This window comes from Schistocerca cancellata, chromosome 4 (assembly GCF_023864275.1).
Source record: "Schistocerca cancellata isolate TAMUIC-IGC-003103 chromosome 4, iqSchCanc2.1, whole genome shotgun sequence".
Taxonomy (NCBI): domain Eukaryota; kingdom Metazoa; phylum Arthropoda; class Insecta; order Orthoptera; family Acrididae; genus Schistocerca; species Schistocerca cancellata.
Genome location: NC_064629.1, coordinates 127,616,388 through 127,904,745, shown reverse-complemented (window position 1 = coordinate 127,904,745; position 288,358 = coordinate 127,616,388). Strand labels below are relative to the sequence as shown.

Here is a 288,358-nt window from a genome sequence, read left to right as displayed (position 1 = left end):
ACCGAAGAAAAATGTTTCACACATATAAGTCGATCGAAATATTGTAGCGCTTTTGCAGCCTCATTATGGAGGCTGTACCTGAAGAAAACAATTCAGACGTCCTGAACAGTTTTAACGTTAAAAATTCGTTATTAAAACTGGAATTACATTGCAGGTAGCCGGTCGCGGTGGCCGAGCGGTTCTAGGCGCTTCATTCCGGAACCGCGCGACTGCTACGGTCGCAGGTTCGAATCCTGCCTCGGGCTTGGATATGTGTGATGTCCTTAGGTTAGTTAGGTTTAAGTAGTTCTAAGTTCTAGGGGAATGATGACCTCCGATGTTAAGTCCCATAGTGGTCAGAGCCATTTGAACCATTTGAACATTGCAGGTCAGTCAGTTACATTCGCACATGCACAGGGACGCTTTCAACTGAAACGGCAAACGGCCTCGAAAACAGCTTGCAAACAGATGCAAGATTGACAGTGCCCTTAAAAGTTTTATAAAATTGTCAGTGTAATTATTTCAAGGACACCATGAATTCTTCACAACTCGCGTTTCCTTTAACGCATGTGAGCATAGGGAACTAGACTGTCTTTGTCAAAATGTGTTCATTGTACAACACAATCTTCTTTTTAAATGCATCCCCCAACTAATTCCAGATGTTCTAACTTTCGTTGCTGCGCTCCTTTTTCCTTCGTGAATGCAACAATAGCGAGTTTTAAATCGAAAAATCTTTCCAAGTATGCCACTTGACTTAACCAATGTATTTTGCAGTAATATATGAAAACTCCCTACTCTGCCTTCAGTTCCACTGAAAACTTCCAAATGACAATGTCATAATGCGTGTGACTTTAGAAATTTTACTATTTATACCACCAACTTCTTCATGTGCACCACGCCTGCTGCCGGCCGCGGTGGTCTAGCGGTTCTGGCGCTGCAGTCCGGAACCGCGGGACTTATGACCTAAGATGTTGAGTCCCATAGTGCTCAGAGCCATTTTGAACCACGCCTGCAAATTTAGCACAAAGTCCTTCTTGACATGTAGACCAATGAATCCCATCTGTCGATCATTGTACCTTTTTGCTCTCACATTGTCAAGCAAGTCTTTCTACATGGTATTGTAATGTCGTTTCATACACTATGTGATCAGAAGTATCCGGAAACCTGGCTGAAAATGACTTATAAATTCGTGGCGCCCTCCATCGGTATTGCTGGAATTCAGTATGGTGTTGACCAATCCTTAGCCTTGCTGACAGCTTCCACTCTCGCAGCCATACGTTCAGTCAGGTGCTGAAGGTTTCTTGGGGAATGGAAGCCCATTCTTCACAGACTGCTGAACTGAGGAGGGGTATCGATATCGGTCGGTGAGGCGTAGGACGAAGTCGAAGTAACAAAACATCCCAAAGGAGTTCCATAGGATTCATGTCAGGTCTCTGTCCAGGCCAGTCCATTACAGGGACGTTATTGTTGTGGTCGTGCGGTAGCGTTCTCGCTTCCCACGCCCGCGTTCGCGGGTTCGATTCCCGGCGGGGTCAGGAATTTTCTCTGCCTCTTGATGGCTGGGTGTTGTGTGCTGTCCTTGGGTTAGTTAGGTTTAAGTAGTTCTAAGTTCTAGGGGGCTGATGACCATGGATGTTAAGTCCCATAGAGCTCAGAGCCATTTGAACCATTTTTTTTTTTTTTTTTTTTTTTTTTTTTTTTTTTTTTTTTTTTTTTTGTTATTGTCGTGTAACCACTCTGCCACAGGCCATGCATTATGAACAGATGCTCGATTGTGTTGAAAGATGCAATCGCCATCCCCGAATTGCTCTTCAACAGTGGGATACAAGAAGGTGCTTAAAACATCATTGTAGGCCTATGCTGTGATAGAGCCACGCAAAACAAGAAGGGGTGCAAGCCCCGCCGTGAAAAACACGACCACACCATATCACCACCGCCTCCGAATTTTACTATTGGCACTACACACGCTGTCAAATGACGTTCACCGGACATTCGCCATACCCACACGCTGTCATCTGATCGCCACATTGTGTACCGTGATTCGTCACTTCACACAACGTTTTGCCACAGTTCAATCGTCCAATGTTTACGCTCCTTACACCAAGCGAGACGTCGTATGGCATTTGTCGGCATGATGTGTGGCTTATGAGCAGCTGCTCGACCATGAAATCCAAGTTTTCTCACCTCCCGCCTAACTGTCATACTACTTGCATTGGATCCTGATGCAGTTTGGAATTCCTGTGTGATGGTCCGGATAGATGTCAGCCTATTACACATTACGACCCTCTTCAACTGTCAGCGGTCTCTGTCAGTCAACAGACGAGGTCGGCCTGTAAGCTTTTGTGCTGTACGTGTCCCTTCACGTTTCCCCTTCACTATCACATCGGAAACAGTGGAGCTAGGGATGTTTTGGAGTGTAGAAATCTCGCGTACAGACGTATGAAACAAGTTACACCCAATCACCTGACCACGTTCGAAGTCCGTGAGTTCCGCGGAGCGCCCCATTCTGCTCTCTCACGATGTATAATGACTACTCAGGTCACTGATATGGTGTAACTAGCAGTAGGTGGCAGCACAATGCACCTAGTACGAAAAAATTATGTTTTTGGGGTGTCCGAATACTTCTGATCACATAGTGCAGTGCCCATCCCTTATGCGAATTGAGAAATCTCACCCCTCTCCACTGACATTCCCATTAATTTTAGATGATTGTGAGGATAGGTCACTAGACTGCCTATTTTTGTTCAAACAGCCATTGGACCTATGAACATCCTCCATACGAGCGACAAACTGCGAGGGGTAAACAGCGATGACACCTCGATTCTGCCGAACTCAGAGTTTTGCCGACCGAAACATGCCGCACTGCAAAACTAAACGAAATGTAGCGCTCTTCTGGGTATGTCGAAGAAATACTGAGCAAAACCGAGTGACAGACCTGGTCTTGGCCCACATACGGCCCAGACATGCTGCACCAAGTAAGTTTAGCACGCTACGGCCGGCGCTGCTCTGCACCATACCAATCCTTCACATGGAGGCCAGTAGCTTGGAAACAATAAAGCAGAGTCTAAACAGACCACGATCCTGCCGCTTACTAATTCGGACACTTATTGGTAGACGTTTCTAGTCCTTACACAAGGCATAGCACTACCTTGTCACAAACAACTGATGCTAAAATACGATTTCTGAATGAGAAACCCATTCTACATCTACATCTACATACATACTCCGCAATCCATCACATGGTGCGTGGCGGAGTGTACCTCGTACCACAACTAGCATCTTCTCTCCCTGTTTCAATCCCAAACAGAACGAGGGAAAAATGACTGCCTATATGCCTCTGTACGAGCCCTAATCTCTCTTATTTTATCTTTGTGGTCTTTCCGCGAAATATAAGTTGGCGGCAGTAAAATTGTACTGCAGTCAACCTCAAATGCTGGTTCTCTAAATTTCCTCAGTAGCGATTCACGAAAAGAAGGCCTCCTTTCCTCCAGAGACTCCCACCCGAGTTCCTGAAGCATTTCCGTAACACTCACGTGATGATCAAACCTACCAGTAACAAATCTAGCAGCCCGCCTCTGAACTGCTTCTATGTCCTCCCTCAATCCGACCTGATAGGGATCCCAAAAGCTCGAGCACTACTCAAGAATAGGTCATATTAGTGTTTTATAAGCGGTCTCCTCTACAGATGAACCACATCTTCCCAAAATTCTACCAATGAACCGAAGACGACTATCCGCCTTCCCCACAACTGCCATTACATGCTTGTCCCACTTCATATCGCTGTGCAATGTTACGCCCAAATATTTAATCGACGTGACTGTATCAAGCGCTACACTACTAATGGAGTATTCAAACATTACGGGACTCTTTTTCCTATTCATCTGCATTAATTTGCATTTATCTATATTTAGAGTTAGCTGCCATTCTTTACACCAATCACAAATCCTGTCCATGTCATCTTGTATCCTCCTACAGTCACTCAACGACGACACCTTCCTGTACACCACAGCATCATCAGCAAACAGCCGCACATTGCTATGCACCCTATCCAAAAGATCATTTATGTAAATAGAAAACAACAATGGACCTACCACACTTCCCTGGGGCACTCCAGATGATACCCTCACCTCCGATGAACACTCAGCATCGAGGACAACGTACTGGTTTCTATTACTTAAAAAGTCTTCGAGCCACTCACATATTTGGGAAACAATCCCATATGCTCGTACCTTAGTTAGCAGTCTGCAGTGGGGCACCGAGTCAAACGCTTTCCGGAAGTCAAGGAATATGGCATCCGGCTGATACCCTTCTCCATGGTTCGCAAGATATATTGTGAAAAAAGGGCGAGTTGCGTTTCGCAGGAGCGGTGCTTTCTAAAGCCGTGCTGCTGCATGGACAGCAACTTCTCTGTCTCAAGGAAATTCATTACATTCGAACTGAGAATATGTTCGAGAATCCTGCAACAAACCGATGTTAAGGATATTGGTCTGTAATTTTGAGGATCCGTCCTTCTACCCTTCTTATATACGGGCGTCACCTGCGCTTTTTTCCAATCGCTCGGGACTTTACGTTGGGCAAAAGATTCGTGATAAATGCAAGCTAAGTAAGGAGCCAATGCAGTAGAGTACTCTCTGTAAAACCGTATTGGAATCCCATCAGGACCTGGCGATTTATTTATTTTCAACCCATTCAGCTGCTTCACAACCCCAGGGATGTCTATCACTATGTCCTCCATACGGGAATCTGTACGAGACTCAAACTGCGGTATGCACAATTGCACGATATTTTCTTATATAGAGAATGTAGATACCGTTATTCCAACCTACTTTATGCTGTTGTACTGAACAGCTAACAAACTGCATATCCCAGCATGTAGTACACTTCGTAATTTTCCGTTTGTTGCGTACCACCTTCCCTGCTGTTACGATTTTAATGACCATCAGTGTAGATTGCATCAAGGAATTGAAAAATTTAGAATGAATAAAACTTGATAAATGAGGTGATTCGATTCCAAAAAAACTACACTGTGTGACAAACAAAGTGAAGCACCCAGAAGACGTGGTCGGATGTCAATGAAACTTCGTACACATACACACAATCGGCGGGTATATAAATGATTAGAGTCGCAATTATCTGTCACGTGTAGAAAGGCCACTAGTCTCGTTCATATTTAGATTTTTACCAAGTCTGGTAAGGTATATAAGGGGCGTCAACGGTATCAGATATTGAATAATCACTGTGAAGGACACGGAGATGCTGTGTACTCGTGTGGTAAAGCTTATCAGTACCGGACAGAGTTTAAAAAGTCTCAACGTGGATCTCGTGGTTGGACAGCAGTTCGAATCGTGCAATATCCAGATCGATAGGGCATTCGGATACGACAGTGACTCGATGTTTAACTATATTGTAACCTGGGGGCTCGGCATACGCGTCGTCACGGTTCCAGTCGATTACGTATGACCACCATAAGGGAGACTCCCTGTATCGTGTCCCAAGCACATCGTAGTCCCTTTACATCTGCGACTGTTATCAGAGAATAAGTAACGGACGACCTGTAAAATTTTATGTCCCCCTGCGCCATCGGTCACTAGTAGCAGCCAGACTAGGGGATTAGGGTCCCATGTGTAAGCCCTTGTTAACACCGCAACACAAACGGCAACGTTCGGTTTAGTCCCATGACTGGGACACATGGACAGCTGATGAATGTCTCTCGTTGTATGCGGCGATGAATCGCGGTTCTGCATTATCCCAGATGACCATTGTCTGTGAGTACGGCGACGACGTCACAAGAGGTCCCTTCTTCCAATGTTTGGACAGGCACAGCGGTATTACTCCTGGAATCATGATGTGGGAGCCACTTGGTATGACTGCAGGGTAAGAATGATTGGTGATTGAGAGGACTCTAAAAGGTACAACAGTACATCACGGATATCTGTCGCCCTCATGTTTTTCCTCTCATACCACAGTATCGTGATGCCCTTTATTCAACATGGAAATCCTCGTCCAGACATGAAAGGCGTCTTTATAAGAAGTGTCCGCGATGTTAAGGTATTCTGATGAAAAGCAAGATCATCAGGTCTGTCCCCAATATAACATGTATGGGACTAGCTCGCATGTCTACTGCAGCCTAGTGCCAATATCCTGGATATCATGGACCAGTTACAACGGTAGTGGTCCAGCTTGCTTCAGGAAGGGATATACCCTTTCCGATTCAATTTAGACCAAAGGGATGCAACGTCATACTGATAAGTGGGCTCATGCTGACAAGTTTGTTGTAAATTTACCACAGTTTTGTAATCACTGCAATAGCGTCACATACGTTCTCAATCCCTGAAGTGTCATTTCGTGTCCTCGGCAACTTCTTGATGGTTTTTTTTCGGACTGTATATGTGAGGCAGCTTTCGATGAGATGTTTTAAACACTGATTTTGGATATAGTAAGCACAACGGATCTAATCTAAATCACTTGCGATTACGACGTTGTTTTGTTTGTTAATTTGAAGAAAAATTTCAAGAAAAAATTTAATAATACAGTGTAGCGCACATTATAGCAGTGTTTAAAACTGAATACAATGTCATCAAAAATTTATGTGTACATACTACTGAAAGGAAGACAATGAAAATTAACATATGATAACTGGGAAATGCAAGTAAAGGTAGGGTGAAACACTGAGCGGATGTTCACTGGAAGGAATGAACAGAAGAATTCACTTGGATATTATCCTTCTTGTGCTTTGTCCCACATCGGCACAGACTCTGTATAGCTACAACGGGTTTGGCATGGTAACTTTAAGGTATGGTCTGATGCTCTTCCTGTCTCCACCTCGTTACCATCTGGGAAATGTGTGTACCCCATTTGCCTGTGTGTTGTGCTGTCCACGTAAAAGTGTGCGAAAGTTTTCTAAATGTTTGCAAACTGTGTAACTGAGGTGTGACTTGGGTACTAGGCCGGTATTCACCTAGAGAGATGTGAGAAACCGCCTAAAACCAACGTCTATGTTGGCCGGCACACCGAACCTCGTGGATAATGCATGAGATAGATTTGATTCTGAGGCGGCACACCACCCCGCCGGCAAGCAACGCTTTGATACTCACAGCTATCTGGGCGGATCATTTGGGCAATTAAAAGCTGTATTCAAGTTTGTATTACAATGTTTCTTCGACAGAAAGTCTATAAACAGTATATACTGGTAGCTCCAACTTACTGCGTTAAGATACAGCCCTGCTGTGCACAAATAAACAAATAATCGAGGTACCCAATGTGTAGTATAGATACGCATGTTGCAAATAAAAAGAAGACGTAAGACAGTTAATTAGTTGGTAAAAGTAAATTAAGATTTAAAGATGTTAGGAAGTTAGGCTGGAGAGAGGCTAGATAAATATGGATACAAACTTTCGGAAGTTAGAACAAAGAAAATCTTGATAAGGAACTACATTGCCGAAAAATATTAGTACCTTCTAGAGGTCTCCACTTCACTTCAGGTTTATTGCTGCAACAGCGTTTATGTCGTACATGAAATGAATACATTTACAGATCAATAACATAAGCTGCTCTGAGGTACCAGGTATAGATCCATATTGAAACACCCATATTAGTACGTGGTGTAGCCTTCATGGGTGGCACTGCAGGCACTGACTGCGGCGTCCAGTCGATGATACGAACACTGTCCTGGGATACGTTATGCCACGCCTGCTCGACCTGTTTAAGTAGTTCTGTAACAGTTGTTGGTTGACGATTCGCACGAGTCGCTTTTCGTGTCATCAGTATCCCACATGTGTTCGATTGGACAAGAATTCATAGCTCATACTGGCCAGGGGAGTTGCTGTATGTCTTGTAAGCAAGCTGTGTTTCCCGGGCAGTGCGCAGTGAGTGGAGGAGCGTTATCCTACTGGAGCACTTTACATGACACTGTCATTACCTCCCTTTCCTGTTCCAGTCGCGTATCGTTCGCGGGAAGAACGACTGCCGGAAAGCCTCCGTGCGCGCTCGAATCTCTCTAATTTTACATTCGTGATCTCCTCGGAAGGTATAAGTAGGGGGAAGAAATGTATTCGATACCTCATCCAGAAACGCACCCTCTCGAAACCTGGACAGCAAGCTACACCGCGATGCAGAGCGCCTCTCTTGCAGACCCTGGCCCTTGAGTTTGCTAAACATCTCCGTAACGCTATCACGCTTACCAAATAACCCTGTGACGAAACGTGCCGTTCTTCTTCGGATCTTCTCTATCTCCTCTGTCAACCCGACCTGCTACGGATCCCACACTGATGAGCAATACTGAAGTATAGGTCGAACGAGTGTTTTGTAAGCCACCTCCTTTGTTGATGGACTACATTTTCTAAGGACTCTCCCAATGAATCTCAACCTCTGCTGTGGTAGCTCTACGAACTGGCACTGCTGCCCTTACGATACGACAATCCTGGCGGGCATCTGTGCTACGTGGAAGGCTACGGGTGTGAGAGTGTTCACGTGACCACTGATACCAGCATCATTGCACAACTATCGAAGCAACTCTAACTTGCACATTCTGCACATACCGACCCCTGGTTTGCGTCCCTTCCACTAACATCAAAGTTGAACGAGAGTCGTAGCTTATTATATACAATGTCATAAGGCCTTTGGTAGAGCCAGTGTGTCTTGGGCAAATGCACTCTACAGGACAGTGTTCACCAGGTTTACATCGTATATGCAAACGACAGTCACTTGCGTGCATGCAGATTCTGCTTTCATCGCTGAAGACCACGGCACGCCATTCCATCTTCCAAGTGCTCCTCTGACGGCAACAGTCAAGCTGTGCACGTCATTGCTGTGGTGTGACTGAAAGACGGGCTAGATATGTGTGTGCCCGCAGTCCCACTGCTAATAACCGGTTCGCAACAGTTCCTGTTCACACGTCTGAGCTCACAGGTACTCTTATATGTGCTGTGGTAGCTGTACGAACTGGCACTGCTGACCTGACGATACGATCCTGGCGGACATCTGTGCTACGTGGACGGTTACGGGTGTGAGAATGTTCACGTGACCACTGATACCAGCATCATTGCACAACTAACGCAGCAACTCCAACTTGCCTGGCAATTCTACGAAAGGACCGTCCCACCACTCGGAAGGCCACAATTTGACCCCTATCAAGTTGGCTGTAGGAAGCACGAGAGCATCTCCGTGACATGGTTGCGTGCTTGCTTCACACGTTTGCACCACACTGAGCCTTCTGGCTGTGTGCATTCCCTGTTAAGGGTTGATAGAGATGTCGATCTAATAGCTATGCCACTACGCTGTTTGCGGACGACGATGAAACCATTACCAGTACGAGGTACATTCAAGTTCTAAGGCCTCCGATTTTTTTTCTCCAGATTGGAAAGAGATAGAAACATGCGCATTTTTTTAAAATGAGGCCGCGTTCATTGTCAATACGTCCCAGAGATGGCAGCACCGTACGGCAGATGGAATGAGAACTGTTTTAAATACTTAAAATGGCGACGTTTTCCTTACTTGAACGGCGTGCAATCATTCGTTTTCTGAATTTGCGTGGTGTGAAACCAACTGAAATTCATCGACAGTTGAAGGAGACATGTGGTGATGGAGTTATGGATGTGTCGAAAGTGCGTTCGTGGGTGCGACAGTTTAATGAAGGCAGAACATCGTGTGACAACAAACCGAAACAACCTCGGGCTCGCACAAGCCGGTCTGACGACACGATCGAGAAAGTGGAGAGAATTGTTTTGGGGGATCGCCGAATGACTGTTGAACAGATCGCCTCCAGAGTTGGCATTTCTGTGGGTTCTGTGCACACAATCCTGCGTGACGACCTGAAAATGCGAAAAGTGTCATCCAGGTGGGTGCCACGAATGCTGATGGACGACCACACGGCTGCCCGTGTGGCATGTTGCCAAGCAATGTTGACGCGCAACGACAGCATGAATGTGACTTTCTTTTCGTCGGTTGTGACAATGGATGAGACGTGGATGGCATTTTTCAATCCAGAAACAAAGCGCCAGTCAGCTCAATGGAAGCACATAGATTCACCGCCACCAAAAAAATTTCGGGTAACCGCCAGTGCTGAAAAAATGATGGTGTCCATGTTCTGGGACAGCGAGGGCGTAATCCTTACCCATTGCGTTCCAAAGGGCACTACGGTAACAGGTTCATCCTTCGAAAATGTTATGAAGAACAAATTACTTCCTGCACTGCAACAAAAACGTCCGGGAAGGGCTGCGCGTGTGCTGTTTCACCAAGACAACGCACCCGCACATCGAGCTAACGTTACGCAACAGTTTCTTCGTGATAACAACTTTGAAGTGATTCCTCATGCTCCCTACTCACCTGACCTGGCTCCTAGTGACTTTTGGCTCTTTCCAACAATGAAAGACACTCTCCGTGGCCGCACATTCACCAGCCGTGCTGCTATTGCCTCAGCGATTTTCCAGTGGTCAAAACAGACTCCTAAAGAAGCCTTCGCCGCTGCCATGGAATCATGGCGTCAGCGTTGTGAAAAATGTGTACGCCTGCAGGGCGATTACGTCGAGAAGTAACACCAGTTTCATCGATTTCGGGTGAGTAGTTAATTAGAAAAAAAAATCGGAGGCCTTAGAACTTGAATGCACCTCGTACATGTACTACCTCCACGTGTCAAATGCCATCATCGGATCAAAATCTACGTCGTCATTCCAGGTGTAATTTTTTTTTCAGCACTATATGAGGGACGTCCTACGTTTTCTAGGCCTGACAAATATTTTTCAACAGTCACCTTGTACACCAAAACATTTCATGACTTTACAAACTGGGAACAGTAGGTAATCACCGGAAGCTAATAAGTATGTAGGATGAGGAATCATTTCGAAGCGAAAATAGCGCAGTTCTACAGTGACGTGCGTGAGGGTGCGTTATTGACATAAAAGAACACATTCTCCTCAGCGATCTGTATACTTTTAGCCTGAATAGCGTCCTAAAATTTGTTTAATAATGAAACATATTACTCCACAGTACTGGTTTTGTCCCTGTATGAATAATATCGTGAGCGCCACTCAGTGATACACTGATAAGTCAAAACATTATGACCATCTGCTTAATAGCTTGCCCGTCTTTGGAACGAATTGCATCCCTGATTCTGCGTATCAGGTATCCGACAATTTGTTGATAGATTTGTGTAGGTATGTGGCATTACTCATCTACGCACAGGTCATGTAATTGGGCTAAATAACGAGCCGCTGTTTTACGTACGAGGTGATAGCCCCCGATAGAGATCCAGATGGGTTCCATAGGATTTATATCAGGCGAATTTGGTCACCGAGACATCAAAACAATGGGTCAAATGGCTCTGAGCACTATGGGACTTAACATCTGTGGTCATCAGTCCCCTAGAACTTAGAACTACTTAAACCTAACTAACCTAAGGATATCACACACATCCATGCCCAAGGCAGGATTCGAACCTGCGACCGTAGCAGTCGCGCGGTTCCGGACTGATCGCCTTAACCGCGAGACCACCGCGGCCGGCACCGAGACCTCAACGTTCACTATAATGATCCTTAAACCACGGTAGCATGGTTCTGGCTCTGGGACATGTACAATCATACTGCTGAAAGATGACATCGCCGTTGAGGAAGACATCAAGCATGAAGGGATGCACCTGGTTCGCAGCCGTCAGCACGTCTTCGATTACTACCACAGGTCCCATGCAAGCGCAGTAGAATGCCTTCCAAAGAATAATAATAATACGCCCATGGCACACTGCACTGTGCACTGTTCACCTCGACGACGGCGTTTGTGGAGACGACTATCGACCTATTGTAGCAAATACGTTGATCGATTCCGTTGATCGATGGTCGAATTCCGGAGATCCCGTGCCCATGCAACATGTACGATGAACGGTGTGCTCAGAAACACTTGTTCAAGCACCAGCGTTATGCTCTTTCGGCCAAGATGCTACAGATCACCATCTATCCTACTTAATAGGGCAGGCAAGCCTCCGAATCGCAAGTTCTGTGAAGAGTTGTGGACGTCCAACGATTTAGTGCCTAGTCATAGTTTCACTGTCCTTCAACCTCTTTCCTTAAAAAAATGGCTCTAAGCACTATGGGACTTAACATCTGAGGTTGGGTTGGGTTGTTTTTTGGGAAGGTTCAAATGGTTCAAATGGCTCTGAACACCATGGGACTTAACTACTGAGGTCATCAGTCCCCTAGAACTTAGAACTAGCTAAACCCAACTAACCCAAGGACACCACACACATCCATGCCCGAGGCATGATTCGAACCTGCGACCGTAGCGGTCACGCGGTTGCAAACTGACGCGCTTAGAACCGCACGGCCACACCGGCCGGCTTTTGGGGAAGGTGACCAGACAGCAAGGTCATCGGTCTCATCGGATTAGGGAAGGATGGGGAAGGAAGTCGGCCGTGCCCTTTCAGAGGAATCATCCCGGCATTTGCCTGGAGTGATTTAGTAACATCTGAGGTCATCAGTCCCCTAGACTTAGAACTAATTAAACGTAACTAACCTAAGGACATCACACACGTCCATGCCCGAGGCAGGATTCGAACCTGCGACCGCAGCAGCAGCGCGATTCCGGACTGAAGTGCCTAGAACCGCTCGGTCGCAGCGGCCGGCTTCTTTCCCTAGATGTTCACGATAGTAGTACGTGAACTTTCCACCAGCTTCGCCGTTTTCGAGAGACTTGTTCACAGGTTATGCGCAATAATAATCTGCCGTTTGTCAAAGTCGCTTATCTCAATGGATTTCCCCATTTGCAGCCCATGTCATCGCTAGGGTGATCGCCCATTTGTGCCAGCTCGGCTTACATAGTTTTGTTACTGCGTCACGTGCCCACAACGCCACCAGGTGGCATCTAACGTCGCGGTGGGCAGCGATCGTAATGTTTTGACTGATCAATGCATTTCCCGAAGACACAAACATGACGTTTTTGATGAATGAAACTGTTGTTGTTTTCATATGAAGTATGTCAGACAATACATAGCAAGATCTCTCTAATGTAAAGGACCTCACGTACCTATAATCTCTGTTCGTTTATCGCAAGCTTGCTCACCTTCGTCGCCGTGGTCGTGTGCCACAACGCTCGACGTTAAGATTGGCAGTTCGAATCCTGGTAGATGAATAAATTTTCATCCCTAGTATTTGGCCGGAGATGGGACAAGATACGGTGTCGTGCAGTTCCCGATCACCAGTATTTGTGCCGTTATCAAGGGTTAAATTCCAAAGCTCTCCCGTAATGCGTCGGCGTCAGGAAGTGTGAAGACGTTGACGGTGATCCTTCCGTCAGGTGGGGATGTTCAGTTCATTGGCCTCCTTGATGCTATTCAAGAGGGGTAACCTATGTGCTGGCGCGCCGAACTTCACCCTCTCCCCACACTCACATTGTCATTAACGACACGAGTGTGGCACGAAAACCCAACACTTACTCATCACAGTGTCTTACACTCAACAAGGACATACACGGCACAATAAATTTCGTGATGGAATGATGCCCACGTTCACCAGGGAAGAAAACATTCCCGGTTATGTGTCTGAGTCTACTTCATGGAGTCTACTAGGGAACAACCCCAAATGACTTTATTTTACTTTGTACAGGAGTGATCAATCTCAATAAAAAAAGCGCTATGAAAGAGCCGTACTTTTCATATGGTATGCACTATTAGATTAAAAGTATCCGGACGCTTATTAGTGGACATTAATATGGAATGTGACCACTCTTCGCCTATATGACGGCTTGAACTCTGCTGGTGACATCTTCAATGAGGTGTCGGATTGTCTATGGAGGAATGGTGGCCCATTCTGCCTAAAGACCCGAGGCCAGACAAAGTAGTGATGTGGGACGCTAGGGTCTAGAGCAAAGTCGACGCTATAACTCATTTCAATGACATGACATTCCATTGGGCTCAGGTCGGGACCCTGGATCAATCCATTTCAGAAATGCTATTCTGCAGAAACCATTACCTCACAGATTCTGCTTTACGACACGGTAAATTGTCATGCTGATATAAACAACCACCGTCTCCGAACTGTTCCTCTATGCTACGCGGCACACAAATGCGTCCATATACTTCCGCATTTAGTGTTTTCTTGAGCACAATAAAGGGAAAACACTCCAACCATGAATAACACCTCAAAAGCGTGACACCACCTCTTCCGTACTTCACTGTTGGCAGTATACATGATAGCAGGTAACGTTCTCCGGCTATTCAACAAACCCAAATACTTCCATCGGATTTCCACAGGTTATAGTGTGATTCATCACTCCAAAACACTCCTTTCAAGCTTATTACACCACCTTAAACGACGCTTAGCATTGACGACGTAAAGTGCGGCTTACAGGGAGTTGCTTAGCCATCATAACCCATTCAAAAAAATTGCTCTGAGCACTATGGGACTTAACTTCTGAGGTCATCAGTCTCCTAGAACTTAGAACTACTTAATCCAAACTAACCAAAGGACATCACACAGATCCATGCCCGAGGCAGGATTCGAACCTGCGACCGTGGCGGTAGCGCGGTTCCAGAACATAACCCATTCATTTCAATTCCATACGCACGATGGACTGGTGGTAGCACTTTGGAATTTACAAATGATTCCTTCGAGTAATGTCGTGAGATTTTTACAACCACCCTCCACAAAGCTTGACGGTCCGCGTCCCTCAGTAAATGAGGTCTGCCTGTTCTCGGTTTAGTTGTATCTGTTCCTTCGCGTTTTCACTTGACAAAACATCAACAACAAACGACCTAGGAAGCTTTAGAAGAGCTGAAATGTTCGAGATACACTACTGGCCATTAACATTGATACACCAAGAAGAAATGCAGATGATAAACGGGTATTCATTGGACAAATATATTATACTAGAACTGACATGTGATACATTTTCACACAGTTTGGGTGCATAGATCCTGAGAAATCAGTACACAGAACAACCACCTCTGGCCGTAATAACGGCCATGATACGCCTGGGCATTGAGCCAAACAGAGCTAGGATGGCGTGTACAGGTACAGCTGCCCATGCAGCTTCAACACGATACCACAGTTCATCAAGAGTAGTGACTGGCGTATTGTGACGAGCCAGTTGCGCGGCCACCATTGACCAGACGTCTTCAATTGGTGAGATATCTGGAGAATGTGCTGGCCAGGGCGCCAGTCGAACATGTTCTGTATCTAGAAAGGCCCGTACAGGACCTGCAATATGCGGTCGTGCATTATCCTGCTGAAATGTAGGGTTTCGCAGGGATCGAATGAAGGGTAGAGCCACGGCTCGTAACACATCTGAAATGTAACGTCCACTGTTCAAAGTGCCGTCAATGGCACCCCATACCATCACGTCGACTGATGACGAATACACGCTTCCAATGTGCGTTCACCGCGATGTCGCCAAACACGAATGCGACCATCATGATGCTGTAAACACAACCTGGATTCATCCGAAAAATGACGTTTTGCCATTCGTGCACCCAGGTTCGTCGTTGAGTACACCATCGGAGGCGCTCCTGTCTATGATGTAGCGTCAAGAGTAACTGCAGTCATGGTCTCCGAGCAGATAGTCCATGCTGCTGCAAACGTCGTCGAACTGTTCGTGCAGATGGTTGTTGTCTTGCAAACGTCCCTATCTGTTGACTCAGGGATCGAGACATGGCTGCACGATCCGTTACAGCCATGCGGATAAGATGCCTGTCATTTCGACTGCTAGTGATACGAGGCCGTTGGGGTCCAGCACGGCGTTTCGTATTACCCTCCTGAACCTACCGATTCCATATTCTGCTAACAGTCATTGGATCTCGACCAACGCGAGCAGCAATGTCACGATACGACAAACCGCAATCCCTATAGGCTACAATCCGACCTTTATCAAAGTCGGAAACGTGATGGTACGCATTTCTCCTCCTTACACGAGGCATCACAACAACGTTTCACCAGGCAACGCCGGTCAACTGCTGTTTGTGTATGAGAAATCGGTTGGAAACTTTCCTCATGTCAGAACGTTGTAGGTATCGCCACCGGCGCCAACCTTGTGTGAATGCTCTGAAAAGCTAATCATTTGCATATCACAGCATCTTCTTCCTGTCGGTTAAATTACGCGTCTGTAGCACGTCATCTTCGTGGTGTAGCAATTTTAATGGTCAGTAGAGTAGATTTGTATTGCAGATGATACAAAATGACTAGCCCACATTTGTAGTCACTGAGCTCTCTTGACCAATTCATTCTCCTGGTACAGCTTCTGTACTCACAACATAATATTCCCCGCCTTGTTTTATAATGCTGGGTCGGCCTCTCATGATGTCTAGTGGTCTTTTTCGCATTACGTAGGGTTAGTGCGGTATATTGGCCAAGTTCCTGTCATCTCTATGTTAGGCCGACACTTCTCAGATCTTTCCTCGTCGTCAGACTAAGACGCGAAAGTCAGTAGATGGTATCAAGAAAGGTATAAGATAAATTTGGATATGTATTTTTGTAGGCGTTAATAAAATGGTTCAAATGGCTCTGAGCGCTATGGGACTTAACTTCTAAGGTCATCAGTCCCCTAGAACGTAGAACTACTTAAAGCTAACTAACCTAAGGACATCACACACATCCATGCCCGAGGCAGGATTCGAACCTGCAACCGTAACGGTAGCGCGGCTCCAGACTGTAGCGCCTCGAACCGCTCGGTCACCAAGGCCGGCCTAGGCGTCAATAGATAGATAATTTTTACGAGAGAGTTTGTCCAACAGTTTATAAATAATGAATGGTTAATGTAACGATGATGCTTAAAACAGTGTTTCAAACTTGAAACACAAAGGCGCCGGGGGATATAACATACAACTTGCCAACGCCCATATTTCATTAAATGTTAGCCAGCATCAGCTGAACACAATGAGCAATCCTCACCGTGATCCTGAATAATGGACACGTGGCTCGTATAGAACGTGTGCGTTACCCTGCTATGAAGGAGAACCAAACACTAACATCTGATGTCTTGTAACTGGGACTTGCTAGTTACGGGAAATGACACCCACATGGATAAGCCAAATACACGCTGAGTTACAAATAAGGAAACATATTTCGTATACAACGTTCCATATTGCCCTATAAACACAAAAATGTTGCCCTAACTCCGTCTGTCAAAAATGGCAGTGCAGTTGTACTACATAAAATCGAGAAACGCGAGTGGATAATATGGACGATTTTGTGCGTCAGTAAATTCAGAAACAAAAAAGATATTGCAGTGCTTTTGTGGATGAATAATTGTTGTGAAAGCAATGGAAAGGAAAAGAGATATGAAGGAAATAATGACTTCTAGCCGCACAGGGCATTGCAGCAATGCAAAGGAGAGTTGAAAATTCATACCGCGCCAGGACTCGATCCCAGATGCTCAGCTTCTCTCTTTTCTTTTTTTCTTTTTTTTGTTAGTTATTGTTGCTTGAATTGTTCGGGGCGGACGTCGCATGCCACCTATCCAAGTTCATCGTAGATCCTTTCACTCACTCTTTTTTATCGCAGAGGACAGCGAGCCCACTGACCGAACACTGAGCTGTCGCGCCAGCACCTTCGCTAGAACGGTTGCCTTAACCGCATCGGCCATCCGGACACGCTTTCCGTCAGTCCCGAATTCCCAGCTTCCCGCCCACCAGACCCCAACGACCCCCGCCCATTAACCCCCCCCCCCCCCTTATTCACAGAATTCTGATTCCTGTAGGAGTTCGGATAGTGATTGTGCACCTGCACTGAAATTTCTCATCAAACAGCCATCCCGCGAAAAGAATTATACACTCCTGGAAATTGAAATAAGAACACCGTGAATTCATTGTCCCAGGAAGGGGAAACTTTATTGACACATTCCTGGGGTCAGATACATCACATGATCACACTGACAGAACCACAGGCACATAGACACAGGCAACAGAGCATGCACAATGTCGGCACTAGTACAGTGTATATCCACCTTTCGCAGCAATTCAGGCTGCTATTCTCTCATGGAGACGATCGTAGAGATGCTGGATGTAGTCCTGTGGAACGGCTTGCCATGCCATTTCCACCTGGCGCCTCAGTTGGACCAGCGTTCGTGCTGGACGTGCAGACCGCGTGAGACGACGCTTCATCCAGTCCCAAACATGCTCAATGGGGGAAAGATCCGGAGATCTTGCTGGCCAGGGTAGTTGACTTACACCTTCTAGAGCACGTTGGGTGGCACGGGATACATGCGGACGTGCATTGTCCTGTTGGAACAGCAAGTTCCCTTGCCGGTCTAGGAATGGTAGAACGATGGGTTCGATGACGGTTTGGATGTACCGTGCACTATTCAGTGTCCCCTCGACGATCACCAGTGGTGTACGGCCAGTGTAGGAGATCGCTCCCTACACCATGATGCCGGGTGTCGGCCCTGTGTGCCTCGGTCGTATGCAGTCCTGATTGTGGCGCTCACCTGCACGGCGCCAAACACGCATACGACCATCATTGGCACCAAGGCAGAAGCGACTCTCATCGCTGAAGACGACACGTCTCCATTCGTCCCTCCATTCACGCCTGTCGCGACACCACTGGAGGCGGGCTGCACGATGTTGGGGCGTGAGCGGAAGACGGCCTAACGGTGTGCGGGACCGTATACCAGCTTCATGGAGACGGTTGCGAATGGTCCTCGCCGATACCCCAGGAGCAACAGTGTCCCCAATTTGCTGGGAAGTGGCGGTGCGTTCCCCTACGGCACTGCGTAGGATCCTACGGTCTTGGCGTGCATCCGTGCGTCGCTGCGGTCCGGTCCCAGGTCGACGGGCACGTGCACCTTCCGCCGACCACTGGCGACAACATCGATGTACTGTGGAGACCTCACGCCCCACGTGTTGAGCAATTCGGCGGTACGTCCACCCGGCCTCCCGCATGCCCACTATACGCCCTCGCTCAAAGTCCGTCAACTGCACATACGGTTCACGTCCACGCTGTCGCGGCATGCTACCAGTGTTAAAGACTGCGATGGAGCTCCGTATGCCACGGCAAACTGGCTGACACTGACGGCGGCGGTGCACAAATGCTGCGCAGCTAGCGATATTCGACGGCCAACACCGCGGTTCCTGGTGTGTCCGCTGTGCCGTGCGTGTGATCATTGCTTGTACAGCCCTCTCGCAGTGTCCGGAGCAAGTATGGTGGGTCTGACACACCGGTGTCAATGTGTTCTTTTTTCCATTTCCAAGAGTGTATATATGAGTGGTGTCTATTATGGTGGACAAATAGTGTCATGTATCCCTGCCATTTTGAAGTGTAGTGCACCATTCAATAAATGTTACTTGCCGGCCGTGTGGCCGAGCGGTTCTAGGCGCTTCAGTCAGGAACCGCGCTGCTGCTACGGTCGCAGGTTCGAATCCTGCGTCGGGCATGGATGTGTGTGATGTCCTTATGTTAGTTAGGTTTAAGTAGTTCTAGGTTCTAGGGGACTGATGACCTCAGATGTTAAGTCCCATAGTGCTCAGAGCCATTTGAACCACTTTTTGAAATGTTACTTGGCTTGCGTAATAATGTGTAATTTACCTTTTTAAGCAACCTCGTACACTGCTTTCATGATTGGGAAGTATCTGCGCAAGCCAAACTAAGATGTTGTTAAGATATTGTTCGCGGAGAGTTGGCTCAGTATTCTTTAGAAGCTACCGTTTAAAATAGTATCGTGAATATGGGAAAGAGAGAAATGAGTTTCTAATTAGAGGCCACTTGCTTATCTGCACTTTTATAAAAGGGTGTCACTACTGCATACTACAATCTTCCAGGAAATACCCGTAAACCTTTACTAATAGACTGGTTACAAAGACATCTCAAGGGGAACCCCAGCAAGGCTGCGCAGTATTGTAATTCATTAACTGAAATACCATCAAAGCCGGAAGAGTTATTGCTGGTTAGTGACCTAATGCTTTTTGTGATACTTTTAATCCCCTAGGGGGCTCTTCTCTTGGGAGTATGTGGGCGGCAACTATTATATACGCCTATAGCTAAATCTGATGTTACTTCCACTTACTTACTCGTGTCAGGCTTCTTCTGTTTTCCTTTCTATCGGCCTCCCTTGACCAGTTCTCACTTTCTTTTTTTTTTAAGGCCAAAAGTATTACGTTTCAAGGCCTAAGGGTAACTTTCATTTTCCCTTTCTATATCTTATGTCAAAAGCGGCGGAGAAGATAGACTTCGGTATGGCGTCAGGGGCGGAATAACGAAATTGTAGCGTCTGTTCTCAAAGAGACGGCTACGAACAGCATCTGACTCCTATGGAGTTGCTGAATCCGGCTGGACAACCACCTGCCTATGTGGAAAGGAACGGGATACTAGCACATTATTTTTCCTGGGAAACACATGGTATGCCTCTCATTGTAAAGGAACTCGAAGGAACTATTTCCTCTCAAGCAGATCTCCGGGAGTGGATTACATCAAGATCAAATGCAGAAGCGTTGGAGGAGGATGAAGAAGGAACGAGGAAACGGAGTATGAAGAGGGATAGGAAGTTAAGGATTGCAACATGGAATGTGCTCACACTATTGCAGGCTGGAAACGTGGAAAATCTCAAATAGGATATGATGAAGAATAGACTGGATGTATTGGGTATGGGTGAAGTGAGATGGAAAGTAAGTGAAAGTTTGATAGTAGAGAGTACAATTCTTTTACTCAGACAAGGTGAAGAGTGGCATCTGATCCATGGCAATTATCATAAGAAATCAGCTGATGAAAAGCACATTGAAAGTACATGGATGAAAGACTGATGATGATGAGATTAAGAGGTGACAAGAAGGCTGTCGTTTTAATGAAAATATACGTGCCAACAAGTCAACATGGAACGTTACAGGTATCATTAGAACACTAAACAATATATTTATTAACAGAATTGCTAAATTTCGATCAGATAAATTGTTCGTCTTTATACATTACAAGTGCACTGTATGAGACACGCCTAATGTAGACACACATGCCATCTGGAAGTTGCAATGACGCAATCTGGTTGTAAAGACGGGTAGGTTACAAATCACTGTAACATACTGCCACCTCGTGGCGGAAATGGCAACAACCTAAGTTACACATTTAATAAATTATATTACAAGATAATTAAATATATTATGTCCTTTTCATTTTGTTAAAGAGGTTAGAGTGATAAAAGGACTGTAAAATTATATATTTTGTGTTATAAACAGTCATGGCTTTAGAAATAAGTAATAATTGTTAAGGGAATTCCCGCATATTAATCTGAGCGGCGGTATCCCAACCTTTTTTTGAAGAGATAGCTCTCAAACAAAGACCTTCTAGGTAGTCCAGTAGCAGTGAAAACTCAGTGTACGTGTATGGTGTTTGCGTAGTGAAAATGGAGCACTGCTAAAATTAGCCACGAATAAGTGCTGAATGATGCTACTGTTTTATAAAAAATGCAGCTAAACTGTGTGTTACGGAAGAAGAGGTTTGCTCTGACTTACAGTGGAGTAAAATTCTAGTTGTGGATCACGGGGATCTGCAAGCAGCAAGAGACATATTGCTCGCTAAACGTACAACTGAACATACCTGTAGCACTCAGAGCCACAAATATTAAGCTGCCTCTTCACATTTCAATAGCATTTGTTAAAGAGGCTTGGACATAGCTCGTCATCACGTGAAATGCAACAGTTTTATTTTATCTGTGCAACAACGTAAAGTAGACTTCGAGTAGGGAAGCCATATTAGCAAAACGTGTATAAGCCATGACATATTTGGAACTGAAGGTTGAGTAATAATAGACTGGTTATTTATAAGAGAAATGCTTATCTCGTGTGTTTATTTAAGTTTTTAAAAATCTTCATTCTTATAGCTTCAGTGCTTTAAACCAAAGATTATTACAGTGATAAAAGCTGGTATTTATTTGAATACAAAGTCATTCGCCAACTAATGCTGAGATTTCATATATAAACTACAAACCAGCTAAATTTCGTACTGGATGCTGTATGCTGCTGTTACTGTTGAGAAGAAAGACACCACAAGGTAAAGTGAAATTTCTACTTTTATTCTTCAGAAAACTGTGGTGGCTTGTGTACTTCGTAAACTGAAACCAGAAACTCTGAGCTTGTGTTAATTTTAAAGTCAGGTATAGGCAATAAATGAGACCCATTACGTAATTTCTGACTACTAATTGCTAAGAAGCTTAAAATTTTTCATACCTTGTCTGAAATATTTTTATAATTTTAACATTAAATGTTTTACCACTACAGTGGGTAAGTATCTTGAATGCAGATTACTCATTAAAAGTTTATCACGGTAATTTTGATGAAAAGTGGTGTGCTATTTAAAGGAACTGCATATGTGTAAACATAGGCACATTAATATTAGGCATTCCTGAGTATTTAAGTGCTCCATGTTGAACTAACATCCTGTACGATCATCACCTCAAAGGCAGTTAACATTAAAATTACCAGATTCCCTCTACGATAATGTGCTGTTAACATCTGTTTACTATCATTTAAACTAATTCGTTGGTAGATTGCAAACTTTCACAGACAAAAGAGAGTGATCTGCCATCACGCAGCTGAGCATCTACTGCACGTGAATGTCTCCTCTAATTTACGAGTCCAATTGCCGCACACGGCTATTAAAGTAATTATTATATCCTAAAAGTATAAAATAAATTGTACTGAACAGGGATATCGTAAACACACTGATGGGGAAGTAGAGCAATATAATGAACAGACCGAAGAAATTATGGATAAAGAAAAAAGGAACTCCTGCATCACCGTAATGGGGGATTTGAATGCAATGGTAGGAGAGGGAAAAGAAGGGGTAGAGGCTAGATGGTTGAGTTGGGAAACAGGAACGATGGGGCTGAAAGGCTGGTTAATTTATGCAGAGAAAACTCTCTTTCGAATTGCAGACACATTGTTTGAACATCACAGAAGATAAAGCTACACATGGCTATCTAAGTTGAATGACGACAGATACCTAACTGATTATATCATAATTCAGAATAGGTTCAAAAAACCGCCTAAAGACTGCCAGAGTGTATCCTGGAGCAGACGTATGTTCAGAACACAACTTGGTCGTGGCCGACTTGCAAATGAGGTTCAAGCGAGTGAGAGCAGTAAAAAAGAGAGAAATGTAACCTAGAAAGACTAAAGGAAGACGGTAAGGATCCTAAGTTGGAAAACACTTTTATGCCAATATGGGATAATGGGCCCAATGAAGAGAGTGCAGACGAGAAGTGTAGGAGGATGAGAGAAACTCTGTAGGCTGAGGAAGTTCGAAAGAGAAGGGAGCAACAGGTAAAAAAGACAATACTGAATGCAATGGAGGAAGGAAGAATCAGAAGACAGTAGGAACTGAAGAAGGGAAGAGAATGTACAGAAAGCTGAATAATGAATTAAGATACAGAAAGCTGAATAATGAATTAAGAAGAGAAACGGAACAGACAAAGAAGACACGGATGAAGGAGAAATGTAAAGAAGTAGAGAAACTATAAAATGAAGGATAATATGAAATGATGTGTAGATTAGCTGCAGGCCTAATCTTTGAAGCAAAGGAAAGCAGGACAAGTATGAGAACAGACAGAAGAGATGGTTCAATGGTTTATAAACAGGAGGAAGTGCTGGGAAGACGGCAAGAATTTGTAGGGTGCCTATAAGAGGCTCATCAGAAACCAAATGATATTGAGTTAGTCGAGGAGACAAGAGTTATAGAAGAGGAGGAAGGATACTGCACCTTGGAAGAAGTAGAAGAGGCTTTAAGAGATGAAAAATCATAAAGCAATTGGAATTGATGGGTTACCAGCAGAGTTCTTAAGGAGTCTTTGGAGTGGTGGTGTGGAGAGTTAACTTACCTATATAATAAGATATATCTAACAGATGAATGGCTGGATGACATTCTCTCGGCAGTAGTGATACCGATTCAGAAGAAAAGCAATGCCAAGAAATGTGAGGATTTTCGAACCATAATTTTCATTTCCTATGCAGCAAACGTTCTACTAAGGGTGATAAATAGGACTTCACAGATGACTGAAAAAAAGTATTGCAGAGGAATAGTATGGATTTAGAAGAGGGAAAGGCAGAAGGGACAGAACAGGACTGTTAAGAATCATAGACGAAAGATACAATGAATGGGAAGAAAAGTTTATACTGTTTGTGTTGATGTAGAGAAAGCCTTTAATAGATCACACTGGAATAAATTAATGGACATCCTAAGGAAGAATGGAGTCGACTGGCGGGATAGAAGACTGATTAACAAGCTATACCTACAACAGAAAATACGAGTATAGTTTGGGAATGACATGACAGAGGAAAGCACAATTGGAACGGGACTGAGGTAAGCCTGATGACTTTCAAATGGTTCAAATGGCTCTGAGCACTATGGGACTTAACATCGGAGGTCATCAGTCCCCTAGAACTTAGAACTACTTAAACCTAAGGACATCACACACATCCATGCCCGAGGCAGGATTCGAACCTGCGATCTTAGCGGTCGCGCAGTTCCAGACTGAAGCGCCCAGAACCGCTCGGCCACTCCGGCCGGCTGCTGGCTTTCCTCAATATTGAAACTTCCTGGCAGATTAAAACTGTGTGCCGGATCGAGACTCGAACTCGGGACCTTTGCCTTTCGCGGGCAAGTGCTCTACCGACTAGCAGAAGTAAAGCTGTAAGGACGGGGCGTGAGTCGTGCTTGGGTAGCTCAGTCGGTAGAGCACTAGCCCGCGAAAGGCAAAGGTCCCGAGTTCGAGTCTCGGTCCGGCACACAGTTTTAATCTGCCAGGAAGTTTCATATCAGCGCACACTCCGCTGCAGAGTGAAAATCTCATTCTGGAAACATCCCCCAGGCTGTGGCTAAGCCATGTCTTCGCAATATCCTTTCTTTCAGGAGTGCTAGTTCTGCAAGGTTCGCAGGAGAGCTTCTGTAAAGTTTGGAAGGTAGGAGACGAGGTACTGGCAGAAGTAAAGCTGTGAGGACGGGGCGTGAGTCGTGCTTGGGTAGCTCAGTCGGTAGAGCACTTGCCCGCGAAAGGCAAAGGTCCCGAGTTCGAGTCTCGGTCCGGCACACAGTTTTAATCTGCCAGGAGGTTTCATATCAGCGCACACTCCGCTGCAGAGTGAAAATCTCATTCTGGAAACTGCCCCCAATATTGTGTAACATATACATGGACCAGTGACATGACCACCGCCTATGCTCGACGTCAAAGTGCAATAACCATTCACAGACGCCAGGTGGCAGCACCAGTAATGGAGGGTGTATAAAACACGTCAGTAGAACGAGGGAAACAGTGCAGTCATTGTCGTAATGCGAAAACTTGAAGTCCAAAAGGGCATTATCATTGGCTTTCAGGCTAAGGGTGGAAGCATTTTCGAAATAGCTAAGTATGTAAATACTGAGCATAGCAAAATGGCGCTATCCAAAACCGACAACGAGGCAACTGAGGTGCACCACAGACCACAGATGCGGTGAAAGACGGTTGCAGAGATGACTGTGGGAGAATAGACATGCAACTGTTGAACAACTGACTGCCCAGATGAACCAAGGGGCTACAAACAGTGTCTCCTAAAAGACCGTTCAGCGAATATTGCTGTGTATGGGCGTCCACAGGGTTCATGTGCCCAGGCTGACTGCTGTTCATCAGTGACAAAGGCTGGAATTAGCACACCGGTACCGCAACTGGATACCACTGAGTGCCGACAGGTGACCTTTACAAATGTATCACGTTTTATGCTCCATCGGACAAATGGCTGCTGGCGTGTATGGCGTGAAATGTCTGAAAGCAAATGCCCTGCAACAATAGTTGGAAGGGTCCAGGCACGAGGAGAACAGAGCGTTATGATTTGGGGAATATTTAATGGTATTCCCTGGGTGATCTCGACATTGTGGAAGGCACAGTGGATCAACTCAAGTATCTATCTATCGCTGGGGACCATGTGAACCCCCACATGTAGTTTGTTTCTCCTTGGCGCGATGGTATCTACCAGCAGGACAGTGTGACGGCCAGAGATTATGTGCGTGGTTCGAAGAGCACCAGGATGTGTTTACTGTACTCCCCTGGCCACCAGACTCCGCGGACTTAAACCCAGTCGAGAATCTGTGGGTCCACCTCGATCGGGCTGTACACACCATGAATCCTTAACCGAGAAATCTAGCGCAGCTGGCCGTGGTGCTGGAGCCAGCATGGCTCCACATCCCTGTCAGTACTTTCCAGAACCACACTGATTCTCTTCCTACATGTCCCGCAGTGGTCCACACTACAAAAGTTGGTTATTCAGGAATATTTGGTGTATATTATACAGAAATGTTTGAAAGGAAACGGTGGAGTGCGGGTTGGTGGTAAGAGGATAGACTGTATTCTGCTTGTGGATGATATGGTATTATCAACAGAGAGCGAAATAACCATAATCAGAATGTTAAAAGAATTACATAAGACCTGTGATGAATTCGTAATTAGAATTAATAGGGAATAAAGCAAAATGAGTGATGGTGGTAAGTGCAAGAAAAGTAACAACAACTGTAAAGTGAGGACAGGAATATATAGAACAAGTTACTGCTTTCATGTATCTGAGGAGCACAATTACAGGACATAGGAGATGCAATAAGGAGATGAAAACGCGCATAGAAATTGCAAAGGAGGCATTTGATAAGAGGAGGAGGCTTCTATGTGGGTGCATGGACATGGGCCTAAGGATGAGACTGGTGAAGCGCTTCTTGTGGAGCGTGGCATTAGACAGAGCTGAGACAGGAACAATGAGAAAAGAGGAAGAAAGAAGCGTAGCAGTATTTGAGATGTGGTCTGGAGGAGGATGAAATGGATAAAATGGGTAGACAAAGTGAGAAATGAGGAGTTGTTGAGAAGAGTGCGGGAAGAGTGAGAAATTTTAAAGGTAGTCAGGAAGAGTAAACAGAATTGGCTTGGGCATTGGATGAAAAGAGACTGTTTACTGGTGGATGCTGCTGAAGGGGCGGTGAATGGAAGAAGATGAAGAGGACGCAGAAGGTATCAGATGGTTGATAGTATAAGAATGAAAACAGGTGTGAGAAAACCAAGAAAGTAGCAAATGACAGGAGTGCGTGGAGAGCTGCATGTGAAGACCTGCCCCAAGGCAGAACACTGATGATGATTTAACAGGCGATTCGCCAAAGCTGATATCTGGTGGTCGAGTATGCGAAGTCTTTCCAAGTAATCTAATTCGTCTGTTTTTGATGGTACAGTTTTTGTCCTTGAGCTTTCAGCTGCTGTTAGGATGAATTCAATGACTTTAGTAGCCAACGGTTTGAATTTAATATCATCTGTCCCATTGCTAATGTCATGTAGTAGATGAACATTATTTGTCTTACCAAGTTAATTTGTTTCATGCTTAATACTGCTCAAATTTTCTTGCTGTTGTTCTTGGCATTTTGAATATTTTTTACATAGTAGACTCTTTTTGACTTTTTGATGAAGCGGTAAAAACCTTACAAACTGCTTGCAATGTTCCTTTAATTCTTGATTAAAGCTATTCCTCTGCGTTAAATAAAACTCTCTCTTTGATCCCATATGTTGGCTACCCTTCATTGGTTTCCACTGAAATTATTCATGACTGATTCTAAAGGAAAATTGGTGCTGTACTATTATAAGAATATTTTTAGGAATGGATTAAATTGCCCATGTACTTTGTGCCCTTTGTAAAATTTTACCCATTGTTAAACCTGTAAATTCTCTCTAAATAGTATAACTGTGTAAGCTTTTATGATTCTGTCCAACCATATGTTTCCTTCTTTATTTAATTTTTCTAATTGGGATGTTTTATGGCTGATATTTCACCATCGTGGTCAAATATATCATTTATTATGTGGCTCACATCTATAGGATAGTCAGAAACAGTCTAAAAAGCTTGTAAGGGTGTTGGAGGGTAGGTTGTGGTCAGTAATAGTTGCTAATTGAAAAAATTCGATACGTTCCGCTGTTTCCGAGTTAATTAGTGCTGAAGTTGACCAATTGGGCCATTGTGTGGGCAAAATTCAAGAGACCTGCCAGAGACGGTGTTGCCAAACGTGTTACTCTTTTGGTTTCCTAAAACCGAACAAGAGAGTGATAGAAAAATTAGACATGGGACAGCAGTGAGGATCGAACCCGAAGCAAAGGCTGAGCTGTCTCGTGTGCTGTCATCTACGCTGTGAGAGCAACTAATTGCATCTGGCGGGCCGCTTGTACCTGCGCGCAACTATTTGATTGGGTATCTTCAATTCTAATTAACTCGGGAACGGCGCAATGTATCGAATTTTTTCTTAACAATTATTTCTCGGCACTAACTATCCCGCAACACTCATACAAGCTTTTCAGACTATTTCTGACCACCGTGTATTTCATGAAAGACAATTGTACTTACAAATAAAGGAAAGAAGGAGTACTAGGGTTTAACGTCCCGTCGGCAACGAGGTCATCAGAAACGGGGCACAAATTCCGACTGTTTCGAGAATGGAGAAGGAAATTGGCGATGACCCATCAGCGGTCCCATCCTGGCATGCGTGTTAGGAAAATCATTGAAAACCTAAATCTGGATGGCCGAATGCAGATTTGAACCAGCATCCTGCCGAATGCGAGCCCATTGTGCTAACCACTGCATCACCTCGCTCGGTACTTAGAAATAAATAATCAGTTGCAATTCTATTACGTCCTTCTATACTCGTTCAGAATATTACTGTGGGTATCAAACCAAGCTGGACATAAACGACTCTTTAAGTTCCCTCAATCACCACTAGGCGAGATGATATCAATATTGAAATCACCACATGAAATTATTTTCCAGCTGATTTACCAAGTATTATTTGTACTCTCTTATTGCTTAATGGATCTGAGAGATATTTCTAAAGGCATAACGTGCTACACTGAGCTTCAGAAGTAGTTTATTCTTTTTTTTTCTTTGCTGGGTTTCGATTACCCCTAGAGGGGGGTGGCCTGGCAGCTGCTTAGTACGTCGGTTTTCAGCCCTTCAGCCTACAGAATAAAGAAAAACAGAATAAGAAGAAATAAACAATAAAAACGGGCGACAAAAACGAAGACTTTTTAAACTATAAAATGGCGGAAAGTTACGGAAGTTGAGGGTTGGTGATGCTAATTAATACCCACAGTAAGCAGACAGACAATTAAAAAACACGGCGACAGTCTGGTTTCTGTTCGCAGGAGATAAAAATCACACCTAGCGACAGTATGGTTTCTGTATGCAACACTTAAAAAAGACGCTCAACAGTTAACACACACTGAACACTACACTAAAGAGTAGACACGAAGATGACACACCACAGCCTAAGGCAGGTATGAGGGGGGGGGGGGAGGACCTGGACAGATTAGGGGAAATAAGGGGGGAAGGAGAGGAAAAAGAAAAAGGGGGGAAGCCGATGGAGAGAGGACACATAAAAGGAGGGGTCAGGGCAGAACGAGAGGGAGTGGGGAAAGGCAGAAGAGGGGAATACAAAAGGACTCGGGGGAGAGGAAGGAGTCAAAGAGAGGGTAAGTGTGGAAAAACAGGATGGAAGGGGGGGGGGGAAGAGGGAGTCCGGGAAAAGGACAGAGGTAGGGAGGGGGAGGTAAGAATCAGAGTTGATAGGAGGGATAAATGGAGGGAGAGAGGGCATCATGCAGGAGGGGGAGTTGACCGAAGCCACCTTGGGAAAGGAGATGAAGGGTGTAGAGATGGAGGGTAGGTGAGACACAACGGTGAAGGCGCGGCAGCAGGCACGGGTTGGAGAGGAGAGGAGCTACCAGAGGATGGGGGGGGGTCAAGTCTGCGGGAAGTGTAGAGGACTCAGATATGTTCGAAGAAAAGGAGCAGATGGGGGAAAGGAATCAGGTCATAGAGGATCTGTGAGGGGAATGGGTGGCATATACAGAAGGTGAGGTAGAGTGCATGGCGCTCGAGGATCTGGAGGAAATTATAGAATTTGGGGGGGGGGGTGGAGATCCAGGCGGGATTGGCATAGCAGAGGATGGGACAGATCAAGGATTTGAAGGATTTGTAGGTGTGGAGGATGGTAGAGGGGTTCAGCTTGCATGTCTGGCTGGAGAGGAGTTTAAGGAGATGGAGACAGTTTAGGGCTTTGGATTGGATAGAGAGGAGATGAGGGGTCCAGGCAAGATGATGGTCAACGGTGAGTAGCTTATTCATGAGTTGACTCCATTTTAGTTTGTTACTCAGCTGTGTTCTCAGGATGAATCACAGATTTTGAACTTTCGTTTAAAATCATTGGAAGATTATTTATACACAGGATATTTATAAATTAGTTATACAAAAGTAATCTTTAGTTGCGGAAAGGTTTAATTTACAGAAATGTTTGATACATCACTTAATACAGTATATCTTTTATCTTCAAGGTTTATTCCCGCCTAACACTGTTAGTTTCCGACGTCCCCGCTAGGTGACATGCACGAATGAGCTATTCCAACAGTCATCATGGAATCGAATGACAGTGCAGGGCGTTCGCAGTGTTGTTTATGGTTTCATGAATCCATATCCGCTAATACAGTTTAGAAACAATTCAGAACTAAACATCGCAAGCTACCACCGCAAAGGCAGACCGTTATTAGTTGGGACAATCGTTTCACCGAAAATGGCTCTGTGTCACGTAAGACGCCGGGTCGGGGTAGGCCAGCAGTCTCTGGCGCAGCAGTTGGACAAGATCGCCAGTCTTACAGTCGTAGTCCAGATAAAGCAACGAAACGTGTCGGCTCAGAATTGAATATGTCTAGTGTTACAGAGTGGAAGATATTAATGTAGCGCCTGTCATTCATACCCCACAAACTGGAACCGTTGCAAGCTTCTATAGAAAGTTACAAAAAACGAGCAGAGTTTTGTGCAGAAATGTTTAACAAGACGCAGACTGAAAATGATTTCAATAAAATTTTGCTGAGTGACGAAGCCACCTTCCATACCTGCGGTAAAGTGAATTGGCATCGTGTTCGATATGCCGTGAGCAGAAACTACGTCACAAAATCGAATATGTACGGGACTCGCCTAAGGTTTTTTCACTGTAAGCTGTAACATGATTTACGGTTTTTTCATTCTTGCCGTGTCACCTGTAAGTGGAATATCGTACCTGGACGTGCTTGAACGTTATCTAATGCCCCAATTAGAACAGGATATGCATACAGAATTTATTTTCCAGCTGAATGGCGCGCCACCACATTATCGTCATGAAGTTATCGTGTATCTCCGCAGGAATGTGCTGATGGATTAGACGTGATGGAATAAAATGCAAGCCACCACGATCACCTGACGTAATCCCAATGGACATCTGTGTATGTGATTATGTTAACGAAAGCGAATTTGTTCCTCCGTTACAGGAAACGTCGACGAGCAGTGAAAACGGATAAAACAACCAGTTGTCACCATACATCAAGACTTGCTTCATACTTCATTGGTTACAGATTGGATATTTGTTGTGTTACAAAATGTAGCCACAACGACTATTTGTAAATAAAACTTAAGATATGCTGCATTCGGTGCTACATCAAACATTTCTGTAACTTATTTACCATTATCACATTTAAGGGCTACTTTTGTATAAATAATTTATAAGCACCCTGGAGATTAGAAAAAATAGTGGATCCAGTACCATTCCTGCGGCACTCCACATATTATGTTTGCCCACTCTGTAGTTATTTTTACGCCCGAGATACAGTCTATTAATAAGGGTCTTTGCTTTCTGTTATGCAGATAAGATTCCACCCACGCAAGACGTATGTCATTAATGCCATAACATTTCAGTTTACTAAGTCTTTGGCAAAGTCACTGATAATATCACCAGGTTAATTTTTACTTGTTTTGCTCTGCTAGCGCTTCATTTGTAATACCTTGCATTGCTCTCTTTGTGGAGAATCTGTTACGGAAGCCAAACTGACAAGGGGAAGGCCTCAGACACGGCCAACCGATTCGGCTCAAATTTGGCAGGTCGCTTGTGTACAGCCTAAAATGAAGGACTCTAAGATATTTTGGATCAACACCCGCACAATTTTGAGAAAATCGCCCCTAAAGGTTATGACGAGCAATCGACTCAAAATTGAAGTGATCGACAGATAATTTTAATAGAGCATTTCCCATCATCTGGTATTAGGTCCGCAAACGCAAACTTTTCCAGAAATCGAGGAAAGAAACTTTTACAACTGCCGCTTCTGTATCCACATGGTAAACGTTTTTCGCCGACAGTGCCGATAGCGCAGCGGCCAAGGTAACTGGCTGGGAATCGGAAAACCCGGGTTGGAATCTCGAAGAAACCTATGGGATGATATTCTTTTCGTTTGTATTTTTCCATATCTCAATTGATAGGGATAGGAGGCTTAATGAGGTAAGTAAATCAATAAGAAATGATAATAATAAGGTAGGCAAACTAAGTTACCAAACGCCGCGTGTTAGTAAAGTATTAAAGTATTAAGCCTTGTCACATGAAAACAACTCCGAGTAAGAGTGCTGCGAATTCCTCACGAGGGATCATAGATAGCCAACACCTCGACGCTTGTTTACAGCGAGGCACGGGACAGAATGCACGCGGGCAGAGTTATGTTGTCCCGCTTGCCTCTTCGTCATATCATAGTTGTGTACCTGGAAGAGTGAAGGTGTCCAGCACGAGCCCAATAGAAGTCAATCGGAAAGAATTGTTTTCCGTCATTAGGCTGCCGCGAACCTCGCGGATACATGTACCATGATTTTTCCATCGTTAAAGCGCCAAATGAAATACGTTTTCTGAATGAATACAATGTTCTTCCGAAAGTAACATATGACGAGTACTGTAGACAGTTTGTAGCAATTAGCTCGTCTGTTTATGCGTAGTAACTAGTTATTGTTTGTTGTGTCATATCTTTCAGGTGCATAATCTGAATAATGGAGGATGCACACCCTTCGACTAGCGCTGTAATAGCCGGTCGGAGCGGCCGAGCGGTTCTAGGCTCTACAGTCTGGAACCGTGCGACCGCTACGGTCACAGGCTTGAATTCTGCCTCGGGCATGGATGTGTGTGATGTCCTTAGGTTAGTTCGGTTTAAGTAGTTCTAAGTTCTAGGGGACTGATGACCTCAGCAGTTAAATCCCATAGTGCTCAGAGCCTAGCTCTGTAATATATAGTTAGGAGCCTGTCACAGACGATGGCAAGCGGGAAGTTACCGACGCTGTGCTTTGGTTTGTTCAAATGGTTCAAATGGCTCTGAGCACTATGGGACTTAACCTCTGAGGTCATCAGTCCCCTAGACTTAGAACTGCTTAAACCTAACTAACCTAAGGACATCACACACATCCATGCCCGAGGCAGGATTCGAACCTGCGACCGTAGCGGTCGCGCGGTTCCAGACTGTAGCGCCTAGAAACGCTCGGCCACCCCGGCCGGCTTTTGGTTTGTAAAAGTATTGCAAGACAGATGCATTATCAACGCACTACAGGAAGCAGGCAGTTCTGTTTCTCTGCGTTTGAGAAATTTATTTGCCTATCTTAATATTATCATTCTTTATTGATTTACTTACCTTATTAACCCTCCTATCCCTATCAATTGAGATTTGGAAAAATACAAACGAAAAGGAGAACATCCACTAGGTTCCTTCGAGATTCAAACCCGGGTTCTCCGAATCCCAGACAGTTACCTTGGCCGTTGTGCTATTTTTTTTTTTTTTATTGTTCTCGTTTTGTTCGATTCATTTTTTCGGTGCGGATGTCCGATGACACGCGTTCAAGTTCAGTGTTGAGCCGTTAACTCAGTTTATTATTAGAGAGGGCAGCTAACACCTGACCGAACACGCTCAGCTACCGTTCCGGCGACTATCGGTGCTGTCGGCGAAAAGCGTTTACCATGTGGATACAGAAGCGGCAGTTGTAAAAGTTTCTTACCTCGATTTCTGGAAAAGTATGCGTTTTCGGACCCCATACCTGATTATGGAGCCGGCCGGAGTGGCCGTGCGGTTCTAGGCGCTACAGTCTGGAGCCGAGCGACCGCTACGGCCGCAGGTTCGAATCCTGCCTCGGGCATGGATGTGTGTGATGTCCTTAGGTTAGTTAGGTTTAATTGGTTCTAAGTTCTAGGTGACTGATGACCTCAGAAGTTAAGTCGCATAGTGCTCAGAGCCATTTGAACCTGATGATGGAAAATGCTCTATTTACAATTATCTATCGATCCCGCCAATTTTGAGTCGATTGCTCATCATAACCTTTAGGGTTGATTTTCCCAAAAACGCGGGGGTATTGACCCAAAATATCTTAGGTTCCTTCGTTTTAGGTTGTACACAAGCGACCTGCCAAATTTGAGCCGAATCGGTTGACCGTGTCTGAGGCCTTCCCCTTGTGAGAGGCGTTTAACTAGCTGTGCTCAGTTAAATGAGTCAGTACTCTATCGTTGGCCACTTTATAAAATACTTTTTGAAAAGACTGGAAGGATTGATAGAGGTATGTAATTAGAGGTGGTTTTCTTGTCTCCAGTTTTGCAGGTGGTTGTTGCTACGTCATATTTAAATTAGTACGTACATATGGCCAGTCATTGACTGATTACAAATATAATTTAAGGGCAAGCTTATAAACTCAGCACAAGATTTTAATATCCTGCTAACATCACCATCATAGCCAGCAGAATTACTACGTTTTGGCGACCCGATGAATTCTTTACACTCCATAGGGGTTGTGTGTTTGAAACTAAAGTCTGTTCGTGTTGCATGCAGTTTCTGCACAAGTCAATCTAACGCGTATGTGTTTGGTTCCTTATGACTGGGTGCAGTGTTTGTAGCCGGGTGCCGTGTTTGTAGCCATTGTGAGGAAGTAATTCCTGCTAACATCACCATCATAGCCAGCAGAATTACTACGTTTTGGCGACCCGATGAATTCTTTACGCTCCATAGGGGTTGTGTGTTTGAAACTAAAGTCTGTTCGTGTTGCATGCAGTTTCTGCACAAGTCAATCTAACGAGTATGTGTTTGGTTCCTTATGACTGGGTGCAGTGTTTGTAGCCGGCTGCCGTGTTTGTAGCCATTGTGAGGAAGTAATTACTGATTTTGGTGGCCAATGATTTGAAAGTGACACTATTTATGCGTCAGCGTTTATCTGAGGATTCAGTTTCATTTGGAGGACTTGTTTTTATTGTTTCCGGTTAAGCAATGTGTGGTACTGTAGTACGATACTCATTCGTGAATCTACATTGAAATACAAAATTTGCTATGTCAGGTTCTGTGTTTTTTATATGCTTTTAAAATAGACTGAACCCTGATCTTAAACCAAAGTCTTGAGAAACTTTGCAACAGTAAGACGTTGGAGCTAAGTTCTGCTGTAGGAGCATTTCAAAATCCCTGCAAAATTCCAGGCTGTGTCATTACTTCTGACTGGCCAGTTTAAATTCTTCGTCTCACCATACGAATTATTCGTTTGCAAGATTCATTGCCCTTGAGACATACTCTCTTTTCACACGCTTAAAACCATTCCAGAAGCATTAATGCCAAGTGGTATTATTTGTTTGCCGATATTATCGAAAATCTGCAAACTCCGTATTATGTAGAGTTATAAATCTTGAAACGGCCTGTTGGTTACAGTTCTAGCTTGATCAGAGTGCATTATCATTGCTAACTTGCTAGCCAAATACGAATAGGCTCTTTCAAGGCTACAAAAAGGATGCCAATTTCGTATGGAGCGTCGTTGCCTGACCAGATCTTTCTTTTTTCCCCTGCCTTGAGACTTGGTGGTTTATTGATTCACACGCCGGCCGGTGTGACCGAGCGGTTCTAGGCGCTACAGTCTGGAACCGCGCGACCGTACGGTCGCAGGTTCGAATCCTGCCTCGGGCATGGATGTGTGTGATGTCCTTAGGTTAGTTAGGTTTAAGTAGTTCTAAGTTCTAGGGAACTGATGACCACAGATGTTAAGTCCCATAGTGCTCAGAGCCATTTGAACCATTTTTTATTGATTCACTATAACATATTGCAGTCATAATGTTATTTAGTTTTCTCTGGAGCTCTGCAGTCGCCCCGATCGTGTAAGCACGAATGCAATTGTAGGAGACGTTACCCATAGTGCACAGCTAATCCGACAGCGATGGTTCTAGTGTAACGGGGCAGTCAGACGAAAACGATACAGATGGAAAAAAGTAAGTAAACTGTTTAGTATTTCAAACGTAATCACCATAACAGTTAATACAGGGTGTTTATAAATGAATATCGGGGTTTTGGCGCTTTATAATATTTATTACATTAAACTTACAGTTATAAATGATATGTCAAATGAAAGAGCAACTCAAACAGGCGCTTCAGTCCAGAACCGCGCTGCTGCTACGGTCGCAGGTTCGAATCCTGCCTCGGGCATGGATGTGTGTGATGTCCTTAGGTTAGTTAGGTTTAAGTAGTTCTAAGTTCTAGGGGACTGATGACCTCAGATGTTAAGTCCCATAGTGCTCAGAGCCATTTGAACTCAAACAGTTGTGTTTGGCACCAGTGCACATGCGCAGCGCGCAATGTTTCCGCCGCAATCCGCTAGACATTGGTTGAACTTTATTGTACCCAAGTGCTATATATGCCGCAAGGGGCCCAATGACAGGGCTTGCTTTGCATGGCCTCCACGTTCACCCGACCTAACGCCATGCGATTTTTTCCTTTGGGGTTTCATCAAGGATCGTGTGTACGTGCCTCCGCTACCAGCAGACCTTCCTGAATTAATAAATCGGATTGAAGCAGCTGTTGCTACAATCACTGAAGACACACTTATCAACGTTTGGAAAGAACTCGGCTGTAGACTTGATGTGTGCCGTGTGACAAATGGTGCTCACATTGAACATTTATAAGGTTCTTGGTAAAACTGTTTGAGTTGCTCTATCATTTGACAAATCATTTATAACTGTAAGTGTAATATAATAAATATTATAAAGCGTTAAATTCCCCGATATTCATTTATAAACACCCTGTATATTTATTCCACAGTGAGACAAGAGGTTAACACCTTTATGGAAAAAAGTTTGCGGTTGAGTACAAGAGCTTGACTGTACTCAGGCGTGCACCTCTTCGTCCGAAGCAAATCGACGAAGACGAATATCCTCCTTCAGGGGACCAGAATACGGAAATTGCATGGGGAGAGATCGAGACTGTATGAGAAATGTGTAAGGGATTCCCAGTGAAACTTATGCATTGTAGTCCAAACGACCTTGGCAACATGTGGGTCAGGCCACATTTTTTCGATATGTCTTGTTTCCATTTGACTGTCCCTTGTAGCAGCGGAACACTCACATTCGGTGGTGGGTAAGTTGCTATGAGTAGGAAAGCCAACGAAATGCTCCCATTTCCGTCCACAAATAAACGTAACCAAAAAATCACGGTTCGTAACGGGCTTTCTGCCAACTCTAGGAAACTGCTCATAAGTTCACTATATATAATATTATTAAGCCCCTTGAAAGAGCGCCCTACTTGCAGCTGATGGAGTAGAACTGGTACTGGTCAGTCATGCACTGGTCCACCCCTCTTATGACAGTTCAGCGGTATGTATGTACCAGCTGGTTGTATGGAATCGGTGAAGCAAGATGGGTCGATCTGGGAAAGTGATAGACAGGCATAAAGGATTTATCGTTTATGCACGTGTCAGTGACCCCACAGTAAACTAAGTTGCTTGATTTGTTCTTACATCAACGCGGACTGTCGACATATCTATAAGGAATTGTGTACCATTCGCAGCCATGTAACACTATGTAACTGCAGTGGGAGTAAAAAGATCCTAGCCGACAGGATCACATACGAGTGTCAATGACAATTGGTTTCAAACCCTACAGGAATTGCTGCTGTCAGTAACTGCAAGTGTAGTGTGGTCAGATGAGTCACGATTTTACCTATTTTCAAAGTATGCAAGGCATCGAGAGCACCGGAGGCCCAAGAGGTGTTTAACTTGCAGCATATGGAGAGTGTAGTTAAGACCAGAGTTGGCAGCCGTGGCACACGATCACATTTTCCAAGCACTCTTACATAAACACCAGCACTTGCAGAACGCTACGAGCTATTTTGTATACCTTGCGGAATTTTTCATAATTTCTGGGTAGTGTTCGTTTAGTATTGTTATTAAAAATACCGTGATATATTTTTTAAAATTTTCATTCGTTGCTTGCCTTCTGTCATTTCAGGCTTACATTCAGCGAACCTCTGTGTGTTGTTTACATTCTCGTGTTTTCACGTCCATCTGCCGCCTAAAAATTATTTGTACAGCTCACCGAAAGATACTTTTTCCCTGATTATTATTTTATTACAGTTTAAGTTTGTGGTAGTGCTTTTTACTTTAGCGTAAGAGTAGCGTCATGTGTGACAAATGTGGATGTTACCATAGGTTAGATAGCGTGGGAGAAACACGCCAGAATTGTTGGTTGATGTTTCACTGGATTTATTGTAGCGGAGGAGACAGGTAAGTGTGAGATGCGACTCTCCTATGCTGTTATAGATTATGTAGTGGGGACAAGAAAATCGTGGAGCAGGGGAGAAATATTGTTGCCCTTCAGGCAGAATTAGAAACGGAGTATTTTGAACTAGATATGTTGAAGGAGGAAAGACACAATGGAAGATGGGAAAAGGTGATAGGTAATAGGCTAAAGGAGAAAACCTTATAAATCAAAATTCAGATTCCGTTTACCAGTCTGACACGTGACATGAAATAGGAAAGAGCCTCAAACAGTTTCTAAGCAAAGTATACTGCAGCAGACTCGTAGGAACAGCATTAAGACTAGGTTAGTAGAAAATTCAAGTAGAAAGAAAAGAGTCCTGATGTTCGGTAACAATTACGGGAGTGGCGTAGGCGAAATGCTACAGGATGAGCTAGGTGTAGAATACCATGTAGCAAGCATCGTGAAACCTAGTGGCAAGCTTAGCCAGGTGCCAGAGAACATAGGGGCATTGGGCAGCGATAGCGATTTTTATGGAGAGAATCAAATACTTACTGTGGGAGGAGCGAGAAACAATCTGGCTATCAAGTTAGAGTGTAGTGCTAAATGTCACCTGCGGGTACTTCCCTCTTCCAAAATGTTAACAGCTGTGTTTATGGGGCTACATGCATATTTTCCTGCTTTAACGAACACTCATGCATCCTATCGCACCTAGGCTGGCCCGCAAAAAACTTCCCGATACTAATCCCATAAGAAATGTCTGGGACCACTAGGAACAGCGGGTGAAATGTAGCGACCAGTTTCCCCGCAATTTTGTAGTTCTATTGTATCTAATCCTCAACGATTAACTGGAACAAGATATGACATACCTGAGAAAATATGTGTAGATTCACCTCCTCGCCACATTGAGGCCCATTGAGGCCACTATCAAGACTAGAGACGGTGCTACACCGTTTTAAATTGACGTCTCCTGGCGAAGACAAATATTTTGTCTTTGCTTAATGTAGACTCGTTCTCTCGCTAGCTCCGCGTATGCAGTCGCTAACGTCAGATAAGAATTATGCTTTACAGTAGGAATATATTGCTGCTCAGGGCGCTGTATTTAAACTATTATTGACTTACTACTTTAATAAAATTTGCTACTGTTTCCTGATTTCTTTATAAATACAGGATGCTCGGAAATTCTCGTTGCAGATTTCTAGAACATGCAGAGGCGAGTGCCTTGCATGGTTCACTCGGCTCCCGTCGGAGGTTCGAGTCCTCAAAAATGGTTCAAATGGCTCTGAGCACTATGGGACTTAACTGCTGAGGTCATCAGTCCCCTAGAACTTAGAACTACTTAACCTAACTAACCTAAGGACATCACACACATCCATGCCCGAGGCAGGATTTGAACCTGCGACCGTAGCGGTCGCGTGGTTCCAGACTGTAGCGCCAAGAACCGCTCGGTCACTCCGGTCGGCTTCGAGTCCTCCCTCGGGCATGGGTGTGTCTATTGTCTTTAACGTAAGCCAGTAATCTAACTTAGATTATGTAGTATGTAAGCCTAGAGACCGATAACCTCAGCAGTTTAGTCCCATAGGAACTCACCACCACCACCACATAATATTTTGAATAGGTACCTATGTCCGGAAACATACCGTTTCCGTGCTACAACCATTTGAAACATTTTGCTAATGCAACCACTTTTACAAGTAACTTATCACATCTACATCTACATCTACATCTACATAGACACTCAGCAAGACACCGTATGATGCGTGGCGGAGTGTACGCTGTACCGCTACCTGTCATTTTCTTTCCTATTCCAGTCGCAAATAGAGCGAGGGAAAAACGACTGTCTATATGCCTCCGTATGAGCCCTAATTTCTCGTATCTTATCTTCGAAGTCCTTATGCGCACTGTATGGTGGTGGCAGTAGAGTCGTTCGGCAGTCAGTTTCAAATGCCGGTTCCCTAAATTTTCTGAAGAGTGTTTCTCGAAAAGAACGTCGCCTTCCCTAAAGAAATTCCCTTTTGAATTCTTAAAGCATCTCCGTAACGCTTACGTGTTGTTCGAAACTACCGGTAACAAATCTAGCAGCCCTCCTTTGAATTGCGTTGTTGTCTTCCTTCAATTCGAACTAGTGCGGATCCCAAACACTCGAGCAGTACTCAAGAATAGGTCGCACCAGCGTTCTTTATGCTGTCTCCTTTTCAGGTGAACCACTCTTTCCTAAAATTCTTCCAATAAACTTAAGTGAACCATTAGCCGTCCCTACCACAGTTCTGACATACTCGTTCCACCTCATACCGCTTTGCAGCGTCACGCCCAGACATTTAAACGGCTGAACTGTGTCAAGCAGCGCACTAGTAATACCCAATCCGAACATTACACGTTTGACCTTCCTACTCATCCGCGTTAAGTTACATTTTTCCATATTTAGGGCTAGCTGCCATCATCACACCAACTGGAAATTTTTGTCTAAGTCGTCTTGTATCTTCCTTCAGTCCCTCAACTTCAACACCTTACCGGACATCACGGAATTGTCAGAAAACAACCGTAGATTGCTGCCCACCCTGTTCGCCAAATCATTTTTGCATATAGCGAATAACAGTGGTCCTATCACACTTCCCTGGGACACTCTTGACGATTCCCCCTTTTCTCTGATGAACACTCGCCGTCGAAGACAACATACTGGGTTCTGTTATTTAAGAAGTCTTCGAGCTACTGTGAACTTGTTCGTTAACAGCCTGCAATGGGGCACCGTGTCAAATACTTTGCGAAAATCTAGAAATATTGAATCTGCCTGTTGCCGTTTACCCATAGTTCTTAGTATATTACGTGACAAAAGGGCAAGATGAGTTTCGCACGAGCGTTGCTTTCTAAAACCATGCTGGTTCGCATCCGCTTAATTTTGTTATTAAACCATGGCCAGTCTTTTCCATCCTTTATCCATTTACTAGGCACATAACTCTCCAGACCACGATTTACAATCTGCTTAAACTTTGCCTATAATTCCTCGACATCCATCTTACTGGAATTAAGTGATGCCAATTCACCGTCTAAGTGAGATGCTTATAACCGCTTATCTGCCCTCTCTAGCAGAAACACTCTCCTAGACTTATTGATTGATTTATTAACTTCCGTAATCATAGTTGCTATATTGACATCAAGATCGCTAATTCCCGTTTCTATACTGACATTGTCGATAAGGTCCGGCCTATTTGTAGCTTCAAGGTCTAAGATACTTCCATTGCTTATGGGCTGCCAAGCTAGCTGCTCAAGGCAATTTTCAGAAAACGTGTTCAGAAGTATTTCTCATGACTGTCTGTCTGTACTTCCCGCAGTCAATCCATAGACATCCCAGTCTATACTCGGTAGATTAAAGACGCCTCCAAGTAGTATTGCATGATGTGGAAATTTACGCGTTATTAACCGTAAACTTTCTTTGAATGAGTCTAGAACTGTCACAGCAGAATCGGGAAGCCGGTAAAAACATCCAACAATTAACTTGGTTTCACCGGCACCTGTTATATACTACCAGATGACTTCACTGTCACATTCAACTTCGTCAATACAGAGAATATTTTTGTTAACTGCAGTGAGCACTCCCTCTCCTATGGCGTCTAATATGTCCTTCCGATATACGTTCCACGACTCGTTAAATATCTCGGAGCTTTCCACCTCGAGTATTAGCCAGCTCTCGGTCCCAAGAATAATTTGAGCGCGAGAACTTTCCTGGAAGGCAGTAAAATTGGGAACTTTATTACGAATACTTCAACAGTTCACTGATAAAATTGTGACAGTCGAAGAGTCTTTATTCTGAACGCCGTTTGACTTCTCTTGTTGCATATCGACTGGCGAGTGTTCATAAGAGCACCTCAAACTACTGCCTAGCCTAAAAAACCCTCATGTGCACTCCACAAGTACACTGCTACCCGAGCCGAGTAGCTGTTTCGTTTGTGTAGTGCACCCCTGACCTGTCAAAGGGAGTCCTTCAAATCCCCACGCGGTAACGCAGGTCTAGAAATCTGCAGCCAAGAACGACACAGAGTCGACGTAGTCTTTGGTGGAGACCCTCCACTCGGCTCCAAACTAAAGGGCTCCGATTACCTCAGGGAACGATGCAGCAAATTGCGAGCTCTGCTTGCACCCCGCGCGCGAGGCCAGCAGTCTTCAGCAACTCTGCAAGCCGCCTGTACGAATTTAGGATCGCCTAAGAACCCACGCGACAAGCGTCGTTGGTGCAGACATGTGCCACAACATGCAGACGACTGCAGCTTGCACTCTCGATAGCCACAGGCAAGGCCGCCTCTACATCTCGGATGAGGCTCCCCGGCATCACGCAGTACATCAAATGGCTCTGAGCACTATTGGACTTAACATCTGAGGCCATCAGTCCCCTAGAACTTATAACTACTTAAACCTGACTAACCTAAGGACATCACACAACACCCAGTCATCACGAGGCAGAGAAAATCCCTGACCCCGCCGGGAATCGAACCCCGGAACCCGGGCGCGGGAAGCGAGAACGCTACCGCACGACCACGACCTGCGGACTCGCAGTACGTCACTTGTCTTACAGTTCCACTGATCGATAACCAAACAAATTTCTATTGTGCTCGTTGAGTAGTTTTCTTCAGCGTGATGCAGTACAGCCTCTTCCACCTCGGGTATCCGGCGTCTCCTTGGAGCACCACAGTCACGCCTGCTGACAGCGAAGATACCCCTTACTCGAAGCCGTTGCGTAATTGTGGCGAAAACGGCTCGCGATGGCGTCATACGTTGTGGATAACGATCTTGATAAAGGCGACGAGCAGCTATTCCATCACCGGGAGCTTCGCCATAACCAGACAGAAGGATAATGTCGGTGTATGATACTCAGCTATGGTGCTCTAATCCTCACGGACACGTGAATGAGGCTCGAACCACGTCAGAGAGGTAGAATAGACGTCATATGACATCAGCCAATCAGAGGTAAGTCTCCCCCCCCCCCCCCCCAACATGACTACCCTGTTACATGCCTACCTAGCAACGGCTGTAGCACGGAAACGGAACGTTTCCGGACGGGGTTCCAATTCAAAACATTGTCTAATCAATAACCTCTACGAGTCATAGACGTTTGTTACAGTAATTTCCGAACACCCTGTATAAGTCTACATCCCAAATACAGGGTGGTTGTAGCCAAATTTTCGCTTCGTGAGCCAGTGCAGGCGGAAAACTATTAAACGAATGGGTATCCAACTTAATAGGAATGACGTTCAGACTGTGCGCTGCAGGTTTGCGTTGTTATTAGTGTTAGTGTCATGACTTGCTTAGGCGCCGGTGCTGTCACGGCGGCGTAGGGTTGAAACACAAACACAAGTGTGCGTACAGATGTAGGCAGTCAACATGGTTTTAGTCAAGGTGAGTAGAGCAGTAATCGTAAAGCTGTTTTATCAGAACAACAGAATACTGCTGCTGCTCTTCGCGACTATCGAAGCATTAAAGGAATGCCGGCCGATGTGGCCAAGCGGTTCTAGGCGCTTCAGTCCGGATCCGCGCGACCGCTACGGTCGCAGGTTCGAATCCTGCCTCGGGCATAGTTGTGTGTGATGTCCTTAGGTTAGTTAGGTTTAAGTAGTTCTAAGTTCTAGGGGACTGATGACCTCAGCAGTTGAGTCCCATAGTCTTCAGAGCCATTAGAACCATTTTTGCCATTAAAGGAATACGGAGAAATCTTCTTTCTGCACCGGGTTTGAAGAACATGATTCGGAAGTTCGAATTAACTGGCGATTTGAGAATTGCTCCTGGGAGAGGCCGACGGCCAATTGCGACACAAATTGTTGAAGAAGTTACTGTTGCCATGGTTGCGAATGTTGAACGCAATGGGCGATCTTCAAGCAGTGCGCAAGATGTATCGCGACAGCTGCAACTTACATGGTCCACCGTTGGAAAAGTGCTGCGAATAATTGTGAAATGGAGTCTCTAGACGGTTTCATGCTGTCGTGGATACAGATTGTCGTCACAATAAGCTACGTTTGTAACCTGGAAGAGGAAGTGCAGCTCTCACTGCTTTCGATAAAAAGTGTTTCAGAGGATCTCCGATAATGTCTGGCTCAATAAAACACTCTTCTCGTGATCGCTATATTATTTTTGTTATTGCTCCTGGTTAGGCGTTTCGCTCTAACACCATCTTAAGATCAGATCTGTTGTACAGAGAACTTACATTAAAAGGAGGGAATAAACTTTTATAAAAACAATGTTTAGAATAATTGTGGTGACATTTAAGTTTTTCACATACCTCATGAACAAATAGTATCTAGTTAGAGTTTAGAACACCTTAGTTAACAAGAAAAGCCAAACTGGCTCTCTCCATGTGGAGCATTACAAAGTAAACGTGTCTGGCCACCAGTAGCTGTAGTGAACGCCGTATATCAAATACACTGATCAGCCAGAACATCAGGACCACCGACCTCCTACCAATATAAACCCGTCCAGGCGGTAGCAGCGATACCTGGCGAGGAATGACTACTAGTCAGACACACGCACGGTTGATGGTTCAAATGGCTCTGAGCACTATGGGACTTAACATCTTAGGTCATCAGTCCCCTAGAACTTAGAACGACTTAAACCTAACTAATCTAAGGACATCACACACATCCATGCCCGAGACAGGATTCGAACCTGCGACCGTAGCAGTCCCGCGGTTCCGGACTGCAACGCACGGTTGATGCAGTATCAGTGAGCGTGCTGTCCGTGTGTACAATGGGGAAGGCGAGCGATCTACCTGAGTGTGACTGAGGGCAGACTGGGATGGCTCAGAATCTCGGCACGAACATCTCGGAAACTGCAAGACTTGTTGGGTGTTCGAGGAGTGCTGTGGTGAGTGTCTTCAACACGTGACGAATCCAAGTTAAAACCACGTCCAGACGTCGTGGGGTTGGGCGACCAAAAAAAAAAAAAAAATGGTTCAAATGGCTCTGAGCACTGTGGGACTCAACATCTTAGGTCATAAGTCCCCTAGAACTTAGAACTACTTAAACCTAACTAACCTAAGGACATCACGCACACCCATGCCCGAGGCAGGATTCGAACCTGCGACTGTAGCAGTCCCGCGGTTCCGGACTGACGGTTGGGCGACCACCCTTCATTACAGATGTCGGACGTCACAGGCTGGACAGACTGGTAAAACAGGGCACGCGGCGAACTGTGGTGGAACTAACATCACACTTTAATGCTGGGCAGAGTACAAGTGGGTCTGACCACACAGTGCACCAGACACTTCTAACGATTGGTCTCTACAGCCGACGACCCATGCATGTGACAATGTTAACACGACGATATCGGCAACTACGACTGAAATGGGCACGTCACCATCGGTACTGGACGTTGGGGCAGTGTTAGAGCGTTGCATGATCTGATGAATCCCGATACCTTCTTCATCATACCGGCGGGAGTGCGCGAATCCGTCGTATTTCAGGGGAACACCTCCTTGACACCTGTACTGCGGGATGGAGACAAGCTGGCAGCGGCTCCATTGTACTCTGGGGAACATTCACGTGGGCATCCATGGGTCCAATGGAGCTCAAGTAAGATAACATGTCAGCAAAGGAGTACGGTACACCGGTTGCAGATCACATACACCCCTTCATGTCGATCATGTTTCCCGACGGCAGTGACATTTTGCAATAAGATAATGCGCAATGTCACAAGGACAGGAATTGATGGAGTGGTTAGGGGAACACAGTGGCTAGTTCCAATTGATGTGCTCGCCCCCCAACTCGGCGGATCTTAACCTGATCAAACACATCTGGGATGTGATTGAATGTGGCGTCAGAGCTCATGGCCCCCCCACCCGGAATTTACGGAAATTAGGAGACTTCTGTGTGCAGATGTGGAGCTAACTCACTCCAGCGACCTACCAAGGCCTCATTGCCTCCGTGCCACAACGCGTCGCCGTTGTTATCTGTGTCAAAGGTGGACATAAAGGCTATTAGGTAGGTGGTCATAATGTTCTGGCTGATCGGTATATAATTATCCCACTTAATTTCAATGTGAAAGAGTTATTTCCTGCCTTAAATACTCTAATTTCAGCGTAATCATAACATTTTGGTTCAAATGGTTCAAATGGCTCTGAGCACTATGGGACTTAACTTCTGTGGTCATCAGTCCCCTAGAACTTAGAACTACTTAAACCTAACGAACCTAAGGACATCACACACATCCATGCCCGAGGCAGGATTCGAACCTGCGACAGTAGCAGTCCCGCGGTTCCGGACTGCGCGTCTAGAACCACTAGGCCATCATAAAATTTTAAAATCATTTAACGGTGGGCGTTATTGTGGGCCGGAAGATGTGCAACTTGTATCAAGTGGTGCTATACTAAGAGTATTAATTCTTAAAGAAACAACTGCAATTGTAACAGGTGCTGAAGAAACCTGCGACTGCAGTATTAATGTTCAAATGTGTGTGAATTCCTGTGGGACGAAACTGCTGAGATAATCGGTCCCTAGACGAACACACTACTTAAACTAACTTACGCTAAAGAGAACACACACGCCCATGCCCGAGGGAGGACTCGAAACTCCGGCGGGAGTGGCGGTCCGATACGTGACATGGCGCCTCTAACCGCGCGGCCACTCCGCGCGGCGCCTGCAGTATTAATTCATAACCATAGCTGGCGGTGTTACATGTACACAGGAGAAATGGACTCTGTTTTGAGGCCGGGAGAGGAAAGAAACCTTGTTTACGGCACGTTAAATATAGGATCATGTAAAAAACAATGACGACAGTAAAAACATAAAGACAGTCTTGACAGTGAAAACCATGACAGTAAAAAACTGAGTATATTACTAAAGATTATACGTAATTTCTGTTACATATCGATTACGGTTTCACTTTATGTGAACTTCACATTTCCGGAAATTCCGGGGAGGTTGACCATGAGCCCTGATGTCACATTCATGTGGTCTGCAACCGTCGTACGATACTCCTTGGTCATTACGGTTTCTTGCATGAGCTCCACTGGACCCATGGATGCCCACGTTAACGTCCCCCAGAGTATAATGGAGCCGCCGCCAGCCTCTCTCCGTCTCGCAGTACAGGTGCCATGGAGCTGTTCCCTTGAAAGACGACGGATTCGCGCACTCCCGTCGTCATGATGAAGAAGGTATCGGGATTCATCAGGCGATGCAACGCTCTGCCACTGCCCCAACGTCCAGTACTGATGGTCACGCGCCCATTTCAGCCGTAGTTGCCAATGTCGTCGTGTTAACATTGGCACATGCATGAGTCGCCGGCTGCAGAGGCCCATCATTAGAAGTGTTCGGTGCACTGTGTGCTGCTCTCATCTATTACTTTCCCCTCTTTGGAGAAGTGTGAGGGGGAGTTTGTAGCCTTTCGGCTTTTACTCCCCTGTGTACTTGTGTGTGTGATTATTTCTGTACTTTTTGGTGTCTGTGAGATGTGATGATTGTTCTGTGTGTGTCTGGTACTTGCCTGAGGTTTGGCGAGATAGTTGTGGTAATTTGGGTAGGAGCAGGATTTGGGAATGGATATTGGGATTTTCTCTTCAACTTAGTCGTTGAAGATCGTCATGTGGCGATTGTGTTTATAGCGGGTCATGTCATACCGACCTAGGGAGTGGATGAGGGCGTTTCCCGACCTGGAAGAACCTTCATAGAAGGTCCTTGCCAGGTCTTGAAAACGCTCTCTCAGGAGTGGGATTTCAGCAGCGGCATGCAAATCGTCGTTGGGGAATCCAAGAGGTAAACGCAGTGCCCTCCTGAGGGCGCGGTTCTGCAGCCTCTGGAGTTTGTCCAGGTGCTGCTTCGCCGCGTATCCCCAGACAGGACACGCGTATTCCATGACTGGCCGGATCAGGGCCTGGTATACGTTCACTCCTACTGAGCAGGGAAGGGAGCTGGATGAGTTGAGGATTGGGTACAGGATGGACATTCTGGCGCAGACCTTCCTATGGACCTCGTCTATGTGGGGTTTCCACGTAAGACGAGAGTCCAAGGTTACGGCAAGATACTTGGCGGTTCTGCGCCAGGGGAGTTGGGTTCCATTTAGGTGGAGGTGGAGGGGGGGGGGGGGACGTTGAGGAGGTTCGCGCCTTCCGAGCCTTCGGGTAATCAGCATTGCCTGCGTCTTTTCGGAGTTGATGGTGATGCATTGTGTGGTCAGACACACTTGTACTCTGCCCAGCACTAAAGTCTGATGTTAGTTCCGCCAGAGTTCGCCGCCTGTTCTGTTTTACCAGTCTGCCCAGCCTACGACGTCGGAGATCTGTAATGGGTGGGTGGGTGGGTGGGGGGGGGGGGGGGCGTCGCTCAACCCCACGACTTCTGTACATGGTTTCACTTTAGTTACCTCACGTGTTGAAGACACTCAACACAGCACTCCTCGAACGCTCGACAAGTCGTGCAGTTTCCGAGATGCTCGTGCCGAGCTTCCGGGTCGTCCCAGTCTGTCCTCGGTCAAATTTGGGTAGGCGTCTATCCCATTGTACACATGGACAGCAAGCTCACTGATATTACATCCACCGTGCGTGTGTCTGACTAGCAGTCATTCCTCGCCAGGTGACACTGCCATCGCCTGGACAGGTTTATATCGATAGCACGCCGGTGGTCATAATCTTCTGTCACGAGTGGTTTTTATTCAGCAGATCTAACGATTACAGTCTTGTTTCTCTAAAAATTAGTTCTGCAAATGCAGCGTTACGTGATTCAAGTCGCACATCTTTCTACACACAATAGCGTCCACTATACAATGACTTTAAAATTTTATGTTTACGCTGTAATGAGAATGTTTAGGGAGGGGAATAATTGTTTCATATTAAAAATAAAGTGGGAAATTATATTTGCTATATGCCGTTCACTACAGCCACCTGATCGCCGAGCACGTTCACTTTGTAATGCACTGTACGACGAAAGCCAGTTTGACTTTTGATGTAGATTAAGATTTTTTAAACTATGACTAGATACTACACTACTGGCCATTATAATTGCTACACCACGAAGATGACGTGCTACAGACGCCAAATTTAACCGGCAGGAAGAAGATGCTGTGATATGCAAATGATTAGCTTTTCAGAGCATTCACACAGGTTGGCGCCGGTGGCGACACCTACAACGTGCTGACATGAGGAAAGTTTCCAACCGATTTCTCATACACAAACAGCAGTTGACCGGCGTTGCCTGGTGAAACGTTGTTGTGATGCCTCGTGTAAGGAGCAGAAATGCGTACCATCACGTTTCCGACTTTGATAATGGTCGGATTGTAGCCTATAGGGATTGCGGTTTATCGTATCGCGACATTGCTGCTGGCTTTGGTCGAGATCCAATGACTGTTAGCAGAATATGGAATCGGTCTGTTCAGGAGGGTAACACGGAACGCCGTGCTGGATCCCAACGGTCTCGTATCGTGCAGCCACGTCTCGATCCCTAAGTCAATAGATGAGGACGTTTGCAAGACAACAACCACCTGCACGAACAGTTCGACGACGTTTGCAGCAGTATGGACTATCAGCTCGGAGACCATGGCTGCGGTTACCCTTGACGCTGCATCACAGACAGGAGCGCCTGCGATGGTGTCCTGAACGACGAACCTGGGTGCACGAATGGCAAAACGTCATTTTTTCGGATGAATCCAGGTTCTGTTTACAGCATCATGATGGTCGCATCCGTGTTTGGCGACATCGCGGTGAACGCACATTGGAAGCGTGTATTCGTCATCGCCATACTGGCGTATCACCCGGCGTGATGGTATGGGTTGCCATTGGTTACACGTTTCGGTCACCTCTTGTTCGCACTGACGGCACTTTGAACACTGGACATTACATTTCAGATGTGTTACGACGCGTGGGTCTGCCCTTCATTCGATCCCTGCGAAACCCGACATTTCAGCAGGATAATGCACGACCGCATGTTGCAGGTCCTCTATGGGCCTTTTTGGATACAGAAAATGTTCGACTGCTGCCCTGGCCAGCACATTCTCCAGATCTCTCACCAAATGAAAACGTCTGGTCAATGGTGGCCGAGCAACTGTCTCGTCACAATACGCCAGTCACTACTCTTGTGGATGGGTCTTGCTAATTATCTGCTTTTGTAGATTCTTGAAAGCAAGACAGGAACGCAGATTTCTTTACGTTGCTTCCTGAAGAACATGAATTAAGCTGTAACTGCTTAAAAGGAAAAAACAAAATTGTAATTACTTGCTATTTAAACGCATATTTTACATTTTCGTTTTACAAAATAAAATGCCTTTCTTCTGTCAAGTATATTTATTTACGCTCCAGCCGCATTTCGCATTTTACAATAAGGCTTATTGAAAGGATTTATCCGGAATATGCAGTACTTATACACAGATTCGAAAACAGTTAGCGACATAATTGTTATGATAATAATTTACAATTTAGAGTTGTTCATTTTTCCGACTAAAATTTGTCTTTCCTCCGAACTGGTCATAGGTTAGAAGTCTCACTGTCACTTCTGCTATATAGCTAGAGAAGGAGGCCGAAATGCACGCGTTACACACGCCGGCTGGCGTGAGGTCTGAAACAGGATACGTAATGAATGCTATAAAGAAAAGTACGTAGCTTCTGTAATACTTAACTTTAATCCATCATTTGTATACAGCATTCTTGATGATACAAGTGAGACTCTCTCTAGATATGGTTAATGGCGCCTTGCTAGGTCGTAGCCATGGACTTAGCTGAAGGCTATTCTAACTATCTCTCGGCTAATGAGAGAAAGGCTTCGTCAGTGTAGTCGCTAGCAAAGTCGTCGTACAACTGGGCCGAGTGCTAGTACGTCTCTCTAGACCTGCCGTGTGGTGGCGCTCGGTCTGCAATTACTGACAGTGGCGACACGCGGGTCCGACATGTACTAATGGACCGCGGCCGATTTAAAGCTACCACCTAGCAAGTGTGGTGTCTGGCGGTGACACCACAGTTCACTTATAAAATACTGATACATTTCAAGGTCACGATCTTTTTTGTTTCGCTTTTTTTTCCATGTTTCGTAAGCTAACTGCTGTGAAACGTCATTACTGGTCTGGAACAAACTGCAGACTTTTCTTACAAGAACTGTATGTGATCTATGTCGTAACTATATGTTTATTTGGTGTTTTTTCATACTTTATTTCGTAATTGTTGCTAGTCTAACGAAGTAGCCGTTTCCAAACTAATGACTGTTCATTTCTGTTCTTTCCCTCTCTCTCTCTCTCTCTCTCTCTCTCTCTCTCGCTCTCTCTCTCTAGCTCTCATTTGTCACACAGCTAAACAACAAATTTCTAAAATAAACAATAGTTAACGAAAAACTACAAACAACAGCAAAACATAACACAACACACACACACACACACACACACACACACACACACACACACAACCATAACAACAACAGTGAACAATTAGAAAAATATGAGAGAAGACGCAGGATGGTATACAATGCCATGTAAACACAAACTCACACATAAAATCAGCAAAATTTTCAAAAGACAAGGTATGAACATAGCTTACACAAAAGACAGTCCTGTCCAAATATACATTCCGAAACTGAGAAGAGACATAGATTTTTACCAAAAAGCAGGTACAAATCAATTACAACGTAGCGCATGTGATGGCAGATACGTGGAGCAAACAAGCACAACATTCTATGACCGATACAAAGAACACGTGAAAGCCTAGCAGTATGGCACAAATCGCTCCTCATTTGCAGACCATCTCATTGTAAATTTGTAGTAAGGTCTTATGGGACCAAACTGCTTAGGTCATCGGTCCCTAAGCTGACACACCACTTAATCTAACTTACGCTATGGACAACACACACACACCCATGCCCGAGGGAGGACTCGAACCTCCGACGGGGGAAGCCGCACAGAGCATCTCAGTGAACATAACCACAGCCCAACTTCTAGAGAAGAAGACATGAAAATAATCAGATAAATAGTAAAAGACACCTTCGAAGAGAAGTATCACATACAAAAAATTATAGCGGAAAAGAAAATCATTTTGAATGGCCAAATGTACGTGACAAACAACTCGGTATTTACAAAAAAAATGGTTCGAATGGCTCTGAGCACTATGGGACTTAACATCTATGGTCATCAGTCCCCTAGAACTTAGAACTACTTAAGCCTAACTAACCTAAGGACAGCACACAACACCCTGCCATCACGAGGCAGAGAAAATCCCTGACCCCGCCGGGAATCGAACCCGGGAACCCGGGCGTGGGAAGCGAGAACGCTACCGCACGACCACGAGATGCGGGCGGTATTTACATTGACTGACAAAGATGATCATCAGAATTATACCAGACAACCCCTTTCCTCTCTCTCTCTTCTATGATTACCTCCAAATAACCTCCAAACCAAAAAACCAATCATCTGAACACCTAGAACTTTTTATTGAAAACTATTTGATCCATATTCAACTTGCTGCAGCACCGTCCCTGACCAGTCACAATTCTACCCTTTCAAATGTCTTAACGTAATGTTAACGCAAAGAAAGAAACACTTTCACTCACACACACATACACACACACACACACACACACACACACACACACACGGAGAGGGAGAGAGAGAGAGAGAGAGAGAGAGAGAGAAAGACAGGGAGAGAGAGAAAGAATAGAAAGGAAGTCGTCCGATTGGCAACAGTTACTTTGTTAGTTCGGCAACACGTACGTAAACAAATAAGAAAAGAGACACCAAGTGAACATAGAGTTACGACAGAAATCACACACAACAGTTCTCATAAGAAAAATCTGCAGTTAGTGCCAGACCATTAATGTTGTTCCACAGCAGTCAGTTCATGAAGACAGTACGATCTTAAATCTATGACTAGATGAGAGGAAACGCAGATTTCACTAGAGAAACGAATAACTGTAAGCAATAAATTATTAACATTACAATTTTGACGTGAACGGTTTTCTAATCTGGTGCCTATAAAAACAAAACGGCATTATTCCAGATTAAATACAGTGAAAATTCCTCAATGTAAAATTGGAAATGCGCTTTGAATATAAATAAATACATAATAGCGGTAAGAAAAAGGCGTTTGAAATTATAAAAGAAAATGTTCAAATGTGTGTGAAACCTTGCGGGACTTAACTGCTAAGGTCATCAGTCCCTAAACATACACACTATTTAACCTAAATTATCCTAAGGTCAAACACACACACCCATGCCCGAGGGAGGACTCGAACCTCCGCCGGGACCAGCCGCGCAGTCCGCCTGAGACCGCTCTGCTAATCCCGCGCGGCTTGAATTTATAAAAGAAATATTTATATACTTGTGGATGATAGCGCCCAATCAAAAGAATTAGTGACATATTTTACAGCGTTCGACACACGTGTGTTGCATCAAACGGTTCGTTTTACAGATACCCCTATTGTTAACAGACTTTATAGCGAAGAAGCTAGTTTTATACCCGCAGCCTTAAATGCTGCAGTCTCTCTGGGGACAATGCGGCAGTACTGGCGAATTCTTAATAAAACCGCTCACACGCCATAGCAAGCACCCAATAAAAACAGTATGTTCGGGTGAACTTGGCAGAACTGCATTCAGCTCTCTAGCACCACACAGCGTCAAAGAACTTGTCGCTGCTGATCACACTCTATATCAAAATTAAATCAATAATACACGAAAAAACAGGTTATTCACATTAATGTGACCACCTGTCAAAAGCCCGAATAACCACATTTAGCAGCGCGCACGGTTGCCGGACGTGTAGGAAGAGAGTCAAGCCTCAGCTCTGGGCGGTACCGGTAGGGATGTGGAACCATGCCGACTCCAGTGCTACAGCCAGCTGCACTAGGTCTCTTGGTTGAGGATCCATGGCACGAACAGCTCGTTCGAGGTAGCCCCACAGATTCTCGATTGGGTTTAAATCCGGCGAGTTTGGTGGCCAGGACAGTAGGGTAAACTCAACCTGGTACTCTTCGAACCACACACGTACACTCAGAGCTGTGTGACACATTGCATTGTCCTGCTGGTAGATGTCATCGAGGCGAGGAAAAACAAACTGTATTCTTTCTTTCTTTCTTTCGCTGCTGCCTTTATCCCGCATTGTGCACAGGGTCGGCAGGCTTAAGTACAGATGTGGCATGGTTAATGTGAAGGGATGGCTGGATGATCTTCCTGCCACCACCCCAAACCCCCCGGGACGGAATTAGAGAGAGGAGAGAGGAGATTAGTGTTTAACGCCCCGTTGACAACGAGGTCATTAGAGACGGAGCGCAAGCTCGGGTGAGGGAAGAATGGGGAAGGAAATCGGCCGTGCCCTTTCAAAGGAACCATCCCGGCATTTGCCTGAAGCGATTTAGGGAAAGCACGGAAAACCTAAATCAGGATGGCCGGAGACGAGATTGAACCGTCGTCCTCCCGAATGCGAGTCCAGTGTGCTAACCACTGCGCCACCTCGCTCGGTGACGGAATTAGCGTCTAGTGTAAATCGTGAAATAGTGAGAATGTTCAAATGGTTCAAATGGCTCTGAGCACTATGGGACTTACCTTCTGAGGTCATCAGTCCCCTAGAACTTAGAACTACTTAAAGCTAACTAACCTAAGGACATCACACACATCCATGCGTGAGGCAGGATTCGAACCTGCGACCGTAGCGGTCGCGCGGTTCCAGACTGTAGCGCCTAGAACCGCTCGACCACCCCGGCCGGCTAGTGTAAATGTGTTTCAAATGTCTGTGAGTCGAGGAACTGAGGCGGGACGTGGGGAGCAGCCTGGTATTCACCTAGTAGGATGTGGAAAACTGCCTAAAAACCACATCCAGGCCGGCCGGCACACCTGCCGTCATCGTTTATCCGCCGGGCGAAATCGATCCGGGGCCGGCGCGCCTACCCGAGTCCAGCATGCAGCGCGTTAGCGCCCTCGGCTACCCTGGCGGGTAGGAAAAACAAACTGTATGCATGGGTGCAAATGTTTCCGAAGGAGAGATACATAGCTGTCTTGGTCCGTTGTGTCTTCCCTAATGACGGAATCGCCCAGGGAATGCCACCAAAACGTTCCCAGACCATAACGCTCCCTCCTCCGGCCGGGACCCTTCCGACGATTGCTGCAGGGTGTTTTGTTTCAGACATTTCACGCCATTCACGCCATCCGTCCTGTGAAAAGGACATCTGTCGCCATTCAGTGGACGTCCAGCTGCGGTACTGGCGTGCAAGTTCTAGCTTTCGTCGTCGAATAACAACAGTCAGCATTAAAGTTTCTGTCAGATTAAAACTGTGTGCCGGACCGAGACTCAAACTCGGAACCTTTGGCTTTCGCGGGCGAGTGCTCTACCAACTGAGCTACCCAAGCACGACTCACGCCCCGTCCTCACAGCTTTACTTCTGCCAGTACCTCGTCTCCTACTTTCCAGACTTTACAGAAGCTCTCCTACCTCCCGCGAAAGGCAATGGTCCCGAGTTCGAGTCTCGGTCCGGCACACACAGTTTTAATCTGCCAGGAAGTTTCATATCAGCGCACACTGCGCTGGAGAGTGAAAATCTCATTCTGGGAACAGTCAGCATGAGTGCATGAACCAGGCGCCTACTGCGGATGTCCATACGCAGCAACGTTCACTGAGCTATCGTTAAGAGGACACAGTCACCCCTATCATCTGTGACCCGTCGTGCACCACAGATATCTCGGCGTCGGTTTTGTACAGCGTCATTTTTCCATGCGCGGTGTACTTTAACCACGACGGCACTCGAACGGTTTACATACTTAGCCGTTTCAAATGGCGCAAATGGCTCTGAGCACTATGCGACTTAACTTCTGAGGTCATCACTCGCCTAGAACTTAGAACTAATTAAACCTAACTAACCTAAGGACATCACACACATCCATGCCCGAGGCAGGATTCGAACCTGCGGCCGTAGCGGTCGCTCGGTTTCAGACTGTAGCGCCTAGAACCGCTCGGCCACTCCGGCCGGCTTAGCCGTTTCGGAAGTGCTTCCAACGTTGGTCTGAAAGCTAATGATCATGCCCTACTGGACGTCAGGTAACTTGCTATGTTATTGCATTACAACAACTGCACTGTTTCCAGCGTTCTACGGACACGCTTTATACAACCTCCACTGTAATCGGTGTGTGGTTATTGTACATTGACGCTGAATACAGGCGGTGGTTACATTAACGTGATTGGATCATGTACTACGTAAGAACGCAGATCACGAGCGTAACGTCGTCTGATACTAACTGGCAGTTGATCTGATACAGTAGACTTTCATGACTATGTACGGAAACGCAACACACATCGAAGTTCTCTGTGTTCTGTTGCATCATGAACCAACTCATGTTTGTTCAAATATGTTGACGGTTCTAGGCGCTTCAGTCTGGAACCGCGCGACCGCTACGGTCGCAGGTTCGAATCCTGCCTCGGGCATGGATGTGTGTGATGTCCTTAGGTTAGTTAGCTTTAAGTAGTTCTAAGTTCTAGGGGACTGATGACCTGAGATGTTAAGTCCCATCGTGCTCAGAGCCAAATATGTTGAAGTAAACAGCTCACTGCTTACATTCAATAACGTTTCTACTTATCATATTGGACGAAAACAAAATTTAGATACCAAAAACGACATGCTTATAGCTTTTTTGAAGTGAACCTTGAAAAAGACAGCAGAACTTTCTAAATCGGTTAATAAAGGCTACATTTTCGTCCTTCCGTACTTTAATTGCTAATAGATTGGTGTTCGTGAAAATTGCAACGCCACGAATGATACATGTGGTTGGAAAAAACATTACGCCGCAGACTTCGTGATTGAAAACTCACTGATAAGAGCTTTACAACTATGTATGACCTTTGACTATGACGATTTGACATAGTGTGAAGCCTCCAAGTGCTCCAATTATAGTATAGAAACATTGTGGTATGTCATCAAAGAGGACCTGGATACTTTCCTGCGAAATCTCCCTCCACGCAATCTGTATGCGAGTCCACAAAGCATGAATATCGACTGATGGATGACTATGACGAACAAGTTGCAAACTAACTATATTCCAGACATGTACGATGGACACCGTATCACAGGAACGCACAAGCAGTGGTCTGTGTCATTCTTCAAAAAAGTCTTATGCATGTGGCCGAGCACTGTCCTGCTCAAATATCACGTCTTTGTCTATTATGCCATGCGACAATAAAGGCTGTCAGATTGTGGTCACTACGGTAGCGAATAAAATGAACTTTGTCATCGTTGTGCGATACCCCCCTTCCATCCTCTTTTTTTTTTTTGTCCCCGCCTACCCTCTCTCTGCCCCACTTCTCTCCCCCGAGTCCTTTTGCATTTCCCTCCTCTGCCTTTTCCCATTCCCTCTCGCGTCTGCCCTGCCCCTCCCCCCACCCTCTTATGAGTCCTCTGCCTCCTTCGGTTCCTCCCCCCCTTTCGTTTTTCCTCTCCTCCCTCCTTGTTTTCCCCCTCATCTGTCCAGGTCCTCCCCCCCCCCCCATTCTGCCCTTGGCTATGGTGTGTCATCTTTGTACTGACATTTTAGTGCAGTGTTTACAGTGAGTGTTCAGTGTTGTGTGTCTTTTCCGAAGTGTTGCGAACGGAAATCACACTGTCGCTGGGTGTGATTTTTATCTCTCTTGCGAACAGAAACCAGACTGTCGCCATGTTTTCTAATTGTCTGTCTACTATTTTACCTGTCTGCTTCCTGTGTATTTTATTAGCATTGCCAACCCTTTGTTTTATGTTTTAACTTTCCACAATTTTCCGCCGTTTTACAATTTAAGTCACCGTTTTATCGCCTGCTTTTATTGTTTCTTATCTTCTTCTTACGTATTAAGAAGTCTGTAGGCTGCAGAGCAGCGTGCTAAGCTGCTGCCAGCCCGCTCCCTTCGGGGAGAATCGAAAATCAATAAAGAAAGAAAAAAAAAGCTGTGCGATAGACTTAAGTTCGGCTCATCCGAAATCACTACATTTAGATACTCAACTACGGCGTTCAAATGAATGTTGATTTATGAAGCGTTTATAGCTTCTGGATAACACAGGCCATCGCAGAAAAGAACATTTTTAATGAGAGTGTTTTATAGCGTGATGATTCATAAGATGACAGCAAAAAATCAAATCACCAACCATTTACTGTTTCAATTAATAACATGAAGTGGAAACTTCGCTGGTAGCAGTTGCACTGATTAGTATAGATCTTAACTACTATGAAAAGTTCTGTTTATCTTCCTTTTTTACAACTGTTCTTTTTGTAGCAATGCAACCTCACTTTCCTACACTTTAGTGAATATGTTTAGTATAACATCTATTTTGTTACTTTTGTGGTGAATCTGTCATTAGTCAATATCAGAGGAAAATTACATAGCTAGTATATTATCTTTGGAAATATGCAAAAGGAATAAGGTACACCATCTTTCCGTCTGTGGTTGGCCCAGTGGACCATCATAAGTTTTTGACGACGTTATTCTGTAGTTTATGTAGATAAATAATCTAATGAGGGGTTTCCTTGAACTATGAACAATTTAGAAACAAAGCAGCTAACACGAATCGAACTAACTGATTTGATTAGGGTTTGGTACTAAAGGAAAAATCTCAACTGTTTGCTTCCAGACAAAAAGAAAATAGCGTGTTGCAGCCAGAACAAACATTTATGCTTATAGGAGTACAGAGAAATAGTTTCTCTACATTTCATAGAAGCAGGTGATTTACTGTGTTGCTCAGATATTGACGCTGTGATGAATTAATTTGGAACTGAATATAAAAAGCAGGAATTGAGATTGTTTGTAGATTGTTCTAAATTTTGTTTGAAGGCTGAAGTATCTTTTGTTTATTCCGTAAGTATGAGAACGAAAATTACGAAAACACTGATAGAGTTTCAAACAAAATAAACTATTCTACTCATAGGTGCAATTTACGGGGTTAACCCGAATTCAAGCACTCGGACACACGGCGCGATTCGTTGCATACTAAAAGTACAAAGTGTCTGTAACAAAATTTCGTGCATATTTTGGGCAGAAAATGGAGGTCAAAGAAAGACAATGTTGCAACACTGTAGTAACACGTAGCAAATGTGTCTTCATTCAAGACTATGTAGCTGTGGTGCTCGGTGTCTCCCGTATTTCCAAACTGTAGACTGCATGGCATGGGACCTGGCTTCTTAATCTTTATACAGCAACACAAAAACATTCAGTTATTTAATACCAACACAGAAATGAAACTACAATTGTTTTCATTATTCCACTTTTAAAGATGTTGTCTGCCTGTAAACATTTTCTCCGTTCTCTTCCACACACTGCACCCCTAAATGATTCCTGGTCCATTGTCAACACTTCGTTCGTTTCCTTTAATTATACCTTTTGGTTCAAATTTTAAAAAAAGCGACTCGATCTCTTTCTTGGTCCATCCCTGCTTCATTTATTCTAAGTACTTCCTCCGCAACTACGTAAATAATCTAGTCACATACTCTAAGACTGTAAAACCTCCTGCCATTCGTTCTGTCGAGTAGTATTACTATCATGCACATCTCTTTCACGACCATAACATTTGTGTAAGATATTAAGTCGCCAGTAGTACTAGCAACCTGCTTCTTATGTAATTACCAAACTCTGTTACTATTTTTATTACCATCATCAGATACCGATTAATTATGTTTTTCAGCCCACAGTCTATTATAATTTTTGTTAATACTATTATCTACATTGTTCGAAGCCCGGAAAAATCTCGTCTGTTACCGCCAAGGGAACGTCGTAGTTGGAATCTTACGCCTTTACCGAGTGGTAGTGTTGGGTTCATTTATGCTTAATAAAAGCTGTGTTTCTACAAATTCTGATTCACACACACGGCCGACTAGTTGTTGGCATCACGACTGGGAACATCATATGCTACGAGACCACTTTTGCGACCATTAATTATTCATCGTCATACTGTTTCTCCAAAAGCACTCATAAAGTGTTATGACAATCTTTACACCGTTGATTTGGAATTTGTTGCTACATAAAGATCAGTTCGCAAAACTTAAAGTTGATATCCATAGCTCTTTAGGTAAAAACGCTACCAAAAACAACCTGAAACACGGTTGAACCGTGTTATGTACAACAGTCCACTTCCACGATTGAAATTTTTACATACGGTTTTTCACAGATGGGGAACAGTAGCCAGCAAAATAACGCATGGTTAAAATGTTCAGATGTGTGTGAATTCCTAAGGGACCAAACTGCTAAGGCCGGCCGGCCGCGGTGGTCTCGCGGTTCTAGGCGCGCAGTCCGGAACCGCGCGACTGCTACGGTCGCAGTTTCGAACCCTGCCTCGGGCATGGATGTGTGTGATGTCCTTAGGTTAGTTAGGTTTAAGTAGTTCTAAGTTCTAGGGGACTGATGACCACAGCTGTTAAGTCCCATAGTGCTCAGAGCCATTTGAACCTTTTTTTTTTTTTTTTTGCTAAGGTCATCGGTCTCTACACTTACACTCTACTGAAACTAACTTTTGCTAAGAACAACACACACACCCATGCCCGAGGGAGGACTCGAACCGCTGGCGGGAGGGACGGCGCAATCCGTGACATGGCGCCTCAAACCACGCGGCCACTCCGCACGGCTAACGCATGATTAATGTACTCCAGTAAACAGTCATACACGTATTGTGCTTCCTTCTTGTACTTCCCTAGAACAGCATTGACAGTACTGTGGCATACACAAATGCCAAATACGTTGACATAGTCTGATAACAGGGATGCAGATGCTACTCGTGAATAAGCTGCTAGGTAAACAGGCCGAAGCATTCCACACAAAAGTTTTTTCGTCATCTGGAGCTTCGCCTTCGAGAGGTAGATTTTCTCTTTCAACAGTCGTAGAACATCCGTACTCCAGATAACGAAGAAGCCATTCTGGCCGGCCGGAGTGGCCGTGCGGTTCTAGTCGCTACAGTCTGGAGCCGAGCGACAGCTACGGTCGCAGGTTCGAATCTTCCCTTGGGCACGGATGTGTGTGATGTCCTTAGGTTTGTTAGGTTTAATTAGTTGTAAGTTCTAGGCGACTGATGACCGCAGAAGTTAAGTCGCATAGTGCTCAGAGCCAAGAAGCCATTCTAGAAAGCATACACCAAGAATCCCGACGGAGCACACGTCAGGTAGCAAGGTAACTGCACGTATCACAATGAATGGTCGTTGATGTGTCGCTGCAGGCTGATCAATGTTCGGTAACAAACACCAGCATCCTGAAGACTGCTTCTTGTGAATGAAATTTTGTGAATGAATGGTTCCAACAATAACAGCAAGCCACCGATGTCGTAATAAAAATTCTAATGTGGTCTAATGAGCCAGTGTCGAAACGTGAGGTATCTGACGGAGTACATCGAAAAAGTTCAAAGAGAGGCAGCATGTTTTGTATTATCGTGAAATATGGGAGAGAGTGTCACAGAAATGATACAGGATTGGGGCTGGAAATCATTAAAAGAAAGGCGTTTTTCGTTGCGACAGAATCTTCTGACGAAATTCCAATCACCAACTTTCTTCTCCGAATGCGAAAATATTTTGTTGACACCGACCTACATAGGGCGGAACGATCACCACGATAAAATAAGGGAAATCAGAGCTCGTACGGAAAGATATAGGTGTTCATTCTTTCCGCGCGCTATACGAGATTGGAATAATAGAGAATTGTGAAGGTGGTTCGATGAACCCTCTGCCAGGCACTTAAATGTGTTTTGCAGAGTATCCGTGTAGATGTAGATGTAGATGTAGAAGCTGATGGGGCGAGAAGTAAATGCTATATCTGAAAATAAAAAAGATTCCATTGGATTGCCTCTTCAAATACGAAGGAAAAGATACATTGATATTCACGGTCGGTATCTTGCTCTTTCCGACTGTGAGCTTCGCGACCCGTGACGGATATACGACGACTTGGGGCATTTAAGAGGATGATTAAAATCTCTGACTTTCTTACAACAAATTGAGCGAGCAATTTAAATTCATAAAATAAGATAAGAAGTTTAATCGTTTGCTGTAATGATGTTGTAGAAAGTAAAACCGGGGAAAAACGTTTGAAGATGTCTATGTACTATGTGCATAGCTAGTCTCAAGCCTCCATAAACTGTAAGTGATGTTCTTATTACAAAACGGTTGGTAGAGGCTCCCCCCCTGTAGCGGATTCCTTGACGGTCGGAAAACCCACGCTGATATCACGTGTCGCAAAGTCCACAGCCGGAAACGGCACGACACCGACCGTAGGTATCAGGTCTGCTTTAGGATCAACGTATGGGCTGGAAAATTGGGGGACAGTATATTCGGTCCCTACATATTTCGCGATCAGATGACTGAGCGAAGGTATCATGAATTTTTCGCAAACCATTTACTTGAAGCACTAGACGTATTCTGGGAAGTGAATCGGTCGTGGAAATTCTATTTTATGACCACCGTGTTCGCCTGGTCTAAATTCCCCTGGAGTTTTCTGGTGGGGATAATTGATGGGGCACGTTTCATTTTACTTTTGTAGCCTAACTGGCAGCAACAGTTCAAGAAGTTAGGCTGTATGCTGAGCACGTAGTTCCTATATATCATCGAGATGTTTTCATCTTTAATCTTCTATAGAAACTTTATTTATACTGAAGAAGTAAATTACGTTTCATTCCAATTACATGTGCCTTGTAAGTTAACAAAGAAGTCACATTGTGAAAAAACAGTATGCGAAAAAAAAAATTAACTGAGGTTAGATATTGATTTAGTGCCCAAAAACTGTAACATTAAGTTAGTAACTAACGAAAATAATAAAAAATTATTTGTTCGTTGACTTGTGCGATGGAAGCCAAGGCAATGCCGTTAGCAGCAGACAGCATAGAACTGAGCGGATAAGTTGTGTTCCATCACTAAGTCAACCCTGTTTACGAACTGTACGTTCCATTACACGCAGTGGGACTAATGGTAGCCGTGCCGTGATGTGGTGACACTGTAACGACTCGTCGCTTCATACGACCCTCTACTACTGGTTCCTTAAAGCACGAATACCACAAATGTGTACCCTTACCAAACCTAAGTGTCACTGTATGATTAAGTCTTTACCCGGAGACTGACAATTCTGCCATGTTCAAAAATGTTCGAATGTGTGTGAATTCCTAAAGGACCAAACTGCTTAGGTCATCGGTCCCTAGACTTACACACTACTTAAACTAACTTATGCTAAGAACAACACACACACCCATGCCCGAGGGAGGGCTCGAACATCCGGCGGGAGGGGCTGCGCAGTCCGTGACAGGACGCCTTAAACCTCGTGGCCACTCCGCGCAAATCTGCCATGTTTTAAGTGACTCACATGCTGATATTTCCCCCTTTGACGTTGACAGAGTATGTAGGCAGGTGCCTTCACGTTTACACTTGGTTTGATGACTTCACTGACTAGACGTAGTGTGACACTGACCTTTCAAAACACACAAAGTAGAGCACTACTCGCGCTATCTTTATGTGGTCCTTCTGCAACCTACGTGTACACCTACGTATGTGCTCTGCAAAGTACTGCGAAGTGCACGGCATAGGGTACTTCTCCTTGTAACACATGTTAGGGCTTCTTCAGTTCCATTCGTTAATGGAGTGTAGGAAGAATGATTGTTTAAATACCCTTATGCGTGTTGTAATTAGTCTTATCTTACGGAGGTGATACGTAGGGGACTGCAGTATTTTCTCATAACACTTTCCACTGATTCACTGTTATACACACCCTCTTCGACTCGATTGATCCGGGCCTTTCTTTCCGGTTGGTTTGATGACTTGGGGGAGGGGACAAAACAGCGAGGCCATCGGTCCCATTGGATTGGGGAACGATGGGGAAGGAAACCGGCCGTGCCCTGTCAAAGGAACCATCGTGGCATTTGCCTGAAGCGATTTGGGGAAATCACGGAAAACCTAAATCAGGATGGCCGGACGCGGGTTTGAACCGCCGTCCTCCCGAATGCGAGCCCAGTGTGGAACTCTTCTCCATATGCATCTACATAGATACTCCGCAAGCCACAGTGCGGTGCATGGCGGAGGGGCACCTTGTACCACTGCTGGTCATTGCTTTATTGTTTCACTCGCAAATGTAGCGAGGGAAAAACGACTTTCTATGTACCTCCGTATGAGTTCTAATTCTTCTTATCTTGTCTTTGCGGTCCTTACGCGTAATGTACGGTGACGGCAGTCGAATCCTTCAAAATGGTTCAAGTGGCTCTGAGCACTATGGGGCTTAACATCTGAGGTCATCAGTTCCCTAGAACTTACAACTACGTAAACCTAACTAACCTAAGGACATCACACACATCCATGCCCGAGGCAGGATTCGAACCTGCGACCGTAGCGGTCGCGCGGTTCCAGACTGAAGCGCCTAGAACTGCTCGGCCAGAACAGCCGGCGTCGAATCCTTCTGCAGTGAGCCGGTCGGGGTGGCCGAGCGGTTCTAGGCACTACAGTCTGGAACCACGCGACCGCTACGGTCGCAGGTTCGAATCCTGCCTCGGGCATGGACGTGTGTGATGTCTTTAAGTTAGTTAGGTTTAAGTAGTTGTAAGTTCTAGGGACTGATGACCTTAGAAGTTAAGTCCCAAAGTGCTCAGAGCCATTTGAACCTTCTGCAGTGAACTGCAAATACCGGCCTTCTAAATTTTCTCAATAGTGTTTCGCGAGAATAATATCGTCTTCCCCCAAGGGATTATGATTTGTGTTCACGGAACATCTCCGTAACAGGCGCATGCTGATTCAACCGACGGGTAGCAAGTCTAGCAAGACGCCTCTGCATTGCTTCGACCTGATGGGGATCCAAAACATTCGAGAAGTACGAAAGAACGGGTGCACTACTTTTCGTATGAGGTCTCCATTACAAATGAGCCGCACTTTCCCGGAAATCTGCCAGTAAACTGAAGTCGACAATTGACCTTCTCTACTTTCGATCTTACGTTCTCGTTGCAGTTTATATCGCTTTTCAACCTTACGCCAAGATATTTAACTGACGTGACTACGGCAAGCAGCACTAATACTAATGTATTCATAGATTGCAGGATTGTTTTTCCTACTCATGTGCATTAACTTACATTTTTCTGCAATTTGAACAAGGTGCCATTCACCACGCCAAACACAAATTCTGTCCACGTCATTTTGCATACCCCTTTAATCACTCAAGGGCGACACTTTGCCTCATACTACAGCGTGATCAGCAAGAAGTCGTAGACTCCTGCTAACCCTATTGATCAGGTTGTTTAGGTATATAGAGAGCAAGAGCGGTCCTCTCACACTTCCCTTGGGCACTTTTTAGGTATTTTTAATGTATTATTAATTACCCTGAAGATCATACTCATTTTACGAACTGCCTTATAGTTGCTATATTAGATTTAACTAAGCCTGTGGGTGTAGTCACCGACCGAACCGTTATTTCCTGTTTTTCGTCAAAGCCTATCTTTTGAAATGAGATAAAAGACTCATTTGACACATCGTCAAAGTCTAATTAGACGTGCAAGGTATCCAAAAGCAGCTGGTTCACTTGTGTGTAACTGACGTTTACAATAGGACTCACTTCTGGCACTTGTAGTAGCACTTCATAATGACTCCTACTAAGCAGACAATAATTATGTTATGAATTGTTTGATTAATTACGTGATATTGCAATTCCAAACTACATGGTGAGTCAGGAGGAAAGGTACATGTCTGGAGTGGTGATAGTGAGTCGACAATCAAAACTTAAAACACACATATGCCCTGTATCGAATGGTTTCCGAGACAGAACACATTTGGTGAACATCGTTATTTATTTTCTGTATTACTCAAACGTTGTCACTGTTTACAAGGTACCACAGTAGCGTAGAGTAAGACGAGAGCAACAATTTGGTACTGCACTCTTGTCTTGTGGTCTATCAAGTCGGGAAACTACCTCAAACTAATCTGTAAGAACTATCTAAGCTACAGCGCATGCTCGGTGCTTGAGATTTTCAGTATTATCGCGCTCTCTTTGGGCAGAATATTAGTCCTAGAGAAAAATGAGTAGGATCCTTTCTGTAGGAAAATTAATGTTGTTTAATTTTGTTCTGCGACACGTTTTCGTTGGAGGATAAGGTTTTCGAGTTATTCAAGAAAAACGTACAAAAGTGACAATTAATGTATTGTGTCACATTCGGAATAGGACACGTGTCCACAGAAAGTTTTTTGTTCAGAATCAGTAATACCGTCACCCCTCAAAGCATGTATCTTTCCCCCTGACTCGTCCTGTATGCGTGTGCTGACAAGTGGAAATGTCACCGAACTTCAGCTTAATACATCACTGTTGCAAAATACTGGCTCGAATAACGTACAGAATACTGGAAAAACTGGTAGAAGCCGACCTTGGTGAAGATCAGTTTGGGCTCCTGAGAAATCTAGGAATACACGAGGCAATACTGTCCCTACGATTAATCGTAGAAGACTAACTGAAGAAAGATAAACCTCCGTGCACAGCATTTGGTAACAGAAATACACTGTTTGAAATTCTGGAAGAAGCAGGGACAAAAGACGGGGAGTGAGGTTATTTACAAGTTATACAGAAGCACCACGGCAGTTATAAGAAGCAAAGTATATGAAAGGCTACGATTATCTGACCAGAGAGTTAAACAGCGTTGTAGTCTACAAGCATATTATTCAAACTGTACATTGAGCAGGCAATAAAGGTAAAAAATGGAGAAGTCTGAAAAGATAAAGTTCTGGGCGAACATACTAGAAGTCTGAGGTTTGCCGATGACATTGTAAACTTGTCAGAGACGGCAAATGACGTGGAAAATGAGTCGAACGGAATTGATGCTTTGAAAAGAGATTATAAGATAAATATGAGTGAAAGTAAAATAAGGGTAATGGAATGAAGTCGAATTAATTTAGACGAGAGAATCATATTATGAAATGGGACGCTAAAAGTAATAGATGTGTTTTGCTATCTGAGCAACACAATAACAGTAACTGTTAATCGCTGAAGTAGAAAGAATGCAGTCTGGCAATAACAACAAAAAAGAAATTTGTTAATATCCAATATAATTTAAATGTTTGGATGTCTTTACTGAAGGTATTTGTCTGTGGTGCAGCTTTTTACGGAAAGAAACAAAGACAGCAAACGACTAAGGCAAGAGGATAATTGAAGCGTTTTAAATTTCTGAAGTAAATTTGGGAAAGAAAGCTTAATGGCATAACCTGACTAACACAAGGAAGAGGTAGATAGGATACATTATTGGGCATCAATGAATGGTTAATTTGGTATTGGAGAGAAGAGGAGGTGTACAAATTGTAGTTAGTTACGTGATCCATGGAGCATATTCAGTATAAACGTCATGATGTGGAGGTGTACAAATAGTAGTTAGTTACGTGATCCATGGAGCATATTCAGTATAAACGTCATGATGTGGAGGTGTACAAATAGTAGTGAGTTACGTGATCCATGGAGCATATTCAGTATAAACGTCATGATGTGGAATGTGTCAAGTGAACAGACATTCTGAAAAGAAAAATGTGAAAAAATATTTATGTGGTTACAACCTTACCACTTACAGGTGTTTTGTGTATAAGTGACTAATTATTTCTAATTAAGAACTCTGTTATGGTGAAGAAGGTGTTGTTAAGGAGAAGTATCTTCAATCTACATTCCAAAACACTTCTGCTGTCTGTCAGACAGTTTATTTTCAAACAGCTTTATAGCTGCATATTTCACCCCGAAGTTAGATTAATGAAACGGTTATGCGTATCATTTTAACTTCTATTGTTGTACGAATACTTGTGAATATCTCCATCACTCTCAGACTCAGATGGATTGTAGATAACAATTTTTTATTAGGGGATAAATGTGTGCTGAGACTGTGGATATTATTCAGTTCCCTAAAGAGATGCCTGCAAGTTGTATGTGGCTGAATATCGCACATAGTTGTAATTACTATCGTTTGTAAAAGTTATACTTTTATCCTAAGAGAGGTGTTGTCTCAGAATATTATCCCTTATGACGTCACTGAATAAAAATAAGCTAAATACGTTAGCTTACTGACTTTTATATTCCCAAAATTGGCAGCTATTCTTATAACAAAAGTAGCTGAACTTAGATCTTTTAGAAGGTTTACATATGGTTTTTCACTTTAAATTTTCTTCAATAAGCACATCAAAGGACTTAGGACTTTCTACTCCGTTTATTATTTATTGCTGATATACTAGGGTAATAAGAGGTGGAACACTTTTAACAGTACAAAATTGGGTGAGCTGTGTTTTTTCAAAGTTTAAAACTAGCAAAACCAATCAGCAACTTTCACAAAAACGTAATTTACTATTTTCTCTGATGATTCTCATTTGCTCGGCTTCAAAAAAATGTTTGTATCATCTGCAAACAGTGGTACTTCTGTCTCTTGAGTCAAATAAAATGGTACTTCGTTAATACAAGGGAAGAACAATAGAGGGCTACTAATCGAACCCTGTGGGACTCCCATTGTAGTTCCCCCTCGTGCAGATGATGTGGCGTATCTCTTTGTATTATTTGAAGAGCCTAGGTAATTTCCTGTATTCTGTTGCTTAAATAAGAAATAAATCAGATGTGCGCTGAACTATATGTCCCATAAAAAACTGACTTACCTAATATAATATTATGATCGAAACAATCAAATGCCTTCGACAAGTTAAGAAGATCCTAAGTACCGATATTTTAGTGTTTAAAGATTTTATAATGCGTTCTGTAAATGTGTAACTATCTGCCTCACTAGAGTGGCCCTTTTGAACTTCAAATTGTGATTGACAAAATAGACTACTACCTCAGAAATAAGTGATACCTCTGGAGAATATTACCGTATCAAAAATTTTAGAAAATGATGTAAACAGTGACAATGAGTGGTAGTTATTGGAGTCTACGAAGTCTCTCTCCTTATAGAGAACCTAACAATGTAATATTATAAGTAGTCTGTAAAAACTCACTGGCTTAATAGTGCGTTACATATGTTACTTAGAACATTACATGTTAAAGGGCTGCAACTTTTTTGAATCGTATTGGAGATGTTATCCAGCCCATATGAACTTTTACTTTTTGGAGTCGTGATGATCTGTCTTACTTCATGTGGTGATGTGACATTAATTTTTGTTTCGCTAAATGTCCTCTGCATCGTTTCTTCAGTATGCTGCTTCGCTGTCTCTTTTGAACTATATGCACCCATTTTCTCACCTATTTCAAACAGTAATTATTACAATGTTTCCTGCACCTGAACTGTTATATATAAAGGTCCTGGCCGAGCGGTTCTAGGCGCTACAGCCTGGAACCGTGCGACCGCTACGGTCGCAGGTTCGAATCCTGCCTCGGCATGGATGTGTGTGATGTCCTTAGGTTACTTAGGTTTTAGTAGTTCTAAGTTCTAGGGGACTGATGACCTCAGAAGTTAAGTCCCCTAGCGCTCAGAGCCATTTGATCCATATAATGGTCCCATTCCCTTTAACATCAATAATGTCTTTCCCTGTCCCCCTTTTGACAACACTCCACACTTATTTAATCTTTCTGTTTCAAACAAGATGTGCATACGCTGAATTTTTTACAACTTTTCGTAATATTTTACAGTACTGTTTGCAATGAGAAAGTACTTCTGTATAATTACTTTTTCTTCCTGTTTTGCAAGTTTCCCGTTTTCGTTGTGAAGATAATGACGCAATATTTCTACAAAGGCTTACCAGTGTTGGATTTAATTATCTTTGTAGGAAAAATGATTCCAAAAATGGATACAAACTCATTAAGAAACACGTTGAATATAAGGCTAGCTTTAGGCTCCTTGTAAACTTCGCTCCAGCCATTATTGTCTAATATTTCTTAAAAGCCTTCAGTTGTTTTGTCGTTAAGCGGCCTCGCTGTTTTCTGTGATTGTTTCTGAACTGTAGATGGAGTTATGGTATGCAGTGATCCGTTTACCGCAGGATAGGCCAGAGTTTCTTTAAATTTCACTTGTATGAAGACATTATCTGTTACTGTACTACCATCTTGAATCACTCGCGTAGGGAAATTTAAGATTGATACCACATTATAGGCGGCTAACAGCGCCTCTAGATCACCTTTTCTGTCAAATTTCTTCAAGAAATTTACGTTCAAATCACTTTCTTGGAGGCAGCGCCATAAACCTTCAGAAGTTTTCATGAAAATTTCCAAATCACCCGTTAGTAACGTATATATTGTAACAGTCACGTATATTACATTTCGTGGAATTAACTGACAAGCACATGCTTCTATATACGAAACTATAAGGAATTTACTTATTATTACGTTTTCGTATTAAACTCCTTTTTAGGGTTCTCTACCTCAATCGATAAAGACGAAACTCATACAGGATCACTTAGTAGTCTGTCTATCTGATTGTCCGACTGACTATTAAGGCCAATTTTGCTCAGGAACGGCTAGAGGTATCACAAGTTGCAATTTATGTTACGTACAAAGGTCTACGGTCCTTTGCGGTGTGAAAAATTTAAGCTTCTAAGTCAATGCAATCAATTTCACATATTTTGATAACCGCAGTCATTCATCAAAACCTAAAGGATACTTCCCGTTGGCCTAGGATCATGAAATTTGTCAAGCAGCAAGGTTCCATAGAAAAAATTGACTGAAATTGTTAGTTTGTAATTATATCACGTAAAAAATATTTTTGCCATTCATTGTCCACCTGTCTGTCTGTTCCTCTGTTACAATCATTTTTTCTCAGGAACTGATAGAGGTATCAAATTTAAATTTATGTCAAATACTGAGGTCTACGTTTCCTTGGCGGGGTAAATAATTTAAGCTTCTAAGTGAATGCAGTCAAAAGATACTGACGTGTACGTCATATATTTTGATACTCGCAAACCCAGTAATCAAAACCTGTATAGTTATCTGAACTGATCATGCGGTAAACCGTGTACTTCGAACATGAGAGGTCTTTGGCGGACCACGAATTTTTCAGTTTTCGTTTTGACATAGGCTTCGACCATGTGAGGAATCGCCAGAAACAAGAAGTCGTTCGGCTTCAACGTTAAACTGTAGGTCCCCTTTTCCCAGTTGGAAAACAGGAGTAGGCTACAAACACCCAAGTCGACGAATTGGTGTCCAATAGAAATACTTGCACGAGGCTATTGAGCCAGACGAAATAATTATAGTTATAAGTATCTACACAAGTAATTAAGTATACTTAATTGTATACAGAATGTTATATACTCTATGTATATACGCTATATACATAATTAAGTTTGTACGAAACACTAAGAGCGCCAGTCCTGTTCGCACTTGTCCGGCTTTTTATGGATGTGACGACTTTTCCTTTATCCATATTACATCTACATGAACATTTTTTTTATATCATTGCCACTTATATTAAGATTTTCTCTCCCTATGGTTAAAAAGCTTTAAGACAAACATATGACATCAATATCTTTCCAACCACAAAGATTTTACAAACAAGTTAACAACTAATTTACTTTATTTTGTAACCCTTCCTCCCCCTAATATTCTGATGTGCAAAATGATTTCAGTTCTCCCTCTGTTCTTATACATTAACCAAGGTTCGAATACAGTAAACAGGTTGAAATTGATGTAGACCTAGGATGCAGTTGTTATGCGGAGATGATTAGACTTGCACAGGATACACTAGCGTGAAGAGCTACATCAAACAGCCTTCGGACTGTAAACCACAACAACAAGTACATGGTGGCCAAAATAAAAATAACCTAAATAGCCTTTCCGGTATTTTATTGCAAAATAATATAAATAGCAATGAGATCATTAATGATGAACTTTAGTATGGATATCTTTTGAAAGACGGCGTAACAGTACACGTCGTATACGCAACCTCGGACCGAGTTCATGAGATGTCCGGCCAGGAGAGAGCGATCACTCGAGATAGTAAAATCCTCCGCTCATCAAAATCGTCTGATGTTGCTCGCTCAGATGTACTCAAATAATCCCCACACGCTGAAAGACCCACAGCAAAGTATTGGAAACAGTATTGCCATCATTCGCCAGGTAGAGCTGCTATGCATGTCTCACGGTTTGATAAATCGTGTACACAGTTGCATCGACACCAATGGTGGCCAATTCCAGAACATTCTGTAGAAAATAGTTCTGTTTTTCATAAACTGTGGTTGTTGTGTCTAGACAAGACAGTCTAGACACAAGGTGAGGTTACCGAAAGGGCATGCGTCAACTCACGCCGACTGGCGTGAAGTCTGGAACAGGATACGTAATTAATGTTATAAAGAAAAGTACGTAGATAAGTTAATACTCAACTTTTAATTCCATCATTGTGGTACATCGCTCTTCGTTATATAAGTGAGACTCTCTCCAGATATGGTTAATGGCGCCTTGCTAGGTCGTAGCCATGGACTTAGCTGAAGGCTATTCTAACTGTCTCTCGGCAAATGAGAGAAAGGCTTCGTCAGTGTAGTCGCTAGCAAAGTCGTCGTACAACTGGGGCGAGTGCTAGTACGTCTCTCTAGACCTGCCGTGTGGTGGCGCTCGGTCTGCAAATACTGACTGTGGCGACACGCGGGTCCGACATGTACTAATGGACCGCGGCCGATTTAAAGCTACCACCTAGCAAGTGTGGTGTCTGGCGGTGACACCACAGTGGTAACTTATTTCGTGTCACATTTGTAAACATTTTCCGGGCCCTTTTTAATTTGGCCATCCTGTATAAGATGTATCTCAAATAGATAATAAAATATCATTGGACATATTATCAACTTAACACAAAAACCGAGAAGGTGATAATTCAGATGAAAGTATTTATAGATTTACTTACGTGAATGAGAAAAACTAGAAAATTTGCCGAATATGAAAATCGAATACTGAATTTTCAAAAACGTTGATGATACACATATGCTAAATTCTCAACTATACTGACCAAACAGCAGGAACACTGGTTAAATGTATACGTGTAATCGCCTCTAAACCCAACAAGAATATAATGTTAACTATATAGTATATCCTACACTTCAATGTAATAACAGTTTCGTGGTTGACTCTTGTCGTTGATTGGTGGACGAATATGTTATATTCGTATCGTGTAACGTCCGTGTGTAAGTACTGCGACTTGGAACAACGTCCCATTGAGATAATTATGAAATCACCGTTGCTTCTTGATCTCTCTGACTTTGCCACACTGGTGAGATATGCCTCAGATGTCAGTAATAGTCTACTTCTATCGTAATTTTTACACAGATTTTATAATACATCGGTTTTGTTAACGCTAGAAATCACATTAAAGGACATATGTAGATGCTATAAGCCCTGTCATCTAAAGGTGCAACTGTGCATAGTTTAAAATATAAATTTTTTTGTGACCGAGGGCGTAATTTATATCAGTCGATACTCACAGTAGGATGATAAATGAGATTTTGCTTACAACACCTATGCTTTAGTGACACCATTTCTGTTTTTCATGAATATATCTCACGAAGAGTTATGTTAAAGAAAATAGGCTTCCATAATTCAAATAGCCGAATACGGTAAAAGCGACGTTGGTTCACAGTTGCGGCATGGTTCACTTGGCGCGTCAATTTCCGATAAAGTTCCAAGCCTTCGATGATATCCTCCATCATCTTCGTCATTCAGTTTTAGTCCCCGACGAAGATGATGGTGAATATCATTGACAGCTTGGAATCTGATCACAATTTGACACAGCAAGTGAACCAAGAAATTTTAATGCAAGGACTTAGTCGAAAAATCTTCGTAGCCACGCTTTCGTGGGTCAGCTATTTACCAGAAACCTATTGTACAAAATCATGTATTGTTCCAAGAGCGACGCGCAACTGATTTCCACCAGCAATGCTGCGGTGGAAACCTCTGCCATTTTCTCCTATCTAGAAATTGAAAACAAAAGCTCAGTAATTTTGGAACTGGGGGAACGAAAAAAGGACCCAAGTTCATCTGATATTTCTTTAAACGAGACTCGAATAGAGTTAGCAGGGTAATTGGGACATTGCCTTCTTCGGAGAGGGCGTCTTTAATAGGGCAGCCACAGAACATATGATGGATTTTTACACCTGAAGTTTCCATGTGATCCTTGGTCGTAACTCGATTTTAGTGACTAACGCTAGCAGAAATACATGAAATTGCAGCCTATGCCACCACGCATCAGTTTAACAACAGAAAGTAGGCAGTCCGAAACATAGGCTTCTTTAGGTTCTGCCCAACGCAGTGCAGATCATTTGTCGCAATGAAGGTTAAGGATGACGCATAGGATCATATTACTCTCTGTCAGTCTTAATGAGCCTAAGTTGCATTATGTTTCCCATTATGCTAACTCGTTTCTGGTTGTGACTGCACACAAATAATTCATCAACAATAGCAAATTAGGAACTGAAACATTCAGTCAACAAACAGATTTTTATTGCAATAGTAACAACATATGTAGGCTAGTCTTCAACAAAGCAGCTGCCTAAGCCACAAATCAAATTTTGCATCAAAGTGCCAAAAAACGTCGAGGGTGCTAATATTTCATGCATAGTTTATAACACTGAAATGAAATTTTCAGCCAAAGATAGTATGCCAGAACGTGAATATCTTTCTGTGTGTTTAACAAAAGTTATGTTGAGACTAAGTTAAATACTTTTCTAATGAAACTGTAAACTGTTTGGCATTTAATAGTCCCGAGAAGAGCAGTATGGTGCAGTTAAGCAGCTTGCAGAAATATCAGGAAAACCCATTTATTTAAATTACAGTCTAGGCAAGAAACATGAAAATTATTTACAGAATTATTCTCCTGATTTTCATATTTAAAATAAGTCTAATGTATTTATCCTTCGGAAATATTTAACCAAAGAACTAAGAAAGATGTAAAATCGTCCACTTAGTGTATAAGCACTGTTAAAAAATATGCAGTCTGTAATGAAGAATATCTATCACCATACGGCCCGTGACAATGACCTTTACGTGTCTTATTTACACAGAACACTGTTGTCGGGAATATACTTAGAAATAAACCCATGTAATGAAACGCCCATATATAGGCACATTACTGAAGCAGCATGAGGATACCCAAAGTGCAATGACCCTTCGGAGAGCTCCTCCTCGAAACAATTTACCCCCTCCAGAGAGCAGGACTACGATAATTTGGAAACTAACAAAAGCTTTAGTCAACAGTAGTTGAAGGCGGAACATACAGTCAAACGTGGCTGATTCGGTGGGGTGGTGTAAATTTTACATGACGGAAGGAGGGAGGGAGGGAGGGATTAGCTGTACGAACAACAGTAAGGCGCAGCAGATTCATCATGCAAATGGTACATCGTCTAATTAAAAACGAACATCATTAGGTAATGGCCAGATCAGCACGGTTACGGATATTCGAACCCTAACAAGAGACATGAACAGTGGTCAGCAAAGACGTTATTTAAGCCAATATAGCTCCCTGTGCTGCAAATTGTTTTTACTGTATGCACCTGTTTTGACCGGTGAGTAGTTAACAGTTATATTTCTGGAAGATTAACATGAATAATTACTTTACGTTTGTTCCACTTGACGCACGAGATATTAAGTCATTTCGTCCTCTGGCTCCTTTGATAACTTTCACTCACGCATTCCCATAATGAACGGGGAGTCTTGCAATACTTTACTTACTACTTTCCACTTACATGAAAGACTTACAAAATTAATATTACGGTAGAATTTTTTAAGATCACAACTGCAAGCACTCGAAACATAAAGCAAATCGCCCAGAGGAAGCAATATATAAATACTATAATATCGGCCACCTGGTAGCCCGAGACAAACTACTTAAGACCATCGACTTTATATCGTTTACGGGACCTCGATTCAAAGACTTTCCGGGAAAGTGTGTCACACACATCGAACTCGAAGAATTAAACTGCATACTTTGTCGAGAGAACGAAGTTTAATGCCAACGTTCCTCAAATTTACGTAATAATTAAAGAAATGTAATGGACATTGGTCCAGTGCTGCAAAGACATCCTACCTGTAGAGTGTATTAGGTTGAAAAAGAAAAATACAAAAGATACGGTAATTAAGACGAATTTCTTGTACATTTCTTTATCCCCTAAGAAGATTTGGAAAAATTTTAATGAAAGTTGGGAGTTTCCCAAAAAATCTAAAGATAATTGAAACCTATAGAGAGCGCAACAAAAAAATCGCCCTAACTTTTAAAACAGGTTACTTATACATAGAAGAAGAAAATACTTTATATGTATGGGGGTCCATAAACGCTTTATTTGCTGCACAGTGCATTAATCGTGGGAAATGCCCAGAAACAGAACGTACCAGCAATCCATATCAAACTCTTTCTTACGTGATATGTTGGAAATGCCTTCTTGGTTACGACTGGTTCAGTTTTAATTCTTAGGTACTTTGGTGCTCCCCAGGCTGAGTGGGCGAACTAGTAATTCTTTTTTAGGATTACTCAACCTAATCCGCTAGGCGATCTGCCTTTATCAGTGCGACGAAATATGTTCTTCATGCATGAAAGAGGTGCTCCTCACTTCAGTGTCAATGGCTGTTATGTTTCTAAATAACATATTTAGCGCCAGATGTAAAGTAAGAGGTGAACCAACTTCCTGGAGTCCACGTTCTCCGGACCTATGCGCATTAGACTTTTATTTGTGGGAGCATTTGAAGGCTCTCGTGTATCGAACCCCAATACAAGACACAGTCTTCGTGCCCGTTCTGTGGAAGTTTATGAAATCAAACGTGATGTTGAAGGGATATATTAATGTGCGAATCTGGGATTCAGTGCGATTGCAAATTTGATGTAAGCATCTGTACTAATCAAAGCCATTTAGAATATTCAGAGTATGAAATAGTTTCATGTATCGTTCTGGTACAGTCTGCTTCCGCGTATTCCTCCATGATTAATGTACTAAAGAGATTTGGAGAAAGAACTCTAACATCTTTCTGGAGCCACTTCTGTATATTTTCTTCTTCTATATGTCCTGAAACTTTAGCCTTATCTTTTTGTAAGACTCTGTGTATTTATATCATGTACAAATGTTACACTTTATTGTCTACACTCGGGAAAGCATTTTTATAGACGCCTAGAAATTACTACCTAGCATCTAGACTCTGCGGAAGTTATATATAGTTAATGCACTTGAGTTTCTCAGACAATTTGTTTATTTTCTAGCATATAACATTTCTCTCAAACATAATATAGTGTTTCCAATAATATAACACAACACGGTTCACAGTACACATGGCTCATGTCACAGTATGGCATGCAAAGGAACGAAACCGTCTTTCATGGGTTACACTGATATCACGTCATTGCATTATAAAGAATAAACTAGAAGACAAGGCGAAAATTACACGCTAGAGTCCTAGTATTTATTGGATCATCCTCCATTAAGATTAATCTCTTAGAAAACTCTCTTCGACACTGACTGGATCGAGTTCTTAGAGCTGTCCACTAGAAATTGCAGGCCACTATTTGCAAATCTCATTTCGTAGTTCAGTCGTAGTCCCAAATTTCTGTCTAATGGGTTTCATGTGACTTGTCAGGATCCCAAATAGGTTTTCTACTGAGTTTAAATTGCTCATCGTAGCTGACCAGTTCCGAAGAGTGTTTCTTTTCTGCCCAGATAATGAGACGTCAACTCATCCGATCTTCTTTCTCTGTTCGGAGGTCGTGCGAGTAATACTAAATTCTACCAAAGCTATCCATATTAATTTCTTCTGATCACCTCGGTATACAATTTCTTCATTGAAACTGACCTTGTCCTTCTTTTGGGCATCATTTATGGGTGGTATCCAAACACGTTCGTTAAGTGCATGGATTTCGTCTGCTGCCAGAATTTGTCTTATTAGTCTCACAGCGACTAGCAGCTTAAATCAGTCAAAAATTCAGATGAAAACATGTTTTGTTTCTTTGTTTTGCACTAAATTAATTGCTCAGAGAACTTTTATAACTATTTTGTCGACTCTAAACTATCAGTTTCGCCCATACTGCGCAACCGACTTCAGAAAATTATCAACACCACAACTCGTATATCATAACGTCTTGACTGTTTGTCAACTGTAGACACCCAATTCCTGTTAAGCTACAATACTCGATTTCTCGTCAGCAAGCCGTTACGAAAGCACGCGGTGACCTTAACATAAACAGGCACAGTAGTGACTAAGGAAAGGACATTGCACTGTGAATGTTTTCAGGTCAGTTGTGTACATACTATCAGCCTCGCTCACGCGTTGACTTACGGTAAGCAAACCAAGTGTCCTCACTAGTAGGTGAAATAATATTGTGGTCGACACAACACGTATCTCCAAAACAACTACATCGATTTGTTTACATTCCGACGTCATATTCAAACCCTTCCTAGTCAGCAGCAACAAGCGCTTTCACACTAATCTGCAGCCACGATATAGCTTTTTGTTGGTTCTCATTCCACACTGTTACATGAGCAATGTGAACATCCGGGTTGTGATACATTACAAGGATCTTTGCGTAAAATTTGCAAGGGATGCGGCGTACGTGTAACAAAACACGTAGTCGTTTGCGAAATCTAACTACTTTATGCTAATTTTCTGCTCTGTACGCGCAATTTCTTGAAAACATGTCCTTCCTTTCTATGACACAAACCGCCCCTTCCCCTCCCTCACCCCCCTCCCCCACACACACATACATACACCGACACACGCTGCGTCATCCGATTAGCAGGCCAAGGAGCGCATCCCAGAGTAGAAAACGTTACCGGATGCAGTCATCCCAAGCGCGATGAGAAGGAAGACGACCATCATGGTTACAGCGCCACAGCACACGCCCATAGTGGAACAATCCCGACCGCACTGCAACTCTTTTAACGACAGGCCCCGCCGTATAAAAGACCAAACTGCTCCTTTATCAGACAGTAAACATTAACGTCCTGTGAATACCGAGATGTGAAAGGTTAGAATCGGACGCAAGGCTGATCGCAAGAGAGAAAAAATTAAGAGAGAGAGTCTACCAATGTCGCAGAAAGGAAAAACGCTTTTACTTGTGTTCCACACTACCATAAAATCCTCATCATGCTATCAGTGCCTTTGTTACGTGAGCAGGACTTACCACCCGCAGCCGTTAACTTCTTCACGTAGTAAAACAGACGACTTCACTTACGTTGAAGCACTTTCCCAGACTGGCAGCCACTACCTCTTCATAAATAAAGTAGCCACTACCTCTTCATAAATAAGTATAATTAGAATTTTTTTGAACAAGAACTTACTGTTATCTGTATGATGCACCCGCGACCATAGTGTTAGCTGTATGCTGGCTGTCGATTTTAATTGATAATAAAGCAGAAGAAAAAGCTATAACCAATAACTTTATGTTTTTGCTTTCTTAGTTTACTTCAAAGCCCCGTTTCCTCAGATGATACACAAATCATACAACTGTTTCTTTTGATTCATCTGCTTCTGCGTACACCACCATCGCGTGTCTAGTGTTACCATATGAAAGCAGTCCGCCCCTGGTAGCTGACTGGTCAGCGCGACAGAATGTCAATCCTAAGGGCCCGGGTTCGAGTCCCGGGTGCGCCGGAGATTTTCTCCCCTCAGGGACTGGGTGTTGTGTTGTGCTAATCATCGTCATTTCATCATCATTGACGCACAAGTCGCCAAAGTGGCGTCAAATCGAAAGACTTGCACCCGGCGAACGGTCTACTCGGCAGGAGGCCCTAGTCACACGACATTTACATATGAAAGCAAGACATAAGACTTAATGTACAGTATTAGACATAAAAATTGACCGCCGGCCGGCCGCCACAGAGACTAAGTCCGAATCATTCACTTAAGGTGGCCAATAAAACTGACCACCCCTGACAACTGTAAGTCCGGCCATCTGCACAATCTGGCGACACTGTAAGATGTGGAAGTGTTAGGAGGAAGTGTTGTCTACTTCCGAGATCTTCTCGGGTTGTGTGAGCCCGTGGTCTAGTGGTAATCGTCGTGCATTCTAAACTTATAATCGCCTGTTCGCGTCCAACCACATCCTTTTTTTTTTTTTTTTTTAACCACATTTCGGTCTAAAGTTATGAGTCTGATTGAACATCGAAGATAATTCGCTTAACATTCTACACACCAGCAATAACAAGTACTTCCAGAAACAATTCCGCAGGACAGTTCGTGGCTGCGTCGCAACCATAACAGCTTACGCTCGAGCGTTTCCTCGCGCTGCAGCGGCTACCGGCCACCGGCCAGACGCCACCCGCCGCCTGAAATCCGGCGTTGCCCATGTGAAAGCGGCGCCACGCTTTCAGTGTATGTATCAACTGCCATTTTCGAATTTGAAGTTCTAGTTATCATGTTGCAGTTAATCATTGGATTCTGCATACTTGAAAATCATGAACTACATTTAAGCATTGTAAAACTGAGTCGCAAGTGGAAAAAGGTGTAACATCTGCAACTCAACGTTTACTTTATAACAGAGGGGTGAATGCAGAGGAGGCAGCTAGGAAGATTTGAACTGTGTTTGGAGCGAGTGCTTTTGGGAAAAATACGCCAGAAAAAGATATTCTTGTTTCAACAAAGATCGTTCTGGCATGAATGATTTTCAACATTAAGGAAGTCTCGACTACTGATATATGTGATAGATTACCATTTTACCATCATGCGACATTTGCATTCAACAGGCAAAGTTCAGAAGTCTGGTATAGGAGCACTGCATGCTCTAATTCGAAACAACTAAAATCAACGGAGTGACTATTATTGAACGTCATCAGTCGCTCATTGAGCATTCCTATGCAGTTCTGTTACTGGTGACGTGTTATGATGCCTTTATCGTTAACTTCCTAAGAAGAAATGAAAGGCTGAGACCCACCAAAAGACGTAAACTAGAGCAAAGAGTAGTGTGAACATAATATTTTACATGTGATAGCTCCAAAAGTGGGTTTTGGGCTACGAATTCTGCCCCACGGGGTGTGTGCAAGACAGCTGGAATTTGTTGTCAACAAGTGAGACACCTTTCGGTCGCAGTGTAAGAAAATCGAGCAACAAAACTACATCACCTATGCTACTGCACGATAACACACTATGTTAATTTGAGAAACAAAACTATCCAGGAGATGGATAGCAAAGTCGTCTCTCGGGCACTTGTATTGATAGGGAAGTCCTCTCTCAAGCACTTGTCCCTCTCGTCATATATTCGTAAAATTTTACCGTTCCAGCTCTTGATCGATCAACCGTCATGGCAATTCATTTCTAACCGAAAATACTCTTAAAACTACTCTGGTTTAATGACATCGTTAGAACCAGTAGGTTTCTACGGGCGTAGAATTTGTAAACAACTTTAGCATTGTCAGATTGTTGTAGATATCGTGACAGAAAATTCTGCTGCTGATTAATTTCTCTTTGATGATTAATGTTGCGTTTAGTAAACTAATGGAAAATGCACTTAAAATATTCACTGTACTGATAGCCGGCATCTCGTGGTCGTGCGGTAGCGATCTCGCTTCCCACGCCCGGGTTCCCGGATTCGATTCCCGGCGGGGTCAGGGATTTTCTCTGCCTCGTGATGGCTGGGTGTTGTGTGCTGTCCTTAGGTTAGTTAGGTTTAAGTAGTTCTAAGTTCTAGGGGACTGATGACCATAGATGTTAAGTCCCATAGTGCTCAGAGCCATTTGAACCATTTGAACTGTACTGATACAAATTAAATTCAGCTTACTTCAAAAACATCACGACGGCAGTCTATCTTAATAAAGCATTAAGTGTCTGTAAGACGATTGTGCCTATTTTAACACGAATTATTAGTATATTACCGACTTTTGAGTTCAACAACATCTGTATTTACTTCATTTCCTGTATCATTCGCAAGTATTATGAAAATGTGGCATTTCATACATAAAATTGTGTATTCACAACAACAAAAAATATGTCGGCAGAAAACAAAAGTGGCATTACGAATTTGGCAGTACCTTAAGGTTTTCGCTCTGGCAGTAAGGGTTATTGAAAGTATCAAGACGCATTTTGCTCGAGCGTTGTCTTACGGTTCCCTTACTGGGTTTGTATGTCCCTGCTTGTAGCTCTGCTACAAAAGAATTAAAAATCTGGCTTTCAGCGAGTCTCGAAAAGCAAACGAAAGCAGCATTCACCTGGTAGCCAAGCATGTTACCTGGGAACTGGCTTTTCCTATAGTGGGAAGACATCCTTTTGTGGTTGAATTGTTGGCAAATGTCAGTCAGACGTGTGCCGTTGGTCTAAGCGTTTCGGTGTGTTGAATTTGTACCAATGATTTTTTACAAGTTTTTTCTGTCCCAAATTGAGAGTTGAAGTCTCCCATTAATATTTTCACGTCATCTCGGTGAATTTTGCTCATAGTATTTTCGAGTGTGTTCCAGAATTTTTCGACACTTTCGGTGTTTTTCTTATTTTCGATGTTGGTGGGGGCATGTGCATTGATGAATGTATTTTTTTTACTGAGGTTCTGAATGAGCATAGTCATAAGTCGATTGTTGATGGGCCGGCCTCGGTGGCCGAGCGGTTCTAGGTGCTTCACTCCGAAACCTCGCGACCGCTACTGTCGCAGATTCGAATCCTGCCTCGGGCATGGATGTGTGTGATGTCCTTAGGTTACTTAGGTTTAAGTAGTTCTAAGTTCTAGGGTACTGACGGCCTCCGCTGTTAAGTCCCATAGTTCTCAGAGCCATTTGAACCATTTGATTGTTGAGGGGTGTGATTTCTTTGACAGAGTTGATGATAGATCTGTGTTCGAGAAAAGCAATGTCGAAGATTGGTACGCCTTTCGCTACCTTTCGTTGTATTTTTCTCTTGAAGATGCTTTGGTTTCCGTAATGCAAGGTTTCATTGTCGTGGTTCTTGAAGAGCAAGGATGAGAATTTTTTGTCAGTCGATTTCTTTTGTGAGATTATTTCGTTTTCGTGCTTGGATCCGACGACATTAAGTTTCCGCTCCCCATTGTTCGTGGACATGCGCTTGGGATACGCCCTTAACCACAATCCGAGTTGGAGTCTCTCTTCAGTTACATCTAATCAGTGCGCACCTATTGCTCTATTGTAAGAACCGAGAAGCAGGTTCATTTGGCTACAAGAATGCGTATGTTCTTCAGCATTATGGGGCTCCTGCACATTCTAGTCGTCAGGTGACATATTATCCAAACCTAACATTTCCCGGAAGGTCGATCATTAGATATGGGCACTTTTCTTGGCCTTCAAGGTCCCCCGCACCTTATCTCTCTGCATTTTTGCCTGCGGGGATGGTTAAAGGCGAAGTCTACAGAGAAAAAGTTAACCCAAGAGCCGATCTGATCGTTCGGATTATGAATAGTGCAGCCCTCATAAAATAACGGAAAGACGACCTCAGTAGAGCTTCACGTGGTGTTATCAAGAGAAGTCAAATGCGCATTGAAGTTGGTGGGTGAATTTTTGAAAAGCAACTTTGAATTTCCTCATTTGCCTTTGTTTTGAGTTTGTTTGGGTTACGTACTAACAGCTGTATCTCTTTACTCAATAAAAAGTGGACGCATTTATATGGAATTTTTTTCGTCTGTACTACCACCTGCTAAAATATCTACTATTCCCCCTGAAACACCCTGTATACGGATATATGTGTGGTGTATGTTCTTTCGGACATGTCCGAAAGAAAATGCTTTATGGCATTCTGCAACGACCTTCGATCTAGTAGCAGGGGCTGATAGAGATTTCAGACCTACTTGGCTGTCTGAATAAAAATAGATGCTACGATTTTTGTAGGGTCTACTCTAATTCTCCTCCGTGCACGTGTTGATAGAAAAAAAAGTGTAATACTGTGGCCATCGCCGGCCGGAGTGGCCGTGCGGTTCTAGGCGCTGCAGTCTGGAACCGAGCGACCGCTACGGTCGCAGGTTTTAATCCTGCCTCGGTCATGGATGTGTGTCATATCCTTAGGTTAGTTAGGTTTAATTAGTTCTAAGTTCTAGGCGACTGATGACCTCAGAAGTAAAGTCCCATAGTGCTCAGAGCCATTTGAACCATTTGAACAGTGGCCATCTTCCCTAAAGAGATTCTAGGCAGTACACCAGACCCGGTACTTTCATTTGTTTTCGACCTATCAGTAAACCACTGTATTATTAATAACACCTCACTCTGGATTGAATACGACTCGGAAAGCAACGTTAATATGACGTTCCCATCCATCTCCTGACGTCTTACTGAATTAAGTCTGAAGTGCACGCACAGTTGTGTTGCCTGCCGCATGGATTCTGTGAAGTGTTGTGGCAGCTGGCAGTCATTGCTGAATACAGACATGTGCAAATATCCCCACTGCCCTAGGGGAAATTGTCTTTGTTGCAATTTTTCCATACCATAATGAGAACAATAACATATGGCTTGTTCTGCTGAAGAACTTGATGCCCACAGGTCCTTAAAATGAGAATCTGCTAGCGGGAGTAATGCATGAAAGGAGACAGACTGTTGGACAAAACAATGGGCAGCTCCCTGCTTTTTTGCGTTTCAGATAGCGCCTACGATAAGAATCTGGTGTCATATTATGCTTCACAACCCTAAACTGTTTATTTTTTTACTTCATACTAAAACAAAAGTTATGACATGAGAAGAGTAAATGACTGATACGCTTCTCAGGAACTTTAGTTTTTTCGTGTTTATTTTCTCACTTCATGCTAAAACAAGGGCGTTAATACGAGAAGAGGAAATGAAATATATGCTTCCAAGACATAATATTTCCTTGTGTGCTACTACTGCATACATGAAAGCCCTGCTGTTAATTTTTGTTTGTTTGATAAATTTTGATGTCACCTCACATTTCTTTGTGAGAAGGTTTCTATTTTCTTGGGATTCAAATATAGTGGACATTTCATCACTGGTTAATATTCTGATGATTAATGACATGATACCCGCTGGAATAGTTCCATGGCACCTGTGAGTAGACTCTCGCGTTGGTTACCATAAGAACACGCAGGCAGTGATATCCGCTCGCTGCAGTCAGAGCCAAGGTGATTTCTTTCTGTTTATGGCGGAGCGTCTGCTGCAGTGTCCACGCTCAGCCAACATAAACAAATCGCGGCGGCATTGGGCACTGCTGATCGCTGCGCTTGTCGCGAGACTCGACAACAAGAGCGCACTGTCTCTGCTAACGATATTATGGAGTTAATACATCTTACTTAACGTAATATGCAGGATGTGGGTTGGGTGAAAATTCAGTTAGTAACTTCCCATCGCATTAAAATACTTTACAGTCATATTTGATGCAATATTTATTGATGGTTGTCTCTCTAATGTTAATAGTATTGATTCAGATTGTGCGTGAACACGAAAACACACACACACACACACACACACACACACACACACACACACACACACACAAAAAACAGTCATTGATTCCAGTGAGGATGACAACTACTGTGTGTTGAACAACACATGCACCAGTCAATTCCTCAGTGGCGTCGAGTGGATGAGCAATTGCATTGCAAGAATTGTAAGGAGGAGACTGAAAGTAAATGGACTTGTATGCTAAAGAGCTGCGACAGAGCAAAGCTTGACCGATTACCAGATAATTGTCCAAATGGGTTTTGTGGACGAGTATGCATTTAGTAACCAACCCACCCACGATCATTACGTAAGATTTCTCGAAGGCGTAGGGGCATTGTCTTCATTAAGTCGTCGACAGTGTAGCGTGATGGTTTACTTCCCACCATACGTTTTCTATATTCGTCCAAAGGTCGCTTGCATTTGTAGGTCCACATGGCAACGACCTTGTTACCTCTGCCCACATATTCTCTATCTGGTTGACGTTCGATGATCGTGGAACAAACGGCAACAGCTTTATCCTCTCTTGGCCCTGACACCAATCTCGCACTGCTCTGCTATGATGGATGGGGCTCTGCTCCTGTAAATAAACTGTTATCTCGTTAGTTCATATATTTATATTTAAATAACGTATTTGTAATAAGCACATTGTATTATTATTTTCCACAGTGTTTAAGGATTCAGGCCCTGTCATAGATAAGTGATCTAGATTCAACAGTCCGATAAAGAATGTGGTTTACCCAGTCTATCAAATGATGAGAGTCGTAGTCGGATATCCATATTAAGACTGTCTGGCTGAGTCCGATTAGAACGATCTGGTATCGAAATGAAATTACAGAAATCGGATAATTTGAACGTCTGTATTGCAACAATGCTGCGCACATAAATTTCTATGATAGAGTGACAGGTTGCAACTGTCTAAGAAAAAGTGAGAAATATGCCTACTAGCAGCAATGTAACGTAATTATAACCCATATTTATGTGATGGAAATACTGAATCGAACAATACACATCTATTTCAGTGGTGGGAAGATACACCACATTGGATTTGCTGATGACATAATGACAATAACAATAACAAAAATCCCATGTGGCCGATAGGGGAAACCCTCCCCCATATGTGTCGTACCGAGGAAATCAAATACTTGGGGTGAACCAAATACTAACACAATCCTGAACGGCTACTCAATCCGTTGAACTCAAAATCCAGACACGTCTGAGTGAAAATCACTGCTATTCTGGTCACCGTCTGTTAGCTCAATGAGCTCGGCTTAAAATATTTGTTTCCGAAGGCTTCAACACCCCCTGGTCCTGTCCGGTCCTGGTATCACCCAAGTGAAACCAATGAAACACAAGCAAACATGAACTGTGCAAGCAAAGTCAACTTTACCCCAGATGGTACACAAACCGGCTGTCCACAGGCGGCAGCTGGATTTTCGGATTCCGGGGAGTCCAGGTTAGCACGGCAGAGAATATCGAAGATCTCTGGTAAATTTCCAACAAACAGAAAACATGCATTTTAAAACTAAACATCGATACATTGATGCAAGCACGAAAACAAAATAATCTCACAAAAGAAATCGACCGACAGAAAATTCTCATCCTTGCTCTTCAAGAACCACGACTAACTCACAATGAAACCTTGCATTACGGAAACCAAAGCATCTTCAAGAGAAAAATGCAACGAAAGGTAGCGAAAGGCGTAACAATCTTCGGCATTGCATTTCTCGATCACAGATCTATCATCAACTCTGTCAAGGAAATCACACCCATCAACAATCAAATGGGTCAAATGGCTCTGAGCACTATGGGACTTAACAGCGGAGGCCGTCACTCCCCTAGAACTTAGAACTACTTAAACCTAAGTAACCTAAGGACATCACACACATCCATGCCCGAGGCAGGATTCGAATCTGCGACAGTAGCAGTCGCGGGGTTCCGGAGTGAAGCACCTAGAACCGCTCGGCCACCGAGGCCGGCCCATCAACAATCGACTTATGACTATGCTCATTCAGAACCTCAGTAAAAAAAATACATTCATCAATGCACATGCCCCCACCAACATCGAAAATAAGAAAAACACCGAAAGTGTCGAAAAATTCTGGAACACACTCGAAAATACTATGAGCAAAATTCACCGAGATGACGTGAAAATATTAATGGGAGACTTCAACTCTCAATTTGGGACAGAAAAAACTTGTAAAAAGTCCCAGGTAACATGCTTGGCTACCAGGTGAATGCTGCTTTCGTTCGCTTTTCGAGACTCGCTGAAAGCCAGATTTTTAATTCTTTTGTAGCAGAGCTACAAGCAGGCAGATACAAACCCAGTAAGGGAACCGTAAGACAACGCTCGAGCAAAATGCGTCTTGATACTTTCAATAACCCTTACTGCCAGAGCGAAAACCTTAAGGTACTGCCAAATTCGTAATGCCACTTTTGTTTTCTGCCGAGATATTTTTTGTTGTTGTGAATACATAATTTTGTCTATGAAATGCCACATTTTCATAATACTTGCGAATGATACAGGAAATGAAGTAAATACAGATGTTCTCGAACTCAAAAGTCGGTAATATACTACTAATTCGTGTTAAAATAGGCGCAATCGTCTTACAGACACTTAATGCTTCATTAAGATAGACTGCCGTCGTGATGTTTCTGTAGTAAGCTGAATTTAATTTGTATCAGTACAGTGAATATTTTAAGTGCATTTTCCATTAGTTTACTAAACGCAACAGTAATCATCAAAGAGAAATTAATCAGCAGCAGAATTTTCTGTCACGATATATACAACAATCTGACAATGCTAAAGTTGTTTACAAATTCTTCGCCCGTAGAAACCTACTGGTTCTAACGATGTCATTAAACCAGAGTAGTTTTAAGAGTATTTTCGGTTAGAAATGAATAGCCTTGACGGTTGATCGATCAAGACTGGAAAGGTAAAATTTTACGAATATATGACGAGAGGGACAAGTGCTTGACAGAGGACTTCCCTATCAATACAAGTGCCCGAGAGACGACTTTGCTATCCATCTCCTGGATAGTTTTGTTTCTCAAATTAACATAGTGTGTTATCGTGCAGTAGCATAGGTGATGTAGTTTTGTTGCTCGATTTTCTTACACTGCGACCGAAAGGTGTCTCACTTGTTGACAACAAATTCCAGCTGTCTTGCACACACCCCGTGGGCCAGAATTCGTAGCCCAAAACACACCTTTGGAGCTATCACATGTAAAATATTATGTTCACACTACTCTTTGCTCTAGTTTACGTCTTTTGGTGGGTCTCAGCCTTTCATTTCTTCTTAGGAAGTTAACGATAAAGGCATCATAACACGTCACCAGTAACAGAACTGCATAGGAATCCTCAATGAGCGAACTGATGACGTTCAATAATAGTCACTCCGTTGATTTTAGTTGTTTCGAATTAGAGCATGCAGTACTCCTACACCAGACTTCTGAACTTTGCCTGTTGAATGCAAATGTCGCATGATGGTAAAATGGTAATCTATCACATATATCAGTAGTCGAGACTTCCTTAATATTGAAAATCATTCATGCCAGAACGATCTTTGTTGAAACAAAAATATCTTTTTCTGGCGTATTTTTCCCAAAAGCACTCGCTCCAAACACAGTTCAAATCTTCCTAGCTGCTTCCTCTGCATTCACCCCTCTGTTATAAAGTAAACGTTGTGTTGCAGATGTTACACCTTTTTCCACTTGCGACTCAGTTTTACAATGCTCAAATGTAGTTAATGATTTTCAAGTATGCAGAATCCAATGATTAATTGCAACATGATAACTAGAACTTCAAATTCGAAAATGGCAGTTGATACATACACTGAAAGCGTGGCGCCGCTTTCACATGGGCAACGCCGGATTTCAGGCGGCGGGTGGCGTCTGGCCGGTGGCCGGTAGCCGCTGCAGCGCGAGGAAACGCTCGAGCGTAAGTTGTTATGATTGCGACGCAGCCACGAGCTGTCCTGCGGAATTGTTTCTGGAAGTACTTGTTATTGCTGGTGTGTAGAATGTTAAGCGAATTATCTTCGATGTTCAATCAGACTCATAACTTTAGACCGAAATGTGGTTAAAAAAAAAAAAAAAAGGATGCAGTTGGTCGCGAACAGGCGATTATAAGTTTAGAATGCACGACGATTACCACTTTTTGTTTTTTTTCCTACACTAATTAAAATAACAAAATGCGTACGTAGCACAAATGGGCATTTTTTTTAATAGCCAGCTATTTTAGCCACTTTTTTATCAAAAAGGAAAAAAGGATTTTGGAAGGTGTGTTTTTCTGCTTTTTTTAATTTTTATGTTATTTTTTTATACAAATGGATAAAAGGAAGGCCGTTCCTCTTCGGCTACATAAACAGAATAATACGAAGTCGTCCCGTTACGACAAAGGATGCTCCATACTATTGCCCGCTGCGAATTTTTCGAGGACTGTCTTCTCGTCGCTGTGTTGTTTCTGTTGTTTGTTCAATCTCATAAAAAATGGAACTGGGAAGAGGTGCTATGGTTATCTTCTCATGTCATCGATAATCCATCTGCGAGGCGGATTATGGAACGCGCACCAAAGAAAATTAGAAAAATATTGCCTATATTTAGGGTTCTTGACGATCGCACAATGTCGTTCGTTTAGGTAATACCAAAAATCGGGTACTGTCTTTTCGCCATTACCGAATAGGTAGTGAACAGCGTGGCCGCTGATCCACGTCACAGAGTTCGTTTTTGCTCTTGGGAAATAAATCTTATCGGGGAAAAGAAGTGATCGGGTAGTTATCCTGTCGGGAGTCGTGCGTGTGAGAAAAGCCAGTTTGGTTTCCAGAAAGGTTTTTCAACAGAAAATGCCATATATGCTTTCACCAATCAAATTTTGAATGATCTGAATAACCGAACACCACCCATTGGGATTTTTTGTGATCTCTCAAAGGCTTTTGATTGTGTAAATCATGAAATTCTGCTAGACAAGCTCAAGTATTGTGGCATGAGTGGGACAGTGCACAAATGGTTTAATTCCTACCTAACTGGAAGAGTGCAGAAAGTTGAAATAAGTAGTTCTCATAATATTCAAAGATCAGCACATTCCTCAAACTGGGGAACTATCAAGAATGGGGTTCCACAAGGGTCAGTCTTGGGTCCTTTGTTGTTCTTAATATATATTAATGACTTGCCATTCTATATTCATGAAGAGGCAAAGTTAGTTCTCTTTGCTGATGATACAAGTATAGTAATCACACCTGACAAACAAGAATTAACTGATGAAATTGTCAATACTGTCTTTCAGAAAATTACTAAGTGGTTCCTTGTAAACAGACTCTCACTGAATTTTGATAAGACACAGTACATACAGTTCCGTACAGTGAATGGTATGACGCCATTAATAAATATAGACCTTAATCAGAAGCATATAGCTAAGGTAGAATATTCCAAATTTTTAGGTGTGTCCATTGATGAGAGATTAAATTGGAAGAAACACATTGATGATCTGCTGAAACGTTTGAGTTCAGCTACTTATGCAATAAGGGTCATTGCAAATTTTGGTGATAAACATCTTAGTAAATTAGCTTACTACGCCTATTTTCACTCGTTGCTTTCATATGGCATCATATTTTGGGGTAATTCATCACTGAGGAATAAAGTATTTATTGCACAAAAGCGTCTAATCAGAATAATAGCTGGAGTCCACCCAAGATCATCCTGCAGACATTTATTTAAGGATCTAGGGATATTCACAGTAGCTTCTCAGTATATATACTCTCTTATGAAATTTGTTATTAACAACCAAACCCAATTCAAAAGTAATAGCAGTGTGCAGGACTACAATACTAGGAGAAAGGATGGTCTTCACTATTCAAGATTAAATCTAACTTTGGCACAGAAAGGGCTGAATTATACTGGCACTAAAGTCTTTGGTCACTTACCAAATAGTATCAAAAGTCTGACAGATAACCAACAAGTATTTAAGAAGAAATTAAAAGAATTTCTGAATGACAACTCCTTCTACTCCATAGAGGAATTTTTAGATATAAATTTAAAAAAAATAAAAAAATTAAAAATAAAAATGAAAAAAATAAAAATAAAAAAAATAAAAAACACAAAAAAATGAAAAAGTTGTTATATTAACTTAAGTATGTTGTTAAATTAACTTAATTATGTCATGTATTGGAAAATTTGACTCGTTCCACATCATTACGAAATATCGTATTCATGATCCATGGAACTAGTATTAATCTAATCTAATCTCTAATCTAATCTGACGCACCAAATACCAAACGTCCCTTGCCGACCCGCATTCGAAACGATGTTCATCCGTGTCAATCACTTGGCATGTGGCACACAAGGGTGAATCAGCGAGGTGGATGTAATGTAGGCGGTACTGACACAACTGTTTCCCATTAACAGTTGCGTACCATGCAGATTGCACGTCAGTATCAAGGGTGGTGGCATTCACTGCCTGCCACACAGCGCGCCACTTTGTAGTGGGGTGTTTGCTTTCAATCACATTCGGCGTCCTGCTCATTTGCATGGCAGCATATATCGACCTCGTCATTATCAAGCGTGTGGGTAGTAGTGCGGTGCGGATGTAGCTTAATTCAAGGAAGAATTGGCTAATGTAGAAGAAAGGTGCTGGGATGTCCGATAGCATCACAGGGGGTACGAGTGAGATTGGTCGTAAGGCTTCCAGTAAGAGACTTGTGAGGCACGTCGGGCTTCGTCGCCACAGTTGCAGGTGACAGCTGACGAACAGGGCCTTCGCTCTGTTCTGAACATGACAAAGGCCTAAACCTCCTCTGCTCCTCAAAAAAAAAAAAAAATGGCTCTGAGCACTATGGGACTTAACTTCTACGGTCATCAGTCCCCTAGAACTTAGAACTAGTTAAACCTAACTAACCTAAGGACAGCACACAACACCCAGCCATCACGAGGCAGAGAAAATCCCTGACCCCGCCGGGAATCGAACCCGGGAACCCGGGCGTGGGAAGCGAGAACGCTACCGCACGACCACGAGATGCGGGTCCTCTGCTTCTCGGAAGGGTTAGGGACTCGTAACGAATCTTAAATAACATGCCCGTATTAACAAAGGATCCCAAAACCGCCAACATGCGGTGAGCCAGGGTAGGTGGTATCGGGAGTATCTGTGCAAAATGGGGGATACGTGACGCCAAATAGACGTTAGCATATCGTGTCCGTTGCAGGAGGTCTAGATGTCTCAGACGGTGGTCACTTATTCCCGCTCTCATCTGACTCAATAAACGCCTGTAGTTAAGGGCTGTTGAACGCTTCATGTCAGATGTGAAATCAATGCCAAGACAGCGGATTGTGTCACCGATTCGTAGCGATGCGACGCTCTCGTCGGGTAGGCCTCTGCCTATAGACAGGGCGTGTGATTTGTGGAGATTGAGATGGCTCCCCAATGCCGCGCCTTAGGTCGCCACCCACGCCAGTGCTGCACGAACATCGTCATTATTGCGAAGAAGGAGTACCAGATCATCCGCATAGGCAGTGCAGCAAAAAGTGTGTCCACCAAGGGACATCCCAGTCAGGCGTTGTCGGAGTCCGCAGAGGAGTGGTTCCAAGACGAGGGCGTACAATATTGCCGAAAGAGGGCAGCCTTGTCGCACCGATCGCTGGATCTGTATCGGCGGCGTAAAACGGCCATTGTATAACACCTCGGACGTCGCGCCACGTAGGAGAGGCATCAGTGCATTAACTATGACGTCCGGATACCCCATGTGTCGCAGTACCTCCATCAAAATTGTGTGGTCGACTCTGTCAAAGGCCTGGGTAAAGTCGAGTGAGGCCAAAACTCCTGGCAGTTGGCGAGCTTTGGCTAGCGCGATCATATCTCCATATCGGCACAATGCAGTGCGAATATTATGGTCACCACCTAATGATGCCTGGTCCTGCGACACAACACATCGTACTGATCGCTTTAGGCGTGCCGCCAGAAGCCGGGTGAAAATCTTCAAGTCGCTGTTGAGTAAGGTCAAGGGCCGATAGTCACTGATCCTGGATCCGCCTCGTGGTTTGTGTATGGACACAATCAGTCCTTCTAGGAAGGCCCCAGGTATCTGCGTCGTGGGAGACATAAGATCGCGGCAAATATCAGTCCATGCTGGTGCCAGCAATTGTTGATACGTGCGGTAAAATTCCAGAGGAAGGCCATCAGGTCCCGGGGACATATGAGCAGCCCCAGCTTGTATTGCTTCAATGATTTCCACTTCCGTTACATCTGCAGTCAAATCCGCCGCCGCTGTCGGAGAGATCGTGCCATAAGTGAGTTGAGAGACTTCGGTGATCACCTCTGGGGGATGTCGATGTTCCGAGTACAGCCTAGTGTAGTGAGCATGAAGGGCGTCCTATGTCGTGCTGGGTATCAAGGCGTCGTCCGTCTTCCTTCGTGATAGCTTGGATCAGTGTCCTGCGTCGGCGCCGTCGTTCTGCAATGACGTGGTACATGGACGGTTCCTCCTGGGCCACTCTGTCTCGAGTGCGCGCTCTGGCGATCGCACCCTCAAGGTGGCAACGTGTCAATCTCATTATCTGTGCCTTGGCACGGTTCACCGTCACCTGCCGTGCAGGTGAGTACGGCAGTGTTGTACATTCCCTTAAGATGCTGTAGTAAAAGTCCATGGTATGTCTCTTCCATGTTGCAACATCTCGGCCGTAGCCTATCAAGGTCTTCCGGAGGGCTGGTTTGGCGCAGAGTAACCACCACGACAGTGTAGACCGGTAGGTGTCACGCCGGCGGCTACAAGAGTCCCACGTGTTCTCTATAAGGCGGCGGCATTCCTGAGAAGCTAGGTGGGCGACGTTCAACTTCCAAGGACCACGGCTGTGCCATACCTTCTGGCGGCCGAGGGTAATAGCGCAGATGTAGGCCTCGTGGTCAGAAAAAGCTGTGGGCCAAACTTCGGCAGTTCTTGTCCCCACAGCTATGGAGCGCGAGATGTAAATCCGGTCGATGCGGCTGGAGGAATGGCTGGTGTAGTGAGTAAATTCGGGCCGATCGCCACAAACATGTTCCCACGAGTCCACCAATTGAAGATTATTTATAATTGTCGTAAGTTCTGCGCAGGGAGAATGATGTGGTAACTGATCCTTAGGTGCTTGGCTACAGTTGAAGTCCCCTCCCATTATCAAGGCGTCCTGACGGCCCATAAAGAGGGGCGTGATTGTATGAGCGAAAAAGGTGGATCGTTCGCGACGCCGACCAGATCCTGACGGTGCATAGATGTTAATAAGTTTGACTCCTTGGATAGTAAGAGCCATGCCTCTGGCGTCAGGGAGATACTCGATGTCTTCTGCGGATATACATTCGCGGAGGAAGATCGCCACACCACTGCCATTGGCAGACGCACGTGAGACCCAAGTCTTGTAGCCATAGGGTTCCTTGAAGTCTGCGACATACACCTCTTGAAGGAGCGCAATGTCGATGTCTGCTGCGTTGAGTAGATCCTGTAGCATCGCTAGTTTATGTCGGGCACGTATGTTGTTGATGTTAATCGTCGCTAGACGGTACGTTTGGTCAGCCAGGTCGGCAACTGGGTTGTGTAGGAGGCCAGGTGTGGGCGGCAGGGGCGGCCCCACAGAGGCTGACGATACAGCCGTAGTCACTGTGGTTGGTTGGTGCTGGGTACAGCCGAGGGAGCATCTCTGCCTTCGGCATCCTCCTGGTGCTGTGGCTCATCTTCGACATCATCCGCCCAAGAATCAGATGCAGCAATTGGTAACTGTTGATAAGTGCTGTCAGTAGAGCGCTTGCGCGCATGTTCAGTAGCAGAAGCGATGTTGTCAGACCGAGGCTCAGAAATTGTATCTGCTGTAGCATCGTGATGGGAAGGGTGAGTTGTGGTGGTAGAGTGTCGTCCGACGCCGGATGTTCGTCCGAGTCACACATCCGATGCAGGCAATCATCGAATGGCGTATGGCGCCGTTTCTTGCGTTTTCGAGGGGAACGTTGTTTCCGGACATGTTGTTCTGTGTCAGAGTGCGGGCGACAATCATCTGATGCGGTCTCCATTGGTGGAAGGCAGAGGTCGGGACAATTTCCGTTTCTACTTCCATCTTCTCTTTAGGCTCATCTTGGTGGCGCAACTGACCACCGTCTTGAGGCAAGTCTGCCGATGACGTCGTAGAGGGGGATATGCTGTCCGCCACACTGTCATCGACCACTGACTGCAATATGGTGTTACGATCCTGGGCAGGAACAGCTGTTGCGGTTGCAGCCGCTGCATACGTGATGGGGAGTGAAGTAGGCGTCGTCGGGGATGGAACTTCACCAACCGGTGTCTGAGTCAATCGGCGTTGAATGCAGGCCGATCGGACATGTCCTTCCTGGCCACAGCTGGCGCAAGTACGCGGTTGTCCGTCGTATATGACAATGGCTCTGCAGCCGCCAATTACTAAATAGGATGCACATGCTTCGTCAGTTCAATCTTAATTTGTCGCACTCCATTTAAGACGGGGTACGTCTCAAACGTTTGCCATTTTTCAGCCAAGTGGCTTAGCACGTTGCCGTACGGTTTAAAAGCTGTCATCACAACATCTGGCGGGACTTCGAATGGCAGCTCGAAGACCCTCAGAGTGCGAAGGCCTAATCCAGCGTGGTCGATCGCGACAGTTCCTATGTGACCATCAGAATGCTTGAATTTAAGTCCATGAGCGTGTCGGCACACAACATCAGTGCACGCCTTTTCATTGATCATTTTTATGCAGAGGACACTTTGTGTTATAGAAAAGTGGATCCCAATGGTGTCTTGAGGTGCAATATGAAGTTCTTCCCGGATGAAACGTTCAATGTCAAGTGCTCGGGGTCTTGCGTAGTCCGCTTGAAATGTGATCTTAATTGTGGACTTGCGATACGAGTGCGCCATGGCACTACTGAGACACGGACGCTTGTCACTCGCCGCAGCGGAAGGTAAACAGTAAACACCAGCGCGCGCGCGGTGCGCTAACAGGGGGACACAGGCACGACGACCTTGCCCCACCGCTGCTAACAGCGGACTGAGAAGATTTCGGAAGTAGACAACACCTCCTCCTAACACCTCCGCATCTTACAGTGTTGCCAGATTGTGCAGATGGCCGGACTTACAGTTGTCAGGGGCGGTCAGTTTTATTGGCCACCTTAAGTGAACGACTCGGACCTAGTCTCTGTGGCGGCCGGCCGGCGGTCAGTTTTTATGTCTAAGACTGTACATATTACACCTTAGGGATACACACGCACAAGTTAAGACAATCAGATAACATAGGAAACAACTGAAAACGAACATTCAAAGCCAATGATGGTATGCGTTATTATGCATGATTATTATGTTATCCGCCATAACCCATGCAGTTTTTAAAACCAGTATGCAGTTTCAGTGCCATCATAAAATTTTTACAATAGCTTTCGTCGCCGATGTGCCTACTGACGTTCATTGATCACTTCTTATTTGTTGTGTCTGTCTCTGCACTTAGTCTACATCTATATCCGTACTCCACAACATGGCTTACGGTGTTTAGCGGAGAGTAACTCGTGTACCATTGTCACCTCCCCCCTCTCCCTCCTTTACCGTTCCAGTCGCGAATGGTGCACGGGAGAAACTACTGTCTATAAATTCCGCTTGAGCTCTAATCTCTCTAATTTTATCTTCATGGTCTTTTAGCTTGATGTATGTAGAACGTATCAATATATTGACTGACTCTTCTAGTAACGTATGTTCTCGGTATTTCAACTTTAAATCTCTTTGTGATGCACAACGCCTCTCTTGTAGCGTTTGCCACTGGCGATGGATAACAATTTCTCGCTTGTGACACGAACCCGTGAAGAAACGCTCTGCCCTTCTTTGGATCTTCTCTATTTATTCTAACAGTACTACCTGGTAAGGGCCACAGACTAAGAAGCATCGGTCGAACGAGACTTTTGTAAACTAGCTCCTTCGACGGTGGCTTACACGTTCTGTGGATTCTTCCAATGAATCACAGTCAGGCACCTACCTTTTCTATAGCAAGATTTATGTGTTCTTTCAATTTTAAATCCCTCCGTACGCAGATGCATGCGACTGTTTCCAGTGACTGCTCAGCCGCTACAGTAACGGTTCTTTCCAGCTATTTACGCGCAATACATTACAGTTGCTTATGCTGAAGGTCAGTTGCCAATACCTGAACCAAGTGCCGATTCTCTGCAGGTCTCCTAGCATTTCGCTACAATTTTATAGCGTTGCGACTCTCCGCGTACAAGACGCTGCCCACTATGTCATTTATACAGGGTGTTACAAAAATGTACTGCCAAACGTTCAGGAAACATTTCTCACACACAAAGAAAGAAAATATGTTATGTGGACATGTGTCCGGAAATGCTTACTTTCCACGTTAGAGCTCATTTTATTACTTCTCTTTAAATCACATTAATCATGGAATGGAAACACACAGCAACAGAACGTACCAGCGTGACTTCAAACACTTTGTTACAGGAAATTTTCAAAATGTCCTCCGTTAGCGAGGATACATGCATCCACCCTCCATCGCATGGAATCCCTGATGCGCTGATGCAGCCCTGGAGAATGGCGTATTGTATCACAGCCGTCCACAATACGAGCGCGAAGAGTCTCTACATTTGGTACCGGGGTTGCGTAGGCAAGAACTTTCAAATGCCCCCATAAATGAAAGTCAAGAGGGTTGAGGTCAGGAGAGCGTGGAGGCTATGGAATTGGTCCGCCTCTACCAATTCATCGGTCACCGAATCTGTTGTTGAGAAGCGTACGAACACTTCGACTGAAATGTGCAGGAGCTCCATCGTGCATGAACCACATATTGTGTCGTACTTGTAAAGGCACATGTTCTAGCAGCACAGGTAGAGTATCCCGTATGAAATCATGATAACGTGCTCCATTGAGCGTAGGTGGAAGAACATGGGTCCCAATCAAGACATCACCAACAATGCCTACCCAAAAGTTCACAGAAAATCTGTGTTGATGACGTGATTGCACAATTGCGTGCGGATTCTCGTCAACCCACACATGTTGATTGTGAAAATTTACAATTTGATCACGTTGGAATGAAGCCTCATCCGTAAAGAGAACATTTGCACTGAAATGAGGATTGACACATTGTTGGATGAACCATTCGCAGAAGTGTACCCGTGGAGGCCAATCAGCTGCTATAGTGCCTGCACACGCTGTACATGGTACGGAAACAACTGGTTCTCCCGTAGCACTCTCCATATAGTGACGTGGTCAACGTTACCTTGTACAGCAGCAACTTCTCTGACGCTGACATTAGGGTTATCGTCAACTGCACGAAGAATTGCCTCGTCCATTGCAAGTGTCCTCGTCGTTCTAGGTCTTCCCCAGTCGCGAGTCATAGGCTGGAATGTTCCGTGCTCCCTAAGACGCCGATCAATTGCTTCGAACGTCTTCCTGTCGGGACACCTTCGTTCTGGAAATCTGTCTCGATACAAACATACCGCGCCACGGCTATGCCCCGTGCTAATCCATACATCAAATGGGCATCTGCCAACTCCGCATTTGTAAACATTGCACTGACTGCATAACCACGTTCGTGATGAACACTAACCTGTTGATGCAACGTACTGATGTGCTTGATGCTAGTACTGTAGAGCAATGAGTCGCATGTCAACACAAGCACCGAAGTCAACATTACCTTCCAACATACAGTTGGGCCAGCTGGCGGTGAATCGAGGAAGTACAGTACATACTGACGAAACTAAAATGATCTCTAACATAGAAATTAAGCGTTCCGGACACATGTCCACATAACATCTTTTCTTTATTTGTGTGTGAGGAATGTTTCCTGAACGTTTGGCCGTACCTTTTTGTAACACCCTGTATATACAGTTAGTGGCCAAGTTATAGGAAGGCACTGGGTGTGACGTCGGTCGTCGTTTGCTGAAGCCTATGCTGTGCATTTGTTCCATTACACTTCTGGTAGACAAACTGCCTATTGGCTTCTGTCTCGGGTTCTTCGGCCGACGTTCATCTAATGATTTTTCTGACGTTTCGCCAGCACGAGTGGCTGGCATTGTCAAAGCTTCACCCTCCATTGCCGGTGGCGAATCTAGCTGCAACATCAGACGCCATATACAACACATCTACCCATTAACAGTACTCCCGAAGCTACACTTACATCCGAAGATTTTAAGAATGATATATTTTGTTCTATTTACTAAGAACTTTTCAGACTAATCACAAATCTCGTCTGATATTCATACGTTCATATTTTAGTGATTATGGAACCGTACAGAACTGAATCGAATGCCGTTTGGAGTTCAAGGAACACAGTACCAATCTGGAAGCTGGTACAAACTGCCCACCTGTGTCTCGAGGACAAAGAGTGCAAGCTGCATTTCAGACGATCGTTATTAGCAAAATGTGTGTTGATTTCCTGGAGAGGAACTGTCTGATATCCAGAAATTTGCGTGCATAAAGCGTGTTCCAAAATTCTACAGTCCTCTCCCTGTCACGTATTCAGGCATAGCGCTTACACCTGTGTCCTAGATCAGCCATTCTGTAAGTGTCGTTTTGAGTTTGTTCTGGCATCAGAAAAAGGTTAGAGATCCCATTGAGTAAGAACAACATAAAAAGTGAAAAATTGTCCTGATATTCCATGCAGGAAATATCAGACACCATATTTTGCAATTGGTTAGCTAGCGGTGTTACTCGAAAGGTACAGTTAGTGGCCGGCCGCTGTGGCCGAGTGGTTCTAGGCGCTTCAGTCTGGAACCGCGCGACCGCTACTGTCGCAGGTTCGAATCCTGCCTCGGGCATGGATGTGTGTGATGTCCTTAGGTCAGTTAAGTTTAAGTAGTTCTACGTTCTAGGGGACTGATGACCTCGGATGTTAAGCCATACACAACAGAATACAGTTAACAAATCATTCAGTGCCACAACTAAGTCAACGCAATTGACGGAGACAGAAAAAGTAGGCATTAACAAGCGTGTAGCGCTCAGAGCCATTTGAACCATTTTTTACAGTTAGTGACAGAGTTTGCGAGACACCCCGCCTCTTCGTTATGCTGAACTGCACAGCTTGACTGTCTGTTAATACAGCATAACACGCAATGAGACGAAGTACTACCAACAATTTTAGGTAATGTGGAGGACTATATTGCTACTGATTTATTTATCTCTTTGTTTTTCTGATGTGTTCAATAAGTTAACGAAAAAACGCAATTTAGTATGCAGTGCACCAATACAAATTAATTGCAAGTTATCCTGATAACGTTGCGAAATAGTCTTTTTTAATAAAGCAAAGTATCTCAAATTGTCACGAATTAGCAGTATAATAAGCACTTCTGGCTTCTAAACGGTCTTTGTCTACGTTCAGTCCACAGTCATACTGATGTTGCATTGCAGCACTGCCACGAAATTATGCAAATGTAGCAGTAGGAATACATACATAACAAAATACGGTTAACAAATCATTCAGTGTCGCAACTAAGTCAACACAATTGACCGAGGCAGAAAAAGTAGGCCCTAACAAGCGTGCCGGCCGGTGTGGCCGTGCGGTTCTAGGCGCTTCAGTCTGGAACCGTGCGACCGCTACGGTCGCAGGTTCGAATCCTGCCTCGGGCATGGATGTGTGTGATGTCCTTAGGTTAGTTAGGTTTAAGTAGTTCTAAGTTCTAGGGGACTGATGACCTAAGAAGTTAAGTCCCATAGAGCTCAGAGCCATTTTTGAACTAACAAGCGTGTACTTCAGCAACTTTTCCTCTTCCTTTCATTACTGACTCGTGTAATGTGCAAAGCTATCCCTTGTTGCACGAGAGTCTGGTTAGTGATGAAACCCGAATATCGACGTATTCATTAAAAGTAATTCCGCCAAGGTGTATCCCGTTCTTTCAACCAAAATGGCTCTGAGCACTATGGGACTCAACTGCTGAGGTCATTAGTCCCCTAGAACTTAGAACTAGTTAAACCTAACTAACCTAAGGACATCACAAACATCCATGCCCGAGGCAGGATACGAACCTGCGACCTTAGCGGTCTTGCGGTTCCAGACTGCAGCGCCTTTAACCGCACGGCCACTTCGGCCGGCGTTCCTTCAACCCTACGACGTGTACTGTTACTGACAAGTGAAGAATTACATTCGCCCATTACAAAGGTGCCCTGTTCTTATAGCACAGCAAACGGAAATCACAAGTAGAAGCTATAAAATTAATAAAATACGCGCCTAGAGCCATAATCGTATGCAAGCTCCAGCTTTCGATAAAATGTTTTGATAAGCCAGGTATGCCGTCAGATCATTGCCAGATCACGAAGTATTTAAACCTTTAACGAAGTTGTCTTTCCTAACGATATTTACACTAAAGAAGATGACTGTGGCACATGTGTCTTCGCACGTTGCTGGTGGTGATTCGATTTTTTATCTTTTGAACGTCTGTCTCGAGAAATTAATATACTATGGAAATTAATCACCACGTCCTGCAACCCTCAAGAGCACTACGATTTCATTAGGTTTGTTAAAGTACACTACTGGCCATTAAAATTGCCACACCACGAAGATGACGTGCTACAGACGCCAAATTTAACCGACAGGAAGAAGATGCTGTGATATGCAAATGATTTGCTCTTCAGAGCATTCACACAAGGTTGGCGCCGGTGGCAGACCTACAACGTGCTAACATGAGGAAAGTTTACAACCGATTTCTCATACACAAACAGAAGTTGACCGGTGTTGCCTGGTGAAACGTTGTTGTGGTGCCTCGTGTAAGGAGGAGAAATGGGTACCATCACGTTTCCGACTTTGATAAAGGTCGGATTGTAGCCTATCGCGATCGCGGTTTATCGTATCGCGACATTGCTGCTCGCGTTGGTCGAGATCCAATGACTGTTAGCAGAATACGGAATCGGTGGGTTCAGGAGGGTAATACGGAACGCCGTGCTGGATCCCAACGGCCTCGTATCACTAGCAGTCGAGATGACAGGCATCTTATCCGCATGGCTGTAACGGATCGTGCAGCCACGTCTCGATCCCTGAGTCAACAGATGGGGACGTTGCAAGACAACAAGCATATGCACAAACAGCTCGACAACGTTTGCAACAGCATGGACTATCAGCTCGGAGACCATGGCTGCGGTTACTCTTGACGCTGTATCACAGACAGGAGCGCCTGCGATGGCGTACTCAACGACCAAAATGGGCGCACGAATGGCAAAACGCCATTTTTTCGGATGAATCCAGGTTCTGTTTACAGCATCATGATGGTCGCATCCGTGTTTGGCGACTTCGCGGTGAACGCACATTGGAAGCATGTACTCGTCATCGCCATACTGACGTATCACCCCGCGGGATGGTATGGGGTGCCATTGGTTACACGTCTCAGTCACCTCTTGTTCGCGTTGACGGCACTTTGAACAGTGGACGTTACATTTCTGATGTGTTACGAGCCGTGACTCATTCGATCTCTGTGAAACCCTACATTTCAGCAGGACAAGGTCCTGTACGGGCCTTTCTGGATACAGAAAATGTTCGACTGCTGCCCTGGCCAGCACATTCTCCAGATCTCTCACCAACTGAAAACGTCTGGTCAATGGTGGCCGAGCAACTGGCTCGTCACAATACGCCAGTCACTACTCTTGATGAACTGTGGCACCGTGTTGAAGCTGCATGGGCAGCTGTACCTGTACGCGCCATCCAAGCTCTGTTTGACTCAATGCCCAGGCGTATCAAGGCCGTTATTACGGCCAGAGGTGGTTGTTCTGGGTACTGATTTCTCAGGATCTATGCACCCAAATTGCATGAAAATGTAATCATATGTCAGTTCTAGTATAATATATTTTTCCAATGAATACCCGTTTATCATCTGCATTTCTTCTTGGTGTAGCAATTTCAATGGCCAGTAGTGTAAGATTAAACCACATTGACTCCATGGAAATTGGCATGCTTTATTTTCTGTGATTTTTTGACTTCTTAATTCTCTCTTTTTACTCTCTTCCTGGATCTATGTTATTTCTGAGCTTTTCAATGGAATTGTAGGCTGCTGGTTAGGTATGCCATCGCACCGCGGCTGAGTTGAAGGCAATATCAGGTGGCGGATCCTGTCCACCACGACCTCGTGTTCTCGTGTTACCAAAGTGTTTAAAACGACTCAACGGGAGTTTGTTAGCTGTGTTGGGGCAATTTCAAAACGGACATACTTAGTGAGGAAATGATTTAGGTTTCCTCTCAGAATGTTTAATTTATTTCATCAACCTCATTTCGTCTAAATTCGTTGCCTTACCAATGTTTAACTTTTTCAAGTTATTTCAAAGTTACGTAAAGAGTGGGGTGTCTAGATTCCATGCCTATTCTACATCTACATCTACATCTACATCTACGTGATTACTCTGCAATTCACATTTAAGTGCTTGGCAGAGGGTTCATCGAACCACACTCATACTATCTCTATACCATTCCACTCCCGAGCTCTGATTTCTCTTATTTTATTTTGATGATCATTGCTGATATGTAGGTTGGGCTCAACAAAATATTTTCGCATTCGGAAGAGAAAGTTGGTGACTGAAATTTCGTAAATAGATCTCGCCGCGACGAAAAACGTCTTTGCTTCAATGACTTCCATCCCAACTCACGTATCATATCTGCCACACTCTCCAGAGGTGGTTGTTCACCCTGTTTATGTGACACTCAACTTCTTAGCAACAGCCAATGAACACTTGCATCAGGAAACAAGATGATGTGCGCAGCGTCTATCTTGAAATCGTTATTAAGCCTTTCCAGTAGTCTCCAAGATGAAATGAAGTTACAGTTAACTACGTCACTGAGTAACATTCGACCTCAAGTACCGTAATATTTGAAATAACAGTCTGTTTTGCCGGCCGTGGTGGCCGAACGGTTCTAGGCGCTACAGTCTGTAACCGCGCGACGGCTACGCTCGCAGGTTCGAATCCTGCCTCGGGCATGGATGTGTGTGATGTCCTTCGGTTAGTTCGGTTTAAGTAGTTCTAAGTACTAGGGGACTGATGACCTCAGAAGTTAAGTCCCATAGTGCTCAGAGCCATTTTTTGAACAGTCTGTTTTAACAATTACACATCGATAATTCACATACGAATGTTTTGATAGCTTAATGTGAAACAACCGAGAAATAAACTGCGCGAAACTATGCAGACTACGAGATACTGCATATAAATCCCGTCCCATGCTCACGTAGGCTAGCTCCTCCTTGCTCCTTTGGTTCTTTCTGTCTTAAGTTGTCTGAAAATTGCGAAGCTCATTCATCAGGCTTTTTCTGTTGTTATTGACAAGCCACCACCAGCAGTAACATTGCAATCATTGCGAGTAGACTATACTTCTCATCTCTTTGATTTTTATAGAATGAATTTACAGCTTTGTTTAAAAATTACTTATTTGACGCATTCCTTTCGACATTTTTGGTTCTTCGTTTCACATTCTCATCACAACTGCTGCCCCTTTCATGTTATTATAATCTGTAATCTAGCTTGCACTGCAATGATTCACGTGTTTAATTATCTTCACGGGTTTTCTATCGAACTTTTCGGCTCTTGCACAAAGTTCCCTTGCACGGATTGGTTTTGAGATTTGAAACTATATGTTTTCGCACCATATGAAATTTGATTACAAAACGCGAACATCCATTAGCAGCAGTATGTTGTCTTTTCATTTATACACTGCTGGAAATTGAAATAAGAACACCGTGAATTCATTGTCCCAGGAAGGGGAAACTTTATTGACACATTCCTGGGGTCAGATACATCACATGATCACACTGACAGAACCACAGGCACATAGACACAGGCAACAGAGCATGCACAATGTCGGCACTAGTACAGTGTATATCCACCTTTCGCAGCAATGCAGGCTGCTATTCTCCCATGGAGACGATCGTAGAGATGCTGGATGTAGTACTGTGGAACGGCTTGCCATGCCATTTCCACCTGGCGCCTCAGTTGGACCAGCGTTCGTGCTGGTCGTGCAGACCGCGTGAGACGACGCTTCATCTAGTCCCAAACATGCTCAATGGGGGACAGATCCGGAGATCTTGCTGGCCAGGGTAGTTGACTTACACCTTCTAGAGCACGTTGGGTGGCACGGGATACATGCGGACGTGCATTGTCCTGTTGGAACAGCAAGTTCCCTTGCCGGTCTAGGAATGGTAGAACGATGGGTTCGATGACGGTTTGGATGTACCGTGCACTAATCAGTGTCCCCTCGACGATCACCAGTGGTGTACGGCCAGTGTAGGAGATCGCTCCCCACACCATGATGCCGGGTGTTGGCCCTGTGTGCCTCGGTCGTATGCAGTCCTGATTGTGGCGCTCACCTGCACGGCGCCAAACACGCATACGATCATCATTGGCACCAAGGCAGAAGCGACTCTCATCGCTGAAGACGACACGTCTCCATTCGTCCCTCCATTCACGCCTGTCGCGACACCACTGGAGGCGGGCTGCACGATGTTGGGGCGTGAGCGGAAGACGGCCTAACAGTGTGCGGGACCGTAGCCCAGCTTCATGGAGACGGTTGCGAATGGTCCTCGCCGATACCCCAGGAGCAACAGTGTCCCTAATTTGCTGGGAAGTGGCGGTGCGGTCCCCTACGGCACTGCGTAGGATCCTACGGTCTTGGCGTGCATCCGTGCGTCGCTGCGGTCCGGTCCCAGGTCGACGGGCACGTGCACCTTCCGCCGACCACTGGCGACAACATCGATGTACTGTGGAGACCTCACGCCCCACGTGTTGAGCAATTCGGCGGTACGTCTACCCGGCCTCCCGCATGCCCACTATACGCCCTCGCTCAAAGTCCGTCAACTGCACATACGGTTCACGTCCACGCTGTCGCGGCATGCTACCAGTGTTAAAGACTGCGATGGAGCTCCGTATGCCACGGCAAACTGGCTGACACTGACGGCGGCGGTGCACAAATGCTGCGCAGCTAGCGCCATTCGACGGCCAACACCGCGGTTCCTGGTGTGTCCGCTGTGCCGTGCGTGTGATCATTGCTTGTACAGCCCTCTCGCAGTGTCCGGCGCAAGTATGGTGGGTCTGCCACACCGGTGTCAATGTGTTCTTTTTTCCATTTCCAGGAGTGTATTATTATGTACTACAGGTGGTGTCACACACTCATAAGGAAAACTGGTTTCAAGTATATACATTGAAGGGCCAAATAAACTGGTACACCTGCCTAGTATCGTGGAGGGCTCCCGCGACCACGCAGAAATGTTGTAACTCGACGTGGCATGGACTCGACTAATGCCTGAAGTAGTACTGGAAGGAACTGACACCATGAATCATGCAGGGCTGTCCATAAATCCGTAAGAGTATGAGCACGTTGCAAGGCACCCCAGATATGCTCAATAATGTTCATGTTTGGGAAGTTTGGTGGTCAGCGTAAGTGTTTAAACCCAGAAGTGTGTTCCTGGAGCCGCTCTGTAGCTATTCTGGACGTGTGGAGTGTCGCATTCTCCTGTTGGAATTGCTCAAGTCTGTCGGAATGCACAATGGACATGAATGGATGCAGGTGATCAGACAGGATGCTTACGTACGTGTCACCTGTCACAGTCGTATTTAGACGTATCAGGGGTACCATATCACTCCAACTGCACGCTCCGCACACCATCATAGAACCTCCACCAGACTGAACTCTCCCCTGCTGACGTGCAGTGTCCATGGATTCTTGAGGTTGTCTCCATATCTGTACACGTCCATCCGCTCGATACAATCTGAAACGAGACTCGTCTGACCAGGCAACGTGTTTCCAGTCATCAACAGTCCAACGTTGTTGTTAATGGGCCCAGGCGAGATATAAAGCTTTGTGTCGTGCTGTCATTAAGGGTACACAGGTGGGCCTTCGGCTCCGAAAGCCCTTATCGATGATGTTTCGTTGAATAGTTCGCACGTTGACACTTGTTGGTGACCCAGCATTGAAATCTGTAGCAATTTGCGGAAGAGTTGCACTTCTGTCACGTTGAAGGATTCTCTTCAGTCGTCGTTAGCCCCGTTCTTGCGTACGGGAAAATCCCCACTTCATCGCTGCCTCGGAGATGCTGTGTCCGATCGCTCGTGCGCACCGAGTATAACTCACTTAAATCTTGATAACCTGACATTGTAGCAGCAGTAACCGATCTAACAACTGCGCCAGATACTTGTTGTCTTATGTAGGCGTTGCCGACCGCAGCTTCGTATTCTGCCTGTTTATGTATCTCTGTATTTGAATGATGTGTTGGCAGATGTGCCAACACCTTGTAGTTAGAGGAGGCCGAAATGCACGCTATAACCTAACGCAGACTGGCGTGAGGTCTGGAACAGGATACGTAATGAATGCTATAAAGAAAAGTACGTAGCTGCTGGAATACTTAACTTTAATCCATCATTTTTATACAGCATTCTTGATGATACAAGTGAGACTCTCTCTAGAAATGGTTAATGGCGCCTTGCTAGGTCGTAGCCATGGAATTAGCTGAAGGCTATTCTAACTGTCTCTCGGCAAATGAGAGAAAGGCTTCGTCAGTGTAGTCGCTAGCAAAGTCGTCGTACAACTGGGGCGAGTGCTCGTACGTCTCTCAAGAACTGCCATGTGGTGGCGCTCGGTCTGCAATTACTGACAGTGGCGACACGCGGGTCCGACATGTACTAATGGACCGCGACCGATTGAAAGCTACCACCTAGCAAGTGTGGTGTCTGGCGGTGACACCACATTGAATACGCGTGCTTATACCAGTTCCTTTGGCGCTTCAGTATAATATTAAAATGAATGTTATTTACTCATAATGTTAATAGCATCTGGTGATGCTAAAAATGCGAATCCCTTCGAGTGAGTGAGTTTTCTACTTGGCAGATTTCTTGAGTGAGAAAAAGAAAAGTACCTACGACAGCTACTGAAGAGTTGAACTGCCCAAATAATTTTCCCTTCTCTATATTTATTATGTTCGAGGTGCAGTCGGTGCACCTGAGTATTATGCGTAACTTCGCTTTAGACCCAAATCATTGTCATAGAAATGCGTATAAAATTTCGTTGACCTATGTGAGGTATTTCTGCCATTAATCAGTGCAATAGCAGTCGCCTGTATCACGTCTTCGAAGGGCAAGCCGCTCCGCTGCCAGACAGCTCAAGATTCACATCATCTCGAGGCCCACGAGAAAGACAGTCGGTGGCGCGTACGTGACACCACGTGACACTGCAGGTCTAACCGAGTGCCAGCCGTCCCCGGCGGGGGAGCGAGTAACCATTTCAGAGAATTTTTATAATTCTTGACTGCGTTTTTAAATGCATGCGTGTTCCCGACAGCAAACGACAAAATTAAGACCTTTGGTGGGTACCTTTCCAATTAAATACTGATTTCTCGTGCGTCCTGCAGGGAGCCGAGCGTTCGCGAAGAGTAGCGGCCAAGCCGACTAGTGTGATGCGTGAAGTTCGTTGCAGGTCCCGTATGTCTCGTTGGTCCAATTGAACAAACGTACTCGGCCAATCGCTATTCTAATGGAGAACTGGCAACATCGTAGAATATGTTTGGCAACTATGTGACCGTCGATTACTTCCTGGTTTGGTTAAGAATTATCCTGGTAAATTCACTCCATATTTTATTGTCATTTAGATTAAATATTCGGAATTTATTCTCACGTTTCTCCGTCTTGGCAGTCATTGGGATAACAAGGGAGGAGGGTTTGACGAACATGTGTGCAAGGGGTTCGCCCTTCGAGCGAAGCAGTGCGTTGGTTTTCGGTTCTAATCTCGCTGGAGACAAGGTTTTTACATCTTCTATGAAAGGGCCTCTAGCAGGGAGATCAAAAACCAGTAAAGAAATCCTGAAACAACTCTCCCTCTAATGCGTTTTGTTGCTATCTCTATTCTGTACACTGCAGATCTGAAGATGAAAAAATTGCTGAACTGCACAAGTGCTTGCTTTTTCTGCTTCTGTCAATTGCATTGGCATAACTGTGGCACCGAATGATTTGTTAACTGGAATTTATGTATCTATCCCTACCGCTACATTTGCATTCCAGGTGTCCATAATCAAAGTTCCAGTTTCTAAAAGCTGTAGAAAGAGAACATTCCTCAGACCGACGTCACATTTGAACAGCATACGGGGAAACGTCATGGAAAAAAAAAGGGACAATTTTACCAATAGGTGGCGCTGTAAGCGTCTAAACATAAATGGGACCGGCTCAAAATGTGCATGACTGAAGAAGTTAAGCAGTCAACAGTTGTGGCGCTGCCAGTTAGGTAAGCGCATCCACCGCGGCAAGGTCTTACCACATCAGACGGGAAAAATCTGTTTTTAATTGTTCTGGGGCCAAAACCCGCACAAAAACGCAAAATGATATCGGTTTTTAACTGTCCTGGGGCCAAAAACCGCGTAAAAATCAAAATGACATTGGTTTTTAATTGTCCTGGGGACAAAAACTGCACAAAAAGCAAAATGACATCGGTTTTTAATTATCGTGAAACTGGCGCAAGAATGTTCAGTGTGCGGTCTACCGTTTTCTGCCACAGGCTGGAATCTTGAAACAGCATATTCCATAACAGATCGGAGTTCAGAACGCTTTGCGCAATGCATGTCTTCAGCTCAGCCGCGTTCGTAATTGGAGCACTGAACACAACATATTTCAGATAACCCCACAGGCAGAAGTCGCACGGATTAAGATCAGGTGATATGGACTGCCAGGCTGCAGGGAAATGAAGGATTATAATTCTAACATTTTCGAAATACCTCTTCAGTAGCCGCTTCACTGGCTACGGAGGAGCACCATCTTGCATAAACATGATGTTACTCACACATCCGCGCTGTTGAAGGGTTGGAATAACGTTGGTGCGCAAAAGACTCTCACAGCGTTTACTAGTGACGGTACAAGTAACAGGAACCACAGGACTCACCTGCTAGAAAAAATACAGCCCTACAATCAACGCTGCCGTTAACTCCACCTTTGCAGAATGATATTCGTGCGGACTTTCCTTTGCCCGTTATCTGAAATCCTGCGTATTGACATGTCCTTGGAGATGAAAATGAGCTTTGTCTGTCCACAGAATGTTCAAAAATGGTTCAAATGGCACCATCAGATGTCCTGTGGCCTTCACCGGGCGCGGAAGTCGCTTTGGAATCAAATGACTCTGAGCACTATGGGACTTAACATCTGTGGTCATCAGTCCCCTAGAACTCAGAACTACTTAAACCTAACAAACTTAAGGACATCACACACATTCATGCCCGAGGCAGGATTCGAACCTGCGACCGTAGCAGTCGCGCGGTTCCGGACTGAAGCACCTAGAACCGCTCGGTCACCGCGGCCGGCCAAGAAGTTTCAGAGCGAACGTCTGTCTTTCTGGCAGGTCATCAGGAAGCAACCCCCGAACATTGGCAATTTTATGTGTATAACAATGCAGGGTGTTTCGTGAGATTTTATTCGCCATGCTCACAACCAAGTCCTACGTTCAGGCAATTCCCTGTGCACGGCATGTTTGAACATCCCCTCTCGACCCTTCCTGCAATGCTGGGGCCACATCTTCGACAGGCTTCGGATCAGCTGCTTTCCTTCCGTTTGCCTCATTGCACTTTTCGAATTTTGTAATCATTTTCTCCATACCGTTAGCTGACGTAGGATCAATGCTTTATTTCATAACGCTGAACCTCCGGAACTTCTGCAAGATTACTAGCACATAGTAACCGTACTTATAAAAGAACTTTATTCGCAGAGCGCGATCCTTCATGCAGACAGTCATGTTGGGCTTCTCGAACGCAAACTGAGGAACAGCCGTGCGCCGTGCGTCTGTCGGTGTACATATTCTGAGGCTTCGTCAGATTTTCGTTAATTTTTTTGTTTCATGACCTTTCCTACTGCGTCAATAATATGCTGTTCAAATTTTACGTCATTCTTTCTACGGCGTTTTGAAACTCGATCTTTAATTATGGACACCCGGTGTTTTCGTAGTAGTCCTGTAACACTACTTCAGTATTACTGTGGACAGAACGTAGACAAAGACCATTCTGAAACCGAAATTGCGTATCATACAACAAATTCGTTACGATTTGGGATACTTCGTTTCATTAAAAAATACCTTTATCGCAACATTATCGTAAGCCGTAATTCATTTGCATTAGTACACTTCATACTACATAGCTGTTTTTCGTTAGTTTGTTGAACGCAGCAGATGTCAGCAGCGGTATAGTCTACCACATTATCTAAAACGGTCTCACAACGTTCAGATAGTTTTTTCCACTTCAAACCTATAGACAATATATTGGTGGGACTTCGCCTCTTTGTATGTTAAGCTGTGTTAACAGACAGTAAAGCTGTGCAGTTCAGCATAACGATGAGACGAGGCGTCTCGTGGATTCTGTCACCGACTGTACATTTCGGACATTTATGACCGTTCAAGGGTGCGCCAGAAGCAATACCAGGGGAAATATTAGAGGAACCATGGAAGAAGCCGGAGAATGAAAAAAAGTATAGGAGGTCCATGTGCCTCATAAAGCATACGCATTAAGGCCCAGGTGTTAGTCATTATGTTTTTTGTTTTATTATGATTCTTGTGATTTTAGTTATTTTCTTTTGTGTATTGCATAGGTTACTGAAGTAACTTCCGGTAGGATCGTATGTATGTGTTGAGATAAGGATTATCTTTAATTGTTGGTGAAAGGCGCTGCTCAGAGACAGTAGGCTTCTTGGAGAGGGAGGTCCCTGCCCTCACGTTACCGTCTGCACAAGGCGAGGGAAAAGGAATTCTAATTTTGGGGGTGCTGTCCTCCTCCCCTGGTAGCGGGGGCGTTGCTAGAACATAACCTGGACATATGAGTTTTGTTTCCCAGGCAGCAGGATTTGGTGTTGTCTAGTTACAAATGGTTGTTAAGTTTAGTATTCGATGTATAGGAACTGCGGAACGAGATAAGGAGATTGGAAAAGGTGTTTCAAGTTTGCAGTAATTAGAAAGTACACTGACGGACAAAAATCGCAACACTAAGGAGTAGTTGTGCGACATAAACAAAAGTTGGTAGGTGTGTGCCTACATCTGAAAGATTATGTACGAGGGTTGTTTTTTAAGTAAGGGCCGTTTTTATTTTTAAAAAAAGATACAAATACTTTGGTAAAAAAACTTTTATTTTCTGATTCTACACACTTTTACCTATTTTTCTACATAGTTGCCTTGTTTATTTAAGCACTTGTCATACCGTACAACTAAGTTTTTAATTCCCTCTTCAAAGAATTCGGCCGCCTGCTCCGACAGCCAAGAGTTCACGGCCGCTTTCACTTCATCGTCGTCATTGAAGCTCTGCCCGCCAAGATGGTGTTTCAGGTACCGGAAAAGGTGAAAATCGCTAGGAGCAAGGTCGGGGCTGTATGGTGCATGGTCCAAAACTTCCCAGCCAAAAGAATCAATCAAATCCCGAGTCTTATGAGAGGTGTGAGGCCTAGCGTTATCGTGCAGGAGCAAAACTCCTTTTGTCAGCATGCCGCGCCTTTTGTTTTGAATTGCTCTGCGGAGCTTCTTTAGAGTTGCACAGTAGGCATCTGAGTTGATTGTCGTTCCTCGTGGCATAAAGTCCACTAGCAAAACACCGCGCCGGTCCCAGAACACAGTTGCCATAATCTTGCGCTTTGACAGCGTCTGTTTGGCTTTGACCTTGACAGGTGAGGTTGTGTGTCGCCATTCCATCGATTGTCGCTTGCTTTCGGGAGTGATATGGGATACCCATGTTTCATCTCCAGTGACAATTTGACTCAACATGTCATCCCCTTCTTCCTCGTAACGAATCAAAAAGTCCAATGAAGTGGCAAATCTCTTCCCTTTGTGGTCCTCTGTGAGGAGTCTGGGTACCGAGAACACAGTTTCTTAAAGTTTAGGTTTTCAGACATAATTTTGTACAAAACCGATCTTGAAACTTGTGGAAATTCCAAAGAAAGAGTGAAAATTGTGAATCTTCTGTCCTCACGAATCTTTGTTTCGACTGCAGCCACCAAATCATCAGTGATCACAGACGGCCGGCCTGAGCGTTCTTCTTCATGGACGTTTTGACGGCCATTTTTAAACTCTCTAACCCATTGACGCACTTTACCTTCACTCATTGCATTCAAGCCATAAACTTCTGTTAACTGACGATGAATTTCTGCAGCTGATAGGCTTCTCGCGGTCAAAAAACGTATCACTGACCGTATCTCACACGCGGCGGGCGATTCAATAATCGTAAACATTATAAAGTAGCACAGCGATGCGTACACGTCAGCTACAGAGCTGCAAGTTGCATCAGTGTGGACGGGAAGGATGCCGGCAAGTGGCGCGGTGGCTTGTTGCGGCGTCCGCGCGAACTACGGGACTATACGCGCGAACGGCCCTTTCTTAAAAAACAACCCTCGTACATTCAAATTTCGCTCCAGTCACATAAGAGTGACGCTACGAGCATCAGTATGTGGATGCAAACCAGGATTGCTTTAAATACACTTGTAACGGTCATGAGCTTTAGTTGCCTTTGATACTGGACATGGTGAGATGCTGTTAGTCAAAAGTGCTTTTAAAGTGACAAAGATGCTATTACCAACACCTCACTCCGTTTGAACGAAGTCATGCAACAGGGCTACGAAAAGCTCGATGTTCCTTCTGCGATATTGCAGAAAGACTTGGCAGGAATAAATCCACTGTACGTGACTGCTGGAAACGGTGGTCACGAGAATGTACGGTGGCAAGATGGCCGGGCTCCGGATGGCCACATGGCACTAGGGCATTCGAGGGGATGTTTTTCAACAGGATAATGCCAAGAAGCTTTACGTACCACTGTGATTAGGAGGGTGAAAGCATTCGATTGTGTTACTCTTAGCTTTCCCTCTATTGGACTTTAAAAATGTGCATGAGGCTCCTTAAAAAATGGATGAAACAACATGCAGAATCACAATAGGCACATTTAGCGAAAGCATTGTCTGGACAATCCTCAGAACCACATTCCTGAGCTGCAGAATCAAATTTCACTTGAATCACATTCTTGAATTCAGCAACCTGTGCAGGAGTATTGTATCCAGCCGCTTTCCAAGAATACTGAAGCACAGCCTGATACTCTGGAGCAGACAGCTGGTTATGAAAAACAGATTGCGTTTTCATCATGAAAATTCTGTTTCCTAATTTAATGTCGAAGTCACCGCAGAGAGCCCTTATAAAGTCTGTTATTCTCCTTGTAATACCATCATAACGACCGGGAGAGCGGTGTGCTGACCCCACGACCCTCCTATCCGCAATCTCCACTGAGGATGACACGGCGGTCGGATGGTCCCGGTAGGTCATTAGTGGCCTGAAGACAGAGTACTTTTTATTCTTCATGTGGATATTTGTGCCGCTACACAGTTTTTAGGGAGATTAGTACGAAGTTATAAGAAAGCCACCATGAAGAGTCAGCTGTGGGCTGGGAAGCACAGTGTGGCAACATGTCAGTTAGTATAACACATGCGCAAAATGATTTCAAGATGTGCTAGCCGTACTGAAGAGGAAACTTGTACCACACAGCGGTAATAGCCAAAGCGAGCAGCACGATGTCACCACACTTGTCAGCTACAGGACTGGAGGGTTCGGTGCCACAGAGCCGCTAACCTGCCGTCCACGCCTGCCATCGCCTACTCCTGCCAGAGGGCAGTGGGTCATGTCCTGCCTCTGCTGGACACATATGGGGCCTGAGACACCGATAGGCCGTTCCACAGAGGAATGCCGTCGCAGCAGCAATAGGAGAACTCCGCTGACGTCAAGGCCGTAGTCTACCGTAAGGCCACCGGTCATCGGTCAGCCCGACGCCGTTATCGCAGGGTGCCTATGTTGACGATGATGTTTGGTTTGTGGGGCGTTCAACTGCGCGGTCATCAGCGCCTGGAAACATTCCCAATCTGAGCACAATCCAACCTCGCTACTTGCATGAATGATGATGTAATGATGAGGATAACACAAACACCCCGTCCCCTGGCAGAGAAAAATCCCCGAACCGGCCGGGAATCGAACCCGGGACCCCGGCACCCAGAGGTAGCAACGCTAGCCACTAGACCACGGGCTGCGGACTTGGTACCTATGTCAGCATCTCCTCACCGAGGCGGAAGCAGCCGCCGGCTCGACATGGCGGAGTGAGGCGTGTCTGCCTCGAATACTTTGTGATGTGTACTTAAATTTGGATAAAACATTTTTCTCGGTCAGCTACACTCTACAGTCTATATAGCACTTATAGATACCTTACTGTAGAGCAGTGTACCACTGTCAGACTGATTTTTACTATTGAATATGCATCAACGGTCAGTAGGATGCCGTTAAAACATCACCACATCCACACTATCAGACTGATTCATGTTTAACATTAAGCTCATCTGTTTCTTCCTAGCAGTTCTTTATTTTCGTTCTGTAGCGAGTGAAGTTGAAGAAGATTGTGTTTGATCTATGTCACGGAGGTTTTAACTGGTCTTAATAAGTTTCTCACCCCTCCTAGCACCATCACTGCCTGGCATCTCTTTGTCTTTGGACGTGTTAGACTTGGCTTCCAGTGGTGGGTCTGGGAACTATCAGCCTTCTGGATGACAGAGTGACTTGAAAAAACTATGACTTTGTAGTTATTAATAGCGTCATATCAGCATGATCAGTATGTGAGTAGCGCAGAAATGGCTTAGACCTGTTGTGCTGAGCCATGCTGTGATCGGTGGTTGTGACACTCCTACTGCCATGACAGAATTCGGCCGCCAGCTGACATCTGCCACCTGGAGTTTTGCAGCTTCAGTACCTTCAGTTGTTTAAATCTTCCTATTCTACTACACCAATTGTTCCTGATGCTTCTGAAACCACTTCCCTTGGATGGTCGAATATTAACTAGTACCTCTCCTCCCCCTTCTCCATCATCGACACTAACGCCTAACTAAACTTTAGAATGAAATACAATTTTTATTACACGCTTTTATTCTTAAAAAGATATTTAGATTTTGTAGGGGTTCAATTAAAGCAAAAACTGATGAGTCAATGAGACAAGTGGTACAGCTTGTTTCTAACAACCTTGTTAATAGAATGACGAAGCGATTCTCAGTGCATCACGACCGCTACCTACAACTTCCTCACAGAAAAGAAATCTGTGTGTCCCATCAAGGGCAGACACTAGTTACAAAACATGCTTACTCTGCACCAGTCCTCCGCCTAACGACGTTCCGTTTACCCACACCTTGCAGTCCTATTTAAAGTCAACCAAGTTTAAATCTATGCCCTGCACTTAGTTTGTAAACCACTTGATTGTTGGACTCCTTACTTCTGGAAAAAAAAACTGGAAGACATCAAACAACCAATACTTTCTGCATGACCACTGCCGCTCATAATAATAATAACAATACTGTGCATGGCCTACAGCACTGTAGTTGTCATTACATAGTTACTGTAAAATATCCTACGAAATTATAACCTTATCGAGAAACTCTGTGTCGGCCGCTGTGGTCGAGCGGTTCTAGGCGTTTCAGTCCGGAACCACACGGCTGCTACGGTCGCAGGTTCAAATCCTGCCTCGGGCATGGATGTGTGTGATGTCTTTAGGTTAGTTAGGTTCAAGTCGGTCTAAGTCTAGGTGACTGATGACCTCAGATGTTAAGTCCCATAGCGCTTAGAGCCATTTGAACCATTTTGAGAAACTCTGCAGTAGTAAATGGGAAGCATCACCAGATACACATCGAAATTCGGAGCTCAGTTTAGTGCTTTCTACGGCTTAATATTGCGCTCCGTTTTGGCTGATCAGACCTCACGTAAATAAGATAGACACTTAGCTCAATACGACCGTGAGACTCATTTCCAGGTGCATGAGAACTACTTCCATTAGCTGGCTTCCAACACTCAGTCACATAGCTCCTCCTCTGCTAAGAAGACAAGAAACCCAGGAGAAAGAATATTTCAAAATAATGAATAACCTTCAGCTTCCCGTCCACGAAGATATTCCTAGGTTGAGAACAAATCGACTTCATTCCAGAAATTCACCTCTGCGACTGGCCCAGATGCTTGCTGAAAGCAACTTCACCATTGACAGTAAAGGGCGTGAAATCTGGACTACGAATGCTCCACCTGAAGTGAAGTATTTTGTTGCCTCTCTACAGAGATCTAAGGGCTTTGAACTCTCGCGTCCGAGCTGGGCGTCATTTATGTTTTAAGATGAGCACGTCATTATAAATAATAATGATGCCAGGGTAGATTTATGACAAGATAGATAACTTCTGAGGTTTTTCCGATTTCCTACCAAAGATACATTATGTGTATATAAGACTTAGCACAGCAATAAAAAATATGCATTTAGAGGGCATGACATTATTTCTCAATTTGATTATTGTGAGTAATTAGATGTCTGGCAATTGCTAGTCTGTCTTCACATGTAGTTGAATTGTATGCAACCATCATCTTGGAGAGGTTAGCCTGGTAGAAACACATAGCAGAAATACAACAGTTCATTTTCAGAGTCTATTGGTGACTAAGGACAGTGTACAGGACAACATTACATCAGTATTTATGTCATTTGCAGACTAATAATTATTATAAGTTCTATGTTTTAGGTTGGTTAGTACCTCCTAACGCATCTTATAAGAGCCAGCCATTAATGCTTATTTTCCCCTGGGAATGAGGTCATGGGCAGTACGACCATGCAGGAAATATCACGTTGTAAAGTTAGTGACTTTTTTGTGGGAAGACTGTTCGACACAGACAAAAAACAACAAATACACTTATGTGTGCACATATTATGGTGTCAAATATAAAATATCTCCACTTATAACCGTTACACCCTGCATAAACTCTTGATAAGTCATATCTACATTAGTAGTGTGTTTGTTAAAACGGGCTCATTCTCATAATGGTTGAAATAATGACGTCAGGGAATATTCCAGCGGATATTAACAAAATGTTTGACACTAGTGTGTGATGTCATAGCAAAATCCTGAGGTTTACTGATTACAATGGCTGTCAATCAAACATGTGCAGCCACGCGGGGTAGCTGCGCGGTCTGGGTGCCTTGCCACAGATCGCGCGGCTCCCCCCGTCGGAGGTTCGATTCCTCACTTGGGCAGGAGTGTGTGTTTTGTCCTTAGCGTAAGCTAGTTTAAGTTAGATTTAGTAGTGTGTAAGCCTAGGGACCGACGACCTCAGCAGTTTGGTCCCATAGCAACTTACCACAAATTTCCAAACATGTGCATAAATACGGTATGTATAATACACTACTGGCCATTAACATTACTACACCACGAAGATGACGTGCTACAGACGCGAAGATTAACCGACAGGAAGAAGATGCTGTGATATGCAAATGATAAGCTTTTCAGAGCATTCACACAAGGTTGGCGGCGGTGGCGACACCTACAACGTGCTGACATGAGGAAAGTTTACAACCGATTTCTCATACACAAACAGCAGTTGACCGGCGTTGCCTGGTGAAACGTTGTTGTGATGCCTCGTGTAAGGAGGAGGAATGCGTACCATCACGTTTCCGCCTTTGATAAAGATCGGATTGTAGCCTATCGCGATTGCGGTTTATCGTATCTACATCTACATCTATATTTATACTCCGCAAGCCCCCCAACGGTGTGTGGCGGAGGGCACTTTACGTACCACTGTCATTACCTCTTGCCCGCATCTCGTGGTCGTGCGGTAGCGTTCTCGCTTCCCACGCCCGGGTTCCCGGGTTCGATTCCCGGCGGGGTCACGGATTTTCTCTGCCTCGTGATGGCCGGGTGTTGTGTGATGTCCTCAAGTTAGTTAGGTTTAAGTAGTTCCCAGTTCTAGGGGACTGATGACCATAGATGTTAAGTCCCATAGTGCTCAGAGCCATTTTTGTCATTACCTCCCTTTCCTGTTCCAGTCGCGTGTGGTTCGCGGGAAGAACGACTGTCTGAAAGCCTCCGTGCGCGCTCTAATCTCTCTAATTTTACATTCGTGATCTCCTCGGGAGGTATAAGTAGGGGCAAGCAATATATTCGATACCTCATCCAGAAACGCACCCTCTCGAAACCTGGCGAGCAAGCTACACCGCGATGCAGAGCGCCTCTCTCGCAGAGTCTGCCACTTGAGTTTGTTAAACATCTCCGTAACGCTATCACGGTTACCAAATAACCCTGTGACGAAACGCGCCGCTCTTCTTTGGATCTTCTCTATCTCCTCCGTCAACCCGATCTGGTACGGATCCCACACTGATGCGCAATTCTCAAGTATAGGTCGAACGAGTGTTTTGTAAGCCACCTCCTTTGTTGATGGACTACATTTTCTAAGGACTCTCCCAATGAATCTCAACCTGGCCCGCCTTACCAACAATTAATTTTATATGATCATTCCACTTCAAATCGTTCCGCACGCATGCTCCCAGATATTTTACAGAAGTAACTGCTACCACTGTTTGTTCTGCTATCATATAATCATACAATAAAGGATCCTTCTTTCTATGTATTCGCAATACATTACATTTGTCTATGTTAAGGGTCAGTTGCCACTCCCTGCACCAAGTGCCTATCCGCTGCAGATCTTCCTGCATTTCGCTACAATTTTTTAATGCTACAACTTCTCTGTATATTGCAGCATCATCCGCGAAAAGCCGCATGGAACTTCCGACACTATCTACTAGGTCATTTATATATATTGTGAAAAGCAATGGTCCCATAACACTCCCCTGTGGCACGCCAGAGGTTACTTTAACGTCTGTAGACGTCTCTCCATTGATAACAACATGCTGTGTTCTGTTTGCTAAAAACTCTTCAGTCCAGCCACACAGCTGGTCTGATATTCCGTAGGCTCTTACTTTGTTTTTAGGCGACAGTGCGGAACTGTATCGAACGCCTTCCGGAAGTCATGGAAAATAGTATCTACCTGGGAGCCTGTATCTAATATTTTCTGGGTCTCATGAACAAATAAAGCGAGTTGGGTCTCACACGATCGCTGTTTCCGGAATCCATGTTGATTCCTACAAAGTAGATTCTGGGTTTCCAAAAACGACATGATACTCGAGCAAAAAACATGTTCTAAAATTCTACAACAGATCGACGTCAGAGATATAGGTCTATAGTTTTGCGCATCTGCTCGACGACCCTTCTTGAAGACTGGGACTACCTGTGCTCTTTTCCAATCATTTGGAACCTTCCGTTCCTCTAGAGACTTGCGGTACACGGCTGTTAGAAGGGGGGCAAGTTCTTTCGCGTACTCAGTGTAGAATCGAATTGGTATCCCGTCAGGTCCAGTGGACTTTCCTCTGTTGAGTGATTCCAGTTGCTTTTCTATTCCTTGGACACTTATTTCGATGTCAGCCATTTTTTCGTTTGTGCGAGGATTTAGAGAAGGAACTGCAGTGCGGTCTTCCTCAGGGAAACAGCTTCGGAAAAAGGTGTTTAGTATTTCAGCTTTACGCCTGTCATCCTCTGTTTCAATGCCTTCATCACCCCGGAGTGTCTGGATATGCTGTTTCGATCCACTTACTGATTTAAAGTAAGACCAGAACTTCCTAGGATTTTCTGTCAAGTCGGTACATAGAATTTTACTTTCGAATTCACTGAACGCTTCACGCATAGCCCTCCTTACGCTAACTTTGACATCGTTTAGCTTCTGTTTGTCTGAGAGGTTTTGGCTGCGTTTAAACTTTGAGTGAAGCTCTCTCTGCTTTCGCAGTAGTTTCCTAACTTTGTTGTTGTACCACGGTGGGTTTTTCCTGTCCCTCACAGTTTTACTCGGCACGTACCTGTCTAATACGCATTTTACGATTGCCTTGAACTTTTTCCATAAACACTCAACATTGTCAGTGTCGGAACAGAAATTTTCGTTTTGATCTGTTAGGCAGTCTGAAATATGCCTTCTATTACTCTTGCTAAACAGATAAACCTTCCTCCCTTTTTTTATATTCCTATTTACTTCCATATTCAGGGATGCTGCAACAGCCTTATGATCACTGATTCCCTGTTCTGCACTTACAGAGTCGAAAAGTTCGGGTCTGTTTGTTATCAGTAGGTCCAAGATGTTATCTCCACCAGTCGGTAGTCTGTTTAATTGCTCGAGGTAATTTTCGGATAGTGCACTCAGTATAATGTCACTCGATGCTCTGTCCCTACCACCCGTCCTAAACATTGAGTGTCCCAGTCTATATCTGGTAAATTGAAATCTCCACCTGAGACTACAACATGCTGAGAAAATTTATGTGAAATGTATTCCAAATTTTCTCTCAGTTGTTCTGCCACTAATGCTGCTGAGTCGGGAGGTCGGTAAAACGAGCCAATTATTAACCTAGCTCGGTTGTTGAGTGTAACCTCCACCCATAATAATTCACAGGAACTATCCACTTCTACTTCACTACAGGATAAACTACTACTAACAGCGACGAACACTCCACCACCGGTTGCATGCAATCTATCCTTTCTAAACACCGTCTGTACCTTTGTAAAAATTTCGGCAGAATTTATCTCTGGCTTCAGCCAGCTTTCTGTACCTATAACATTTCAGCTTCGGTGCTTTCTATCAGCGCTTGAAGTTCCGGTACTTTATCAACGCAGCTTCGACAGTTTACAATTACAATACCGATTGCTGCTTGGTCCCCGCATGCCCTGACTTTGCCCCGCACCCGTTGAGGCTGTTGCCCTTTCTGTACTTGCCCAAGGCCATCTAACCTAAAAAACCGCCCAGCCCACGCCACACAACCCCTGCTACCCGTGTAGCCGCTTGTTGCGTGTAGTGGACTCCTGACCTATCCAGCGGAACCCGAAACCCCACCACCCTATGGCGCAAGTCGAGGAATCTGCAGCCCACACGGTCGCAGAACCGTCTCAGCCTCTGATTCAGACCCTCAACTCGGCTCTGTACCAAAGGTCCGCAGTCAGTCCTGTCGACGATGCTGCAGATGGTGAGCTCTGCTTTCATCCCGCTAGCGAGACTGGCAGTCTTCACCAAATCAGATAGCCGCCGGAAGCCAGAGAGGATTTCCTCCGATCCATAGCGACACACATCATTGGTGCCGACATGAGCGACCACCTGCAGATGGGTGCACCCTGTACCCTTCATGGCATCTGGAAGGACCCTTTCCACATCTGGAATGACTCCCCCCGGTATGCACACGGAGTGCACATTGGTTTTCTTCCCCTCTCTTGCTGCCATATCCCTAAGGGACCCCATTACGCTGCTCGCTTTGGTCGAGATCCAATGACTGTTAGCGGAACATGGAATCGGTGGGTTCAGGAGGGTAATACGGAACGCCGTGCTGGATCCCAACGGCCTCGTATCACTAGCAGTCGAGATGACAAGCCTCTTATCCGCATGGCTGTAACGGATCGTGCAGACGTTCGCAAGACGACAACCATCTGCACGAACAGTTCGACGACGTTTTCAGCAGCATGGACTATCAGCTCGGAGACCATGGCTGCGGTTACCCTTGACGCTGCATCACAGACAGGAGCGCCTGCGATGGTGTACTCAACGACAAACCTAGGTGCACGAATGGCGAAACATCATTTTTTCGGATGAATCCAGGTTCTGTGTACAGTATTATGATGGTCGCATCCATGTTTGGCGACTTCGCGGTGAACGCACATTGGAAGCATGTACTCGTCATCGCCATACTGGCGTATCACCCGGCGTGAGGGTATGGGGGCCATTGGTTACACGTCTCTGTTGTTCGCATTGACGGCACTTTGAACAGTGGACGTTACATTTCAGATGTGTTACGACCCGTGGCTCTACCCTTCATTCGATCCCTGCGAAACCCTACATTTCAGCAGCATAATGCACGACCGCATGTTGCAGGTCCTGTACGGGCCTTTCTTGATACAGAAAATGTTCGACTGCTGCCCTGGCCAGCACATTCTTCAGATCTCCCACCAATTGAAAACGTCTGGTCAATGGTGGCCGAGCAACTGGCTCGTCACAATACGCCAGTCACTACTCTTGATGAACTGTGGTATCGTGTTGAAGCTGCATGGGCAGCTGTACCTGTACACGCCATCCAAGCTCTGTTTGACTCAATGCCCAGGCGTATCAAGGCCGTTATTATGGCCAGAGGTGGTAGTTCTGGGTACTGATTTCTCAGGACCTATGCACCCAAATTGCGAGAAAATGTAATCAAAATGGTTCAAATGGCTCTGAGCACTATGGGACTTAACAGCTGTTGTCATCAGTCCCCTAGAACTTAGAACTACTTAAACCTAACTAACCTAAGGACATCACACTCATCCATGCCCGAGGCAGGATTCGAACCTGCGACCGTAGCAGTCGCGCGGTTCCGGACTGCGTGCCTAGAACCGCGAGACCACCGCGGCCGGCAAAATGTAATCACATGTCAGTTCTAGTATAATATATTTGTCCAATGAATACCCGTTTATCATCTGCATTTCTTCTTGGTGTAGCAATTTTAATTGCCAGTAGTGTAATTACAACACTTGTAGGAGTACACACCTAGATTATGAGGAACTCGCCCTTTCGTTAACCGGATAATCCGGGGCGAGTGCACCAAATGGGACTCCTCAAGCAGCTGTGGCCACCACTGAATCCCTGGCCACGAACAAAAGAGCTCCACCTGAGCAGTCAACACTGAACCAGTCCATATCTCCAGAAATGGTAGACGTACTTCCCTTAATTAAACTATGTGTATGTGTAACCCTCTCTGACACGACTGACCTGGTGGCTGGCACAAAAGGCGCTTCTCTGAAATTAAACATTCAGTGAGGGGGTATTCCGCCACAGAAGACCAATTAAACTCGCCAACAACTACGCACTAACCAGTGGAAACATGTGGGCGACTTTGTAGATAGGGGCTGCTAACAGTTTAAGAGCCAAGTACGCCCCCCCCCTCCCCCATTTCTCTCTGGACCAATAAGGAACAAGCTCCCCCCCACCCCTCCAGTTTTTAATACCTGTGGCCTGTTCCTGGGTGACCGACTTGAGGGTTTTCCCCTAAATTTTATGAGGAGTCAGCTGCCTGAGGGGGGATTACAGAGAGAGAAGTGCTTCTGGGAGAAATTTAGGGGAGATTGCGCGTTCTGAAAAACTTTTAGAGGCATCTCAAATATGAATAATGCATGTCAATTAAATATTATTTAACGCTAGCTAACTTTGAAATACTTCCTTCTTGATTTTTAGTTCTCCTTTAGGACGGTTTCCGCAACTCACACTTCTTGAACTGAGGATAACTCCAAAACGCTTAGTCGGGAACTCGAGAAAGAGTAAATATCAGATGAGTTAGTAGCGATCCATCAGTGAAAAGAAACAGTACAGTTAAGCTTGGATACTCAAGTTTGAAAACGTATTAAAAGTGTAAGTGCGTATGTGTTAAGTGAATACGGCATCCAGAGACAAAAAGTATTTCCAGAGATACATTAAGGCGAGGGGAACAGATCCTTTGCTGAAAGGTACGTTTATCTCCGATTTGTTTGATTTTACGGCATAGCTGAGCAGTGAAAATGTTTATATAGCTAGTCCTGTATCCCAAATGCTACAGCTTAGTAAACACTAAAGCGTACAATAGTAGAAATTAGTGTGTTTCCACAATGGGCTTTTGGAATGACTGAATGAATGAATATGACATGCAGAGTTTTAAGGAAGGTGTCATCGGTGAACATAAATACTAATTACTGCTCTATGTAATTAATGCATGGGCCGGCCGGTGTGGCCGTGGGGTTCTCCGCACTTCAGTCTGGAACCGCGTGACCACTACAGTCGCAGGTTCGAATCCTGCCTCGGGCATGGATGTGTGTGATGTCCTTAGGTTAGTTAGGTTTAAGTAGTTTTAAGTTCTATGGGACTGATGACCACAGATGTTAAGTCCAATAGTGCTCAGAGCCATTTGAACCAACTTAATGCATGCTGTAAAGGGAATACTAATAATTAGTAAATTAACCCTCCCTCGTCACTTCTCAGATCGATTGGCGCCTGGCCCGTCTGGTCAAGAATGTAGAGACTTTTTCAAAAATTGCCATTCTATGCTTAAAGCTCATAAAAACGATCTGCCAAATCACACAAAAAGTAAAAATCACGAAGAAAAACGTAAAATGGAAAAAATGCAAAATCGTGCCAAAAATAAAACTTCGAGAAATCAACAACTATGTTAAAAGAGCATAATTATAAGTTTCTGTTTGTTCTCGACCCAGTCCTCCATTAACAGTGTAAATCACTTAGGAGAGCTGTTGCCAGTGTTAGAACTTCCAACATCTTTCCAGGGTCTAAAAATACATCGCACAAAACGTATTATCATCATTAAAAATGTAATCAGGGTCAGTGTTTAAGAGGATTTAATCCTTCAAATAGGAAATTCCTAAATTAAAAATAGCAAATCGATGGTTTGAAACTGCAGCATCGGAAAGAAATTGGGGTGGATGGTGCAAGTGTAATGGTAGAAATCCATAGCTCTGTAATTGCTCTTCTGAAGGAAACAGTTCCTCAGTTTATTGTCGTTAAGTGCTCAAATGGTTCAAATGGCTCTGAGCACTATGGGACTTAACATCGGAGGTCATCAGTCCCCTAGAACTTAGAACTACTTAAACCTAACTAACCTAAGGTCATCACACACGTCCATGCCTGAGGCAGGATTCGAACATGCCACCATAGCGCGTTAAGTGCGTTTGGCGTTATCTTAATCTTTGAGCCGAAAAAGCTGCAGCAGCCTTCCCACGTCAATTGGAATGCCTTATTAGAGAGACGCTCAGCTGGTTTTATTCTGGTCCTAAGAGACTGTACCAAGACAAATAGTTGTATAAAACCGTGAATGACAATTGCAATCCTAAAAAAAGTTCCAGGACTCTCTGGCACACGTTGGCTAGCTCGATATTCTGCTATTGATTTAATTTTGAAGCACTGGAAAGAATTGGAACTTTTATTTTCTCTCGCTTTTTTTTTATATCGTTTTTTTCGCTTTCGTTCGTTGCATCTGCTCGGGGCGGACGTCGTAAGACATCCGCTTAAGTTCGTTGTTGATTGATTACCTCAGTGTTTTTATTACAGAGGGCAGCTAACCCTCTGACCAAACACGCTTTTTTTTTTTTAAATCTCATTTTGATCACTTTTGTTCGTTTCATCTGCTCGGGGCGGACGTCGTAAGACATCCGTTTAAGTTCGTTGTTGATCGATTAGCTCAGTTTTTTTATTACAGAGAGCTGCTGACCCTCTGACCGAACACGCTGGGCTACCGTGCCGACTTCGCTAGAAGGGACGAATTAAATGCTACACGGCTGAGCAAACTGTACAAGACAGTGGATTGTCCAGTACACAAAATCTTGTTGAAGTTTCTCAGAAATGCGTTAAAATCTATATACAGAATTAATTTACTTTTTCAAAGTGACATTATTGAGGTTCAATAAGGCTTAGAAGACATCTTTCTGTCCTTCAGATCTCTACTCACAAAGATTATTGTTCCTTCTCTGTTAGAAGAACTAGTGGATGACGAACTCACAAATTTTCAATTTGAAAATCACCTAATGAATTCCTTCAGCCTTACAGTTGGGTTATGAATTTCAATCTATAGTACAAGTTCTTAAGCCAGAAGAATGGTCCGATTCCATGAAACACGCAAGAAGTTTCTATGGAATTTTTAGGGAATTTCAAAACCGATTGCCAGAAAATGTAACTCACTCTTCCACTGCAACTTCCCAGCAGAGACCAGATATTCTTCCACTTGCCTTCAGCTTTAGAAGTACAAAAGATAAGTGATGAAATCATGTCAGAATGGAATGCCCTGCTAAATAATCATTGGGAAAACGATTCAGACGCTGTAGGTTTCTGAACAGATGTTTTGCAAGATCCACATGCAGCTGGTAATGCCCGATTTTGGAATACCGTCAGTTTTGCAACTGTGTTACTAACATTGCCCATACTAAATGCTGCAGCTGAACTTGCATTTTCAGTATTTTATTGCATAAGTAATAAACTCACTAATAAGTTCACTATAGAGTTAGTTAATGCTTTACTAACCACAAGATATTATTTAAAAGCCGGCCGTTGTGACCGAGCGGTTCTAGGCGCTTCAGTCCGGAACCACGCTGCTGCTACGGTCGCAGGTTCGAATCCTGCCTCGGGTATGGATGTATGTGATGTCCTTAGGTTAGTTAGGTTTAAATACACTCCTGGAAATTGAAATAAGAACACCGTGAATTCATTGTCCCAGGAAGGGGAAACTTTATTGACACATTCCTGGGGTCAGATACATCACATGATCACACTGACAGAACCACAGGCACATAGACACAGGCAACAGAGCATGCACAATGTCGGCACTAGTACAGTGTATATCCACCTTTCGCAGCAATGCAGGCTGCTATTCTCCCATGGAGACGATCGTAGAGATGCTGGATGTAGTCCTGTGGAACGGCTTGCCATGCCATTTCCACCTGGCGCCTCAGTTGGACCAGCGTTCGTGCTGGACGTGCAGACCGCGTGAGACGACGCTTCATACAGTCCCAAACATGCTCAATGGGGGACAGATCCGGAGATCTTGCTGGCCAGGGTAGTTGACTTACACCTTCTAGAGCACGTTGGGTGGCACGGGATACATGCGGACGTGCATTGTCCTGTTGGAACAGCAAGTTCCCTTGCCGGTCTAGGAATGGTAGAACGATGGGTTCGATGACGGTTTGGATGTACCGTGCACTATTCAGTGTCCCTTCGACGATCACCAGTGGTGTACGGCCAGTGTAGGAGATCGCTCCCCACACCATGATGCCGGGTGTTGGCCCTGTGTGCCTCGGTCGTATGCAGTCCTGATTGTGGCGCTCACCTGCACGGCGCCAAACACGCATACGACCATCATTGGCACCAAGGCAGAAGCGACTCTCATCGCTGAAGACGACACGTCTCCATTCGTCCCTCCATTCACGCCTGTCGCGACACCACTGGAGGTGGGCTGCACGATGTTGGAGCGTGAGCGGAAGACGGCCTAACGGTGTGCGGGACCGTAGCCCAGCTTCATGGAGACGGTTGCGAATGGTCCTCGCCGATACCCCAGGAGCAACAGTGTCCCTAATTTGCTGGGAAGTGGCGGTGCGGTCCCCTACGGCACTGCGTAGGATCCTACGGTCTTGGCGTGCATCCGTGCGTCGCTGCGGTCCGGTCCCAGGTGGACGGGCACGTGCACCTTCCGCCGACCACTGGCGACAACATCGATGTACTGTGGAGACCTCACGCCCCACGTGTTGAGCAATTCGGCGGTACGTCCACCCGGCCTCCCGCATGCCCACTATACGCCCTCGCTCAAAGTCCGTCAACTGCACATACGGTTCACGTTCACGCTGTCGCGGCATGCTACCAGTGTTTAAGACTGCGATGGAGCTCCGTATGCCACGGCAAACTGGCTGACACTGACGGCGGCGGTGCACAAATGCTGCGCAGCTAGCGCCATTCGACGGCCAACACCGCGGTTCCTGGTGTGTCCGCTGTGCCGTGCGTGTGATCATTGCTTGTACAGCCCTCTCGCAGTGTCCGGAGCAAGTATGGTGGGTCTGACACACCGGTGTCAATGTGTTCTTTTTTCCATTTCCAGGAGTGTAGTTCTAAGTCTAGGGGACTGATGATCTCAGATGCCAAGTCCCATAGTGCTCAGAGCCATTTTAACCATGGGTACTCTCACTGGTACTATTCCATTTCGTCGGAGCGTGTGTCGTACTCGAAAGCGTTGAATTCCATACTACCCACGGAAAATTCATTTTGACTGACTACTGGAAACTTCAAAATTTGCGAACTGAATCTTGTTTATTCTCTGTAGAGTTTATCTAAAATGTAACATAAACGCGATGGGAGATTCTTAATAAACATTGTAAACTTACGTGCGAGAATTTAATGCAACTGCAACTTCTTTGTAATGATTTAAACACTGCGATAAATCGTGGCACTCTCTAAAGGAATTGCAAACGTCAGTTGCGCTGTCCAAACTATTAAAAGTTATTTAATCCTAGTGAGACACACTTAGTAAATGCTAACACAGCAGACATTCTGGGGTGTTAAAAACCCCAATTTTAATTTTGATGGTATGTTGTCATATAAGTACATATAACGTTACCCAACTACTAATTATTTCCAGAATGAGAGTTTCACTCTGCAGCGGAGTGTGCGCTGATATGAAACTTCCTGGCAGATTAAAACTGTGTGCCCGACCGAGACTCGAACTCAACGAAGAAAGTCCACTGGACCTGACGGGATACCAATTCGATTCTACACAGAGTACGCGAAAGAACTTGCCCCCCTTCTAACAGCCGTGTACCGCAAGTCTCTAGAGGAACGGAAGGTTCCAAATGATTGGAAAAGAGCACAGGTAGTCCCAGTCTTCAAGAAGTGTCGTCGAGCAGATGCGCAAAACTATAGACCTATATCTCTGACGTCGATCTGTTGTAGAATTTTAGAACATGTTTTTTTTCTCCCGTATCATGTCGTTTTTGGAAACTCAGAATCTACTATGTAGGAATCAACATGGATTCCGGAAACAGCGATCGTGTGAGACCCAACTCGCTCTATTTGTTCATGAGACCCAGAAAATATTAGATACAGGCTCCCAGGTAGATGCTATTTTTCTTGACTTCCGGAAGGCGTTCCATACAGTTCCGCACTGTCGCCTGATAAACAAAGTAAGAGCCTACGGAATATCAGACCAGCTGTGTGGCTGGATTGAAGAGTTTTTAGCAAACAGAACACAGCATGTTGTTATCAACGGAGAGACATCTACAGACGTTAAAGTAACCTCTGGCGTGCCACAGGGGAGTGTTATGGGACCATTGCTTTTCACAATATATATAAATGACCTAGTAGATAGTGTCGGAAGTTCCATGCGGCTTTTCGCGGATGATGCTGTAGTATACAGAGAAGTTGCAGCATTAGAAAATTGTAGCGAAATGCAGGAAGATCTGCAGCAGATAGGCACTTGGTGCAGGGAGTGGCAACTGACCCTTAACATAGACAAATGTAATGTATTGAGAATACATAGAAAGAAGGATCCTTTATTGTATGATTATATGTAAGCGGAACAAACACTGGTAGCAGTTACTTCTGTAAAATATCTGGGAGTATGCGTGCGGAACGATTTGAAGTGGAATGATCATATAAAATTAATTGTTGGTAAGGCGGGTACCAGGTTGAGATTCATTGGGAGAGTCCTTAGAAAATGTAGTCCATCAACAAAGGAGGTGGCTTACAAAACACTCGTTCGACCTATACTTGAGTATTGCTCATCAGTGTGGGATCCGCACCAGATCGGGTTGACGGAGGAGATAGAGAAGATCCAAAGAAGAGCGGCGCGCTTCGTCACAGGGTTATTTGGTAACCGTGATAGCGTTACGGAGATGTTTAACAAACTCAAGTGGCAGACTCTGCAAGAGAGGCGCTCTGCATCGCGGTGTAGCTTGCTCGCCAGGTTTCGAGAGGGTGCGTTTCTGGATGAGGTATCGAATATATTGCTTGCCCCTACTTGCACCTCCCGAGGAGATCACGAATATAAAATTAAAGAGATTAGAGCGCGCACGGAGGCTTTCAGACAGTCGTTTTTCCCGCGAACCATACGCGACTGGAACAGGAAAGGGAGGTAATGACAGTGGCACGTAATGTGCCCTCCGCCACACACCGTTGGGTGGCTTGCGGAGTATAAATGTAGATGTAGATGTAGACCTTTGCCTTTCGCGGGCAAGTGCTCTACCATCTGAGCTACCGAAGCACGACCCACGCCCGGTCCTCACAGCTTTACTTCTACCAGTATCTCGTCTCCTACCTTCCAAACTTTACAGAAGCTCTCCTGCGAACCTTGCAGAACTAGCACTCCTGAAAGAAAGGATATTGCGGAGACATGGCTTATCACAGCCTGGGGGATGTTTCCAGAATGAGATTTTCACTCTGCAGCGGAGTGTGCGCTGATATGAAACTTCCTGGCAGATTAAAACTGTGTGCCCGACCGAGACTCGAACTCGTGACCTTTGCCTTTTGCGGACAAGTGCTCTACCATCTACAGATGGTTTGGAAGGTAGGAGACGAGATACTGACAGAAGTAAAGCTGTGAGGACCATGCGTGAGTCATGCTACGGTAGCTCAGATGGTAGAGCACTTGCCCGCGAAAGGCAAAGGTCCCGAGTTCGAGTCTCGGTCACGCACACGGTTTTAATCTGCCAGGAAGTTACTTATTATTTGTCTGTAGGTTATTCGTTGTTGTGTGTGTGTATAAAACTATTGGATTACAAGAAAAACTCTATGCATTATTATATATTGAACCCTTTAGTGTACTATTTTGCACAAAATGTACATGGTAAATGTTTGGATTTTTTTGTAAGTTTTTGTAACTGATTTAGGGCAATAATAAATTAATAAAAGTATATAATACAGAGTGTATTTACATAAAAAATACAAAATTCAAAGGTATAAACAGTAGTGTCGCTTATCCTGGACAATAATTATCCAACATTTTCAATTCTTGCACTCGTAGCAGAGTTTGACATGATGTTCGTCATACGTATACCTTTTCCAGGAAATACATCTAGTCTTTGTTTTTTTGTCTCTATTTCTGGGGCAGAAGTTACATCGTCTCTGAAGAGCTCGTCCATCATCTTGTGGGCGAATCACTGCTTCATTGTTTTGCACACCCAGTATTTCACTAATTGAGTTGCGGATACTTCGCCTGAGTGTGGGAACTTCCAATTTTGCTTCGATATATGGTTTTATCATTGACAGTGATAACTCCATTAAGAACTTACGTCTCTTCATCTTTGTGTTTTGTGGCAGCAAACTGTAAAGGTTCAAATGGCTCTGAGCACTATGCGACTTAACTTCTGAGGTCATCAGTTGCCTAGAACTTGGAAACTAATTAAACCTAACTAACCTAAGGACATCACACACATCCATGCCCGAGGCAGGATTCGAACCTGCGACCGTAAATTGTAAAGGACCATGGCATTTATACCACTTTGGCCCATCACTCCATACCGCATTCATAATGGCTATCTGTTGGATTTCCTGCTAACTGTGTATGAATGACATAACCGATAGAATGAATCCTTCCCTCCTTTTGTTGAACTATAACATAAAACAACTTCTGGTTTTTGTGTGGTTTCATCAATCTCTTTGCTGAGATGCATAGAAGACAATAAAAAACATTTTTGTTAGGTTTTGGGGAATATGAAACAAGCATCTTGTCATTATCAAAAGCAAAGTAAAAAGCTGCCTCTGATTTTCTTGCCGTGAACGATGGAGGTATTTCTGCTTTATTTAAACTCAAGGTGCCCACCATAGTTAATTTATGATCTTGAAGCTTACGGTGGAATAAAGGCACAGAACTGAACGAGTTATCCAACTGTTATATTACGATTAGTTCTGTGGACTGGCTCAGACAATGTTCTTACATAATAGGATGGTATTGGTTTGTTATTTGGAGGTTTGAATTTTCCTACATATGGTGATGTATTTAGCATATAAAATGTTTTAACATCGTTCATCATAACAACCTTCAGGTCGTATTTATCGGACTTGTTTCTCATATACACTCTAAATGAACATCTACTGCTAAATCCTAGAAGCTGTTCATCTACTGTCACGTACTCTGACGGTATATACAAGGATTTACAGTTCTCTAAAAAGTTTTCCCAAATACCACGTATTGCTGCAAATTTGTCTGTTGATTGCCTTTCTTGTCTTGTGGCTTTGATATCAAATCGCAGGCATGATGCTATAAATTTGAAGTGGTTCAAAGACATAGTTGAGCAGTAAATAGGTGATCCAAAAGCAACGGACCACAGTACTTGTAAATTTGCATGGCGAACTCGTTGTACCCCAGACAAATAAAGTAAACCTAAAAATGTGAAGAGTTCTCCTTTGGTTACAATCCCGTGATAGCTTTGTTTTGTATTAACTTCTTGGACTTTTCGTTCTATTTCTTGATTTGTTCTTAGTACAATTTCGTCTAAGACTCTATTATCTATTAGTAAATTCCAAGATGAGAAAAGACTACTTACATCCTTAGCCAGTCCTTTTGCTCCAGGCAAGTGTGTGACCAAATTTCTCGCTAGTGCTCGGCCTCGTCTCTCAGGTTCCTGAATGCTCCATATATGTCCATTTCTTCCAACGTGAGCAGCTGCATGTCTAACTCTTGCAAGTGGCACCGAAGTATTCAAAAGTCCAGGCACTAAGCTGCAGTTACTTTCATTTTGTGGTGGTTCTGGGTCAGCTTCTTCATTGGCGATTTCTTCGTCAGAAAAGTCACTTTCTTCAAACACAAAGTCTGGATCTTCATCTGTATCATCACCACCAAAAATATTCTGAACACTTTGATTATTGCTGCCATCGTCCATGAGCAAGTCTCTGATACTATCACTTCCTAAAGCCATATTATCATGAAAACTGCACCAAACACACTATAAGAACAGCGTTATGTAACAGACACAGTGCGATGTTTAAAACCCCGCTATGAGTACGTTAGAGATGGGCAACCTGAAACACGTAACTGTTTCGAAACAAATGAAACAGTACAATGTAATGTTTCGATACGCTGTTTCGAAACAGTGAAACAGTTTGTGTTTTGTAATTTAATAAACCTACACATTTTATCATCTTGAATGTCTACTGTAAAAGTATGTCCATATAAACACGAATGAGGTATGAGAGCGCTAAACATATCGCAGAAAGTATGAAACTATCACTTAGGCGTCTTGGCAGTTTCGTATTTCATGCAGCAAATGCGCTGCTTTCGTGTCGTGTGACTTTCATACTTTTCAATTGGCTGGGGACAGCCATAGCTGAAGACAAAAGAACCACCACGAACGGAACTGGAGGTGGGAGCAAACTGCAGAAACAAGGGATATGCTACTGGGATTCCCACATTCCGTTAGTATAGGTAATATATCCATCCTGATAATTTCCATGCACACAAAGGGAATCATTGTGGATAATAGGCACAGTGACTATAGCCTTACAAATAATGCCAAATAATTCGAATAAATAACAAAATATAACAGAAAAAATTTTGTCTTTCAAGATGTTTCGAACCGTTACTATAAATTCACCATGCTTCCCAGCCCTTCCCGTTCACAATTACACTATCAGTGATATGTCAAACAGATTGCTTGCAATTATACCTACATTAAATTTGTATGTATGTCTAATAACTGTCACTCTACGCCTTTTTTTTATTCACAATGTTGTAGGCTTACTTGCATTTCTTAATATGATTACTGAACATGAACAGAGAAGCGTATGTTATAAAAAAAGTGTAATTTAACTGAATGATTTTCACATATTTATTATTTTGAATGTGAATAGTATGCTTTGTTTTATTGTTTGGTTAGTGTTTATAAAGCAGATGTTACGCCATTTCGGGATAGGACAGTCAGCTAGAAACGAAGCTTTATTTTCGGATATCTTAAGCTTCATGCTATTGCTTGTCAAAAAGATTTCGACACTCTTGAAAGTGTTTCACGAAGTGGTATATTGTGTTTCAGTACCTGTGCCGAGCCCGAATCTCGTCCGACACAGAGCGGAATGAAACATCACTGTTTCGATACAATTAGTCCGTTCCAAGCACAGGTGGACTGAAACAGCCTTATTTTGAAACAACGATACAGTTTCTGTGTCTGGCTCGAGATCGAATCTGGTCCGGTTATCCGAGACAGGGGCGGAATGAAACACCACTGTTTCGAAACAGTGAACCACAGCCGTTCCGAAACACTGAAACAGTTCCACGTATCGATACACTGTATCGAAACATAGAAACAGTGGCCAAGTCTAGAGTACGTAAAGGACACACTGCGGTGCACGACACCCCAAGCGAAAAACAATAAAAGCTGATGACTCAGAGAAAGTGCGGTAAACAATGACAGTGGTCGGTGGCTGTAGGCAATGGTACCAACTGAATTTAGAATGGGACCAAAATTTCCCTCTCGCTAAAATGTGGAACTATGGAAAAAAATTAAATTTGTTGGGGTGTTTAACACCCCACTGTGTCTCTTTAGGGTGAAATGGTTCCGAAAACCCTCTCCCTCCAAAAAAATAGAAATTTAGTAATGTAGCCATTTAGTTTAATAAATTATTTGGGAGATTTGGGACCAATTTAGGGAGATTTAAATTGCGATATAGGGGGAAATTGATTTCTTGTTGTGTAGGAAATGTACCTTAATGAAGCACTAGCAACAGCAGGGTTCAGCCAGCGCTCCCAGGTAGAATAAAAAGACATGTAATTACAATTAACCCTTCACGACACAATATTTAAACTAACCAATATTATTATTAACTAGCGACCCGGCCGGGTTTTGGGCTTCGCACGGGTAGCACTAAGTATCAATGGCCAGACGACTTTACTGACACAGCGGATTTTGTTTGCGAACCATGTATAAAATCATTCAGCCAACAACATCATGTAAGTGAATATAATCAGTTTCATAAAGGTAAGCAATATAAGCAGCATACGGCAGAAAAACTGCCGGGAGGCAGACGACTAAATCACCCGCATCAGCAGTGCAGCAAAATCAACGTCCCCCCCCCCCCCCCCCCCCAGTGACATCCCCAGCAGTCTTTGTTGTAGGCCACATAACAATGGTCCTAGGGCAAAGGCGTACAGCAGCACTGACAGGGACACCGTTGTCACACTGAACCCCTAATCAGGATTGGTTGTGTGAAGCTACTATTATACAGCACCCAGGATGTCACGCTGTGCTGGAGACATATGACCACCTCGACAGTAGTTTCTGGCTGTGCCATATGATGGAGGACAGCTGTAAGAAAAGAATTATCAATTCAATCAAATGTCTGGTGATACATGTTCATAGGACATGACATGACAGGCTACCCCAAGTCACACTGCCAAAAGACATGTAAAGACCTTCATGTTGCTATTTAGCAGGATTAAGGGGTGATGGTGTCTGATGTGTGGACCCCTGTGGGGTTTGTGAATAGCGAAAATGAGGCACTCTAGAAAGGCATCAGGAACTCTCAACATGGGGAATATCAGTTCTCCACAGATAAAAGTCCATGTGGGCACTAAGAAATATCAGAAAGCACAATAAAATTTGAGAGGAATGCCTTCAAGGCCTGGTGACTTTTTAGCTGCTCCTGCTCAGATAGCACCGAGAAATTTGTCTTCAGTTACTGGTACCTCCAACTGGAATGCCATGTCCTCTGGTATTGTTCCAAACATGAGCCGAGAGACTTCTTCACAGACAGCTGGTGAATGATGGTAGTTAGCATACAACCTAGCATAATGGGAGTGCAGGTAGTGTCCAGTGCCACATTGAGTGTTATGTTGCCTGCCTTAGTCATCACTGATGGTGCGAATCAGGACCCGGCACTGTTGTTGCCTGTCTGCTAGAAGGTGGTATGTCAACAGAGCTTCTGAAGTCACAGTCACAAGTGCAGGCTCATATCACCATCTCTTCGAAGTGGCAGCTCATGAGGGCTGTGGTCTGTGCTTTGGTGCGGTTCGCCATTGTACATCATTCAGGTGAAAACAGCATCCTAGGGCAGTCCCTCAACACTTGGTAATAAAAGTGCAGGGATTGCCTCCTCCAAGCTGCCAAGTCCCTGATATACAACATCATGGTCTGGCAGAGGGCAGGTTTTGCGCTGGACAGCCACCACGACATAGTAGATGGGTAAGCAGCATGGTGGCAGTGACACAGATCCCATGTCACCTTGATAAGATGCTGACAGTCAGGTAGATGCCAGTAGGGCCACATTTAACTTCCAAAGATCCCTTCCATGGTGCATCCTCTGGCAGTCGAGGGTGACAGTACGACATATGCTACATGGTTGGAGAAAGTGACAGGTCAAATCTCAGCCAGTCGGGTTCCTCCCAGCAACAAACTCCAGATAGTGATCAAGGTGACTAAAGAATGTGCAGTGCAGTGCATGAAATCATGGCAGTCATCATGAACATGTTCCCACGTGTCCGCAAGGTGGAGACAGTGGATGGAAATTTTATGGTATTCCATTATCTCCTTTTTTACGCATATTCCAGCCATTCAGGAAATATAAAATGACAAGTTACACAGATAACTTAATATGTTACTAAACTCAGCAGCCCACTCTTTAATTAACTTTGTTGATATTTTATCAGAAGCAATAGAGTTTTCGGTTATAAAGGTTTTATGGTGGAAATTATTTCTACAGGTGTAGTGAGGTTCATACTAAAATTACTGAAGTTATTTATACTGACTGGTATCAGATATATCCATGCAGTATCTACTGAACTTGGGAACCCCTTCTTTTCTGTAACAGTTATGAAATGCTTGTCAAAAAGCTTTGCAACACTGGCCATACATGTTACCAACATATCATTTGCTCATAATGCTGTCTGCTCCCCTTCATAGCAGATTCTACCAGTCTCCTGGTTCACTACCTCCCATAGTGTCTTTATTTTGTCGTCTGACATGATTACCTTTCCTTCGTAATACATTTGTTTTGATGTCCATAGTACTGTCTTAAATATTTTGCAGTGTGTTTTGCAGTGAGCTATAGCATCAATATTAGAGCTCCTCCTGACTGACAGGTACAGTTTCCTTTTTGTTTTACAAGATACTTTTATTCCTTGAGTAATGCATGGCTTTTTTGTGCTCTCTCTCTCTTTCTCTCTCTCTTGTGTGTGTGTGTGTGTGTGTGTGTGTGTCAACTGCCATTTATATTAATCTGGTTTTATTGTTTTGATTATAAAAAATTATATTTTAAAATCCTAAACTGCAGGACAGTATTCTCTAAAAGAACATCTCTCATTTAGAGTTTATACCAAGTTTTCAAAATCAGAACTTATGATTGTTATGGATGGGTTTGGGGTGGGGAGTGAGGGAGGCATTGTAAATTCTTATAAATTAAGCACTGTTGGAGAGTGTCCTAAGATAATCAATTTTGGGTATACTGACTACTTATTACCCTCTTGAACTCAGATTTAGTAGATTTTAAAATGTAAGACAAAACACACCTTCAGCTGTCTATATTTCCAAATTTATTTGATTTTTGCTAGCACTTTTGGTGTTACACTACACCATCGTCAGGCCCCTTGACTGATGTGTATTGTCTGCATCACAAGGCCAGAATCATGCTACAGTGGTTTGAGGAATAAGAAGATGAACTCATGTTGATGTCTTGGCCAACAAATTTGCCTAGTCTGACCCTGATGGCCAAACCACCTGCCTATGATTTACGGGACTTGGTTGTGACCTGTGCATAGACATCTGGTGCCACATGCCTCCAGAAATCTAACAAGGACTTGTAAAATTCATGCCTCGCAGAACTGTTGCTGTATTGGGTTCTATGAGTGGACCAAAATGCTATTAATGAGGTTGTTGTAATAGTGTTTTGGCTCAGGAATTATGTGTAACGAATAATGATCAGTTAAATTTTGAAATGTTTAGTACAAAATTCATATGCTGTGAGCAAATAAGGCTTGTAGCTTTTTATTTCAATATAAATCCAGCAGATAATGTTGTGAATCAGTATTTTATCATATGACAGCTCAAGCAAAATTACTTTAACACTTGTCTCTGACCTCATGTAGACGCTTTCTGCTTCAGTTTACTCGTTTTTTTTACTTCTGTTCATCTGAACTTTATAAAGTTGATGTTTCTTTTTACTTTCTCATTACATGAGATACTTTTGTCCACCAAAGATGACAAAATGTGTATTTATTGACGCCTTCAGTGACATTCTGTTCTCTCTCTGCGTTAGTTATTATTTCTATATTGTTCCCCTTAAACATACATTTCATTTTTTTCTCATTTTATCCAGAATAATTATGCCTTCCTCTTTTCCTGTTTTAATTATTATGTCTCTACATAGCTTAAGCTACTAATTACTTGATACCAAATTTTAAACTAGTTTCAACCTAAATTAGGCTGCTGTTTTCTTGTACAAATTAAAGTTAAATGATGATGGTATACATACTTTTCTGGCACCTTTTCATATAGCCCACACACAAATAAGGTGCTACATGTACCAAGCAGCTCATTATTCAAACTTGCATTTTCCATGAGAATACACACAAACATTCAAACCTACAGTTACCTTTTCTCATGATGTAGAAGTCTAAAAGGTGTGAGTAGTTAGAGTGGAATGACTAGATAAAAGGGGAAGTGCTAAGAAGGAGTGAAGAATAAGGAGAGGAGGCACAGCATTTGGAGAGAAGGAAATAAATACTCAGCAGAGATAGCACCCAGAAGTGCAGAATGAGTGAATGGTATGTTGCACATGACAACGCAGGTGGTTGAGTGGGCAGAGGAAGGAGTAGCATAGGGAAAGACTTCTAAGAAAATAGTATGCATAGTCAACATATGTAGAGGTGAAGAGTAGGAAGATATCTACGTAGATACTATAAATATAATTAATGTGAGAGGGAGTAAGAAGCATGTAATTAATGACAGAAAGGAGGGGTTTTTTTGGTGAGGGGGGGGGAGGGGGGAGGGGCAGGAGAAATAATGAGAATGGATGCACAGGGAACTGGACTGGAAAACACACAGAGTAAGCTTGAGGGAAAGGACTAAGTGATGTGAAGGCTGAGTATTAGAATGTGCGTAATTTTTTCTAATTTATGAATAACTTGCAATCTGTCTTACAATTTTGTTCTTTTCTTTGCTCATCATGGTACTGTCATTGTCCCAACCTCTTCCTTTCACTATTTTTCCCGATACTTCTCAAACTGAAATTACATCTGTTAGATAATTGCTGCTTCTATCCCACATACCGGTAGTAATTTCTGAATTTTTAATAGTATGATTGTGTGTGTATCTATGTTTAAGATAAGGAAGAGAGACAGTGAACATAGTTATGTGTAAATTGCTGAATGCATGTAACATATCATGTAAATTGTCAGCATGTTGCCAAATTTTCCATTGAGAACCTGTACTGTAATTGTAAAACTGATTTCATATCATAGTGAGTGGTCTGATCCACAGAACATGCAACTAACTCACTAACATCCACAACTTGTACTGTTTCTTCCTTGATGACCTTATTACTTAGATTTTATCCCTGCCTTGTTGTTCATATGGTCATTCTTCCTTGTAATATACATACATACAACTTTCATACCTTTTCTCATTCTCTTTCCTTCTCTCAATTTTTCTCATTTTCGTACTCTCCCATTTCTTCCATATTTTGTTATTTAAGCATATGTGATATGATATTTGGTATTGTAATTGACATTTGTATGTTTATTTGAATAATTTCTTTTAGTGTTCATGTCATTATTTAAAATTAAAATAGTGTTGTGTTAGTTTAGTATTCCTGGAAGGAAGGGGGGAAAAATCACGGCAATATTATGAAATTACAAATTTATTTCTGTCACTCTTCATTCACAGGACACACTACATAATTTACAAACTCAGTGAATGGAAATCATTAATTAAATGGAATACAGAAGAGAAAGACTAATTTTATTCTGCAAATACTTTACAAAAAAAAAATGCTTTATGCAACTGCTTACACACTGTGAGGAACTATGAGCACAACTTCAAATTAAATAAATACAGCACATAGACAGCAAACTGTTTAAATAATCAAACACATGCAAATTATGTCAGAATTCTAACACACAATGCTACCATGACAGAAAGTGTAGTGACTTACTATTTAGCACAAATCATGAGAATGTGATTTATTTAAAGGATGACAGCCATGTTGACAATAGTTAATGAAGTTTATGTAATGATATTTTTTGTGTTGCAGTCATACACTTTTTCTTATGAAAACACATTTCTGCTTATGATACTAGTTGTGTAAGATACTACTGTGACTCAGTAGAGTAGCAGTTTCAGAACCTGGGAGTATCCTGTCAACTAATGTGAGGTTGTCCATTTCAACGTGTCCATGAAATTGTGAAGAAAAACTCCAGAGTCCTTTGCCTCATGCATGAGGCTTAGAATTGCGTTTTTCACTTTCATTCCATATTAAGAATTTTTTACAAACATTCAGTTCTCATACAACGCAATACTCAAGTCACACAAGTCATCCTTTAACACCCTTAGTTCCTTTGACTCCTTTAACCTGTTGAAAGAGACGTAGTCTTTACTGAGTTAAGAAATACTTTTTGTAATACCAAAGCAACTGCAAAGCACAGCTAAAATAGTCTTTACAAAAAGTTAAAGAAAAAAAATGTGTGCATCATCAGAACAAATTTATACTTACACTTAAGTGTTCTTTTTCTCTTGCACCTGTCACCGCACATACAGCTCTTGTATGAATACCTTCAACTGGTAGACACTTACAGTCCTGAGTGAGTTCAACATTAGTAAGTGAATCAGCAATGTGCTGAGCAACAAACTTCTTAGCCTGTTTCAGGTTATTCTTGTTGAAAACAGTGCCGCTTGTCTGAAATAAAAGTTTATTTATTATCAATTTTTCTCTATATTTAAATAATTCTTGTGAACATTACATCCTATCATGTTGATGTTTATTCAAAGCATAGTGGGAGTAAGAAAATACAAACAAAAAGATAACTAAATATAACTTATTTAAAAGTTACAGTTTTTTATTAAATATGTGAAATGGATAAAAAAATTAATTACCGCTAATGCAATTTGGCTGCATGCTGTTTCTGGGATTTTCAATGCTGCTTTTGCACTGCCACTGACTTCTGTTACCTGTCGTTTCTTTCCTTCCTGATTATAGTATGCATGATTGGCATCAAAGCCTGAAAGAGTGAAACAGAAGCGTGTACAAATTTATGCAAATGTTATTATTAAAAGAAAATAATAATAATAATAAATCTCAAAAATTTAAATCAATTATTCAGTTAATCCATAATAGAGTTACTAACCCACAATGTGTTTATTTTGAACGTTATCAACATTTGTGACTAGATGGAGGACAATTCCAGGACTACCAATTGAATCCTTCAGTTTCAGTGCTTTCACTGGCAGCTGTAACTTTGAAATATAAGATGAGTATACTTAATTTTTTAACTAAAAACAATAGGTCATGCAATTAATTAGAAATTACTTACATGTTTCAAAAGTGTTGTAGTTTCGCAGGATGTGTCCAGAACATAGATAATTGATTTTGCAGCACCTGGCCTAAATGGATAGTCCAAAATGGTCTCTGCAGTTGTGATGAAATGGAATGCTTGATCTGTAAATTCATCCAGCCAGTCTAAAGTATCAATGAAGCTTTCTAATGGAATTGGTCCAAGAACTTTCCGTTCACCAAACTCAATGTTCTTTTGTTTCCCATCATAACTAAATTTGCCACCAGCACTTGTGTAGAGGTGTGGATATTCTTGACCTGGTGCTCCATACCCAATTAATGAAATCCAGACATCGCTAAAACACAAATCATTGTGTTGTTAATTCACTCTAACTGTTGTAACTTAATTCAGAAAAAATATTAAAATCCAATTCAGAAAAATTATTAATATCTCTAACCTGATTCCTCTGCTGCCCAATTCCTGTGTGAGTTGAGACACTATGGGGCTCACAAAATCTTTCACAGTTTCAGCATTTCCAGTCACTTGTTCCAGTACAATAAGTATATCTGCCGACTTCTGAGGAACTTTGACAGAGAATGACTGCCCAATATCAATAGCCGCATCTCCATGTACAGAACAGTGAACTGAATAACAAAATGAAAATTGATTATGCAAATATATTTGTAATACAACAGAATTTGAACATACCCCTCCCCTTCACACACACACACACACACACACACACACACACACAACCCATTAAGTAAAAGTATTCTCAAAAGTTGGAATTAATTGAGAATTCAATTAAATAATGCCTGTTTTGGTATACAAATGGAAAAGTACAGGGTATATGTAGAGTATTTTGCAGAATGTGTTCACAGTGATGACCCAACAATCCTGCAAGCACTGTTTCCTATGGAAAACATCTCTCTTATTCCAGATGCAAATCAGAATGCAGGGGTCACATCCCATTCAGAATTCTCCCAGGATTGCAGTCACACATCACATATACAAAGGTATAAATTCTCATTCTAATTTAGGCATATGGAACTGGTGACTAGTTCTAGCTATAATCAAGCTAGGAGCTATTCCAAATAAAGGTTCTTACTTCACAGAAAAATACACACCAATAATATTTAATGAAAATTAAAACTGCTTATTACTCTGAGATTGAAATCCATATCTCTGAGTTTTACCCAGCCACTGACATGTCCATATGAATTTTATGGCCTAATTCAACACCTTAATTTCTCACATTCAATTTCTCTTATTACTCCAAATTTGATTGGTATGTCACATAACACATACTGATTGTCATACCAGGTACCATCTAGTTTCAATTTTACACTATTGAGGAAAACTGGAAAATTTTATAGGAGACATATGTTGTACTCACATAAATACCATAATTTTCACATTAAGTTGCAGAGCATTGATTTTATAACTAGAAAAAGAATTCGGCACTAGAGTAGGTCACTTATCTGACACTTCAAATTGTGTCCACTGTGCATTCTTTCCCTCCATTCTGCTTCACATTTCTGATCACATAGTTGCTTCATCAGTTTGTATTCACACTGCTCCCTGCATTTCACATATTTTTAGTTTTTGTTCCGTTTTTTTCACACACTCACAAGGCAGTCTCTTTTGTTCCAGACTCTGACACTCTCTCAGTATTGGGAACACAATCCATGAGTAAATGAAGTTAGATAAATGTATGACTTTTACTGTCTTCTGAGCCCATGACTTCATTTATGCTTGTTGAGTATGCTACACAACAAATCTTCACGTATAACAAAACCCCTGAAGCCAGTTTATGAAAAAAATGGTTTATTCATAACTATTTTTTTCCCCACAACATCGAATATTTATCTGGTGCCATTTTCCTGATGCTTGTGTTGACATTACAGAAAAATTAACTACATCCATTGTATTTCAACAATAGTAATTGGAACAGTAGAGTGCAATCTGTCTTCCTTAGCCGCACTGGCAAAAAACTGTTCTATGCCTTTCATAACTGCTTTTGTGCCGTTCCACCTTCTAGTAAACCTGAACATGAGATAGCATGAGAATTAATGGAATGACATTAACTTAAGTAACTTTATTCCATTAGTTTTGGCTGTATCTCTAAACTCCTACCACTTTAGCTAAGATGTGGAGCAATTCATGTAGCAGTCTTTTACTGCAGAGATTCTTTATTATGAATGCTTCACCTGAAGTAGTCATCATACTCTCCACACATAGTCAGTAATATTACATATATACACCGATGAGCCAAAACATTATGGCCACTGCCCACAATGAGGTTGTATGCTGCCTGTTGGTGCTGAGGGCACCTGACATGGTGAGAAAAGTACCAGGTGATCAAAAAGTCAGTATAAATTTGAAAACTGAATAAATCACAGAATCAAAATCAGAGAGATTAGAGCCCACACAGAGGCATACCGACAATCCTTCTTTCCACGAACAATACGAGACTGGAATAGAAGGGAGAACCGATACAGGTACTCAAGGTACCCTCCGCCACACACCGTCAGGTGGCTTGCGGAGTATGGATGTAGATGTAGATGTAGATAATGTAGATAGAGAGGTACAAATTGACACACATGCTTGGAATGACGTGGGGTTTTATTAGAACCAAAAAAACACAAAAGTTCAAAAAATGTCCGACAGATGGCGCTTCATCTGATCAGAATAGCAATAATTAGCATAACAAAGTAAGACAAAGCAAAGATGATGTTCTTTACAGAAAATCCTCAATATGTCCACCATCATTCCTCAACAATAGCTGTAGTCGAGGAATAATGTTGTGAACAACACTGTAAAGCATGTCTGGAGTTATGGTGAGGCGTTGGCATCGGATGTTGTCTTTCAGCATCCCTAGAGATGTCGGTCGATCTCGATACACTTGCGTCTTCAGGTAACCCCAAAGCCAATAATCCCACGGACTGAGGTCTGTGGACCTGGGAGGCCAAGCATGACGAAAGTGGTGGCTGAGCACACGATCATCACCAAACGACGTACGCAAGAGATCTTTCACGTGTCTAGCAACATGGGGTGGAGCGCCATCCTGCATAAACATTGTATGTTCCAGCAGGTGTTTATCAGCCAGGCTGGGGATGATGCGATTCTGTAAAATATCGGCGTACCTCTCACCCGTCACGGTAGCAGTTACAAAACCAGAATTACGCATTTCCTCAAAGAAAAAAGGCTCGATAACGGTAGATGTGGCAAATACAACCCATACCATGACTTTCTCGTCATGCAATGGAGTTTCCACGACAGTTCTAGGATTTTCGGTAGCCCAAATTCCGCAGTTGTGGGCGTTGACAGACCCTTGGAGTGTGAAATGAGCTTTGTTGGTCCACAACACGTTACTCAACCAATCGTCATCTTCTGCCATCTTTTGAAATGCCCAAACTGCAAATGCCCTTTGCTTCACTAAATTGCCAGGTAACAGTTCATGATGCCGATGGATTTTGTACAGATAGCATCGGAGGGTATGCCTCAGTGCCAACCGAACAGTAGTGTATGGAATGCCGGTGCGATGTGTGACTGCACAGTCTCCATTTCTTCCTGAACTGTCTCAGCAGCATTACGCCTTGTGCTCGGTCGGCCACTACGGTGTCTATTGTCTAAACAACCCGTGGCTTCGAACTTCGAAATCATTCTCGCCACAGCTGCATTTGTCAATTGACCTTTACCCATTCGAATCCCCTTCCTATGTTGATAGGATCATAACGCTGAACTAGCACATTCCCCATTCTGATAATACAGCTTCACTGAAAGCGCCTTTTCAGGTAACGTCAACATGCTGGCACATCTGATTCTCTCTCTCATTACAGCTCATTTTATACACGATTGTCATGCTCAGTCACTGACGTTTTGCTGTCCAGCACCATCTGTCGGACATTTTGTGAACTTTTTTTTTTTCTAATAAAACCCCATGTCATTCCAAGCATGTGTGTCAGTTTTTACCTCTCTATCTACATTATTCTGTGGTTTATTAAGTTTTCAAATTTATACTGACTTTTTGATCACCCGGTATATTATCAGAGCGGAGATGAATGGGGAATCATTCTAGTGATAATAAGGGACGCAAAACTGGACATCCGCTGACTTAGTGACTTTGACATAAACCAGATTGTTGTGGCCAGTATATGGAGCGAGCATCTCAGAAATGGCAAAGCAGGTTGCCTGTTCAAGTGCTACTGTCATGAGCATCTATAGAAAGTGGTTGAAGAATGCTGAAACCATGAGCAGGTGACAGGAATTTGGACATCCATAACTCATCGGAGAACATAGGGATCGGAGGGTTACCTGCTCTCTAAAATAGGATAGGCAGCGATCTGTCATAGATATAATGGCACAGTACAATGCTGGCACAGGCACAAGGGTTCTGGAGCACACTGTTCAGTGCACAGTGTTGAATGTTGTCTTCTGCAGCAGAGCACACTTATATGTTCCCATGCTGACCCAAAAACATTGGCAATTATGATTACAGAGGGCACAGTCTCATTGAGATTGGTCCACAGATCATTGGAATCATGTCACCTGGCCGGATGAATCCCACTTATGGTTAAACAAGGTTGATAGTAATGACCATCCAGGCGAATGGTTGCTCAGAACATGCAGTATGCCATGCACGAAAGCATGTACGGGTGGTATTATGTTGTTGGCAGATATTCACCTGGGCTTCCATGGGACCTGTGGTAGTATTTGAAGGCACCATGACAGCTGTGGACTACATGAACATTATTAGGGTCCACCTGTATCCCATTATCCTTTAGGTCTTCCGCACCAGCAATAGCATCTTCCAGTAGGAGAATTGTCCGTGTTACAGAACCAGAGTCATGCTGCAATGGATTGATGAGCATGATAGCGATATCTCATTGATGTCTTGGCCATCAAATTTGGCTTATCTGAATCCGATGAAACTCAACTGGGACACTATCGAGTGCCAGCTCCCCACCCACAAACCAGCCACTTGTAAATTACATGACGTGTGTGACCTGTGCATAGGCATCTCGTGCCAAAAACCTCTGAAAACCTAATGAGTACTTGCCATATCCATGGCCAGCAGAATCTCTGCTGAATTGCATTCCACAGGTTGACCAACATGCTCTTAAGTAAGTTGTCATAATGTTTTGGCTCATCAGTGTATTACCATTGATGTCACTTTTTAATTCTGTCATGGTATTGATGCAAACCTAACTATCACTGCAAATTACTAACTACAACTAATCACAGTAGGAGGTAAGTAAAGGGAAGCTTGGCAGAGTGTACTCATCCAGTCATAAATATTAACAACAGAGTGCCTTGGAAACAAATTAAATTAGTGTTATGATATTATATTTAAAACTTACCACAGTGTGTTGGCACTGATACAAACACATTTTCAACACTGCAAGCTTTTACATATGCGGCTGCCGTCCTACAAGCAGCTAATTCCTTTTCTTCTTTTGTCGTTGCCTCATGTGCAATGTGATTGCAAGCTTCCAGATAAGGAGCTGAATCCACGAAGAGAGAGCATGGGCTGTAATAAATCAGAAAGATAGTGTTCATGTAATACAATACTCAGAAATTTGAGATGGAATTACAAAGCTGGAATGAGTAGAAGAAAAACATAAGTTTTAAAGCTAAACTAAAATTTTCAGCTTCTTGTTTATGTGGCTATTGACTGCTCAACTTCTCCTTTCTATGTTAGGCAGTTCTCACTTCATTTGGTGAATGACTGAATCAGAAAGATACTGTTAATCTAGGGCCTAGTACAACAATGGAAAATCCCTGTTGGAAAAAAACAGTACAATAATAGAAAATCCTAGTTGGAAAAAACAATGGAGTGCATAAAAGAAGGGGGATATTGAAATATGAAGAATGGCAGCATTAATGGCACATGTTTGTTTAAGCCACAGGAGGGCATCACAGATATAATAAAAAACCTGAATTAGCCGATGCAGAAAATTACGGCACAGTGCTAACTATCCCATGAAGCCCTACTTACAAAGTTTCAAGACCCAGCATTTCACGAGGGTTCTAGGAATATACCATATCTCCAACATATCACTCACATAGGGGTCACAATGACAAAGTTAGCCTAATCTCAGTGCTCACGGAGGCATTTAGGCAATTCCTTCTCATTCTCCATTTTGTAACAGAACAAGATAAAGCCTTAATAAGTGACACAGTAGGAATTACTCTTTGCTATGAAGTTTACAGTGGTTTGCAAAGTACAGATGCAGATGAAGAAACATTGTTGATGTACCAGTAACATGCATTTATTCCGTACATAAGTTAATGAGCATAAAACATATACAAAGAGCTAAAAATATGTAAGATAAATTGTCTAATGTCATGTAAAATAACAACACACAAAGAAATTCCAGGAGTATCATCATCATAATAATAATCAGTGCTGTCAACCATTCAATATCCACTGTCAGATAACAGCCTTCTATAGAATTTTCGACATATTACTGTCAACTATGTTGCTCCTCTATGTTTCCTAACGTCATCTACCCATTTTCCATTACATCATTGTCTCATTCCTTTCTCTATTTCATGGAATCCAACAAAAAACATCCTTGGTCCGCCTATCACCTATTTGCCTAGCTATGTCCAACCCATTTCCATTCTGTTTTCATTAGAGTCATAATTATGTCTTCTGCTCTGTTCCTGACCAATTTGTTTGTTTTCCTGTGCCTCCTAGTAATTCCCAATATTAATCTCTTGACTGATTTTTTTAGCAGTTCCCAGATTTTGAATGATTTTTTGATCAAAAATCCACGTCTCACTTGTATCAGCCGAAACTGGTAGCATAAACCAATTGCGAGCTTACCTTTCCAGACACATCAGCTTTTTTTAATCTCATTCAAACTGTCAAAAGCACTACAGTCCATATTTAATCTTCTGTTTATTTATTTTGCTGTTCATCCAGTCACTGTCTTCAATTGCCCTAAATCTATTAGTCTTGTCCCTCCTTCACATTAAAATCTCCTATTATCATCTTGTAGTGGGTTTTGCTTTCACTTATTAGCTTTCAAAGTTTTTATAGAGGTCATCTACTTTGTCAGCTGAATATGAGCATTGTGGTACATAAATGTGAATGATATCAGTGGAATATCTTTTCTGCCTTTAAAACCAGTTTTGCTATAATTTCTCACATTTTTCAATATCTGTAATATTATTTTTATTTTCTGTTTTAAATAAAGTACACCTATGCTCTGTTTCTCTGAAGCAAAGCACATGATTTGATTTCATTCTATTCATTATCTGTTTTATTACTGCACTTCCAATAATCCCACTACATCTCATTTCATCTTAGCTCCCCTTCTAATTCTACCAACCTCTATTCTTGTTACAAGGTTATGCAATACACTGCCCCTAAATAAAAATGGTATAATCAGTTTATTTTTGACTGACTGATTTTTTTATTCATGCTGTTTTATCATACAGCACACATTGTACAACTGATACTGGACGGGGCAAAATGATGATACAGTTATATTTAGTATCAGAAAAAAAGAAGTGAGAGTAAGTAGGTAGATATTCCCACAATCTAAGTTTATCAGTTACTGTTTAAAGACAAATCACAATAAGGCTACAGTAATACAAAGTTTCACCAAAATAAGAAGGTAAATTAAAATTACACACATATTCTTACTATATAATTGTTTAAGTAACATTTATTTTTACACATTTATAAATTATTTCCCATATCCAAGATTTGTATAGCAGGGCACTGGTGCCAAAGTAGTTGGACATGGCCCATGGTGTCACAGCAAATTGCAAGTGACTGCAGGGCCTTTGACAACCCTCCCCACTGTACACTAACCTGCCAGGGCCTGCAGAGTTTTCCAAGACCTATGTAGACTGCTAAACAACAGCAGAGCTGTGCTCACAGCACTCTCAGCCCAGATCTGACTGGTGCTAAATATCTGAGATTCGAATGAACAAAACCAGTACTGACCACATGCTAGCAAATTCCTATAGACCACAGTCAACATTTTCCTTTGGCAGTCAGTCATTGTGTCACCCGCAATAAATTTGGTCAGGAAGACTGCAGACTTGGCTCACCATAAATGGGACAGTGCTCGTTTGTGAGAAGCCATTCATATTTGTTCTTAAAGGAATTCATCAAGATTGTTACTTTGTGAGCATTTGGATTGGTCTTTAGGAGCTACCCTGATTAGTTCCCTACACAGTTATGTACCCATTATTCATAGTTACTGAAAAAGTTATGTTAAGGATAAGTGAAAACATATAAAACTGTTCATAGGCAACATTTATCTGCTGAATGATGTTGACATACAACTGAAAGATATGGTGGCCTGTAAGATATTCTCAACATTCATACTCTGGTGGGCTATGGAAGTAGTTCAAATTAATGGAAAATACCTAGTGACATCAATCAGTGACAACTGATACAGTTTTGTGGGTATTGACAGAAATGAGTTCAGCATTGATTGTATATAGATGTTTCAGTTACTTGGCATTACTACATTTACAATTACAACTGATAGGCAATTTTATGACTGCAGCTTGTGTATCTCAAGATCTATGGAACTTATGCCATTTATTTGTCATCACAGAAGAAAGCACTCACACTTAATTAGATCACATGTAAACTGACATTCAATCACTGATAGTTATTTCTGTTCACAGATGAGACAGTGATTCTCATTATGTTTTAGCTAGGGGAGGAATGGGGTATACTACATTCATCTAGTTTCAGCAAAATGAATTGAAATAGACATTTAGTTATGCCTGTTTCATATGATCTCCTGTTTGGAGTATTTTTGATTGATACCATGACAGCTCACAAACACATAACCGAGTTCATGAATTGTTGTATTAATGGCTTTCATAAGAAAGCTGCTACATCACTGATGGTTTTTATCAGAAGACACTTAGGAATATCTGTCTCTTTCCACTGCAATTATAGAGAAAAAATTTCTTTTTGACAGAATCCCATCCTTATTGAACATGTCAACTTGGGCATGTCATGAGTAGATGTGTCTATCTGTTGGTTTATTCTAACATTTGTGCAATAAGTCAAATACAAATTGTATAGATGACTCTAAAGAGTTGATGTTCTTCCTGTCACAAATGATGGTGCAGAACATGTTCCCCATGTCTGATGGATAGCTGCCACAAATAATGGTTTGTGCTCTTGTTCCAACAGACATGCATGGGTTTCAAATTTAAGATATCTATAAATATTAATTCACATTCTCACTATCAGGAACCATATATGCTGTTTCGTATTTTCTAATGAGCCAGATACTAGTGATGAAACTCTTTTTCCTTGTATCAAAACTAAAAACAAATTTGGAGCACATATGTCACTGTACTGTTACAATTTAGAACCCTCCATAACAAAAGCATCTCTGATAAATTTTTCTGTTTAGTATCAGTGACTTTTTTTAGTCTTTTTCTGTTGAAGATAATTCAGTACCTGTAACTGAATATTTTAAAAGACTTCTCTTACGTCCCGCAGCAGTTGTTACAAGAGGCCACCACTTATACTTACATTAGTCAGCCCATTAAGTATTTTTTATTAAACATTGCAAGTTGTAAAAGATTTACATACCTCAAAAGACTGGCCTTTGAAAACACCTCCTCACATTCTTCAATTTTAATGTTATGTTCATGATGATCAACACCATCTACATCAGCACACTGAGTATTGACTTTCCATGCATTTCCAAATTCATTTGCTTGTTTAGCGACCTGAAAAAGGTTTTACTGAATTTAAAAGATAATATTTCAAAGTAATATTTCCAAAGCACATTTATATATATTTTTGCATTGTTACAACCAATACGGCTAGAGCTAATTGCATAAATTTATTTTCATTTAGATTGAAATAATATATAAATTGTATAAGAAGGATAAAAAAAAGAAATATACAAGAAATTTTAAGTGCTGTATTTTCCAAATTGTCACCTGTGAGCAGAAGGGAGATCATTTCATTTGTTCATGTATAAAATTGGTGCTTTCCTTTTAGACATCCAAAATCAGTAAATGATAAAGTTTTGTTGTATCATATCTAAGACCACAAGTAAAAAATGGGACTGTCAAAATATTTTTTTCGGTGGAATATGTTTCAGAGAAGATGAATTCTGATATGTTTTCTTATAAATTTCTTTACAATTCCTTATAAAGTGACTACAAATCATATCTTCAGTTTTTTTTTCAAGATTTTTGAGAACACAGTGAACTAAGACAGGTCAGGTATTTGTTGATTACTATTTTTGTAGACTTTGTGTCAATATGAAATATTTGAAATCATCAAAAATAAACCAGAGGCATTGATTAAACTGAAAGACAGTCAAATACAACAGGAGATCCATTATTTGCAAATCATCTTAGATCTTTAGACAATATATTGATATTAATTTATTTTATCCTTCAGAGAAGCAGATCCAAATTTTCTGGTGAATGTCAGCATATGTAGTTGCAATTGTCAAAGCTTGTTTAGAAGATACTGAAATATGTATGTACACACACACTGAGTCATCATCAAGTTTTGAATGCAGCAGTGGAGAAGCAGACAGCATTTTTTGACAAATGACAGATAGCAGGTGCCAAGAGGGCTGAGCATTTGGCATTGACTGCATGATGTTGCAAAGGTGCCGCAGTGAGAGAATATCAATATTTATAGAAGCATTGGGAATCAATGAACTGTTTCCATAACTGTGGAATGCAGGAAGGACTAATAGTTGATGTGACAACTGAGTTTGATAATTTGTTCGCACCAACAGATGCAGCACTGGAGAACTGCTGTCTACCCAACACAACAATGGTCACTCTGACACGAGCTCTAGCATAACAATGTACCACAAATGCATGACAGCTATTCCCGTAGATGCTTGTATCACCTAAAACTAATGGAAGTTCAGTAGTAAAACAGTTTGTCCAGTTGCAATGACTACATAAATTGGATAGTTCATAACTGGAAAAAATCTGTTGCATAATAGTTACAATCCACTCCACTCTGCTGTGTCTTTAGCAACACTACAAATTTATTGTATTGTTGGCCATGCATACAACTGATAATGTTGCTATTTTTTTAATAGGACTATCACCTTATAAGATGAGAAATCACCTAGGCATTATCATACTCATTGTGTAGGGTAGTCCGATCAATTTGGCATAGATTTTTGTAATCCTGGGTGTCTGCTACATTCATCATATCTGAGTCCTATTGAGTAACTGTGATTGCCTGGAATAACGACTTGAATCAGTTAATACCGCTATCACTTTGATATTCAACAGGAAACTGTGCCATCTCCATGGTCTTGTTATCCCAGGTCTGAGCTTGGTAATCATCTCATATTTTTCTGGGGTGTAAAACACTGGAATGGCTGCACTCAGTCTTGAAACATGAGAAACTGTGCAATAAATATGTAGCAAAATTTATGTGCCAGCCCCTGAAGAGGTATCAAATAATAAGGTTTGCAATTGCTGGAAGACACATGACATTTTTATTTTGAACAATAATGCTGTATTGCATGCAACACGGTTGGCAACAGCATACCACTGATACTGACATATGATTATAACAGTGGCATGTCACATTCAAATATGTAGGTGATCACAAAACAACGATCATATGGGCTATTTACTCTCAAATATCCTACTCTCAAATACTGAAACAATAAGGTGAAAAGATATTTTATATTCAATTCAAAATTCAGCATTTTGTAAAATGGATGGAAAATCTCCCCAGCAGGTTGAAATATATGAGAGATAATCCTGAAAGTAATTTGTCTTGATGAATCCTGGCAACAATGCAATTTGACTGACATTCTGTATATACATCAGAAAAAGGTAGTTTTTTGGCTAAGAACATAAATCATTTCACTTTCTTGTAAGTTGTGTATTAGTACTGACAGATGCTGAAGATTTACAGAACTAAAATTGCAGACATTTGTTAAATCATGATTACCAAATCTGTAAAGAGTATGTGTAAGAGGCAATGAGTGAGGCAATGCTTCATAAATAGGTGTGAATGATAATTTCTGGGTTTGAAAATACTTATAATGAAGAACAAAATGGGTGCTAATCAGAAGTGAGTGAGGAACTGATGAAAATCATTGATGATGTTATTAGGAAAATATAAGTTTTTCTTGTCCTTCCATAATGGCAACAAAGTGAAAGAAACTGTCAACAGCTGGTTATCATCTCACACAGCAAATTTCCATAAGGAGCATATAAAAAAGTGGTTTTATTGTGTGCTACTATGAGTGGCTCAGAATTGGAGGCAACTGTGAAAATCATGGTAGGAGGTAAGAAATATTTGGATGCGCAATAAAAAATATTCTTTTGTCTACTAAATCCTCTCCAAAGAGAAACATTTTGCTGTTCTGAAATATAAGTGCTGAATGTTTTGACAAGCTTCAAATCAGAATAAAAATGTAGTAAACAAGTAAAAACAAAATTTGTTTATGAATCTTAATTCCACTTGACAAATGGAACTCAAAGAAATACAATATTGTTACCATTTATATTTTATCTTACTTGTCCATCTGGTTTGGTGAAGTCATCCCATGGTTCATTATTAATTGTTCCAAGTAATCCTCTTGTCTTTCCAAAATAGAATCCATTTATTTCAAATGTACAAAGTTCAATACTTGTTTCACAGGTAACTTTCACACCAGCTTTGTTTTGAATACCGACTCTGTTATATTCTCTCCAAGCATGGAAATCTCCTTCATCTGCAGGGTATTCTGTAGGTCTTCCATTAACCAATAACTGTAAAAAAATCAGCAGTAAGTGATGCTCCTGAAAGTATTTTCTATGTGTTTATCAAAAAGCAACTGCATTTTTACAAATACCAAGACTTAAAAAAAAAAAAATAAATAAATAACGGTAGTGGGTTATTTATGTCCTATGCCTGAGCACAAGTCAGATGTAACACTGTTTACACATCTGATTAGTATATTTTATGTCTGTCTTTCTCTTTTTACCACTTTTGTAGTCAAAGGTTAGCACTGCTGCCTTTGCTGCAGAAGGACAGGGGTTCAAATCAGTACCTCCTCAGAATTTTTTCTAAGGCAAGGAGGTCTGGAATAGGGCCCACAGGGCCTCATAAGGCCAATTGAGGAGCTGCTTGCATAAAGAAGCAGCAGCATCAGCACAATTCACCTGGCAATAACGACTGGAGAGATTAGCGACATGCTGATCACTTGTCCCACAATCACAGATCACCCCTCAGACTGCCTTATAGGCAGCAGTTGGCCAGGTCTTAGACTAATCTATGAGTTGTGTTAACATTGTTTATGATAATTTCTCCTTTTTATTTATTTTTTGTTAATAATTGATTACCATGGCATATGATTTGTCATCATGTAATGCCCAGTTTAAAACAATTCTAATTGATAATATATAAATTTAACCTTGATACACCATAGAGACATGAATGATTATTAATAGCAGTATAACTTAAAGTATAAAGTATATAAAACATGTAGAATACTTGAGAAACATTATTAAATGGCTTTGCTTACCGACTTATCTGATGCCAACTCATATGTTGTTGCATGATCACTAACAATAATCGATTTGAGTGATCCACCTTCAATATTAGCAATTATCGTGAAGTTTCCATCCTGTGCATCTTGGGCCAAAATGTATGAACATATTCCTTTGAATGTTAGATGCCGACGATCAAATGTAAAGAAATGATGCGAATTCAGTAGAATAGCTGTTGCTGCAAAATAAAATGAATAACATGAAAGTGGTTATCATCACAATTAAAAGGTAAATTGTAAAGAGACTGACACCCCACATTAATGAATGTTATAGTTGTTGGAGGATATGAGCTACCTAAACTGGTTAACAAGATTCTTTTCTTTTCATTTTCTAATGAAAAATCTTAAAGTGCCAAATTTGTCATGTACAGACAGTCAGTATCATAACCCTGTAACTCCCTCAGATATTTCATCAAACATAACAAAATAGAAATGGTGCTACAAATGGTGTTTCTCTTACCATCATATGGTGGTATCAGTTTATCAATATCTAATGAAGGTCTGTAAGAAGCAATGAGTTCACTTAAACATGGCACTCCATTTGAAACAAGATAGATAAATGGACTGAAACGAACTGAAAATACTCTTGGTAACTGTATGAAAGATGGCAGTGCTGCTGGAATCTGAAAGAAATAAACATACAATTCTTAAACAGTTTCAATATTTGTTACATGTGTTATTATTGAGGTTTAATCTATCAGACATTAAAATAAGATTTCTATTTCATGACACAGAAAATTATCTACAAAATACTGCTTGACATTTATTTATTTATTATTGATTTATGAGGGTGGTTTGAAAAGTCCTCAGAATCACCATGAGAGATCAGTGCTAGCAACAAGTTGTTCACGTGATATTCATCGGACTGTTGTCTGTGAACATGTGCCATGTCAGTGCTCTTGGAAGAGAGCTGTGGCATAGATGTGGCTCCTTTGTTGTTCACGCATAGTGATTTGCAAAGATGGAAAAAATCGAGATCTGAGCACTGATTAAGTACTTCACAGTGAAAGGTATGAAAGCAAAGGACATTCATGCTGCTTTCCAGAATGCACTCAGGGACTTTGCTCCTCTATATTCAACTGTTGCCAAGTGGACAAATGAATTTGAATTTGGTCAGGAGAGCATACATGATGATAATCGACCAAGATGGGTCACTACTCCACAAATCATTGCAAAAGCACACAAAATGGTCATGGAGGATCGCTGATTGAAAATGTGTGAAATTGCTCACGTTTGCAAGATGTCATCTGAAAGGGTATATGACATTTTAACTGAAGAATTAGAAATGAAAAAATTATCTGCAAGATGAGTGCCATGATTCATGACATGCTCCTGCACACATGCTGTCGCCATGGCGAAATTACACAAACTAAGGTTTGAAGTGTTGCCACACCCGCCTTATTCACCTGATATGGGTCTGTCAGACTTCCATCTCTTCCAAAAACAGAAAATTTTTCTTGGTGGGTGAAGATTCACTTCAAACGAAGAATTGATAGCTGGAGTTGACAACTATTTTGCAGGGCAGGAGGAAACTCAGTTTTGAGGTGGGATCAAGGCACTGGAACATTGTTGGACCAAGTGTATTAATCTACAAGGAGCCTACATTGAAAAATAAAAAAGTTGGGTGATGTACCTTTTTTCTAGTCTGTTCTGAGAACTTTTTAAACCACCCTTGTACATATTTTACCCACGATTCAAAAATTTTTTGAGCTCATTTTTTGTGAACCTATTGTTGGGAATGTTACAATTATGTCAGAAAAAAAGGTTTCAGTGTTCAAAAAGATTAATCCTGAAGCCATTCATAATGCAGTGGAGAGGATAGTGAAATTAGCAAAATAACAGTCATGTGAACTGATGAAGGAAAAAGAAGACACACAGTAATGGGACAGAATTTGTGCTGAGGGAGACACAATTTTGAAGATAAAACATATCAAGAACGATGAAATGTAATACGGGAAATGGAAAATGAGAGTTGAGACAAAGAAGCTTCTGAAGGTGTAACAAATCAAATTAGTGGGATTATGAGGACATAAAATGAATTTAAGATGTTGCAGTGACATCTATCATAATCATAATCATCATCATCATCATCATCATCATCATCATCATATGGGACAAAAACTTATCACTAGGACATGATGACATCACTTATAAGTAAGTAGAGAGTGGGAAGCTTCTTACATAGATAGACTATGGAAACTACTGACTGGAAGACAGTGGTATACCCACTGTTATGCCAACGAAACAGGAATGATGATGATTTCACCAGTGCCATGTTTTAGAATCTCCATATCTTTTGCCAGCATTTGTTGCCAGTTTAGCTGGCCTCTCTGCATCCAGTGCCCAATTCCATGAAATGCCCAGTATGTAATCTTCGGTTCCTTTTAAGGTTGTTGCTTCTTTTATTGTGAAATTCCAGTAAGAAACAATCTGAGACAGAAACTGAGTTTCTTGGAACCTGATTTTGTTACAAATTTCCAAGCTGTGTTGTACATTGCAAACTTATCTAGTTCTGACTGTTCTAAGTGGCAATCAAGAAGTTTTTTGTGTGAGGTCCATCATGAAAAACTACAAAGTTGCATACTAATCTGAACTTCCAAATATTATACTAATTAGAACTTTGAAATATTAAGATGACATATATTTCAACCATCCTTCTGGCAGTGTCTGGAAGACAGGACATGGGATGGGTTTTCTTGAAGTGATTCCATCTAAAATCATTTATAATGTTGATAATTATTTCCTGGTGGTCTTCTCAGATATTACACATAAAGGTTTTATAGAGTAGTCATAAAGGCAAACCCATAATATGGCAAAGAGTCTAATTAGATATCTTCAACTGTAGCTCCCAACTGCTTTATTCTTGAATTAAATGCTCAGAATGTGGAAAATGTATTCAAACTGCAAAAACGAGCCATCAGAATAAAAAGGGTCCACTCCATTGAGCTGTTCAAAAAATGGGGTATTCTGACATTTCCAAGTGAATATGTATTCCAAACGGGAGTTTTTTATATATAAATTGAGCAATATGCACCAAACAGCTCCATACATGATCATTAAACCGGATATTAGTGACTGAGTGTACCTAAATAGAATGAATTGAGCAAAAACCCAAACCACTATTTTTTTCCAAGGGGTCAAGGTATAAAAAATGCCAAAAGAGATGAAGAACATTAAGGAACTCTTTAAATTTAAAACATATCTTAAAGAATATTTACGAAAAAATTGTTTTTACTTCGTGCAACATAAAATTATTATACATACATAAGCAGGTTGCCCAATTACAAAGTAGACAAAGAGGATGGAGTATGCTTGTAAGCAACACAATACATTGTAGTTTAATCCATGCAATACAAAACCAAGGTGTCTTATCGGAGGAGTCTTACGACTCATTTCTCTTGTTTGAAGCAGGCTCTTGTGCCTTATGTAATGCAGTGAAAAAAGGTGTATGTATATATCTGGATTATGAGTTACATATACCCTGTTTTTTCAACTACATACCTCTATTATAAATGATGTGTGTGCATCTATGCATGCGTGCGCACGTATTTGCATGTGTGTGTGTGTGTGTGTGTGACGACAAAGCAATTTGTCTATGGATGAATGAGTAAATAAAGAGAAAAAATTAAAAAATGTTAATAGGACTTGTTTTCTTAGTTTATGTAGCAGTTGTAAATGCTCACGAGAATATACTTACATTGAAGTCATACAGATCCTTTGTATGTTCACCACCAGTAATTTCACTGACTACGAAATCAATTAGGGATTCTACCGCATCAACAGCCTTCTCAAAAATTAGTTTTAGCTCCTTCTCTGTATCTGCATCTTTGTTTGTTGAAACCTATAGATCACATTGTAAATGATTACAATTAAATTAATAGGTTTCTGATTGCAATATTTTAGGTTCAAAATTAAATAAATTGCAACCAATATGTTCCTTATGTAGCTTAAGAAAGAAATGTAAAATTACCTTTTCAATATATTTTTCGATGGCTTCCAGGAGATCATGAATTTCTGGTGTTAGTGTTGATTGTTTAAGTTCACTCACAATATCTTGCACAAATACAAGTAGTTCTTGAGGTACAACTAGATTCTGAAGTTGTTCCAGTGTCTGCAAGATAGATCAAGTTTCATACTGAATTAATTTGTTACGACATTGAAGTTAAATGAGTATTCAAAATTTTTGCAGACTGCATGAAAGAGCTACATTCAATATTAAGTACTGCATGATTAACAATTAATAAAAAGAAAGAATTAGCACAAAATAACTGAATAGCACGCAGCCTTATTGTAGATCAGATTACACTATTTTATCATATTGTTCTACTTTTTGGATTGTTCTTCAAAATTTGGTACATACATCGACATACTAACAAGATTATTAAAAAAATACTGCCACACAGATTCTTTTCCATATAAACATTAATATCCTGACAACAAAGTATAAGGGTTGATGATGGGATGATGCCTTAATAAAAGTCAATGAAGAGTCGATGATTTCTGTCAGACAAGCATTTGCAGCAGGCAACTGCAGCCTTCCTCATGCAGCAGAACATTGTATTTTACCAAATGGGTTTCTTCAAACTGGCACATCAGAGAGATGATTGCCTCAATGGTCACACTGATTTTTCCTGAGCAGTATACTGATTCTGGAGTGTACAGTCTTCAAACGGAAACTTTTTGATCACCCTTTATAGCTATAAAATTTATTGCACTATTGACGAAACCTTATCCCTTATGAATCAATATATCAGACTTCAATTTATGTACTTCTCTTATTATATTGAACCTTTATACCATATTTATTTTTATTTATTTATTTACACGTCTAGTTCCAGAGGACCAAATTGAGGAGCAAATCTCCAAGGTTTGGAACATGTCAGTACATGACATTACAACATAAAAGTATTAACAGATAAAATAAAATGTTTATGAATCCAAACAAGTCAAGCCAAAAGTTTAAGTCTGTTTATGATGTGACTTACAATAAAAGCTTTTGTGCTTAAGATCATGCTTTTTCAATGCCATAAACACAAGTATGCCAGTTACTCAGTAGAAATTTATAGAAACTACTTAACTCACACCTCAACAGAAGTAAATAATAAATGCAACAATGTCCAAGGTCTATGTATAAATGTAAATTGATTGACTGAATTTTTACGAAGACTGTTTATTTAAGATCCCACTAATATCACTATTTTGTGCCACATCTCTTCTTTATTTGCACTGTCTATACTGCCAAGAGGACAACACATAGTTCGTACTTAGCTCAGTTAATAAAAATTATTTTTTAACTTTATTACAAAGCTTTTTTTCCTCCATGTTATTCAAATAGAAAATGCTAATACCATTTGCAAAAATAAAACAAAAAGGAAACGGCATAACTATCAATGATATCCCTAAAATACACTGAAATAAATCACAAGTTTTTCAGAGATAATCCTTTACTTCCCTCTGCTATATAATGCATAAATGAAGTATAATATGATGATATGAGTGGTCTGTAATTTATACATCTATGATGCACGATTTGCAAGGACATTTCAGCATAAGTTATATAACTTATAAATAGGTAACGCAACTATAAATGATGTACCAAAGCATGGTGTGTGATCACTGTAATGGTCAAAATGGTTATCCAACTATGTGACATGTACTGGTATGAAATGAGTTTGTTGGTGAATTGTAGTACAAATTGTATCAATGCAACTTGTGTATGAACAAAAGAACATTGCAAGATAGGAACTAATCAGATGAGGGTGAGTAGATATTCAGAAGTGATTTCGTATTTGAGAGGATGGAGTTTTCTATGTCCAGCCATACTGCGTTAGGTTTTCCATCCGTGGTTTTCCTACATCATTTCAGGCAAAGACTGGGATTATTCCTTTAGTAAGGCCATGGCCAACCACTTGTCCTAACCTCCTAAAACATCTATTCTGTGTTTATGTATATAGAGGTATTTATTTTTATTGTATTATGTTGACAAATTCTAGTTCCTTGTGAGATGATCCCTTGATGAATGAATGAATGAATATATTCCTAAGGCAAATTTTGCAACTTCACAAGAAAAGTAATTTACAACTCTGAAACAACTGTTACAATTCCTGGCCTAACTAACTATTTCTTCAATATTTCTTTCTTGGCAACTGGTGTGACTTTCACCTTTGGTAATGTTTTTGTGTGTGAAAACTATAGTTCTTGATTACAATTCTGCATTTATCTACAAATTAATTATAAATCACTGTAAGTAGCAATTCTACAGACAATGATATATGATAGGATAGATTGCTACTCACCACATAGAGGTGGCATTGAGTGGCCATCTTCTTTCAATGTACCTGCCTGCCACTCAGTGCCTCCTCTATGTAGTGAGTAGCAATATATTTCATACTGCTGTATTCCAGCTCAGATTTTCCATTGTTTAGTTACACAAACAAATTTGATGTATAGCATAAAAGAAACTTATTTAATGCTACACCTAAACATTTTCCATTTCCGAATACATTCAGTTTACTATGTATACCTATCCTTATGAATCCATGCATGAAATAAATTATGTGAAACAGGAAGCAAAGTTACTAATTGCAATATGTTGTGTAAGTTCCCTGTTATCTCTTATTAGAATGTCACTGACTTCCAGTTAAGTTCCCTTGAGCTGGAAGATATTATAGTCTTTTGTATTTGTCTGCAGCTCACAATGCCCTGCAAACCAGATACTCTGTGGCAAAAGATATTATATGTGTGAACTAAAATTCTTTGTTACAACATTCAGAATTGACAAAGGAGAAAAAGAAGTTAACTCAGTCTCACCATCTGCGATCCATCAGCAACAAATTAACATATTAAAGTTAATAAGTTTTATCTATTACTGTAACATTTAATCTACATTATATTTTATCATTGTTCATTTTGCTGAATTTGTACATGGTGCACACAATTTAGCAATAGGAGAGTTAATTTTATTTATATTTTAAGAAAGAACCACTGATATTACTTACTTCATGAAAAACATTAAGTTAATATTTTCACTGTGTTAACATACTGAGGAACATAATGATAAATAAACCTCAAATGAAAGTTTAAGTTACCAGACACATGACCCACAATACAGTTCACAAAATATTGCTGATTCTCAATTACAAAATGAAGAAAAAATCAAAGACCAAGGAACTAACCTTGCCAAATCCAATGGCTGCACCAAAGTGAAGTCCCTCTATTTGCTCTACAATTGGTTTTGAAAATTCAATAACTCCTTCATAAATCACATCAGTGATTTTAGCAACAAACTTTCCAACATCTGTAATTATGAGAAATAAATTATAAATCACACAAAACATAAAGGAGATTCCATTTTACAAATCTATTACAAAATAAGTGAATAAATCTGTTTTACAAAAGAAAGGGCAATGCAACACAATAACATTTCCTGTTTGGATATGATACATTATATATGTATACAGTGTCAAATTCACTGAATATCTAAAACCCTTATGTAAGACTACTGATCAGGAATTCCTAAGAGAAACAATAGTAGCTGGTAAAAATTCATGTCACTGCTGACTGGACATTAAAACCATGAACTACAATGGCATTAAAATTAGGACCCAGAATATCATAAGATTGTAAATGTGTTTAGTATCCAGCTGTAATCAATTTCCAAGGAACAGAGAAGTGCACCTCATCACTGAGAAAGAGTAATGTCCAACTACATTAGTGGCCTCTGGCTGAGGCCCATAAGCACAAAAACTTAACAACAAAAATATTGTGAGTTATTTTCATCCACACAAGAAACATAAGTATTGAGAGTAAGCATGTTGAAATAATATGGTGTGAAATGACATGCTTATCTTAGAAACGTAGTTATACTATTGCTATACTGCAGATTAAAGGAAACAAAACTAAAAATATTTACTCATTGTGATACACCTTAATGCTGATTTTAATCTCCAAATGAGCTATGACCCTTCTTCAAAAACTAAGTATATTTAGGTCTTGTGACAGATCTGATGATGTGTTGAATGGGTGATGTGGGCAATACCTAAGTGCTGAATACACTTGTCATATGGCTCCTCAGTGTCTACATATATGCACCTGTTAGAAAAAAATAAATATAATTGTTACTATTTTCTTTTGTCCACCTCTGTACCTGAGTTGTTAGTGATGTGACTGGCATGCAGAGGACCTGGGTTCAATTCCCAGTATTGTCATTGATTTTTCTTTGGTGGTGAGATTGTAACATGGTGCACTCAGCCTTGAGAGGCTGACTGAGGAGCCATCTGAATTAGAAGTACAGACATCAAGCTCTAGAAAGGTGACAACAAAATGGTAACCACAAACGACCATATACAGTACCACATATCATATGACAGAGGACGAGATGGTGAGAAGGTGGCATCATGTGGCCCTCCAGGCCTGTTTAAGGATCAAATAAAGGCTAAAATAATCAGAACAGCAACACGCTCTTAGTGCAAAAACTCTAAAATTAAAATGTTATAGTGGTATATTCTTCTCTTCCAATACAAATTTGCAGTCTTACCATTTGCCAAGTCAGCAAGTAAGGACAGGTATTCTTTAATATCTGCTTCGTGCTTCTTGAGAATTTCAGCAACTGAAGAAAGAATATCCACTATGGTCTGGGCAAGTGTCTGTGTTGTTTCAACAATTCCTTCTACTAGCTGATTATATGTCTCTTGTAATGCAGGTAGTGATTTCTTCAGAGCATCAAGGATGGATTCTGCCAACTCATTAAATGTCTTCAGTAGTGCATCAATAGTAACAATAATGCCATTGACAAGAGTTGTTACAACTTCAGTGGCATCACCAATTATTTCTCTCCTGTAAAATATAAAAAAAAAAAAAAAAAAAAAAAAAAAATATTACTACCTGAATAAACGTGTAGTAGATGCATTTGCATGAATTTTTATGTTTAATTTTTGCACTTACATGGAATAATAAGAATTAGAAAAAGAAAAATGTTCTTTCTGAAGTGGTTACTTATTTACAGTAAAATCTTTATTTACATTTATTTCTCAAAACCTAAGAAAAATGTTAACAACACTTGGCTTTATGATTAGTCAAACTGACACAAGAAAATTATCTTGCCTTCATCTCTTCCTCCTCACCCATTTCCCACTGTTCTACAACACTGTGAGCATACGTACCAGTTTTCGGATATCTCCTTAAGAACTTTGTCATTCGTAATTTCATTCTTCAAAGCATTTATCTGAGTTTCATAAGTGTTTACAAAACGTCCAAAATTTGGTAGACCACCTTTTAGTGACTCTGTCAGTCTAGTGACCTCCTTGGTTATTTCATTTCCTGCTTCCTGAGAAATTTCTTTTGCCTTATTTAAAACTTCTTTAATGTCATTTTTATGTGGCTCCTGGAAGCACATAAACAGGGTCAGGATAAAGCTTTAATGATAATCAGATACTGTGTTAATGACTTCCAAGCAACATATTTCTTACCAGTACAGACTGAATATTTTCTACAGACCACCTGAATTCAGGTTTGCGATTATCTTTTCTGGCTGAGAGGAAGGTATAGAAGAGTTCTTTCTTCCCTGATTCTGAAATGTAATCGGCTTCCACATGAACACCATCTGATAAATCTGCAATCAGTTCTAGCTTCTTATTTGGTGTACCTATAAAATGTAAATGAAGAACTGTCATAGTTAAAAATCTTATTTACTCAACAAAGAAAAGTCAGGTACACCATACAACTGCAAAGTAGTCCATCAGTTACAAGAAAAGTTTTCAAATATTACATTGACAATGAAACTTGTTTGGTTTATTAGGCAGTGCATATTCATTTTAGATTCTGTCATTACTACTAGAAGACTTGATCATAACTCCACAAGGCTTGGTTTCCACAAAACATTTCATTGATCATATGTTTTGAGAACAACACTTCCTTTTCTTCCTTACACCTGTGGTGATAAGAATTATGCATGTTCTCATCAAATTTTGGAAGCAAATTGTGGCAACTTAAAACAACTATGCTCTGTAAATGAGAATGGTGTCTTGACATAATGTAAAGGGCAAAATCCTTAGGAAAATTTTATCCTGAAGATTTCAATTTAAATGACGCACTTTACATCAGTCTGAAAAAATCTTAATCCAGGTGTCAGCAGAAATGTTGCTAATAAAACCTAATTAGCCAAATCATTATCTGAAAATAACTGTGTCTTTTTACAATTGTGGCAGGAATTAAATTGTAAAGAAATATATTTCTGTATATGTATTTATTAATCCTTGTTAAGGTCATAAGATATGCAACATATAAACTTTCATATGTATCACTGTTTTTCCCTTACCTTCAGAACTAACAGTGCCTTTGACAACTGGGAAGCCTTTGTTTTCACCTTCAAAATGAATCACTGATGTAGGGAGGCCAATGATATGTACAGATGCATCAACAGCAGCATGTCTGTTACTTCTTTTTGTGCTTGCATCAATATGAAGGAGATGATGATTGGGAACCTTTGCCTGAAATTTTAAAATAATAAATAACCTTCAATATGTTTATGTCTATTGACAACACATGCCTTTCTATTTTAGACTCACTGAATAAATATGCCCATTAGCTTAGCCTTATCAAATAAAATTAAATAACTTTGTTTTTTGTGTGCAAAATGGTGTTTTCAATACATGCATGTATATGCAATTAGGTTCAGGCAGTGTTAATACATAATAAAACTTTATTCATGATCATTTCATAATATTAAAAAGTTAGTATTTGACTCACTGTAAAGATTAGACATTGAGTTGCAGACAGGCATGACAAAAAGGCTATTACATGTAAGCCAGCAACTTAGTGTACTCATAGTCATATATATGTGAACACTTCTTTCACAATAGTTAGTACTTGGGACAGTAAGCACATCATTTCAGATAATATATCTTTAACAGAACATCAAGCTATTTAAATAAAAATACACCTTTTGGTTATCCTCAATAAGAGGATAACTTTAAATGGTAGTGAATACAACACCATTCATACATCTACATAAATTCTCTGCAAGACACTAAATGGTGCGTGGCAGAGGTTACCTTGTAGCACTACTAGTCATACCCTTTCCTTTCCTCACACATGCAGTAAATAGTAAAACGTCCCAATGCAGGAGTTTATCTGACTCAATTCATTACAAAGAACTGTCTAGAATTTTTGTATGAATTTAAAACCTTTACATTCTGTTTCTGAAATAAAACTTCAGTGATGCTAGTCCTGAGACATTTATTCCACTGCTATAACCCTGTAAGCACCCCCTGGATACACGTCACTGCACAGGGTCACCAGTGTGCTACACTTCAAATAGTCTACCAACAGCAGCTGTCCACAGGTGAGCCACCAGTGGCTGCCTTTGGTGGGTCACAAGACTAGTGCACACAACGTGATATCTGCCATGCCACCTACCAGAGCTCTCCTCTATATAAAGTTAGTGCAGCTGGTGCTCATCCTCTGATTGCAACCCATTGCTTATTGCTGTCTCAAATGATCTGCAGTACTTCAATGAACAGGGTAATCTTCATTTATCTGGTGCCAAAATATGTCAAACCACATTGTCCTAAACAAGCAGACCAACTGTTTGCAAGCTTTTGGTTGCATTAGTTGCTCTGTATTCTCAAGTACAGGTTTACAGTGCTTCTTGAAGTTGAACACATACAAAATGAGCAGTGCTGTGTGTTCAAATACTGGTATCACACAAGAGGCTGTTTATGTGAGGCTAGGTTGATAATTTCACAAAAAATTTTTTTTTCATAAACTTAAATTTATACCTCCACATTATCTCCATTGAGCTCAATGAATTTAGTTTAACAAGACCCCATCTTTTTTTTTATTCCTTCACAATTTTTTTTCAACTATCACACTCATATAAAGTAAAGATAATGCCTTCATTGCATAGAAGTTCTTTTTTCCAGATTGTTTACTTTTGTTGTATCAATGGCCAACATGCAAGCAGGAGCATTGCCCTGGTTGAAGAGAATATTTTTACACACTAATATTAGTCACTTCTGCTCCGTGCTTTATTATTTTTCTTGAACACACAAATTTCCAATTATTCCTATTAATGGCAAGCACTGTACAAAAATTCGTAAGTTAAGCAGACAAAAATATGTAGGCTAATTCGAACCACAGAGAGCTCTGTGAGGTGTCTTTGTTATCAATGTAATATACTGAGGTTCTCATCTCAAGTTATCACTTTCAGAAAAGAACCCGCTTACACAGCCAGTAAAGGAGCACAGAGTCTAGTCATTCCAAAGCATTGTACAAAATGTAATTTGTAAATATGATAATGACTGCTTAAGGTTAAAGTCCTGGTAAAGACCAAAAATATCCTACTACCATAATCAAAACCAGAAAATTTTAGTCAAGTGAACTATAAAGTAAAATTATATCACAACACTTTTGATTATATTTGACAGAATGCTGAAAAACTTACATGCACAAGCAACTTCTCACTTGAAGCTTCAAACTGAAATTCAGACTCTTTTATTCGTTTGTCTTTCTTGTACTTCAACACAGAGTGCAAAGTAACTGATTTAGTAAGGATTGTTGCTTCACCTCTGCCAGTTACATCCAACTCATGGCCCTATTAACAAAAAATTAATTATAACAAACAAAAAACTCAAGTTGGAAATGTTTTTATAATGTGTAGGCAAAAGCTGAATATAAATGTAATCAAACCTTGCTTTTGACATCAAATGAACTCAGTAGTTTTAATCCATCATTCTGCTTTTGTTTCACAATATGAGACGAAACGGAGATTTTTTGATTCCTTTGTTTAAATATATCAACTTCCAAATTACTGTCAAAAAGTTTATCTTCAGATCCTAGCTGAATATAGCCTTTCACTGTAAGGTCCTGTAAATATATACATACACATATTATGTTATATATTATATAGCAGCCTCATTGTGTATAACATTGGGTAGCCATATAACTTAGTTGTAGATGAGGCAAGTGGCAAGCTTTATCACTAATAAGACTGTGAAACTGTAAATAATTTATGAAGGCAACTAGATAAAAAAAAGACTATGAGTGTCTTTCTGGAATATTACTCCTTGTAGAACTGCCACTGTTCTGAATTAAGTCATGATAATGTGTAGATAATTAGTAGAGACATGCCACTGACCGCTGGTTTTCATTTCTCAAAAAACTTTTCTCTAAATACTCTTAACAGGTTGAGCTGTCATACACCTAAAGTACTTGTAATTTGATGGATATCTCAATACTGTCATCTTGTCAGTTTTGGCTTGTACACTTACACAACATTTTAGCTTAACTTGTTCTGTACATCTTTCATCAATACCTACATGGTGTTGCTTCAGACTAATGTCATGCAGAAGGAAGTTGGATGAAAAATATAGGAGAACTGTGATCCTGAAAAGTAATACAAACTATTTTGGAGGGTAACAAAAGATTGCTTGTCTACACTGTGTATCATCATTTGAGTGATACAGTTTTTCTTTACTCACAAGGGAAACTCCCCATCACAGCCCCCTTAGGTTTAGTAGTAAGATAGCCCAGTGGACAGCCCATCAAAAACTGAACACAAACCAAGCACGAAAAAAGGAAGAAGGTGCACTGTAGAAAAAAATAGCATAAAAAATAGAAACAGTGAACAGTCCAAGCTTAACAAGTGCAATATTGAGCGAACATCAACTGCTGTGTTGTCATGGTTAAGTGGTCATGGTGTTAGACTGCAAAGCGGATGAGCTGTGTTCAGAACTCCCTTGTGCTATTTATTTTTATTTTTTTCCCAACATTATGAACTGTCCATCCCATCAATGAAATTTTTGTTCTCTTTCTGCAGACTTGGCAGTTGTCACGCTATACAATGGTTATAGAATCGCAAACATGATGTACAGTGAGAGCAGGCGAGATACCAGATAGACGTCACACAGAATGCAAACAACAAATAAACGGGTGTGAACTATGTTACAACAAAGGAATTCAAGAGTCAAAACTTCCAAAACAGAATGCAATTTCAAAAATGTTAAAAACATATGTTTTGACAGAACACAGAGAAACTATGATTGTGAAACTGTTGCGTTCATTTGTTGCAGCTTATGTGACAAACTATTATGTTTTCATCATTTCCTTGGGAGTGATCACATTCACATTCATATGAACACCTATATCGGGCAAAGAGGCATATCTCACTCACTAACAAGGCGTACAAATTAGGTGCATCGATAAGAGATTCCTATCATATGACACATGTAACATCACTAATGCTGTGTATGATAGCCCAGATGTGTTTTTCGGTGAAGGATTTGGCCCATTCATTGTTTCTATTTTGCTTTTCTTCATAGTTCATTACACCTTCTTCCTGTTTTCATGCTTGATCTGCATTCAGTTTTTGATGGGATGTCCACTGGGTTCTCTTACCACTAAATCTGAGAGAGGTGCAATGGGGAGTTTCCCTCGTCAGATGGGAAAATGCTATTAATTACATATGTGAACCAGCTGAACCTCCTGGTGAATTCCACAATATTTGTAGTGTTATATCAGCGCTGAATAATACTGGCAAAACCAGTCACACTAATGTTAGCTTCAAATATCTGAACTATTAGTGTAAAACAGAAGACAATATAATATTTAGAATTTATTTACATCATTTCACTTACCTTTTCTAGATTTGGATGTGTGAACCTCAACTGACCTACATATTTATCTGTACCTTTGTCTTCAACTTCTTCTAATAATAGAATTAATGATGAGAAAGAATTAGGAAGACGAGTTTTGTCTAGCCAGACACTTGCACTGATTTGCTGTTTCCAGTGATTGGGTTTGACATCTGGTGCTACTTTGACCTCAGCAGCAATTACACGGCTTGGAAGAGTCACAGTGAAACCTGATGATTGTAATAAAGAAAATCTCATATTCTACATGAACATGACATGCACAGTGGAGACATAGATTCTGAAGAAAATGAGTACAAAATTAGTTGTCTATTAAAGATTACACACATCATTTGCATTTCTAGAATACTTGTTTGCATTATAAAATATGCTTTCATTTTTTACACTTTTTCTGCATTTCAACATGGCAAACAGCCTATTTTAAGAAGAAATATCCTGCAATTAGCTAATGCAGTACACAAAAGAAAGATATTTGTAACACTTCTTTTCAGAGTCAGAGATCATAATCACCACCACAACAATATTTTTTAGTGCATCACTTTATGAATGAGAAAGTTTTGCAACCATTCCATTACATATTATTTATGGATATTTAAGTAGCACATCTTGATACATACCACCTCCTGTTTCCTTTACATATGCCTTATACTTGTATGTTGTGTCTCCATTATGACTTAAGGTCAGTGAAACTTGTTCGTCTATAAACCAAAAACCTCTTCTTACAGTCTCTGCAGTAAGTGCTATACCTGTGTCAACACCAACACTCTTCAGATCTACTAAAAACACTAAATCATGAGTTGTTTCCTTTGCATCTGTGAAGGAAGTCAGAAAAAATAAATAAATTTCACTAAGCAAGTTGAATATCTACTTATAAAGTATTACTTATTGAAACAAAATGTGCTTGCACTACTACTGACAAATGTATATGCTTAACAGAATGAAATAGGGGCAGTACTCAATATTGAACTCGCAGCATACAAAAATTGTAATAACAGAAGTATAGTGGTGTTATCTGACAGTGCAGTCATTCATCTTATGCATAAGAACTGTTGAACAACAGATGGGCACATAGGTATGGTGTTGAATGTAATTAAAACATCATTCCTTTCCCTGTAACTGCTGTCTGTGGTTCTATCAGTTACAGCGTCATGGGGAAAATTTGCTGTGTGTGTGTGTGTGTGTGTGTGTGTGTGTGTGTGTGTGTGTGTGTATAATGTTTTTCAATGTTTTTATAGCTGAACTACAGTAATTAACAATTTCTCTGTGGGCACATACAATGCTTATTGAGTGTTATATATATAGAGGGTGCATTATTTCACTGATATTATTGTTTATCTGGAAATGTGATAGACAAGCTAACTAGCTGGAGACATGCAAAAGTTGGTTTAGATGATGCAATACAAATTCAATTACTTTGGAATTCTTCTTCACATGTCTATTATGTATATGCTGCATTCATGATTATGAATAATGATATGTTGTGGGAGACAGTTATGGAGCAACTCTGAAGTTGTCATTTAGATATGGGAAGATTACTTTTCTACAAAACAGAATCAATGAAGAGTATATTTAGTTTTCTTACCAGACACTGACACTTTTGACTGAATCTCAATAACAGCACAATTAGGTTTTCCTTCAGAACACTGTCTTCCTAAGGCATGGAATTCTTTGTTTGAAACTTTCAGTTTGTTGTGCAGTGAACCACGGCCCGCAACTTCAAATTCAAGATTATACTACAAAGGAAAAATAACATATTAATGTTTTAAAGTTCTTTTAAGAAATACAAAATCATAAAAGTATCAAACACAAATAAGCATACATTCAAAGACTGTAATTATGATACTCCAGTGCATGGATTCAGAAATAAAATAACCAAAACTAATTACCGCTTTTCAAACTTTCAGGACCACTGAGTGTATCAACACACAGGAACCTTACCAACACAAAGTTATACTTCAATTTTGTCATTTCCTGTCCCTAAAATCACTTTTGTAATCAAACTTGTCAATATCCTTCTTTCTGGTCTATGCACTTAAAGAAGTAAACCCTATTCAAATGCAGGATCGCTTAACAACAAGTAGCTTTCCTCTGCCATTAGATCTATGACAGTTTGCATTTATTCACTAATCTTACTGGTTCCTAAAATTATACCTCTTTGTTGTCCCATATTTTCCCTTACACATACCAATGCAGCATCTCACATATGAGCCACTACCAGAAAGTATATATAAAATCAGTTACTATAACTATCAATTGTTTCTAAACTGAATCCCATACTACAAAGTGCTATTTTCATAGTTGGAGGAAAATCTGTTAACCATCAATACATTCTTCACATCATGTTTGTAAATTTCTGTTAGTCTTGAACCTGTTTTCTCTCCTTTCCATAATAATTTGATCGGTACAATAATAACATGAAGCACATGCCAATGAACACCCACCTATTTCAGTATACGGCCCTGGCAACAACTCAACATAATTTTGATAACATTGTCAATTTGTATCAGATTAAATATAAGTTCTCTTTACCAAGCAATCTGGATTTGTCCACCAAGAAATTGTTCAACAGAATTAAAAAGTGTGCAGTAGTAAATATTTTGTATAGGCAACATGAAAGATCATGTCACAAGTTGTTGGGAGTTACCTTGTTATCATAATTTTGGCTCTACATCAGAGTTATGGTCCTGCAGAGCTACATAAAGGGAAAATACACCTATGCATACTTAGTCACATTTGCACAGGCTATATATTATTTCCAAACCTGGTAGGAGTTGTTAGAAGACAAAAGACAGTGAGTCACTAAGTTTTCCATCAGATCACTACTATCTTTAGCACTTTAACAGCAATCATGAAGTGAGTAGCATTGTAATAGTAGTTACGTAAGGGAATGTTGGTTTTTAGAACTGATAGTGAAGTAGTTGTGACATATTAATTAGTCACTTTTATGAAACCTTTAAGTGTTTGTTATTTCAGTATGTGATTTCTGTTACCATAGGTTGTTGGTAGAAAATGTTAATTATTTGTATACTGTCAGCACTGCATGAGAAAACAAGAGCTTGTTCCGGCAACACAGTTACTCTCTCCACAGCAATCCAAATGATAGGTGTGGCTTTCATACTCTGCTCTCCAGTATACTACTGAGTTAAAGCAGCAGGCAAAAGTACACAAATTATGCAAGAATAAGGTGAGTAGTTCTTGGTCCAACAGTAAATCATTGTCTCTTAGATCAAAAATTGAAACAATCATATTGGGCCAGTGCACTTTGGTTATCTAAACCTAAAAGTGAGATCTTCAAGATCTGAAAGAACACTTGCTACAGTTGACATTATCTCTGTTGGATTAATAATTTCCTTGGGCCACAGATTTCTGAAAATGTGGGAATAATTGGAAGCAGAAACAAGGGTGCCAAACCTTGTGAGTTCTGTAGATGAATCAAAAATTCATATTTAAATATCCCTCAAGATTTAATTTTACCAAACATCTTTGTTGAGATATGCTCTGCTCTGAAGAATTTTTTCCCTTTCGTAATCCAGATGTCTTCACACATAATTTTGTCATAGAGTTTATCCATAAAAATTTTACGTTCTACACTATCCAAGGCAATCAATAATAAAAATTTCTTTTGCATCAAAGCAAACACTACACGTAACCTTTCTGATAGATGAGACTGACTTCACCTATTTTGGAACAGAGAAATTAACCCACTGCTTTCAATGCCAACTGCTATTTCATTTCTGGTGTTAAATGTGAATCATGTCTTATCCACAGTAGTAAAGCTGTGTAATAAAACAGTTCTTTCTCAATTTGTTCTAACATGGTTGATAAATTTGTTTATGCATTTGTATTTGGTCAGCACTGAACAAATGTGGCACACATCTTGGATAGAGGTTGTTCATAGTTAATTCTCCATGTAACATGTACAGTGTTCTTTTTTCTGATATGTCTGTGGCATCAACTATTTCATACGCTTTAAACCATCTCATACGAAATTTTGGAATTGTTGTTTCCATCTGAGTTGCATCTTGGAGACATCCTTCAGATGGTTAAGCTGCAAAAAGACACAGTCACTCAACTATCCATTTCTTGACTGATTAATGGGTGACTCCATATAAACAATTACAAAATTTGAATGAATTTCTGTTGATAATAAACCACCCAAAACACAGAATTGTTTACACTAAATACACAACTACCTTAAAATCCATATAAAAACAGATACATAATGGGTCAACTTGACACTTCACTCTTTTCCTGTTCAACATGTACCATCATAATAAAAGCAAAAGTTCATTATCACCACATTAGTTCATTGCATCAATTTTTTAACATACTGTAAAATGTTAATTTTATATTTATTATATTAATTTGCAGAATTTTGCTGTGCACATGCTGTATGGTATTATGACAATTCCTGTATCATGTATGTGATGCAAAGGATTTTAATGAACTAAACTAAACATCAACATATATGTCCCATGTCATGAGTTTATCATGTTGCCCTGGTATAGTAATAATATATTCTATTAAACAGTTATAAAGTCCTATTGGTTGTTATCTTTGATTTCATTCCTTTCTTCTTCTTTTGCATATGCCTCTTCCTCCATTTCCCAGCCTTATAATAAGTACAAAAAAAATCAGCTGACCTTCGTTATACAGTTTCATTTCAGATAAAAATAAACACTCCTGTCTGATACATAGTTCTGATGTGGTATTTATAAGTTTTGTATTACTTGTTTTATGTAGAGAGCTAGCCTCCTAGGGCAAAAAATCTTTTCTATTTTTCAAATGGTACAGATCTATTTTTAATACAGTTTTAATGGTTAATCTCCACAAAACAACTGGTAAAAACTGTGTATATACTCCTGTGTTCTCCACTCTTTTCAAGATAGCTTGGACTTTATTTACTAGCATATCAGTCCCACAGATGTGAAATGTGAATTCAGTAAAGTATATCTATCTTTCTTATTAACTGTTTGATAATTATTCTTGTATAACTACTGTATGCAGGTAATCTGTAGGTTCTGGATCACATTCCTATTCAATCTGAAAATGCTCTCATTTCCCTCAATTTACTCCTCTCTTTTCTGGTGAAGGAATTGCAAGTTCCTTACGGTAATGAATTTGTTGCCTTTTACTTCAGTTTATAACTTTTTCCAGTTGGTAAGTTTAAGTTGATACACTCTTAATAGTTATTTTGAAATAAGATGTTCAAAAATATATACCGAGTTTATAAAAGTAACAAACTGATGTGATAAATGTAGTTTATACAAGACAGGATAGCCTTAAACTTCCTGGCTTATTAATGAAGTATTACCTCTACACCAATTTCTTTATCACTTTCCTGAAGGAGATTCTGTCTTGAAGAACGGAAATTAAAATTATGACCTTTGTCTCCAATTCTAACTTGGCCATTTCCACTATATGAAATTTTATTGTTCTCTGCCTTGCTGTGGAAATTTGTACTGAAACAGAATAAAACTTTGAAAATTATCTTTACAACAATGTATTAACAACTAATATTAGGAAAATTACTGCTACATGAACTACTTCACTTTATCTTGATTGTTTGGCTGTGAGCAGAGAATGACAGAGGACTGGAGAACAGTACACAGTCAATTTTTTCCTTTTATGAATTCAGACTGACAATTATGTTTAATTTTCATCTCGTACATGGATTGGATGAAAAGTAGTAGCAACATTGCTATGATTCATAATAAACTTGACTGACAGACATTCACCATATTACATGCCCTCTCTATAATCGCCCCACACCTTGATCACCTTCCCCATTACATATGGAAGGCGGCGTACACCATCAGCATGTCCATCTTTGTTGATGTCACGCAAGGACTGCACTACGGCACAGATGATGTCTTCTCTTGTGTTGTAGCATGTGTCACAAAGAGACTCCATGATTTTGGCAAACAGGTCGTAATCAATGAACTCATATTGGGTGAATATGGTGAATGTTCCAGTATCTCCCACCACCACATACTCAGGAACTCCTGCATCAGGTTCACCATGTGTCACCCTGCATTGTCATGAATTATGACGAGATGCAGTGCCAGAGGATGCCATCGCCATCCTGCATTGGGTTCACCATGTGTAATCGTGCATTGCCATAAATTATGACGGGATGCAGTGCCAGAAGATGCCATTGCCATCTTCTCAGTGCAGGACAAAGGTGATGTCACAAGAAATTGCAGTAGTAGGCTACGGTGCCCATCTGTTAAAGTGCTTGAACTGGCATCCCGCACTTTCAGACAGTGAACACAGCAACAGACTTAAAATACCGCTGGCATTACTCACTGCAATCCTTCATCTGACATTCTGTTATCAGCTACAGACTACTATTTGACACACATATTTCACATTACAATAGTGTTGCCACTGCTTTTTATTCAAATCTACTATGTGCACCAAAAGCATAAACAAGCATTAGCTAAAACTGTTACAAATCACATTTTTGTGAGGAAGTGAAAGATCACACAATATAGCTCAGTGAAACTTGGACCATATATAGAAAGAACTGCTACAGACAGTACTGAACAATACAGAAGGTAACTGAAAGAAATATGCAATGAGACACACAAAAATGACATTTTTATTCAAGAACAGTAATTACACTTAGGTCACAAGTATTTGTGATGACCCATCGACATTACAAAAGGTGGGACATGGTTCTTAAGAGGGTGAGTGATCACCATGGATGGCAGTGCATGCTCCACGATGTGGTCCCATGGTGACCAAAAGGTTACTAAGGAGTTTTTTCAATACGGCATTCCATTCCTCTACCAGTGTGATTGACAACTGCTGGATAGTCATCGGTGCACGTGGATGTACCGCAGTGTGTCTCCCCAACACATCCCACATGTTGCTTGATGAAATTTAAAGCTGGGTAATAGGCAGCCCAGTCCACTCACTCATTCCAAGAGCTCTACCAACTGTGCAGTTCAACGCGGCCCTGCATTGTCATCCATAAAAATGAAATCAGGGCCGAATACACTCCTGAAAAGACGGGAGGTTTGGAGCACAGTGTGCATATGTGACCACTGAGTGTACCATGTTCAAAATTTGGAGGTCAGTACCCTCATGCAAATTTAAGACTCCCCATACCATAATAGCTTTACCAACAAAATGATCATGTTCGAGAATAGTGGATATAAGCTCACATGGTGAAAGATGGAAACACATAAAGCATCCATGCACTTTGCTGAATGTGATTGTTTTGGTGATCCAGGTGTTATGGTTTGGGGAGGCATGATGTTGCATGGGAATACTGACCTCAAAATCTTTGAAAATGGTACACTCATCAGTCAACATTATTGTGACACTGCATTCCTTCTGCATGTGTGTATTTTCAGTGGTGCATTAGCCCCGATTTAAATTTTATGTACGGTATTGTGTGATCGCATTGAAGAGTGCAGGTGAAAGAGCTCTTGGAATGAGAGGATATTCAACAAATGGACTGGCTTGCCTGTTCCCCTGACTTAACTCCCATCAACTCCATGGAGGATGCATTGGATAAATGTAGTGCAGCATGTCAACATGCACCAAAGACCATCCAGCAGTTGTCAGCCTTGCAGATAAAAGACTAGAACTCCCTATCACAACAGCTCCTTACCAATCTTGTGGCCAGCATGTTGCAGATCATGCATTTCCATCTGTGGTTATAAAACTCACGTAAAAAAAAAAAAAAAAAAAAAAAAAAAAAAAAAAAAAAAAAAAAAACCACGTTGAATGACTGCAGGGAGGACATTCATATTAACAGGACATATACATTAGTATGGTCTGCAGCAATGATTAGCATTTGAACCATGTCAGAGTCAACACTAATATTGTAAAACGTGTTTGCGGCTCTCATTTTCGCTATTAACCAAAGGTAATGGATCAGTGTGACAGATGGGCAGGATGTCTCACAGACGTATGCGCAAACCATATAGTCAAATCAGTGAGTTTGAAAGGGGGTGCATTATTGGCATGAGAGAATGTGATGCATCCATCTAGGAAATTGCTGCTGTTGTGGGATAAAGTGTTTCGGCAGTACAATGGGTGTGTGCCATAGAACACAAAGAGGTGGATCAGGTCGCACCACCCAGACCATCGCCCGAGAAGATCGACACCTCATCTGAATGGCATTACAGGACAGATCTGTGTCCTCGTTGGCTCTGGCGCAACAGTGGAACATATCGTACACTATCAGGAGTGACAGTCCATCGCTGTTTATTATGGAATGGGTTATGTGCGCATTGTCCACTTCTCTGCCTACCTTTAACAAATGTGGAGAAATATGTTAGACAGCAATGGCGTGTGGAAAATTGTCACTGAGGACAGGAATGACATCAGATAGTGTTTTTGGATAAATCCAGGATCTGTCTATTTAAAAATGACAGGGGGAGTGCCATCACAGTGACTTCATTCGGACAAGACATACAGTGTCAACTCAAGGACTTATGGTGTGGGGGTGCTACTGGGTACAGCCACAAATCACAATTAGTCTGTGTTCAGTGTGATCTACATGAATCATATCCTGCGATCTGTAGCCATACCCTTTCTGCACAATACCCCAGATGACATTTTTCAGCAAGACAATGCATGACCACATGTTGCAGCATGAACATGCCTTCTTTGTGTCACAGGATGTTGACCTGTTGCCCTGGGCCACAAGATCACCAGACTTGTAACCAATCGAAAATGTGTGAGATGTGGTGAAATGATGGGTGCAGACCTGTAACCCAGTGCCAACCACCACAGATGAACTTTGGAACCAGGCAAGTGCAGCATGGGTGGCTATACCACAGAACACAATTCACACCTTATACGCATCAGTGTCATCATGTATAGCCCAAGTTATCAAGGCCCATGACAGATCCCGTACCTACAAGGCAACAGGACATGTGCTGCAACAAGGTGACTGAAATGCTAATCATTTCTAGAGTACACGTATATATCCGGTGAATATGAACATTCTCTCTTTAGTCATTCAAGTTGTTCTGTTTTTTGTGTACATGAGTGTACATCCTGCCATTTTTGATGTTCAGGGGAGGATCATAAATCACGGTGATTTCAGTGTAATTGTTGTCCTTGAATAACTGTGTCATTTCTGTTTGTCTCACTGAGTATTTCTTCAGTTACTTTCTGTACTATACTGTAGCAGTTCTTTCTATGTATGATCCAGGTTCATAGAGTTATGTTACTTGGCAGTGACACATGACAGAGAAGTTACTTTCATCTTCAAGTTTTGCAAACTAGTGTATTAAAGAAATAATAAATGTAATAGGATGTTGAGTTCCCAAATGCAGTTTTTATTCACAGTGTCATCTTTGTACTTCTTGAAGTGAAAATATGATAAAACTTTAAACTGTATTCACTGTAACTTGAACATGTCACAGGAATTACTCATGCATCAATTTTTTTTCCACACACACACACGTGCACTCACTCTCTCTCTCTCTCTCTCTCTCTCTCTCTCTCTCTCTCTCTCTCTCTTTTCATTAGCTACATTTTGTCATTTACTTCTGAGTATCACATACCTGCCAGAGAAAACAACTTTTTCTGCTGATTTTGCTGTAAAAACAATTCGTTTACTGCCTTTTGCAGCTCTCTGGCCTGCTTCTAGGTGCCATTTGTTGAAATTAAACTTTGGAGAGTCTATGTCCAGTTTAAGATAGAAATCATCAATATCTAGCTTTATGTCACCATTGGCAGTCAGATATCCACCACCAAAAGAAACCCATTGCAGTTCAATAGCTCCATGTAACTCACTGTCACTTTTTCTCAGGAAGTCAACAAAGATTTTGGATGTTCCTGATGGTTGTACTGCAACTATGTCAATTATTGGAACACCTGGAGCAAATCCTAAGGATCCCTTAACATCAGTTTTCTTTTGATCTGCAATGACTGTCACTTCAAAATCAATTTTATCTGCTGGGTTGGCATTTTTCTGAAAACATAATAAAAAACCATATTTACTAATAGAGTTTCTTTCGAAGTTAATAGTAACAAACAGCCCTTTTAATACTGGAACCACAAAAAGCCGAACTAGCCACTACATATATATATGCAAAATTTTCAAAAATGTATAGCCAATGCCAACAGTCTCACACAGTTTAACATAAAAAGCCTTATTTATAATATGAAGTAAATAGTAAAAATACGTTACTTTACCTCCACAGATAAAGCGACATCCAAGTTGCCAAATTTTTCTGTTGGTGATGTAGCTTTCAGATGCAAAATGTGTGGTTGATTATCTGGCGTAAACTCAATATCAGTGGACACTTTGGCTTCCTTATTGTTACCCCATTTAAAAGACAGGGACCCAGCCTTCTTATTATCTATAGTAAATAAATGAAAGTGAATTAGTGCATTCAATTAGTTTCACATATCAACAAAGAACATTTGCACACATTTGGAAATTAATTTATATGTCCATAGACTCCTCTTCACTTAATATGTAACCTTAGTATGATCATTTGTTTTGCAGTAAATTTGAATAACTGTTCATTAATTTCTGCTGTTTAAAGTTTGAGTGCATTGTATGGGTTTAAGTTTAATATCATAATGGAGATAACACTGCACATTGTATATAAACTTGTGATATTCTTAGCATCAACTACATGGGACTTACAACCTGTATAGCATATATATGAGGGGACTACAAAAAGTAAGTTACATCTTTCACCCCACACTAAGACCATTGTGTAACCAGAGTGACACATTGTCAGAAGAGAGTACATGTTGTGGGTTTGCTGCAGATACAGTTCTGCATCATAGTGTGGGAATGAAATGCTGAGGCAACTGGAAATATTCGCCAAGTTGAGGTACATGGGACAGTATGAGTCTCGTGGACAAAACATTTAAATTGCACACAGATTTAGTGTGAAATTCTGGTGGTAATGGACAAATCAAATGATGTATCCAGCTGTACTGAAATGGCACCAACAATTTGACCAAAGTTGAACAGACATGGGTATGTTGATCAGAAAATATCAACATCAACCACAGATACCAATGTCCAGGCAATTGATGAACTGATTCCCAACAATTTCAGGTTTCTTGACAATGAGGGTGCTCTCACAGTAGTTCTCAGATGGCTCCATGAGTGAAGAGTGCATTTCTATCATCAAGAAATTGAATGATTTGTAGAATGTTCTGTCTGTTGTTTACTATTGGTGACTAAGTTGAAATGTAGCGCAGCATTCAATGGAAGTTATTTGTCTGACATAAGAATGTGTCACTTATGTTTTGTAGTTCCCTCATAAATCACCAAGTCTGTAGGAATTACATGCTGTGATTTTTACTTTCAAGTAGTACTTTGCTCCCCCCCCCCCCCCCCCCCCCTCCTCCCTCCTTTTTTTCATACAAGTTTAGGATTTCCCCCATCACAGTTACAATTTGCACTCAGAGATGTGATATGAGTACACCTTATGATATAGGTATTTATGAAGTAAGATAAAGTTGCATGTTGACGTGTCTCTCTCTACGGACTGTCACTGTTAATCGAAATGCACTTATGTTTATCCAATCAGGTTGGTTGGTTTGTGGGGCTTGAAGGGACTAGACTACAAAGGCCATCGGTCCCTTTTTCCACGACCATGAAACACCCACAAGGAAGAAAAACAAGCAACGGAGAGGACAATGGACGACACAGAACAAGAAAGACATAGACAAAGACTAGAAAAGAGGAATTAAAAGTACACAGAGTGTTACAGTGGTTGGCTGACCATCAAAACAAAACAAAAAAACGAAAAGCCAACCATTAAGAGACACACTAAAAAGCCCAATCTAAAACCCTAGGCCAAAGGCCAGACTCAACACAAAAGAAGGAGACAAACTCTCAGATCGAGTGATAAAAGCCCACTGCATGAATAAAACTCAAAACTAAGCCTGCCATGGCAGCGTCATCCATTAAAAGTGCATGGAGCATATAATGCAGCGCATATATCTGCCTGAACACAGTTAAAAGCGAGCAGCCCAACAGAATGTGGACCACTGTCAATGCTGAACCACAGCAACCAAGAGGTGGGTCCTCGCGGCACAATAAATAACCATGCGTCATCAAGGTGTGGCCAATGTGCAGCCAGCAGAGTACAACAGAGTCCTTGCGAGAGGCCCACAAGGAGGAGCACCACACACTGGTAGTCTCCTTGATGATCCGATGTTTGTTGGGTGAAGATAGGGTGCGCCATTCATCATCCCAGGTACCAAGGACCTTCTGCCACAAAACCAAATGGAGATCACACTCCAAAAGGCCAATCACCAAAGCAGGTGCACTGACAGACTGTTTGGCCAGCGTGTCAACACGTTCGTTACCCGGGATGCCGACGTGACCCGGGGTCCACACAAAAAGCACGGAGTGGCCACAACGGGCAAGACTATGGATGGACTCCTGGATAGCCATCACCAGACGAGAACGAGGAAAACACTGGGCAATAGCTTGTAATCTGCACAGGGAGTCACTACAGATAACGAAGGACTCACCGGAGCAGGAGCGGATATACTCTAGGGTGCGAGAGATGGCTACAAGCTCTGCAGTGAAAACACTGCAGCCATCCAGCAATGAATGTTGTTAAGATTGTTCCCCAAGAGTAAAAGCATAACCAACCCCACCAGCAACCATTGAACCATTGGTGAAGACTACAGCAGAGCTGGGAAATGCAGCAAGGATGGAAAGAAAGCATCGGCAGAGGGCTTCAGGATGGGCTGAGTCTTTTGGGCCTTGTGCCAAATCCAGCTAAAGGTATGGGTGGGACACACACCACAGGGGTAGACATATATGGGTCTGGAAAAGTGGTGGGAGAGGGAAAAACTCAAGCTCAGAGAGAAGAGACTGGACGTGAACCACAATTGGACATCCCGATCAGGGCTGCTGTTCAGGAAGATGGACAACCGAGTTGGGGAACAGAAGATGGTAATTTGGATGCTCGGGCAAGCTACAAACATGTGCAGCATAAGCGGCCAGCAGTCGTTGGCGCTGGGTCCGCAATGGAGGGACACCAGCCTCCACAAGTATGCTGTCTACAGGGCTTGTGCGGAAAGCTCCAGTTGGGAGTCAGATCCCGCAGTGAAATATGGGGTCAAGCAACTGCAACGTGGAAGGCGATGCTGAACCGTAAGCCAGGCTCCCATAATCGAGACAGGACTGAATCAATGCCTGATACAGTTGTAGAAGGGTAGACTGATAGGCACCCCAGCTGGTGTGACGCAAGCAATGAAGATCGTTAAGATGCTGCCAGCATGTTTGTTTAAGCTGCTGAATAAGAGGGAGCCAAATCAACCAGGAATCAAAAACCAATCCCAAAAACCAATGCATCTCCACCACAGCAAGAGGTTTGCCATCAAGATAAAGCCAAGGCTCAGGCTGAACAGTGTAACGCCGGCAGAAATGCACGACCCAAGTCTTGGCGTCCGAAAACTGGAAGCTGCACGCTATGGCCCAAGATTGTGCCTTGCGGATAAAGCCCTGCAGCTGCTGTTCAGCAACTGCAATTCCAGTGGAGCTGTAGTATAGGCAAAAGTCATCAGCATACAAAGAAGCTGATATGGACGTTCCCACAGCTGCAGTGAGTCCTTTGATAGCAACTAAAAAGAGGCAGACACGTGAGACTGAGCCTTGCAGGACCCCATTCTCCTAGACTCAGGAGGAACTATGGGAGAAACCAACTTGTATGCAGAAGGAACAAAGCAACAGGAAATTTTGAATAAATATCAGTAGCGGTCCCCTAAGACCCCACCCATGAAGCGTGGTGAGGATGTGATGTCACCATGTTGTATCATATGCCTTCCACATGATGGCAACTGGATGCTGACAGCGGGCAAATGCCATACGGATGGCAGACTCTAAGTAGAGCAGATTATCAGTGGCAGAGCGGCCCTTACGGAGCCCACCCTGAGACGGAGCCAGAAGGCCCCAAGACTCAAGTAGCCAGTTCAATTTCGGGCCCACCATGCATACGAGCAACTTGCACAGAATGTTGGTGCGGCAAATGGGGTGCCAGGTTTCAACACTCGTATGACAATACTTTCCCACCATTGTGATGGGAACTCACCCTCAACCCAGATACAGTTGAAAAGCTCAAGAAGGTGTTGCTGGGAGTCCACCGAGAGGTGTTTGAGCATCTGATAGTGGATGCAATCTGGCCTGGGAGCCATATCAGGGCAAGTGGCTAGGGCACTTTGGAATTCCCACTCACTGAATGGGGCATTGTACAATTCGGGGTGGCACTTATGGAATGAAAGGCTCTGATGTTCCAACCGCTCTTTCAGGCAGCGGAAGGCCAGCGGGTAATTCTTAGAAGCAGAACTCTGAGCATAATGCTCCGCTAAGAGTTCTGTGATTGTGTCTGAGTCAGTACAGTCTGCTCCATTCAGGGAAAGCCCAGGTTTCCTGACGGGCGTCTGATGTCCACAGAGCCACCTTATCTTGGTCCAAACCTGCGATGGAGAGGTACGGATGCCAATAGTGGAGACATATCTTTCCCAGGACTCCTGCTTCCGGTGGTGAATAAGGCATCGGGCTCCGGCATGGAGCCGCTTAAAGGTAAGGAGGTGTTCCAGTGATGGGTGCCGCTTATGATGTGGGAGGGCCCACCTACAATCTCCAATCGCCTCAGCGATCTCCGGTGACCACCAAAGCACAGTCCTCTGCCAAGGGGACCCAGAAGAACAGGAAATTGCAGATTCCACTGCAGAAACAATGCTGGTGGTTAGCGTGTAAACCACCACATCAATGACGTCATGAGAAAGAGGCTCAATAGTGGCAATGGAGGTGATCGAGATCCAGTCAGCCTTATTCAAAGCCCATATGGGGAGGCGCCCAGAAGATAGACGCTGTGACAGTGACAGAAAGATCGGAAAGTAGTCACTACCGCACAAGTTGTCATGCACGCTCCATTTGACAAACGGTAGAAGGCCTGGGCTGCAGACTGAAAGGTCAGTGGTTACGTACATGCCATGTGCCACACTGAAATATGTGGAGGCACCATTATTTAAGAGAGAAAGGTCGAGCTGTGCCAACACGTGCTCAATGACAGTGGCTCAGCCTGTTGCCACCAAGCCACCCCACAAAGGGTTATTTGTGTTAAAGTCGTCCAGTAATAGAAAAGGTGGTGGCACTTGGGCTATCAGTGCAGCCAATACATGTTGTGGGATATCACCATCTGGTGGAAGATAGATACTGCAGACAGTAACAGCCTGAGGCGTCCACACTCGAACAGCGACAGCCTCTAAAGGTGTTTGAAGAGGTACACACTCGCTGTAAAGAGAGTTAAGGACATAGACACTGACTCCACCAGATATCCTTGCATAAGCTGCCTGATTCTTATAATAACCCCAATAGCCACAGTGGGTGGGGGTTCGCATCACCGGAAACCAAGTTTCCTGGAGAGCAATGCAGAAGAAAGGGTGAAGGCTGATAAGTTGTCAGTACTCAGCAAGGTGGTGGGAAAAACCACCAATTCCACTGGAGGATAATATGATCGAGAGGCTGGGTAGGCATTGAACATTCAATGAGGTGGTTTATGCCTCAGGGTCACCTGCTGCCACCAACTGATTTCCTGAGGAGTCGATATCCACTGTGTCTGAGGGTCCGGTGAGATCCAGGTCCTCAGCAGACGACAGAATCTCCATCTCATCCTCAGACGCAGAGCTTGTAGGTAGCAGTAGGGTGGGTGCCACCACAAGTTCCTTGGTATTAGGGGTCTTTCTCTTGGACTTTTCTTCACTGATTCAGTCTCCGGGACTGGGAAGGATCATGAAGCCCTTCAACCAGCTGATTTTGGGCACTTCAGCCACTGGCGGATGTCAGCTTTCCCACTGGTGGAAACCTGGGAAGGGAGGGACCCAAGGGACCTCTTCTGAGTGAGAGGAGCTGAAGAAGTTGGATGCTTCTCCGGCAAAGAAGTGGGGGTGGATGTCCCTGATGGTTAGGGGGCTGTTGCTCCCAAAGTAGGTGGTGCAGGAGTGACAGGGAGGGAATTGCCCCCCCCCCCCCCCCCCACCATCAAGGGGGCAAGTGTAGTCTTCCGGCTCTGAGAGGTGACTGGGGTAGGTGGAGCTGATGGGGCTAAAACAGTTGTAGCGGTGGTGTAAGAGGATGCCAGACAGACAGGATGGAGGCGTTCAAACTTCCGCTTAGCCTTAGTGTAGGTCAGTCGGTCCAGGGCCTTATATTCCATGATTTTCCTCTCTTTCTGTAAAATCCTGCAGTCTGGCAATCAAGGTGAATGATGCTCACTGCAGTTGACACAGATGGGAGGCAGGGCACATGGAGTATTGGGATGTGATGGGCGTCTGCAATCTCGACATGTGAGGCTGGGAGTACAGCGGGAAGACATATGGCCGAACTTAAAGCACTTAAACCACCACATCCGGGGAGAGATATAGGGCTTGTAGCCACAGCGGTAGACCATCACCTGACCTTCTAAGGCAATGTATCACCCTCGAAGGCCAAGATGAAGGTACCAGTGGCAACCTGATTGTCCCTCAGACCCCGATGATTCTCCAGATGAAATGAACACCTCACTGCTCCAAATTGGCGCGCAGCTTGTCATCAGACTGCAAAAGTAGGTCCCTGTGGAATATAATACCCTGTACCATAGTTATGGGGTGTGATGCTAATAGAAACATCCCCCAATCTGTCACAAGCGAGTAATGCCTGTGACTGGCCAGAGGATGCTGTTTTTGTAAAAACTGCCCCAGATCTCATTTTGGACAAGACCTCCACCTCCCTAAACTTATCCTCTAAATGCTCTACAAATAACTCGCACTTCATCATCTTGAAAGACTCCCCATCAGCTCTCATACAAACTAGGTACCAGGGTGAATAGGTCTTGCTGCCATCCTTGGCCTTTCACTCCTCCCATGGTGTGGCCAGGAAGGGGAACGATTTTGGGTCATATGTCTACACACTGAATTGAGGCCCTCGAATGCTTAGAGACTGCTGGCGGCTGACGACCAGCAAGAGAAGATGTGCCATGCTTCATTGCATGTCATCCGCCCTGATTCCACCCACTTCGACCAAGGGCCCTTCCCATGGGCGCCACCCAGCCGCACCTGACAGGATGGCCATTGCCGGGAGTCCCGATGCCCCAGGGAGATATCTACTCCTTGGTATACGTGGGTAAGTCAACAGTGCAGGCATCAGCAGAGTGATCCCTGTGTTGTCAGGGGACTACAACCAACAGAATACATGGCAGCCCCACCACAACAGACTGGCTACCACGCTGGATATCAGGTGTAAAGAAGTCCATGGTCGGCGGCGGCGGCGCAGAAAGCGACACAGCATAGTGGATGGCGGAAACCACACCCAGGAATGTATCCTCGCCCAAGAGATGAAGAACAAGTGGGACTGCAATGCGACGACAAGAAAGGGGGCTAAAGATCTCAACACACGATGGACACGATGCACCATGTAAGTTGCCCTTCCCCAATTGGCTCACTTTTCAGGAAAATTTTGAAATATGGTGGTCAAACACTACAGGGGACCATCACATAAATGCCAAAACGTGTGAGACTCCTTTTAGTCACCTCTTACGACACACAGGAATACCTCGGGCCTATTCTTACCCCTGGGCCTGCAGGGGGTCCAATCAGGAGATTTCTAATATTTGTCATACAAGTGATTTTGTGATGTTTTAGACAGTGAAGGTCACTTGTCAATAACACATTACTGTTACTACTGACATAAAAGGAATTCCATTTGTTATGTATCAGAGAATATATTTTTGCTTTAAGCAAATGGAGAGAATGGAATCAATTTATCAGAAGAGGTGGAAACCTTTGTGAATGTCAGGATGTATAATTTGTTTCAGTTGTGGAACATGGCATCTGGAGTCTAGATGGTGCTCAGCTAAATATACCCAGAAAATTTCACGAACATTTATTCCACAAGTTTGGTTTTATTTTTTGCTAAGATTTTCTTAACAAATGAAGACTTTTTTGTCTGTTAAATAAAGACATAATGTTTACTTACACAGATAATATTCTAGTCAAGATCTCTTTTTAGTACTTGACTCAGGGACCAACAGGTGCTCTGAGCAAATCACGAAGATCATTGCCTCAAAATTTAATTGCAACTAAATTGAAGAAGGGTGAACTTTTATACAAATGTAAAGATAAAACACAATAATAAGAAACTATGTTAAAGAATCATGTGAGATTATGTACTTCACTACAAGGAAAGCAAAATATGTGACAGAAATACAAAGATAGAAGCAGAAAAAAATGGAGAAATCCCATAAAATTACAGGACGCCTCTTGAAGTTTGGGAAAGAAAACAATAAAATTTAAGCATAAGGAACTTTTTGTAACTTTGAGGAGAGCTAGACATCACAGAATAACTATATGTGCACTTGGTAATAAGCCCAACGCTGTGACTGTGCCTCCAAGTGTGTTAAAATTCCGGATGATTACTTAATTTTAGAGCATAAAAAATGTGAAAATAGAGAAAGAGACCAAAGTAAAAGATACACTGCTAAGCAATAAAACTGCCATATACAGTTGTAACTATACTACAGGTGGAGCAAAAATGTGAAAAAGGTCAAAAAGACATTGCTTATGCAAATGATTAGAGAGAGATCAAGATGCCAGTTATGTAATAAATCAGTGTACTCTTTTAAAAACTTAGAGCCACAAGTAAGTATCAGAAATATGAAATTATGCTACACTTCCATTGACATTTAATTCTCCAAAATAAGGTTGGTTGGTTTGAGGAAGGAGACCAGACAGCGTGGTCATCGGTCTCATCGGATTAGGGAAGGATTGGGAAGGAAGTCGGCCGTGCCCTTTCAGAGGAACCATCCCGGCATTTGCCTGGAGTGATTTAGGAAAATCACGGAAAACCTAAATCAGGATGGCCGGACGCGGGATTGAACCGTCGTCCTCCCGAATGCGAGTCCAGTGTCTAACCACTGCGCCACCCCGCTCGGTCCCAAAATAAGGAATTGTGATAATGTTAACAATAAGCAACTGTGTTAATACCAACAGATCCAAAACAACAGACACTACAGAACTAAAAGAATTTTAAGAATGGTGAATGAACCATTAAAATGTATTACATAATTAATAATTACTACAAATGAAACACATAAATTATTCAAGAGATGATGCAGTGGTGGTGCAGCAAAACTATGCTTAATAGTGTACTTCACAGTGTTCAGCCAAGTTGTCATTTCCATTTTATGCACAATATTTTCACAACTGACCCAGTCATCTTCTTGGTTGGTTGGTTGATTTGCTGGAGGGGACCGAACAGCAAGGTCATTGGTCCCATTGGTTTAGGGAAGGAAGTCGGCCATGCCCTTTCAAAGGAGTAATCCCGGCATCTGCCATAAGCAATGTAGGGAAATCATGGAAGGTATGAGCCATTGTGCTCCCGAATACAAGTCCAGTGTGCTCACCACTGCGCCATCTCGCTCGGTGTATTCTTCTTCAGGTGCTCCAAGTTGTGCTGTTAGTTGACTCACTGCCTGGACTCTATAACCAACTCCTTGTGTCTAGTACACATAACAACACAACTCACAGCACTTGAAGAAGATGATTGGGACAATCATCAAAATATTGTGCATAAATTGGAAATGACAACTCATTTGAAAACCTGGAAGTACACTATTAATCAAGCATGCTGAGAAAACATGAGAGATCACAAAAATACACTTGTTTATTGATGACACAGTGATCTTGAGAGCATGTGAAGAACCAGCTGCAGTATGAGAATAAATACTGTAATACACAAAAACTGCAAATGAGTTTAAAAGTGGGGAATGAAAATTGTGAAAGAAAAAGCAGCTGATATAATTATAGTAGTCTAAGAAAGAATTGAAGGAGCATACATTACACCAAAATTAAAAAGACTGAAAATTGTTGAAAGCCTCTGAGACTTGTGACTGAGCTGTCTACTGAATACAATATTAAATTATAAGTTCAATTGAAGAGAACAATCAGGAGGATGATACAGCTACAGTAGGTGATTAATGTGAAACACAGAATTACTAAAGAGATAGGAACAATTTACATGAGAACCATCCCATTCTTATCTTTGAGGTAATGATACAAGAAAAATTAAGCAAAGTCCAGATAAACAAAATGAAGTCCCAGGTAAGCATGAAAGTAGAGATAATACCATGAATAATTTGAGTAAAGTTAGAAATTTGATTTAGATTTTAATTTTGGAGTATGTAGCAGTAATTGAACACTTCTTGTGTATCTATTTCACCTAAAATGATTTGGAGATATAAAAATAGAGACTCAAAGGACCCCCAAGAGTGAGGTTCCAAGTTGAAAATCTTATCAAATATTCAGATAGATCTACTTGGAAAACAAAACCTGACAATTGTGGAATATGCAGAAGGCATTTTCCAAGAGGTGTGACAGATAACATAGAAGATGGACATTCATTATCTGACCCAAGATTTACTAAGCAATGACACTCCAAAGTGTGTATACATTTTTTTGATGCACCTTGTATTTGCTTTCACCTTACCTCCAGCATTACTCCATGTTGTTTCCAGTGTTCGGGGCTCTTCCTTTGGTAAAATAAGATCCCACTTGGTTCTACCCTCCTTCTCATCACCAGCAGCTTCTCCTATGAGTTTAAGGGTGTTCTCATTGTTCCAAATAAGGACATTGCTGACTGTGAACTGTAAAGATAAGTGCATACACTAAGATATGTGGTAAAAATAATTAATAACCTTATTCAGTTACTCTAGCAACTAAAGGAATGTTAATACAGAACTTACATATAAAGATGGTAATTTATGATGACTGATATATGAAGGAATTCAAATAGTCTGCTGTCATAACATAGCTGAACCATCATTTGTTCAGGAAATATTTCTCTAGCATCTTCATTTTATCTAATTTTGATAAGTTACTTACTTAATCCAGCCATTTCTACACATTCTCAGATTGTAGATAAAGTTTTGGAATAATTATAATGGTCTTATAACTTGCACATATGCTACAAAGATATGACCATAATAAACCCAAACTTACAGAAAATTTAGAATTTATTTAATGTAATAATCACTATTACGTCCAATTTTTGCATCACTTATGAAAATTGTGCTAACTGAAGAGACTGGAAGGAGCAGTGCAGAAAGAATGTGACAATATTTCAAGCTAAATTCAGTGAAGTACAATTTGATTGAGAGAATACTCTGGTACATATTTATATCACTTCTTCACAGTAAATTTTAATGTGCATTTCTTACCTCAGGTGCTGATTCAGGTTGAGATGAAAAAGTTCCTATTATGGTGTGTTTTAGCTGTTTCAATTTATCAAAAGGCAAAAGTAATTCCACAGTATTTTCTATCTGCTTCACAGCAACTGGACTGTAACCTCTGTTTATCTTGCCCACAATGTTAGCTCGGTATCCTTGACTACATTCACTATTGAGGTTGTATGTTATGAAAGTTTCATCGATTTCAGAATTAAGCTTGATAACAGATGTTCTGCCACCTAATACTGAACCTTGACCTGAAAACTAATAAAATTGCATGTTCTTGAAAACCCTCATGTCAAACAAATTGATATACAAATATTTTCTCACACTCCTGACTGAGACAAAAGAGGGTTTCTTCATTTTTATTCTCTTTGTCTGTTCATGACTGTGCAAGGAAATCAAACAAAAATAGTTACTACTTTTACTTTATCAAGACATATGTTTAAATAGATAATGTTCATACATAATGAAACTTGGCATTATCGATATTAATTAACTGTGAAACTACATTACTTTTTAATGTTAGTTTAATTGTTTTACTGATTCAATGTTTGTTATGTCACACAATAGCTGTGTTTCAATAATCTTGGTACAACAGTTAATTCAAATACACTTACATATTCCAGAGACTACATTCTTTTAAACATATCTGCAATATTATACACTCTCATATAAAAATCTTTGGTGTTTCCAGTATTTCTCATTCATAATTTTTGTCAGTTACATGCCTTGATTATCAGGGGTAGCTGTCACCAGGTATCATATGTTTAGCTTTTGATTGGACTGCATCTCACGGCACACCAGTACACTACACCATTCTCCACGATTTTGGTTCACATGGAAGAGCCTTCTGCATATACAGGGTGAGTAAGGAGGACAGGCAAATGCTTTGAGAGGTAATAGTATTAGTGATTCTGAACAAAAACTTCATATGGATGTATGCCCTATTCCGAATGGTTTCCGAGATAGAACACATTTAATATCACTTTTTTATGTTTTTCTTGAATAACTCAAAAACCACATCCTCCAGCAAAATGTGTTGCAGTACAAAATTAAACTATATTAAATTTACTACAAAAAAGGTCCTATTCATTTTTTTCTCTAGAACTAATGGTTTGTGCAAAGAGAACGCAAGAATGTTGAAGAACTAACTCAACGTGCATGCGCTGTAGCTTATGTAGTTTTTGTAGGCCAATCTGAGGTAGTTTCCCAACTTGATAGACCACACGTGTCTCACATCAAACTGTTCGCCTCAACTTGCTACCTCAATATGCTACCTCAAATTGGCCAACAAAAACTACGTAAGCTACAGCACATGTGCATTTAGCGAATTTTTCAATATTCTCGCACTCTCTTTGCACAAACCATTAGCTCTAGAGAAAAAAATGAATAGGACCTTTTTTGTAGGAAACTTAATATAGTTTAATTTTGTACTGTGACACGTTTCCGCAGGAGGGTGCGGTTTTCGAGTTATTCAAGAAAAATGTACAAAAGTGGTATTAAATGTGTTCTATCTCGGAAACCATTCGGAATAGGGCATACATCCATATGAAGTTTTTTGTTCAGAATCACTAATAATATCACCCCTCAATGCATGTACCTTTTTTTGTGTTGGCAGAAGAGCCAACACCGTGTTACGAGTGGAGGCCGAAATGCACGCATTTTAGCTCACGCAGGCTGGCGTGAAGAGGGAAGAACTATACTGACGTGAGGTCTGGAACATGACAAGGAATGAGAATTCAGAAAGCAGACATAATTTGTTTGATACTTAACTTTAATCCATTAATGACGAACGTCGCTCTTGATGGTACATGATTCACAATATTTACATTCTGGAAGATAGTAACTGAATAGGGCACCTTGCTAGGTCGTAGCAAATGACGTAGCTGAAGGCTATGCTAAACTGTCGTCTCTGCAAATTGGAGCGTATGTAGACAGGGAACCATCGCTAGCAAAGTCAGCTGTACAACTGGGCGAGTGTTAGGAAGTCACTCTAGACTAGACCTGCCGTGTGGCGGCGCTCGGCGCTGCAATCGCTGATAGTGGCGACACACGGGTCCGACATATACTAGCGGACCACGGCCAATTTAAAGGCTACCACCTAGCAAGTGTGGTGTCTGGTGGTGACACCACACCTTTCCTCCTGACTCACCCTGTATAAGATTCTTTGGTTGAGTGACAAAACCACATACTTCTTATCGAACTGTGAAAAATGTCTTTTGGTCTCAAGAATTTATGGCTTGTTAATCTAACTGAACAGTATTATATGAGGTGTGTTCAAAAAGAACCCAAATTTTTGAAATAGCACATCAGCTGGTGGAGGGATTGTCCTGTGGCTACTGAGCACATGTAGTGGTAGGTTCAGACAAAAAACTGCTGTTTGCTGCTGCCTTTCATTCTGACTGTTAGTAAGTGAGCTATTGCTGAAGTGAGCACACACACACACACACACACACACACACACACACACACACACACACAAGCTGCTTGTCAGATTAGTGCCAAAGTGTCCACAAAAGAACCTAAAGAACAGTGTGTGTGTGTGTGTGTGTGTGTGTGTGTGTGTGTGTGTGTGCGTGTGAAATTTTCCCGAAAAGTTGGCGAAACTTCCACAAAGGCATTGCAATTGCTTAGCCAAGCCTATGGGGAGGACTATATGACTTTTGCACAGTGGTATGAGAGGTTTAAGCATTTTCAACATGGCAGAGTGTTGGACAGTGATTATCCCAAGCCTGGATGACCTTCTGTATAAGCAGAAGATGACCGTGTCAATACAGTTCATGTTGTGATCCACAGAAATCATTGCTTAACACTTAGAGAAATTGCTGGTGGAGTAGGCATCAGAATAAACCTGAACTGTGGGAAAACCAGACTTGGATATTGCATAATGACAATGCACCAGCTCACATATCACGGATATCTAGCAAAATATCACATTCCTGTAATGACCGATCTATCATATTCTCCTGACATAGCCCCAGAAAACTGTTTGCTGTTTTCCAAACTTAAAATCACATTGAAAGAATGTTGTTTCCAAACCATAGAGGAGATTCATGACTATACTACTACATGAAATCTGCATGCCATCCCAGAAAATGTGTTCAAGGAGGCCGTCCAAAAGTGGAAGAAATGACGGGAATGGTGTATTGCCAGCACAGAGACTATTTTGAGGGGCACAGTGGTTAAAATGTTGTGCGATAAGAAATAAAAGTGTTATAGCAAAAGTTTGGTTTCTTTTTTAACACGACTCGTACATATAATTGCAAAAGTCCCATTTTGGAACACTGTTGGTTGCCTTAAAACTGGAAGAAAAATGATTGTCAAGATTACACTTGCATTACAGCTATCATCTGCAAGTTGATTAGATTTGGGATTATCATCTTTGAATGTTTCTGTGCTTCATCTTCCATCAGAAAATCAGGAGTGTATTCATAGTATTCTAACTGCTATTTTCCTAATACATCTGTGCATATAGCTTTAATGGTTCCTTCACTGGTATCTTCTCACGTTTATCTTATTTTGCTTCAAATTCTTCAATGTTTTTACATTTTTTCCATAGTTTTTTCCTTTGTCATATGGCTGCACTTTTTCTGTGATAGTGGATATTTTAACTCTTATTTGATGAAATTTTTAGTCATAAGCTAAATAAATAAATAAAAATTTTAAAAATATGACTAATGGGTGGCACAAATTATTTTGTAGGTTTCCTTTACTGAAATAACACGTTTCATACTGACCGTTCCTGGAAAGCTAGTAGTCGTCTTTCATGCTTCACATTTTGCGTGATAATGTGCCTACGACAATTTGTACTGAAATGTATGAGTATTTTGGAGGTAGCTGGTTCAAATCCTAATGGTGGTAGAAAATTTCAGTATTAACATTTATCCAGCAAGGAGAGGAGAGAGGATGGCATAAGTTCCCGATCACCAAACTATAAGCTGGCCGGAGTGGCCGAGCGGTTCAAGGCGCTACAGTCTGGAACCGCACGACCGCTACGGTCGCAGGTTCGAATCCTGCCTCGGGCATGGATGTGTGTGATGTCCTTAGGTTAGTTAGGTTTAAGTAGTTCTAAGTTCTAGGGGACTTATGACCACAGCAGTTGAGTCCCATAGTGCTCAGAGCCATTTGAACCATTTGAACCAAACTATACACAAATGTCCTGGATTCGATTTTAAATCTCTTTGCAATGCATCACTGAGTCAGCACACGTGACATTCTTGATGGTGATCCATCCATCAGATGGGGATATTAGGCTATGTGTTACCCTAGGTATTCTTTGAGAAGAGTAGACAATGTGCTGACATTGGGTTTCACCCTCTCCCATCTCTCATCATCATACAGCACACTCATGACACCACACATCCATTAGAGCAGGGCTTCACAACATACGTGCTCGCGGAGCAAGCTGTGAGCAGCAAGGTGCGAGCAAGGAGCAGCGGGAGCACGCTACCCCCACTACTGGACCAGAGCGGAGAGTGGGGAGAGTCACATGGGACACACAACAGCTGCCGCCAGTCAATGTAAACCCGTGGCCACCTGCAAGGATATCACTCACGAATTATTACTGCGACAAATGATACAAATAAAAGAGAATGTACACGTGCCACAAAATTTTATTAGCTTACTGTATGCCTCTACATTCGTATTAATTTGTGAACTGTTACACAATGAAAGGTTTCACTGAAGTGTGGGATTCTCGATTATCTTGTACTTTTTGCCCTTTACAATTGTGTCTATGTTCAGAGTAATTGTTCTTGTGCATTATAGGCGCAGCGTGCAGTTTAAATTTCGATCAGACAATGGGTTTCTTAGACGCGTCTTGTTACATTTCATTGCAGAGGACAGTTGTTCACAAACATGCGTGGAACCGGACATTGATATTATTGTAGCCGCCAGTTTGTGCAAACGAGGAAATCTATCCTGAGGGAAGTGTCTGTAGAATTCCAAAATGTTTTTCTTGTTCTGAAATTTGTCTCTGTATTCTCTGTCACACTGCAGGTCAATAATTTCTTGTTGCAGCTCAGGATGAATCTCTTCAATATTCGCTGAATATGGAGAGGAGAACAGATCAGAATCAATTTCTAGTGCTGTCAGATCTTGAAAGTGTTGATCTAATTCTTCCTTAAGGGCAACTAAACTATGTGAATAACGTTCACAGTCTTTGTGAACATCTTGCATGGATGATAATTTAGGAAAATGAGCTAGATGTCCTGTTTCCAGCTGACTCACCCAAAGTGTAAATTTCATTTTAATAGCTCGTATTCGATCTATGAAATAAGTAATTAGCAGATCTTTACCTTGTAGTGAAATGTTCAAAGCATTCAGATGGCTAGTTAAATCTGCTAAGAACGCGAGATCAAATTTCCATGAAGGCTCTTTCAATTCAGGAACACACATGTTATTTATTTCCATGAACATATTTATCTCATCTAATAGGCAAAAAAATCTTTTTAATAATTCGCCACGACTAAGCCAGCGAACCTCACTGTAATAAGGCAGGCTACCATACTGGCTTTCTACATCCTCAAGGAAGCTTTTAAATAGCCTGTGTTGTAGCCCATGCTTTCTTATATAATTGGTTGTACGAACAACAACGCCCATCACATTTCTTAGAGTGATACTCTTTGCACATAAGTTTTCCTGGTGGATCACACAGTGAACGCCCCTTATTTCATTCGGCACGGTCAGTTTTTGCATTTTCTCCTTCAACAGCGCAACGAAACCTGATTTTTTCCCTGTCATCGCTGGTGAACCGTCTGTAGACACTGAAACTAAAGAATTCCACGACAACCTATATTTTCAACACTTTCTTCAACACTACTTAAAATATCACCTCCAGTTGTAATGTTCTTCATGGCTACTACATCGAGGAGCTCGTCCCTCACCTGAAGATCTCTATTAACACCTCTAATAAATGTGGCAAGCTGCGCTGTTCCAGTAATATCAACACTTCTACATCTACATCTACATTTACATCTACATTTATACTCTACATTTATACACTTTTGTCCAGAGCTAGAGAATACGCCATAAGATCTTTGCAGATATTTGCAAGCTGGCTCTGGACGTCGTTTGCCATGTCCTGTATGCGACGCATAATGGTCATGTTAGATAATGGCACAATCCGAAACTGCTCAACTTGAGATGGACACAAATGTTCCGCTGCAACTACCAAACATTCTTTTATTAAATTGCCATCAGTGAAGGGGCGCAGGGATTTTGCTAAAAGCAAAGCAATTTTGTAACTCACTCTGAGAGCTGCCTCAGTTGATTTTTCTTCGTCGTCCAGATCTTCTTCGGATAGCTTCCTTTTCAGTTTAATAAATTCCTATGCACGAACTGGTCCATCACATTTTCCACTTCCGTAGTCTTTCGTGTGGTATGACATATAATGTCACTGCAAATTAAATTTCCTAAAAGAATTCAGCGTTTTGTGACATACTAAACATTTTGCAACACCATCTTTTTCTGTAAAAAGATACAATTCCTCACAATGGGGGTTGAACTGCGAAAGCATGGTTGGGGTTACACAACGGCGACTTGACATGATTCTTAACCAGCGAAGTGACTGTTTGAGCTGATCGTAGTACTTTAAACGTTACACAGTCAGTGCAAATTCAATAGGCACACTGCAGCCCTATTCAAACATGCGCGCGCATATCCCCTCCCTCCCCACCCTGTCTACTCGGCGACCTTGCACCTGCTCGCGAGCACGTGCCTGAGCAGACATGAGTACTCGCGCTCAAAACCGGCCAGTTGAAAGCCCTGCATTAGAGTCACCTACACTCGATGAGGCACACATAAGACACAACACTCATACACTATGAGGAAAAGGTCCCTTTTGTGAAGAAGAGGGAAACACTTTCAGATTAGGCAGCTGCTCCTACCATTTGGAGGTACCAAGCCAACAATACTGTAAGATTTTTCCTTTCTTGTTTGGTAATGCTGGTGCTAAAGGAGATAAAAAGGAAACATTATAGATAACCAGCATGCTGGGTTGTATGTTTGTCCTGCCAATGTTCACTGATGTAAGTGTATGTGCAATCTTAACATGGTTTGCATGTTATAATGGAATATACCATTTTGTCTGGCTGTTCTCTGCATCGAACAAGGTAACATTATGTATTTCAGAAAGTCTATTATTAAATGATACTTCTTCTTAAGTGATCTTGAAAATTCAAAACATTTAAAAAACAATAATCCTATTTTTATTCTGAAACAAAAAATTATCTTCCCTCTGATAAATACATCCACTCATAGCAAGAGGGCTGTACTTACCTGTCCAGAAATTAGTTTTTTCTCTCCTTGTGGAAGTAATTTTCCAGACAAGAACAGTTTCAGATCATGCTTTCCTTCTGTTTCAAACAAAAACTTTGCTTCTCCTTGAAATGAATCTCTTGTTAGACCAGAATCAAGTAAGAAGTCTGTCTTCCACTTTGGCTGACTACTAGAAGCACTCTCACGATCTTCTGCTTGAATGTGAAGACCCAGTTTAGTATCAGCCTGTGTAAGATGTAGTGCTCTTCCAAATTTAAAACCTAAGTATCTTCCAGTTGGAAGTATCAGTTCACCCTGTCCTTCCAGTTTACCATCATCTATTGCTCCAGAAAGGCTTCCTTTGAAGTTCAGTGTTGTTAGCTGATCCAGTAGTCTTAATGTGTTCCTTAAAGTGTAAACATATTGAATGAGTAAACTATAGCACTATAATATCAGAAGGACTCTAATATAGGGATTATTTTGGCAGTTACTCTAGTATGTGCACAGAGAACATTTTTGTTTATAGCTTAATAACGTAAACTAAGGGAGAGACAACCACTCACATATAGCAGATTGATGCATAGAGTGACAAGCAACAAAGAATGTGGTTCACACTAGCTCTTTATCCACCAATAGTATGCATATTCACATACCCAACCACACAGACACCCAAATGCACACTCCTGTGGCTATGGCAAGAATTTGTTGTTATCAACAGATGAAATACTATATCAGATTGCAACACTGAAACAATTTGAGACAAGGTGGTCAATGCCTTTATGGAAAAATGTTTGCAGTTGCCTATGGAACCATGATTGTACTCAGGTGTGCAGCTCTTGATCTGGAGCAAATCGATGGTGATGAATGTCTTTCTTCAGGACTAGAAAAATACACAAATTTCATGGGGAGAGATCAGGACTGTATGGGTGATGTGTAAGAGCTTCCCAGCAAAACTTCCGCAGCATTGTTGAAACAACACTGGCAACATGTGGATCTGTCCTTGCAATTTACCCATATGTTTGGAGCCCTAAAAAAAGACATTTGCCACCACCAACTTGCTTCAGATGAAGAGGTGCATGCCTGGGTACCATCATGGTTCTTTAAGCAACTGCAACCATTTTTCTATGAAGGCATTAACTGTATTATCCCACAGAGGGATAAATATATTAACTGTTATGGTGTTCACTTTTGAAGTAATAAATATCCGTCAGTCTCGTTTTCATTTGACTGCCCCTTATATATGTCTATGCAGTTCCAAAATTCCTCCTCCACACCTTTTCATATCCAGCTATATCAAATTTTCTTATACTAAGGTTTCTACAGATTCAGTTATGAGAATAAGACATCTAAAAATACATGGAATTCAGGTGAAGTAGAACATCCCAAATTTCTCTGAGGAGACACAAGGAGTAGCAGAGAAGAAGACGAAGAATTTAGTGAAATGCAGATAAACACATAGTTAATTTTTTAACTGAAAGCTGTTGTGAAGATTATACTAAATTATTTCACTTTCATTCAAGGTAAAATGCTCCTACAAACAAAATTCTTTTTTACATGATTATTTACTGTAATTTGCTGTCGTTATTATTGTGAACAACAAAAATCTGATATAAAACTGAATTATATATAAGACTTACTTTGAGTCAATTGATTTTTCTTTAACATCATTCTCAGTCTTAAAATGCAACTGTTTTGATTGATCTCTATCAGCATCCCAGTACAAATCAATTGCTGCAGAACGCTGTGATCCAGACAGTGTAAGATCTCCAGTTGCTTTAATTTTACGGTGCAGTTTTGGTACATCAATCTGCAGAGTGCCAGTTCCAACTCCATTGTTGTATTTGAAAGTTACAGTTCCATCCAGGTAGTTTTTCACAAACAGCTATAATTAGCAGGATATATATATTAGTATATTATGTGTAACAGTAAGCATCTAACTACTATATTGTTACTATGATCACGTAACATATGAAACTCATATTTTGCTTCAACTGCTACAAAGTTCCATTCAAAATGAGAAGTGTTTCTGGTTCTGCAAAGACAAGCATACAATTACTGATAATCACCCTGCCAAGAAGTGAGGTGCTCTCAGTATCTGTAAATTTGACTGTATCTTTGTTTGTAATTTACGTTTGTGAATAGTTCCAAAATTCCTCCTCCACTACCTTGCCATATCCAGCTATACCAAATTTTCTTGTTCCAGAATCATATATTTATGATTTTCCTGTAAGTTTTTGTTTTCCAAGTTATAACCACATCATATTCCCAATATTTCCAGTTTTACTCATACACAGGCTGAAGTCTGGTGTATGCAATGGAAGCCACAGAATGTTTCCAAACCTATATGAAATACTTGTTCTCCAAATTTGCAACAACATTTTGTTAGCTTAATGTTTTTTTCCCCCTACTGAAAATTCTCACTGAAGCTGTTGTGTCATCCAAACAAGACACAGCCAGGGCAAAGCACGACAGATGCAAAGATGCGAGCTGGTGCCAGTGCCATAGAGAATCGCCACTAACACGAGTTCCACCAGCACCACAGGCAATGCTGAGGATGAAGATATCAACTTCACCTCGGCCAACTGCTGGCCGAGTAAAATCTGCCAATGACCGGACGACAACAGACAGAAGCCTACTCGAAAACACAAGAGCAGCTCTTGCACACTTGGTTATAGATCATCATCCAGGGCTGTCTTAGACAGGAAATGTTGTTTATTGAACTCTCAGAAGTGAACAGACAGTTCTTGTGAATTGCATTTGCTGTGTACAATGAACTTTACCTATGATTATTTGCACTTAGCCACTGTGGGCGTTTTTTGTGTTGTATTACATGCAGTGTTGCAGATTTCACTATCTGACAAGTCACAAAGATAAGTAAACATTTTTAGCTCATTTCTGTGACTTTGTTACTAATTTTTTGGAATGTTGTAGAACCTTCATTCTCCTATCCTGTTACTTGACCCTGGGGCATAGCTGTGTAATTGTAGTAGGGAGAAATTGTCTCAGCAGTGTACTGCACCAGAAGCCGTTCCACAAACTCGGCCTACCATAACAACAGTGGCAACTCGGCCTCCACAGCAGTAGCAACAAGGCCTTTACAAAACAGGTGACAAGGTTTTACAAAACTGGCGATGATGGTTTACCAAAGAAGCTTCTTGAACATTTGTAGTAACAGCTTTGTATGTATTAAAACGCTGCATTTCAACTATAGTAGTGCTTGTATTTCAGCTATAGTAGTGGTTCCCTGAACTCCTTCAATACTGCCTTTGAAAATGTACTATAGTTCATTAATTTCTCTGACATCTATATCTTGGAATCAAAGATCATATTTCCATTCAGCCACATGATTTAAATTTTCTGGGGAGTTATCACTTATTCAGTTGCTGTGTTGGTCCTTCAGCAAAGCTATGGTTGTTTCCTTCTTCATTCTTGCCAACTCTAAGCCTGTTGCCCTTCTTTAAGGACCTTGGTATCAATGAAACATTGTAACCTAAATAACCTAGAAACTGCTTATCAATAATAATTTAAAAACAGTGTTACAGACAATGTTAAAAGTATTCTTGTTGCCGCAACAGAACAGAAACCAAACTATGAATCAAGGTTTGTTATGATTATGTATTATATCTACTATAAATTAGAAAATACATGAAAATGTAGAATATAAAATCTAATACTGCGAAGAAGCATGGAAAATTACTCATACCTATATATAGAACAAAAGAAGATGTGTTGCATGAGGAAATAAACATTCAGATACAGGTTATTATACTCCAGTAACACATATTTAAAAATACATCAGTGATATAATTTACTCTCCTAAATTTCACCAATAATGATACAAAAATACATGAAAACAATACAGAGGAAAGCATACAGAAAATGAAAGCTGTTTTTTATGCAACTAAAGAAGAGGTGAACTGGACCTATTATTCAATAACCCATTAACAGAGTAAGAAAAATCCCAATAAACTTAGTGTAATCATCAGATGCTTCATTAATAATTTACTTTCACTGACATAACTCTTTCTTATTATTTCATGTAATGCAGTCAGCTACTATTAATGGTATTCTGACTTATCTAAAAACATCCTGAAAATATCTTTTGTCTTATACTCTGTCATAATTTTAATTACCTTAGCATTGCCACTTGGATTTCCAGAACCTCTATTGAGTTTGTAAACAATTTCAAAGGAATCTTCTCCTTCACTTGACAGTTTAACATGTGCATTTATAGTTTGAGCATCTGTTGTGAATTCTGTGAATAATCTATAAACAAACAGAAAAATAAATTTGAAATAGTAGTGAAGTTATAAATACAAATCTTTTTCCACTTCTTGTACAGTTCAATGACTGAAATACAAACCTGACTGAAGTTTTTCCTTCAATCTTCAAGGTGCTTTCAGCTTTCAAGGAAGTGTGATATTCATCTTCAGTTGCAGACTTGATATCAACCTGGAGCTCATATTTTTTTCCTGATAGCACTATTAGTGTGTTTAGGAATACAGAATCATCCTTGGGCTTCACTTCACGAGAACTTTCAATCCGGATACTATTGTCAAGAATTTTTGCCTGTAATAAATGAAGTAGAGAGGATGAAATTTTTCTTTCTACATACTGAGAACATCCTGATTTACATAAATTCAAATCATTAACTTAAATCCTGACTACCTCCAAAGACAACTGAAAGCCTTGAAATTGGCTTTTTTTAAAAATATTGTTTAATTTTTTGAAGAAGCAATTTTTCATGTAATAAAATGTATCTCAGTAGTGGTCATTTGAAAATAATGTTTCATATCCACATGAAAAGTGCAATGAATTAGTGAAAATTTTACTTACTGAAAATTTTAATTCGTAATCATCAGGGGCTTTTATGTCTCTTTTAGCAACCAAACTGGAGCTCAGCTCTAGTGCATCATACCCAAGTTTCAGGTCATACTCAAGATGCCTGGGCTTAGAACTGATTTCAAATTTTCCAAGAATTTCATGTCCAGTACCTATGACTGCAGTGAAAATAAAACCATTGCATTAGTAATTCTGTGGATCTACTTAAGTTAAAAATGTATTGGATGGATGAGAACAAAATTTAGACATTTACAAAAGCTGTATTTCTCAGACTAAGAGAATCACTGGTGTTGAATGTGCCAGTCTCTCTCTCTCTCTCTCTCTCTCTCTCTCTCTCTCTCTCTCTCTCTCTCTAAACTGTCTGTCTGATCAAGTTCTTTTTTTCTGATGCTATAACTCTACCCATCATGAAGCATTCAGTATCATTAAATTAATTTACACAACCTACAGAAAGAAGCAAAGAGCTAATTACAACCATATTTGGAATACTGACAGCTGTTTTACCAATTTCAAAGTATGTTTATATTTCAATGTTTATTCTAACCATGCAGCTTGTATCTGTATTCTGCAAAGGTCATTTTTACTTTGTACTTTATCTGCTGATATAATGTGGAATATATGTAAAAGCCCAGTATTTTCAGGATATTCCAGACCAGTGGTAGAAATCTGCATTAGTAAAACTGATACAATAAATAATAATTATCCCAAACACAAACTAAAAAGATGTAAATGTTGTAGCCATGGAGCAGCTATGCAAAACAGACTGGTATGACTCTGTGTAAAAGACTACCCCAAACTAATTATTATAGTATGCATCTCATTTTCAGTACAAACAGATGGTAGCAGTAACTGTGCAAAAAAAGTTCTAATAAAGTTCTTACTAATTACACAGTAATAAAAGTGGTGTACTGTCACTTCACTGATGCTGAAAAGGTATTATAATGAAATTTTTGACTATCATGATGCAAACCAAATTTTTATAGTGGAATAAAATATACATTCAAAGGAGGTGATAATCATGAGGTAATACAATAATGGAAGGACAGTAAATCATTCGCATAAAGAAACACCTGTATAACTGATTGTTAAGCAAGCAATATGACATAGCATAACAATGTGACGAAATCAAAAAGGTAACTGTAGTTTGTATTAACAACAAAAATTGTTATTTCTAAGACTGAAATGGTGAAATATAGAGTGGTGTTAGTGTGGAAAGTATATTAGAGATGGTACAGGTGGCAAATCAGCTATACTCTGCAGAAACTGTTAAAAACTTGAAAGAAACTGATATAAGAGAAAATCTGAAAGAATTTCTCTCTTAGAGAAGAGGTGAATGAGCATGCTGATAGCATTTTAGATATGTTTTGCAGGACTATTAAGAACACATTTTGGTTGTATCTGATGAATGTTTAACATATCAAACAGATAAAAGTTCTGGTCCACGCCAAATTAATATTAGAGTTTAATTCTTCTCCAATATTGTGGTACTTAGAGGCATAGTACAAGCTCAGATAGTCTTTAGAAATTCAGTACAGGCATACAATGAGAAGTACATATCAACAAATAAAAAATTACTTCAGATTTAATTACTAATGGTTTGACAACAGTACTGAAGATAATCAAACAGTTATGGTGCTATTTACTTTGCTTAACTCTTCCTTACCTTTCCCTGATGTTTCTAGGTTGAACTTGTCCAGGGTCTCATATTTGCCTTTAATGAAATGTTCAATAATGATCCTTGATCTATCACTCTTCAGATCTCTTCCAGAAGCTAATATAATCTTGCTGTCACTCTGAAAATTTTAAAATAATATAAATGCTGACACAATCAGTTCTGTGCATTTTATGGTGCTGGAAAACTTATTGTGGTTGAAACAACATTTTTAGTGCACACTATGACAAAGAGAGACATTTTGTATGCAGTGGTTCTAACTTTTGTTGAGTTTTCTATATTTTTTATAAACTATACAGACAAAGAACCAATTGTTTAAATTGTTTTTCATATCCAGCTGGATAACATTACTAGAGTTACATTTTGCAAGTACATAACATAGGAGCAAAGGAGACAACTCACTGAATAACAGAGGCATTGAGTCATCAAAAAGCACACGGACAAGACTGAAAACTTAACTATCTTTTTAACGAGTTCTCTCTCACTCTCTGTCTGTCTCTGTCTCTCTCTCTCGCTTTCTCTCTCTCTCTCCCTCCCCTCCTCCTTCTTTGTATCTACCTGTACAGCAACACTGCACCATTCTACATCTACATCTACATATATTCTCCACTAGCCACCAAGTGGTGTGTGGCGGAGGGAACAATTCATGCCAAAGTCATATTTCCCCCCATTTGTTCCACTCGTGGATTGCACGAAGGAAAAACGACTGTCTGAACGCCTCAGTACGAGCTCTTATTTCCCATATCTTTGAATGATGATCATTACACAATTTGAAAGTTGGTGGTAATAATATATGCTCTACATCCTCGGCGAAGATTGGATTTCGGAATTTAGTGAGCAGCTCCTTCTGTTTAGTGCATCGTATATCTGCAAGTGTGTCCCACTCCAACCTTTCTATGAGATTTGTAATGCTCTTGCGATGGGTAAATGTACCAGTCATGAATCTTGCCGCTCTTCTTTGGACCTTCTCAATCTCTTGAATCAGACCCAACTGGTAAGGGTCCCATACAGATGAACAGTACTCTAAGACTGGACGAACTAATGTATTGTAAGCTATTTCCTTTGTTGAAGGACTGCATCGCTTCAGGATTCTACCAATAAACTGCAATCTAGAGTTTGCCTTACCCGTTACTTGTGTAATCTGATCATTCCATTTGAGTTCATTTCGAATAGTCACACCCAGATACTTCACTGATGTTACCGCTTCCAAAGACTGATCATTTATTTTGTACTCATACATTAATGGGGATTTTCACCTTGTTATACACAGTAGGTTGCACTTACTAATATTGAGAGATAACTGCCAGTCATTACACCACACATTTATTTTCTGCAAATCCTCATTGATTTGTTCACAACTTTTGTGTGATACTACTTTCCTGTAGACTACAGCATCATTGGCAAACAGTCTAAGGCCGCTGTCAATACCATCAACCAGATTGTTTATGTAAATCATAAAAAGCAGAGGACCTATTACGGTGTCCTAGAGCACACCTAAAGTTACTCTTGTTTCTGTTGACGTTACCCCATTCAGGATGACATACTGCTCCCTGTCTGTTAGAAAACTTTCTATCCAACCACTTATGTCATTGGATAGACCGTAAGCACGCACTTTTTGTAGGAAGCGACACTGCGGAACTGAGTTGAACACCTTTCAAAAGTCGAGAAATATGGCATCAACCTGGGAGCCGGTATCTAGAGCCTGTTGTATATCATGCACAAAGAGGGCCAGCTGTGTTTCGCATGACCGCTGTTTCCTAAAACCGTGCTGGTTTCTGCGGATGAGCTTCTCAGAGTCAACTGTACCATTGTACCATATGTATGTGTGTGTACCCTGTATTTTCCTTCATGACGGGATCTATGAAATATGATGGATGAATGAATGAATATCTGATGATGGAAACAGACAAAATTTCTCAGCTGAAGAAATATAACAATTTCAAAATTGCAAAGTCCTAATGTAAAAATCTTTTTCAGAAAAAGTACTAAGGTACTGGTAGCGATTATGTTGACAGAACATTATTACACAGTACTTAAATTCATTCATAAGGAATTCATTCTGTACTTACTGAATCATCTCCTCTTTTGTTAATTAGTTGGAAACCATAACCATAGTCAGGGTACTGTGGAGAAGTAACTTCAAGAGCAATATCTATGCTTCTTGGTTCAGCATAATTCAGATGGCCATTAACATTAAGTTCATTTTTGTCCACTGAAAGTTTCAGGTCAAAAGCATAATTCCTTGGAGTAATATCCAGATACCCATTGATAGCGTATGTTCCTGCAATGAAAAATATTTGTACCTGCAGTTAATTGAGGTGACATCACACAAAATACAAAGAATGTCATAAGCTACATATATGAAATTTACATCAACAAGCAGGGCCTTTATCCCAAAACATTTACTCAGGCTGTACTAGATAATAACTTACTGATCATACTTCCATACGTGATAATGCTGAATGGACATGGAAAACCAATAATAGAAACAAAGAATTCCAGTGAGATTTGTTAATTACTGTTTATCTCTCTCTATTTACAGAATGTAATGAATGAATGGATTGAAGTCACTTAGCAACTGTATAATAAATGTATTGTTGCTATCAATGACAGTGGCAAAAGGACTAATTTCGAAACAATATGGTTGGAAATACATCCAGTACTCATGAAATGCCTCATAGTTACAGTTTTATGAACTGTGAAAAGTATCGCAGCAACCCATGATAGCTTCACAGAACACTGAATTTATGGTAGTAACATAGTGGTATGAAACTTTAATCATCACTAGTATTTGGGGCATAACCAGTAAAAGTGTGAGGTAATAAATTTGTCTTCTTACTATCCTCTTCAATAAATGTATACTTACATCTGTGTGTGTGTGTGTGTGTGTGTGTGTGTGTGTGTTGTGTGTGTGTGTGTGTGTGTGTGTGTGTGTGTGTGTGTGTGTGTTTATTTTGAAGAATAACTTGTGCACCTGAAAATTCAGGTCAATAATATGCATACCAAAGTTTTCTTTTTTCATGAACTCAAAATAATATTTAAAAATATTTACATTTTACTGGATATGGTACCTAAAACATCTCATCTGAACCTTTTTTATTTGAACAGTGGTAATCTGAGCTATGATATCAAACATATTGCTTATATATAATTAACTGAAGAACTGTTTCTACAGAAATTGAAATTTAAAAAGGTGAAACCATTATTCAAAAGTGGTAACAGGCATAAAGATGAAAAATATTTTATCAGCATTCTCCAAAGTATCAGAGAGATTAATGAAGCAGTGGGTCACTAACTATTTAACTACAGAACTGTAATCAATACGAATTTTGACCAGGACGAAACAAATAAATGCTTTTAATGGATTACATTGATGAAACAATGATAATTCTACAAAAGTAATGAATAAGTGGTAGGACTCATTTTAGAGCTCTCCAAAGCATTAAATACTGTTTATTATGCAATTATTTTAGACAAACTGGAAGTACATGAAATCTAAGGGGTAGGAAAAGTGTGGCTTGAATCATTCACATGTATAATATGTAGGTTATGAAATGTGCATCAGTTACATCCAGTCATAATTACCAATTGGTACTCAATGAAAAACACTAGTTAAAATTTGTGTACTACAATGCAGTGTGCTTCATCCTTTACTATTACCCAATTACATAGGCAACATACACACCCACAACAGTGTAACTATAATTCATGTTGTTCGTAGATTATTTAATAATAGTGAGCAACATAGGTGAAGCTTTGTATAAACTTACTGATGAATACCAGTTAATGGGAATGAAATAATTACACACAGACTGGAAAATTGCAAACCTAGATATGATGTTCAGTGGGTCAGATTTTGCAATAGCGCATACCATGAAACTGGTGAGAATGCATGTTGACCAGAAAATACATTGAGAATAGTATATAATTAAACCTTCACAGACAATTCAGTCTGCTTTGCTTCAATAAGGTTTTCAAATGTCTGCACAGCAGATTATGTCAGACTGAAATAATTTAGGTATTCAGATCTCTGCATCATGGAAGATGTCAGAATGGAATACTTTAAGTACTATTGGATTAGTTACAAAACCAAGTTTCATTTAAAATAAATATTTAAATTACAGAAGTGCAAAAAGTGTGTTTATGGTCACAGTCTACCTTGGTGACTTGCAAATAAATATTTATTACCATTGCTACACTACATGTAACTGTACAAGCTTTCACATAGAATGTGTAAAAAGAACACAATCTCAAAAAGTGTGTGATCCACAACAAATGTTACTTTAGAATGAATTGTTATCATACCTCAAGAGGTTGGAACATGAAATGAAATTGAGAGTAGAATTAAAAATAACTCTACTTAGGAGTTTTTTTATTGTTTTGCAAATCCATTTGTGTATGCTGCAACTGTATGTGGTCAGTCAGACAAAAAAGAGTAGCAATATTCTGTCTGTAGTTTTGGTCGGAAAAATGAAGATAAAAGTGTAAGATCATGATGACAATGAAGTTATTATGAATGGATCAATTAAGTATATGTATTGTGTGTGAATGTTTCTAGACCAGCTACAATAGTAACTGAGTATCTAATTTATTTATGGTTAAGTGATTAGAGCTGTGTATGACATGTACTTTGATGTGTCCCACACCACTGTTGAAAACAGTCAATGGACAAATAAATAATGAAAATAAAGAAGGGAGAGCAGAAGAAGCTAAAATGACAAAATGCAGCAAGATGACATATTGAAATATGAGAAGAAAAACTAATGATGCGGCAGTCAGGAACAAACAGTTGTAAACATGTAATGACATTAAATACTATAAGACCTTACTAAATTTTAAACATTCATCTGAAAAATCAGCAATATTCTGCTTTTAATTTTGGGATTGGAATTTCCTTGTTAATTAACAGAACATTAGCCTCAATAAAATTAAAGAAATTGCTGGCAGATGAAATACTTACCCTTCGGTGTCTTCAGGGCCAGATCTTGGAATGTATATTTATTCTTGCCATAATCCCTTTCAACCACAATTGCTCCTGAAAATAAAATAAAAGCATACTTGGTTCAGAGGAACTTTTGTAAGATACTTACTTGAACGAAAATGTTGAATTTTGTTAGCGTTACATTAAATTTGAAAGATCAGAAAATACATTAAGGTGTGGTTTTGGTCAAAAGTAATGTTACTAACAGTATTCCCTGGTGCAAAATCAACAAAATAATAATTCGATTTTACATACCATCAACAGTAATTCCTTCTGGTGTCTTATGTGCCTTTTTAACTTTTACATTATTTTCCTTAGAAGGAGCCTTATATTCAAGGACTGGTTTGTATACTTGGCGATTTGGATTGCCAGAAATTTTAACACCACCCTTGACTGAATATTCATCTGCATCAATAACAAGTTTGGCTGACACTGACTTTTCATTGTTATCATCTATTAAGAGACCTGTAGAATAAGAAGGCTACTTTAATGAGAGTTTTTTTACAATAGTATCAAATCAGTACATTTCATAAAGTATTAGCAACTTTTTTATGTGTGCTTTCTTGCCTCACTTCAGATAAACTACTTCATATTGCTCTATGTCAGCAGCTACATATTATCAAATTACTGAAAATTCACAAAGTACACACAGTTAAATACATCAGTTCTAGAACACAACTGAGGCATTTGGGCAAGCTATAAAACTTCAACCATATCATAGTAAGGTTAACTGAGGAAGACAGTGAGACAATGGTCATATGTACTTTCTTATAAACTACAGGAAAACACCAAGCACGATGAAACCAACAGCAAATAAATTAGGGGTAAAGGAGACAGTTCACGAAGTAGTATAAAAGATGAGTTGTTGACAGGCACATAAAAAAGAATGATAACATTGTCTTTTTTATTTGTGTGTGTGTGTGTGTGTGTGTGTGTGTGTGTGTGTGTGTGAGAGAGAGAGAGAGAGAGAGAGAGAGAGAGAGAGAGAGAGAGACAGAGAGAGAGAATGTTTTCTCCTTTACATCCTCCTTTACACCTAATTTCTTTACATTCTACCAGAACTTTTCTATTATATTTGAAAACAACAATAAAGTATTTTTAAGTTGCTTCAGCTATTATTTCGGCAAGTATTTGAAATAATTTGTGTGATTAAAAGTGAATAACAGTCTAGAAGACTGAGCTTTAGGTCAGTGGCTTTTGAAAACTAATGTATCCTACGAAAAATGATCTTAAATAATAACTGACTGTAAGATGATTTTGATAGCAGAAAACATGCTGCGGCACTCCATGTGGAACACTCCTACATAGTTTCTCATAACAGTTAACTTTTTTAGTCTAAATACTTTCTTACTGTATGAAAGACAAACCAATGAATATGTGTCATTTATTGTCCATTCTTCATACATCATCTGAAGTGCACATAGTTAGTATGTCCTAGAGAAGTTGGAAAAAGCATATATTTTACCCAAGACTGCTGACATCTAGATCAAACATAATAATATTTTGAGAATATACCCATAGCCGGTGTGTAATATAGGTAAAGCATGTAAAACTAAGGCCAAAACTTCAATATTTGTGTTTTGAAAGCAAGTTAGTCTTAGAAGTTATTTGGAACTTCAAATGGCTTGCATACCACTCAATTGAAAGCTTTGCTATTACTGGCTGCACAGACTAGGTCAATATCAGAGGAAAGACGTTTCCTTCAACATGACAATATCCCATAAAAGACTGTGTAGAGTGCTATTGGAAAAAAGAACTATAATATGATACTCATCTACTTCAATGACATCAACTTGAAATTTGGGCAGAAATTCTAGTATGTGTGCCAATGACAGTTTTATTTCATTGCAAAAGTGAATGCATCATCTTTCAAGACAAATGCACTAATTATTCCAAAGTAAGTATTTAACAAAAAAAATCATTAAAAAATCTCATTATTTCTCCGTCCAATAATGACTCTAACTTCTCAACCCACAAAAATTATAATAGTAAGAACACATGAACCACAAAAAACAACACATTTTACCTTCAGCAACAACTTCTTTCCATGCAGATTTCAGAGTTGCTGTGACTCCTTGATGAGGTTTTTCTTTTCTTTCAACTAGCAACAACACTTTACGATCAGCACCAGAGCCAGGTGTATCAAAGAGAACTTCAGCAGATTTAAATGCTGACCCTGAAAATTAAATTCAAAGATAAATACTCAAATTAAATGCCATACTTTTTCTGAGGGCCTCAAATCCAGTTATTTATTTCATATCTGATCAGCAGCATATTTTTACTATCAGTATTCACAATGAAGACTATTAACAATATTTATGTGATATAGCATTTTGTAAATCTTTTCTTATTGATAAAATTTTGCAGTAAATATCTGAATTGTGGACATACCGTCCTTCTTAAGTTCAGCTCGGAAGTGGTATTCTGATACATCATCAGCCTCAATACTGACAGACAGATGACTAGGCCCATTAAGAGGATAAAAGGCAGCAGCATGTGTTGGTGAAACCCAAGGAACACTCACATTACCACAGAATGTCAAACCACTCACTGGAGATAACTGGTCGAAACACCCACGATACTGTTTGTAGTCATTTCTGTAAAGTGTTTCAAAAAAATTAAATTTTAGTGTGATGTATCTCTTGCATGACAGTTCATGATGCTACGACACATTTTTCTCATTAAACTATCATACAAGGGGACAGAGACATATAAAAGAAAATAAAGTGAAAAAGCTACCTTCATAGCGCTAAGTGAGCTGAACATACAAAGTTGAATAGCAAGATAAAGCAATTTCATCTTTTGGATATGCAAATAAAATATAACAGTACATGAACAAGCAGACAAAGGTTGATTACAGTCAATTCAAACAAACATTTTGCGCCAAGGTACTGCTCTAAATTATTTACTATATTTTGGCACTAAAGAGCTTTTAAGGAAAGAATTTTATGACCTTTTTTTTTAAACATACATCCAGCAAAATAAATTAATAACTATTCTGAAAATGTTGGTATATTATTATTATTATTTCCTGTGTGTGACATTATCTAAGGCAAAATGAAACAAATGGTAAATAGAAATCTGCAATGAGATGATGAATTCTTTCAAAAACTGCTCATGAATATATTTCTAAGAAAATTACAGAAAGTAAGGCAGGTTATCACGATTTTTATTAACTTGAGACATCAATGAGAAAATAATCTTTCTTAAACACTCTCAGCATTATACACTCAAAGCAAAGACATTTTAATTCTGAATATGAAATGTGAACATGAAATACAGGTATTTCTTCACATATGACTAAGAGTTTCCTTGTAGTAAGAGACGGGATATTTAGTTTGCACAACAACAACAAGTGAAAAAAAGGTAACTCTACTGTCCGTACATATAAAACAGTAAAACTGTAGCTTCAGTCAAGTGATGGGAGTTGAACTGAGTAAAAAGTTTTGAAAAATATTATTTCCATAAAATAATCAACTACTATGGTATACAGTCATTATGTATAAAATGTTAATATTGTCCTGCCTTTGACTGTAAATAATGTTTTTTAGTTTACTAATGGTTAGTCTCAACTGCATATTCATAATCAAGTGGTAGCTAAATGCATCAGCCCAAGTCAAAAACCACCTGACCACCACTATACAACATGTCTGTATGTGAAAAGTAGTACTAATAAATATATTAATTCTGAAAATCAAATGATTGGAAATACTAGTTACAATGGTAGTGGATGTTGTTATAATAACAACATTATTCAGCTCACAAATGAACAAATAAAAGACTATTCTTCCACTCATACAGTGCATTTATGTAATTAACTAATTCTAAGGAAAATAGATTTGATTACCCTTGCAAGTTAAAATGAAGTGGTGTGGAAGTTTCTGGATGCCCTCTTTCCTTAACTGTAGTAAGAACATCTGTTTTCACATCAATAATATCTTGTTTCTTCACAGGCAGGCCAACTTTAATGTCTATGCCAAGATCATTCAAGTTATGTACTGCAACATTGATACCCGTTGATGAATGCACATTGTAATCCAATTTTAAGCCACCTTCCACAACATAGGCATCAACAAGCAGCTTTCCAGTAAGTTCTACTGCAGCACTGGCAACGTAAATATTTAGATTCATTAGTTTCTGTAGTTGCAAGCTTTCATATATGTGAAATATAAGGTACATATGAAATTAACATGAATAAGTGATACACAAGTAACACGAAATGTGAAAATTTTAACACCCTAACCATATAAACTGCCAACAAGCTTTCATATAAAATTAAGTTCATTTTTCTAACCATCATATTTCCATAGAAAGTACTTCTCACATCTGTACCAGACATGTCCTACCTTATCATGAATTTTATTTTTTTATAATCTGATTTATATGTAACAAATTTTGCATGCTTCTTACAATAAACAGTAAATCACAAGGCACCTAATGTATGCAGGCCAATTCCAGGTCAAATGCAACTTAATTCTTAGACAATTCCCAGACAATGGTTGCAGTCTCATTCCACTTTGACATAATTTGGTGGCCATTTCAGTGCTATACATTTTTATAGTTGACTATATCATAATACATATTTCATTTTATTACTTCCTCTCTAATACTGTCTGTGTTTTGTCTCATTTGGTTTAATATTCACTTTCTATAACATTTCTTCCATGTACAAATTTTTTGGAAAACCCAAGTCATTCATTACTTGTAACCTGCTCTCAGGCCTCATAACAATAACTTGTAATTATTTCTAAAGCACCTGAAAAAAAACATATATGACTTTCTTTGAGTCAAATTACTAGTAAATTATTTGTTTTTCTTTGGATGAAGTTAATTATGAGATAGCTTTCTTTCATTTTAGGAAGTAAAACGTCTGAAGCAGTGGTATCTAAAATCACACTTCCTGCAGTCATTGTTATCAAGTGAGAAATCACAATTGTTAAAAGAATGGACTTACATTCAGTGTGAGTAGATTTCTAATTCCCATCTAGCCATTCAGCTTTACGTTCCCCAAAATTACTTATGGGTATGCTGTAAGTTTGGAGTAGTTAAGTCCATTCTTATTTAATTTATGATGTGTCCACTATCTAGTGACACTGTCCTGGATGAAATGTTAAGCCTTGATCTATCTATCTTGCAGTTATTGTTGCCCCAGCAACTATATACCTTCCTTGCTTCTCTTCATTCTGATTTTTTACTTTATTTAAACTTACAATTAGATCAAACATGTAATATACCAGTACTTATAAAAGTAAACCATCTGTTGAACTGATAATATTCAGAGTACAAAAATATTATTTCTGTTATTTCTATTCCGCTGCATTTTGTTGTACCTACATTCACCACATGACTTTAAATTTTTAAATTCTACTCAGGAATGTGGGGCTCAGTGGGTTAAGTGCCAGATTACAAACCCAAAGATATAGGCACTGATTCCCAGACAAACCTAGGATTTAGCTTCTGTCACTTATCGTTTCTATCACTTCTGGTAACTAATTGTTAATGTAAAACAAATGCCAAATGGCACCATGATTCAAAATCCTCATTAAACTTGGGTCCCCCAATAAATTCATGTGTAAATCTTTTCAAATATCAAAGGCATACTGCCTCTAATAGGACCATGAATTGTAAGAAACTGGTGTCCAAACCAACCTTCACAATCAGGGCAACTTTATTATGATGGTAGGAAAGGAACAATACTATATCTATTGCAGTTTTAAGGAAATGCTGGACAAAACTAGCGATTTCTGTTTACAAAAAAACTCTGAGATACTAAAGCTTCTCAAAAATCAAATCACAAAGCAACTAATGATGTACCCAAATATCCTACGCATTTTCATACTACGTCACTACAATTTCCATCCTCAATATTACTCTGAAACTCATAATCATTTTCCTGGACTAAAAAAGAATATCTTTAATACTAATGTTGCTGAGGAGTAATTGCATGTTTGCAGAAGTTCTTTGGAAGTATCTAAGAACAATGAAACCTTAATAGAAATTTCTTAGTGTGAAATGTCAGATACTACTTCCTCTCATTAAAAAAGTCTCTCAGGAATTAAGTTTGTCAGTGGTTCAACATTTTAACTTAAGTCTACTGCATAAATTGAAGATCAGTACTAAAGGGCTGAGATGTAACTGTCCAAGATAAAACTCATATGTTTAAAGTGACATTTTTTAAATCTTCGTATTGATAATGATATAGTATTTATTGCCATTTTTGCTGGAAACATTAATGCCACGACCTTCCTTTCTTCTACAAGGTATTTTTGAATGTTCAAATGATTTAAACATTTTTTTTTCTTTCGATTGTATTTTTTAGGCTAAATGAAAACTACTGAGAAAGATACGTTACATAGTGGCAAGGGGACATTATAATCTTGCATTACTGAATCTGTTACAGTCTGTTTCTTTGTATGAAAATCATGTTTCAGTTAAATGCTACATTTGATGGATATTACTGTTCGAACACACACACACACACACACACACACACACACACACACACACACACACACACACACACACCAGACTAACAGGCATTACCAATTAATATATAAATTTACCTTGGAACAAACTCTAGCCTGAAGGCTGCATTTTCTGGTTGACGGAGTATAGAACGAACATCTACTTCACCATTAAGTTTCAGACGTGCAGCAATACTTCCATCAATGGCTAACTTCAGTGGAAAACCAAGATTTGTTGGGTATGACAACTCTGAATCCAGGAATGTAAAGTGAGGCTCAAAGTCATACTGGAATACCAAGAAGATTGATATTATCAAACAAAAAATGTTACTTACATTGACATAAGCATGATAATACTTAAGTAAACTTCCTAAAGATTTCTTTAGAATTTTACATTAGAGATTCAAGTAACTAATGGAACTGACACCTGGTAATTTTTTATGGAATGATACCTATCTAGAAATAAGAAAAGAAGATTTCATTAACACAGCTCACTTCCTTTGGCTTTATAGTTTTTTAAAACATGTTCAACATCAGGTTTACTAGGCCCTGTTTATGCCTTCTTTCCTCATTTTTATTCATAACTGGATTAGACTTGAAAAGTTATTGAGCTTTTGGACCTCCATAGCTGAATAATGATTGAAAACCACCACACCTGACATATAATTATGGTGGTTTTTTTCCAACACTGGATTAGACTTGATATTTAAAACAGGCAAAATAACCATGTCATAATCATAATTTCTCAACTAGGTTAACATTAGTGCAAGGCAGAATGGCTTGTGGTGTTTTTGGCTCTATTGCTACTCCAAATGAATCACTAATATACCATACATTAATAATTATATTATGAAAAGGACAGTTGATACTCACCATTTAGCAGAGATGCTGAGTTGCAGATAGGCACAACAAAAAGACTATTACACAGTAAGCTTTCAGCCAACACACACACACACACACACACACACACACACACACACTCAAACACACAAATCACTGTCTCTGGCAGCTGAAGCCAGACTATGAACAGTAGTGCATGAGGGAGAGACAATAAGATGGGGTAAGGAAGAGGCTGGGGTGCACCCAGTTTTTTTACTTCTCTCTTTTTCCTCCCCCCCCCCTCCCCCCCGCCTTCTGTCTAACCTCTCGACTGTGTGTGTGTGTGTGTGTGTGTGTGTGTGTGTGTGTGTGTGTGTGTTCCCCCCCCCCCCCCCCCAAACCCAAAAGCCTCTCGGAAAGCTTATCGTGTGACAGTGTTTTTGTTGTGGCTATCTGCAACTCAGCATCTCCACTATATGGTGGGTAGCAACTATCCTTTTCATAATATTGTTACATTCCACCCTCGATTTTTCCATTGTTTGGTACATTAGCAATTTTATTTTATCAGTTTCAAGTAAGTGACAGGTGATAGGTACACTAATTGTGTATAATCTACTCAGCTTCACCCGGCTGCCACAGTAGGCCACAATCCACAATAGATTACTGACATTTTAACAAATCTAATCCAACAATAAACTACAAGAAACTGGTTTTCACAAATGCTATGTTAACTTAGCCGGTGTCAGCCAAATGGCACTATCTCAAAATTGAAGCAAAAATGGAAAGCAACTGTAGTTTCAATAATGGATAAAATACTGACAATTTTAGTAAATCATAAACTTGTATACCAGTAACTACATTGTGGGCAATAATTGGAAACTCTCTATATAAAGCAATAAATGAAGTAAAATGATGTTAGCTGAATCATAAATAACAGTGTACTATTGTATGCACAGTTACATTTACCTCTTTGATATTTAAATAACTTAGTATTTAGAGATATTACATACGTTAAATTTCTTGCTTTTTTGTAGTCCTTCATTAATTGTGTCAAATACTTCATCAACTACATGTTCAGAAGATTTTTGCTCATGTTTCCCATCATAATTAAACCAAGCAAGTTCTGATCCAAATGTTTTAAGGGATAAATCCAAATCAAGACTTCTGTCTTTCTGTGAAGGCAGTAAGGAATTATAAGCCTGAAACAAAAACCATGCATATATTTGACTTGACACAACAGTATGAAAGTTTTAAAGTTTGAAGTGATTTATTTTAATGTAGTTTCTAATGAACTACACAAGAAATCACAGTCATAACCAGAAAATTTACTTTGGTATGGTAATGTCAATGAAGATTTCTATTAGCAATTAATCAGTAGAAAAATATGTAGACTGATTACTTTTAGTGACAGAATTTACCTGTTGGCGGATATTCTCCACAGCATCTTTTGAAACTGATCGCTTCTGTCTGAATGTTTTCTCAAATCTCTCTGATATCCTGCTGGCCAAAGTTTTATACTTTTCCTGGAATTTATCTACAATTTCATCGTCATCCTCTGACTCAATATATCCCTTAGGTCCCAAGTATGATTCAATGACATGGTCCAGATTTTCTGTTCGTGCAGCAATCTATGAAAATGCAAAATAGAAGTTTGTGTTAGAAAAACAATTTGTTCTTTGCAGTCCAAAGTTGAACTAATAGATTTAGCTTCATATTTGTCATTGAACAGGAAAATAACACATGATTGATTACAAATGCATTTCCTTGTCATATTTCTGTTGTAGGTCTATACATCTCCTTTGAAATAATCTAAGTGCAACAATATGAATGGACACTTATGTATAAGTTATTTTCAAAAGATAACTATTAACAGCTCCAACTACATTCTGTGTGTATTTTACATGTTTTTGTTAATAATCCATATATCTCTCATGACTTAATAAAGGCATAATATTGTTTTGCTGTGACAAGACACCACCAGCAATGGCTTTACATATTCTGTCTTATACTACTGCCCAGAACAATATTAATCCTGGAAAAAGAAATTAAAATTTTACAGGCAGCATTGAGAAGAAGAGCTAACATGTTTTCCTTTCCCTGCGCTACCTGTGGTGGAAGTCAGCTATAAAATGCAGGCTCATCCTCTGTCTGAGAATCAATTCCACAGTAATTGCATTTAATGGGTCATCCAGATTGTAAGTTCTCCACTATATCATTCCCCTCATTCTATTTTGATAGTTAAAACAATTTATTAATTTATATGTGTATCTCTCAGACATTTTAAATTTTTCCCTCTGTGTGACACACACAGGTTTTATATCATTTTTCATATCTACTCATGTCATATGGCTTTAAAAATGATAATAATGAACATGAACAATAAGAAATATACAGTCACTGAAAAATGTGTAACGTTAACAACACGTGGATTTTTAATAGTACACTAAAAACGGTGTATTGGAACTGATGATGTAAACAAGTATGAAACATTTTCCACTTATTATAAATATTGCTATGATATGGCATCCCCATTAAAAAGAATTAATGTGACACATACCTCAAAAACATTGTAGGAATGTCCAAAAATATCTGCTGTCAAGTTTAGAGAGACAGATCTGGGCAAATATGACGATTGTGAGAATATGACATTTGATTCAACTGATGCTCCAGCATTCAGGGCATCAATAGCGTACGAAAGTTCATAATTCTGTGAGTATTTTCGAATATCACTGGAAAATGTTTTCTTAGCTTTTAATTGCCCAAGTTTCTCTTTGGCCTCTGCTTTGCTAGGATCTGTTGACGCCTGAAGATTTTTCAAGTGGGAAACAACAAAGGAACCAACTGAAAAAAAATTTCATGAGTTAGTATAATATTCAAGAAATGTAATTTTTTTTTAAATCATGAAATTGCTATGGTTTATTCCAGTTCCTTAAAAATTAAATGTGCACCCATTCGTATATTACATTACATTAATGATAGGTGTATATAATAAAAGTGTTTCCATCTTCTTGATAATAATGTGCATTCTTGCATTTGTTCACATATTTTTTACACACTCCTATATAATTACACATAATGAATATATATCACCAACATTATTCAAGAAATACGCTACTTGTAAGAAATGCCCATACCTTGGATGATAGGTTCATTATCTAATAAATTACTTATTGCTTTCACCACATTATCACATGGACATTCAACCACAGCCAGATAGGCTTTGATTCGTAGTTCTGAATCTTCCACATGATCACGGAGGATTTGCAAAGCAGCCTGTTTTAACTGTAACGATAATAATACAAATTTCAAACATGCTGCAATAAAAAACTAGAAATTAGAACAGTGTTAATGCATTGTGTGAGTACAGTACTGTACATTTTTTCAAATATCATTTCATTCATGTTATAATGAAAATAAGGATATGATTGGTTAGTTGGATACAAACAAACTTCATTATAATAGTCCCTGACAACAAATATTAGCACATATTTCTAACAGCTGTTGCTAAGTTTAAGCAATAAAGAAATGCAACCATTTAAATGTAATAGAAAAAACCCAATATCAGATGACAACAAAATTCTCTTATTTTAATTTGATGAAATGTCTATGCATATATAATGCCTTCTAAATGATAAGTGAAGGAGCTATTGCTCAGTTGTGAACTTATGATCAATAAAGATGTATTCAAAGCCCCAAAGGAAGTCTCACAAATTTTTTGCAATTTATGTTCCACTTTAAATACACATACCAATTAAAATATAAAGATTACCACATGAAGAAAAATGGTAAATTTAAAATATTCCCCCTGATGATTGACAAGATAGATAAACAACAGAAAATAAAATTGTGGATGACAGTGCTGTGTTGCTCATTATATGAATTATAAATGAAGTAGTTGTACAAAAATATGGAACATACAGGTCATAGAGATAATCACAGAAGCAAGTTTAATCTGCGTTTACATTTTATTTCCATTTTTCTAATAGCAATAACATATGAATGCTGTATTCAGTTACCATAGAAATTTTGGATTTAAAATTACTTAAAAAATATTTTCCATAAGGTTATTGTTATAAGACAGTGTACGTACATTCTTACGGCAAGGATCATTTTGGATGACCTCCAGTGCTGCTACACGGACTCGAGGTCGCAATGATTTATCTAATGCCAGTTGCTTCACTTTCTCTCCTAGGGCATTATTAAGATGACGGATGTTCCCTAGAGCTTTAAGGGCTGCGATTACCTGATAAGAAAATAAATTATTAATTGTACTAACCATCTGAAAGTAAATAATTTAGTAGTTTTAATGTTACTTGCACACTTACTCGATTTTCTCCTGCCTTTGATGTAACACTGGCACTCACATGCTTTGAAAATTTGCTCAGAACTTCATCAAATTCAGCAACATTTTCACACTTGTGTTCTCTGCAATAACGGCCAATAAAAGAACCGATGCCAAGGAATGCTTCTGTTGGCAAATTCTTCTGGTCTAGTAAGCTCTGTAAAAAAGAGATTTATTTTAATTTATTTCAAGAGACACACAGTATATAGCCTCATCCATTACAAACCAACTAAATTGGGAGACAATCGAGCACCTGCCCTATAGTTCTGAGCCCTCCCCATTTTGTTATCATGCTTTTGGTTCCTTAAAAGAGGCCTTGAATGGTCGATAATTCCTGTCAGATGACGATATGCAGCAGGCAGTTACGGACTTCTTCCAACAGCAGGAAACAGTGTTTTACCAAATGGGTATCTTCAGCATGCTGTGTCAGTGGGGTGATTGCTGCAGTGGTCATGGTGATTTTACCTGATTGGCATTTTTATTCTGGACTGTATGGCCTTTGTATGGAAACTTTTTGATCATCCCTTGTACAGTAACATCCAACAGTCTCTTCTGGAACATTTACATAACATTAACTCATGGTTCTACAACTAACTCGAGTTGCTTATGAATTACTGAGAACTTTTTGGATAATGCCCTGCATAACATGATAAAAATAACTGTGACAAGTTTCATGTGACACAACCTGCATATTTATATAAATAACTATAATATTTAGCCGGCCTCAGTGGCTGACTGGTTCTAGGCACTTCAGTCCGGAACCACGCGGCTGCTACGGTCGCAGGTTCAAATCCTGCCTCGGGCATTGACGTGCATGATGTCCTTAGGTTAGTTAGGTTTAAGTAGTTCTAAATCTAGGGGACTGATGACCTCATATGGTAAGTCCCATAGTGCTTAGACCCATTTGAGCATTTTTATAATATTTAGTGTTGTGTAGGTGTTATTGTAGAACAAAATATTGCAACAACTTACAGGTTTCATTGTAGCTGTTGTGTAATAACTTGATAGCTCACATGTCAAGAATACTAACCTGTCACAGATAAATTAAACTGCTCATACTTGTGTTGGTTTCAATTTATGTAGGTTCTGTATCATTTACTCTTACCCATTACGGTAAATTCTTAATTTCAATGATTCAAGACATCATGCGTTTAGTATTTGATCCCATGATCACTCTTTAATTGTGAACTCCCTATCTTTGTTTTGTTTTGGTTAAAATCAAGTAATCAAGTACTTTAGTAGTTATTTTTTGTTGTTGTTAAGTATTGATTAAACTCTATACTTACCGATATTGAAACAACAGATTTCAGTGATGCATGCTGAATGAAGGCCAAGCTTCGGTACCAGTGGTTAGTAGTTATTTCTTTAGATTTTAACAGGAGTGCAATAACTTCAACAGCATCTCCTGTGCTTGTCCTGAACAAGGCATCCAGTAGTAGGTTCCTACATTATAAAAGTAAATAAATGCTGAGAAAAGAAAACTGTTAAGTCAATAACTTAGTCATATATAAATTTATCATATGTTTCATGTCATTTATATTTTGCATCACTGCTCCAATGAACTACAGTGACAATGTGTATTGTGTAAATGGAAAATAGTGCACCACTCACTATGTCTTGTTGTGGATAGCTACAAATACCATTATGCATATACTGAACAAACTGATTGTATGTTCTTAACACAGTAAACTCAAAAGAAACCACAAAACCTGTGTGTTTTTATTCTCAAAATATATAATACATGTCATGGAAATTTATTCAGGTGATGAATACTCTTAAAGTCTATCTCAGAGTACATTGGTTTATATAAATCAGCAAAATGTCATTAAGATAGCATTAACACAAGAAAATATAACACAAAGGACATGAAATTTGAGTGTGTTTTGACCACACTAGTTCTACACAAATACTCAATTCTGTTTATGTCATCTGTATGTAACACACAGCTGTATGTTACAAAGTAGGATGGCCACTGTTGCTGAGAGAGTGAGAGGGGGTATCTGGAGTATCCAAGTTCACAGAATGGCACTGATGTTTCATTCGCCAGACTTCATTCGGCAGACAAATTGGGATGGAAAGTCATTGATAGTTTGGAGGCATGTTAGTCTCAAATGTAAGTGGTCCAGTGTATATACTGTAACCCTTCTGCCAATATGGAAGCATAGGGTCAGTATACATAACATATAACCAAGGAAGTTCAAACTTTTGCTGATGACTGTGCTTGATGACAAGTGTTCACCATTATGTACTGTAAGGAATAGCATTGATATCTCATCCCAATTATGTTTTACACTACAGTGTGTGTAGCAAATTTCATAAAGATAAGAAAGTGGATCACATTAACATCCATCAAACAACAGTGAAAGAATGTCTTCAGATTAGTCAATGTCTGTGTGTGTGGTGGCACAACTTTAGATGGATACATAAATTTCCATGTCTTTCCATGTGGTAATACAATGCAAGTTCTAATGATAATGCCAGAAGTCATGACTGTCCTATGTGATAACAGCATTCATCCACAAAGAGCTTGTCTTATGGCAACAGTAAAGTTGGAAATACCAGGTTGGTCCCCTGACTTGTGTCCCATAAAGTCTATTTGGAATACTCTCGCAAGGCATCTTGTAGCCTTTTTGCAGTGCTTATGCCCAGAGCTTTGTTGCAATGAGAAAATTGGACAAGACGAATCGGTTAATCTTCCTATGGGTGTCAAAATGATCATCATTCATATCAGCATACACTATTATATGTTAAAAATTAATCTTCCTATGGGTGTCAAAATGATCATTATTCATAACAGCATACACCATTAAATGTTACGTGTGGTCTATGTTGCTTGTGCTACACTGAACTGAGATTATCCAGTTATGCACATTTCAAATTTTTATTCATTTGGATTTCGTTATTTGTCTGAAACAGTGTGTTCATGTTTTATTCATACCATGTCATGTGTTATAATGGTAGCTACCATTGCCTTTGACACACACCTATTTGAATTATTTGACTATAACTATACATAACTGCAAACAGCCATTTATCAAATATTCATTTATTTCCATAAACCAGTTTTTGAGCCTCTCCAGGCTCATATTCAGAAGGGGCATGCAGAAGTAACATATTTACATCTGTAGAGTGATGCTGGGAGATGGCACATACAAAAATAAATATGAAACTTATGCATACCCCCATCTGGAGATGAGCCTGAAAAGGACTGAAAACTAGTTTATAGAAATAAACAAATATTTTATAAGTGACTGGTTGCAGGTATCTGCATGCATATTCAATGAATATACAGCGATGGTGATCTACTATATCTATAATTGGATAAGATTAATCTATTTGATTTATTATTATTTTCATATGCCTTGCAGCACATAAGTAGGTATAGTGTTTTGTTCATTCAGAGAACTTTAATGTTCAGAATATCCACAAGTTATACCTTGAATTACCACACTAAATAATTACAATGCACACCTCACAGTATCTAATTAAATTTGTCATAAAATAAAAGTTAAAGTTAAATAAGTGATGAGTGTTGTTACTTGCTTGACACTAAAACTTGCTTGACACTGAAAAGGTGTTATAATGTGTAGCATAAAGAATGTTGCTTAATTATTTTGCCTTAATAAGATAAAAATTGGTTGTCCCTACTTTTTCACACAGTAGAAGTTAACAATTTGTTGTTGTTCAAATACTTTGATACCCTGATAGACAGCTTTACTCACTGGAAGTGAGTACCGACTAACACCAAAACTGATTTTAAAAGTTGGAGAATAAGATTCATTGTTTCACACTGAAACATGTGGAATCTTTTAAACATATGATATTACATTTTACAGTTCAGTGCAATTTTTATAAGATATATCAGCTAAAGTTTAGGATTTCATACACTACCTTGCAGCACGTTTGTTGCTAAATCCAGCTCCAGCCTTTACATCATTGTAAACCTTAAGAATATCAGCGGAAGAAGACTGACGTAGCACAGAAACAAGAGTTCGAAACTTTGCTGCAGCATCAACAGTGACTCCATCTTTTGTAGAACTTTCAGCGGCATGTAGAGCAGCAGTAATAGCACTGCTTCCTCCGGGCACACTTTCCAAAGCATGAGGTGCTTCAAACACTATTGACTTAGGGACTTTAAATGAAGCTAGAAAAGATCAAGTTTAAATGTAAAGGAGTGTTGCTCAAGGAAGTTATATAAGATGTCAATGTCAGTTAATGCTTACCAGATATATCATATTTTATTAAAATCTATAAATTAAATAACATAAAAATGATAACATTTTTACAACTATTAAGATATAGGTATACAGGAAAGCAATATTTAATTATAGTTCAGCAGATTTGAAACACATTCTTCTCACAACATCATAAAGATAGACAATATGCACAGCATTAAAAGATCAAGAATGACAAGATCAGTGATAGCAGCGGCTGACATTTCAGAAGTTCTAGATAATATAAAGAGAAAAAGTAAGTGACTTTTCTAAAAATCTGATTCCCACAGATTCTCTGACACAATGTGTTAATTACAGCATTAATACCTATAGCATGTAAATACATACTGAAGTTTCATATCATCAAAAGTGGATGTATGAATACTTGCAGTTCTATTAGTACAATAAATATGGAAAAATTTTGTAAGTAATGGAATATTTTTATCTCTCAATTTATGTTAATTTGATGGATTAGCTGATTTAAAATTTAAAACAAGAGTTTAATATTCTGCTGACAATAAATATCTAATACAGGATGAAAGGTGTGATGGAATTTTTTGCACACTTTACAATGAGACAACTGCTGGCAAAAAAATTATTTATTTAATAGTTATAGACACCCAAGTTGTCTTCTTGCTAAATGTAGTTTATACCCAGACAGAACAGACTCAGATAAGGATTTATTTTTGGGAAAACTGCTAAACTGCACATTTTTATGTAAGAGGCACTTTGACTTTGAAATTAAAGCAAGGACTCATTACTTGTGATGGACTGTGTTAAATACTCAAGCAAATCATGCCAATATTTCCAACATATGTGAGGCTCTGCTGTAATATCATATGGAGAAGTTAGGTATATGTTAAATAACATTTGTCACTAATGATCTGAAGATAATTTCAGTTACATTAACAAAGTAACTGGATTCAACAGCAATTAAATAATTGCTTTTAAACTGGGCAGAGAAACTTTCTGTGAAACACAAATGCACAAATTGCTTTTATAGCTCATAATCTAGAAAACAAAACACATATTTCACAAAACTGAACATACCAAGTGGTGGAGCTGGTTGTGCATTGTGTGTGGTAAGGGTGAGTTTAGTTTCCACAGTGGTTTTTGCTCCATTGCCCTGGTTTGAAAATGGGCGGAAAAGATATGATTCACGACTGGTAGCACTGACAATTAATCCACCTTTAATTTGTTGTTCTACATGTAAATCTGCATCAAGCAATGGTGTAGCATGTAAGTCCTGAAACATATTCAAAATAATTCTAAAATGCTGCAAAAATTCCATAAAATATAAGACTGCTTTGATATGAGGTTCATATTATTTTTATTACAATAATATAGTAATCTTAGTCATATTTAATATACAATAAAATGGACTGATGACTGCTGGAGTTGAAGTGTTTAATTGAGAATGTATTTTTATATTTCTGGACAGAAGTACAAAGTTCTTTTGTAGGAGATCCATAAAACAAACTTTGTCTTGGTCAAAGTTTCTAACCATAAGAAATGTCAAGTAACACCACAATTTTAAATGCACATAATGCAGATAATCATGTAGGAGTGCTAATCAAGAGATTACCTGAAGGCAATTACAGAGTTCACAGTCTCAAATTTATTTAAGAGTGAAGTTAAGGTTATGCCAATGAGTACATTATGTAGTGCCCCTGATATGATAAATACCAAAAAATTGTGTGAACATAAAAGAGTCAAATAAAACTTTTACCTACCGACTGTCCTGTAAATCGAGTTGATAGTATCTCTTGTATTAGATTCTCACGAGAAGCACATCTGTTTAAGTTCCTTGATTTTGAGATAACAGTCACATCACCACGTTGACTATGTCGGACATTTGTTGAGCAAATTCCAAATACATCCACCTGTTTGAACAGTAATAAAGACAAAAAAAATCTCACAACAAATAAAGGAAATGTTCTCTTGCATTATTACACAGATTGTAATAATATACACCACACTATAAATACTGAGAATTTGTATAATCAAAAAATACATCTCACTGACAACTTACCTCACTGGCTGATGAAGACTTTGTGTTTGGTATCTGAAGCAGTGAAAGTATAGCTCTTTTTATATTGAGACTGCTTTGGTTGTCACCTTCCTCAGAACACAGCTGCTTGTTGATAGAGTTTCCTTTGAAGTTTGCCAAGACTGGGTGTGCTTCGAGGTCCTTCAGGTTTGCATAGTTCTAGGTAAACAAAAATGCAGGAGTAATGCATACACGACACAAATAGGGTGCATCAGTACATGCTAGTTTTCAACTGACTGAAAGCAGAAGCAAAAATCATATTTACAGTGAGGACACGGTCAATATGCACAAAGCTAATGATACGCCCACAGATTATGTGTAAGTTAGAGTAGCTCACCATGCATTACAAAACTTATGGCTAATGAGCAGACTGATGGCATAACAATGTTGTCAGAATGAGTATGCTGAACTTTTCCTTTATTGATTGTTTTTTGTAGTATTTAACCAATTACTGATTGCAAATTCAGTTTACACAATTACTGAAATTTGAAATGTATTGACAGTAGTTCTGTTGATGGAAATGTATGTACTCATTTATGAAGATCACGAAAATTTAAAGATGGAAGGCTGGCATAGGACTCAAAGAGATAAACTTTCATCTGCAAGTTCATATATTTATCCAACAAATGTTGTAAATCTTTGTATTACAAATTTGACCAAAAATAAAAATTGCCAGCTCACTTTAAATATAAGAATGAATCGGAAAAATGGCAGCAAACATTACATGCATATGGAAGAATAATAAAAAACAGAGGTGAAATGGCTTTCTTTCTCTCTGATAAAACAATGCAAGTTGTATGTGAGTGAGTGATCTACAAGAGCACAACAAACACGCAATAATTTCTGTTCTTCACCATTTGCCTAGTTTGAAAGCATTTTGGCATTTCATTGTTTTGAATCCAAGAAATATGTTATTCTATATGTAACACTGGATTTTCACTACTAGTGTTTTGTTTTGCTTTATGTTTGTAAATAGAGGACGTTTATGGAAATCAGCTATTGTTTCTTTATTTTTAAGTTTTACACAAATGAGGTGCTCTAGCTAATTTAATACACATGAAATGCAAATAATGTTTTTTTTTTTTTTTTTCACCAACAATACTAGATAAAAACAACAAATCATTATAATCTACCTGTAGTTTGGGGCCACAGTCATATAATACTGTTTACATGAATGTTTCATAATTTTACACTAAAGATTGTTAATTCCATTGCACAATAATGATGACATATTAGTAAATTTGATAGGGTGGCTTTAGATAATGGTGCCTGCACATGTAACGACCATTTCTGGTGATCATTTTATGGCGGAGTTGCTAAATGTGTGCCAGACATGTTTGTTTTATTTTTTCCCCAGACATTTTGTGAATATGTTCTCATTTATATGCTGTGACACCTGTATTATATAACTAGGTTTAATATATTTCAATGATGACTTCTTTTATAGAAGTCTAATCATGGGTAACATTGTGGTACTTGAAAATGGCCAAAATACTGACTGTACAATAGAATAAACAATCTATACAGCCAAATGCCAGAACTTTCATTTAAATAATAAATCATGAATTTTTATAAGCAAACTTAGTTTTTTCAGGAACTGAGGAAAATCAATGTGAACTCATAAAAAAATAGTCAGAAAGATTGAGGTGTTACAGCAAAGGGCACACAGAACATTGGATATGATAATGAAGTATGGAAAGTAAGACTGACATGAAGGATCAATTAGTAACAAATTCTAGGAGAGAAGATATTTTCTGCTGGCAGCAGCATGGTAGTATTAAGTCTATTATGTAGACTGCAGGTTGATGAGAAGAAATAGCAGAGGTAAGGTAACCAAGAGTGAAAAGTAACAACCTGGGAGGGTAGTAATTGCAGAAGAAGAGATTTTAGGAAAGAATGGGGGGTAAAAATATAGTCAATGAATGTATCAATACAATTAAAAATAAAACAAAAAGAAAAGTACATCTGCAATATACATGATATACATGAAAACCAAGCATTAAAGGAAGACATGGAAGCCATTCCTGAGAACTGTCTCATTAAAAATTAAATTTGTGACTATATACATACAGTTTGGAAACAAGGCCTATTCTTTCCACAAATGTGTACATGGCTAAGCATATTATGTTTAATGTTATTTTTTAAATGTTTTTGAGAACATTATTTTTGAAGAATCAAGTCTGCTGAGATCACTAGTAATTCTTTTTAATACTGTGATTGGTTTCAGCAGATCTACACTGTGCTCACTGGATTCTTGTAACATTATTAGATGTACTTGCTTGTTACAACACTGAAAGTCACACAGTGATGTCACATCAAATTGTCTGAGACCTCAGTGGCGCCATCAGTACAACATGTCATATGTTTTAATTGTGAGTTATTTTATTTGTCACATGCTGTTCTCTGCCACTTTTTATTACAATTTGATGCAACATCACTATGTGACTTTCAGTGTTGTAACAAGCACGTACATCTAATAATATTACAAGATCTGATGAGGATAGGGTAATTCTGTCAAAACCAGTCATAGTAATAAAAAGAATTGCTAGTGATTTTGGTAAACTTGATTCTTCAAGAATACTACAACCTTCAGATAGCCCCCAATGAGTGACGTAATGTCAAACATATATAAATTTTTGAGAATACCAGGTCTACTGTTGGTGGGAATTTTATTTTACTACAAATATACATTAGTGACTCCTTCTATGTCGCCTCCATAGCTGAGTGTACAGTGCTACTGACTGCCAGACAGAGGACCCGGGTTTGATTTCCAGTACTGCCAAGGACATATCCTCGGTGGGAGTACATGAATAGGGTGCATTCAGCCTTGTGATGCCTATCGAGGAGCTACTTTTCAAGTAGCAGTGGCTTCAGGTCATGAAAACTGGCACCAGCTGGGAGACCCATGAGCTGACCCTTCGCTCCTCCTTACCGCACCCAATGACACCACTGGTTGAGGATGACATGGTGGCCAGCCGGTACCAATGGGCCTGCCACAGCCTGAGGATGGAGTTTTAACTGCTTCTATGATTTATGATAAATTATGTCTGCCTGTAGAATAAATACATCAATAAGCTGCACATAACTCTGAAAGTTCAGATGTATAGCCAAAATGTAGTTGCCTGTATCTTCATTCTTTGTTTATGTAAAATATATACCATGTATGTGGAGGAATAAGCATAACATAAATATAGTTTAAAGATTATGAGCAGAACTGTGTGCCAGAATTACAGATTTCTAAATCATTGCTGGTATTTCTTGATGTGTTATGGATTACACCGAATTCTCAGTCGACTTAAAGCTGGAATTTAAAATAATGCACAGTAATTTTGGTGAAAGAGTCAACAGCATCCCTACCTTTGAGTCTGGACCACTGATTGTGACACCACGTAGCCTCAGAACCCTGTTACACTCATCTGCAACACTTAAATCAGCTGTTGCTTTCAGTTTCAGTCGAACTGGTTCACCCTGTGTACCTGGTAAACTTGTCAATGTTGTTCCTTCAAAGCTGTAGGTGTACGTATGTCCTTTTTGATACTGGAATACTGATGATTGAGCTGCTGAAACAAACATATTGTGTTTTATTCTCCATAAAAGATAGAAATCTACATGATTTCAGTAGCAGGGAAATGGAATGAAATTTTATTAAATATGCCTCACAAATAAATTAGACAGCCTTGGAATTACAGTTGATCCTTTGGAGTAGCGTTTGAGTAAAAGGATTTGCCTATTTGTCTGGAATAACGAATGTCATTATACACTTAATGGCTACTTTAATGGAGAGTATACATCAATTTGTAGAAAAAAGGGAGCTGCAACATTAATATATGATAAATCACACTACTGTAGTACGAGGTAAACATCATTTTGTGGGAAAAATGGGACTGTAATATTACTATAAGATAAATCACACTGATACAATTATTTTTTGAATTGTTGTACAGTAGTAGCAACCTTCGAGTTACCTGAGCTAGGGATTTGACTGTGACTGACTTAGCAACACATACTCCATGTAAAGACATTCACATATTTGAAGAGTGTTTTCTAAATCAAACCATGCCTCACTAAAGACAGAAAAAAATTATAAATATCTGACAGTCTTTGAATATGACATGGTTGGTAAGAAAACTCATATTTTTCTATTAACTGGCCACAAATGTGAACCACTATGTCAAACCATGATAATATTTAGAAGTATGAATTCAGTAGAGTCATTTATTTATTTTCTTGGACTGGCCTACTGAGGATCACATAAACGACTTATATCTTCTTTCTTTCCTCCTCTCTCTCTTTCCAGTAGTTCTTTATTACTACCTGAGTTTTTCTGTTCTTTCTTCTATCCACATTGTGCCTGTCTTTTTGTTTGTTTCCTCCTGAAGGCCTTGAAACTTATTTACTTTTGCTCCATACTTTTTCCTTTCTCCTATTTCTTCCTCCATATTTCCATTTCCCTAAGGTCTGCTTCAACTTCCCTGATCCACATAATTGATTTTGTTAAAAAAGTTAAAAATTCTTTTTGTTATTATGTTGTCATCTCTCCTTTTTAGATGTCCATAGCATACAACTCTTCTCTTCCTCTTTGTGTCTTAATATTGGTCCTATTCCTTCATAAACTTCTTTATTGCTTCTTAATTTCCATTTCCCATTGCCATATTTTTGTCTCAAGATTTTCATTATTATTTTCGTTTCCTTCTTTTCTATTTCACCTAACTGCTTGGTTGTATTTAATGAAAGGTATCCTGAAGCATAGACTTTCTTGACAGTGTTGTGGTGACAGAGTTTTGCATTTATGGAGGTAAATTTCTTGTTATACAGCTTTTTTGTTCACTGAAAAGCCGCTTCCATTTTCCTCACCATTGCTAAGTTAGCTTCTTTGTCCAAACCATTTGGTTGTATTACTTCACCTAGGTATTTAAATTTTGTATTTTATTCTTGTGTAACCAGTTTCCATGTATCTTAATGCCTCCTTTGCATCTGTCATATACACTGTTTTTTCAAAAAATGTACATTGGTCTGTTTTTTGAAACTATTTACTGTAGGAGATTTAGCTAAAATAGCAAGATCATCTGCAAAATCTAAACAATCAATGTCTTGTAAGAGTGACACTAATTTGTTGTCAGCTCCAAACTCTTTGTCCGTAACTCATGGCCTAGTGGCTAGCATTGCTACCTCTGGATCACGGGGTCCCGGGTTTGCTTCCTGGCTGGGTTGGGGATTTTCTCTGCCTGGAGACTGGGTGCTTGTGTTGTTCTCATCATTCCATCATCATTCATGAAAGTTACAAGACTGAACAGTGTTCACATTGGGAATGTGTACGGGCACAGTTGAGTGCCCCACAAACCAATCATCATCATCATCATCATCATCATCATCCAAACTCTTTTAAGGTGTTGAACACTGTCTCCCTGTCAACTGAATCATAAGAGTTTTTGAAGTTTACAAATGTTATATAAATGCTTTTGGCTCTCATTTACGTTACTTATTTTTATAAATCCAATCATCGTTTTAGAATCACATACAAATTTTCATGATAATATAATGGAAATCAATAGCTCAAAATATACATATACACAGAATACATAAGTATGCTTTATGAGGATAGGACAAGTGGTTGTTTGGCCATGGCCTTGATGAAGGAACCATCCCAGCATCTGCCTGAAGTGATTTAGAAAAATCATGGAAAATCTACATCAGATTGGCTGGACATAGAAAACTATATCCTCCTGAATATGAAGTCAGTGTCTCAACAGCTGCACTCCCTCATTTCGTTGGTACCTATTATACAATGTTCTTTGATTTACACACAGCTAGCTTCAGGTAACTTGTAACATAAATTATAATATGTGAAGAGTTCTTCCTATACAACATGAAGACTACAATAGTTTAATATGTAGTACCTGAGAGAGAAAAGCGTGCCAGCCCTGAAATGACTTTGTACACTGGACTGTCAGCCATTTAACCAGTACCAGTATACTTGCTAGCCTCACTATGTATTCTATGACAGTTTTCCACACACACTTATGCAAATGCTACACTAATCCCTCACTTATTTCTCAGAAACACAATACACAAACAATAAAAATGTGAAAACACACAGAATAAAATTTACCTGATATGTAGTTGCCTTATGTGACACTCCTTCATGTTAAATTAAATGAATATGTGGCAACATGACTGACATGTGGATGCAAAAAATAATAAATGTCAATAGCTGATTTGTGGAGGATTCAGAGAACTTCACAACTCTCATTTGTCATCTTCATTTCCCATTCATTCAACATCAAGCTGGGTTGGGACATAAGGTACTTCTCCACTTTCCACCCTCTTTCCATCATTCATCTTCTGTGACTGTTTTGTTCCTGGACAGGTTTCTCCTTAAAATGGTCTTGATCAAGTTAATCCATCTTGCTCAGGGTATCCCTCTTGCTCTCAAACTTGGCCTCCAGCATTCATTTTGGTATTTTTCCATCATCCATTCTCTTTACATGTCCAAACCATTTTAACCTACTCTCCTCAGTTATATCATCCAACTTGCCTACTCCAATTTCCTTCCTAATTTCTCAATCTGTCCCTCCTCATTTTCCCTAACATACTACCTGGGGATTTCATTTCACTTTCTTGGATTCTACTCTGTTCTCTTCTTGTCATCATCCAGGTCTCCAATGCATACATTAGTACAGGTGTAAAGCATGTCTTGCACAGCACTTCCTTACACTTCACTGGCATCTCCCTTACCCAGACTATGCACCTCCTATACTGATAAAATGCATGGATCTGTTGCACCCTTTCTGCCTCTGTTCTTGCATTCTCACACTACCTAAATATTTAAAGTTGTCCACAATTTCAATATCCTGTCTTTTAATGTGAATTTATCCTTTACGTATTCTGTCTCCTCCAGTTACCACCACAGTGCTCTTCTCTAAACTGCATTTCATTCCATATTTCTTGATTTTTTCGTTTAAGATTTCTAGATTTCCTGTACATAATTACTGTTAGTACCCCACAATACAGTACCATTGACAAATAACAATAACTTCATCTCCCTTCCTCTATGACCCTTTTTTTTGTATCTTTTATGATTTCACCCACAACCATTATAAATAGTAATTGCAACACCACACTTCCTTACCTCAGCATTGTAACATTCCTAAACCAATCCGTCCTTCCAACTTGGGTCTGGACACAGTGAAGTAATTGTCATACACTGAAGAATTTTAATTTTTTGTTTTCCAGCTGTCTTTCAATTCAAAGCTTCCCATACCTTTTCTCTGGGAACACTATTCGATGCCTTCACTGTGAAGAAATGTCACTATCAGATCTTTTTGGTACTTCCAACGCCTTTCCACCAATTGTCTCATACTAGAGATTGAGTTCACTGTCGATCTACCATGACAAAAGCCATACTGCTCCTCTTCTGACTGAACTCCCACATTTCCCCTCATTCTTCTTTCCCAGTATCCTCTCAATTATTTTTGCTACTTATAATATGAGTGTGAACCCTCGATAATTATCACATTGTTTTCTCCAGAATGAATTTTCACTCTGTGGTGGGGTGTGCAATGGAACCCTTGATACTTATCACATTCTTTTCTCCAGAATGAATTTTCACTCTGTCAGTAGAACACTTGCCCATGAAAGGCATAGGTACCAGATTGGGGTCCCAGTCTGGTACATAATTTTAATGTGGCTCGAAGTTAAATACTTTTATGTCTCCCTTCTTGGACATTGGAATTCTTCAGGCACACATTTTTGAGTCCATATACTGTAGCCCAGTATATTCAACTGCCTTTATCATCTCCATGATGATTTCATCCATACCAGCTGCCTTTCCCATTGTCACTCTTCTACTTCCACTTCAGGCATTATAATATCACTCTTTTCTTCCAGGTAACAAATCTCTCATCCTCAAAAATGCCCTTGATTAATATCATATAACAAATTATATTAGACAACAGATAAAGCAGAAATGTAAGCATCCAAGGGATTTACTTGAACTGCAGCTCTAGGGGACATCTGAGTGGCTTAACATTCACATAGACTATAGCTCTATGGAACATCTGTATGGCTTCACATTGGCCTAGATTAGACCACATTCACACAATTGGAGAATCTATGGCATGCCATATAATTTCTGCAATTTTCCCCAAGTTCACACTTTCAGGTCTCGTTTCTTTTTTTAATTTTTAAGGGTTTCTCTTTCCTCCTAACAATTTCTATTGTTTCCAATCATCACTAAACATGCTCTATGATTCCATTGTGTTTAGAGAGCCTTATAAGGCCTAGTACAGTTACTTCAAAAACAAAACAGTATTATTGAGACTACAGTACCATAATGCTTTTGAAATTCTTTATTTCGCATTCTGCGAACTGGGGATACTTTGCATCGTGTCCCAAATGGTTTTCCTTGTAATCTGGTGAGCAAAATACTAATCGATAGTTGATAATTCACCTTTGGTTCGATAGTTGACATTGCTTAACTCAATTCTGGAGGTCTTTATTGTACCCAGAATGCTTGGATTTGTCATAGTGTGTTGTGGGAATATTGCATCTATTTCTTCTGTAATTTTGATGTTAATACTTTCATGTAGTTCTGACACCTGAAAGCATTTCTAAGATAAGAAAAAAGTTTATTTGACTCACAGTACTTTTAGAATATCTGTATCATAAAATCTCTCACTGTAAGTTACCACAGAAAGGCACAGTTCAAGTAAGTATAAATGCCTGCCAACATTTAGGTTGTATTGGGGTTACTTTGCACCAACAGTGTTGCTGAGCAAAGTAACAAGATCAATTATTTTCCTGAACTGATTATAAATAATACTGCACCACAGGCTGTACATGTGTTTTTTCTGTGGTTTCTTAGTTCTACAGCCTTTTCTTCGGCTGTTTCATTACTAACATACCGACAAATCATAATAGAATACCTGGAATTTGTTGTTATGCAGAATATTCTTTGGAGGTGCTGGATAAATGTTTGATGCAATTATAGAATGAATAATGTCAACAAGGGCTGCAGAAATCCATTTCAGCATACCTAGGCAAACAATAGTTAATGAGGTAAACAGACATCATTCTCTGAAGACTGGAAAGCCAACTGTCTTGTGTTGCCCATGAAAACAATTCCACAGGATTTGCTGAAGCACTAACTGCGAACTCTATTTGTGTTGGGAAAGAGAATGAATTGAAAAAATGGTAATAAAAGGAGAGAATACATTGCTACTGTAACAAGTGCAGAATCTCAATCAAGAAATCAAAGTCAGCAACTGCTCTGAGAGTAAACTCAGCTAGAGTTTATGGAGATGGAATTTCTGTAAGTTTACTTCCTCTGAAGAAAATAAGTGTGGAGTTTGCAATCTCCACATATGAAAATGGGCTGTTTCAAGGAAAAATAGTTAAATGTAACAACGAAGTTGTGATTTTTACCATGCAGACATCAAATAAAGATTGAAAGTGGCCCACGAGTGCTGCTAATTTAATTTATGGTTAGGAAGATATTTTTTGGTTCATTAAACCACCTACGCAACTCGGCAATGCCTGAATCATACGAAATTTGGTTATGAATTGAATTGTGATAAGTTTTTTATTTTTTTAAAAAGTCTCTAATTTTATAATTTTGTGGTTTTTGTATCTGTAATAAAGGTATTTATGTGTGTTAATAAACTTTTTCACATACTTCAGATGGCATATGTTGGTGAATATGGTACAAAGTAACCTTGGCAAGTGACAAATTTGCACCCCATCCATTCCTGGTTCTATATTCCATGGAACCTTTAAATTGGTGAAAAGTATCCTCTTCCTATGAGGATACTTAGCATCATATTTTTTGGGTGTATAAAGAAAAAAATTAGAAATTTATAATGATCAGGCTCTATACAGCTGCTTTAACCTACTCTTAAAAGTATCCATACCAGAAGAAAATCTGTCCATCCAATATGGGAGATTGGAGAGCATTTGAAAAAGTGTCAGAAAAAAATGGTGCAAAGTATACCTGGTTTATGGTATACCATTAATACAAATTATTTTATCTCCTTTCAGCACTGTAGCAGCAGCTGGGGCAGTCATAGTCGTAGTAGCAGTAGTAGTTTCAATAATCTGTAGAGCACTTTTAAACTGTCGTAATTTAGGAAACCCACATAAAACCAAAATTGGGATATTTAAGCGTATTCATGTGTTCGAACCTGGTCTCATCTCTAGACCACAGGCCCTACTTTATTAATTGTAATCCCCTTGAAACTGTTTATGAGTCAGCATTTAATCTATCTCCTCTGCTGCTGGAAAGTAAAGCAGACCACACAAACATCTAGGTAAACATTACTTGATATGCACACTTAAGTCTGAGCGATCTGTGGGCGATACACCCATCTGCACAATAAGTTAATCACGAACTGGTTTGACAAGCAACATTAAAAAAAAATACAGTTGTCCTTTCAGTCACTGTGAGAGCATATGTCCATTGTCCGATATGTTTAGTATATAGTGCATAGCTTTCCATTTTAATGGGAGGGACAATCAATATACACATTACACGTATCAATGTGCTGCACTTGTCAACCAATTTTGGATTGCTACTTGTCAGTTTTCGTCTCATTTGGGGAATTTCTACCTCTTGCAGTGTGTGTGCCTATTTATTATCACAACAGAGTAAATGATTCAAGTTGGCCCTTTCTGTCCCGTCCTTCTCTAAGTATATTACGCTATGTAATCATCTCTAGATCACAGGCCCTACTTTATTAATTGTAATCCCCTTGCCTTGGCATTTACATAAGAACGAAAAAATTTTGCTGTTTGTTTGTGTTTGTGTGTATATATATATATATATATATATATATATATATATATATATATATACAAATGAAACCGATACACTGTCCTTCCCACCTCATTTACTTCTTCGATTTGTACAAGTATTGTGTGCATTCTGTCATCAGAACTTTCATCCAAAAGGCGGAATTCAATGACCTTCCCGATTTCTTTTCTACGTTACCAACGAGTTGGTGCCGCCAGCTACTGTATTTTGGCGCACCCAACCCAGTCAAGCGATAGTAGACAGATAGCAATGTGTTCAGCACGTCTTCGTACCGGAACTCGTAAACAAAAATGTACCACACGGAGTTGGAGATTACAGAATCGAATCTAGAATAGAATAAATTTATTTGCATGTTCAATGAAGGTATTCTTCACACCAAAGAGATGAGCTCTACCTGCTTACTTCGCACACACTATGGAGAGCTAAGGTTGGTAGCTACGGAAAACAAGTGAATATCTGCCCGAAGTCTTAACGATTTCTATCGAAGCAGCTACTGCGCTACAGCCAATCAGCTCGCCAGAACTCTTCGAGAGTGAACAAGTTAATAGGTACGATTTTCTCAGATTTTTTTTAGGTGGCAAAGCGAGTGGTACTTACCACTGAAGCTAGCAGCAACTGGCTGCCACCAAGGTCTGATGTGAGGATAAGATGAGTTAAACTTCAGAATTCAGTGCTGTAATCTTTCCTTTGCTACAAAATGTGCGCATTTCAGCTTTTCATCTCTAACAACGACTCTCCCTCTCTCTGATCACCAAAAGTGAGACAGAAACATTAATTCCAATGCAGCATTGAGCAAAGTGAAGTCTACTGCAATCCTGACAGATGAAAATTTTTCTGCCTTGCTGTCAGTGAAATTATGTTTTTGTTGCATTAATAAATACACTAATGAGCCAAAACATTATGACCACTGCCCACCACTAATTTCAATGAGCGTGAGAGTGGTGTTGCGAACACGTGACACACTAGGAAGCAATGTAAGCGGTAGAGAGACGAGTGGATTGTCATTATAGCGAAGATGCGTGGGGCCGGAAATGCATAAATTCACTGATATAAGCGCTTTTGACAAAGGGCACATTGTTCTGGAGCTGCGGCTGAAAACGAGAATCTCTGAAACACCGAAGATGGTCGTCTGTTGGTGTACTACAGTCGTGAGCACCTATGGAAAGTGGTTGAAAGATGGTGAAATACTGAGTAGGCCGTGTGGTATTGTACGACCACGTCTCATCACAAAACGCAGTGGTTGGAGGATCCGTGTAATCCAGGAAAGGCAGTGATCTGTGGTAGATCTGACAATCCTGGTGCAGACACAAGTGTTTCAGAGCACCGTCCAAAGGCCATGGTTGAACATAGAGCACCACATCCCACGACCCCTACGTATTCCTCTGTTAAGCCAACAACACTGTCAGCTATGAATGCAGTGGGCACAGCTTCACTGAGTCTTCACTGTGGATCAATAGAAAAGTGTCGCCAGTCGAATGAGTCACATTTTTTGTTACACCAGGTCGATGGTTGAGTCCTTACACGCGGTTATCCAGGCGAATGGCTGCCTGAAATATGCATCTTACCAGAGATGTAGGCCAGTGAGGACGTAATTATGGTGTGCGGTACATTGAGTTGGGCTTCCATGGTATCTATGGTGGTAATCGAAGGCATCATGACAGCAGTGAACTACGTGAACATTATTGCGGACCACCTGCATCGCTTCATGCTTGAAGTCTCCCCCTATGGCGATGACATGTTCCAGGAGGATAACTGCCAATGTCGCAAGGTCAGAATTGTGCTACGGTGGTTTAAGGAGCATTATAGTGAACTCACACTATAATGTCTTGGTCAGGAAACGTGCTTGATCTGCACCCATTGCAACACATATTGCGTGCCAGCTACGTGGCCAAAACCACCATCCCATAATTGCAGGAATTGCTTGATCTGTGCATATAGACCTGGTGCACACACACTTCTGGAAACCTGACAAGGGCTTGTAGAATCCAAACTAAGCAGAATCGCTGCCGTATTGTGTTTGCACAGTGGACCAACACGCTATTAAACAGGTGGTCACAATGTTTTGGCTCATCGGTAAATTGCGCTACCAGTATATCACAAAATAGTTTCTCCTATACAGCTTCTCAACAGATATTTCGTATGCTTGCCATTCATATACACTACTGGCCATTAAAATTGCTACACCACGAAGATAACGTGCTACAGACGCCAAATTTAACCGACGGGAAGAAGATGCTGTGATATGCAAATGATTAGCTTTTCAGAGCGTTCACACAAGGTTGGCGCCGGTGGCGATACCTACAACGTGCTGACATGAGGAAAGTTTCCAACCGATTTCTCATACACAAACAGCAGTTGACCGGCGTTGCCTGGTGAAACGTTGTTGTGATGCCTTGTGTAAGGAGGTGAAATGCGTACCATCATGGTTCCGACTTTGATAAAGGTCGGATTGTAGCCTATCGCGATTGCGGTTTATCGATCGCGACATTGCTTGCTCGCGCTGGTCGAGATCCAATGACTGTTAGCAGAATATGGAATCGGCGGAGTCAGGAGGGTAATACGGAACGCCGTGCTGGATCCCAACGGCCTCGTATCACTAGCAGTCGAGATGACAGGCATCTTATCCGCATGGCTGTAACGGATCGTGCAGCCACGTCTCGATCCCTAAGTCAACAGATGGGGACGTTTGCAAGACAACAACCATCTGCACGAACAGTTCGACGACGTTTGCAGCAGCATGGACTATCAGCTCGGAGACCATGGCTGCGGTTACCCTTGACGCTTCATCACAGACAGGAGCGGCTGCGATGGTGTTCTCGACGACGAACCTAGGTGCACGAATAGCAAAACGTCATTTTATCGGGTGAATCCAGGTTCTGTTTACAGCATCATGATGGTCGTATTCGTATTTGGCGACATCGCCATACTGGCGTATCACCCGGCGTGATGGTATGGGGTGCCATTGGTTACACGTCTCGGTCGCCTCTTGTTCGCATTGACGGCACTTTGAACAGTGGACGTTACATTTCAGATGTGCTACGACCCGTGGCTCTACCCGAGCAACTGGCTCGTCACAATACGCCAGTCACTACTCTTGATGAACTGTGGTATCGTGTTGAAGCTGCACCGGCAGCTGTACCTGTACACGCCATCCAGGCTCTGTTTGACTCAATGCCCAGGCGTATCAAGGCCGTTATTACGGCCAGAGGTGGTTGTTATGGGTACTGATTTCTCAGGATCTATGCTCCAAAATTGCGTGAAAATGTAATCACATGTCAGTTCTAGTATATTTGTCCAATGAATACGCGTTTATCATCTTCATTTCTTCTCGGTGTAGCAATTTTAATGGCCAGTAGTGTAGCTCAAATTTGGTATTCTAGGAACTGTCTTGACACTGTGGATGTCGGGATATTGAATTCTCTAAGGCAGGGGCGGGCAAACGTTGCACGCGGCTCGTGAGCGCACAGCGCTGCACGTGTGCTGCTCGCGTGCAGTCGTCGACCGGGGCAGTGGCGACAGCCGGCAGGTTACGGCACTGTAGTACCGGGTAAGCTGCGGACGTCGATGCGAAGCGACCACTACGTAGTGAACGTTGTATTTCAAGAACCGGAAAATGCAGAGTGAAACAAGGAAACGGAGAAGTGGAGATTTGCTATCTTTTAAAAAGTAATGGGAGAATCATTTTTTCTTTGTGCAAAAAATGTGAAAATTCGAAATGTTTAATATGTGGCAGTATTCTCGCTGGTCAGCGGAAGTTTGGTATTGAAGGCCATTATAACAATTTTCAGAAGGACGAGTACAATTCATTGTCGGATTCTGAGCGGATGGGGAAATTGACTGAGCTTAAGAAGAGCGATCTGACGATACTAGATGAATCTGTCGTAGTTGCTGTTGTCACGAGAGATTTGCGACTTTCTTTCCCCATGTCTCTCATCTAACTGATTTAACATTTTATGGAGCACTGTTTTTAGTTTTTCAGGACGACCACACTAATAGCCCAGCCGTACGTACAGTTATAATATTGCGCTTAATACAGCGAGAGCTGGAAAACCATTTGCTGAATTAGTAAGTGTCGGTTAAGAGCGAACATCAGAGATGAAAATTTAAGTAACTGTTTGCGTTTGTCTGTATGTAGAAATTTTGTTCCACTCCACCTGTGATAATTAAATAAAACGCATCGTAGGTAATAAGTACTCTTTCAAAACACGACATCTTTCAAGTACTCCTACTAATCTTATTCCTTCATTCAATAAAGCAAGCTAGGAAACAAAATCCATTGCACAGGAAAGAGCGGACAGAAGGTATGGTGGAGAGGGGAGATAAGCGGGTGGCCAGCTTGCCCCTGTGTGCACGCAGAACACCTGTTAACTGCACGCGTGCAAGTCCACCGCACACGTGCAGGATTCCTGCCCGCCCCTGCTCTAAGGTTTTCCCAAATGTAATGTCTCATGTGTCTAGCTGCAACTACCAGTCCACGTTCAAAGTCTGTTAATTCCCGTCGAGCGCCCATAATTACGTCGGAAACCTTTCCATATGCATCACCTGAGCTCCGCCAACGCACTGCCATTTTATACCTTGTGTACGCGATACTACCGCCATCTGCATATATGTGCATATAACTATTTCATGACTTTTGTCGCCTCAGTTATGGCAGAGGGTACTTTCCATTGTACCAGTTACTACGGCTTCTACACGTTCCATTCGCATATGGACGCTCTCGGAAAGAATGATTGCTCAAATGCCTCTATGCACGCTGTAATCGATCTAATTTTGTCTTCGAGGTACCTGCTGGAGCGCTATGTAGAGCCAAGGCCGTCCACACCCGGAAGCAAGAGGTGGACACCCCCTCTGGCTCTCAGGCAAAGGAAAAAAATGTAGAGTAGTCAGGTGTTATTCTTTCAAGAAAATGATTTAAAGACCTACAGGTGCCCCCCCCCCCCTACTCACTACAAACTATTAAACTGTTGTATGGGCGGCCTTGCGTAGAGCGTCGTCGTATGTTTCTAAATTCTTCACTCATTGCTGGTTAATGAAACTTTTTAAGTAGACTTTAGTAGCGTTGTATCTCTTGAAACTCTTATCAAGATCTGAGTGAATATTTGTGGAGCTTTTTTCAGACAGCACTTCATTATAGATAACTCCATAATATGTGAAAAGTCTAAGCTTAATATAAATATTACCTGCATGCTCATTAACAGGCAACATGAGCGGCAAGTGACTCGACGCACGTCCCTGGGACACATCTGAGCTTACTTCTACACACGGTACGCCATTGACCCCCAATCCGATATAACTTGCTACGTCCTCCCTACCAAGAAATCCTCAGTTAAGTCCCAAAATTCGTTTGATGCCTAATATGATCGTCTTTTCGTGGATAAGCGTCGGTGTGATGCTAACTCAATTCCTTTTCGGTAGTCAGGAAGGCTGCGAAAAGCAAGGATTGACACGATGTTTTCGTAATCCAGGTACGCTGCCCTTGAGGAGGTCGTTCTGTTAGAGAAACCTCATTAAGTCTGAGCTCAGACTGTGTTTAAGATTCTACAAGATTTGGATGGCAAACATACTGGACGACAGTTCTGTGGATCACTTGTGCTACCCTTCTTGCACGTGGGAGTGACCTGTGGTCTTTTGCTATCGTCCAGCTGCTGGACATACACTATGTGATCAAAAGTATTCGGACACCCGAAAAACATACCTTTTTCATATTAAGTGCATTGTGCTGCCATCTACTGCCAGGTACTCCATATCAGCGACCTCAGTAATCATTAGACATCGTGAGGCTGCAGAATGGGGCGCTCCGCGAAATTCACGGGCTTCGAACGTGGTCAGGTGATTGGGTGTCACTTGTGTCATACGTCTGTACGCGAGATATCCAAACTCCTAAACATCCCTATGTCCACTGTTCGCGATGTGATAGTGAAGTGGGAACGTGAAGGGACACGTACAGCACAAAAGCGTACAGGCCGACCTCGTATGTTGACTGACAGAGACCGCCAACAATTGAAGAGGGTCGTAATGTGTAATAAGCTGACATCTATCCAGACCATCACACAGGTATTCCAGACTGCAGCAGGATCCACTGAAACTACTATGACAGTTAGGCGGGAGGTGAGAAAACTTCGATTTCATGGTCGAGCGGCTGCTCATAAGCCACACAACACGCCGGTAAATGCCAAAACGACGCCTCGCTTGCTGTAATAAGCGTAAACACTGGACGATTGAACAGTGGAAAAACGTTGTGTGGAGTCACGAATCACGGTACACAATGTGCTGATCCGATGGCAGTGTGTGGGTATGGTGAATGCCCGGTGAACGTCATTTGTCAACAGTTTAATTCGGAGGCGGTGGTGTTATGGCGTGGTCGTGTTTTTCATGGAGGGGGCTTACACCCCTTGTTTTGTGTGGCACTATCACAGCACAGGCCTACATTGAGGTTTTAAGCGCCTTCTTGCTTGCCACTGTTGAAGAGCAATTCGGGGATGGCGATTGCATCTTTCAACACGATCCAGCACCTGTTCATAATGCACGGCCTGTGGCGGAGTGGTTACACGACAATAACATCCTTGTAATGGAGCGGCCTGCACAAGGTCCTGACCTGAATCCTATAGAATACCTTTGGGATATTTTGGAACGCCGACTTCGTGCCAGGCCTCACCAACCGACATCGATACCTCTCCTCAGTGCAGCACTCCGTGAAGAATGGACTGCCATTCCCCAAGAACCTTCCAGCACTTGATTGAACGTATGCCTGCGAGAGTGGAAGCTGTCATCACTATATTGAATTGCAGCATTACCGATGGGGGGAGCCACGAACTTGTAAGTCATTTTCAGCCAGGTGTCCAGATACCTTCTATCACATAGTGACTTTATCTAACATGGGATCTATAGTATATTGTTGTTGAAAGAGGGGTAGCTCAACCGTAAGTTCTGTTTATAATTTGATAGGGATTACATCGGGCCATAGCGCTTTGTTCAATTTTAGCGATTTCAGCTCTTTCTCAATGGCATTGACACTGACGCCTGTACCACTCATTTTTGCCGTGGCACGAGAATTAAGCTGGGGCAGTACTACAGGGATTTCCTCTGTAAAAGGTACATATGAAAACGCAGTTTAGCTTAGCATTTCTAGATCCACTTCACTTATTTTTAGCACACTCTGACTTCCACCTACTCCCATACGTAAAGAAAACTGCGCCTGGCAACGTCCTGTGTACAATAAATAGAGCGTCGCAAACGTAGACGAACACTTTTCATATCTTCCAGAAACGCACTTTTTGGATGAAATTACTCATTGGAAAACCCTTGGACAACTTTCATCGACCTAAATTGGGACTGTATAGAAAAATTGAAAATTAAGTGCATTTTTGTCTAATAAATACGATCTTACACTACAATTCACGTTGCCTTCGTGCGTCATGGACAACCTACACGTCCAAGACTGCGTTTGAATGCAGTGCTGATGGAACTTGCTATGTAAAATTTCAGTGTGAGCAAATGGTACGTCAAAGGCAGCAGCTTGAAATAAACTGTTAACGTACTGGGCGGAAGTGTTGAAAATTGCGGATGACAGTCGGCGACAAGCACTGTAAGAATACTGATGCCGGTAGGGTCGCGCGGTCCAGCGTTACGTCCCAACCTACGTTCATGGACCAAATTTGCTCAATTTTTAGTACATGAAGATCTAAGATTACAAACTAACCGTAATTATATAAGTAAAACGACTGCAAATAAAATGGTGCTGTAACACATATACAACACTCAAAAATTTATAATTGTTTCAAAGCTGAATAAATTTTATTAGAAGTTACGTAGGATAATTCAAATTCCTAGTTCTAGGCAGATATTATTTACTTTTTTAGTAAATTGATAGTGTTTATGTTTAGCATTACTACAGTAACACAGAAAATACTTACGTGTGCATTGATGGTTGCAGTCCCCCGCAACTGAAATAGAAAAAATTTTTTTTCAGTTTGTAGCAAGCATTGTATTTCTTATCGCTAACTTAATACATTCTAATTTATTTCATTTGCAGCTGTTAACGAAAGTATAAATCCTTCGATTCTTGTATGAAGTGATATAAAGATCTGTGCTGATTTAATTGTGGTATTAAGCAACTATCAGACGTCATTTTCATTTGACATATTCGGACGATTTTTTATCAAAATATGTCGATTTCTACGACTTGCTCAAGAGCAATAACTTTACTCAGAATGAGATAATGTAGGGGGAGGGGGGGGGGGGGGTTACACCTAGATTGGTTTGAGTGCCAAGCTCTTCTTTGTCCCTATTTCCTCTTCGAATCTACGGAATTCCGCCTTACGTTTCCGAGTATTCGCCCGTTTGTTACTTTCCCCTTCCAGCCGTCAGACTGATCTACGACACATATTACGAGTTACTCAGTCTAAACGGTAAAAAAAAAAAAAAAGCTTGCGTACCATCCGTCTGGTGGTCATCAGATTCCTGTTTCGCTCGTGTAACGCGAATGCGAGGCACTAATGAAGGATGAGTCCAACATTCACTTAGAAGAGATGAAAGAGGAAAACACGTTAAGAAGTACATTTTAGGCTATTGTCGATGTGATGAGTGTTACGTTACTACTGACGATAACGCAAAGCAGCTTCGCTGCGTCTCTTCGTTCTAACAGGAAAGTACTTATCCATAGTGCCTGAGGAAGAGGAAGCTGGTTTGAATGCTGTCGGTGGGAAATTGGCAGGAAAGATCGAGAATAAGTGTCTGATTACCATAATCAGCGCCAACGCATTTCGAATCTCTCCGAAACCGCACGTGTAATAACGTCACAAACCACTCTTACTGACGATTAAAGTTTCGGATAGGGATTTTTACCGAGGAAATTTCAATGGTTCATTTTTGAAATGAGTGTTTCGTGGCACAGAGGATCAGCCTTCATCTTCAGTAGTGCAAACATAGTGATATAATTTACACATAATAATCACTTTCATTTACTCCGAACGATTACACTAGGGAAAGAATCTCACTCATTACTCTACTGGTAAGAATAGGAAAACTCAAGGTGTATCCGGGATTTAGTCTGTCTCCTAAAGCTACATCGCTCTTAATCAATGCTAATCTAAATTAAATGGAGGGTTTAGGATTGAAGGTGCACTACTAATCAACGACCCTCCTAAGGTACTTCAAATACAGAAAGTAATATTTGGCAGGTAAAGCAAATAAAGTCTTCTTAGTCTCCAAAAAGACATGTAAAAGAGTGTATTTATAACACATTACGGTAACAGTGAGGAATGCAGTATTATATGCTGCTGAGACGATGACACTAGGAAGAAATGGGGCAGAACAACTAGAGAAAGAAGAGAGAAAAATACTGAGAAAAATACTAGGTCCCAAAAGAGGTGGATGCGAAGACCTAGGGAAGAATTGTACCGGAACGTGAGAACAATATCCGGGTAAATCAGACTCAAAAGGGCAAAGTTTGCTGGGCATGTAGTTAGGATGCGAAGACCTAGGGAAGAATTGTACCGGAACGTGAGAACAATATCCGGGTAAATCAGACTCAAAAGGGCAAAGTTTGCTGGGCATGTAGTTAGGATGAGTATGGACAGAATGACGATGAGAGTGTGGGAAACAACAGGGAGGATAAGGGGAACGACAGGAACCAAGTGGGTTGTTGAACCTCGGAAGGACTGGTTGGAATTGGGGATCAAGGTCGAAGGAAAGGAAAATTGGAGGAACAAATATACACCGACAAATATATGACAGAGAAGAATACAGGAAAAGATTAGAATGTCACCAGTGGAGCCGCCAGGAGAAATGGAAACTGAATATCTCGGAAGAAGAGCGGGAGAGGAGAAGAGAAAGAATGAAGAGGTTCTGGGAGAAGAAGAGGAAAATGCAGTCCACGAAGGGGATACCTGTGGTCCTACAGAGGCCGTAACGCAAGAAGAAGAAGAAGAAGAAGACATTACGGTAACACCTCAAAGTTCCATAAAGAACCGGACGACAGTTGCGTAAATGCTATCAAGAATTCTGTACTAAAATGCGAGATTAAGTTAAGTAAATCGCTGTTATGTGCACTGGCTGGCCTCGGGTTGTCAGATGCTTTTACCCATGTCATATTTTCAAGGGAGCAAACTTTACTTGGTGGTAAACTGCATTAATGATTTAATTCCTATAGCGGGTCAATCTATACATGTCATCCATCACGGTTGCAATTTGTGGGCCATTTGTTGTGCAACAAAGATGAAAGATATTCCGTTGTGTATCCGACTTCAACAGAGTTGTCGGGGCTGGCCTGTGTGTTACTGACGCAATGGTAAGCAGAGTTTCCACGCTTGGACCGTTCGTGAGGAACGCCTGTCGGAATAACAGCATATATCGTCCAGTCATCACTTCTGGGTGTGGCTGATGTTACACAACCGTTACAAGCGAAATCTTGGATCTTTGCGAGTCGAAACGCACTAGCTTTATTATTGGTTATCTCTGCCGTACAAACACCTGCCGTTGGGCTGTCGCCGCGCGGGGTAGCCGCGCGGTTTCAGGCGCCTTGTCACGGCTCGTTCGGCTCCCCTCGTCGGAGGTTCGAGTTCTCCCACGGGCACAAGTGTGTGAGAGTGTGTGTATGTGTTGTTCATAGCGTAAGTTACTTTAAGTTAGATTAAGTAGTGTGTAGGCTTAGGGACCGATGATTCAAATGTGTGTGAAATCTTATGGGACTTAACTGCTAAGGTCATCAGTCCCCTAAGCTTACACACTACTTAACCTAAATTATCCTAAGGACAAACACACACACCCATGCCCGCGGGAGGACTCGAACCTCCGCCGGGACCAGCCGCACAGTCCATGAGTGCAGCGCCTGAGACCGCTCGGCTAATCCCGCGCGGCTAGGGACCGATGACCTCAGCAGTTTGGTCCCATAAGACCTTACCACAAACTTCCAAATAAAAATTTCCGTTGGGCTGTCAACTATTGAATTAGGGCTTTCATGTTTGTTGATTAAAATTATTTGATTGCAGTGTATTAATAAACTAATTGTTTCCATGAAAACCTTGGCGTCATTACGCACGCAGGATTAAATGAGACTCCCATCTGAAGAATCCACAGTTATTGTCCACTTCCTTTTAATTGCCTCATTTTATTGATTGAAACTTTTCAGTAGCAATACGTTAAATAGAATAAACTCTCGTGAATCTGTACCCAGAATGGCTCAATTGATTTGAGGTACTCGGGCATTTATACGAGCGAGTAATATTGAATACGATTCCAAATTTCGCACGGCATTTATATTTATATATTTTTAATACGTTGCCGCTGACGTTGGGCTTTATCTCTCCATTGAGCTATGACACATCCTTTTTCTGTTGCCACTAATACCACTATACTACAAAAAATATCTCTCTTGTTTATGATTTTTCATAAGTAAATGCGAGTACATCAACAGGCTAGTACTGTCCTAGTTGTTTTCGTATGGCCGAGAGCAGTCGCGTCGTGATATCGTGAATTAGATGATAAAGATCTCTGTTCCCTCGATACATTCTAGTCAGTACTCGCCCAATCGGTATGAATGGACCTAATTGTTTGCGTTAATAGTATATTTACTCCTGGACTATTTTAAAATACAAATCAAATGTTTTTTCGAATGAAAATCAGTTAAATAGAGTTGGTAGGCTCTAATGTCTAGCATTATACCCTCCAGCGGCTTCCGATTCTCGGCTCACACGAAGCTCTTCTCTCGCTTAACGAAACTTAAGTTCAATAAATATGGAAGCCATTCTTAGTACAATTTTTCAGGTTTGGTAAATGAAAGGCTACTTCTGTAGTTAGTGACAGAAATGTCACGTAACTCTCATTAAAACATCTTGAGGGAGGTTTCTGGCTCTGACTTGAAAACGATGTTTTGAGAAAGCAGCTATATGATGTGGATGAAGCTATCTGTTCGGTGGAACTCTATCGCGGATGAATGTGTAGTGAAAACAAGTCGGTGTCTGCATCTTAAGCAGACCATGAAAGAGGCCGACTAGGTGAACGAACACATCCAACCTACGGATCAAATACAAGCAGTGTTCTACGGTCTCGTCTAGTCTACGACAGAGTGCCGAATCAGACGATGAGCCACTTCTTCACCTCATGCTCGTCCAAAACTGGTGAAGTATACTCTCTGGACCAGATGCCACGCCGGCCGATGTGGCCGAGCGGTTCTAGGCGCTTCAGTCTGGAATCGCGCGACCGCCACAGTCGCAGGTTCGAATCCTGCCTCGGGTATGGATGTGTCTGATGTCCTTAGGTTAATCAGGTTTAAGTAGTTCTAAGTTATAGCAATAATAGATATAGCAATAATATACATATATCGTCATTTTTTTACATCAGAAGTGATAATATGCACACTACTACTGTCATTTACCTTCGACGCTATTTGACGCCTATAACCGCTCTGTCTCAGTGATAATACAATCTTTGTTCATCTTCCAATAAAAAATAGATAATTAATACAAACTTCTAAGGTGAGCTGGCCAGTGTGCCCGAGCGGTTCTAGGCGCTTCAGTCTGGAACCGCGTGACCGCTACGGTCGCAGGTTCGAATCCTGCCTCGGGCATGAATGTGTGTGATGTCATTAGGTTAGTTAGGTTTAAGTAGTTCTAAGTTCTAGGGGACTGATGACCTCAGCTGTCAAGTCCCATAGTGCTCAGAGCCATTTGAACCATTTGAAATTCTAAGGTGATGTTATTATGTATGCAGCGTAATTTTATCCGCTTACGTTCCTTATCTTTTGTGCTTCTCACCAAAGTATCCGAATAGCATCACTCTTAACAGTTAACCATAAGTGGTAAGAAATATAACCTGCTCATGGTGAGGTATTACACCTCGAAATTCGTTGAATGTAAATATTTCTCATGTAATTTATCAAACTATTATTCTTTGCGGGTTACAATAAGTTTTTTCGTAGAATCAAATATCTTCAACTCTGGCTAAGAATACAGATTATACGAGTCGGATAAGAACGTATCATACGATCAAGTATTTGTGAGAGTCTTCTTTAACTTTTCCCTTTCTTTCAGGTTTAGCTCCATACGCCCGGAGAAGCAGTTATAAATGGAACATTGGCTGGTTTGGATAGGGTTAGCCAGTCGCTTGGAGCACATAAGGAACCAGACTGCTTCCTCATAACAGCCCAGTATTTAACCACTGAATCACGACGCTATTTGAGGAAACTATCAAACCATGTTATAAGCAGCTCAGATTCTGTATGAGAACTGGCACTGATGATCTACAGTTGTCTAGTGTATATTACACTTTACATAAACGCATAGAGAAGTCGTCAAATAATGCCATAACACTGAACAGAGCGAGGCAAAAATCAATGCCAAAAATCCAGGTTTTGGGACTACTTACTGAAGAATTCGCGAACCCCATCTACGCTCTGTTAGGCAGCTCCGTAAGGCTGCGTGACAAATTTCTACAATACGAGCCGGTAAATTACGTCAGTAGCACCCTGGGGTTGTCTGTGGAGGACACAGTTTTATACAGGACTTCGCGTCACTAGACAACTTTTACGAAAGGAAGAGAGACCTGAGGATAATCAACTCTTGATACGAGAAGGTAATCCACAACGAAAAAAAGTGATAGCTACAATGAGAGTCACAGCCTCATGATATCAACGGAGGAGATACTTGACAGAGCAATAGTTGCTCCAGGTCACGAAAACTAACTGTGGTTTGCTGACCCCACACCCCGAACTCCCGCCCGACCTATTCTCCAATGCTTCAAATGGCTCTGAGCACTATGGGACTTAACTTCTGAGGTCATCAGTCCCCTAGAACTTAGAACTACTGAAACTTAACTAACCTAAGGGCATCACACACATCCATGCCCGAGGCAGGATTCGAACCTGCGCGGTTCTAGACTGTAGCGCCTAGAAGCGCTCGGCCCTCCGGCCGGCGACCTATTCTCGAGTCCTACTCGCCAAACTGGTATTTGCTACTAGTTACATTAATAGTTGAGGTAGAGAGTGAGCTGTGCGATTGCTCACGAGTTTGATCACTCAGAACGAGAGCTTCACACAAATGTTCAGCTCCAGTGGAAGACTCTACAATAAATACGTCGATTATCAGGAAACTCAGAAAGCGGATATTCCAAGGAAGGAACGAAGATTAATAATCTAACGGCTCGTCGACGACGAAGAGTTCAAATGGTTCAAATGGCTCTGAGCACTATGGGACTTAACAACTGAGGTCATTAGTCCCCTAGAACTTAGATCTACCTAAACCTAACTAACCTAAGGACGTCTCACACATCCACGCCCGATCGTAGCGGTCGCGCGGTTCCAGACTGAAGCGCCTAGAGCCGCTCGGTCACAGCGGCCGGCGATACGACGAGTTCGATAGAGATCGGGCACAAGCTCAGAGTGCACATGGATTCGGAAAGAAATGGGCGGTGCTCTTCTGAAATAAAACATCAAAACATCCCGGCACTAATCGATTTAAGGAAACCACAAGAAAGTTAAATCTGCATGCGCGGACGAAGATTTGAACAGCCCGCCTCCCATATGCAGGTCCAATGACTTACCCACTGCGCCACCTCACTCACTGGATGTTTCAAGACGAGTCCACAAGCATATCACATTCTACCGCGTACATCTTCAGCAAAAACCGAGAAGATAAAATTAGAGAAATCCGGTCTCATGCGGTGGTGTACCGTTAATCGTTGTTCTTGCGCACCGTTCGTGAATGGTATAAGAAGGGGTAAATGGTACAGGTGCATTATCTATCAACTCCCACATACTTCACGGTTGCTGTAGGGTACAACTGTGGATTTTGATTTAGTAATTAAAAAGTTACTGAAGGCAATCTTCCCTCTACGTGGCAAATTTCTACAATAAGTGCCAGGTTTTAGGAGGACGAGATAAGACACAAACTAGCGAGAAAGAATCGTATGTGATTCCCGCTGTTATCGGGTGTTGGTTAGTCAGCCGAAGATAAACAAGAACCCTGAACTTGGCGAGGCAGAGGTTGAGTCCGGGTCGTAGGCTATCGGCGCTTGCGCCCTGGCCTTCACGCCCGCAACTACGTTTCGCGATAAACTTGTCTGCCCTTCTGCAGAAGGTGTCGACACGTGTCATCTAGCCCCAGCGACACACGTCCACGCCAGATGGAGCCACTCACATTCAGAGGACTGTGAAGCAGAGCGAAAACTGGGCAATGTCCTTTCGAAGGCGTCTCGTTGTTGCCTTCCTCGAAACTCTACATGATTTCGATATTGACGACTGCATTCAGTAAAAATTGTGTTCCGACTGTAATGGGCGACTATGAAAACAAAAAGGAAGGTAATAGAGAAATCAAAGGGCTGGCACCTTCCGTTCAAAAACTGCATCATGGGGCCGTCTGACAAACGGATTAATATTAACTACGTCTTATACTACCATTCCATTTCTCACAATGGAAAAATTGGGAAGTCAATCCAGGACCCGGCAAACCATTTTTGTCTTGCAGTCCAAATTCTATCAATGAATTTTCTCACGATCTTCTTCATTAGTTAAAAAAAAATCTATTTTTAAGGTGATAGCTAATGAGTAGCATTTGCTTTGGAAGTAGAAGTATCGCAGTAAACTTCACTGGTTTTAATTTATATTTCACTTTAAGCGACTAGTTTCGCGGTCGTTGCCCCATTTCCAAGTGCTTTTTCTTGTAATCAGCTGAAACCTGACATCATCATTGGTCACAGACTCAAGTGTAAACGTGATCAATGACGATGAAAGGTTCAAAATGGTTCAAATGGCTCTGAGCACTATGGGACTTAACATCTGAGGTCATAAGTCCTCTAGAACTTAGAACTACTTAAACCTAACTAACCTAAGGACATCACACACACCCATGCCCGATGCAGGATTCGAACCTGCGACCGTAACAGTCGCGCGGTTCCAGACTGAAGCGCCTAGAACCGCTCGGTCACCGCGGCCGGCATGGAAGGTTCCAGCTCGACAACTAAGCTGGTTATGCGAATAAACGGTTTAAAATGGGCCTACTGTCCCGAAGATAGTCACAAGGAAGCGAAATATGAATAAATAAAATAGAAACAGTGCAGTGGAGCTTCTATTTCCAAAATGGCTCCGTCTATTAAATTTCCATAGCCATCCATTCCGAATCGAGTATTCGTGATCGAGCGCCACCATGTCGGAGCGCTAAAGTGATCCCAACAAAAAATGATCTCTTCAAAAAAATAATACCAGATGACCAGTTAAGTGCTGAGACTGCGGTTGTGAATCCTGAATGACATACTTGGGTTTCATCGTCTTACGGAAGGCGTCTGGGAAGAAGTTTAGGAGAATGCAGGAAGGTATTGGCAGAATGCTACATCGCTCCTAAAGCACTTGATACATTAACCGTGCAACGTTAGTATTTCTCTCAAGAAGCACATACAATGCGCAAGACTAAACAATTTATATGAGATGAACCAAAAACATTTTTTTGACATTCTATCGCAGACTAATCGTATGATTCCACTTTTGCTGTGAATTTGCAGCTGTTTGAAGCTGACGGAAGCAACATCGTTGAGGGGAAGATGGAGGTAGACAACTGAACACGGTAATCGACGATGATTTCCATCCATTCATACTGCTCTTTGAAGCAGCTAAATTCACTCAAGGTGGCATCAGTGTAAAATGTAAATGAAGTGGAGAGACACTTGTGTTTGTTGAGGTGCAATTAAAACATCGATTATTCGTAAAATTACGATGCGTTGTTATGGACACTCAGGTAAATAGACGTGTTGTCTTGCCGAATCATCCCGCAAGTGACTTTTATAGGTTCCTCCTATAAGATAAGCTTCCTCAGCAAGGTATTCCTTTAGCTACAATAGGAGACGGTCTGAAGTTGACATCTCAAATGAAATTAAATTCTCTGAACTTTAGTCCACTCCTGTTGGTGTCACTCATTGGTCATTAGTCACTGGAAGTTTGTGTGCATTATATTGGAAGCTTGAAGTTATCAGAATACCAGTACACCTACATCTACATGCATACTCTACAAATCGCACTTAAGTGCCTGGCAGACGGTTCACCGAACAATCTTCACAATAATTCTCTATTATTCCACTCTCGAACAGTGAGCGGGAAAATACAACCACCTGTATGTTTCCGTGCCAGCTCAGATCTCCCTTATTTTATTATGCTGATCGTGTCTCCATATGTACGTCGGCGTCAACAAAATATTTTCGCATTCCGAGGAGAAAGTTGGTGATTGAAATTCCGTGACGAGATCCCGCCGCAACGAGAAACGCCTCTGTAAAGTGATGTCCACCCCCAATCCTGTATCATGTCCGTGACACTCTCTCCCCTGCTTCTCGATAGTACAAAACGTTCTGCCCTTCTTTGAAACTTCTCGATTTACTCCGTTAACCCCATCTAGTAAGGATCTCCCAACATCGCGCAGCACTACTGCAGAAGATAACGGGCAAGTGTAATGTAGGCAATCTTTCGTTCGCCTTCCCGGCAACATTTCCTATGTATTCTTTCCAGTTTAAGTTGTTCGTAATTTACGGCCTTTAGTTTCGATTGATTTATCGTGTAACCGAAGTTTAACGGATACCTTTTAGCACTCATGTGGATGACATACTTTTCATTATTTACGGTCAACTGACAATTTTCGCACCATACAGATATCTTTTCTAAGTCTTTTTGAAATTTGGTTTAATCTGCTGATGACTTTACTAGACGATAAACGACAGCATCATCTGCAAACAACCTAAGACGGCTGCTCAGATTGTCTCCTGGATCGTTTATATAAATAAGGAACAGCAGAGGGCCTGTTTTACTCTATGATGTTCCATCAATTACTACGAACTGTGACCTTTCTGACAGGAAATCACGAATCCAATCTGATGACTGAGACGATATTCTATAAGCGCGCAGTTTGATTACAAGGCGCTTGTGATGTACGGTATCAAAAGCCTTCTGGAAATGTAGAAATACGGAATCAATTTGAAATCTCTTCTCGATTGCACTCAACACTTCATGTGAGTAAAGAGCTAGTTGTGTTGCGCAAGAACGATGTTTTCTAAATCTATGTTGATTGTATGTCAATAGACCATTCTCTTTTAGACATTCCATAATATTCGAACAAAATACACTCCTGGAAATTGAAATAAGAACACCGTGAATTCATTGTCCCAGGAAGGGGAAACTTTATTGACACATTCCTGGGGTCAGATACATCACATGATCACACTGACAGAACCACAGGCACATAGACACAGGCAACAGAGCATGCACAATGTCGGCACTAGTACAGTGTATATCCACCTTTCGCAGCAATGCAGGCTGCTATTCTCCCATGGAGACGATCGTAGAGATGCTGGATGTAGTCCTGTGGAACGGCTTGCCATGCCATTTCCACCTGGCGCCTCAGTTGGACCAGCGTTCGTGCTGGACGTGCAGACCGCGTGAGACGACGCTTCATACAGTCCCAAACATGCTCAATGGGGGACAGATCCGGAGATCTTGCTGGCCAGGGTAGTTGACTTACACCTTCTAGAGCACGTTGGGTGGCACGGGATACATGCGGACGTGCATTGTCCTGTTGGAACAGCAAGTTCCCTTGCCGGTCTAGGAATGGTAGAACGATGGGTTCGATGACGGTTTGGATGTACTGTGCACTATTCAGTGTCCCCTCGACGATCACCAGTGGTGTACGGCCAGTGTAGGAGATCGCTCCCCACACCATGATGCCGGGTGTTGGCCCTGTGTGCCTCGGTCGTATGCAGTCCTGATTGTGGCGCTCACCTGCACGGCGCCAAACACGCATACGACCATCATTGGCACCAAGGCAGAAGCGACTCTCATAGCTGAAGACGACACGTCTCCATTCGTCCCTCCATTCACGCCTGTCGCGACACCACTGGAGGTGGGCTGCACGATGTTGGGGCGTGAGCGGAAGACGGCCTAACGGTGTGCGGGACCGTAGCCCAGCTTCATGGAGACGGTTGCGAATGGTCCTCGCCGATACCCCAGGAGCAACAGTGTCCCTAATTTGCTGGGAAGTGGCGGTGCGGTCCCCTACGGCACTGCGTAGTATCCTACGGTCTTGGCGTGCATCCGTGCGTCGCTGCGGTCCGGTCCCAGGTCGACGGGCACGTGCACCTTCCGCCGACCACTGGCGACAACATCGATGTACTGTGGAGACCTCACGCCCCACGTGTTGAGCAATTCGGCGGTACGTCCACCCGGCCTCCCGCATGCCCACTATACGCCCTCGCTCAAAGTCCTTCAACTGCACATACGGTTCACGTCCACGCTGTCGCGGCATGCTACCAGTGTTAAAGACTGCGATGGAGCTCCGTATGCCACGGCAAACTGGCTGACACTGACGGCGGCGGTGCACAAATGCTGCGCAGCTAGCGCCATTCGACGGCCAACACCGCGGTTCCTGGTGTGTCCGCTGTGCCGTGCGTGTGATCATTGCTTGTACAGCCCTCTCGCAGTGTCCGGAGCAAGTATGGTGGGTCTGACACACCGGTGTCAATGTGTTCTTTTTTCCATTTCCAGGAGTGTATGTGTTCCAAAATCCTGCTGCATATCGGCGTTAATGATATGGGCCTGTAATTTAGTGGATTACTCCTATTCCCTTTCTTGAATAATGGTGTGACCTGTGCAGCTTTGCAGTCTTCGCGGATGGATCATTCGTCGAGTGAGCGGTTGTATATGACTGTTAAGTATGCAGTTATTGCTTCAGCATACTCTGAAAGAAATATAATTGGTATACAGTCTGGACCTGAAGACTTGATTTTATTAAGTGATTTAAGTTGCTTCACTATTCCGAGGATATCTACTTCTGAGTTACTCATGTTGGCAGCTGTTCTTTATTCGAATTCTGGAATATTTACTCCGTCTTCTTTGGTGTAGGAATTTCGGAATGCTGTATTTAGTAACTCTGCTTTAGTAGCACTATCATCGATAGTATTAACATTGTTATCGCGCAGAGAAGCCATTGGTTGTGTCTTGCCACTAGCATACTCCACACATGACCAGCATCTTTTTGGATTTTCTGTCAGGTTTCGAGACAAAGTTTCATTGTGGAAACTATTATAAGCATCTCGCATTGAGGTCCCCGCTAAATTTCGAGCTTCTGTAAAAGATCGCCAATCTTGGGGATTTTGCTTTCGTTTAAATTCGGCATTCTTTTTCTCGTTATTTCTGCAACAGTGTTCTGACCTGTTTTGTGTACCATGTGAGTATCAGCTCCGCCTCTGTTAGTTTATTTGACATAAATCTCTCAATTGCTGTCGATAGTAGTTCTTTGAATAGACGCGAGATGAGACTTCGTTAGCCGTGTCGCGATCTTTGTAAGACTAAGTGAAGAAAGACAAGAGCTTGGGCGCTGTTCAGTTGTTTATAAATTAATAAACTGAAGATTAATTTATTTGCGTGTTCTTCGCCATTTTCCTATGGGTTGTCTTATGTGCAATATTCAAACAGCTGCAGCTTCTTATTGACTGGGCACCAGACATGCTCTCATAGATGTTACATACGAACCTGCTCATACTAACGCTCTCTCAAATATCCACTAATTTTTAGCAACATTCTATAATTATTTTTGTCGGCTTATAGTCCCAGTCGAACTCTAGCGTGCTCCGATGGCTATTAAGTTAATTTGACTGTGACGAGTTTCTGAAAATCAGTCACAAACTTCTTAAATTGAACCAACTGTGTTATAAAAAATTTTATCTTCTGGCCCCTTCGAGGGAACAATTGTTCCATACTGATTCACGTTGGTGTGCCACAACTGCTGAGACCAGAAAGAAATATTTTACTCGTGCCAGAAAGCGGTTTCGCGGAATCCTTACTCACATTGGACTACATAATTAATGACCGGGCGCTGATAACCTCGTTGTTGTGCGCCCTAAAACACTAATAATCATCTAATAATTAATGACACTGACAGTTTAATGAGGGCATTTTCACTATTTAGGCAACCGAGCGAGGTGGCGCAGTGGTTACACACTGGACTCGCATTCGGGAGTACGACGGTTCAATACCGCATCCGGCCATCCTGATTTAGGTTTTCCGTGATTTCCCTAAATCGCTCCAGGCAAATGCTGGGATGGTTCCTTTCAAGGGGCACGGCCGACTTCCTTCCCCGTCCTTCCTTACTCCTATGAGACCGATGGCCTCGCTGTCTGGTCTCCTTCCCAAAACAACCAACCAACCACTATTTAGGCCACTTCAGTGACTGTCATACGGATGACCCGAGTTCGATCTACGGCATCGCTAAGGATTTACCTTCAGCGGGAAGACTGGAGAACCCTCACTGGGAGTGGGTGTGCTGACCGTGTGCCACACCAATAATGCTGTCCAGTCGAAAAGCTGGGGCAGTGACCAAGTTCTAGATGGACTGTAGTGCCAAGAACTTCACTTCATCAGGCAGGGAACAAATTCCAGACAACAGAAAAAGCCGGTGCTAGGCACTTTGTAAATTTTCTTCTTATTCGTGATCCACCTTTGAGTGCAACTGCAATCGAGGATGGAAGAAAGGGAGGAAGAGTTTAACGTCCCGCTAACGATGAGGTCATTAGAGACGGAGAACAATCGCCGGCCGTCGTGACCGAGTGGTTCTAGGCGCTTCAGTCCGGCACCGCGCTGCTGCTACGGTCGCAGGTTCGAATCCTGCCTCGGGTATGGATGTGTGTGATGTCCTTGGGTTAGATAGGTTTAAGTAGTTCTAAGTCTAGGGGACTGATGACCTCAGATGTTAAGTCCCATAATGCTTAGAGCCATTTGAACCATTTTTGGAGAACAATCTCGGATTTGGAAAGGATAGGGAAGGGAATCGGCAGTGTCCTTTTCATACGAATATCGTGTCATTTGCCTCAGGTGTTTTTGGAAAACCTTGGAAACCTGTACGTGGATGGCTGAATGGTGATCTGAATCACCGTACCCCAAATGAGAAACCACAGACGCAGGCCGCGGTGGCCGTGCGGTTCTAGGCGCTCCAGTCCGGAGCCGCGCTGCTGCTGCGGTCGCAGGTTCGAATCCTGCCTCGGACATGGGCGTGATGTCCTTAGGTTAGTTAGGTTTAAGTAGTTCTTAGTTCTAGGGGACTGATGACCACAGCAGTTGAGTCCCATAGTGCTCAGAGCCATTTGAACCATTTGAAACCACAGACCACAATCTAGAATGAAATTTTCACTCTACCGCGGAGTGTGCGCTGATATGAAACTTCCTGCCAGATTAAAACTGTGTGCCGGACCGAGACTCGAACTCGGGACCTTTGCCTTTCGCGGGCAAGTGCTCTACCAACTGAGCTACCCAAGCACGACTCACGCCCCGTCCTCACAGCTTTAATTCCGCCAGTACCTCGTCTCCTGTTCCAAACTTCACAGAGCTTCTTGATTTCCTATCTCAGCTCGAATGCGTACTGTGCTAACCTCAGGAAATTGAAGAAACGACTTCAGCGGGTTCGTCGTCACAAAAATGCAAACTCACACAAGTTTGCGCATCCGAGATGAGTTCACAAAACTTCATTGGACTCCTCATCCACCCTACAACCTGGATCTCGTACATGTCGACTTCATCTATTTGACCTCGCAGTACGTAGATGATGAGGAGGTTATTGATGAAGCAAGACGTTCGCTCGAACGTCGACCTGTAGAGTGGCACCATACGGGCAAGCAGGCGTTCCCAGCAAGGTGGAGTAAGGCCTTCGCATTGAACGTAGATGGAACTTCCTGGCAAATTAAAACTATGTGCCGGACCGAGACTCGAACTCGGGACCTTTGCCTTTCGCAGGAGAGCTTCTGAGAAGTTTGGAAGGTAGGTGACGAGGTACTGGCGGAATTAAATCTGTGAGGTCGGGGCGTGAGTCGTGCTTGGGTAGCTCAGTTGGTAGAGCACTTTCCCGCGAAAGGTAAAGGTCCCGAGTTCGAATCTCGGTCCGGCACACAGTTTTAATCTGCCAGGAAGTTTCAGAGTCCACAGTCTTACCATAGGACCACCTTGCTCGGTAGCTGCAATGAAGACCAACATGTTTGATAGATATATTTCAACGTTTGTAGAAAGTATTTCACAGAGAAGCCGTGCTGGCGTTGTTGGGAGGTACTCAATAAGTAAGAGTCGGTTAGTTGTTTGGTTGATTTGGGGGAGGGGGCCAAACAGAGAGGGCATCCGTCCCATCGGGTTAGGGAGGGATGCGGAATGAAGTCGGCCGTGCCCTTTCAGAGGATTGCCTGAAGCGATTTAGGGAAATCACGGGAAACCTAAATCGGCATGGCCGGACGTAGGTTTGAACAGTCGTCCCCCCGAATGCGAGTTCAGTATGCCAACCACTGCGCCATTTCGCTCGGTACGTGAGAGTACTGGATCAGTCCGGACGATAAAATCCACATCGTATGAAAATTTTGCGCTCTTAAAGAACTCTGTAATGTTTACTCCTCGAGTATTTAATGTCCACCTTGCATAATTAATGTCCACTAGAAGTTCCAAATAACGATTGCAGAAAAAAAGAAAAGCCCGAAACTGGGTTACGAGAACTATGAGACCAGTATCAAGACAACCAATAGTTAACCAATAGTTACGTCATATGCGAAAGAAACTGGAAATTTTCAATATAAATGACAGAATAAGGGACAATAAACTAAAACTGAAAGTATATGTTGAACGAATAAGAAATATCTTGCTGGAGTGTAAGCGAAAAAGTGTGACAACATACAGGGAGACCCCTCACCGTTTGGGAGGCCGTTTCCCTTGTAGAAGGTATCGGCCCAATGATGAGGAAAATACTAAAGAATTCCGAAAAAGCCTATCAGTGACGATTGTTACTCATTCTGGGCTCGGTTCTTCGATTGTCTATTTCCTGTGAGTGTCCAGTCCATTGTCATTCTGTATCGTTCCACATGCATCATATGATCGCTCCCGTATTTCAATTTTACGTTGAAATAAATAAAAAAAGAAAGCAGAGAGGGAGATAGGCAGCTACGAAGCAAATGCTCAGGTTGTGGGAAATCACGGGAAACCTAAATCAGGATGGCCGGACGCCTGTTTGAACGGTCGTCCTCCCGAATGCGAGCCCAGTGGGCTAACTACTGCGCCACCTTGCTCGGTACTTGTAAGTACTCGATCAGTTCGGACTATGGCACTCCACGTCGTATGAAAAATTTGCCCTTTTAAAGAAATCTGTAACCCTAAAAATATCAGGGTAGCCAACTAGGCAAACTTTGTCACATAATTTTTGAAATATCATACCAGGGGTCATCGACAACAAACTTACACCAACCAATGGCGCAGGAATTGAGCGCGTTGGTTACGGGTGTGGACTCCATTTCGGATCAGTTTTGCTTCAGTTCGCAGTCCATTGATCACGATTTAAGTTCTTCGTGAGACATGTCAAAATGTATGTCACGATTTTAAGTTCTTCGTCAGACATGACAAAATGTATTATATTCGGCTTTCGTGTCAAGCTGTGCTGGCATTACCATCGCGTTAAGATGGGATTCTTTACTAATTACGGATGCAGCCTCGTTGAGGTTTTTAGCTGGCAAGCTGCCTTCACAAATCGGCTTCACTGCCCCGAATCTCGACAAGCCATAAGACACTACGAGCTCAACTGTATTCAGTACTGTTACCAAGCGTTGAATTTCTACAACGTAAAATACTGCAAAATAACAAGTCCACGCAACTAAGAAAACTTTATTGTTTTACATAACGGTTCTGAGACGCGATTACGTTCCTGTTCACTTTCCATTGGTGCAACATTTGCTTTAAACGGAATGCATTTCATTTACTCTTTCAGCAAAGAACACTACTGGATTCCTGATGAATTCTGCGTAAAGTTACAAATGATAATGGGATTTTCCGATGAAGCTTTTGAGTATGGCCAGAACATCATAAAAATAAAGATTTCCGATTCTATCTTAAGATGCAGTTGCTGGTTGAAAGATTATTGAGATACAGAGTCTAGAAGCTTCAACACTGTTACATGTGAATTTTTGTTTTCATAGGGTCATAGGGCTCCTACAATCCATGTATTTTCTTTCCGACTCATCACTCAGTACACGAAAAGCATGCGTCCTTCAATGTGAACACCAAATACGGTACGAGAACACATTAGACATATTACTGGAAGTCGCTTTAAAACATTTATGGGTGCATGACATTTTATTTGTATCACGCGGCATGAGACATACACGTTAAAATCGAAGTATTATGGGAAGAGAGAAGAAGAAATGTAATTGTAATATGATGTCTCATATTCACAAAAATATTCATCAGTGTACCAAGATAGATTTGTAGATGTGTACAAAGGTACTTTATCTTATAAAATAGTGCCAGAGCGTAGTAAATTTGAGTACTGATGTATGTATCTTTCATCTTCATATTTTGTGAAAGACTTAGGAAGATTATTATACAAGTAAATGACGAATGAAGACATCATCTAAAAATTCTTCAGACTGAGGCAGAACATTGTAGTCAGAAGAAATGCTTTACCTCGATAATTTCTTCTTTATCTAGTAGAAGGAATGAAAACTACAAATTTAACTAGGAAAAGGATATTTATATTGTAACAAATAAGCCCTCGGTCACAAATATTAAGTCAAAGGATATTTAGATTGTTTGAACGTCCATGCCTGTTGTCCAAGCAAGGAACATAATTGCATTTATGTTGGCAAAAATATAAGATCAGTATGTGACAACAGGCGATTAAAACAAAAGGGGATTGCAAATGACTTATAATTTTTTTTTTAAATTTCTTAGAATAAATGCTTTCGGGGCGTTTTCGAGTCAAGTGTGTCCACAATCGCCACGGAATAGAATGTCTGGAAGAATCGTTCAGCATTACAACAAACAGACCAGCGAACAGAAGTTCAACAGCGACGAAGTCCATTTAGTTACTTCGTAACCATTGTTTGACATACAGATGCAGCTTTGCAGATAACATATCCGTGAACCCAATGATGGTGGCTACAACTTTAGAACAAACGCTTGTGATTATTTGATGCGATCCCCGGGCAGGCAGCCTGGCCGCGCAGTACGGCCGTACCTACTGCTAACAACGACGTGAATTGGATAATTGCAGACGTCCCATGCATGGCGCTCGTTACGCTCACACCGTCACAGGATATTTGCAGTGGATTTTAGACCGTTTTAAACAGCAATATTGGCTGGACTACCATTTGGGAAGGTTTTTCAAAACATACGAGATTTCTAAGAGAAGGAAGTATTTTGACGCTCGTTCTTCGTCAAACTGATCCGTAACATATTGCTTCTTTGTGTCAAAAGCAAAGTAACTGCCCCGAGGTATGAATTATAAGATGAAGTTTTTCGTAGATTTTAAAGCGAGACTGATCAACAGATTAAATTTCCACATTCTGTGAAGGATGACATTGGCAGAGCACTATATTTCATAGTGCAATGAAATTATGCGAAGGAGGAACATGACTCAGATAAAACTATAGTTACATGGAGCCACATACTTAACTATTATTAATGGTACGCGGCTAGAGGAAATTTTCGTTCAAAGTCGTATCGCTACAGTAAATGAATTTCAACATATGAAGAGGAAAAGGCAACCATCCATTCAGCAGAGTTTTGTTTCATGTGCTTCACGCCATAATGACATGTACAAGCCCTTAACAAGTTTGAGTTTAGATTTTGCGACGATGAAAAGAGAATCCTGCTGAAGATCAATCTGGGATTCAAATTCCTTGTCATCGGTGAATGTTTTACTATTCTTCTCTACTCGCGACCGACGGCCATTAAGTCTTAAAAGAGTAAATCAGAATGCACTCTGTGAAACAACATAAGCTTAGTTAGTATTAAACAGTTTAACCTTTCACATCGTAGCGAAGTAAGAGGAATACAGCGCGCTGAATACGAACATTGGCAAGGAACGTGAAAAATGTGAAGACCCACTGTTGGAAATTCTCAGTGGCGATGCTTTCCTTTGGAGCATTTACGGCTACTTTAAATATAACCTCATTACTTTCTGTATTGCGCCCCTTGATTCTTTACTACACAGAATTATGCTGACTTCTCACGTAGATTACATACAAAGTATCCTCTCTAACCATTCTGTCATATAACAAAAGTTTAACATTTGAAAATTAATTTTGCGAAGCGAGCTTATTACAGAAATTTACTCAAGTACTCGAATCGTTTCTTGGTCTAAAAAAAAAAAAAAATTCACCTCATCGAAATTTTCTCATGTTGCACAGTTAAATTCTGTAAGTCGATATAAAGATTTCTCCAATACAAGTGACTAGAGCTTAAACACAGACATCTAATGAAGCAAGACAGCTGTGTACTGTAGAAGGGCTCACAGGATGTATCAGCTCCACAGTACAAACTGTCTCGGAAACATCTAAGCTACTAATTTACTTGCAATGTAGCGAACAGTGTCTCCTGCTCGAGAAACTTTAACAGCAGCTTAAAAGCTTCTTTAATGTAGCACTCAAACAAAAATTCGAAGTACTAAGGGACACAGAAAAGCTATAAAACAGTTGCTGACTGACCTGCGGAGAAGCCACCAGATGAAATCGCTAGTGTAAGTAGGAACCAAATGTGTGGAGGCGTCCCCATGGTGACGAACGCACTACAGGACCACCGGCAGCGGAGCGCCCGCAATTTATACAGGCGCGCTCCCCACCCAGCGGGCGGTCACGTGGCGCGTTGCTGCCAACTCCCATCCGCTCCGCGCATTGTTACCACCTGCTGCAACAATGACGTCTCACCTTCACATCTGCACCGCTACGCACTTGGTACCGGACGCATATTCGCTGTTTTATTTCTCAGTTCCTTATTTTCTCTCACTGACGCTAACTGATGTCTGAAAGTCCTCTACAGTGACTGTGGGAAAGAAAGCTGCTTTCCGATGTTGAGTAGTTTTACATATGTGGCGCTGGAGTAAATTGAGACCAGATCGGAATAATCGATGCAAATTCGATACCCGACGAATAAACTGTTTTCTGGACAAATACTCAGGAAAACTCCATTTATTTCGCTAAGAGCAGATATTTCGCCCTAAAGTTCTGGCCAATCCAGACAAGAGTAGTGTCCTAATGTAGGAAAATCCTAATACTTTTGTCATCACTCTGTAATGTCTCTTGCAGCGGCCTCTCCGCGATATTTTCAGAATTTTTTTATAAATTATATAACTCAGTACATATCTCGAAATATCTCTTCTTATCTTACCGATTCCTAAACTTTAATATACGATGATTATCAATGCAAAGTAGTTTCAAGCCCTATTATTCCTTGGAGCGTGCATTTACTCCATGGAATAGCTTCTCTGCTATCTATGTTTTCTCTTATGAAAAGAATGATTCAGATCTTGCCGATTAGCCGTGAAAGAAGGAAGATGTATATGTATGTATTGTTGAGCTAGTCGCCATCTTGAGGAGATTCTGTATGAGAAGGAATTTAATACATGAACTAAACTAAAGTAAGTGTGTTCGCGTATTATTTAACTGATTATTATTGTCAGTGTCTGCTTACTACGCTGTGTTGCACGGGATCAGTGGGGAACGTCTGATCTACACTGGACGAACCTGTCGTTTTGTACGCTCCAGATATCCAGTATGTTACTTTCAATAAATGGGCTAACACGGTCTTACCAGCAGATCTCCGGTCTTGCCCATGTGATCATTGAAAGTTAATAATTATTACAAATGTTTTCAGGAGCTCGACTGACAATTTTTGTCGCACTGAGACTTCGAAATTGCTTCACTGCCTTATGGAATTTAGGTTAAGCTCAATTTAATCAGGATAGAACAGTACTGAACTGTGTGAATGTGGTAAGCCTGCTTCGTGAATGAAAATTAACTTAATACACGCGTGTTTTTTACTATCCTGATCAGTGAAGCTGAATCAGGCCAGTGTGAGAGAGGTTTTTAAATTTTAGATCCCACAAAAATATTAAAACTCCACACTTTTTTTAAAGTTACCGGTCACTTCGATTATCATTTCTTTCCAGACGCTTTTTGAAGAGCTGTCTTCATCTTCCCTGGCGGTTTCTACAGCTGTTCTACAGCTGTTTTACTGTTTTCGAACATCTTTATTTCGGTCTTCTGTATACTGTAAGCTGATGAATCGAAGTGCTAAAGCCTATGTAGGAGAAGTTTGAAATAAGCAAGCATCCGTAATCCAACAAATTTATTCACGCTTTTCACGAATTCAGTTCTGAAGTATTGCACATCGCAAATAAAAATCGCTACTTTCACAGTGGGAGACCCGCATTTTTCGTCAAAAACGCGGAAATAAATCAAGTCATACACAAGACACGTGGTCTACATTGTTTTTATCACAAATCTACATACATTTATTTTGTCAAAAATTGAACACTTCTTGTTGCCATAGACCATTGTATCATTGCCATGTCTTATGTACAATTCCCTCCCTGTTATCATGGGCGTCGGAAGAAATTTTTCCTGGGGCGGTGGGGGGGGGGGGGGGGGAGGGGACAAGACTCTAAAACTGTCATTTTTTATGTAAATGAGGTAATTAGTTTCGAGACTTGCATTGACGCAATAACTAAATTTTATAGGGGATACAAAAAACTTATCATATTCCGGAGACTGGGTGGTTCACTCAGCATGAATAAAAACTCTGTGCTCCAGATTTCAGGTGGGAGGGGGGGGGCAGAGGGCGTTCGCTCCCCCTCCCTTTTTAAATGAAACGAACGTTATTAACATTCTACATCCTTGTTCGTCATGCGTACATATTTGCTGCTCTCTGGCGCTGGAGGGCATCGAATTGTAGCGTGTAACATAGAGGAGTGTAACGTGACTACAGTACAGATGTCGGTGCATGAGAGACAGCGTGCTGTAATCAAACTTCGAATTCGAAGAATTCGTCCACACATGGAGCACCATCTCCTTCAGCATGACAATGCAAGACCACACACGAGCGCTGCGACATCTGCAACAATCCGACGCTTGGGGTTGACCGTCGTCGATCATCCTCCATACAGTTCCGACTTGGCCCCATGCGGTTTTCATCTATTTCAGAAACTTACAGAACACCTTCCAGGACTTCACTTTGATACTGATGAAGTGGTGCAAGTAGAGGTGGGGTTGTGGGTCCGTCTACGAATTCAAACATTCTACAGCGACATCAACAAACTGATGTCTCGCTAGGAGAAATGTATTCTGTGCTGACTGTGCTGACAAATAAATATATAGACATGAATAATAAGGATGTAAGATATTATTAACGTTTGTTTTATTTAAAAAGCTTTAAGAGCTTTCACATAAAAAATTCAGTGTAATTACGTATCAGTACGCTCTGGCACATTGTCCTCCTCTAAGAATAGAAAACAGTTCGCGTGATATGTTGGGAATTACTCAAACTTTGAGCAGTGGATGCCCAGTTCCGTTCTTTCTTTAAAACGTGAAACGTCCGTGGGCGTCCCTCGGTTGTTAACCAATTGACGTGGCGTTGAAGTGAAAACACTGAAATTTGCTTCTGCAGGAGCGGATTTGAAATCTCCGCCCGGCAAGCCTGATTTAGGTTTCTCGTAGTTTTCCTAAATAACTTCAAGTGAATGTCAGTATGATTTCTTGGATTAGACGGCCGATTTCATTCACTATGTTTTTCCAACTGAGCTAATGTTCTATCGATATCGATGTTAATGATACTTTAAGATGTAGCTTATTTTTCTGACGGCTATAAATATTTTAAGACGAATGTGTGTTAAGTGTGAAACACCCTTAACAGCTCCAGAAAGAGCAGTGATGCATTTCGCGATCATTCCTCCAACACAGTCAATAACAATATTTAAATATGGAGTCACTGGAACGGACGTAAGGATAAAGACATTAACTATTTCATAAAAAATTGTAGAACTTGTAAGTATATAGCTCCAATGAATATTCTTTGAAACCCAACTACCTTTAATACACTAAGGGAGCATTATTTCAGGCTAATAAATTCGAACACGACCATAGTTTTCTTCAGTACGTCACTTTGACATTTGTCCAAATTGGTGCAGCCAAATAACGTAAGGTCGAAATAAAGATGAAAGCGACCGCGGTTCTGCGAAATTATCTTCCGAACACGCGTAGTAATGGCTAGGAACGGAAAGCTTCTCTTGAAAGTACAGACTACTGTAAAAAACTTGGCCAAAAAAAGTCTTTACATAATCAGTTTCTTTTGTCACTGCCCAAAAAAACGCATTTTGATGATTATATCCCCGGTGCATGTCAGAAATATCGAAGCCTCGTGCTCTTCATAGAGGGAGCACAAAGTGATCGGTGGAGAGTGTCTATCGTAGAAGGTATCTTGTCGGAAAAAGTATGTGCTGCGTTAAATCTATTTTATGCACTTAAATGTCGTGTATGCGATTACTTGTTTCGCTCATATTCAATTATACGTGCAGCAATGAAGGAGATTTCGTGATGAAAATGAATTTCATTGTGTAATCTCGGAAAAACATCCGTGATGACTCCAAGAACTGACATCGAGATTTTGCATTCTTCGAGTTCCTCTTTTGAAATCCTGTTTTAAACAGGATGTTAGCGAAAGATATGATCAACTTTCTGAACATGTTCCTTAGACCCAGGAGTCATGCGTATGGAAACGCTTTGTTTCCATGTTATAACTCGCATACTAAAACTCTTCACAGTACATTAATCGTAGGAAAAATACAGGAACAGAACTAGCCACCATACCATACGAGCCTTTCCTTACATAAATATTAAAAAAAAAACTTTTGGCTACATCCGGTTAAGTTATAATTCACTGATTCACTGAACCGCTGATTAACTGCAAAAAAGTGCAGAACTACTCACACAGTACTTGCACTTGTCATAAGCGAATGGAACAGGTAGGACAAAGGCTAATATTGGCACAAAGCTGCCTTCGTCATCTAAGACGTAGGGGCTTGCTGAGGGCGTATTACCCGTCAGTGTAAAACGTTAGAGTGAATTAATAAAATATAGAGAAAAGATAAAATGGTGGTTTCAATGTTTCCTGTGTTCTACACAGTCTGCCTCTAGTTGAGTACAATGTACAGAACGTGCATACATTCATTTAAAAGTGTCAGGAAGGCCCTTTAGGATGTCGTTCATCTCGCGCATCACACTGACTTGAATGTCGGTTACGTCATCGAAGCTTTGACCCTTCATGTGAATTTCGGGAGTTTGTCGTTCTGTGGTAGGTTCGTATTGAACACAAGTCTCGTCACCTGTGATGATTTGCGTTTTGCATTATAATCGAGTCGCAAAAAACGTCTACGAGCCGTTGAATTTTGTGCGGGAGTCGGGGTGTGCGAGAGAAACTTCGCACGCACTTCCCCTCTTCTTCAGAACATTCTGAAGAATGTCTTGAACACTTGATTTAGTGACGTTATTATATTGCGATTTGTTACGCAACAACGTTGACACACCACTGCCGCACATGCTCTACTTGACACAGCCTGCTCAGAAATCACTGGGCGCATATACATCTGTTTGCAGATCTAATAAAGAGGAGACCACAACGTTGGGATCACAGATTTACTGCAAACTTTGTACACCTTCAGTAGGCCATTAAAACAACATAATGTGCAAGTAGTAAGGTGCAATACTCTGGCAGTTCCGAGAAAATCGCGCAGCGAGCGGGGTGGCGCAGTGGTTAGACACTGGACTCGCATTCGGGAGGACGACGGTTCAATCCCGCGTCCGGCCATCCTGATTTAGGTATTCCGTGATTTCCCTAAATCACTCCAGGCAAATGCCGGGATGGTTCCTCTGAAAGGGCACGGCCGACTTCCTTCCCAATCTACATCTACATCTACATCTATACTCCGCGAGCCACCTTACGGTATGTGGCGGAGGGTACTTATTGTACCACTATCTGATCCCCCCTTCCCTGTTCCATTCACGAATTGTGCGTGGGAAGAACGACTGCTTGTAAGTCTCCGTATTTGCTCTAATTTCTCGGATCTTTTCGTTGTGATCATTACGCGAGATATATGTGGGCGGTAGTAATATGTTGCCCATCTCTTCCCGGAATGTGCTCTCTCGTAATTTCGATAATAAACCTCTCCGTATTGCGTAACGCCTTTCTTGAAGTGTCCGCCACTGGAGCTTGTTCAGCATCTCCGTAACGCTCTCGCGCTGACTAAATGTCCCCATGACGAATCGCGCTGCTTTTCGCTGGATCATGTCTATCTCTTCTATTAATCCAACCTGGTAAGGGTCCCATACTGATGAGCAATACTCAAGAATCGGACGAACAAGCGTTTTGTAAGCTACTTCTTTCGTCGATGAGTCACATTTTCTTAGAATTCTTCCTATGAATCTAAACCTGGCGCCTGCTTTTCCCACTATTTGTTTTATGTGATCATTCCACTTCAGATCGCTCCGGATAGTAACTCCTAAGTACACTCCTGGAAATGGAAAAAAGAACACATTGAAACCGGTGTGTCAGACCCACCATACTTGCTCCGGACACTGCGAGAGGGCTGTACAAGCAATGATCACACGCACGGCACAGCGGACACACCAGGAATCGCGGTGTTGGTCGTCGAATGGCGCTAGCTGCGCAGCATTTGTGCACCGCCGCCGTCAGTGTCAGCCAGTTTGCCGTGGCATACGGAGCTCCATCGCAGTCTTTAACACTGGTAGCATGCCGCGACAGCGTGGACGTGAACCGTATGTGCAGTTGACGGACTTTGAGCGAGGGCATATAGTGGGCATGCGGGAGGCCGGGTGGACGTACCGCCGAATTGCTCAACACGTGGGGCGTGTGGTCTCCACAGTACATCGATGTTGTCGCCAGTGGTCGGCGGAAGGTGCACGTGCCCGTCGACCTGGGACCGGACCGCAGCGACGCACGGATGCACGCCAAGACCGTAGGATCCTACGCAGTGCCGTAGGGGACCGCACCGCCACTTCCCAGCAAATTAGGGACACTGTTGCTCCTGGGGTATCGGCGAGGACCATTCGCAACCGTCTCCATGAAGCTGGGCTACGGTCCCGCACACCGTTAGGCCGTCTTCCGCTCACGCCCCAACATCGTGCAGCCCGCCTCCAGTGGTGTCGCGACAGGCGTGAATGGAGGGACGAATGGAAACGTGTCGTCTTCAGCGATGAGAGTCGCTTCTGCCTTGGTGCCAATGATGGTCGTATGCGTGTTTGGCGCCGTGCAGGTGAGCGCCACAATCAGGACTGCATACGACCGAGGCACACAGGGCCAACACCCGCCATCATGGTGTGGGGAGCGATCTCCTACACTGGCCGTACACCACTGGTGATCGTCGAGGGGACACTGAATAGTGCACGGTACATCCAAACCGTCATCGAACCCATCGTTCTACCATTCCTAGACCGGCAAGGGAACTTGCTGTTCCAACAACAATGCACGTCCGCATGTATCCCGTGCCACCCAACGTGCTCTAGAAGGTGTAAGTCAACTACCCTGGCCAGCAAGATCTCCGGATCTGTCCCCCATTGAGCATGTTTGGGACTGGATGAAGCGTCGTCTCACGCGGTCTGCACGTCCAGCACGAACGCTGGTCCAACTGAGGCGCCAGGTGGAAATGGCATGGCAAGCCGTTCCACAGGACTACATCCAGCATCTCTACGATCGTCTCCATGGGAGAATAGCAGCCTGCATTGCTGCGAAAGGTGGATATACACTGTACTAGTGCCGACATTGTGCATGCTCTGTTGCCTGTGTCTATGTGCCTGTGGTTCTGTCAGTGTGATCATGTGATGTATCTGACCCCAGGAATGTGTCAATAAAGTTTCCCCTTCCTGGGACAATGAATTCACGGTGTTCTTATTTCAATTTCCAGGAGTGTATTTTACGGTCGTTACCGCTTCCAATGATTTACCACCTATGGCATAATCGTACTGGAATGGATTTCTGCCCCTATGTATGCGCATTATATTACATTTATCTACGTTTAGGGAAAGCTGCCAGCTGTCGCACCATGCATTAATCCTCTGCAGGTCTTCCTGGAGTACGTACGAGTCTACTGATGTTGCTACTTTCTTGTAGACAACCGTGTCATCTGCAAATAGCCTCACGGAGCTACCGATGTTGTCAACTAAGTCATTTATGTATATTGTAAACAATAAAGGTCCTATCACGCTTCCTTGCGGTACTCCCGAAATTACCTCTACATCTACAGATTTTGAACCGTTAAGAATGATGAGACCGATGACCACGCTGTCTGGTCTCCTTCCTCAAACCAACCAACCAACCGCGAAAATCGTAAGAGAAGTTTTACCGTTCTATAATTTGGCTCATGTATCTGCACGTAGGTGCCGGCCGTTACAGTTCGTGGTGGTCAACTGAGTAGCCGGCAAGGGAGCTCAGTGTGTTCGGTCAGAGAGTTAGCTGCTCTCTGTAATAATAATAATAATAAAAAATAAACTGAGTGGATCAACGACGAACTTGAATGGGTGTCATAGAAAGTCCGCCCCGAACAAATGCAATGAACAGTAACGAACAAAATTAGATTAAAAAAAAAGAGGGATAGCTGCATACTGTGACAAAAAGAACTGAGTGAATGGATCAACGATGAACTAGAACAAGCGTCATGGGACGTCCGCCCTGAACAAATACAACGACCTATAACGAGCAAAATTAGATTTTAAAAAAACTGATTAGCGTTCGAGGTTCGTAAAACGAACATGTATGAGACGACGGTTCGACTCCCGCTCATGCTTACTTATTAATCTTTTTTTTCATCACTGATCATATTATTTAATTGAATTGACATTTTAGAGGTAATATAGTTTCAAAAAACCACGTTTATTTGCATAAAATTTTAGTTTATTTTATGTATTTGTCTTCTTACTATTTTTAATTATATTTGATTACTAGAAGAAACATATTTATAACTATCGACAGGCAAACGAAGAAACGGAAAGAGTTTTCCTGAAAATGTGTGCGCGCTTCGAGCTGCAGCCAGAGAAGCATGCCTCGTTTGGCAGTTATCCGACGTAGCGGTGAGACGTTGCTAGTGTAGCAAGAACGAATAGTGTAGGTGCGAATTTTTTTAATATCACAGAATTTACACTTGTACTACAAAAATGAAGGTGACCCCCTGTTTGATTTGGGCTGTCCAAGCCTGTCCCTCGTCCTTGAAAATTTAACTAAAATTAGTCAATAGTAAAATCACAAATGAAATTCAGTACAACTTCATGAAAATGAAAATGCGCACAGTTTTTTTCGTTATATTACCTGTCAAATATCATATAAAATAAATAATATGAGCAGTGATGAAAAAAATATAGACAAAAATTTATAGATAGTGGGAACCAAAACGTCGCCTCGTACACAAGTCTCTTGCAAACGCGAACGCTAACAGTTTGACCACAATGACACCGTACGGTCGGTATGTTCGCACAAATGCATCAGTTACATAATATACGCGTAAAACTTCTCTTGCTATTTTCTCGGAATTGCCAGAGTAGTGCACCTTCCTACTTGGACATTATGTTGATTTAATGGCCTACTGAAGGTGCACAAAGTTTGAAGTAAATCCGAGATTCCAAAGTCGTGGCCTCCATTTGTGAGTTCACGCTGCCAGCGTAGTTACTGTTCTGACGTCCTTTATATGCAAGGAATAAAATGAGCCTTGGAAATACAGTATATAGGTTTAGGTGTGGCAACAGAATGAGGTCCAGCCGATAACTCTGTACTTGTGCCACTCGCTGATAAAACCAACGCGAACAGAAGGCTTACACGATAGACACTCATCCTGAACAAGACATTGCAATATCTTGAGCTCTCCGTGTCCTCATTCGAAATGAAAATAATTGAAGAAAGGCACTGAGTAGCTTTCTGGAACAAATTTTTGAATTCCTCGTCTGTTTATAATGATTTTTACGTCAACGGGACAGTAAACTCTGAACTTCGCGCCTGTCTTCCGAGTGCTTTACCTCTTATGCAACTGATAAATGTCTGTTCGTCGGATTTAGAAGAAAAGTGCAGAATCTTAGACCTGTTACCTTCTTTTTAAAAAAGTCGGGCTTGACAATAAAATCTCTTTAATATCATCACATATCATTAACTATACAAGAAAAGTTCTACTTCTTTTGAATGAAATGCGTGTACAGATACAGCTGCCCATGCAGCTTCAACACGATACCACAGTTCATCAAGAGTAGTGACTGGCCTATTGTGACGAGCCAGTTGCTCGGCCACCTTTGACCAGACGTTTTCAGTTGGTGAGAGATCTGGAGAATGTGCTGGCCACGGCAGCAGTCGAGCATTTTCTGTATCCAGAAAGGCCCGTACAGGACCTGCAACATGTGGTCGTGCATTATCCTGCTGAAATGTAGGGTTTCGCAGGGATCGAATGAAGGGTAGAGCCACGGGTTGTAACACATCTGAAATGTGACGTCCACTGCTCAAAGTACTGTCAATGAGAACAAGAGGTGACCGAGACGTGTAACCAATGGCACCTCATACCATCACGCCGGGTGATACGCCAGTATAGTGATGACGAATATACGCTTCCAATGTGCGTTCACCGCGATGTCGCCAAACACGGATGCGACGATCATGATGCTGTAAACAGAACCTGGATTCATCCGAAAAAATGACGTTTTGCCATTCGTGCACCTAGGTTCGTCGTTGAGTACACCATCGCAGGCGCTCCTGTCCGTTACAGCCATGCGGATAAGATGCCTGTCATCTCGACTGCTATTGATACGAGGCCGTTGGGATCTAGCACGGCGTTCCGTATTACCCTCCTGAACCCACCGATTCCATATTCTGGTAACAGTCATTGGATCTCGACCAACGCGAGCAGCAATGTCGCGATACGATAAACCGCAATCGCGATAGGTACAGATATTATTTCGTCAGAATGTTGAGTGCGTGGAGAAATAAAATGCGAAGTTTACGTAGCAGTGATGAAGACACTAGGAAAGTGTATGGTTCAAATGGTTCAAATGGCTCTGAGCACTATGGGACTTAATATCTGAGGTCATCAGTCGCCTAGAACTTAGAACTACTTAAACCTAACTAACCGAAGGACATCACACACATCCATGCCCGAGGCAGGAATCGAACCTGCGACCGTAGCAGTTGCACGGTTCCAGACTGAAGCGCCTAGAACCGCTTGGCCACGTCGGCCGGCCAGGAAAGTGTATTGAAATTGGTGACGAGTACTTCGACATTTTGAATGCAACTGTTCTGTATGACTCTATTGTTTTTTAATCGGTAAATGTTTTAAAACGACAGCTAAAATTAATGAGGACGATTAGCGTTTAACGTCCGGTTGACGGCACAGTCGTTACAGACAAAGCACAATCTCGGGCTGGGGGAGGACCTGGCGTGTGTTCTTTTCACAAGAGAACCTTAATGTGGATGACCAGAAGGAGATTTCAACTGCCGCCATCCCGAGTACGAGTAAAGCGGTTTAGCACTGTCCCATCTCGATCAATGTTACTCACAGAGCCCCCGTTTGTAAGCAAACTGAAACAGTGAAATAATAAAGCAAAACAGTGAGAAAAAATAGGAAACGTATGCCTCAAGATATTTACAGAAAAACGCGAATATTAACACATCATGCAAGGCTACTGCAGTCTATAAGGAAGGTCATCTTGAGATTTTCTTATTTTAACTTGCTGTGGGTGTCAGTAGAAAATGTTTTGCCAGGCATCGATGTTCTTTCGACGTCGTATAACACCATATATATTTAACCCTGGATTACTAAACCCTCGTAATAATTACGATTGCAGTAGGTTATACAAGAGGACATTTTGTATTTACGAGGGGCCTTCAGCAAGTAATACGACACATTTTTTGCTCCAAAAATATCAGTTGAAAAAATGCGGAATTTGTTGTGGGTCATCGTAGATTATTCCCTCTTCAGGCTCTATATTTCCATGCAGTTGCGATAGGCGGCGACGCTATACTCAGCCTTCAAAATGGCGTCGGTAACTGATGTGCGTTTCAAGTAGAGAGCTATCACTGAATTTCTTTTGGTGGAAAACCAGAGCATCGCTAATACTCATAGGTGCTTGCAAAACGTCTACGGAGACCTGACAGTGAACAAGAGCACGGTGAGTCGTTGGCGAGGCGTCCGTCATCGTTGCAACAAGGTCCCGCAAACCTGTCCCATCTCCCGTGGGCCGGCCGGAGCTGCCGAGCGGTTCTAGGCGCTACAGTCTGGAACCGCGTGACCACTACGGTCGCAGGTTCGAATCCTGCCTCGGGCATGGATGTGTGTGATGTCCTTAAGTTAGTTAGGTTTAAGTAGTTCTAAGTTCTAGGGGACTGATGACCTCAGAAGTTAAGTCCCATAGTGCTCAGGGCCATTTGAACCAACCATCTCCCGTGTGCCGGCTGGCCGCAGACAGCTGAGACTCTTGCAGCATCCGTACGTGCGGACACTTTCATTCGAGGTGATCGACGGATCACAATCAAACACCTTGCTGTACACCTGGACATCTCCGTTGTAAGTCGTGACACTCTCGTCCACCATTTGGGGTACTCAAAGGTGTGCGCCCGCTGCCTCGCCGCCTGACAGAACACCAGTTGCTTGTGTGTTACGAAGCTGATTCTGAAAATTTTTTGTCGAGCGTCGTCACAGGCGATAAAATATGGGTTCATCACTTCGAACCGTAGACAAAACAGCAATCCATGGAGTGGCGTCACACCACCTCTCCTCCAAAAAAAAAGTTCAGAGCCGTACCCTCGGCCGGTAAACTCATGAAGACGGAGTCCTGGGACTTTGAAGGGATTATTCTGTTTGATTTCCTCTCGCATTGTGCGACGATCAGCTCGAATGCGTACTGTTCTAACCTCAGGAAATTGAAGAAACGACTTCAGCGGGTTCGTCGTCACAAAAATGCGAACGAACTTCTCTTTCTCCACGGCAACGCAAGGGCTCACACAAGTCTGCACACCCGAGAAGAGCTCACAAAACGTCATGGGATTCCTCATCCACCCTACAACCTGGATCTCGTACATGTCGACTTCATCTATTTGACCTCGCAGTACGTAGATGAAGAGGAGGTTATTGATGAAGCAAGTCGTTGGCTCCGACGTCGACCAGTAGAGTGGCACCATACGGGTAAACAGGTGTTCCCAGTAAGGTGGCGTAAGGCCGTCGCATTGAACGGAGATTATGAAACTTCCTGGCAGATTAAAACTGTATACCGGACCGAGACTCAAACTCGGGACCTTTGTCTTTCGCAGAAGAGCTTCTATTAAGTTTGGAAAGTAGGAGACGAGGTACTGGCGGAAGTAAAGCTGTGAGGACTGGGCGTGAGTCGTGCTTGGGTAGCTCAGTTGGTGCCGGCACGGTAGCTCAGCGTGTTCGGTCAGAGGGTTAGCTGCCCTCTGCAAAAAAAAAAAAAAACAGTTTTAATCTGCCAGAAAGTTTCATATCAGCGCACACTCCGCTGCAGAGTGAAAATCTCATTCTGGAACGGAGATTATGTCGGAAAATAATGCTTTGTAGCCAAAAGATTAGGGAATAATACGGTGTATTGAAATCCTCAATAAAACCAAACTGGTTTTAGAAAAAAAAGTGTTGAATTCCTTGTTGAACGCTCTTCGTTATCATGTATGTAATACACGATTGGAGATCTAATGACTGTAATTATGGCTTCCTTTGAATAAAATGTGGAGCAATAAACTTTTGGATGGTGTCCGCCGGTTGTGGTCTCGCGGTAGCGTTCTCGCTTCCCGAGCACAGGATTCCAGGTTCGATTCCCGGCCGGGTCAGGGATTTTCACATGCCTCGAGATGACTGGATGTTGTTGTGTCGTCGTCGTCTTCGTCATCGTCATTCGTCCCCATTACAGTGGGAGGAAGGCAATGCCAAACCACCTCCACTACGACCTTGCATAGTACGGCCGTGCGGGTCTCCCGCATTGTTTCCCTACGCTCTGTGATGGAGTATGGAACTTCATCATTAGTAATGTAACATTTTCCCCCTTCAGCGTTCTAGGATTGAGAAATCGGTATTTCTTTCCCGAATTCCTCTTAATTTCTTAACTAGCAATTCAACATAGTGTTTTGCAACCACAGCATGTCTGTAATATTTCGCTGTACTTTTCGTATGAAATATACACTAACAATTAAAAAAATTAGCACCAATTAGCACATATGAGACTGAAACGGACATTATAAATCAGATTAGATTCATGACAATGTACACATATTTAGGATCAGAGAAATTTACGTCATTTATCACTCTGGGAATACAATAATATTCGAAGCCATCACATCTTTCAATCGCTGACCCGAAAAGTACTGATATGGAATCTTGAAGACGCCGGATACATTTCTTGGGAATTTTCCTTCACATTGTTGCTACGCTGGTCAGAAGTGGTTACTAGAGAACCATGTCGAAAAATTTGTCCGCCATCTGTGATTAAAACATGTTCGACAAGCAAATGCCACGCGAACATACAGGCTATAAGAGCATTATAATAAGGAAGACGTGGAAAATCCCGTCTATATCCGCACGCTGTTTAATAACCGTTATTGTTGGTCTGGTAGATTGAGCAGCTAGAGTATGTTTGTTATGCGCTGTGCCACGCTCGTTAAGGCAAATGCTGGGCTGGTCCCCAATCTCCACCTCAGAAAATTTAATAGAGTTGAAACATGACAACACACAGGACAAAGATTACACGATAGCGCACGCGTCTCGCCTCCCAGAGACTGTAGCGAGATGAAGGGCATCCGCCAACAAGGTGTAAATAGAATAACTTTACCAAATCGAGAAATAGTAGACACTGTAGGGTGGGGTAAACAGTAGGAGACAGAGAGAGGGTGACTACTACGGACTACAGGTACTGCCTCTTTAACTTTTTAACATTACATTAAATACACTACTGGCCATTAAATTTGCTACACCAAGGAGAAATGCAGATGATAAACGTGTATTCATTGGACAAATGTATTATACTAGAACTGACATGTGATTACATTTTCACGCAGTTTGGGTGCATAGATCCTGAGAAATCAGTACCCAGGACAACAACCTCTGGCCGTAATAACGGCCTTGTTAAGCCTGGGCATTGAGTCAAACAGAGCTTGGATGGCGTGTACAGGTACAGTTGCCCATGCAGCTTCAACACGATACCACACCTCATCAAGAGTGGTAACTGGCGTATTGTGACGAGCCAGTTGCTCGGCCACCATTGACCAGACATTTTCAGTTGGTGAGAGATCTGGAAAATGTGCTGGCCAGGCCAGCAGTCGAACATTTTTGTATCCAGAAAGGCCCGTACAGGACCTGCAACATGCGGTGGTGCATTATCCTGCTGAAATGTAGGGTTTCGCAGGGATCGAATGAAGGGTAGAGCCACGGGTCGTAACACATCTGAAATGTAACATCCACTATTCAAAGTGCCGTCAATGCGAACGAGAGGTGACCGAGACGTGTAACCAATGGCACCCCATACCACCACGCCGGGTGATACGCCAGTATGGCGATGACGAATACACGCTTCCAATGTGCGTTCACCGCGATGTCGCCAAACACGGATGCGACGATCATGATGCTGTAAACAGAACCTGGATTCATCCGATAAAATGACGTTTTGCCATTCGTGCACCTAGGTTCGTCGTTGAGTACACCATCGCAGGCGCTCCTGTCTGTGATGCAGCGTCAAGGGAAACCGCAGCCATGGTTACCGAGCTGATAGCCGTCGAACTGTTCGTGTAGATGGTTGCAAACGTCCCCATGTGTTGACTCAGGGATCGAGACGTGGCTGCACGATCCGTTACAGCCATGCGGATAAGATGCCTGTCATCTCGACTGCTAGTGATACGAGGCCGTTATGATCCAGCACGGCGTTCCGTATTACCCTCCTGAACCCACCGATTCCATATTCTGCTAACAGTCATTGGATCTCGACCAACGCCAGGAGCAATGTCGCGATACGATAAACCGCAATCACGATAGGCTACAATCTGACCTTTATCAAAATCGGAAATGTGATGGTACGCATTTCTCCTCCTTACAAGAGGCGTCACAACAACGTTTCACCAGACAACGCCGGTCAACTGCTGTTTGTGTATGAGAAATCGGTTGGAAACTGTCCTCATATCAGCACGTTGTAGGTGTCGCCACCGGCACCAACCTTGTGTGAATGCTCTGAAAAGCTAATCATTTGCATATCACAGCATCTTCTTCCAGTCGTTTAAATTTCGCGTCTGTAACACGGCATCTACGTAGTGTAGCAATTTTAATGGCCAGTAATGCATATACGAATAATCGATATCGCGTTTTGTGTTCACTGTTAGCTGAACAGCCACACATGGATTTTGTCAGCTGTGCTACTTATCCGTGCAGGATGCCAAACTGCGGTTACCACAGCAGTGTCCAACTCACATATGCCTATGGCTGTAGAATAAGGTGAACAGAGACTCTTAAAAATACATGTTAACAATTCTGTACACCAATGCCGGCGTTCATTTTTACATTGCAGTCTGAGACACTTATAGTTTCAGAGCAATCCTGGCCAACGTAATGGTGCACAATCTGGTCGAAAGTATCTGTCCACTCTTATGTAATGCGGAATTGACCAGTAGATGTCACTAGAGCGGACCCGCCAGTATGAAAGGAGAGAATCAGTTACATCAGAATGGCTGGTTCAGGAGAGCTCAGTGAGTTCCAACCTGAAGTAGTCATTGGACGTCACCAGAGTAATAAATTATTGAGGGACATTTCATCCCTTGTAAAGCTGCAAAAGTCGACTGGATTGTAGGTGGCCCCTCTGAAGCGGAAACGCGGAGGAGCAACCACAGCTAAACCGTGAACTGGCAGACCTCATATAGGGACAGATAGGGACTGTCGAACATTGAGGAGGGTTGCTGTGATAAATCTCACGAAATCAGCCCAGTTAGCGACAGTGATTGTGGGTAGGGTGTGTAAAAAATGGAGTAAAACGGTCAAGCAGCTTCTCATACGGTGCAGCCAGTGCTGTGCGACGCTTGGGGTGGTGGGAAACCCGAGGCCACTGGACAGTGAATGATTAAAAACGAATGACCTGGACTGATGATCAATTAAACAATTACTCTGTACTCTGTGGGAGTTGGACGGAATGGTATGGGTTTGGCGAATGCCTGGAGAAGGTTATCTGGCATCATGTGTGGTGCTAACGGTGAATAACGGAGGAACGGAAAGGAAAATTAGGGTTTAACGTCCGATCGACATCGAGGTCTTAGAGATGGGGCACAAGCTCGGACTTTGTCGAGAACGGGGAAGGAAGTTGGTCGTGTCGCGCGGGATTAGCCGAGCGGTCTTAGGCGCTGCAATCATGGACTGTGCGGCTGGTCCCGGCGGAGGTCCGAGTCCTTCCTCGGGCATGGGTGTGTGTGTTTGTCCTTAGGATACTTTAGGTTAAGTAGTGTGTAAGCTTAGGGACTGATGACCTTAGCGGTTAAGTCCCATAAGATTTCACACACATTTGCACATTTTTGACGTTGGTCGTGCCCTTGCAAAGGAACTATCCCGCCATTTGCCTGGAGCGATTTAGGGAAATCACGGAACACCTAAATCTGGATGACTGGACACGGATTTGAACCGTCGTCCTCTTGAATGCGAGTCTGTTGTCCGAAGCACTGCGCCAGCTCTCTCGATTAAGAAAGTAAGCGGTTTCTCGCTGTCAACGTGTGGTCCCTTCATTGCGCTTTAGAAACCTGCGGGAAGATACGAATGGATTTTACAACGTTGTGTACTGCGCACAAGTTTCAAAAATGGTTCAAATGGCTCTGAGCACTATGGGACTCAACTGCTGAGGTCATTAGTCCCCTAGAACTTAGAACTAGTTAAACCTAACTAACCTAAGGACATCACAAACATCCATGCCCGAGGCAGGATTCGAACCTGCGACCGTAGCGGTCTTGCGGTTCCAGACTGCAGCGCCTTTAACCGCACGGCCACTTCGGCCGGTGCGCACAGGTTTAACCTTTTATTAGAAACATGATCAAATTTATCACTTCGAGAGGAACAGTTCAGAGACGATGATTACTTGTATCAGCACGATACTGTCGTAAAGAAATATCTGCGAGGCAACTATTTGTGGGCAATAACTGCCCTGAAATCGCCCGGCCTGGCTATAATGGAACACCTCTGGGATGAACTAGAGCAACTACGCTTCAGATCCCACCGTCAACCATGGATACCTTCTGTGGTTTCGGCTTTCGAAGAATGGGCTGCCGTTCACAGACATTCTGATATTTTCTTGAAAGTGTCCCCAGCTGAGTTTGTAAGGTATCCCTTCTGTTCAAGCCACGTTTTATTTCCCTACTTTCCAGTTTTACAATTTTGTATCGCGTCGGCAGATATGTAGCACTCAGTGAGTAACGCGGTACTGAAGAACGCACGCAACTGGGAGTAAGGCTTGGGGCGCACACGTGATTTTTCAGTCAGCGGGAATTAACAACTGCTATCGCGGAAATACTTTACGCGGCAACTACTCAGAGTACCGCCAAGGATTACATCAAAATAGCTTCTTTGGTGGCGCTTTTACTGCGAAGAAGAACAAGAATACACCTCAAATTCCGTTCCTGGGCGCATCCAACTGTACGTCAAAGAATGATGAAAGGACAGTTTTACAAATTACGCGAAGGGTTATAAAATCACCCAGTTAAATTCTTTCAATGCTATCGAATGAGTAAGAATAGCTTTGACGCACTGCTTCAAGCAATACGACCGAACATAACATGAGACCACGTAGAGAAAGTCTGTACCACCTGAAAAGCGCTTATCAGTGACCTCGAGGGAAGCATTCAACAGTTTTTATTACCATTTTACATTATTGATCAGGCAACTTAAGATAACTACTTCTACAGCTCGAAACTGGCGAACTTGTTTCCTGTGAAAACCGCAAAACAAAGCTGAGCATAGACGGTTCTGAGTTTTTGTTGTGGTTGTCAGCAGAGGGGCACAGGAACACAGTTGCGTTTCATTTAGGACATTTGACGAATACGGCTGAACGAATGAAGTTGCTGGAGGAGAAGTTGTTTGAGTGGTGTCCTTATGACGCATGTTCGGATGCTGTGGAAAAATTAGTGGAGGCTGATAATGTCTGGCATTCACCATCACGTTCACTATTTCTGCTTCCGCGTAATGTTTCTGTTCTTCGTTTAACGTCGGCAGCATGGGGACAAGCATTAAAGCAAAACTGTTGCCCTTGTTAGTTTCTTAGTTTTGTTTGTCTTTTAATACACCGAAGAGAAATTACTGGTAGGAACTAACCTTCTTGGCTTTTCTTTTAGTAGACTATGTTACTTTTGTACTCTGTACTGCATCGTTGCTGTCGTTCTGCGAAGTAAACCTAAGACGGCGAACATCCCTCCTGTTTTCCTCTGATATTTACCAGAAATTCTATGTTGCTGGTGGTCAGTCTGTCTTCGATCTGAGGGAACAGAAATAACGTTGGGTCGAAGTACAGATAATCGTTTTATACGTTTTCTTGCAGTCTTGCCGGACGGAGACTTTATCTGTGATGGCAGTTTATTTATTTTATTTATTTACACGTAGGACCAAATTTAGGAGCAAATCTCCAAGGTCATGGAACGTGTCAGTACATGAACTTACAACATAAAAGTAATAACAGATAAAAATAAATGTTCATGAACCTGAAAGAAAGTAGTCCATAAGTTTAAGTAAACGCTATCAGCAATACAATAAGAATCAGCTTAATTTTTCAAGGAACTCCTCGACAGAATAGAAGGAGTGACCCATGAGGAAACTCTTGAGTTTCGATTTGAAAGCGCGTGGATTACTGCTAAGATTTTTGAATTCGAGTGGCAGCTTATTGAAAATGGATGCAGCCGTATACTGCACACCTTTTTGCGCAAGAGTTAAGGAAGTCCGATCCAAATGGAGGTTTGATTTCTGCCGAGTATGAACCGAGTGAAAGCTGCTTATTCTTGGGAATAAACTAATATTGGTAACAAGAAACGACAGTAAGGAATATACATATTGAGAGGCCAATGTCAAAATACCCAGACTCGTGAACAGAGGTCTACAAGAGGTTCGTGAACTCACACCACTTATTGCCCGAACCACCCGTTTCAGAGCCAAAAATATCCTTCTAGAATGGGAAGAGTTATCCCAAAACATAAATCCATACGGCATAAGTGAATGAAAATAAGCAAAGTAGACTAATTTACGAGTCGAAATATCACTCACTTTTGATACCGTTCGAATAGTAAAAATGGCAGTATTAAGTCTCTGAACAAGATCCTGAACGTGGGCTTTCCACGACAGCTTACTATCTGTCTGAACACCTAGAAATTTGAACTGTTCAGTTTCACTAATCATATGCCCGTTCTGTGAGATTAAAACGTCAGGTTTTGTTCAGTTGTGTGTTAGAAACTGTAAAAACTGAGTCTTACTGTGACTTAACGTTAGTTTATTTTCTACAAGCCATGAACTGAGGTCATGTACTGCACTATTTGAAGCCGAATCAATGTTGCACACAACGTCCTTTACTACCAAGCTAGTGTCATCAGCAAGCAGAAATATTTTAGAGTTACCCATAATACTAGAGGGCATATCATTTATATAAATAAGAAACAGAAGCGGCCCCAGCACTGATCCCTGGGTCATCCCCCACTTGACAGTGCCCCACTCAGATCCCACATCACAGCCGTTATCAACGTTGTGAATAATGACCTTTTGCTGCCTGTTGCTAAAGTAAGAGGTGAACCAATTGTGAGCTAGTCCCCTTATTCCGTAATGGTCCAACTTGTGGAGCAAGTTCGAGCGAAACTCTCCTTCAGATTCTTAGATTCTTCCACTTCACTTCTTTTGAATTGCTTTACCTGTCATGAATGAAATTAAGATTATCTACACTTTATTGCAAGTATGTAGTGCATCTGTGGTTATCAGACAGGCTGCTGGCGCACAGAAGGCGTCTGCCTGCAACACAATGCGACAGCGATTGAGAAACAGCGTCGCTAGTGTGCGAGGGCCCATGCCACTGTGTGTTATTCATTCAACATCTGCGACTACAGGGTCGCACGTGAAATAGGGCCGGTTGCGCCTTTTAAATCGCCGCTACTATTTGATCGCAGGTGAGCGATCTCGTATTCCAACCACCATGATTCATTCTTGCGACAAACAGTGCGTCCCTAGCCTAAGATTTCAGTTCCCACGTTGGCTGGAGCCGGTAGACCATAAGGCATTGCCGGTGGATGGTGGTGTGAGGCTAGATATGAGAACGCCTGTTACGTCAGCAGCGAGGTACGTAAGGATAGCACAGTTATTCTGACACGAAGCAAGTAATCTTGCTTAATAAATATTCTCAAATGAAAGTAGCTTTTTCCAATACAGATATTAGGAGAAGCCTACAGGTCATAATTGCTGCCTTACAACAATATTACAACGCCAGAAATCGACCATCTTAATAAATAAATGAATAATCTTTAAGCTAACGAAAATGTACGAACGGCTACGAAATATCACGAATGTAAGTACGAGGTTCCTGCTGGGGGCCACTGTCGTCATCGCGAATGGGATGCCTACCGATGTAGTTATCTTGTAAGACCACGCTCAGGAAATTGTTAGTTTTCGATTAATCATTACTAACTGTGTCGATATCATCCGTTTATGGTGTTTAGTAAATAAATACATCGTAATGGCATCCTTTTTGAAAGTTATTCCGAATAATACAGCTTCCCGCTTCATCAATTAGAATCACAGAAAGTAGAATTGCACTTTGCAGACTACCCGAAGGTGCTGATACTGCTTTTGCAAGAGACCCAAACTTCAAGACATTCTCAGCAAAACAAGTAGAAAGAATTGTACACGATGAGTCAATAAGGCAGTCCAAGGACAGAATGTCTTAATCTCCGCAAATATCGGATGGTAAAGCACGGCCAGTTATACTGTATTCCTCTTATACCAATCTCTGCGGCCACAAAAATGGTTCAAATGGCTCTGAGCGCTATGGGACTTAACGTCTGAGGTCATCAGTCCCGTAGACTTAGAACTACTTAAACCTAACTAACCTAAAGACATCACACACATCCATGGCCGAGGCAGGATTCGAACCTGCGACCGTAGCGGACGCGCGGTGCCAGACTGTAGCGCCTAGAACCGCTTGGCCACTCCGGCCGGCCTCTGCGGCCACACTGGATGACCTGAGACCTTTCTGGAGGTTTAGTACAAGTAGGGGGTTCTTTCAAGTTCAAGCCGTCATTAAGGCGGAGGGTGGACACATACCATATTAATGCCCACTAACAGGTATCCAGATAGTTTTGATGAGGTAGTGTGTATGTGATTCAAGTACAACCGTCAACAAACGTGGAGAAGTCTACATTTTTTTTTCATGCTCTGTAACCTCTGTACATGGGGGAGGGTACCCTTTACCACAACTAGTCGTTTACTTTCCTGCTCCACTGGCAGACAGAGCGAGAGAAAAACGACTTTTTATATGCCTCCATATGAGCCCTAATTTCTCATATCTTGTCTTCGTGGTCCCTACGGGAAATGTATGTTGGCAGCAGTAGGATCGTTCTGCAGTCACCTTCAAATGCCGT

General features: G+C 41.5%; 1 protein-coding gene across 4 annotated transcripts; it reads right to left on the bottom strand.

Annotated features, from left to right (window-relative positions):
- Positions 1-140,446: 140,446 nt before the first annotated feature.
- Positions 140,447-266,485, bottom strand: LOC126185194 (apolipophorins). 4 transcript variants are annotated; one of them, XM_049928063.1, is made up of 55 exons: positions 266,410-266,485; positions 246,858-246,887; positions 231,495-231,694; positions 228,120-228,296; positions 227,821-227,970; positions 227,138-227,333; positions 225,765-226,017; positions 223,160-223,316; positions 221,857-222,030; positions 221,622-221,774; positions 220,666-220,813; positions 220,089-220,372; positions 218,950-219,159; positions 218,542-218,730; positions 216,812-216,999; positions 214,096-214,353; positions 212,640-212,845; positions 212,275-212,424; positions 210,504-210,713; positions 210,228-210,302; positions 207,337-207,548; positions 205,259-205,388; positions 203,590-203,753; positions 203,117-203,322; positions 202,887-203,019; positions 200,391-200,635; positions 198,775-199,159; positions 191,485-191,757; positions 190,755-190,911; positions 180,443-180,609; positions 179,809-180,218; positions 175,590-175,737; positions 171,858-172,008; positions 170,893-171,087; positions 170,261-170,487; positions 168,315-168,491; positions 168,070-168,219; positions 165,943-166,114; positions 165,095-165,270; positions 164,789-165,009; positions 164,164-164,462; positions 162,803-162,924; positions 159,598-159,738; positions 159,325-159,468; positions 156,088-156,250; positions 155,604-155,806; positions 154,615-154,848; positions 151,682-151,821; positions 147,456-147,625; positions 142,550-142,736; positions 142,132-142,447; positions 141,946-142,054; positions 141,695-141,819; positions 141,315-141,497; positions 140,447-141,173 (listed from the first exon to the last, which is right to left on the bottom strand). In XM_049928063.1, exons 1-55 carry the CDS (start codon positions 266,474-266,476, stop codon positions 141,135-141,137), a joined length of 10,149 nt encoding a protein of 3,382 aa, XP_049784020.1. In that variant the 5' UTR covers positions 266,477-266,485; the 3' UTR covers positions 140,447-141,134. The 4 variants fall into 4 exon arrangements, with proteins under 4 accessions (XP_049784020.1, XP_049784022.1, XP_049784019.1 ...); XM_049928065.1 differs by having other exon boundaries at positions 141,946-142,048; XM_049928062.1 differs by having other exon boundaries at positions 231,495-231,697; positions 266,410-266,483.
- Positions 266,486-288,358: the final 21,873 nt, after the last annotated feature.

Bases quoted from the DNA above. Each gene is read 5' to 3' on its own strand.
- LOC126185194 (XM_049928062.1), bottom strand. From the start codon at position 266,476: ATGGGGACGCCTCCACACATTTGGTTCCTACTTACACTAGCGATTTCA. The intron at 168,220-168,314 runs GTTTGATTACAT...TTTTGTTAATAG, and splicing joins CATTTGATGTCAAAAGCAAG to GGCCATGAGTTGGATGTAAC. The intron at 142,055-142,131 runs GTAAGTAATTTC...TATATTTCAAAG, and splicing joins CTACAACACTTTTGAAACAT to TTACAGCTGCCAGTGAAAGC.